This window comes from Alexandromys fortis, unplaced genomic scaffold (genome assembly GCF_014885135.2).
Source record: "Alexandromys fortis isolate MF-2015 unplaced genomic scaffold, M_Fortis_MF-2015_v1.1 scaffold_0, whole genome shotgun sequence".
NCBI lineage: Eukaryota > Metazoa > Chordata > Mammalia > Rodentia > Cricetidae > Alexandromys > Alexandromys fortis.
In genome coordinates this window covers 42,032,390-42,234,889 of record NW_026067949.1, presented here as the reverse complement: position 1 = coordinate 42,234,889, position 202,500 = coordinate 42,032,390, and the positions used below count along the sequence as shown (strand labels likewise).

The window sequence follows — 202,500 nt, the reverse complement described above, 5'->3', positions numbered from 1 at the left end:
TGACTGTTTTCTTCATCAAAATAGAAGCCAATCGTCTGTCACACTACACATTTAACACTGCCCCTGGATGCCCACGATGAGTTTATAATGCAATTGATCTGTGGCCCTCTCCCCAAATAAGGCATGGTTAAACTTTTAAAAAGTTTGTGCTAGGTAAAGCTACCAATCACGAAGACCACGTGCATGATTCCACTTGTAATGTTTAGGAATGGGAGCATGGGGACCTTGGGGGAGGGTTGAAGGGGGGGGAGGGGAGAGGCAGGGAGGGGAGCAGAGATAAATGTAGAGCTCCATAGAAATCAATAAAAAAAATGACAAAAAAAGAATGGTAACAAGAGAGAAAATAATTTTACTTAGGGCATGATGGCTAAGGGATGGACATGAGGTTTCTTCATGGATAATAAAATGTTCTGAAATTATAGTGACGAAAGCATATGAATATATCAAAAGCTCTTGAGTTGGATGTTTAAATGGTGACTTATGCGTGAACTCTATCTCTATTGGACTATTTAAAATCTTAGTTATATATAACAAGCACTCGGGAATATTTTGCTTTTTACAGAGCAGCCAACAGTCAGAAGGTGATACGGTGCAGGATATTTGGTCACACCGTGAACCCCGAGATGGCATTATTTACTGGAAACCCTATTTCTAGTCGTGGTGTGGCTCAGCACACATCTTCAGTTCAACAGCTTTCTGCTTGAATATTACAAACAGGATTAAAGAAAGAGCCCCTTGAGATCAGAAATCACTTTCATTCTGTAGAAATCCTATTTTTGAAGTAATCATTGTAAATCAGAATTGATGAGAAGCTCCTGGGCGATGGTAGCACATGCCTTTAATCCCAGCACTTGGGAGGCAGAGGCAGGTGAATCTCTGTGAGTTCGAGGCCAGCCTGGTCTAAATAGTGAGTTACAGAACAGGCTCCAAAGCTACACACACACACACACACACACACACACACACACACACACACATACACACACACACACCAAAAAAAAATACCTGTCTTAAAAAACAAAAGAGAGAGGGAGGGGGGGAAGAAAAGAAAAGAAAAACTGGTGAGAAATGTTGTCACTTAGGATTCACCTGTGGTTTTTTAACAATGAAAACTTGGGATGCTCCCAGGTAAGATGGCAGACTAGAGCCTATGTGATGGTTGACCAAGAGTCAGGATAGGAAAAAAATAGACTATCGCCAAGAAAGAAACAGCGAAAGAGCTTCAGAACGAGCTTCAGAACCCTGATAATGAAGTGAACAGAGAGAGAGAGAGAGAGAGAGAGAGAGAGAGAGAGAGAGAGAGAGAGAGAGAGAGATAGCAGAAGAGGGCCATCCAGAGATGCAAACCTAAAGCAGGCCTCAGCTGTGCAGCTAGCTCCCTGACTGAGGAAGGAGAGAAAAACTGCTTCCAGAAGGAAAAACAACCACAGGCAGTCCTACCCTTGGGAGAAGCCTCCACCCTCACAGTCTCAAATTCAGCTGCTGATCTTGGTGAGTCTGTGAATCTTGCAGGAGGAGGGAAACCCCATTTTGGCAGACTGTGTGATATGGTTAGAGAGTAATGCCTTAACGCCACCTTGAAGGAGAATTCATTGTTAAAAATTCCGGAGGTCTGAACTAGAAGACACACAGGTTGGGGGCCACAAATTTGCTTTTAGTGTTACAGCTGAGGGAAGGCCCGGAGCTGCAGCTGTGGAGAGGAGTGCTGGACTTTAGCTGAAGCCGCCTATCTGTCATTACTGCCCTTGAGGGCATGAACGTACGTGTTCCAAGAGCATCCCTAACCGAGTGATTAGGATTTGGGGGGCTGCGATAGGATGAAGGCAGGTTCTCTACCTGTATTGGTCTCAGCACTGTGGTTGCTTCTCACATACCCAACAGACTGGGAGACAGGCCAGTTAAAAACATTAGTCACCCCAGAGGGTATGATCTAGAGCAACATGACCCCCTTCACAGGGTTTACCTAAGACTCCTGGAAAACACAATATTTACATTACAATTCATAACGGTTGCAAACTAGCAGTTACAAAGTAGCAATGAAAATGATTTTATGGCTAGTGGGGGGTGAGGGAGTCAGTACATGAGGGACTGTATTAAAGGGTTGCGGCATTTCGAAGGTTGCGAACCACTGATCTAGAGAGTATTGGGACGGTAAAGAGAGGCTGCCCAGTCCAAAGGTAAGCGCATCCACCAGAGGCCCCCTGCTATACAAAGAAAGGAAACTGCTGCTAATGTTTCAGACCTTCCTGGCAAACTCCCATGGATCTCCTAGCAACAGCAAAGACAGACAAGAGTGCACCAGTCCAGCGGACACCTATCCCAAGCACGTAACCGAAGGTTTTCAGGTTTTGCCGACCCCAAAAGAAACTGTTAGAGCGTTTATGTGTCCCGGCGATTCCTTTTTCTTTCCTGCACATTGGCAGCACGTTTACTTCACTGTAATGTATTTATTCTTTTGTTATTTCTTCCTCTCCTTCACAGCCTCCTGATTTTTTTCTATGCATTCTTTTCCCATATGGGGACAATATTTTTTCTTTCTTTTTTAACAGCTGTGTACCCCCCCTCATATTTAGTGACTGTCACTTTGCCTTGTTGGTTCTTTTTCTTTAATGTTGCTACTTGTTAAATTATTATTATCCTTCTTACATTCTGAATTTCTGTACTTTGTATTAGCTTTTTCTAATTTTTATTTTTTCTAATCTTTTGTTTCTTTCTCTTCCCCTCCATAACCATAGTTCTTTATTCTCCTTCTTTCCTTTGTTTAACCCTGTTGCTCCTGTTCCCCTGTACCCCCCGTCTCACTCATTTCATCTTCCTATGCTCACCTTAAATAATTTCTAGCTCCACAGTACATTCCGCAGTAGCTTTGCCCCTTTCCACATTACCGGCACTAGCAATGTACTAATAGACTGTAATTCAAATGCAGTTCTGTATCTTGGATGATGTGTTTATTACTGATACAGCAGCCTTTCTTCTTATGGAGCGGTAGTGTGTATTGAGGCTTCAAGAGTAAGCTGCCTGAAGCTGGGCAGTGGCGGAGCACGCCCTCAATCCCAGCACTTAGGAAGCAGAGACAAGCAGATCTCCGAGTTTGAGGTCACCCTGTTCTACAGAATGAATTCCAGGACAGCCAGGTGGTGCAGGAGAATTGTCTGTATTCTGTCAATCATGTTATAAATAAATGCTGATTGGCCAGGCAGGAAATATAGGTGGGAAAACCAGACAGGAAGTAAAAATGATGTAATGAGAACAGGAGAATCCTGGGAAGGAGGAAGTTGATTCCTCCCATTCCTGCCCAGACCACCAAAGCAGCAGGATGTGATCTGCCCCACTGGAAAAAAAAATAGATCAGAAAAATGGGTTAATCAAGATGTGAGAGTTAGCCAGTGAGAGGCTAGAGCTAATGGGCCAATCAGCTTATAATTTATGGAGACCAATGTGTGATTTTCTTTGGGGCTAAACAGTTGCAGGGGACCTGGTGGGAGGACAGAAAACCCCAACAACAAGCAGGCCTAGCCCCCTCCATGTTACAGCCAGGGGCTACACAGAGAAACCTTATCTTGAAAAATAAAAAAAGGAAGGAAGGAAGGAGGGGGAGTGTGTTGTTGTTGCTTTTGTTGCTATTGTTATTTTTAATCAAAATGTTATAAGAAAAAACCTCAAGCAACAACAACAAAAACACCACACATTACACTGAAAAACATCACCAATACTTAACCAAGCAGAAGAAATAGCAGTTAAGATTCCACCAGAAAACTCTTAGGCCCAATAAATATTTTCATAAAAGTAAAATGAATTAATGAAATGGAGACTGAAAAGAAATACATATAATCAATTAGAGGTAGTGTCTTGAAAAAAAAAAAATAACCAAAATTGAAAAACCCTGAGTCAGCACAACCAAAAGAGAGAAGACCTAATGAAATAAAACTAAACATGAAGAAAGAATGGTGTTTGTGTGTATATGTATTCATAGGTCACAAAACTAGAAAGAGAATTGCAATATGGACAGAGAAGCTCTTCTGTGCGATGGAAAGTAGAATAATGAGATACACACAGTGGGAAGGTGGCAGAAAAGACAGAGGGCACAGAGGAGAGTCAGCTGAGGGGAAGGACAAGGAAGAGGTAGAACAAATGGAAAATAGGTAGGGTGACATTCATCTGGAGAGACCATGCTGAGATCCACTGCTCTGCACTGTAGCCTAAAAATGTAATGAGGTCTAAAAGGATGAAAATATTTTCAAAAGATATTTATCTTTACTTAAAGATAGAAATTGCCAAGTCATACTTAAATGTAAATTCCATACCTATATTTTATTCCTAAGGTTGCTTAAGTCAAATAAACCCTTTATTCTCCAACTTGCTTTCTGATCATGGTGTTTCATCATGGCAAGAGAAACTAAGATACTGTGTAACATGTAGAAATAAGTAATAAAGCAACTGTAAGGAGGAAGTCAGGACAGGAACTCAAAATAGGCCAAGTGGAGAGAAGAGCTGATGCAGAGACCGTAGAGGATTGCTGCTACCGGCTTGCTCAGCCTGCCTGTGGAGCCCAGGACCACCAGCTCAGGAATGACGCCACACGCAATAACCTCTCCCCCATCAATCACTAATTAAGAAAATGTCCGACATCTGGATCTTATGGAGGTATTTTCTCAATTAAGAAGGCCTTGCAGACACACTTTGTGTGTCAAGTTAACATAAGACTAGCCAAAACATGGGGAAAATAGTTAAGCAGTTAAAAGCAGTGGCTGTTCTTTCAGATGGACCCAGGTTCAATTCCTAGCACCAACATGGCAGTTCACAAATGCCTGTAATTCCAGTCCCAGAGGATCCAACACCCACACACAGATATACATGCAAGCAAAATAAATTACACATTAAATGCACATTAAATAAATACAATTTAAAAAGACACTAAATATGTTTTCTTAAAAAGGCTAGATAAAACATATGGGTTATTCATACTTATATTTTATACCAAAAGAGGTCTATTTTTCCCTTTGAGACACAGTCTCTACGTAGTAGGCTAGCTTCAAATTCATCACTCTCCTACACCAAGTTTATGCTGTTTGAATTGTAAGTTGTTGCTTTAAATTTGAAATATAAATTGATATTCAAGTGTTGATTATATATAATATTTCTGATAGCTTATGATACTGTAACAAAAGCCTTTTCTCTCAGGGAATGGTAACAACAAGCATGTTAGTTTTTTGGGGGGCTTATCTGTGCCCCACTTTCTCTTTCCTTTATGGTGCAGAAAGTGGTGTCTTTGGGGAATTCTGCCACTGCTGCAGCATGGTAAAGACACAGGTTTTAGTGCTCCCAACAGCAATCACACACTTCACTTCTGCTGCTTTGGGCCTATGGCAGCACAGAATAAAGCAAGGCGGGAACTCCAAGCAGAGACAGAGGAGAAAGAAGGTGAAGTCAGGGAGATGCCATGTAGCTACCAAAGGAGTAACACTCAGGCACCGGTAAGCCACAGCCCAGTGGTGATACATAGATTAAGAGAAATGGGTTAATTCAAGATATAAGAGCTAGCTTATATCTAGAGTTATTAGCCAAACGGTATTGTAATGAATATAGTTTCTGTGTGATTATTTTGGGTCTGGGCAGCCAGGAAGCGAACAAGCAGCCTCCACCTACAAAACAGGGTAAGCCAAATTTTTTATGCATCTGCACAAAATCAAACATGAACCAAGAGTCATCATTTCCAGTCAGCAAATTCAATTTCATGCTACTAATGGACGAACATGTATATCTGACAAAGGGCTTAAATGGAAAAAAGAAGGAAACTGGCTTATATTTATTTAGAGAAACCCTGAAAATCAGTATTTGACTTCTTTTAGTGATTGGGTTGGGAGAATTGTGGATGAAATGTCAGTAACTTCAGATCCATCTTAAAAGTGTCCTGTGTAGTGCCATGTCACATCACAGGCAGGACAACAAACACAGAAATGTTCTTCTAGATTCTGAAAATTATTGTGTGGTTGAGAAGTCAAACACATGGTTGCAAATAAGTGATGTTCCGATGTTAATCTTTGTATTTGCACTTTCATCTCAGTTGCTAATGTCAAGGAATGTGTCAACTAGAATGAACAGACTCCTGTCCTTCTGTTGCAATCACAGGGAATCTACATTTTAAAGAATGAGAAAGAGAGAGAAGAAAGAGAGAAAGAGAATTCTTTTTTTTTTGTTTTTTTTTTTTTGTTGTTGTTGTTGTTTTTGTTTTTCGAGACAGGGTTTCTCTGTGGCTTTGGAGCCTGCCCTGGAACTAGCTCTTATGGACCAGGCTGGCCTCGAACTCACCGAGATCCGCCTGCCTCTGCCTCCCAAGTGCTGGGATTAAAGGCGTGCGCCACTGTCGCCCGGCAAGAGAATTCTTTAACAAGCAATTGACTATATGGAATTCACAAAAGTTCTGTACTGTTTGTTATTTTAAGTTATTCAGTATGCATCCTTTATTGTATGAGCATTATAATGAACTTCTCTCTATATAAGTCCATGATTTGGGGAAGAGCTAGTTGTTAAGCATTTACTAGCAAGTACTAAGACTAGCCAAAGCATCTGATTTGATGAATATCAAATACTATATTATGTGTATACAGTTAAATGACTGGAAAGTGTACTGATCCGTTTCCAGTTATGCTAAACACAAAGATGAAGACTTCTTGAGAATTTCAAGATACAACACAGGAAATAACCGGCAAATCAGTATGAGCTGCCAAAAAGAAGAATTCAGGAAATGTAGTAATGAAGCAACATTTGGGTCAGAAGAGTGAAGTCTACAATTCGAATGTTTACGTATATCCCTATACATCAGAAAGATTCCACTACAAACTGAGGATTAGAGTGTTTGTCACAGTGCTTTGTGTATGGTAAATGTTCAATATGTATCTCTTGAATTGTATACTGTCTGTTGCTGTGAAGAGACACCATGACCATGGAGACTCTTATAAAGGGAAACATTTAATCGGGGCTGGCTTCCAGTTCAGAAGTTTAGTCTATTATCATCATGGCAGGAAACATGGCAACATTTAGACAGACATGGTGCTGAAGAAGGAGCAGAGCTTTCTGCTTCTGAATTGGCAAGCAGCAGGAAGAGAGAGTGCCACTGGGCCTGACTTGGGCTTCTGAAATCCTAAAGCCCACCCCTAGTGGCATATTTCCTCCAACAATGCCACCCCTACTCCAACATGGCCACATCTCCAAATAGTGCCTCTCCCTATGAGCCTATGGGTATTATCTTTCAAACCACCATATATACTAAAGGGAAATCTGCCAAAAAAAAAAAAAAAAAAAAAGATAAGTAGTCATATGGGCAGAAAGTATCAGGACTGGATAGTGAAATGATATACTCATAATTTGGCAGAAAAGTACCAATAAGTGTGTAGTGATTATTCTAATAGTACATTTGGTATAACATTCTCATAATATACCAGAGTAAGGACAGGGAAGGGTCCCCAGTCATACGCAGCATCCTCAGAAGTACTGGGAACTAGGCTGTAACTTGAATAGTATCTTAAAGAAAAAAAAATCAATTTATCACAGTCTCCTACTTTGAGTTACCATGAAAGTCAAGCCTTGGGCTCTTTCCCAGGGCTACCATGATTACATACTTCGGGAGAGTCCACAGGTTTCACCAACTACCCTGTTTCTGTAATTTTATTTCTTGTATGAGCTTAAATATGAATGAGTGGTTGAAATTAAAATTAGCAATATGTTAATCCAGATACTCTCCAGCAGGTGCTCATCAACAAAGGGGGGGAGGAGAAAATGAGACATATATTTCACACTTTATTTATGTATATTATTCAGCCATAAAAATGAATGAAGTCCCATCAGTCATAACTTATATAAAATATAATAGTAGATCATCATGTTAAACACAGAAAGACAGGCAGCATATACATTTATTCACTTGCTGAAACTAATAAGATAATCTCATAGAAGCATAGAATGAGATAGTGGTCACTACAGGCTAGGGAGGAAAGCACAAAGATAAGGTCAACGGGGCAACCAAAACACAGAGATGGCAAAATAACATGGAGTAAATTTCAAAATAACTTCAACGGCTATGGATACAAGTCATTGTGACGATGCTTGCCACTAAGCCTGAGAACCCGAGTTCAATCTCTAAGACCTTTATGGTAGAAGGAGAAATCTATCTCCCACAGTTGTTTTCTGACTTCCACACATGTGCATGCACGCTCACACACACACACACACACACACACTAATAAACAATTTTTATTTTTCCAATACATAATAATCATCAGTGGTCACAGCTGGATCCACTGAGTGCCCTGATTTGGTTATCCATAGTGTATATGGGTTGAATTGCTATAATGTATTCATAATGATGTGCAGATACTGCTGCAATTTACAAATTAAATTCAAACTGGCTTTGTGTTAAATTTAATTAAATAGCAACTAATTAGAAATGGATTTTCAGATTTTTCAAGGCTGTCTGAATAAAGAGAAGAAAGCAAGAAGAAACGGAAGGGATGGGCCAGAGAAAGGGATCTTGGGAGAAGACAAATCCCATAGCCTTGGCATCTCTGACCTAGAGGCCAAGGGGAACTCTGTGACGTAACTGCAGTGATCAGTCAGGTTTGTAAAGTCTCTGCTGTAATCGCTGCTTTGCCTCTTTTTCTAAAGCTGCAGATGTTTTCTGGAAATTTCATCATGATGCCAAAGTGACTACATAGATTTTTAACTTTCAATTTCCAAATGAGAATAAGGTGCCTACAACTTTATTTCATAGTGTGGTACACAGAAATAAGATACCACAATATCTAGAGTTTGTTATCTTAAAAAATAACTTACATAATTATAGAAATTTTAACTATAAAAATAAAAGCAATTAAAGTGATCCTGCTTGTTGCAACTATAAGAAAAAGTAAAGCATTATATGCAAAAAAAAACATATTGGGAACTCAGAAGCAATCAGTAGGGAAATTAAAAGCTATCACTGTGTTTAAGGGGCATTTGAGGAGCAAAGAAAAAATAAAATCTGTCAAGTCTACAAATTAAAAAAGGGGATCGAAATCCCAGCAAAGGTACCAGGAAGCTTCATCCAGAAAAAGAAGAGATAGCAAGACAATTACAGCAAATCTGAAAACTGATTACTAGAAAGGGTTCATAAATTAATCAAGAAGAGCCGGGCAGTGGTGGTGCACACCTTTAATCCCAGCATTCAGGAGGCAGAGGCAGGAAGATCTGTTGACAGAGGTTTCTGTCCCACCCAGTCCTGCAGCCATTCAATCCCAAAGAAACACACAGAGGTCTATATTAATTATAAACTGGTTGGCCTAGTAGCTCAGGCTTTCTTATTAGCTACCTCTTACATCTGACATTAACCCATAATTTGTGTCTGTGTTAGCCATGTGGCTTGGTACCTTTTATCAGCGAGGCATTCTCATCTTGCTTCCTCTGTGTTTGGGTGATGACTGCAGACTAAGCCTTTCCTCTTCCCAGAAATCTCCTGTTCTGGTTGCACAACCTATACTTCCTGCCTGGCTATCCACCAATCAGCATTTTATTAAACCAGTACAAGTGACAAATCCTTACAGAGTACAAGACCATTATCCCACAGAACAAATCTCTATGAGTTCGCAGCCAGCCTGATCTACAGAAGCTAGTTTCCAGGACAGCTAGGGCTGTTACACAGAAAAAAACAGTTTCGAAAAACAAACAAACAAATAAAATAATCAAGAAGGAAAAAGAAAACAGTATGTCATAAAGATGAGAAATGTTGCTGTGAAATCCAGTTCTAAATGTGTGTGTACAGTGTAATGTGGTATGTGTGTGTGGTGTGTGTATAGTGTGGTGTGGTGTATGTGTATGTGTGTGGTGTTTAGTGTGTGTGTGTGTATGTGCGGTGTTTGTGGAGTGTATGTAGTGTGGTATGTTTGTGTATAAGTGTGTGAGTGTGTGTGGTGTTTAATGTGTATGGTATTTAGTGTGTGTGTGTATGTGTGTAGATGAATATGCACAGATATATGGATGACATGGACAGAGCAAGAATGTATGAGAGAAGGAAGTATTCTGACAGGAGTGGAGGAAGAAAAAGTGGGGTAGTAAAGGGTAGGTATCATGAAAGTAGGAGGTGGGGGGCGGTGACCAGAAGAGAACAAGAGAGGAATCAAGGGGATAGTGGGGGGGGTGAATAATATCAATTTTGAAAATAGCATAATAAAATCTATTTATTTGTATGCTAACTAAAAATTTATTTAAAGCTAGTAATAAAGGGGCACATGTTTAATCCCAGAACTAGGAAAGTAGATGCAGAAAAATTTCTGTGAGTTCAAGGTCAGTCAGGACTACATGGTGAGATTCTGTCTCAAAACAACAACAATAATAAATATGTATATTAAAAATATACTAGCAGTATTAAAACTGAAGAGTGGAGACTAAGTATGACTAAGAAGAAAATTATTTATTGTCATTGATGTGGTTTTTTGGGTTTTGTTTTGTTTTTTCAGAGAAGAGGTTTCCCTGTGTAGCTCTGGCTGTCCTGAAACTCTCTCTGTAGGCCAGGTTGGCCTCTAACTGAAGGATCTGCCTGCCTCTGCCTCCCAATTGCTTGGATTAAAGGGTGTATCATTACTTTTAGCAGAAACTCTTAAAATGATAAAATAATAGTTTAAGTTTTGACCATACTCATTTACCTATTACATTAAAAAAAATTTTAATACATAGCACATATTTGTGGTTCTAAGTTCAAAATCCTTCAAGTGTATACTGGAAAAAGTGTCTGTCCCACCAGGTCCCCCACTGCCCATCATCTCTCCAGCCTTGTCATTTACCTGTGATTATTTCCACAAACATATTTTCAGGCTAATACAAATATGACTTTTCTTATACTTTTTCTCACACATAAGAGAAAATTAACTGGTACATTTAAAGAACGTTCCTAGAAAATAATGGCAAGCATGCTTTGCAAATCCTTTAAGAAGCATAATCCTCTTTTACACATGCTTTGGATACTAGAAAATGAAGGATGATTATCCTAGCTACCAAAGAGGACTGGGCTGCATGGCATTCATCCCATTCTGTATAGTAGACAGTCATTTGCAGGCAGATCTCTGTGAGCTCGAGACCATCCTGGTCTACAGAGTGAGCTCCAGGACATAACAGTTCCAAAGCTACAGAGAAACCCTCTCTAAAAATAAAATAAAATAAAAAACCTTGAATCTCTTGGCCCAACACCAGATGTCACCTGGGCTCTGTTGTTCAACTTCACTCCTGAAACTTTAATTTGGAAATGAATCACAGGAAGGGCTGAGCCCCATTCTGCTGCAGTTAACTGTGAAAGACTCCTTAAGGTCGTGAGCCAGGAGCCCAGAACAGTGTCCTGACTGTGGCAAGCTTCCTGCTGAGCAGATTATAGGTTATAAATTCTGACCCTGCCTATCATTCAGGCTGCTAGGTTTGATTGGCAGGTAATGCGTCGCCTAGGTGGCTTCCTGGTTGTGGTAGAACCTCCAGTGCCATTATCTTCAGATGTTCTCCTGTAGCCCCCACTGTGTCATCTCTGATGGCCCTGTTTTGAAATAAGGATTTGATCAGAGTTCCTGGAACTCAAGTGGAAATGCTCTTTTTTCAGACCTTGAATTCTAAGGAAGCCATTCACCAACTGTCAAGAGGAGTTTAGAATGTAGCTTCTTGAGGGGCACATGGCAGTGGCTTACCAGAAGATATTTAGCATGTATGTCTCTGGCGGCTGATGGAGTTTCTCTCCTACTCCACCTTTCTTCCTCCCAGCATTGAGTTCTGTTTTTTCCACCTACCTAAGTTCTGCCCTATCAAGTATCTGCCCTAGGCCAAGGCAGTTTCTTTATTCATTAACCAATGAAAGCAACATGCAAAAAGAAGGAACTCCTACACCACACACACATACACATGGGGGCACATGCGTACATTGTATGTGTGTGTGTGTGTATACAATACTTGCTGTGGGACAATGGTCTTGAACTCTGTAAAGATTTGTCACTTGTACTGGTTTAATAAAATGCTGATTGGCCAGTGTTGAATAAATGTACGTAGGCTTGGGAGAGAGAAGAAAAAGAGTATAGAGAGTTGAAAAAGAAGTAAATGATTTAATATATATATATATTAAATCATTTACTTCTTTTTGATTTATAATGATTTAATATATATATTTATTTGATTTATTTGATTTGATATATATATATATATCAAAGTCTTTAAAGAGACAGAGTACAGACAGTCATAGCTTAAAGGAGGAAAGATAATAAAATAAATATTAAAACAAGTAAGCCACGTAAAGGTGGAGAATTTACAGAGTCTTGATTATGTATATTATTGTGTTTTATTTGAATTTTTTGACTGCAAAGCGACATTTGATTCTGGGGATTGCTAAGCTAAATAAACATATATATTTTAAAAGTATCTTGAATTCAAAAGATGGGTCTAAGGATATGTTGCTTTGGAAAAGAGCTCCTTCTTTTGTTTCCACAGAGGATGAGAACCTGTGGATTCATTCCAGGCTAATGTGGTTTGATGGACATGAAACAATGAAATGTTGCTGTGAACACCCCCCAAAACAAAATACTTTGACCAATCAACAGCAGGAAGCAGTTTGGAGAAGCTACACCCATATTCCCAAATATTGTTTATAAATGTTCTTTTATATTTAAAGGGGGATATGCTATAAAGATTTTCATTGGTATGGATCTTAGTTTTTTGATACAAAGCTAAGGTCAATTTTGTTTCATGTATATTTCTGCTCTTGATTAAGGTATTATGTTTGTGCAGCTCATTTAAAAATGTAATGTATAATTTAAAAATATAGGAAAAGAAAAACAGAGAAACTACAAAGTCAAACTGGTTGATGAGCATCCAGAATGAGTGGCAGTTGCCATCCATGTTTAAAATTCACAATTACTATCTTTAAAATCTCTAAAGAAATCATCACATAGGCATAAGACAGATACAAGGGCCTTTTAAAAGATTGAGTGATGGCAGATTCATGCAAAGAAGTCAAATACCTTTGGTAAAGGGTCAGATAAACAGGTAGATAACATAATTCTCCACCCGGGCATTTAGAAGTTGGTGTCAGACACAATGCTAAAAACTGTAGACTGTGACTAGAGAGGACTGAGGAGAAGGTTACATTTCAAAAGACTGTTTTGAAAAGCCACTGAAAGAGCAAACTTATATTAGATATGTATGTCACTAGGCGTGTGTAATACAGCAAAGGCTCAAAGGGACTGTGTATGTAGTGTTAAGATGGGGCGTTAAGATTTTCACTGCCTAGATTAGCAGAAGAGGTGCCAAAGAGAAAAAAAGATGTATATAGAACTTAGGGCTCTCAAGATGCACTGGAGATCACACTGGGATGAAGTGGTGAATTCCAGGCAGTATGAATTTTATTTGTAATTCCTAAAGCTTGTCATGATACAAATATTTCTGAAAAGAGCTGTTAAAGTGTTTGCCAAGCTGGATATTAAATAAACAATGAGCGCTTTGTAGCAGAACTTTGGCATGTGGGAAAATCTCCAGGAAGAAACTGCAGGTTTCATAGAAACTCGTCCTCAACCTCGACCGACAGAAGCAAATCGAAGCAGCACCAACCACACCAGGCTTGGTCCCACTTAAAAAATCTCAGCAGTGCTGAAAAAGTTACCTATAAATAAAGCAATGTTAATTTAGCCATTGAAAGATAAGTAAATCACTCTTGGAAAACCAATCAAGAGTAAATGTGTACCTTAATTTTTAAAATGTTGCCATCTAGTGGCTTCTCATTAAAAAAAAACTAATTAGTGACTCATTCAAAAATGCCTTGGGGGCTGGAGAGATGGCTCAGAGGTTAAGAGCATTGCCTGCTCTTCCAGAGGTCCAGAGTTCAATTCCCAGCAACCACATGGTGGCTCACAACCATCTGTACTGAGATCTGGCGCCCTCCTCTGGCGTGCAGGCATACATGGAGGCAGAATGTTGTATACATAATAAATAAATAAATCTTTAAAAAAAATGCCTTAGGAAAACGTTCCCTTGGCAGCTCTCAACTATTTAAATATTACATACACATCTGTTTTGAGAGACAGCATCTAGATTCGGACTACAGGGTGTTGAAGGTTTGCTTCATCCTGTATTGGCTGCTTGGCCAACAGAAAGGTGTTACTGTCTTTAATTCGCATGCTCACTTCTCAAAGTCGATAGGAAGTACTAAGAGCAACCATATGAGGTTGTTTAGAAAAGCCTGGAGCCGATAGTACATATGCAAAGATGACAAGCAGTATATTACTTAACAAGGAAAGCGTTGGAGAATAACTTGGGCTCTCAGTGGCATTCAAGTTTGAGTGAGGCGTCCTTTGACAGGATAGCAAGTTTCCTGACAGTTCCAGTTTGAATGCTGTGTTTTTAGGAATTTGTAGAAAGACTACAGAGGTACATGGGTGCTATTTAGATGATGGTCGGTAATGAATGGTATGTTCTATCTTTGAGAGATTCTTGTATCAAACTGACTGTGATTTACCATGATAATATTTATAAAGTCCAATTCAGACCTGGTTTGGTCTCTTCTTTATTTCCTGCAAGAACTTACCAATCATCCCATGAGAACTTAAATGCGGTGGGTGGGGGACTGCAATGCAATGCAGTCAGCCCTGAAACTGTCTGTCATGAAGATAGGGGCTCTCCCTCTCCATCTGGAGCATCATTGAAGATGTCATGTGGCCATGTCACATTTCACTCTTCAAGCCTGTCCTTGGGGCTTAGTTGAAATTTATTTCACCTACCTGATGAAACAAAGTGAGATGATCTTCAAAAAAATGTTTGACAGGTGTCTCCTACGATCTGTGAGAATACGATGGATAAAATGCTATCTGACGCTATGATGGGGGATTTACAGCGAGGCAAGTAGCTATGGTCACAGGGTTACTCAGTAGACTGGAGTCATTGGGGGGAGGGAGCATGCTACAAGATAGTCAGAAACACCTTTCTTCGTGAAATTTTGGGATGGAGCAATGTTGTAGGCATCATTTAAGACGGCTCCAGGCACTCCTGGAGTAGTGACTGACTCCTGCCATTCATATCTCTACAGCCTCCTCCCTTGTTTGTGACTTGGAACTGAGAACTCACTCTTAATCACTACAAGGCGGCAAAAGTGAAGGGTCACTTGTGAAACTGGGTTACAAAAAATAACCCGGTGGCTTCCAGTCTACACATTCCTGCTTGCTAAATTGCGACAAGAGAAGAATGCAATCACCAAGCTGTGAACTATCCTGTGGGACAAGGGACAGGAGGCTAGTCCAAATCACACAGCCGATGAAAACCTAATGCCCTCAGTGCAACAGCCCATAGAGAATCAAATGCCACCAAGTCCCGCCTGAGACACTCCGAAGCACATCCTCCGCCAAGCAGATCCTTGAAGGCTTCGATCTCAAGGAAGAGAAGCCAAGGAAAGCAAGCCCTGGATTTTTGACTCACAGTGATGCTGAGGTGGCCAGTTTCCTGTCGAAGTGACAGAGAAGAGGAATAGCATTGTGCAGCAGTAGCACAGTTGACGAGATGGTTAAGCTGCCAGCTGTGGGCCCTGTCTGTTGCAAGGAGTTAAGATTTGCTTCCACCATCACAAGAGTTTCTTTTTTAAATAAACCTTCATCATTCACTCTTTGAGACTTACAGATGCATATGTATATTTTAATCATCTTAACTCCTGCTCTCCCTCCAACTCCCCTTTCCTACCTCTCGACTTCATATGCAAGAGGGTTTTTTTTCTTAAGATTTACTTTATTTATGTATTTATGTATATGAGTGCTCTATGTGCATGTGTTCCTGCATGACAGAAGAGGGCATCAGACTCAGTTATAGACGGTTGTGAGCCAGCAAGTGGGTTCTGGAAACTGAACTCAGGACCTCTGGAAGGGCAGCCAGTGCTCTTAACTGCTGAGCCATCTCTCCAGCCCAGGAATTTCTTTTAATGAAAGAAACAACGAAAGTATTATTTTTATTCCTTTATATTGCAGCTTCTTTCATCTCCTGAAGGTAGGCTGATCTATCCGTGCATGTGATATTGTGCACATTTGTATATCTATGCTGTATATATAGGATATATGCCTACAAATGTGTTCCAGATCTTTGAGACAAAAATCATTGCAAAGTAAAAATTCAACTGAAAATAAACAAAAAGGACTGGGGAGATGGCTCTGTCAGTTAAGTGCTTGTCACACAAGCATGAAGCCCAGGACTCATGTGGTACATGCCAGTAGTCCCAGTGCTAAGAAGGCTGAGACAGCAGGTAATCTAGGGCTTGCTGCCAAGCTTGAATGGCCACACCATTGAACTCCAGGCTCATTTTGACCCTGTGTCAAAAAAGAAACGAGGGGTATGACTGAAGAATATATATCTGGCATTTACTTTTGGCTTCCATGTACATACACATACATAATCACCTATGCACACATACACCACCACACACACACATACATGCATACACATACATATACACACATGCATGCATACACACACATACACACAGAACAGATACTTATGACTACCTCTAACTTTGCATTTTCTCATGTATGAGGCTTGCAGAGACTACTCAAAGACATTACACTTCATTTGGATTTAATGTGTTTTGAGGCCTGACTTCACATGATCATGTACCTGCAAAAAGAAATGAACCCTGTTGAACCCTGTTCATTCCTTAATAATCCAAACCCCTCTCTCCTCATTTTCCCCAGAGATAAACTTGTTTGAATTTTATGACCATGATTCCATATTGTTGCTTCAGTCTCTGAGAAATTTTTTGTTGTTGTTGTTGTTGGTTTTTTTTTTTTTTTATTTTTTTCGAGACAGGGTTTCTCCGTGGCTTTTTGGTTCCTGTCCTGGAACTAGCTCTTGTAGACCAGGCTGGCCTCGAACTCACAGAGATCCGCCTGCCTCTGCCTCCCGAGTGCTGGGATTAAAGGCGCGCCACCACCGCCCGGCTTGAGAAATTTTTCTAAATGTGGCAGCCAGTGACTGGTAAACTCACGCCAGCCGGGAGGAGGACAAACAAGGCAACTCGAAGTCTTTGGTGACAAACCGACAAATTTCCCTTGTGAAGACTAGTGCTGCTTCAGAGTGAGTGGCAAGTGACAATGTCTATACGCTCCAGGGAGATGGAGACTTTCACCGAGCTGATTTAGTGTGGGGAAAGACAACAGACTTGGAACCCGTGAGGGGCCAGAACAGGAGTGAGCACCCTTCCATTAATACTTAGAACTCTGAAGAATATTAAATACTTTTCTATTTTTTTGAGATAAAGTCTCACTATATATTCTAGACTGGTTTTGAACTTGCCGTGTAGCCTAAGCAGATCTCAAACTGTGATTCTGCCTCAGCCTCCCAAATGCTTGGATTTCGTAATGTCACTATACCTTACTGATATTAAATACTTAAGGTTAAAATCTCAGTCATCTTTCATTATATCACCCTCAGGATACTGAAGTCTATGGACGTCCAGGTTCCCTAATTGATGTGGTATGGTTCGTGCATGGAGCCTATGGACATCATCCTGTGGACTTCACACCGTCTCCCAGATATTTATAATAGCCACTGCAATAAGAGTATTGCATAATTGGTTTTTGTTCTACAATTTGTTATACAAACCGAACAGTAGTGGCTTTCAAAGATGAACTCCACTGTATGTTAGTTATACACCACAATCCTCTCTAAAAGCCTCCAACTGATGAAGACATACATCGAACTCACCATTGTGTTCATTATGAGTGTCTGCATAAAAAGACAGTTTCTAGCAAAGTTGAGTCTCAGACTCTGGTGATTTTAACAACTAAGTGAAGTGAAGAGAAAAGCACCACACCTGTAGATTAATCTGGTTATTAGAAAGGGAAATCCAAAACTACATAGCTAGCTTTTAATATGTATGTATTGCAAACTAATTTATCAGATTTTTTTTTTGAGTCAGTGTTTCTCTGCATAGACCTCGCTGTCCTGGAATTTGCACTGTAGACAAGACTGACATCAAACTCAGAGATCCACCTGCCTCTGCCTCCCAAGTGCTTGGATTAAATGCGTGAGCCACTACCACTGGCAATTTATCAGATCTTATGTGAGGCAGCATCATAGTTAGAAGATAACTTTAAATGCTTGATTTGTTTCCACTTGTCCAAAAATTGAAAAGCTTCATGTCTGAAAAGCATTCATTGGGGCATGAGGTGTGTAGGTATGTGGCTGTTGCACTTTTTTATTGCTGTTTTGTTTGCTTTGGTTTTTAAGACAGGATCTTATAACACTGGCTGACCTGAAACTCACAATACAAACAGAATGGCCTTGAATTTGAGATAATCCTCCGGTCTCAGCCTCCTGAGCACTGGAATTATAGGTGTGCAACACCAAGCCCAGCTTGCATTTTCATTTTGGATGTGAGTTTTCTTGGTTGCAATGTGTAGATCAGATTGCTGGACCAATTAGAGATAAAACATTTCCAAACACTATTGTTTATTATATTTTAACATCTAATACCTACACCACCAGTTAGCCGCCAGAGGGGAAAGACACAGAGCTGCCTGCTGGAACCTTGCCCATAGGCCATGAGCCTCGTGGTAAAATATAAAATAATGGAAATGGGTTATAAGAACTAGCTAGCAACACACTTAAGTGATTGTCCAAGCAGGGATTTAAATAATACAGTTTCTGTGTGATTATTTAGGGAGTGTGAGTGGCCAGGAAATGAACAAGCAGCCCTCTACAACACACACTCTCTCTCTTCCCTACTGATTTCCATAATGGCTGGACAAGTTGACATTGCCATCAGCAAAAAAATTAAGGATTCTTTGTCACCACATCCTTGCCAGGATTTGCTGTTATTTGTTTTCTAAACGATAGACATTCTGATTGGGATGACACAGAATCTCAAAGCTGTTCTAATTTGCATTTTTTTTTTGCTGGTGGCAAAGGATGTTGACTATTTTGTCAAGTATTTATTATCCATTTGTGTTTCTTCTTTTAAAAACTCCAGTTTATTAGTATAATTATTGATGGAATGATCCAAGAGAGTAATACTTGATTTCTATAGTTATTTTATATATCCTTGATCTTAATCCCATGTTAACAAAGACTGTTCTCCTGCTCTGTAAACTGTCTCTTCACTTGGCTGTTTTTTTTTTTTTTTTTTTTTTTTTTTTGTCTGTGCAGAAGCTTCTTTATTTAATGCAATCCCATGTGTCAGGGCTTGAGATTATTCACGTGCCACCGGATCCCTTTTCAGATGCTCCTTACTTAAGTCTCCATCTTCAAACATTCTACCTTTGCTTTCCTCTAGGTGTGCACACATTGCAGAACTTACATTAGAGTCTTTGATCCACTGAGCTAACTCTGAGCAGAATGAGAGACAGAGTTAGTGTCATTTGTCTGCCCGTGGAGACCTGGCTTTCCCATCACTGTTGTTTGTTCAAGAGGATGTCTTTTCTCCAATGCATGGTGTTTTTCAGTCTCATCAAAAAACAGGTGGCTTTAACTGTGTGGGTTTATTTTGTTTTGTTTGTTATTTTGTTTTTTTGAAGAAGGTCATTGAGATTTTTATGGGAATTTTATTTACTGTGTAGACTGCATTTAGTGACATCACTATTTTCATAATATTAATTCTGCCTATCCATGAACATAGGAAGCTTTCTTATTTTCCAGTATCTTCCTTAACTTCTCCTTTCAGCATCTTAAGAAAAAAAATTTCATGGATACATAGTTATATAAATATTTTTATATAAGTAAATATAAAAAAGATATAAATCATGTGGCTTAGTTACCAATTGTATAGAGAAGTCAACTGTATTATGACTTTTTCCTTTCTTTCTTTCTTTCTTTCTTTTTCTTTTCATCTATTTATTTTATATCCAAGCCCCACAGCCTTCCCCCTTTCTTCCCCGTCTAGTTCCTAACCCCCATCACCCCTTCCAACTCCTAATCTACACCTCTCCCATCTCCATCCAGGGAAAGGCAGGTAGGACTCTTAAGTATTAATAACATTTGGCACATCAAGTTGCAGGCTGCAGTAAGACTGAGTTCCTCCCCATGTATTAAGGCTGGGCAATTTGAACCAATATGAGAAGTAGAGTCCCACAGCCAGTAAAAGAGTCAGAGACAGCTCGTTTTCCCACTGTTAGAAAAGCCCAGGTTTAATAGATACAAACGCTCCGGGATAACTTTCCAACCCCCGAGAGAGAGGTGTGGCAGCGGTCCTGAGCATCTCTGAGGAGGGGGGTCATCGTTTGGCAGTCTTTCTCGGGGGCGAAGTCTGGTCTGAGGCACCTCCCAGGGGAGAGGGCTTAGAGTGAAACTTCCACCCAAACATTCTAGACTCTGGATGTACGGATGTCAGGGGCTTGGGTGAAGCATCCATCGGAACACAGGCTACTTATCCGCAATTGCTAGGAGTCTAAGCTGGGGTTCTCGCCTAGCCTCCTGGGAGATTCCCCCGTGCCAGGCTCCCCTCCCCACCCGGAAATACCCCTCAGCAGTCCCCCTCAGAACTCTCCCACTCTGTGCTCCCGCAACCTGATCCCCCACATTCCCATTCCACCTGCCCTGAGTTCCCTCGCACAATCTCTTCTGTTCCCCCTTCCCAGGGAGATCTGGGTGTCCCCCATCCCATGAACTCGCATTACCTTTTTCTCAGAAAATATAGATGCCATTCCCACTGGTTTCCTCACGCACAGCACAACACTAGCTTTGCTATAAAGTCAAATCCTGGCGGAGAGCCAAAATAACCCAAAGTAGATATGGGCATCTCCCAATGCAAAGCTTCTGCGGGTTTCATAGCTGCCACCATCTGGTACCACACAAGTCTCCGATCTCTCCACGCAGCAAATGTAAACCTACTATATGAGTAGCTGGTTTTATATCTAGCCGCAGGTCTTCTCATCACCTCCCACTACCTGTTTCCCTAAAAAAAAAATAAATAAGGGGGCTGGAGAGATGGCTCAGAGGTTAAGAGCGCTGACTGCTCTTCCAGAGGTCCTGAGTTCAATTCCCAGCAACCACATGGTGGCTCATAACCATCTGTAATGAGATCTGTTGCCCTCTTCTGGCCAACAAGCATACAGACAGAACACTGTATACATAATAAATAAATAAATCTTTTAAAAAAAAGAAAATAAATAAATAAATAAAAATAAGAATAAATAAAAAAAATCTGTGCTTTTCACCTATGCTGCCTTTTATGACAAGTTGCATGCCTCCCAGCCCTCCTTCCTGCAAGTCAATAGACCCCTCCTCTGTCTTCAAATTTTAGGAAAGAGGTCGAAATGGCAGTCAAGTCTTTTGCAGGCATTTCCTGCACACCTTTAGAATCTTGTCTGGGCTTGTCTTCTACTCTAACTTTAACTGGAGCCATTCTCTCCCTTGAAGACACAACCTCCCTGCAGCCTCTTTTAAATGCATGTGTGTCGGCAGGTAAGAAGGAGGTTGTTCTGTGACAACTCATTTTCTTAGAAAAGTTTGAGAGAAGATGATTTTTTTAAACCAACGGGCTAGTTAGAACATCCGTAATTTAAACAGTAGTGTATTTTATTTATAACCCATCTGCAAAGCTTATATACTAAACTTTAACATTTGACTTGAATTCCGCCACTTGTAGTGACCTCCCCTGCTTATACAATGGTCTAAGACAGAATAGTATCTTTCTTGGATCTGGCAAATCAGGTTCTGGCTGATCGCTGCATGTCCTTTGGGCCACTTCCACAAAGACAACTAATATGACCTTCCAAAGCACAAATCATATAGTACACTCTGTAATAGACTTTGTTACCAATCTATCTTTCTTTGAATTAAGACAGAAATTCTTACAGTAACCCTTTATGACTGTCTTTTTAAAATTTATTTTACTGTTTGTGTGTATGTATGTATGTATGTGTGTGTTTGTGTGTGTGTGCATGTATGTGTGTGTGCATTGTGCAAGCATGGAAGCCAGACAAGGATAGTGGATGCCTTGAGTAGTAGAGGGTTGTAAGCCACATGACATAGTTCCTGGGATCTGAACTGTGGTCCTCTGGCAGAGCAATAAGTGCTCTTGACAGATGAGCCATTCTTCCAGACCCTACAATTAGCTTTTGTTTGCTGTTTAGACTCATCTGGCAACAACTTTCCTTAACACCTGAGATGGTAACAACTCTTTCATCTCTTTGAAATTCGCATGATTTAAGCTCAGTAATATCAGAGTCTGTGCTTGAGTTAGTCACTGTTGTATTACGTTCTAGTCCCATACTCAGTACATACATGATAGGTTCTCAATAAATATGTTAAATAAATCAAAGTTTATGTAAAATAAATCTTGAACATGAGGGAGATGATGCAGAGTAGACTCCGTGACTCCACTCACAATAGCCACCTACAGAGCACTCAGTACTGGCTCTTAATCCAGACAGTGACAAGCTTCTTGATTCATAAGACAGAAGCCTTTCACATTGAGGCTTATCATCTATATACCTAGTTGCTTTGTAACAGATCTTTTTAACTGTGGCTCCAGGTCTGCACTGAGAACCCAGTGCCTTTGCACTCACTCCCATTGCTGGAGAGAAAAAGCCAAAATACACAGCAGACGGGGATCTGGACTTTGCCATTGTAGCTAGCATTTCATCTGCAAGGATGATATGAGTAAAACTATAGATATAGCCACCGATGTGAATCTGTCGTGTAAGGTCCACTGATTTTGAGTGAGTCGGTGGCTCCCGACCTGGAGTGGGTGTTGGGTCCTTGTCGAATAATAAAAATGAGGTGCATTGAAGTGAGAGTGACCATTAGTACATTTTTGAGCAAGCCAAGAGTCAGAAATAGAAAAACAAACACAGCAAAGTCTAGTACAAAGGACAAGAGCATAAGCTACAAATCGGGACTGGAGCCAGAGTCAGGATCCAGATGAATTGTGGGGTCAACGGGTGCAAAGGTGGAGCCGAGGAGGTACATGCCTAGGAATCTTGAGAGGATCCTACAGGCAGTGCCTGGGGACATGCCAATTTAGGCTAATTTAGGGCACACACATTCCTCTTTCTGATTTCTTTTCTCTTATGTATTTTCTGAATATGAGAAAACTTGTAAAATTTTATTATTTTTATTTTTGGTTCCCCATGATACACTCCTTGTCTCTTTAGACCACTTCCTCTCCCCCTTTCTTTTTTAATATTTAAAACTATGTTACTAATTCTTTATGGATTTCACGTCATGCATCCCAGTCCTTTCATCTCCCTTTATTTCATTTCCTCTGCCCTCAAAGCAACGTCCCCCTCGGCTTCCTCTTCTCTTCAGCTCCCCTTACATTCATAGGTCTTCAGGCCTAGACTCTGATTAGTAGGAGAAAAGTAGGATGTGTCTTTCTAGGCGTAGCTTCTTTTGCTTAGCATGATGCTCCCTAGTTCTATTCATTTTCCTAGACATGGTTTAATCTTTATTTAGAACTGAATAAATTTTCGTTGTATATATATGCCTCATTTTCTTTATCCATTCATCTGTTGAAAGACATTTAGGCTTATTTCATACCTTAGCTATTGTGACTAGTGCAAAAATAAATGCATGTAGAGCATGAGAGAGCCAAGGGTGTGTGTGTTATATGTATATATACATATATATCTATACACGCGTGATTATACACATATATGTATATAATATATGTACATATGTATGTGTGTATGTACACATATGTGCACATATATACATATATAATTATATAAATATAATGCATATATTATGATGGAAATTTCTCTAACCAATCCCCATAATTTGACCTCCCTCACAGTCATCACATGATTTGTGTGTAGTGATGGAGACCTTCAGGCAGTCTAGCCCCCCTCACTTCTAGAGCACTAAGGGCACTAGATTGATTAATGTCTTGCCCCTTGTCATCACTGCAACCTTGTATTGACTCAACACACGACTGCCAATTGTCTACTGGCCTTTTCTCCAACAGTGACTCCTTGCATCTCTTAATTTCAATCACTTAACTTCTGTACTTTTTCTTCAGTCAATCATCTGTACCTAATTTCTGCTTCCTTTCCCTTGTAGCTGTTGTAGATAATCAGTTAACCTACCCTATTAATTACCTCTGGGGCCAGTGTCCTTCGTTGTCTGATACTCACCCTAACTTGTCCCAAACCTTCCCCTAGTAGGAACTATAGAACACACAACTTGAAATACCCTCAAAAATTATTCAATATATTACAGCATCTCAATATTAGCATTGATTTCAAAGTTTAGGGACAGTCATAAAACCATCATGCTATGCTTTGGATAGTGTTTGTCTGGAAAAAATTCATGCCTTGAGACCCTGACCCTAATATAGCAGCAATATTGGGAGGTATGATTTGAAGAGATAAGACCAAGGAAGAGATGCTTGGGTGAGTTCAAAGTCTTTGACAAAGGTCATGAAACCCCAGCTCCTCTGTGGCTTCCAGTTCTGAGATATGATGTCTTGTTCCCACATAAGTTCCTCCTACGATTCAATCAGCTATGATGTGTTATAGCCGAGAGGGATCTCATCAAAGATTAAACTGCCTGGATGATGGGGTTGTCTGGTCTTCCAAAACTATAAGCAATAAGCCCCTTTCCTTTGAAAACTTTGCCTTCATCAAGCATTCCATCATAATGAAATCCAATTCATATATACAACTTACTGGGGGAAGCTGAGGATAATTTCCCTGAAAAAATGATACTCAGGCAAACGCTGAAGAATACAGATAAGTAACTATGTAAAAGGTAGAGTAGTGGCGGAAGAGGTCCCTGTTGAGTCTGAACAAATGAGAGGTGGCTGGTTTGACTGACATAAAGAAAATGTGGCTTGTGATAAGCGAGAACTCATGAGTTTTGATGACTTTCCTAAGAAATATGGGCTTTGTCCTAAGAACAGTGAGAAGTGTACTATGAGAAACACAGTATGGGCTAGAGAGATGGCTCAGCTGTTAAAGATTAGGCTCACAACTGTAAATATCATAATGTACGAAGGTGTGTCACGTGTGTCCACTTTAAAAACTCAATTTGGACTTTGCTTCTGGTCAAAATGAGTAAAAAGAGAACTAGATTTGTCATTTTTTTGTAAAACAACTAGAAGAAGACAGACAAAAGTACAGAGCAGTGACTTCAGGACAGGGATATCAGATGATCAAGGACAGTGATGCCATCAGAAAACAAAACAAAACAAAACAAAACAAACGAGACAAGCCATACCATAATGCTAACAAAGTATCTAGAAATTTTTCTCTAGAATGTAGAGAAAAGAAATTGGGAATCCTCAAAATAAAACATCCAATATAAAATCCAAAAATGGGAGAGATGGCTCGCTTGTTAAATATATGTATGTGGTCTTCCAGAAGATCTGAGTTCGACTTCTAGGACCCGTGTCAAGCGGCTCACAACTGCCTGTAACTCCTGCTTCAGGAGATCTGATGCCTTTGTCCTCTGAGGGCATCCATGCTCATGCATACATACCCACACACAGATGTAAACCGTAGGCCCATAATAAAGAGTTAATTAATGTGGTGATTTGAAAGAAAATGGCCCTCAGAGGGGGTGGCACTATTAGTAGGTGTGGCTTTGTTGGAGAAGTGTGTCACTATGGGGATAATTTTTGAGGTCTCATTTATGCTCAAAGCACGCCCAATTTTCAGACCACTTCCTGTTGCCCGTTAGTCAAGATGTAAGAACTCTCAGTTGCTTCTCCAGTGCCATGTCTGCCGGCATGCCATCATGTTGGACCACGACGATAATGGGCTAAATCTCTGAAATTGTAAGCCATCCAGTTAAATGGTTTTCGGTTCAAAGAGTTGCCATGGTCATGGTGTCTCTTCACAACAATAGAAACCCTAATTAAGACAATAGATATGGTAAATCTTAAAGAAAACAGAGTAGTAGTAATAAAAAGAAAGTTGTTATATTATGTTAAAATAAAATCATACATATTTCAAAGCAAATGGTAGCATCAAAGATGAAGAACTCACACTAAACTTGAAAGACAACAATGACTTAAGCTTACTATAAAGAATAACATAAACAATTCCTTAGTTGTTAAAGAATTTGAATTTAAAATAAAAATTCCCACGAAGAAATACCTATAAAACACTTAGTAAGAATGACTAGACAGATAAAATAATAGTCAAACGTTTATGATGGGAAATAAAGAAAATGGTCAATGATGCTGGTGGGAAAAGACTTTTGTCTGCTCCCGTTGATGTTGCTCTCAGTGAAAGAACCATGATTCATGATTCATCCCTGGTCTTTTTCTACACGTGCGGAGGCAAGTGAGTAGTATAATTACTAAATCTGTGAAGAATGTGTGATTTAAGCTGTTTTCTAATCACATAATAAGGCTGTCCAGGGATCAAATTCTCTTTTAACCCTTCATGGTGTTTTCGTCAAACATTGCTGGGAACTGTAGATATAAATTTTCTTATTCTGGAAGGCAACCTGCTTGATGTATGTATGTGTATATATACACACATATATGTGATTTGAATGTTTTATTTTTAATTGTGTCTGTGTGTGTGTGTGCTAGAAATGTTTGTTAATTGTAAATATAGGTGGCTATGAGCCACTAACATGGGCACTTCAAATTGCATGCAAGAGGGGCATGTGCTTGCACTTTTTTTTTCTTTTTGGCTTTTTGAGACAGGGTTTCTCTATAGCTTTGGAGCCTGTCCTAGAACTAACTCTTGTAGACCAGGCTGGCCTTGATCTCACAGAGATGCGCCTGTCTCTGCCTCCAGAATGCTGGGATTAAAGGCATGTGTTACCAGTATGTACTCTTAACTATCTCTTCAGTTCTGTTTCCTTATTTCTATTAGTGATGAATGAGCAACATCCGGCAACTTGGCAACTATCACTAATAAGGTAACAGTTTGGCTTATGTTTGCATTCCTTTTTTCCCCCTTCCCTAAACCTTTTGGAAATTCTTACATTGGGACTATCCTTAGAAACTTTACTAATAGATGGCTACTATCCTAAGCATCAGGAAAAGCTGGGGCTCAAAATTACCATTTCAAGCTGTGTGTGGCGGTTCATGTCTGTAAATCCCCGCACATGGGAAGCTGAAGCTGAAGCAGGAGGATCCGTGTAAGCATTGGAGCTCCATGGGAAGGTATCCTGACAGCTGGGAGCCAAGGAATACCACAAAGGCACTGTAAAAGTAGAGACTTACAGCCCTGATCCAAGGAAATGTATCCCCAGTGCAAGTGTAACAACTCTGCCCCAGCAGGGGCCAATTTCCCCAGCGGAATTGTATCAGCTCTGCTCAGGTCCCTCAGAATGTAACAACTCTGCTTCACTAGGGGAAAGTTTCCCAGGCCAAAGTGTATTACAGTGCTGCTCCGCTCCACTCTGCTCCACCAAAAATTGTTACAACTGGGCTCCATTTCCTGCAAAAAAGGTCACACCACACACCAAAACTCACTCAAGAGATTTACTGGAAAGGAAGAATTCAGAAGGGTGGCTGCCTCTGGTGAGAAACAGCAGCAAACTGAACAGGGTACAGACTTTATATAAGATTTCTTGAGGGAGAAGAGGGTGGAGTTTTACAGGGTGGTTTAAGATTGGTGGATTTTTGTGGTCTGATTCTGGGACAAGTTCAGGGATTGGTGGGATTTTGTGCTCAGGGTCCTTGGGGGATCCGTGGGCTCCAAGACTCTGTCTCATAAAACACAAACAACCAACCCCACCATTTTCCTTGATAAAGTTCAGTACAGTTTCTCAAAGGAAGATGACTAAGTATTTCATGGTGGGATACTGTAGTTTGGATGTGGGCTGAGTATCTTGAGTATCATGCTTTAGTGGCATTTGAATGAGTGGGCCCTAATAGGAGGTATATAAATCAGCCAGGGTTCTACCTTTGAAGGGACTAAGAATGTATTCATATGAGCAAGAGTAAACTGTATCAAATCCTGTTACTGGTTGTTTTTTACTCTTTGGCTCTTTGGGGGCCCACCACCCAGCTTCCAAATAAATACACAGAAACCTACTATTACTTATAAATGCCTGGTATTAGGTTGGCTTATTTCTAGCCAGCTTTTCTTCACTTAAATTATCTCAATCTACCTTTTGCCTCTGCGCTTTTTCCTTTATTACATCTGTAATCTTACTTTCACCCTTACTCCATGGCTGGCTGGGGGGCTGGCCCCTTTTCTCACTCGTTATTCTCCCTTGTTCCCAGATTTCTCCTTTCAGTTATTTTCTCTCCCTGCCAGCCCTGCCTATCCTTTCTTGCCAAGCTATTGGCCGTTCATTTATCAGACCCTTCAGGTGTTTTAAACAGGCACAGTAACACAGCTTCACAGAGTTAAACAAATGCAACATAAAAGAACGCAACACATCTTTGTACCATTAAACAAATGTTCCACAACATAAACAAGTGGAATACATCTTAAACTAATGTTCTACAACAAACTCCCTGAAAGTTCTTTTGTTTGAAGAAGTGATGTCTTGCTCTTGTGCTTACTCCAAGATGGTGCTGTTATTCACCAGAGGCCCACCCAGTAAGAATATCCAGTCTTGAACTTTCAGCCTCCAAATTGTAAGCGAAATAAACAACTTTTAAAAAAAATAAAGGTGGCCCGACTCCAGCATTTTATTTTTGTAATGAAATAATGCACTAAGCTAGAGAAGAGTGATTCTTGTTAACTGTGGTAGTTTGGATTAATTGGCCCCTGTAATATCATAGAGAGCGGCACTATTAGAAAGTGTGGCTTTGTTGGAGAGTGTATGGCCTTGTGGGAGGAAGTGTGTCACTCTGGGGGTGGCCTTTTAGGTTTCTTATGCTCAGAATACTGCCCAGTGTCCCAGTCAACTCGCTGCTGTCTGTATGATGTAGGTATCTCAGCTACTATTCCAGCACATTTGTCTGCATGCTGCCAGTAATGGACTGAACCTCGGAAACTGTAAGAGCCACTCCAATTAAATATTTTATTTTGTAAGCGTTGCTGTGGTCATGGTGTCTCTTCACAGCCATAGAAATCCTAAGACATTAACATTCTCTAAAATGAATCTACGCTATCCAGAAAACTCTATGAACCAAGGTTACTACCAATGAAGAATTTATTTAAAGTAGTTTAGGTGAGGATGGCATAACAATTGGGAAGAGAGGCAGACTTAGTGCTCATTTAACTAAGGGCAGTATCTGGACTCTGACTCCATTGCTCTCACCTGTCCCTAAGGTTTTCACTACTGGATCAAAGAAGGCCAGCAGCAAAGGTGGCCCTAGCAAACATTTTGTTGTTGAGTTCCAAACCACGGTGTGGCTCCTATACCTGTGTCTTTGTGGAAGGGAGACAAAAGAATCAAGTAATTGACAGCCTTTCACGTGGACAAAAGGCATTTTCTGAACAGATGGGCTTAAAAAAACAAAAGCCAAGACCAACTGTTCACTAAATCCTATTCTTTGGATGCTCTTTTTACATTTTAAAAATTCCACAGTCCAAGACAAGGGATTTATCCCACAGACAACTGAAATACTGTCTTCTCAAATGGAAGACAGACCAAAGTTTCATTCAGTTACTGCATCTTTCTTAAGCACTGGGGGTTGCATGGTTTGGGTTTTCTTGGTGAACCCTAAGTTTGGCATGAGGGCACATAGAAACCAGCAGGTCAGGTTCACAGTCCTTATGTTAGTGGTCTTGCTTTCTCTCTGAGAAGCAGTTTGTCCACAAAGTATGTTAGAACTAAACAATCACAGGACTTTGGAAGACACGGTGCTTCAGTTAGCACAATCCTGATGAAATTTTAGTTGGCAGCTGCGACAATCATCTGAGTTTTTGGTGAATGTGGTTTAGAAGCCAAAAGCAGAGACAATTTATTAATCTGATGCCTTGTGTGTCCTACATGTATTGCATGTAGCCAGCAGCACACCTGGCTAAGTTAATAAGCTCTGGGTTGGAAATGGACATCATCTCTTGTATCTGGAAGTGAAAGGGTGGAGAGTTGGAAATAGGGGAAAAAAAAATCACTGAAACCCTGGAAGAGCCTGGCCCTGATTATTTCCTGCCTCTCTCGATGAAGATGCACACGGCGCTGATAACACGGGACAGTAAGCTCTAGTGTGGAACTCCCCACTGACATATCAGGGTGAGGAGCCAGCTCTAGCGTGGAACTCCCTACTGACATATCAGGGTGAGGAGCCAGCTCTAGTGTGGAACTCCCTACTGACATATCAGGGTGAGGAGACAGCTCCGCTGCACTACCTCTAAGTTTAGCTTGAAAGTTTTGGAGGCAAAGGCCAGAGCAGAAACAGTTCTTAGTGTGGCGGATGAAGAGCAGACACGGCACTGTAACACACTGCTAACTTGTCACCGACCAACCTGATACCTATGTGACATAGTGTTTTCCTAGCAGTATTCGCCTCCTGATGAAGATTTTCCGCATTGTGCTGTTTAGCTCCTATTACATAAAAATTCTCAAACCTCAATTTTCTTTCCTGTAAGAAGTACAGAAAAGGGTGTCTCTTGCTGGGGTGGCCTTCTGTTACAATAGTGCTTGAGCTACTCAAACTCTCTCTTCAGATTCCAAGCTCAGCAACATATGGTTTCAAGGTTACATGCTCACTGGTATCAAGACAGTGGAACGTAAAAGCTCAGTGGGCTCCTGTAAGCCTGGAAAGGAGCAAATTGTTGCCGTTCATACTTTTTCTAGAACTCAAGTCACTTGGATAAAAGCACATGAGAAAACATGAGATTTGGTTTATTCTGTGTGCCCAAGGAGAAATTAATAATGGTAGTCAGTATTGCCTACAAAGCCAACAAAGGGAGAAAATATAAAAAAAAATTAAGTACAAAAACTATTTAAAAATAGATAAAAGCCATGCGAAGGGATTTGACTGTTCTAATAGTTTGCCTTATCTGACAAGTCCCAACAAGGTCATCATCCCGTTCCTAAACCATAAAGCAAATTTTTTTCCCCAAATAATAAAATCACATTAGAGAGCGTTCGATAGCAGGACAGATATAGAAGACCATCAGGAGTTGATGAGCAAATTTTGATAGCAAAAGACACCAGATCTAATTATTTTTTTTAAATGACCGTGAAAGAATGAAACTGAGTAAAAGTTACGAAAACAAGCTAGTTTGTGAAGGACTGAAATCAGAAAAACATAAAACAAACAAACAAAAACCCCAGACCAACGAGAGAGACTGGAACTAGACTATAGCTGGAGAGTTGATCTCACAGAAGGGCGAGTTTTGCTATTCTCTCAATACCGACAAAAGACCATCATGTTTCTAGCATTTGGAAAATTGAAGGAATTCGCAGTCAGTGGCCTTAGTCTCTTGTGAAATGTGAAGTCACTCATAAAATGAAACGGGGCTGTGATTTAAAGACTGCAAAGGGTACGCAAGTGGAAAGTGAGACAAAGGTGCTGAAGAGACTGTAAAATGTAGAGGATTCCGCTGAAATCTAAGGCTGTAAGATACATAATAGTTTTCTCCTTTTCTTCTCCACCAGAATGCAACAAACACAGGGGAAAGTAACAGGCAAATGGTTAGCATGTTGCATGTATGGCTCCATAGCGCACACTATACAAGCGCAGCCCCTGGAGACAGACTTCGATCTCATAGATTACGCACATAGTGGGCACATGTAGAGTTTTTGCTTGAATGAATTGATTTAGTCATCACCAATTCTTCTGTGGTACTCTGCAGAGTACTGGCAACTGCCCACATTTCATATGGTACGCCAGTGCTAAAAAGAAGAAAATGGGAAAAAAAAAATCAGGCATTCAGCTAAACTTAGCAATCTTAAAATGGCAACTCTGACAGTTGAGGCAGTTTTTCTCGTGCCAGTACACATGTCTTTGATGTTTGCTTCCTGTTCCTTATGCCACTACTCGTACTAGACCAGAAATGGCTAATTCTGAGTTCAATAAACTACATAAACACGACATGGTGGGTGTGCAGACCTATACAATCTCAGCAGCTGGGACGCGGAGTGAGGAAGATCGCCAGTTCAAGGCTAGCCTGGGTTACACTGGAGGTTTTGTTTCAAGAGGAAAGCTACATTTCAAACGGTCTCCAAGTTTTCCAGGCACTTAAAATGAACTCAGAATTCAGACCGAGATGCATAGAATGACACAGCTCCGAAGCTCCCATATCCACCACTTCTGAACTGCATGGTCTTAGACTCCACTAAATTCATATTACAAACATGTCAAAGTCAGATTCAGGAAGTCTATGACCCGAGATTAAACTCTGGCGAGGTATTAAAGTGAGGACATGACCGCTGCAAGGTATGGCTGAGGGGAAGCTGAATTTGTTTAGGGCCCGACAGGAGTCTCTCTCCTTACACGAAGTCATCTCTGATGATCCAAAGCCCTCTGGATCTGGCGGTGGAGAAAATGGCCAGGCAGGAAAGTCTGTCCAGAAGGTCCGGGGCGAGGCCCCACCTCCCGGATCTGGAAGCCAGGCCTCCCACTAGCACAGCTGCCCCGAGCTTCCGCGCTCGCCTTTCACTACACCCGTGCCCACTGCTCTCCATGCCGCTACCTCGGCTTCCCTGAACCCCGCACGCTCGTCTAGGGGGGTGGGGGTGTCCCCCGGCTGCACGCCCGTCCTACCCGCACTTTGGACGGACGGGCAGGCGGCGGTGCGCGCGCGGACCGCCGGGACGCGGGCTGATGGCGTCACTCGCGCTTCCGCCTGCGGCTGCGTTCTAATCAAAAGCCAGGAAGGAAGGAGGGAGGGCTGCAAGGCTGTGTGTGGGGGAAGTAGCGAGAAGACGAGCCATCCCGGCACTCGCTCGTCCGCCCGTGGCCCCCTGCCTGCTGTCCCCGCTTCAGGCCCCGTCTCCCCGGCGGAAGCTACACCAGGCGCCCTTCCCCGGCGGCGGCTCCTCCAAGACGCCCCGCTCGGCTTTCCCGGGCACGGCGTTCGCGCTCCGCCTCGCATCGCCGCCCCCCCCCCCTTTCGCCCTCCCGCTCGCTCCTTCCCTCCCTCCCATCGTCAAGCTCCCCGCCCTTAGTATCGCGAGACGAGGTGAGAGCTGGCGGAGCGGCGGCGGCGGCGGCAGTAGAGGTGACCGAGGCGGTGGCGGCGGCGGCCCGGAACGCTGTGTCGGCCCCGGCGCGGCCGAAGTCGCGGTAGAGCGGAGCCCCCACGCCCCTCCCCCGTCCGCGCCCCCCCCCTCTTCCCGCGGGGATGGAGAAGGCGACGGTTCCGGCGGCGGCTGAGGGAGAAGGGAGCCCCCCGGCGGCGGCGGCAGTGGCGGCCCCCCCCGCGGCGGTGGCGGTGGCGGCGGCAGCAGCAGCAGCAGCAGCAGCGGCGGCGGAGGTCGGCGGCGGTGGCGGCGGCGGCGGGGCTCGCTCGGCCTCGTCTCCTCGTGGGATGGTGCGCGTCTGCGACCTGCTCCTGAAGAAGAAGCCACCGCAGCAGCAGCACCACAAGGCCAAGCGGACCCGGACTTGCCGACCCCCCAGCAGCAGCGAGAGCAGCAGCGACAGCGACAACAGCGGCGGCGGCGGCGGAGGAGGCGGCGGCGGCACCAGCAGCAACAACAGCGAGGAAGAGGAGGACGACGACGACGAGGAAGAGGAGGTTTCTGAGGCAAGGGCCTGGTTTCACCTCGAGGAGGGAGGAAGGGGCCCTGGAGGGCCGAGGGTGGGAGGGGACTGGCGGTGGGACCGAGTCCTCCGGGTGGAGGATCTGTCTTGGGGACCGGGCTGTCGACTGCCCCCTTTCTTTGCTCGGCCTGAGTCGTGAGGTGTGGGAATGTGGGGGAGGGTAGCTGACACGTGGGGGTGGGAGGACCACAGAGTGCAAGGAGTTGGGGAAGAGCTTGTGATCCTAGGATGCTTCTCACGGTCGAGGGTGGGAGGAGGGATTGGTTCGATTCCCGGGTTGCACGTTGGAGCAGGAGGGTGGTCTCTCCGGGGCCAGTAAGGCCACCTCATTCCCGGGGCGGGGGCGGAGCCAAAGCGGGAGGGGTAAGATAATAGGTAGGAGAGTCTCTTGGGGGACGCCAGCGAGGTTGGTAGTTTTCTGTCAGCGTAAGGTGGAGGAGTAGTTCTGGAGGGTTGCTGGTAAGGTTGTAATGGACTCGGCGCTAAGTATTTGTGTCTGGGAGAGACACGTGAGAAGCTGTACTTTTCCACACTGTTTTGCTGCAGGGCTTTTTTTTTTTTAACTGTTGCGGCTGCTGAAGTAATTATACTCGATTTATGAAAGGTTTTGGATGAACCGATCTTATATCCGTATGCATTTACAAATGGCTTAGTACATAAAAAAAATTCTGTCTGATGCACTACGTGCATACGTAATACATCATCAGGTTCTCCCTTAGTAGGAAATAATCAGACAAGTTCCCACCTTTTTTTTTTCTTTTCAGATACACGAGGAAGAAACGACTGCTTTGCACCTAGGCTTGGTTGTAGTGGTTGGGATAGGAAGGCCCTGGGATTTGTCCTAGTGATCTGGTTTCATAACTGTTTGTAGTTGTTCCTGGGCCTACAGACAGGCGGCGTTGTGGGATCTTGTTCCTCAAAGAAGGCCTTTTAACCCAAAAGCTTAGTGAACCATACTGATAGCCAACTAAGACTTCCCAGTTATTAACTCCGAAAGTAACCCTCTTGTCAGTGCTCTTAAATGGAAGCTTTGAACATCTTAATGTGGAGGAAGGAGGAACTTAAGGCAGCAGAGGAAAGCAGCTGTAAAAGTTGATTAAAATTAAGTACTAAGAAAAGGCTAATGTAATTAACCAGAAAGAACTTCAGCCTGCTGCTGGTTTCCTTCCCCAGACATAGAGCCTGGCAAGAGCCTGTCTTGAGGCCATTTTTCCCCCTTTCCCCATCCAGGTTCTATTTAAATAGAAAAACATCTTAGAAAGGGAATGGGATTCACCTGTTAGCAATAAGACCAAACATATTTTTTCCTTAGCTTAGACTTCTAAGAGTAGGGATACCTATGTCCAGGCTTTTCCCCTGTGTCATTTCTGTTTGGCCTATTGTGGGTAGTTTGTTTAATTGGATGTTTTCCGACAGTATGTTGCCCAGGCTTCATTAGAAGTATTGGAGACAAGCAACAACACAAAAGAAAACAAAACTTTACTATTGAAAGAATGACAAAGCTTTGATGGAATCCTTTTCCGTTTTGATGCTTAGAAGTAACCAGTTTTATAAACCTCCGACTTGGGAAGCATTTTCTCATACTTCAGCTCAGCCTTTTTATTTAAAAAACAAGGAGAGCAAGGCAAAAAGGAAACTGGTTGTGTCTGGTAGTTGCAAAAGTAGGAATCAACGTTTTTACAGACGTAGAACAGTACTTTGAAAGTGATTTATTTCCTTGTGTCTCCATTCTGATCTGTTTCAAAATCTGGTGCTGAATTTCAGGTTTAGCAGCTGTGAGCAAAATACCAGTATGAAGATTTTAAGTTTTCTAACTTAACTGGTTTGGAACAAGGTCATATGCTTAATGTAATACTTAAGGGAATTTTCTGCTGCAAATTCTACATACCTACAATGCAGTAGTTTTATCTACTGCAACATGACCTAATCACTCCTTAAGTTTTAAATGTAGGTTGGGGTTTTTTTTTAATCTGAAAATAAGTATTACTTATATTAACTTTGACCAACTAAGATAGTGTTGATTCTTAATGTGTTTTGCAATGCCATCTGCATAAGCAATAGGTTTGTCATTTGTTGAGTGAAGTATGTGTAAGAAAAGTTGAGCCATTAAGAAATGTATACAGCACATGGTGACTAGGCAAGACAGAAAGGAGCAGTTTTTCTCTCTGCACTTGCCTCGTTCTTTGATCAGCGTGAGGAGGCAAGCCTTAGGGCGCTGTACACCATAAGTCAGATGGGTGACTTATGGTGTACGCTTGCTTTCCACTTTCATTGTCCCGGCATGTCATCAGAAGTTTAATTTGCAGGACCTTGGAAATATGTTTTTTTTTTCTTTTCTCCAAATTCATTGTTTTAGCCTACACAGTTTAAAAATGCAGACAACATGGTTCTTGAACTAATTCATCAGTAAGAAAGAAAATCAGATTAGAAGGGACTATGAGAGCTTATACTTTTGCATGTTTAACTTGAAAACATGATGAATGTGAACGATGATTTAACATGACAACAATACATTGGTGGTTTTGAAGAAGTGTTAGCTAGATGTTGTACGCCAGTTGAAAGGAAAAAAAAAATGGAAGAAAAGGAAAATGGATTTAAATAACAGCTTTAAGTACCTGGTTGCGTAGGTCCCCCCCAAAGTGTTTTAGAACAGGATGGCATAGCCTCAGCTGGACCTGGAAAGAACGTACAAGATTGAGAACTTTCTCTATCTCTTCCCTTCTGTTTGACACAAGGCCTTAGCTCTAAGTTGAAAATGTCATTTTTCTAAGCTTTCAATGGCCTCCTGACTAGTAAAGAACAAAATACATTTCTTAACATAAAAACCACGTTGTGCTTCTTTTGAAATTAGAGGACTAAATTAAATACTACAAGAAAAAGATGAAATTGCAAGACTATGCTTCATTTCAGAAATAACATTGTATTCTCTTGAACATACTTTTGGATACGAGTGAAAGACAGCTTTTTCTAAAGCAGAATTGAAAAGGAGGAGATATTAAAGACAGGACTTTTAAGTGGAAGAGCAGTGTTTAAGTTGAAGAGGTGGTATAAAATAGAAGATAGTAGAAGTTGATCAGAATTCCACCTATATGACTTAAGGAATTTAGACAGTGGGGCCAAGTGAATAAGTACTGACAGTGTTGAAAGGATTTGCAAGGCTAATAGACTTTCAGTTGGGGGAAAAGGTAGAGTTGAGAAGGAGGGAGAAGGGAAAAAAATTCAAGTTAAACTCTTGAAACTTTTTTTTTTATTTGAAAATGTTAGGGTCCTCTCTTGTAAATGCATGAAGGTTCAGATTAGTTAAAAGAAACTTGCCTGTACTGTTTCCTAGTTCTGTTTCAACTGATGCAGCATTATTTATTATTTGTAAAATAATCTTTGAAATATTATTGTCTTACCTTCTGTTTAAAGAGGACTTGATTAAGAACAGAAAAAAGGAACAACATATGGAAATGTTCAGTTAATTAGTACCAGTTCTAGGGAGAATCCAGAGTTCTTTTAGGAAACCGTGAGTTCCTTCCTTTCTTGTAACCACAGCCTGTGAATAGCTGATGTTTGGATTTTAACATCTTTCATTTTCTCTCTTTTTCTTTCTTGCTCTCTCTTTCTCTCCTTCCCCCTCCCTCCTGCCCCCTTTCTTTCTTTCTTTTTTTTTTTTTTAAAGATTTATTTATTATGTATACAACTTTCTGCCTCCATTTATACCCACACACCAGAGGAGGGCGCCAGATCTCTTTACAGATGGTTTGGAGCCACCATGTGGTTGCTGGGAATTGAACACAGACCTCTGGAAGAGCAGACAGTGCTCTTAACCACTGAGCCATCTCTCCAGCCCCCACTCTTTCTTTTTAAAAGACAATGGTCTCACTAAGTACTCTGGCTACCTTAGAACTTACCCTGTGAACCAAGCTGGCCTTGAACTCACCAAGATCCACCTTCCTCTGTCTCTCAAGTGCTGGAATTAAAGGCTTATGCCATTATGCCCAGCAACATCTCTCAATTTCTTAATTACTCTTTTGACTTATGAAACTTGCCTGGGTGTTACATAGAAAACAACTTAAACTAATTGTCATTGGCTGTTGAATGTCTGATAGATGCTTTAAACCTCCTGCTTACATTTATATTCTAACAGCATAGTAAAAACTAGTACTTGAGTGCCCACTGTGTGTGAAGACTTAGCTAATGAGTATGAGCATGGACTGTGTGTAGTCAGTTCTTTGATCTATCACGTACTGGTTCTGTGGTCTTGGTCCAGTTATTTAACCTCTCTAGCTCATTTTCCTATATGTAAATGGTGATAATAGACCCTACTTTATAGCATTGTTAATAAAGTGAAAGGAGTTAATAAAGTTTTCATGTTTTCTCGTTTTTGCATTCACCATGACTCTATGAAGTAGGTATCACCATATTTATTTCATTATTCAGAAAACGCGTTCTTACTGTATGCTCAATAGTCAGCATTGAATAAGCTGTGGTAAACAAAAGTATTTTAAGACATGTAAATTAAAAATGTATCAAGGACTAAACAGATAAAATGTAAGTGACATTAAATTTTATATATAATATATGGTTAATTATATATTTTGTTTAAGTAGTGCTAGTTTCAGAAGCATGAAGATGTGGTGGTAGGCCCGTGAGATGGCTCAGAGGGTAAAGATGTTTGCTCTCGAGCCTGACTTGAGTTTGACCCCAGAAGCTCACATGGTGGAAGAGGAGAAAACTGACTCCCTCAAGTAGTTTTGACCTTTTATGATGGTATTAGCACCCCAGTGTTTTTTGAATGTTGGGACTTTCATTTTGCAGGCAGAGATACTAGTTTAAAATAGATTTAAGTGTCAGAGCAGGATTTAACCTGGATTTGTCTGATTTAAAATAGGTTCATTTGTTTATCATTCATTTATTCTAAAAGCAATAGATTTTCTTTAAAATAGGGGTTGTTGACTTAGAGTCTGGATAGAGTAAGTAGCCTGAAATTATGAAGTTTATTTATTTTAGTTTTTTTCTTTAACCCCAGTTTTTCTTTATTTTCTTCCATAGCCCATCATAGCTCTGTACACCTTTTTTGGATCTGACTTTCACAAACTGTCTCTGAGAAGGAAGTGATATCAGAGAAGTGGTGGAGTAGTTTAGAGTGTAGGACTGTCAGGTCTGAAGGCAGAAGCCTGGCTTTGTTCTTTATGTCTTGTACTGTAAGGTAGTGTGTATTGTGTAAATTTTAGTCTTGTTAGATTTTCAGGTAGCCAAATTTCAAGTATGAATATTACATAAATCCTTTTTGTCTACTTTGGAAAATGTTTGGAACTTCATATCTTAAAATAATTTATTTGTAGCTTTTTATATTGGACCCATACAAGGTATTTTAGTTGGATTATAATTCTTAGTTTAATTGCCCCAAGCTTTATTGTTAGCAGAACTGTATGAGAATACACCAGATGTGATTTTCTTTATATGCTTTAATAATATATTAAAAACATCAAAATTTATTTTTATAATTGTCAACATTGAGTAAAGTTTTGTTTTTGTTTGGATTGCTTTTGAGAATTTCTTTCATCTCTTACATATTGTACTTCTTTTTTTCTTAATAATATGTGTGTGCTATTTATATTTGTGGATATTCTTTATATTGTTTCACATAATTTATATTTTCACAATATGGGAAAGTATTTTTGGTTAGTAAATTGTATTATTATTTTATCACTCATAAGACACTCCACACAAGAGACCTTCCTTGACCCCATATGTAAACAATTCTTAGAATTTTTCTTTTGATACTATGTATTTTGCTTTTTAGAGGGAACTAGATACTCCTTTTGGATGTAGGGTTTAATTAATTGTGTTAATTTCTTTCCTACTCTTTACATAGCAGTTGACCAGTCCTACTTCTTAAAAGAGCTCTAGCCTTTCCTTGTTTCTTTTTGTCCTGTTCCTGTGTTAACTAGCTGTCTTTAGTTGATCTTGCTTCTCCCATCCACATCAGTGCACATCCTTTGATTATTTATTGCTATTTTTTTTTTTATTGTTTTGAGTCTGAGCTTTAGGTGATTTTTGTACTATCTATATGCCAGTCACTATAAAGTTTACATCTCCAGTCTAAACTTCTGTTCTTGACAATTGAGCTCGGACTTCTGGCCATCCACTATTTGTACACACCCTTCTTCCCACATCCAGGTAAACCAAGTCAAAATTCCACTCAGCTACTCTATACAGCTCCAAATAGATGTTACTAGTTCAGTACTCTGCAGGCAAAAAGAGAAGTCTCTATTGCCTTAACCCATTGTCCAGTAAGAATAGGAATGGGGTAACTGTGATCAAAGTTCCTTTAGAGAGGAAGAGAAAGGAAGCAAACAGCAGTCATTGGCTAGATTAATAATGAATTCCTTCTGGGGCAGCAGTTGTGAGAGCTGTATGCTGGCAACTGCAAATTTTTTAGTTTGCCTAATTTTTCCCTTTGGGAGGAATGTTTTTTGACTGTTGTCTATGTCCTCGACTGTAGTGAGGAGGCAAGTGGGCAGGCCTGCTTTTTGTCCCGCCCGGTTCCCACATGGCAGCTTAGCCCCGGAAATAACGACACACAAATTGTATTCTTTTAAACACTGCCTGGCCCATTAGCTCTAGCCTCTTACTGGCTAACTCTCACATCTTGATTAACTCATTTCTAATAATCTGTGTAGCACCACGAGGTGGTGGCTTACCGGGAAAGATTCAGCATGTCTGACCTGGTGGCTGGCTCCATGGCATTTGACCAACTATGCTTTCTTTCTCCCAGCATTCTGTTCTGTCTACTCCACCTATCTAAATCCTACCCTATCTATCAAAAAGCCAAGGCAGTTTCTTTATTAACCAATGAGAGTAACACATAGACAGATGAGCCTCCTCCATCACTCGACTTTGTTTTTGGGTGGCTTTTTATTGGCCATATCTGAAATGTAGTAGGCATTGGAGAGTATAACAACCCTAGGGACATCATTGCTATGTAGCCCCGTGTATCATGTAGTTCAAGTTTATGATATATAGGGTAGTGTACTTGTGGGGGTCAAAGTACAACTTTCTTTGTACGGGTCCTGGGGATGAAAGTCACATTGTCATTCTTGGCAGCCAAGCTGAGCTGGGCTCCTGGGCCCTGATCACAACTTTTTATAACTGATATAGTTTGGGGATAAAATTTGTGTCAGAAATTTGAGAGATTTCTATTTTTAAATCAGAGCTATATGACGTACATAGTATAGCAAAAGATCTCCTGTATTGCTCATTTTTTTGAACTGTGCTGATTCCTTGCTAGCTTCTGTGCTGTCTGACCTGCTCCCTTATGCTCTGGGCTACTTGAGCAAATTGGAAAGAATTGTTCTGAGTGATTATCAGTTGGGTATTAATAGAGAAGCAGAATAGGTAGATTTGAATATGAATGATCGATAGCTACCTATCGATAGCATTCAGAGATTTCTTAAAGGGAATAAATTGTCTTACAAGATGGTTAGAACTGGCTAAGCAAGCTGATCTGAGAGGCAGTTAGGAGGCGAAGTTTGCGGTCAAGTTTGGAAACTCATGGCCAAGAGCTGGGGCTGTTCTCTCCAAGAAAGGAATATTTCCGTGAAGGGAGAACAGCTTTTGTTCAGAGTTCCATCTTTGGTAGCAAGAACAAGATTTCTTTTAAGAACTCGTTTGAGTTGGTCATGCTCACTAAGAAAAATTACCCTCATTTCCAGTTAATGGATTAGGAATTTCTATCTCCAAAATCTTGGCATCATAGGTAGGAAAGCCTTTCCTACTGTTTGGCAGCCATTTCTAGCCTGAGAAGTAGCAGACCATTGGGACTCTCGTAGTCTGGGACTGACTTTCCTTCAGACTTCTTTAGTATTGCTTTCATAAGGCTGTGTTTGCTTGCCCACTGTTTGTGGCTAAATTTAGGGTTTTGTTGTTGATGTTTAGCTAGCACCCGCCAATATGTTGGGGTTTTCACCTTTTTTTCAGAGCTGTGTATTTCATAGATATGTATTGTGCTCTTTCTGAATATTATAGGCCTTTGCTTAGCATCTTGACATATGTTTCCAAGTTCGGAGAGATTTTAGAAGTTTAGGATAATGCCTTCTGATTTCTGTATTGAGGAATCAGATGAGAGATTTGTGTGAAAAGACTCAGACATGTGCTTCCCACAGGGTAGAAGTGGGTTTTTTTGTTTTGTGTTTTTGTGTTCTCCTTTTCTCTGCTACTCAGGCACAGTCCTTGAAAGCATGCACAGGTCTGAGTTGTAGGTCTGACTTCTGCATCACCCCTTAATTTGTGCTGCCTAGTCCTGTAGACTCTGGCTACTGTGGCATGAAAGAGTCTGAATTTATAGTCTTGTTTAATTTTTAAACTTAACTCTAAGTGGTCATGTATGGCCATTGGCTACTATATCAAACAGTACAGATATAGAAGATTCCCGTCAGCCCAGAATATTTTGATAGCTCTACCTTGCAGTGTTGACTTGATCTAAAAAGTCTGTTGTAATGTAGCTTACCAACCCAAATGACTATGTCCCAGATGACCAGGATTGAACTGTATATCTCAGGCTATGTCTGTGTTTAATGATAAAGACTTTAAAAGAGTAATTAAGGTTAAATCAGGTCCTACTCTAGTCTGACTGGTTTCTCTGAAAGGAAGTTTATCTACAGATACCAGATATGCACACAGAAAAAAAAAAGCCAAGTGAAGATGAAAGAAGATGATCATCTGTAAGCAAGGCAAGGGGTCTAATGAGAACGCAGATCTGCTGGTCGCTGTTTTTAGATTTCTAACCTTCATAACTGTGAGAAAAAGTGAATGCTGTTTGAGCCACCCAGTCTATGGCTTTTGTACTAGCTTTGGTGAATTAATATCCTGTGAGAAATAGGGAATCAAACGATGGCCATGGATAGCCTCCTTTTAAGGATGGACCAAGGAATTGTAAATATTTCTTCTCGTTTATATCCTATTGGTCTTAATTGGAACTTAATTTCATAATTGAGTATTTATTTCTTGCTATGTGGCCATGTGTCCAGATAAAACTTGTGGGAGAACTGGCTTTTTATTACAAGAAGGGCTGTGTGAACTTGGGAGATAATTAATATTGTAGAAAATTCTAGGATCATGTTATCCTTTTAGCTAGCAATACAAGAGAAAATGTCTCTACTAGTTTCCTGAAATAATTTTGTTGGCCTAGCTTGGGTCTTGGTTTTATCTTTGAAAAAGATGCTTTATTCAGGACCTGCAATGTTTGTCATGTAGGAGGTGACAGAGGGGAGTTTATTCTCACCCGACTCTGATGGAATGGTTTCCATTGCTAAAAAGACAGGGTGAGAAAATTGTGTTTGTTTCTGCCATCCCATTAGGCTGTTATGAGATTTCACAGTACCCTCCTAATTTGTTCTACCTGGCCAGCTTGCTTCCTTCTTTTTCTCTTTTCCATCTTTTCTCCCCCTATATCCCATTCAGTTCTCATGTAACAAGTGGGTTCTCTTTGTGAAATGTAGGCCATTACTTGAATACTGTTCTTGCCATAATATTTTTAGCTCATCCTTTGTCATTCTGAGCTAGAATGTACTGTATTGGGGTCTTTGACTTAGATGTTCTTCTCTTGGCTCTTGACTTTTCTTTTTATTTAAAAAAATTTATTTTATTATTTTATGCACATGGATTTTTGCCTGTATGTGTGTCTATGCACTGCTTGCATGCCTGTGACTTGTGAAAGTCAGAAGAGGGCATCGGATCCCCTGGAACTGGAGCTGCAGGGATTCATGAGCTGCCATGCGGGTGCTGAGAACTGAACCCAGGTCCTCTGGCTGAGCAGCAGTGCTCGTAACCCTGAGCATCTCCAGTCCTTCTTGATTTTTCTTGATTCTACCCTCAGGATTCAAAGTAGATTCTTCAGCTCTAGAGATTTTTGAGGGAGACTTGCCCTTCTGTATCTCCTCTTCTAACTTTTCATTTCGGCCTCTAAATTGATGAGGACGAGAAACAGATGTCCTATATTGGTCCTTCCACTAAGCTTTAGCAGTAAATATGTGAGTGGATTTTGAAACCTGTTTGTCAACACTTTTAAAAGGGATGTGTTTACTTGTTTACTGTGCACAAATATCAAATAGTCTTTTATTCCCGTGTCCACATCAGCATTAATCATTAGTTGAAGCTTGATTTTGTGTGTGTCTGTATGTCTATGCCAGTGACATGGACATACGTTTGTGTAGGTTCAGGATATATTTCTTGATTGCTCTCACCACTGCACTAAAGTAGGATCTCTTCTACTTTGACCCAGGACTTATTAATTTAGCTAGTATAGCTAGCTAGCTTCTTCCAGAGATCGATCGGCTGCCTGTTTCTGCTTCCCATATGTTGGGATTACCAGATGGGCTGCCATGCCCGCTCAACTAACTTTAACATGGGTGATGGGGGCCCAACTCTGTTCCTCCTGCTTGCAGAGCAAGTGTTTTCCCCACTTGAGCCTTTTCCTCATCCTTTAGAAATTACTGAATTTAAGTAAAAAGTCTTTAAGTGTCTGTTTTCATGTGATTGAGTGTAATACTCTAGGCTGCTTTAATGTCTTAGGAGTTAGCTGTCGGTCACTGATCCTGTTTGTCTGGAATTTGGATTCTAACCTGCCTGGTAGGCTTTAGAATTATCTTTTGCAAATTGCCACACATATTTTTATGTCTGTTTTGATAGGATAAATACAGTTTTGTGTGCATGGGTGTTTTGCCTGCAGGTAAGGGTGTGGAATACTTGGTATTATTTACTATGAACACATTTTTTGATTTGATTTCAGAAACATTATAACTTAATGTTTTGTCCATTGTCCATTTCACTTTAGATTTATGTCTGCTGGGAAAAACTACTTTCTTCCTTATATCTTTTATAAAGATTTACATATTACAGATTCCTTTTATATTTGTTTTCTTTAAAAAAACATTTTTTATATGTATGACAGTTTCTTTGTACCCACGGAGGCCAGAAGAGGCCTTGAATTCTCTGGAATTGGAATTATGGATGGTGGTGAGCCACCATGTAGGTTCTGGGAGTTGATATTCAGAGTGCTCGAAATGAGTTTGATTACGATGCCTAGTAATTTTTGAAACTAATTCATACCTCTTATAATAACTAGCTTTTTCTTAAATTTTAAGCAATAAAATCTTACTGGTTTTACAGTGTCAGTTCAGTTCAGTAGTGTCAGGAAATTTTACATTGTTCTGCAACAAATCTCCAGAACTTTGCTGTCTTTCAAAGTTAAAAGTGTACTGTCCATCCATTGAAGAACTCTGCGTTGTCTCTGCTAACCTTTTGTTTCTTAGGTGTTTTCTACTTATGTAGCTCAAATAAGTGGAATCTTACAGTGATTATCTTATTTCAGTTAAAAAATGTCAGTTTGTGTGTGTGTGTGTGTGTGTTTAAGAATGTGACAAGATTTCCTTTTTAAGATTGAATAATATCCCATTGTATTTATGTATTACATTTTGTTTATCAGCTGTGGGCATTTGTGTTGCTTTTATCTCTTGGATGTTTTGTCTTTTTTACATTTAATTTCACATTTATGTAGGCTCATGGAGGGAGACTCAATTTTATATTTCCAAATAGTTAATGAATTGAGTTAGGTATTAGACATGCTAACCCTTTCCATTGTTTGAAGTGTTATCTTTCATGTTTGCACAGTGGAATAAAGCATCAAGTTGTATTTCCTCAGTGTGTTCATCTTTATATGTGCCCCATTTGTGTATGCCAAAGACCCCAAACTATTTAAGGACCATAAAAAACTGAGTATGATGTGCCTATAATCCAAATGCCGAGGATGTGGAGACTGGAGGGAGGGTCCCAAGGTAGCTGAGCTCCAAGGAACATAAGAGAGCTTGCCTCAAAAAATAAGGAGAAGCAATTGAGAGATATGGGTCAAGTTTACCTCTGTCCTGCATATTAATGCACACACAGGCCAATGTGCACATGTACACATGAACATGCCTATACAGGAAAGTTAGTTACTTAGACTAATCAGTGTCACATGTTGTTCTTTGATAAGTAGGTAACATCTGTGAGCAGCTTATGGTTGACAAACTAATTTTATGTTTTTTTCATGTAATCCAGGTGTTTGTTTGCTAGGTTTGTTGGTTCACTCTAAAGAGAATTGAACTCAGGACCTAGTGCATGTTCAGTACTCTTCCACTGGGTTAAATACTCACGTGTTTGTTGTTGTTGTTTTGGTTTGTTTGTTGGGACAGTGTCATGATATTAGCCCAGACTGGCTTCATTGTCACAATTCTCCTGCCTCAGCTTCCAGGGTTGATTACAGGCAAGTACTACCATGTCTGGCTCATGGAGTGATCTTTTGTTGTAATTTTTCTTCTTCCTGTGCAGGCCTGACTTCTTTCCTCCTTCCCTCAATCGATCGATCGATCGATCGATCGATAGATAGATAGATAGATAGATAGAGCGAGCTTTTAAGAAGAGCAGCAGCCACTTTTTTTTTTAACATGGTCATTTAGATCAGTAGTTCTCAACCTTCCAAATGCTGCAGTCTTTTAATGTAGTTTATCATGTTGTTGTAACCCAACCATAAAATTATTTCATTGCTACATCATAACTGTAATTTTGCTCTCATCATGAATATGCTCACACCCGCAGGTTGAGAACTGATCTAGATTTTCTTTCAACCTACTGAACTCAACCTAGTTCACAATAGACAGGCTGAATATTTTAGTTATGTTCAACTCTCATTCTGGTCTCTTTTAGTTTGTTTTGTATTGTAGTCTTTTTATTTTAAAGTATTTCAGTTTTTTTTCTACTCAACTTAGATATCAAGTATAAAGCCAGTGTGCATGTGCAAGCACTCTTAGCACTGAACTATGATATGTTTTGTTCACTTGAGGGAATAAGACAATATCCTTCACAGAATTGGTAGTTTCTACCAATAACTACCATGAAATTGCTGGCACTATTCAGTTTTATGTTGTAACTTTAAAGGGACATTATGTTAAATTTTTACTAAGTTGCATAGTAAATGTTGACTAAAAGTTTTAACAGTAGAGAATAATCAAATCTTATATCTCGTGTGTTTTTAAGTTTATTTTTTGCTTTTTTATGTATATTTTCATACAGATGTATAAATGCATATTTATGGAATCAAAGTTTGGTTTGCATAAATGAGAATGTTTTAAAAAAATTTTCTGAAACTTTCTTTTTAATTACTATCATAGAGTCTCCATGTGAAAAACTGTGTGTATGTGTATGTATATATATATATGAGAACTCCTTTTATTAGATGTGAAGTATTCCCGTGTGTGTGTGTGTGTGTGTGTATGTGTGTGTATGTATGTAAACTCCTTTATTAGATGCGGAGTATTCTTTTGTTTTCCAGTTTGGAAATTTTGTCCTTTTATGTTTTGCCCTTTGGATCATTTCTGTGATTGTATATGTGTTATAGTGTTATGGTACAATCTAATGTTAGTGGTGAAAATGCTACACCAGGCACATGGGTCTTTTATTAAAACAGTGTGTGTGTGTGTGTGTGTGTGTAAGTGTAAAGAGGCCAGGACTTTTTGGTGGGATCTGTTTTTTCTATCTTTATGTGGGTTCCCAGTATCAACCATAGCTCATCAGACTTGCCCCTTTACCTCTGCTGAGCATCTGTTGGCCTGTTGGGTCTATTTTTTTTAATTGTCATTTTATTATTCATGTCAACCCAGAATTTTGAAGCGGTACTATCTCTTTGTTAGATGTTGATCTGCTAGACTGAAAACCAGAATACAAGCCCTGTTCTAGTCCTATATATTAATCTAGCCATCTGTATAAATTCGGGGAGAATTCATCAACTGTTTCATCCACAAGTATCATGTCTCTGCATATTTAGTAATTAAAAGTAACCCAAATTATATTTTATTTAGTGCTTAGTAAGTGCTTGAAACAGTTTTAATTGCTTTAAGTATATTCCATAATAGTAGGTCTTATCACTCCATTCTATAGTTGAAAAAAGTCAAGACGTGCAAGTCACTTTCTTAAGGTTCAAGTAAAAGGTGGAACCAGACTATTTTTTAAAGTCTGTTTCCCCTTAACTTCTTTGCTCTACCACCTCCTTCCTATCCTTTTATGGCCTTTCTACTAATTGCCCCCCAAAATGGATTTTTGAATAAATTGTATAGTCTAGCAAATTATTTTGTTTCCCATTTGAGTCTTCTTTCAGATCTATAAGAATGATTTTTTTTTTAGTCTACTTTAGGTGTAAGAGCTAGCTACTCCTTGCCCTCAAAAGACTTTGAGTGTCTTGTTAATTTTTGTTGTTCTGATTCATCCTGTTAGTTCCCTAGCCTCCATCTTAAGAATATTCCTGTGATTGATCTTGAGGTTGAATTTCTAGATTGTGGAGGTGATCAGTAAATTAGATACTGTCTCTTCACTATTGCTAAACATCATATAAAAATACATACCCTGTGGCTAACCTGGCATTATAAGTTATCAGATGTGGATTGGGAAGAAAGTCCCTGCTGCCTGATAAGTATGGCATGTAAACTGAGGCTTTCAGAGCCTTAAACAAAAGAGCATTATTAAACTTTATTTTAGTAGGGGCTATGTGTCAGATTGTATATGAAATGTTTGTGAACTATTGTTAGACTCTTAGAGAACTTTGTGAAAATGTAATTATTATTAAGATATTTGGTATTTAAAAACTTTTATTACATTTATTTGTGTGTTTGCCATGGCATATAGGTGGAGGTTAGGGACAATTTGGAGGCGCCACTGCCCTCCTTTCAATTTGTGGGTTCTGGGGATTGAACTCAGGTTATCAGGCTTGGTATCTTAGCTACTGAGCCACATTGATTGCCAGCCTTTGACTTAATTAATTTATTTTTTTTTTAATTTAGGAGCAACTCTTATTCCTTTCCAATTTTGTTTAATGTCATTTTACTGAATTTATTGTGTTCTCGATAAAATGTATGTGCATTATTTTAAGTGGAATACCACAGGCTAAGAACTTAAATGGGCTCTATAATAAGGAGTCAACAAAACATTGGTTATTTGGTTTAGACAGGATTATATTCTTGATCACTAATCTTCAGAATTTAAGTGGAGTATATTTTTAACTTCTTTTTAATTCATCATGCTTTAATTTTCTGTGGTTAATAAATTAACAAACTATAGTCTTAAAAGTTCTTTGCTATAGGCTTAGCAAGAAAGGCTAGGGTTTTGGATAAAATAGCCAAATATCAAAGATATGAACCTGATACTTTTATTTAAAATTGCATTTATGTATGTATGTATGTATGTATTTATTTTGTATGCCTAGCTAACTCAAGTTGTTAGGGTTGGTATTAAGTAAGCCATCTTGCTGGCCTTGCTCGTGCTGTTTTCTTTTTCTTTCTTTTTTTAAGAGCAGCAAGATGCTCCTTTCTTTCTTTTTTTTTTTTTCAAAGATTTTATTTGTTTATTACATATACAGTTTTCTGCCTACATGTATGCCTGCAGGAGCTAGTTCCAGGACAGGCTCCAAAGCTACAGAGAAACCCTGTCTCGAAAAAACAAAAAAACAAACAAAACAAAAAAATCATTCTCTTAAAAATATAGGCCAGGTGTTCAGTAGTACTGGGAAGTTACACATTAATGGAGATGTAGAATACTAAAGCGATTTTTCTTCATGTGACAACTCTGTAGTGATCCTCTGTCTAGTGTCACAATTTGACTACTAGAAGAAAAGGGGGATAGTGTCCCATTTTGTAGTTTGTAGCCTAGCCCTAGACACAATTTAATGTAATATACTTCTTAATACATTGAATTATGAGTATTGAAAGGATACTCTTGGTAATTGAAATAATTACTCGCAGGCCAACCATTCAAAGTTTGTTAAAGTAGATTAACTAGAATTAGCATAATGGAAACATATCTTGACACCAAACTAATTGAACATTGAGAGAACCCAGGCCATCCAGGAGTCAGAAAAAGAGAGCTAGTGACAGCAGTAGGAGTCCTTGAGCATCGGGTAGTCTTTACATCCAGTGTATCACACTTCTGGCTATAAGATTTCTTCTTGTGATATAAGTGTCTATTCCCAGGTCACCTCCACTATATCTATGTGTGTGTGTGTGTATCTGATTTCTTTTTGTCAGTTCTTGCTTTGGAGCAGTAGATTGTTATTATGATGCTAACCATAATACAATTAATACTGTCACTAGATTTAGCTTATTTAAAAATAAAACTAAAGCCTGGAGGGATAGTTCAGCCGTTAAAGGCTAGGCTCACAGCCAAATATTTTAAAAAGCTAAATAAGGAATTTTTGTTGTGCTTCTTTTTTTTTTAAATCTTGTGCAGTACTCATAAATATGAAAGGTGGGTGTGACTTAAAAATAATAAATACTTTGTCAGTTTTATATACATAGATCCTGTTGCATAAATACTAGAAAAATAATCAATTCATAGTGTGACCAACTTGTCGTGGGGAGAGGTAACAAATACATGTCGGCAGTCATAGCTATTACTTCAGGTGTGCTGGCAGGCACCAACTGCCTCTTCACTTGGCTTGGATAAGGATGCTTAAATCACATTTTGTATACAGCACACATCTAATTTGAAATATTTTCTTTTTAAATTTAGTGATTCTCTTCTGTGTTCTGAGTTGAATTTTATCTTTTATTAATTGAATTTGAGAAGAATAGAAAGGGACTAGAGTGAGAAAAAAATGGTGAAGATTTTAGACAGATGGTAAACTTGGCCAGAAATCTTGATGGAGTTCATGTAGACTTTGAATTTGTAAAGTAGACTTTTTTTTTTAAAACCATTCTGTATCCAGGGTGTAGTATAGACTCTCCCACCTGGTAAGTCCTCAGTAAATGTATAATGAGTAAGACTGTTAGTGGTGAGCTTTAAAAAGAAAGTCACAAGGTTTAAGGCCAGCCAGGCTACATTTATCCTTTGAAAATAGATAATTTAACTGGATATGGTAATGGATCTTATACTGAAGAGTGTTATAGTGTTGCAAACTGTTACGTGCAGTATAAATGCTATCAGTAGTGGATTGATGAAATATTACAGTACTGTTTTTTATTGGAAATTAGAACAGTTGTCAAAAATTAGACTGTGCATGTGCTAGTTGGAGCATATGTTGTAGAGCACTTCATTTAAACAATGAGGGCGCTCAGCATTCAGTTTCCACACACAGTCCAGTGCACTCCAGCCCTTTCTGTAGGCTTTTAACCCCTGAGAAGCTTCCTGTATATGTTTTGTAAGTTTACGAACAGCTTCATTAGGAAAATGAAGTGACTTTATGCTAACCTGAACGTGAAGTTTCAGAACAACTGAAATGTGGATTCTGTTGATGTTCTGCAAGATTTGAACTCCATTATATGTATCTTTTTCTTAACCCAGAACTAGAAAAAAATAAAACAGCTAACTGTGATTCAGCAAGTGATGATTCTTGTCTTTCCCTGTACAAAACTGATGTTTCTCAGACAGTTCCTTTTGGATCAAACTTTCCTCTTTGTCCCCACCTCCTGCCTACTTACTTACTCTAGATTACTTAGACATAATACAGTGTGTGTGTATGTATATGCTATGTAAGTAGTTGTACAGGTCCCATTTTTGTTTTCACTTTTTGCAGTGGCTAGAATGCATCAGTACAGAACCCATGGAAACAGGGACAACTGCATTGCATGCTTCCATATGTGTAAAAACAGTGTCTTCTACTAAGGTATGGATGGATGGAAAATGTAGGCTGTTACACTCATTGGTTGCTCCTTTTCAGGATGACAAGAGGTTTGCTTTTCTCTGTTTTTAATTTCATCTATTTTTTGTGGTGCTGATGATAAAACTCAGGATATTCCATATGTATGGTCAGTGCTCTATCACTGAGCTGCATCCGCAGTCCTGTGTGTGTATTGTTTCCCATGTATATGTCTTACTTTAGGTAAAGGATGTAGTTAGTAAACAGAGAAAATAAACTTAATGGTAAAGAAAAGAATATTACTGTGATAAACTAGAAATACATTTAAAATCTTCAGTCATTTTATGGCCTAACTAGATTAGGAGAGATTTGAGGTAAAAAAATAGATATTTGCCGATGTTTTATAGTGAGCTTTTAAAGTTCTTGCTGTATTTTAGAAAGTCTTTAAGATCTTTCATTTATGCTTGGCTAGGCTATTGTGCAATTGAGGGTCTTTTTTTTTGTTTTTGTTTGTTTGCTTTTTTTCTTCTAAACTACCTTATACTATAGGGGAAGACCCATAAATAAATACATTTTGAAAAGTGAGTGTTTTCTTAGTATGTTTTCCTGTGGGTGGCATCTTTACATTGTTGTTTGAAAAATGTGAGTTTTGAATTTTCACCAGGTTTGGTTTCCACCACCAAACAAGATTTAGGGACATGTCTATGCAAAATAGTGTTCTAGCTTGATAATGCATTGTTTATAGTTTCTGTCTTAGCTGCTTTTTTCTTGTTTAGGAGAATAGTTCTGGCCCTTGATGCTTAGTAAACTTCTGGCTGTTTGTTCCTTTTTAATGTAAAACTTCACTGGACATCTAGTCTTCCTTCAGTAAATATTTTAATAAATTGTTTGTACTGTAAATTATTTTTCTGTATTAGTTTATATGTGTATCTTAGCATGTTAATTACTTATACTTTAATATCATTGCCTTCAGAAAAAATGATCTCTTCTCATTTAAATCAGGTTTGGACAGCTGACAAAGGATTTTTTTTCTCTATAAAATAAAATTGAGTTGATGGTGATTCACTTTTAAAAACGATGAAATATTAAGACGATACATATATATATGTATCTCTTTTCATAGTATTTTGCTTGCTTTAACATCAAGCCATTGTATTAGCAAGGTGACTTAGAAAGGAAAGTTAATGGGACAATCACTATTTTGATGTATAACAAAATATTACAGAACAGCTAAAATGTGTATTCTATTCATACTGACAGTTTTGTGCAGTTGATTCTCTTCTTCCCTCTTTATGTGGGTTCCAGGGTTAGGCTTGTGCCCCAAGCCCTTTACTCACTGAGCTATTTTGCTAGCCCCAAAGTCAGTACTTGATTTGAGTTTTGGGGACCTGTTTTTTTCTGATGAATTTGAGAAGCCTTTTCTTGACTCATGAGAAGAAAGAGTGAATGCCCTAACTTGTGAGTTCTTAAAGTCATACCCGTCTTTGCTTATTTATCTTGAAGTTCTGAGGGAAAGTTTGTTCTCTCAGCCTAGACGTGAAGTACATTTGAAGCTTAAAGCTGGTTGACCTTGAAGGTGGGAGATAAAATTGAGTTTGCTGGTTCACTTTGTGTCAGGTGTCATCGAGGAGATTATTTGGAGATGCTGCCAAGTCGACATTACCATACCTAAATGCAGGCACTAAGTGTGGGCTAAAGGCAGTAGCATTTATGATATTACTTGGTTGCAATTAACTTCATTGAGTCCCACAGTTCTAGATTGAACGTGGCTTTGGCTTTGTTACGTAACTCTGCTCGGTCAGAGACATTATTTCCTTGTTCATGAAATGTAAATAATATTGCCTGGAGAAAGACTGTAGTAGATGATTCTGACAATAAAATCCAGAGTAAGCTGTCTAGATTCACCAGTTTTAGTCTCTCAGCAAAATTAGTTTAGCTGGGAATAACTGGACAAGCAGCTTCATACTACTCTGATTTCTACAGCTTTAAAGTAGATATTGTATAGCATCCTTTTTAAGATTGAAAATTAAGTGAGTAATTAATGATACACAAAATCATTTCAATGACATATAGTAAACCCACTAAGCTTATTAGTGCTATTTAAGTTGCTGTTACATAGCTGGGTTATTATGAGGGCTAAAGAACATTTTTTTAAAACATAAAACAAAACCATACGTTGCCTGCCACAGTAAAGATATTTCTATTTTTTTTTAAGATTTATTTATTGTGTTCTGTCTGTCTGTATGCTTGCTGGCCAGAAGAGGGCACTAGATGGCTGTGAGCCACCGTGTGGTTGCTGGGACTTGAACTCAGGACCTCTGGAAGAACAGTCAGTGCTCTTAAACCTCTGAGCCATCTCTCCAGCCCCCAGTATATACTTATTCTCACTTCATCTCATGAGCTTGTTAGGAAGAAACCTTATCTTGGCTACTCCTAAAATATGTTATGATACGCAAATGTCTTACGATGTTCGTTTTAATGGAAAAAGTACACTAATTGTAGTTAATTGATGAAGTTAAAGTTATTACCAGGAAATGAATATACTGTGGTATATATAATAGATGTTCATTTGGTACTTAGAAGGGGTTTTACAAACAATTGAGTTTATAGGAAAGCAGTTTACCATATTAACAGTCTGCATTAAGATAATTCTTACACTCTTAGGCCAGCTACAGTAGTTAGGTATATTATATAATCCTTTTGCTTGGTGTTCCAAATTTCTAACTTGACGTATCATGCCTCCTCCTCTGCATCTCTAACACAGCAATTAATCTCACTGTAAGACTTTACTTACTTAAATTGCTGTGTAACCCATTTGGATCTCTTTTGTTCAGTCAGAAAACTAACATGTCAAATAGCTTTAAAAAATACATACACAGATAATGTATTCTTTTAGGAAAAATTGGGATTTTATAATTTGAAAATTTGTAATGATAAAATAAGATTTTACCTATGGAAATTATTTGGCAGAAGTTTGCTTTGAAATAGAGCCTCTGTGTCTTTAAAGAGTGCGCAGTGAGTCACCCCTGCTCTTTTGGTAGATGCCTGGCTGGTGAGCAGCTAAGCTGCTTTAGGCTTGTAATAGAACGTTCCATTTCCTGTTCCCTTGCTGACACAGAGGAGTGTTCCTGCTGGCAATGATCTAATCATAGTGCAGTAAGAAACATGGCAGTTTGATAAAACACGGTGGGGACCGCAGCTGAGATGGAAGCATGTGTGCTAGAAGACATTCTTGAGGTAGGTAGGTCTGTAAGTGGAAGCTGCAGTTTGAACAAAGAAATCTTACCTGCTACAATTATTTTACAGATGAATAGATTAGAGGAGAGAGCAGAGAGGCAGAGCATAAAAGCAAGACACAGACAGACCTTATTTCCTGTGAGAATGTCTTAGTCCGGTTCACATGATTGTTAACTCTAGCATTATTTTGTTTAAACCTTATGTGTTATAAATTGTAGATATATTTGATAGGAAAAAGGGAGATAGGTTTCGGACCTGATTAAAAGCCTTGACCTTTAGATTAACTCATTAGAAGGTGGGGTCTGCAAAGCAGCTTGAAGTAGGTTTAGTATCATCTGCCGGAGAATTCATTTACATATCTAAGCCCAGAACTGTGCTTGCAATTCGTTGTAAAAACTGCTGCTTATTTTAGCGTGAGAATCTAATTGCTTAATTTAGTGGTACACTCTGATCCTGGATTTTTTTCATATGACTTTATTGTAAAATAAATTAGTAATTTAATTTAAAAAAACCCAAAATTTGAGTTCTGATGCTAAAACGCTATTGACAAAAATCTCCCATGATTTAAATCATGAGTATTTTAAATTTCACTTTTTTTCTGATTGTATCAGTTTTAAATGGCACTATTTGAATAGAAAGGATTTCAAGAAAATAGGTGTCAAAGTGAAACTGATTAATTATGGTCTTGGTTGTAGCATGCTACCAAAAATTTGTATTTACTTAAATCTCATTTCTTTCTCTGTGAGGATGCAGGGCTTTTTATTGTGGTGGTTACCGTTTTGTTTCTCTTTTCGTCTTTAAGAAAAGGACTAAAAAGCCTGGCTATTCGGGTATAGAGGCTTTATGGTAGTGTGAGGATAATTGTTACCATTTCACTGTCTTCAAGAGAGAGTTTATTGTGGGGAGAGGGCTTGGGAGCTGCTGCAAAGGGAAGCTAGGCGGGGCCAAAGAGGGGGGAAAAAGCCTATGCGCATTATAAAGTACTGCATGATCAATGAGCATTTTCTGGAGTCTTTCAGCCTGTGCCTGGAGCTGACATTGCAGCAAGTCTCAGGGTTCTGCAGAATGAAAACTGATTCCATCGTATTATCTGCCTCCGTGCAGACACCTGCCCAACATGCCCCCCTTCCTAAACGTTATTGTGTTAAGTTGAATTGTGTGCTTAATTTCCATTCTTTTGTTTTCCCACCCCCCCAGCTTTGACACTTAGCGAGTTTTTTTTTTAAATGCTGTGGAATTATTTACTTGGAAACAGTGATATATACATTCATTAAGAGACTTCTATAATGACAAGCTGTCACATGACTTTGTTGGCAGTACAGTTTAAATAGACCTAATTAGATTCTAAAGCTGTGGTAGTGCTTTTTTATTTGTTCTTTAAAACATTTGCTTGGATTACATACAAGTGTGAATCATGGAGTTTTAAACCTATTTTACAGTTTTCTTAGGACATTTAAATTTAAGATTATAAAAGGTTTTAGATGTCTTCATTTTCTGATGATAAAACCTCTTTGAGCATGGTTTTATATTCTAAGTGCCGATTCTTTATATCTGTCTTAACAGTTGCTTATCCTTATTTTCATTAAAATCACCAGATTTAGATGGTGTATTGTCTGATTTATTCATCATTATCAGGTATTAGTTACTGCAATTTTGTTTGTCCTAATTTTCCACTTATTTTGATTTGCTTTTTTATACCTGTTGCACTAAACTTGATTGAGAGCAGTTTTCTGTTTAAAATAATACAGTTAATGAAGTTGGCAGAATAGATGTGGAAAATTTGCAAGTAGAGTATTACTTTCCAAAAGTGAAAGCAATTGGAATGGTCCAGTGCCAGAGTAAAGGTGCAAAGAATCTATTTTCTGACTTTGAAATGCACATTTTCAAAAGTGCCTCGTATTGTAAGTAGACATATCTTATACAACGAACTTTCCAGAAAACTATTCTTTAGTTTGTTAAGTGCTTACGTATTAGAAATGCTGATGGCAGATAATGAAGGGCATCTGTTCACAGTGTCCATCCTAGGAAAGGGACTTTATGCTGGCTGAGGTGTGCTGTTAAACATCTTCTCCTTTTTGTCTGGTTTGTAATTTGACCCTTTGAATCATACACATTTTAAAGGTTCTCTTATTAATTCTTAGTAAAAAATAATCATTTAAAACAAGGAAATATAGACTTACAGTACTGTGATTTATTTTTTATTTTAATTTTTAAAATTTCCCGTGGTTTACTACTAAACCACATTTTAACAACTTAAGCACTTTAACTAGAATCACAAGTATATGTATTTATACACACATTCATAAAGTATAGTTGAAGCTTTAAGTCTTTAAAATTTCAGATGAAATAAACTTCTCATATTTATATCAAAACTAGGTCAATTATAATTTTTTATTTTTTTAAGATTTATTTATTAATTATGCATACACACACCAGAAGACGTCACCAGATTCCATTATAGATGGTTGTGAACCACCGTGTGGTTGCTGGGAATTGAACTCAGGGCCTCTGGAAGAACAGTCAGTGTTCTTAGCCTCTTAGCCATCTCTCCAGCCCTAATTATTTTTATTATTGCTTTTCAACTGTCCAGTTTATTGAGTGGCAATTTTGTTAACTCATCACTATTTTCCTTACAAACTAAAGTAGCCAAATGCTTCTGTTCCTTCTACTACACTTGTGTAAAAGGAATTAATAATACTCAGAAATTAGAAAATCACACTTGATAGGAATAGGGCCTTCATCCCATGTATAAATATTTCTTTTAATGTAATAATATTGGCTGTTTCATATAGACATGGTTTTAATTTTAGAATGTTAAGGGTTTTCCTGCCAGTCATATGTAGTAGCCAATCTCAGTAGTTGTCAGGGGACCCAGAGAAAGAAAAGCCTTCTCAGTTTTGTGGGAGGCATGGAGCAGCCTGAATTTGAGTGATTAAGAGCACTGTGAGTAGAAAGCTGAGGTATATATAGAGGTTTTGGATACGATAACATGAAATACAGGAAATTATTTATCTTTTAATTTTAATTAAATTTCCAAATCCTTTTTAAAGTGTATTTTTGGTTTTAATTTTTTTCTTTTGAAAACAAATTTGTGAAAATAGGAATGTCGTAGTAATGAACATAATTCTTACGCTCAGTCTTTTATTTCTTTGTCAACTAAAACTAGGAGTATAGATTTATGCTTGATATTGCAGGTCATAATGTCTCTATAAGGTATAAAGGCAAATATCCATGATTGAACATTTGACTGCACTCTTAAGTTGAAATTGCAATAATAAATAATAATATTAAAGGTAAGCAGATTTATAATATAACCCCTTCTTGCTGTGTAATCTTACTTAGACATCCTGTGGTTTTGTTTGTTTTAAAACTAAGATTGAAAAACTCATAGAGCAGTTACTGTGTCTCGTTTGTCAAGAGATGGCAAATGGTAAACCATTCCACTTACGGTTCACATAGAGAAAGCCTGCTTGCTACTCACCATTGTTTTTGATAGTAGTTCTGAATCTCCCACACAAGCAGCCTCTTTTTACAGGTACTGGCTCTTTATCTTTTTATATTATAAAACATACCATCAAATGTAACACAAATTATTTATGTACTATACCAGTAAATTTCGTGGTGTATATTTAAATTTTGTGTGACCATAGTGGCAGTTTCTACTGGGAAGGACTGGACCAAATAACTCTTAGGCAACAAGTATAAATTGTTCTGCTGGAAATAAGTTTAACGAATTATGTAAATTATTTCAGTTGATAACTAAATTCAGTAGAAGGTTTTAGAGTTAAGATGAGACATGTTGCATGAGTAAATATCATCTGTTTACTTCTAGTTTTTTTGTTTTAAGTACAAGCAGTGTAGGTGGATGGATACTTGAAATTCAGTAGTTAGCCCAGCTTATTTTATTTCAGGAGGTTAAATTTTAAGAGTACAGAGGAAGAAATGTTTGCCATTTATACTTTAAACAGTTTAAAATTGAACCTATATGGATTCCAATTTGTTTACTAAGATTTTTCTTCATTGTTTCTGTCTAAACAAGTTGAGGTTTATTTTCAGAAGTACTTTTAGATACATGTTTAATATATTCTTAATTCTTTTTATTAATCTGAGTCTTCTTGGTAGGAGACATGGTTTCCACTTGTAATCATTCTGGGTGGCTTTGAACTTGCGTTCTCCTGGGCTACTACTGTATCTGTGCATCCTCAGTGTACCACCACCATTCTTGTTTAAATTGTCATTTTTAATTTTTATTGTCTGGATTTTTTTTATAATGTTTTTATAGGTTGCCTTTTTATGTTTGTGCGTGCATGTATGTTTTTGAGTGTGGTACTGTCAAAATAGCCTATACTTTTATTTATTCCTTTATTTTAAACCATGTTTTTGCATATATATAATACACACATACATGTTGCACATATTACACACACATGCTCTCTTGGCTATTTTTGTAGTGGAGGTCATTGTTTTAATCTAGTTTGTCTCAGAATGGTGGCAGAACTTGTAGCATACTCTACCAACTTTGGGAGAACAATAAATCTCTAAGGGATAAGTTTATAGTAGAAATCTTTTTAATGTTTTAGAGACACTTCAAGTGAGACCCTACAGTGAGCTTCTAATCGCACATTGATCCATTGTAATCCAGTGGTCAGTACATTGTGTGGAGCATGACTTAGAACAGTCTGCATGGTGCAGTATCTACATGCATGCAACAACTTTGAAATCTTCCTAATTCTGAATTGTCAGGAGATTCATTGAGAACCTCATTCTGATATGAAATAAACTTGATTATTGCTAAGTTGATGAGCATCAGAGTTGTGCTTTATTATTGGTTTCAGTGTGAAAGCCTGTGAGATGATGACTTTAGGTTTTATGAGTGATTGGATTAGTATTGACTATTAATTGGCTTTTGGGTGAAGCTAGCCTTTGAGTAATTGTGTGGGGGTTGTAAGTAGTTTATCTACATGAGTTTTATGATGAACCATATTAGCTATTATTTATTGAATGTTTAGATTATCAAGTACTTCATAAGATGTTTATTCCTTTTATTCCTCTAGTGAATCTAAATGATTCTGTGAGGAAGTAGGGACCTACTTCATAAAAGGAATAATGAAGTAGCCTATATAAACATTGATCATAGTAGTTAGCACATAGTTGACTCTTGTTTTTTTGAGACATGGTTTCACTGTAGCTTTGGAGCCTGTCCTGGAACTAGCTCTTGTAGACCAGGCTGGCCTTGAACTCATGGAGAGCTGCTTGCCTCTGCCTCTCCTAGTGCTGGGCTTAAAGGTATGTGCCATCACCTTGTAGCTGTGGGTATTCTTTTTAATAAATTTGTTTTACATTTACTGTGTATGTGACGTGTTTGTGTTTGCATGTATGTGTTTGGTCCCTCGAATCTGTGAGTGGAGACCAATATAGGACAACTTACACGAGTCTGTTCTCCCCACTGTTTGGGTTCTAGGGATCAAAGTCAGGTTGTTAGGCACCGATGACTGTTGTGCCATCTCACCAGCCCGTAAATAGTAGTTTCTTTGACATGGAATTTGAGAAATTATATTTTGTGAGGTATCTTATACTGGTGTACTTTGAATATGTCTGAAGCACTCATTATTTTATAACATACTAGTCCATGTAGAGGGTACTAGGGGGTTTTGTTGGTGGTGTTTGTTTAAATTCCACAATTAAAAACAGTCAGGTCCCAGCCTATAAAGGGAAATGGCTACCAAACCTTTCGATCTGAATTTGATCCTTGGGACCTGCGTGATGGACAGAAGGAAAGAATCGACTTCCACCAGTTGTCTTCTGATCTCTTCCCATGTATGCTCTGCACATATGTATGTGTGCACATACCTACCGGATATATAAACTAACATATAAATGTAATTTAAAGAATCATATTGTATAGTTATCACTGTTCTCTAAAAATTGTTATGTTACAGTATCTTTTCAGAATATAAATTTGAAAGTCTAAATAGTCTTTCTTGAAATGACATTTTTATTTGATTCATTTTGAGAGCATGTCTAATAACTAAATCTGAATAAAAAAGTTTAAAAAATGTTATTTCATATTTAAAACAATGACTTTTCTGTTCACATCTTCAGGTTTTTCTTTTGATAACTATCACATTCAGCAGACATGCTTTCAAATTTGTAATATAAAATTATTTAAAAGAGTAATATACTCATGATTCTGGGTCCATATTGGGTCTCATGGTCTTGAGTTGATGAGGATGAATGACCAGGTCTCTTTCTCTTCTACTCACGTATCCAGGGGACCTAATTGGTCGTTTCCAGTCTCACATCAAGCAGGCAGTAGGCAGCAAAAAGGAAGACCGTGTACCTTGGATAGGAACAGTTAGAGAGCCGCCATAAACAGGCTGCCCATGCGTGCTGAAGCATTGTCGGGGCATAAATGATGAATATATTCATGGATTAAAAGTTTAAAAATTGCTGGGTCACAGTGGTACCACACCTGCAGTCCTAGCTGAGGTAGGGGTACTATGAACTCCAGGATTGGATAATATACTGGGAGAGGTCTGATCAGCCTGGGCTTCCAAGAGAAACCTGGATTAAATAAATAGATGGGGGGAAAAGAAGTAATTGCTTTTGCAAAAGTAACTGTCTTTGTTTCTTTGCCATCTTGCCTGTGTGCTTATAGTAGAAAATATGCCAACTGCTAGCTGCTATAGATTTGTGGAATAGTTTTCATTTCTAGTATCCATCAAATTTATAGACCATTACTTTTGTATTAGTATATGATCTGCATGATGAAATAGGCAGACAACTACCTTAATATTTCAAAGGTAGTTTCGTGTGTATGTCTGTCCATTTGGAATTACATGCCAGGTTTTGTATAGTTTTTGGAGGCTGCCACAATGCTTTGTGTACACTGTGCAAGAAGGCTGCTGAGTCCATCTTCTAACAGCAATTTTGGCCTCAAAATACATTTAGAACATCCAGATCAGAGGTTGCAAACTGGTGCTTTTGTTGTGTGTTTTGGCCCTTACCATGGACACAGTATTCCCACTTTCTGCATTTTCTTGAGCTTCTCTTGACACTCCTGTGTAGTCTTCATTTTTAACACTTTGCAAATAGTTTGTTCAAATTGTTAAATAGTTAAATAAAAAAATCTTATGTATATAATGTTGTGGATTCTAATTCTTTAGAAAATGTTTACATTTGAATGTTTATTTTATGTGTGTTATGTGTACATATGTGTTGTGTGTTAGCTCAGATGTAGCACTGTGCACATATAGAGGCCAGAGAACAATGTGCAGGGGTTGGTTTCGTTCTTCATTGTGTAGTGACTCAGATCTTCAGGTTTGGAGGCAGGTGTTATCTGCTAAGCCATTCCACTAGCTGAATGATGATTATTTTCTCATTGTTTGTTGTTTCTTTGTGTATAAGAACACAGTAGATACATTTTTTTTAACTCGGTCTTTTTTTTTTATTAATGTTTTTGTATGCTTCTTTTAGGTAATGACTTGTCGGGTTGTTTGTTTAAATTCATTTTATGTAATTACAATAGTTTGTAAAATGCCATCTTGTTTCCTGTTTGGTCCATTTGTCATTTTATACCTTTTACTGTATTGCTTTATGTATTAAATTTTAATTGACGCTGAGTTGTGCACACACCTCTAATCCCCCAGTACTTGGGAAGCAGAGATCTCTTGAGTTTGAGGTCAGCCAGGGCTGTTACACAAACCCTGTCTTGAACCCCACACCCCCCAAAATTAATGGACAAATAAAGTGTATATTTATATTTTAGAGCATAAAGCTTTAAAGTATCAACTTAAAATTAATGTAATGGATACATGCATTGCTTTACACACCGCTTGTGGTTAGAACATTTAACTCTACTCTCAGCACTTTCCAGGTATGCAGCACCTGTATTAGCCGTGACCTGTGTTGAAAACTCAATTGCTCTCTAACTGAAATGTTGCTTTTTCTCAAATTTTCTGTTATCCTCATACAAGAATTTGACTGTAAATTCTACATGTAAGATCATATAGTGATTGTTTTTCTGTGCTTATTTCACTTAATACTTTCCTGTTCTTTTCTTGTTTTCTCATGATATATGTCTGCGTCCCCCCCCCTCTTTTTTTTTTTTTTTTGAATTTTCGAGACAGTGTTTCTCCATAGCTTTTGGTTCCTGTCTTGGAACTAGCTCTTGTAGACCAGGCTGGCCTTAAACTCACAGAGATCTGCCTGCCTCTGCCTCCCGAGTGCTGGGATTAAAGGCGTGCGCCACCACCGTCCACCACCGTCCGGCCTTGTGTTTTTAAACATGAGAGAGAGTATATGCTACATTTTCTTTATCCATTCTTCCACCTATAGATGCTTAGTTTGCAGAGGAGTACATTCTCTTTCAAATACAGAAAATACAGATTTAGTTCTCTCGAGTGGAATTGATAAATCATAGTAATTCTGTTTTTAGTATTTTGATGAATTTCAGTACAATGGGACAATCGTCTGTACCCTGTCAGTTGTATTTTAATAAAATGCTGGTTGGCCTAGTAACTCAGGCTTCTTATTATTTAATTCTTACATCTTACATTAATCCATTGTTCTTGTCTGTGTGTTAGCCACGTGCCTTGGTACCTTTTTTTGTGAGGCAGTCACATCTTGCGTCCTCTGCTTTTGGGTAACAACTGCAGACTGAGTCTTCTTTTCAGAATTCCTCTGTTCTCATTGCCCCACCTCTACTTCCTTCCTGGTTGTCCTGCCTGGCTACTGGCCAATCAGCATTTTATTAAAATACAATTGACAGGGTTTAGACCATTGTCCCACAGCACTTCAGTACTGTTTATAAGCTTTAATTTACATTTCTAGTAGCATCATATCAGTACTCCATATTCTGTACTTGCTCACAAACTGTTGACATTGATCTTAACTTTAGTTTTGTGTTGAAGGGAGTGCTCGGCTAGCTTAGCCCCAAAATAACCACACAGAAACTGTATTAGTTAAATCACTGCTTGGCCTATTAGCTCTAGCTTCTTATTGGCTAAGTCTTACATCTTAACACATTTCTATTAATCTGTGTATCACCACGTCGCAGTGGCTTACTGGGTAAAATTCCCAGCATCTGTCTCCAGCAGATCCATGGAGTCTCTCTGACTCTGCTAGCTTTCTCTTAGAATTCAGTTGTGTCTTCCCCGTCTACCTAAGTTCTGCCCTATCAACAGGTCAAGGCAGTTTCTTTATTCATTAATGCTAATCACAGCACACAGAAGGGACTCCCACATCAGTTTTGATATACCATTTTACTTACATAGTCCTTACTGGACGTAGATTGACAGTGTTTCTGCCTCCCAGGTTCTGAAATCATTATTTTGCCTTAGTTGTTTGAATAATTGTTATAGTGACAGGTATAAGGTATATCTCATGATGGTCTTAAGTTACACTTCTTACAGGTGGGAGGGATATGGGACTTTCCACCTGTGTATCTTGGTGGACATTTGTGTTCTTTAAAAAAAAAAGTCCGTGACAATGTCTAAATGTTTTTTATTCAGGATACTATTTTAATGTTCATATAATGAACTTCATAGTTTAATTATTGCCCTTTATTTGTCCATTGAATTTTAATCTTGACCTTACATTACTATCACTATTCTCCTTGTGTTCAAGTCATGTCCCAGAATGGTTAATTTGAATCTCTTGAGTGTATGATGGTCCAGATAGTAGCAATTAAAAAAGAAGAGAAAGAAGAAAGCCAATTCCAGTGTTGCTCACCTTTGGTTTTGTGAGACTTACCTACAAAGATGATTTAAAGCTATTTTTCCTCAAATCCCAGAAAAAGAATTAAAATGCTTCTTTTTAAATTTTTTAGAAATAGAAATTAAAAGTAGAAAAGGGTGTGCCTTGGAAAATAATTTCAGAAATAATATTCTGTGATCTGTCACAGTAAGCATTTTCAGTATTAAGAGAATTTAGGCAAAGTTTTTCTTATTTTGTTTTGTAATTGGTATACTATTTGTTCCCTAACCAGTGCAGCTAGAGATTAAAAGTCTTTGGTATTTCCTTTTCAAACATCCCTATAAAAACAATTCTCTTGAATTGTTTGCCTAATAATAATAACAAATCACTGCTAACATGAGCAGTTGATACTTACTATTTTCTAGTTTTATTGAAGGAAGTATATTTTTCCAACAATAGAACACTATACGAAGAAGCTGTGCGTCTGTTCTTACAAACTTTAATGGGGTTAAAAAATATATATGGTAGACCAGGAATGTGTTAAAATCTCCAACTAAAGGCTTTGTCAAAGTTGTGTCTTCAGTGAGTTTACGCAGATTCAACAAACTGCCTTCTAGGTTTCCTGTGTTGTTTTTCGCTTGAACAGCAAACAGCAAGAAGTCAGACGAAATCCTGTTTTCATGAAATTTCTTTTTTGTTTGGCAAGATTGACAATATACAGGTAGATAGTGAATACCAACTAATAAATATATTGATAGTATCAGTATAATTTACTGTTCAGTGAATTACTGCTGTAGACCTAATGCTTGAGCGAACTGAACAAAGGGGAGGAGTTGTTCATGGGGACTTAGCAGCAGATTAAATTGATACTTGAATGTTGAGATGATCACGGTGAATTCCAGGAACAAGAAACTGCAATTTTAAAGAGTCTGGGGAAAGTCCCTAAAATTGATATTTTGAAAGGAGGGGGGGGGGATGGGACCAAGTTAGCCAGTTCCTCTGTGTTGTTTTGGGAACAGCTGGCGTCTCTGACCAATAATATGCAGGGAGGTATCTCATGTTTGACTCTAAGATTGTCGTTTGATAAAACTTGTCTTCTGGGGGTAGCATTGTTCACCTATGCAGGATAACTGTTCAAACTCCCTTTTTGTTGCTTTTTTAAAATGCATTTTGTAATTAGCTTACAAACAGTTGTGTTTCTGTAAGACTTTGTACATCTGTGTCCTGTCTCTATACCCAAATCTTAGTGTCTTGATTTCTGTAATGTAAACAGTATTCAAGCTTGTGATTAGGAATATAAACTGTGCTCTGATAACATAATAAGTTGCTTTTCTATTTTCTACCACAGGACTTGGAGTAGCTGAGAGCTGTGCCCACCTAAGATGTCTAATTTTTTTCAGAGTTAGTTTAGTGTAGTTGGCAGGAAATTGTTTAAAGGGTAGAACTTAGTATGTATTTGTTTTTGAATAGCTATAGACAAACAGAACATTGGGTAAATGAAAAATGTTGTAAATCTCTTTGAATTGAATGTATTTATGTTTTCATGTGTTTTACATGTAAGAAATAAATCGTGGTACTTAAAGTTAATTTGCATTTTACGTGTGATGCTGAAATGTGAGTTACTCTGGTAGAAATAGAAATCAGTACGATAATAAGCTGCCCCAACAACAGGAAGTATTTCTTTGTTAATACCCATGTTCATATTAAGCTGAACATATTTGTGTCACCTTAGAGGATTTTTTTTTTTCGAGACAGGGTTTCTCTGTGGCTTTGGAGCCTGTCCTGGAACTAGCTCTGTAGACCAGGCTGGTCTCGAACTCACAGAGATCCGCCTGCCTCTGCCTCCCGAGTGCTGGGATTAAAGGCGTGCGCCACCACCGCCCGGCCTTAGAGGATTCTTTTGATAATGCAAGTGATCATTATTAATCTTTGTATTTGAGCTATCCTGATGTTACATTTGTTTAGAACAATTGAAAAAACTAGGCCTCTTTTTAGGATGAAGGCGAGCTTTAATGTAAACACTCAGGGACTCAGACTTTGTACCTGCTGCTATTTGTTTGTTAGTGTCCATAGTAAGTCAGCTTCACTGGAGAAACTACAGCACCACCACTTGGAGAAGAATTTTTTAAGTATGAATTTTCATGATTTTAATAAGGAAAAATATTTTAAATTAAGAATTACTGTATATAATAAATACTGTAATAATGAGGTGGGCAGGCCTGCTTTTCGTCCCAACTGGCTCCCACACAGTTAGCTTTACACCCGAAATAACAACACGGAAACTGTATTCTTTTAAACACTGCCTGGCCCATTATATCTAGCCTCTTCTTGGCTAACCCTCATAACTTACTTAACCCATTTCTAATAATCTGTGTAGCACCACGAGGTGGTGGCTTACTGGGAAGGATTCTTGCCTCTGCCCATCTTGGGCTGGAGCTTCATCATGTCTGTCCTGGAGGGGAGAGCTATGGCATCTGGCTCACTTCCCTTCGTCCCAGCATTCTGTTCTGTCTACTCTGCCTACCTAATTTTCTGTCCTATCAAAAGGGCCAAGGCAGTTTCTTTATTAACCAATGAAAGTAACAGATAGATAAAGACCTAGTTGCTTCAGCAGGTAAAGACACTCAGCTTGGAGACATGAGTTTGATATCTGGAACTGAAAAAGCTGGAAGATAGGAACCACCACTTACAAATGTAGTTTTCATTTAAACTACATATGTACTATGTATGGCCAGCTTTCATATACGCACACTTTTTCAAAGTAAATAAAAACAAACTTGTTACTGATACTTTGCATGCAAAGTATGGTACACTTCCCAAAGCCAAACATGGTGGCTCATACCTATATTTTATTTTCGGGATGATGGCTCATACCTATAATCTCAGCACTTGGAAGCAGTGAGAGGCAGAAGCTAGTTTGGTATCTACGTAGGGAGCGCGTTCCAGGCCAGCCGAAGCTGCATAGTGAAATCTTATATTATAGCACACTTCAGCCCTTTTCCCCCAGTTACAATTTTCAGGGCTTATGTTACTAATCTGAAAGCCTTTCATTAAATTATGCCCAAAAAAATGGCCAATGAATATCAAAAACCATTTAGTTATAGAAAGCTATTAATAGTTTAGTCATATGAAGTGGTTCTTGAGGAAAGTACTGAACATTGAAGCCCCCATATTCATTATTTAAAATATGCATTTTAGAACCCAAAAGAACTACTTAAATGTCTGTTTTATAAAGATGTTAAGAATTAGTGTCAGGTTTTATGCAACAATCTCATTCAAAATCTTTTGTCACTGCTTTTAATGTTAGTTGCTTCTTTTGATTTATTTATATTTTGCCTCCTGTATGTAAGTGTAGTGTTCACAGAGACCAAAAGAGGGCATTGAATCTCCAGGAACTGGGGTTTCAGACTGCTATGAGGTGGTGTGTGGGTTCTGGGGACTGAACATGTGTTGACTGAGGTTTCTCTCCTGTCTGGTTCCCACAGTTGTTAAGACCCAAAGAATCACACAGAGGTCTACACATTAATTATAAACTGATTGGCCTAGTACCTCAGGCTTTTTATTAAATCTTATAACATATAGCCAATAATTTCTGTCTGTGTTAGCCACATGGCTTGGTACCTTTTTCAGGGAGGCAGTCACATCTTGCTTCCTCTGAGGCTGGGTCTTGACTGCAGATTATTCCCAGAATTCCCCTGTTCTTGTAGCCCTGCCTCTACTTCCTACTTGGCTACTGGGTGATCAGTGTTTTATTAAAATACTATTGACAGGGTTACAAACCATTGTCAAACAGCACTTCCCTCTCCCCTTCCTTTTTTAAACAAGAACTCTGAATCTAATATCCTTTGCTGCTTTTTTTCCTGATCATTATCCATAACAACTTTAACCAACAGTCTAAACAAAGGAACATATCTAGAGTCCATTTTTTGGGGGGGGGGGAATGTGGGTGTATTTTTTCAGGCTGATTGGGGGCACTGATAACCTTATGGGGACCTAAAGAAAATTTAGAATTATAATCAAGTTGTGACTGGAGTATTTTGTGAGGCTTGATCATCTCACACAGCAGTCTTGAACTGTTCTGGATGTTAAACTCAGATACCTGGGCTATATGCTTCTATTAGAGATTTCTCAGGGGGTCTTCCTTGGTCAAACCTGATTTTTCTTAACCCAGAATAAATCCATAGCCTCTCATTTCCTGTGGACACAAAAGCAAAACCTCTTCTCCAAAGTAACATATCTTTTTACTTCAATTTTGAAGTCAAGACATTTACAAAATATTTGTTTTATTAGTCAACAGCATTTCTATTCTAATGTCTTTTAGCACCTGTTGCTCCTTCCTCAGCTGTTGAGCAATTCAAAGACAACATTATAGAGTATCCAGACTCTCTGTATTTTCCATCTTTACATGCTTTTATTTTAAATTCTATTTCTTTTATTTTTACTTTGAATTTTTGGCCTTTTGAGACAATTTCTTTGTGTATCTTTAGCTATCCTGGATTTAGCTATGTTGACCAGGTTGTCCTTGAACCCACAGGGATCTGCCTGCTTCTGCTACCCAAGTACACACCTTGAACTCACAGAGATCTTTTTGCCTGTCTCCCAAATGTTGGGGTTAAAGGTGTGTACAGCCACCATACCCAACTACTCTTTCATTTTTAAGGACTTTTTTTTTCTCACAAGCCTACATTTTAAGCACACTGTAAATCTTTTAGAGGTTGTCTTTGAATCTGTCTTTACTGTATCTCTCTCTTTCTGACCATGTGAGTCTTTAGTTTGCTAAGAGATATGGCTAGGATTATTAGGATTAGCCATGTTTATTGTTACAACTCTATAACATTTCAAGGTCCCTGCCACCACCAAAAAGCTTGCAATCAGCTTTTCATCAACACCATTTAAGTGTTTTGTGGCAGGACCTCTTTTAAAAGCTGCAAAATTTTGCAGCTAAAGCATAGTCAGGAAGCCGCTCTTATATGAGAATGCTTGCCTCTAGCAAGCAAAGACCACTCAAGAAAGTGCTGCTATTAATAAGCCATTCTTAACTCTTATTTTATTTCTAGGATTACTTCCCAAGCTCTCTCAGATTTTATGTGGATGCCGTTGTCCACGTGTTAGGCATCATTTCCTGAGTTTTTCTGTCCAGCCTGGTCTCCACAGTCCTTAAGTCCCAAAGAATCACACAGAAGTCTACATTAATTATAAATTGATTGGCCTAGTGCCTCAGGCTTCTTACTAACTCGTATAACTTATATTAGCCCATAATTTCTGTCAGTGTTAGCCACATGGCTTGGTACCTTTTTTAGCAAGGCAGTTACATCTTGCTTCCTCTGAGCCTGGGTCTTGACTGCAGACTGAGCTTTCCTATTACCAGAATTCCCCTGTTCTTGTCACCCTGCCTCTACTTCCTGCCTGGTTGTCCCACCTATACTTCCTGCCTGGCTACTGGCCAATCAGCATTTTATTAAAGCACGGGCACAAACCATTGTCCCACAGGAAACGTGCTATGGCAGTGCAGCAAGTGCTTGTAATGCCGTGTCTCTCCACCTCTGAATTACCTTGTAGCTCACCTGACAGTTTCCAAGACTTCTAGCTACAGTGAAATAAGTATAATGCTGCATATCCAGCCACAAATCATATTTTTATAACTGTAAGATATTGGGGCTTTCCATTTTCCTCTTTTTCTTACCACTATAGTGAAGTCACTGTATAACTTAAAATTTAATATTTAAAAGGTTTACAGTGATAGTAATAGGTTGATGATCACTATATTTTCAGAAATTATTTTTATTGTTGTTGCCGCTGTTGTTTTTTGAGACAGGGTCTCATTGTGTAGCCTTGGCTGACCTGAAACTCCCAGTGTAGTCCAGGCTGACTTTGAATTTAACAGATCTTCCCGCCTCTGCAGGCTGGAATTAGTGGCAAGTGATACCATACCTATCTTAGAAATAAATTTTTTACTAATTTTGTTCAATTTAGTTCCTTAATTTTTTTCTGCTTTTTTTGACTTTTTCATAAACCACGTGTATTATTTTTGGACAAGGGTATCTTCTCTAAACAAAGCAAACGTGGTTAGTTGTCACTCTTCTGGTGATGAGGAACACTGCTTCCTGTTTCGGTATTTTTGATACTTGGATCTGTGTGCACACAGTTTTCAAAACTAATCTGGATAAAAAAGTGTAGCTTATTTTAAATTTAGGATTTCTTGTTTTAATTGTGTTTAATTTCATGCCATTGTAATATTGAAATGTCTTACTATAAAAGTGGCTATTTGCTTCTTAGTTTTAATACTTTGGAATTGAATAGAACGCTCAAGTACGTATAATGTATATTTTTCAGCGTGGCATTAAGTACTATATTTTACATATTTTTAGATTCGTACAGAACAACTTAAAGGGCAAGGCAAAATGCTAGTTATTATTAATACCTTTGGTTTTGGGGAATAATTACTGAAGTACATTAAATATTTGCTTTCTGGGCATGATGGGGTGTGCATTGTGCACATATGGAGCTCAGAGGACAACTTGAGGGAATTGACTCTCGTTCCACCATGAGGGTCCTGGGGATGGAACTCTAATTGTTGGTCTTGACAGCAAGTACCATCTTCGATGTATCATCTCATGAGTCAGGAAATTAGTGCTTTGAACAGCTTTTGCATTTGTTTTGAGAATTTCTTAGGCTGGTTTTAAATTTCCTTTCCAGTCCAGACGGCCCTAGAAATTGTGAGCCTCCTGAGTGTTGGGTTTGCACGGTGAGAAATCATGTGTGGTTCTTTTATTGAATACTTGTAGTATTCTTGAGATGCAGGACGATGGCAGCTTGGGTTATGTTTGGTTGTTTAGTAGTATATCCAGAAGAAGATAATCTAGCAATTTGTTAATACAGAGCTGGAGCTCAGCTGAGAAATTAGAGAGAGAGACATACTCGAAAGTTGCTTGTGAACTAGGTCATTGTTAAGACATGTGTTTATTGATGAAGTTTTCCTGTTGTGGAGTTTAACAAACACAAAGAAGAACATGGTATAGAGGACATGTTTACATAAGCTGGACAAGGAATGGAAGCTAGTTGAAATTATTTGGAGGGGCTGGCCCACAGGGAAATTTGAGAGGTGGATGGTGTTTTTTGTGAAGTGGCCTTGATCCCAAAGAGGACATATCAGTAATCTAAAAGTTCTGCATTTAGAAACCAGAGAAAGATGGGCAGACAGACAGACAGACAGACAAGTAGGTAGACATAGACAGAGACCAGAAAAAGAGCGCAAATTTTTAAAAAGCCACGAATAAAGGAAATGGTGAAGATAAAAGCAGAATCTATGATTAGTTGGCTCTTAGAAGGAATGATTAAAAATGAAATGAGAGGAGAGAGATTGAAAGGATACATACAGTCTGCTGGTTGTGAAAAAGAGTATGTTATGAGGAAACCTGTCCATATCTATTAAAAAGCTAAGAACAGGGCCAATGAGAAGTCTCAGTAGATTAAAGTGTTTGCTGCCAAGCCTGATGGCTTGAAATTTTGAAGTTTGATTTCCAGGGCCCATATTGTAGAAGGGAAGAACCAACTGGAAGTTTTCCTCTGACCTCCACACATATGTTTTGGCTCATACATGCCTACATGCACAAATAAACAAGTGTGATTATGAAAAGGTATATCTTAGTGATAGAGTATTTTCCTAATGTGTGAGATCCTGAGTTGCAAGGGACTGTTATGGTTTTTGCCCATGAGGTTAATAAATAAATTTGGTGAAATGAGCAAATTCTAGGAGAACCACTAACATCAAATCTCACTCAGGAATCAATACCCTGAAAAATCTATTAGAGAAATTATGGTTTGTTTTGTTATTGATAAAAGAAGAAACGGGCAGTTTTAATTAGTTTGGAATTCTAGAGATCAACCTATTGTTGAGTGCTAAGGTGATTCAGTAAGCAGTTTCCTTAATCAGCAGTGCCAAAATGGTCATATATCTTTGTTTTTAGAGAAAGGAAAGATATTCAAATCTCATACATGCAAAAACTCACCCAGTTAATTGTAATTGTAAAAGCCAGGACATTACACATTCTAGAAAAAGTGTCGGAGAAAATCTTTATGACCTTGGTTTAGTAAGTATATTTTACATAGGACACTGTTCAAATAAAAGAAAATGAGGAATTTGGACTTATAATTAAAAACCTGTTCTGAGGAAATACCTAAAAGAGAAACCACCAGTTAAGAAATACATGATAAACCATATGTCGGATACAGGATTTATTCAGAATACCTACAGGTCAGTAATGAAAAAAAATTGAGAAAAATATAACAGGCACTTTTTTTTTTACAAAATTATTGAATAGAGAGGGAGTAATAATATGAATAGAGAATATAATGCTTAATTTTTTTTAACCACCATGAGAATAGCATTGCTTGATCGGAGTCTTAACAGTACTTGATTTGATGCCAGCACTTCATTTAAAATTAATTAGGAGCCGGGCGGTGGTGGCGCAGGCCTTTAATCCCAGCACTCAGGAGGCAGAGGCAGGCGGATCTCTGTGAGTTCAAAGCCAGCCTGGTCTAGAAGAGCTAGTTCCAGGACAGGAACCAAAAAGCTACAGAGAAACCCTGTCTCGAAAATCAAAAAAAAAAAAAAAAATTAGGAGGCTGGGTGTGGTGGTACATGCTTTTAATCCTAGCCCTTGGGAGGTAGAGGTAGGAGGATCTTTGTGCATGGTGTACTTAGTGAGCTCTGGAGCAACCAGAACTTCGTAGAGAGACTCTTTCTCAAAATAATATTATTAATGAGGAAGCTTTGTGTGGAATTGCACATCTGTAATTCCAGCACTTGGAAGGTGGTTGAAGGATCAGGAGTTCAAGGCCATTAGTACTAAATCCAAGTCCAGCCTGGACTGAGACACTATCCAAAGCACAAAAGCAAGCAAACCAAAGTCACATGCTTGTAATTGAATGATATGTACCAGGAAGTTAAAAGTTAGTGTTACATGTTTCAAGTAATTTAAGTTGTCACACTTAGCTATTGATTGGTATTTTTGTTAAAATAGATAGGAATGGTTAGATAGTTCTTCATTGGGAGCCATCAGGTTGGAGTGGTGGTGAGATGTCTCCGAGTAGCCCAACCAGGCCTGAAACCAACAATTCCTGAGTGCTAGGACTACAGGCATATGTGACTCTCTAGTGCCCAAACTCTAGAGAGGTTGGGTTTTTCTTCCTTACTTGCTGAAACCAAGCAATAGAAAACTACACGGTCACTTTTGTTTGTTTAAATGTTTTATTTATTTGTTTCACGTGCAATAGTGTTATGCCTAAATCTTACACATGCATTGTCCGGGGAGGCCAGAAAAGGGCATTAGATAGATCCCTTGGAATTGGAATTAAACATAAAACCACCTGGGTTCTGGGAACTGCTCTTGGGGGACTCTGGAAGAGCAGTAAGTGCTCTCTTAACAGTTAAGTTTTTAAGGTAAGCTGTACAGAAGAATATGGATAACTAAAAGGCAGAATTTCCTTTATATAATGCTTAACGTTAAGGCTCTAGTCTGATGCAAGGAAATAGGGTTTCTATTATGTTCAAGTGGTAGGAGGACAATAAAATTGGAAGGTGCCATTACCATTTAGTTTATGAAGATAACTATTGCAGGCCAAAGGGATGAAGTGGTAGCTGATACATTGTTGCTTTTGAGGGTTGGAGGGATGAGCCTTGAGTCTGCTGGGTAAGTATCCTACCTCAGAGCTACATCCATAGCACCTCTTATTTCATTTTTAATTTATTTAACCACTATTGTATTGATGTATTTGAAGGTAATTTTTATCCTTTTGTTTCTGTATGATCAATGTTGCAATGAACAACCATGTACACACATATGTATCCAATATTATTGTAGATAAAATTACTACGAAGAAAAAAGTTCCAGTTGTTGAATTTTTATGTTCTATCATGTACCCCAACTTTTAGATATTGTTTGCCATTGAATATAAAATATACCTTATTTGTATTTGTATTAAATTGGTTCCTAGTAAAGTTCCTGGAATTTTATATTTCTGTTGAAAATTATCCATAAAATTTTGTCCATTTTATCTTCAGTAAAAAATTTTAAAATTTCTTTATAATTCTCTTACTAACTTGTTTATTATAATTTGTGGTATTTTTACCTACCCTATCACATTTCTTATTTTGTGGCATTTTTATATTTATTTTTTATGCTGTCAGAACCTTATTGGTCTTCTCATGTGTCTTTCTCAAAGAGTCTTCTTTTTAGCAAGATCAGAGCACTTGTTTCTTATATTTTCTTCTACAATGCAGTTTTATTTATGTTTCTAATAGATTTTAATTCATCTGAATTTTCTTTTAATAATCATTTTAAGGACCTAGTTAATTTTTCAAGCTTCATAATATTTCTCACAGTATAATCACTGAGTGATACGTTCTTTTCTCCCACTAACATAAAAATCACCTTGTTCATATTTTAAGTCCCAAATACATGTGCTCTGGATTCAGTATTATACAGTTTTGATTATTTTAATTTTATATTATATTTGACAGCTGATAGGGCACCCCTCCCCATTGTCTTTTTCCAAAAATTTTTTTGGCAATTTTTGTGTATTTTCTCTTCCAGATGAACTTTAGAGTCAACATGTCAAGTTCCATTAAAAATCCCTTTGGGATTTTGATTGGAAGTGCATTGAATTTACAGATTAATTTGGGGAGAATTGACATCTTTACACTATTGAGTCTTCCCACCCAGGACCATGGTATGCTTCTCCATTTCTTTAGGTGTTCTTTTATGTTCTACAGTACAGTTTTATAGATTTTTTTTAAAAAAATTAATTTTCATAGGTCTTACACACTTTTTTTTGGTTAGGTATTTTCCTGAGTATCTTTAGCTTTGTTGTTACTGTGAATAGCATTAACAAAAGTATTTTCTAATAAACTATTGCTATTGTGTAGGAAGGCTATTATTTTTTTAATTTTACCATTATTTTTTTAATAATTACCATTTATTTAGTTTTTGCTGATTCTATTAAATTCTGGAAGAATAATTATGTCTTCTGTAAATTATTTATTTTTTGGTAGTTATGCTTAACAGTATTTTGTTATGTTTTCTGGTCTAACTATTGGGTAGGTCTTCAGAGCTCCGCTGTTCTTTCTGATTTGAGTGTCTTATTCTTGATTAAAAGTAAATGTTTTTCATTTTTAAGGTTATGTATATTCTAGATTTTTATTATAAAAAAAGCAAGTTACTTTTCTGACTCAACGGGTACTTTTTATGGCTGTGTGTATTTCATTTACTTTTTGAGACGGTCTCATTATGTAGTCTGGGCACCAGTCTCTGGGATTAAAGATGTACTGCCCTGCCCTGCCCAGCAGTAGATATTTAATTTAACCATACAGTTTTGTTGAGATGATCCATTTTCAATTATAATATTTAATGTGATGCATTATATGTTTATAGCTGTTGATCATACTTTATATTAAATATTCCTTCAAGGAACTATTTAGATAGTGCCAGGAACTGTGCAATAAGTTAGCGGTAGTGCAGTCACCACCACAGTGTTGGTTATTTCTGTGGTCTACAGAAGGCTCCTGTCCTCTGGAGAAGAGAGACAGTAAGCAAATAGGTGAGAAGGTGGTGATTCCCGGCTCGGCAGGAAGCGATAGGTTGGATGGTATGGTAGAGAGCAGAGGAGAGCACCTCTTGTTAGTGTGATTTGAGAAAATGTAAGCCAAGCTAGGACCTGAAGAATGCAAATACAGGAAGAAGCAGTCAGCACATGAAGAAAACAAAGTCAACACTGCTGTGGAATTTAAATCTCCCTTTCTCTTTTACCACTGCCAATCTGTTTGTTTTATTTAGAGTTAGGTGTGTTATGTTTACTGTTGTGTGTGTGCTTCTTGTCTAGGCTTGTTTATAGGAGCTTGGCAGTTTTCTCAAGTATTTTCTCCTTTTGTAAATAAAATGCCCTGTTTTTTAAATATGATAATGCTCTGCTCTTTTAGTAGCAACTTTTTCTTGAATACCATCCATTTCTTTGAAGCCTTCCCAATTTCTTCATCCTGTTTTATAGTAATAATATCAATAATACATCTTGATTTGTAATTTAAAAATTTTAAATCTGACATTTAGAGCTCTAATGTTTTCTTTTTTCCTTTTTTAATTTTTTTTATTTTTCCATTCAAAAATTTCCACTTCCTCCCCTCTACCCATTTCCCTTTCACTCCCCACTCATCCTCCTTCCTTCCCCTTCCTGCTTGAGAGAGGACTGGGAACCCTGTTCTGTGGGAAGTCCAAGGCCCTCCACACTACATCCAGGAGCTCAGTTCATTGCTCTGATGTGGGTCTCTGTCTCTATCTCCAGCTGACGCTGGACAAAGATTCTATGATAATCATCAGTGTGATAGTGGGGCAAGGACAGTTCAGGCACCCACCCTCTCCTCTGCTGCCCAAGGACCTAGCTGGGGCATCCCTGTGGACACCTGGGATCCCCTCTCTAATATTTTCTTTAAGGAAAAAAATATGGTCAAATCCTGTAGGAAATAATATCCTTTCTTAGATTTTTATTCCCTCTAATGTTAATTAGTGGACTTTTTCTTTTTTAAAATTTCAAGTAGGATATCATACTATGAATATTTAATACCCCATTTTTTTTTCTGCACCAAGAACATTACCTCCTATACATAAATTACAAAATCATCCCTTTGAAATCTGTAGTAGGAGCTGCGGGCCTCTTCCCACAGCCCGGCTCCTGGCCGCCTGGCTAGCTTAAGCCCCGAAATAACAACATGGAAACTGTATTCTTTTAAACACTGCCTGACCCATTATATCTAGCCTCTTCTAGGCAAATTCTCACGTATTAATTTAGCCCATTTCTAATAATCTGTGTAGCACCACTAGGTGCGCTTACCAGGAAAGATTCAGCATGTCTGACCTGGCGGCTTGCTTCATCGCTTCTGGCTCTGAGAAGGGAGCATGGAGTCTGAGCTCACTTCCTCTTCCTCCTAGCATTCTGTTCTGTTTACTCCACCCACCCATGTTCTAACCTATCAGGGCCAAGCAGTTTCTTTATTGATTAACCAATGAAATCAACAGATTGATGTATGACACTCCCACATCAGAAATCTGTTGTTTCTTTTTCTTTTTTTCCTAATGTATGGTCAGATTTTTTTCTTTAATTTTAAAAACTCTGTTTTTCTACCACTTATTTTGCTTTATTTTAATTTTATTTCTGACTCCTCTTGTCATTGCATATTCATCATTTTCTTAGACAGGTATATGGAAATTTTCTCACTTAGGTTGATTTTTATTTTTAAAGGTGAGCATACTTTTGGTGGGTTTGTTGTATGTTTATGACTGAACCACTCTGGATGTGCCCTCTCTCACCCAGAATTGCAAAATATTCTTTGTATTTATTGTTTTTGGCCTTATTCTATTTTCTTAATGATACTAGTAACCTTAGATTGCGGTTGCTCTATTTTCAGCTCATTTTCTTTAAACATTTTTAATTATTTTAAAGTGTGTATGTGTGTGTGTGCACATGCACATGTCTTTGTATGCATGTGTGCATGGATGCAGGTGCTGGCAGAGGCATTGGATTCCTTAGACCTGCAGTTACAGGCAGTAGTAAACCACCCAGTGTGGAAGTTGGGATCTGAATTCTATTCCTCTGGAAGAGCAATATGTAGTCTTAACTGCTGAACAATTCTCTCCAACTCCTTTGTGACTTTAAGTATTAATTATCTGTCTCTTTCAACAGAAACATATAACTGAGTTTTTACTTCATTATTTCTTTAAAAACTTCCTAATATTGCCCCAGTTGAGTGGGGGTTGGGGTGAGGAAGGTTGTCTTTAAGGTTATGGTAAAAACATTTTATTACTTTTCTCTTTTACTGAGTATAATTTTTTTCTTCTCATTTTGATTCTTGTTTTCTTTTTCCTTCTCATTATTCCATTTCTTATGTCAGCATTAAATTGAGTTAGTCCTTGTTGCAAAATACAGTACTTTTTCTCTAGAATATAAGCTTATGATACTGTTTTGCTTTGATCATGACTTATATTCTTTTAAATCAGAAATTCTAGAAATGTTTGCACGATTGCACTCTTCTAACTTGAAGGAATGTTTGTTTAATAATAAGTCTTGTTTTGTGTTCTGTTTAAAAGGCTGTGTTCTGTCCCTGTTCCATAGTATATTCTTACATAGTAGATTTTAGTAAATGTCTAACATATAACGTAGTTTTGAATGTAAAAATATAGGACTAACGTAGTAATTTTCACTCTTACTTTTGAAATCTAAATTTATTTCAGACATGTTCACTTTTATTTTGCTAACTTCTATCTCAATACCATGAGTCATACTAATCATTAACTTCTAATTTTTTTGAAACTTCTTTTAAAAAAATTGTGTGTGGGGGGGGTATGGGTGTGTGTGTAAGTGTGGGTGCCTATGGAAGCCAAAGGCATTCTAGATTTTCTGGAGTTGTGAACTGCTGATGTGTGGTGTGGGGAGCCACCCTGGGTCCTCTGAAGAGCTGTCTGTGTTTTTAATTTGTCAGCCACATCTGTAGCTAGCTATCTCACTGTTTCTCAGGGCTTTTTTTTTTTTTTTTTTTTTTTTTATGAGATACATTTGGGCTGAGAGTAATGGTGTTAACAAGTTCTCTGAATATCAAGACTCACATTATACACAGGGACCATGAATCCACAACTGCTTTCAGAAATCCAATCCACATAGACATACATACATACATATCCCGAAGTGTTTGAGATGTAAGGGTGAGCTATTTCTATGTCTCAGACAAATTTGTTTTTTCACAGTGACAGACTGCTGTGTGAACCTTCCCTTCCCAGAACTTTGTAGTAGCCCTTAATCTTACATCAGTGATGGGAACTGCTCCAGTCTTGTTTTTTACAGCATATACTTGAGTTCAGTCTCTTCCCTTGTCTGTGTTCACAGTTTGGGAAGGTTGAGAGTTGGGCAGAAGTTCTGGCTCGTTAGTGGTCATGCCTCATAGCAACTTTCCCAGAGTAACCAGGATGATACGTGTTGAAATTGATCTTGAGGCGACAGGTACCCCCAGGCATTCCCCATATTCTCAGGTGCTTGTTGTGTGTACCCTTGGCTTCTGCAGCCGTGGTTTATGAGACCCTGAGTTTCTGGGTCTTCCTCTGGATGGCATGCTGTCTGTGTCTCTGTTCACTCTCATGGGTGTGATGTGTATGGGACGGTAGTGTTCCGTCATGTATGTGGAAGTCAGAAGACAACTTTATGGAGTAGTTTTCTCTTACCTTTATGTGGGTTCTGGGGTTGAATTCAGATTGTCAGGCTTCTGCAGGCTGAGTGATATATTCTTGGCCCATTGAATTTATAGACTTTAGGTGTTTTGTTGCTAATTTTGTCTTTGTAGAATAAGAAAAAAATCTTTTGTTATATTAGCTTAAAAATAATTAACTTGATTAACAATTGTAATATTTTACTGAAGTCTTACTCATAGTTTGGGGCCATGTATAATTATAAACTTTTATTTGCAGTAAGTCTGCTTTATTGTGTTGAGGGAACGGGGAAGTGCAAATAATCCTTTATTTTTCTGGATTTGAGACAGAAGCAGTTAGTATAAAACATGAATTTATTCAGGGGTTTATGGTCTAGCTCAGTGGTCAAACACTATGTTTCAGGGCATTGTGTGTTGTCCTTAGCAATCAGCCATTGTGATGACATTATTATGGATTCACATTCCTTCCTTAAATTTTATATCTACCATTTCACGCAGATTTTCAGCATCTTTTATTTGCAAAGGACGTTTTCTTAATTATATATTCTATCAATATTTGGAAACATGTTGTTTTAAATTATGTTTATTTACCCTGTCGTTTGAATACCACTAAATAGGGAGTGTGAACTTAGGGAATACAGTTCATGATCACAGCTTCAAATAAATGGTGCCTTTATGTTTTATAGATTTTATATAAATAGTTGTTAGAGGTTTTAGTTATATAAATTCATCATTTTTCCATTGAAATTATCAAGCTGATTATAAGAATCAAATACTGATACTAAAAGTAAGATTCATAAAAATACAAAAAACCATCCAGGGGGATTAAGTGTGACTTGAGTTTTCATTGCAGAGATCTTATTGTTGTAGAGGATATACAGAATCATTTGTTGTTCTATAGGACATTTGTAGCTGGGTATGGCAACAATGCAGAGCAGCTAGAGGCAGGATCATCATCATCCTTAGCCAGATAGAGGTCTAGACCAACCTGGGATATACAAGACCCACAAAACCAAACCAAAGGAAGGAAAGTTTTAAGTGGCCCTTTTAGTCACAACGTAAGTTTGGTTTCAGGTCCAGGTGTTTGCCGTGGTAGATAGCAGGATAGTGCACAGAAGAGCAAAAACACCAATGATTGGTCAGTGCAGTGGCAAGAGGAGTGCAGAATATTGGATTCCAGAGAGTCCCATTTAAAAAATGGCTATCCTTATAGTCTGAGCTTCCTGTCTGGCCTAACCGCACAGCATTCTGTATTTCCTATTTTGAAATAAATTCTCAATAGGTCTCATCTCTGAAGTTATATTTATCCAAAAGAATTCTTTGCAGGGCTCTCAGTTGTGTTTCTAAAACACTTTGCCTAAATGAAGTCTTTGAGTAAGTTTTATAAATGGTGAAACTTTCAGAGCTGTCCTAAATCACCTTGTTCTTTAAGCATATGCTTATAGAGAATTGTCTTCTTCCTTTGTATGATCACTGTCTTCCTGTTTAGTGTTCTTTTTTTCATATATATTTGATAACTTCTTTGCTTTTAACATTGTATATTCATGAAAGGAAATGAGCATATTAAATCATTTCTGTGTTTCGGTTGCAAATAGCTAGCTTGCTGATTTGCACACAAGGTATAAAGATGTTTCTTTAGTGGAGTTGGTATATATGAAGGCCAATTAACGTACACCGTCTGCTCATTCTTTGGCTTTAGCTATGAGGTTAATGAGTATATTTGAGTAAAGTGTTAAATTATATTTCTGATGTTCATAGCTGGTCCAGATCATTTTATAACTTCCATTTACCGCTTAACTTTCTGTTGCGTATAGAACAATTTAACAGTATCAGGTCTGGTATAGACATCTCTTTGGATTTTACCATTGTAAGAAAAGTTTGTTTTTTTATTTAACCATCTCTATTATATTTGTTTTACATTGGGGAGGTTGTGATAAAATTATTTTACTTTGTAATATAAGCATTACTGAATGTAGATGATATTTGCTTTAAAAATAAACAAAGCAAAATTGAATTAGGCTTCAGCGGAGCCACATGAAAACAAAAGCTTAACAAATACAAAAAGAGTCCAGTCCAAAAACTGCTTAGTATATGTATATATATGTATGTAGCTTTATTTCAGCATTGCTCAGGATTTTCTAGAGCCGGAGATGTGTCTTATTTGGTGGAGTACTTCTCTTGCATGCATAAACCTCTTGATGTGATCCTTGGTGTTGCATCTAAGTTCAAGATCACCTTTGGCTGCATAGGGAGTTTGAGGCCATACAGAGATACATGAGACTATCTCAGAAAAGCAAAATGTATTTTTTTACATAGCCAAAGTAATGCCTTTATATTTCCAGATACTCAGTACATAGTCCTATTTCTTCTCGTGTCTCAAATGCCCGCTTTCCCTAGCTGGCTTACTTAAGCCAGGTTTCAGATAGAATCTGTATTATGATTTATTGTTGCTCAAGCCTTGTTAACTTAGAAAAGTTCTTTGATCTTTGCTCCATTCTGCTTAATGGGAGAATGGTTTTACTTACTGGTTTTGTAAATTGTTATGCCTTTTGGATTTATATGTTTGCTTCTGTTTAATTCAGAGGTTCTCAACTTTATCACTGATGAATTTTTTTGTTTTGTTTTGTTTTTGTTTGTTTGTTTTTAGAGGGCATGTGCATTGAGAAGGGAGCTTTTCTTTACTCTTCCAGGGAGACATTAGATGGTGTCTGGGTATGTTCTTGGTTTTCAAATGAGAAAGGATTACTCCTGGCATCATGTGAGTAAAGGCTTTCATCCAGAATGCCTCTAGTACCTAGGTTGAGAAAAAAGGTTCATCTTGTTTGCCTTATGACTATTTTTAAAACTGAGTTATTTCTAAATGTTTTATCAGATTATTATTTATTGGGAATGGGGTAGTGTTGAGAAAACCTCCTAGGAAGGCTGGTCAGGTGATTAAAGGCGGTTGCTGTCAATCCTGATGATCTGAGTTTGAACCCAGGAACCTACATGATGAAAAGAGACAACTGTCCCCTACAAGTTGTCCTCCAACCTCTACACATGCCCTGTGACATGTGGGTAGCCAAAGACAAGTGAATAAAACCGTACTTCACAGGAAATGCCTCACAGTTTATGTTGCATTGGGGAACAGAAGTGTTTGATTGTACTACTTTTAGTCATTAGTAGTGAATTTACTTAGGAATCTTGATTTCTAAAGAAAAAAAAGTTAGACTTTGTAGAGTTTCTTATTCCTCTAGCATTGAGTTTTTTGTACACAGCATTGAATGAGTGGGCCTTGGGTACCTGGTCCTCTGCACTGCATATTTAGAAACCTCCCATTTAATTAAGGATCTTTGTATGTTTCTTAACTGTAGACTGGAGAATTTTACTTTTAAGGTTCTTAAATTTCTTTTCCAGTTTTCTCTCTTTAGAATGGTCAAGAATTTAATAAAGGGAAAATCACTCTTCTTACTTTGTCCAATTCCAAGTCATCAGCCTTGGGTATATGTACATATGAGCAAAGCTAAATGGTCTCAGTAGTACATGTTTGCATATCTAAGTGTATATATGGGTGTACATGTAACAGAATAATTAAAGATGAGATCATGAGTTTTGGCAGAGGGACACTGGAGGAGTTGAAGACTGGACAGGGAGATGGGAGTGATGCAGATACAGTGCTCATGTATGACATTTTCAATGCTCATGTATGACATTTTCAAAAAAATTAATAAACAAGAATATGGATTGTTGTAATAGGAGCAGCTGGGCTGCGTCCCTGGCACCCGGCTGCCCGCACGGTTAGCTTTACCTGAAATAATTACACGGAAAGTGTATTCTTTTAAACACTGCTTGGCCCATTAGTTTCAGCCTCTTAACCCATTTCTAATAATCTATGTAGCACCACAAGGTGGCTTACCAGGAAAGATCTTAACCTGTGGCTGTGTCGGGAGTGAGAATCATGGCGACTCCTGACTCAGTTTCTTTCTCCCAGCATTCTGTTCTGTTTACTCCGCCTACCTAATTTTCTGTCCTATTAAAGGGTTGAGGCAGTCTCTTTATTTAACCAATGAAATTAACACAAAACAGAAGACTCTCCCCCATCAATGGATACATAATCATTTTTATAGAATACCCACTTCTAACAACACATCCTTTAAGTGTAACTTAGTTATTATACTCAAATATTCATAAACTTTGATACTTTTTAGGGGTAAACTACTAACAGCATTTAGAACATGAAAAGGAGGTATATATGCATAATCTAGTTTGAAATTGTAAAAGAGGCTATTTTGCATATTTATAAAATTAAATTACATCACTCTATCTCCATTTACTGGGAATAGAACACAAAATCTACTTGAAAAAATATTGAATGTTTCTTTCTGCCGCTAACCCGGGACTTGGTGCATGCTGTATAAGCTGTACACCATAGGCTACACATACAGCCTCCAGATGGGGGAAAGGGTTAATGGTGTAAAAGGAGAATTTTCTTTGCTTTTTCTCTAATTGCATGTAGCCCTTTACATCACCACTACCCTACATTATATCATTTTCTTTTACTTGTATTATTGGCCATTCATACAATCATTAAAAATAATTAAGTTTCTGAGTACTAAGATTGGTTTTTATACAGTAGTAAATAATTTTGAATACAAGTTGTCTATAATGTGTGATTAATCAACAAAAAGAGCATTTTTGTTCCCTTCCCCATAGAAGATTTTATAATTAGCTTTCTTTTCTCCAGATATACCCTAAAACTTTTAGAATCCAAAAGGGAACAATCTTAGGGTCATCTGGTAGTTTTGTGTGTGAGTAAGAGGAGATAGGTACAGGTCCCACAGTGAGCCTATGGAGGCCATAGGACAGCTATGTTGTTCCCAGAGATTGAGCTCAGGGCCTTAAGCTTGGCTTTCTCATGATGAGCCATCTCATCAACCCAGATTTCCAAGTCTTTGAAGTTTTCCTCCTCCAAAAGTTTCTTGATTCCTAAGCATAGATTACATATTTGTTGGTTGTATGTGTAAGTTAAACAAAGTTTATTTTCTAAGAGCATAGAAACTGTATGTGAACACATATACCATACATGCAATAAATTACTGATATAGAGGTGGGGAATGTGTCATGATGAACATCTTGTGGTCAGAGGACAGCTTGTGGGAGTTTCTTCTCTCCTCCCAACATACAGGGTTTTGGTAATGGAACTCCAGTCTGTAGGCTTGGCTGCAAATGCCTTTACTTAGCATTTCATAGGCCTTGCACTGCTATTTTTTTTTCTCAAGTATATTTATTCTAGTAAATTTAGACTAACTAGGCTTAGTAATAATACATTGTAACCTAAACCTCCTCCCGGCAACTTCCTGCTGCTGGTCTTGTCCATCAGACTGGAATTGTATCTTCAGTGCCACATTGTATTTTCCTCTCTCATCCTAAACAGAGTAGCTATTTTGGCCAAAATTATTCTTCTTTCACTACTTTTTTGAGAGATTTGGCACCTGTCATTTTTGCCATTGAATTGGATTTTTTTACTTTCTAAAGGTAGCTTAACATATTTATTTATGTATTCATTTCACTTGTTCATATTTATATATTTTAACTTCTTTCATTTAAGTTGTTATAGGTGTTTCAGCAGATACTATTTTGTCATTCTTTGGGCACACCTTTTCTTCAGAAACAATCATCTTTTTGGACCATGTTTCAGAATGCAAAGATCTTTGAATCATGCCACACCCAAAAGTGCACTTCATAAAGTAGAAGTTATGCTTTACCTGCTAACATCCTTTAACTCTAGCACTTTCTTAGACTGTTGGTCATGCTTTAGCATACTGTTGGTGCTGCCTTTAAGAATGGAATTGTAATCTTAGCCCTCGGTAGGCAGAGGTAGGTGGATCTCTTGTGAATTTGAGGCCAGCCTGTCTACAGAGGGACCTTCAGGACAGCCATGGCTACACAGAGAAACTTTATTTTAAAGACAATCAAGAAAAGAAAAAAAGAAAAAGAAACTGTATAACCTTGGCATCTTAACATTTGTTTGAATTTAAAATCTTTAGAATTTAATTTCAGAGTGTCTGTCTTCATTGTCTTTGAAATATTAGAAGTGTCATTTATGGGCTGTTGAGATAGATGGTTATAGCAGATAAAGATGCTTGCTACCAATCCAGTGACCCGAGTTTGATCCTTGGGATCCATAAGCTGGAAGGAGAAATGAACTGAAACTTTTCTGTCAATCACTCATGCATGGTGTGATAAACTTCTGCATGTGAAAACAAAAATAAAGCATAATTTAATACTGTGTGTTGATTAAAACTGGCAGTGGTAAACTGGGTGTGGTATTGCAAACAGAGGTAGGTGGATCTCTTGAGTTCAAGGACAGCCTAGTCTACACTGTGAGTTCCAAGGTAGCCTGGACTATATATACACAATGAGACCTTATCTCTGAAAGGAATGGGGGGTGGGGTGGGAAAATGACTCAGTGGTTAAGTGAGCCCCATCCCCTTGTTCCTGCAGATGACTTAAGTTCTATTCCCAGCACCCTTATCAGGCTGTTTAAGGCTGCCTGTAATTACAGCATAAAGGGGTCTGATGCCTTAAACCTCCAAGAGTACCAGCACTCGGGCCCATATACCCACTTGCAGAGACAGCCATTTTAAAGTGGTGACTTTTGAAGGTGGAAAAAATGTCACTATCATTGTTAAAATACTTTTCTAATTCACTGCTTTTCTTACTTTGGTGCTTTTAGATACTAGACTTGAGCATGTTGTGCTCTATATTATCTATTTGTGTGTGTGTTCTTAATTTATATTTTATGGCGTGTGTGTTCTTTATTTATGTGTATGAATGTTTTGCCTATGTCTATGGACCACCTTGTATGCCTGATGCCTGCAGAGGCTAGGAGATGTCAGATCCCCCAAGAACTGTGTTTGTAAGCACTGGGAATCAAACTCAGGTTCTCTGAAGAGCACTTATTGTACTTAACCTACTAAGCTATCTCTCTAGCTCCCCATTACTTCAGTTTTTTAATGTAGGTTTTGTATTGCCATGTAGAAAGAAGCACCTTAAGATTTTTGCTGGGTGTGGTCTTGTCTGCCTAGGTTCCCATTACTTCTCAGTATGATATCTTGAGTCCAGACTGAGCAGCATAGCCAAACTCTCAAATCAACAACAAAATGAGGTATAGTGGGTGTATTTCTTTCTCCTTAAATTTGTTTCATTTCACTCTGGTTTAATTATAGTGAGTTTATCTAAACATATATTCTGTAAGCTTTCGGCGTCTAGGATATCATTTCAAGGTATCAGGAGGTCAAAATTATTGTCCTCATAACACTAAGATGTTATTTGTTGTTTCTAATGTGTTGACATTTTCATTGGTAGTATAAAAATAGTAGTGTTAATGTTTTTGTTCTGAAGATTGTAGCACCAAAGTAAACAAGTGTTGTTTATTGCTGTATATTTATAGTTAAAAAAGAAAATACTTCAGATCTCACTTTTCACTAATTTTTTAAAGGTTTATTATCTTTTGAAAGTATAGGTTTGTGTCTATATATGTGGATATGTGTACATGAGTATGGCTTTGTAGGTGTTTGTAAATCCTCCAGCTTAGGCACTGGAAGCTAAACTTGGAGTCTCAGCAAGAACAGTATATGGTTTTAACTGCTGAGTTACCTCTCCAACTCTCTTACCAATTTTTGAGATCTAAGAACATTTAGCTGTTTATTTTCATGACATGCTGCTTTTTGCTACAGAGTACAACTGGCAAAATAAAAAAGTGCTTATTAAACTTGGAGTTTTGAAAACATCTTTAAGAGTGATTAAAGTGAACCGCCCATTTTAATTGACAGGTTTTGTTGTAATGAAAAAGTTAAAATTTAAAGCATAAAGTATGATTTTAAAATTCGAAGTGCAAAGGCTACGGAAAGTCACGTGTTTAAAATGACTACCTAAAGAGTTGGTACAGGGAAGTACTCAGGATTTATGTTCATAAGCTCAGGCCTATCTTATGCACACATTAAAGAATGCACATGATTTCAGTAAATAAAATGATTGCATTTGAATAATGAGTTCTTAATACCTTCAACTTTTAATTTTCTTTAGTTTAAACAATGGGCTTTGGGTGTTTGAATTTATTTAGTGTTGCTATCGTACTTATCATTGGTAGTTATATTAAATGTAATTTCCCCCCTCTGGATCTTAATTTGTTTTTGTCCTCCCTTCTTTCCTTACTTCTTTTTCTGTATTTGTTTTCCAGGTGGAGTCTTTCATTTTGGACCAGGATGATTTGGAGAATCCAATGCTGGAAACAGCTTCCAAGTTGCTCTTATCAGGCACTGCTGATGGTGCAGACCTCAGGACAGTAGATCCAGAGACACAGGCTAGACTGGAAGCTTTACTAGAAGCTGCAGGTATGTCTTGTGCTCTTGATAGTCATGTCTTCTTTGTTATCTGTACACATCTGTTGCTACTATTAAATGTATGCTTCTTTATTTGTTAGAAAAAACACATCAGGTAAGAGTCTCTGAAAAATAGTTTAATTGCAGTGCTGCTGAGTGAATTTATTACTAATGAATGAATGTTTGATATGTTTAATACCTAATACACATGAAACTAGGTTATATATTAATGGACTATTATAGCCCAAGAGGCTTGCAGTAGCCCAGTCCTTTTCTATCCTAGCACCAGTGGTTTAGTACTTAGTTGCAGTTTGCAGCAACATTTTGATAGGAATTAATTGCATTGAAATCGCCAGTGTATAATACAAGCTGTCTTTTCAACTTGAATAAGCATCAGTACATGGATAATCTCATGTCACTTTTATTCTTTTCTCCTCTTTTGACATCCCCATGTCTTTGAATGTAGATATAGACTTCATCATAGCCTTTCTGATTTCTTCCATATGTATTCAAGGATTCCCTTAAAAATGCAGCCAAAAAGTCAGTCAAAGGAAAAAAAATTGTAGAAATTTACTTTTAATGACTAAATATCCTGTCTGTGTTCAGAATTGATCAGTTCTTTCATAATGTCTAGGTTTTGCAACTATTGAGCCATCCTTCTGGCCCTAGAATATCATTCTCAACAAAGATGTGTAAAATGTGCGAGGTTTTTGTTTGTTTGTTTGATTTGTTTTTAAAGTTTTGCTTTGGTTTTCCTCATTTGCTTTTGAAGAGCAAAATCCCCTGAGCTCTCATGTGAAAATGTCTTGCTGTGTTGATGATTAATAGTTTATGCATTGAAGTTTAGTTTAAAAATAATTTTCTGCTGATTTTGAAATTACTGACCTATTGTCTTCTGCCATTGGATGTTTCAGTTGAAGTTTGATACTGCAGCTGTAATTAGTTTCCTTTTCTGCACTACTAGGTCCTAGTCTTTTCCAGAACTTGATGGCATTTGAAAATTATTTTATTCCCTTGGGTTGTCTTTTCATATTATGAAATTGTCTTTTATTTTCATGATCCCTGAGTTCTGTTTATGGCCAGTAGCAATGACATAAAAAGTTTATTCAAAAAGTGTACACATCTCCTTTGCCAACTGATACATTTCAGTGTGACTTTTTGCTGGTTTCCTATTGTATTGTATTAATTTTTATACAGCAACAAGAAACAATACTCAGTACCTAGTAATTTGTGGATCAGACACTAGAACATAGTGTGGCTGAATTCTTTTGCCTTAAGATCTTACAGACTGAAATCAACTTTGTGAAGTTTGTACCTGTCTGCTGTTTGGGAAGGTTTACTTCTAATCTTGTTGCTACTGGGAGAAGAAATCTGTTCCTTGCTGTTGTACCTCTGACGGCTTCATCTTTTTGTGGGCACTCAATTGGGTCTCTTCCTCATTTCACATTCCTTGATGCACAGCTCCTTTCCATCTGTAAGCCAGTAAGGGCACATAGAAACCTTTTTATTTCTTCATTTCCCTATCTTTGTTATCTCCAGGCAAAGAATTCTCACTGCTTTTCATGAAATTCTGATTAGTCAGGACCCAGCAGGATAATCTGTTTGATAGATACCATGTCACTTTATGATGGCAGTAAATTTTATCATGTGTGTAGTCTTAAGAGTTTCATAAAATAGGGTCTGTAGAAATGGAGTCACTTGTTGCTCTAGAAAATTACCAGGGTTTAGTTCCTGCACCTAAGTGGTGACTCACAGCCACTGTTGACTTCTGACCCATTTTCTGACTTCTTGTAATCATGCATTCGCTCAATTCACGTGCCTCGTAGTCAAACACTTAGACACATGAAAATAAATAAATCAACCAAAGAATAATAGAGGATGATTATTTCAGTAGTTTTCCTACCTGTAATTGCACACAGAACTTTTCATTTCTTTGGAATTACCTACATATTGGGATTTCTTGACAGACATGTCCACAAGTTTTAGTCTTCTGAATAACAAGCCTGGCTGCCGACACTCTGTTGCTTGGGAGTAGAAAGGAGGCTAAGGATTGAGTACACAGCATGGGGTGCTCACCTTTTCACCATTCGTTGCTCCTCCTCTCTGCCTCCTCCATCCTTGTTGCCTAATTGAGGTCCTGTCCAGTTTGATTTTGGAGAATATATGGAGACTTGTATCTAATTGATTAGGTCTAGTTAGTGTCCCATTTTCATGACCAAAACCTTACACTTGTTTCTGAATCTCTAATTCTTTAGTTTATGATCACCTTGCTTCTCTTTGATGGCTGTGTTTCTACTTAGTGTATTATTCTACTTACCTTCCCTTAGATTTACAGTAACTTAGATTTAAAGATGTATTTTAGTTTTATTAAGGATGGAATTCCTATTGTGTTCTGCTTAGTTTTATTAAGTTCTAAGAGGAAAGGGAGAAAAAATGATGTACCCTTATCTTTAAAAATCATACCTAGATGTTGTAATGTGTTCTCTATGTTAAGTGTTATGTTCAACTGATTAAATGTGTGAAGTTGGAAAGAATAATCTGGCTACACTCTTCTCTTTCTAGTTTTGGTTATTGCTGCTCGACATAAGACCACCATAATCTACCAGTAGTTAATTTTTTTTTAATTAGTATTTTAGTTGCATCCTGGTTATCCACTAAAATTACCTTTGTGGGCATGCGTGGTGGTACAGTCCCAGCAGTCTCTAGCATTCGAGTGGCTGAGGCCAAACCGCAAAGTAAAGATCCAGGTCTGAAAACCAAAAGAACAGAACTTAGGATCTATGAGAAGTTCAATTTTGAGTAATGATCATTCCCTGCTAGTTTGTTTGGTCTTTCCTGCTTGCTCTTGGAGATTTTGACTAGAATTTGTTATAGAGTTGGTAATAGCTTGAGAAATTAATTGTGGCTAATTCTCATTTGGAAATCCATGAAATTGACTTCAATTGTGCCACAATAGATTTCCAATCACAATTTGACTTTTAACATTAATGATACCAGCATATCTTTGGACTTGAGATAGTAAATGTGTGTGTGTTTGCACATGAGTTCAAGGATAGAGGTCAGAAGAGGAAATCATCCCCGAGAGCTGGAGTTACAGGTGTTTGTGAAGTGCCTGATGTGGGTACAAAATCCTGTCCTGGAAAAGCAGCAAGTGCTCTTAGTCACCGAGCCGTCTTTCCATGCTCACAGCACCTAGGTTTTTAGTAAGCGTCTCGGGTGATGTAGATTGGTAATTTGAAATAAAATAATAATGACTATTAACGGTAAGCTTGCTTTCTTAAGAATACCTGGAAAAGTAACAATTATGTTTATTCAGATGTTGACTATTTTTACTTTTGTATTTCTTTCGTTATCCTAAGTAATTTTAGATGATTCTGAATATATGTGGTAAGTATCTGTAGTAAGTTTTTAAGAGGTAGCTATATGTAGGTTTTTTTTAATGCAGTCTCTATTATTTCTTCCATTTTCTTGAAGTAAAAATAGGCATTTACCAAAAAATAGTGATATTGCTGGCACTTGTGACATCAGTGAGTCAAAAATTCTTTTTCTAGAATTCTTTTTCTGTTTTGCTGTATATTGACTTAATTTTTGGAAGTTTTTCTGCATGTGGTGGAAAAAGTGACTAATTCATGACTCAATGCTTACAGCTTAATAACCTCTGAACATAGGTTCTTTTCTCGAAGATATGACAGTTGTCTCAGAGACTCCTGTCTGTCCCAGCATGGGCTAAAGACCCACATCTGACCCTAATGTGTCAGATCATGTGTCCAGGAACTAAAGCATGGATAAGCCTTTTAGGTTCAAGGAAAGTTGTTTACCAATGATTATAGCCAGATATGTCCATTATAGTAAATGAAGATTGTTTTAACGTGCAGGATTTTAGTAACCCGAGTTTTGCTTTGTTTTTCTTTTGTGTATTTCCACATTGGTGTGAAAATAATATAATAGGAATAGGCAAGTTATCCACGGCTGATGGTAAAGCCTTTGCAGACCCTGAAGTGCTCCGGAGGTTGACATCGTCTGTCAGCTGTGCGTTGGATGAAGCTGCTGCTGCACTTACGCGAATGAGAGCTGAAAGCACAGCAAATGCAGGGCAGTCGGACAAGTGAGTGCTTTTGTGTTGTGATCTGTTTAAAAATGATTTTTCTAAGAAGGAAAGTATTTAATATCCAGCATTTTTTGTGCTTGATGCTATAGCCACAATACCTTTCTCTCATAATAAAAGAACCTTTTAAGTTGTAATTTTCTTAGTGCCAGTTATATAAGCAAACTAGAAGATGAATAGCTTAATCAAACTCAAGGTGAAGTGAACACTACTGTCTTCTGACCAGTACTGACAGCCGTTGAGTACTGGAGTGGTAGCTCTTTGTCCAGACAGCTCGCTGCTCTTCTCCAAGGCACTATAGTGGGTGCTGACACCTCCACACAAGTGACGTACACATTAAAAAACTTAAAACTTAGAAAAAAAACCTTTGTTGCTTCTCTTATGTATTTAGAGAAGTAAATGCTATTGTATCAATTGTATTTTTTTCAGTTCATGTGTATAGTTTAGAAGGCGAGGTTTTTGTTTTCTGAAGTTTTAAAATATAACTCTTGTTTCCAACGAATGTTAGGCCAAGAGACTTTTATTTTTTTGTCTCTCAGTTTCGTGTATGCCTGGTTTTAGTATTAGTAAGGATTCAACATATAAGTAATATTTTAATGCTTTCTAGTGCTGTGTAATGAACATCATATTTCATACATAAAGCCTGCAGTGGGAACAGAGCATCTGAAGAAGTGTCATTACTATGTTAGAATTTTCAGTTCTTACCGACTTCTTTTTTCTACCTCTAATTGAACATAAGCTATGTGGGGAGGTGGGCCAGTGGGTCAGGTTCTTGCTGAGTAAGGGTGAGGATGTGAGCATGAGACAGGACGTGGAGATGAGAATTCTCAGGTCAAGGGCCCTCTCCCGACCCTCAGCTGTAAACAACACTGTCTCAACAAGCAGAAGGGGAAGACTGGCACCTGAGGTGAGTGGATGACGGAATATTTTCCCAGGTGCTCAGTTATTAACATTACACGCTCCCATCTTGTGTCTATGTTCTTTTACTTGGTGGAAAAACTCAGTAGGCTTTCATAATTTGTAGATATCTTACCCATTTTATATTTTATTAATGTCATAAAATTTCTATCAGTTGAACAAAAACTTAGTATATTGTTTTTGTTTAAATTTTTATGCTATATGATTTCACATTTTACCGTGAATTAGACTGTACATCACTGAAAACATTTTAGAATACTGATTAATTTTAATTTAGAATGACATAAAAAATACTTATATCATGCAGATTTTTTTATATCATCCCCTGAGATGATGCTGTTCTTCTTGTCATAGCCGCAGTTTGGCAGAGGCCTGTTCAGAAGGAGATGTGAACGCTGTGCGGAAATTACTCATTGAAGGTCGAAGTGTAAATGAACACACCGAGGAAGGGGAGAGCCTCCTTTGTTTAGCTTGTTCTGCTGGATACTATGAGCTTGCACAGGTCTGTATTAGGAAAATAAGCCTTTAAAAGAGGCCTGCCATTTATTAGCAGAAAAGTAAATTGTTTTTCCTGTTAAGCTAATTACAGCACAGTCTTGTTGCATACAGCTTGCAGTTTTTGATTCTTAGGGCTCTTATGAGTAGGCAGGCATTATAGAAATATTAAACTTTCAGGATACCTTCTTAATATTGTATAAACCTTTTTCTTTGTCAAGGTTTTGTTGGCAATGCATGCAAATGTGGAAGACAGGGGAATCAAAGGAGACATTACACCTTTAATGGCTGCTGCTAATGGAGGACATGTCAAAATCGTGAAGTTGCTGCTAGCTCATAAAGCTGATGTCAATGCCCAGTCTTCAACAGGTCATGCATACTTCTCTTTCAGTTTCATTAGCTAATAGCATCCCTTTTAATAATTGTATCTCATGAAAGTATTTTTAAGTGTAGTTGATTGTTTTTATTTTTGACTTTTTGTTCTTTGCAGGCCTGCCACCCAGCTTCCAAAAAACACATTTATTATATGAATGCCCGGCCTTAGCTTGGCTTGTTTCTAACCAAGTTTTCTTAAATTATATCATCTACTTTTGCCTCTGGCCTTTTATGTTTCCCTGTTTCTGTATACCTTTCTTTACTTCTTATAACGTGGCTGGTTGTGTAGCTCCAGGCTCCCCCCCACCTTTTCTGGCTCCTCTGTCTCCTTTCCCAGATATCTCCTATTTATTCTTTCTGCCTGCCATCCCTGCCTATCCTTTCTCTGCTCAGCTATTGGCCGAGCAGCTCTTCATTAGACCAATCATGTGTTTTAGATAGGCAAAGTAACACAGCTTCACAGAGTTAAACAAATGCAACATAAGAGAATGCAACACATCTTTTCATCATTAAAATAAATGTTCCACAGCATAAACAAATGTTGCACATCTTAAAATAATATTTCACAACACTTATATGCTACGTTTTTGTCTAAGTCTCTTTGAGGTTTAAAATAATATTGAAAGAAATGTGTCCTGTTGGGTTTATTAGACACTCTTAGCTTCTTTTAAAGTATATTAAGCACTCAGTTCGAAAGATTGCTCTGTAGGTGTGGAGAAGTATGGCCTATCCTTCTCAAACCCTGGCTTCCTTTTTACTATTAATGCAAGATGTGGGGAGATGGGCAGCAAGGATTAGACCATGACCCTCTAGTTTGCTAAATTGCTGCTCAGGAAAAAGAATTATGAAAACATGTGCAATGGGCAATTACTTTAGCCTAAACTAATTTCTTTTTCTAAGGTAGGGTCAAAACTGGGTCTAGTGTTGTATGAAATGGTATTTTGTGAGTTTTTTTCAGCTTAAAATCAAATTTAGTTGTGTTTTTAAAATAAGTTTATAATTTTATTTTCATTTACCAAGTTGGGCTTTCTTTTTCTTTTTGATGGGAAGTTATTAATCACTGAGAAGGGATCCTTGTGCCTATCGTCTTTGTTCATACCTGCAATTCTTGCATGGGGGAGGCTGAGTCAGTCTTGCTATATATTGAGGTCAGCTAGAACTACATAATATGCTCCAAAACCAAAACAGTGAATCTTTTAAAAATTATTTGACATTGGTCATTTAGTATGTGGGTTATATATATATATATGATAGGTTTTGGGTATGATCTCTGTTGACATTTATTATAAATAGTGCCTTATGAAACAGTTTTTGTATAAAAATTAACTTTAACTTTTGTCTCATTTGAGAAAGAAAAGGTTTCAGGAAGAAATTGCACAGCTCATTTACAGTTCTCCAAAGTTTTTTTTTTTTTTAATTAAAGTATAAATATTTTACTTACTTCCATGATCCCTGTCTTCCCTCCATTGCCTCTCTTTTCCCTTCCAAACCCCCTGATGTCCCTCCATTTTATGTTGTCCCCCACCTTGTTACTCCCTCTCAAATTGACAGCCTCTTTTACTATTTATTGTTAAATACATGCACATGAATATATAAATATGAATATATAAATATGGCCTACTGAGTTCTTTTAGTGTGGGTTGTGTGTATGTGATTTTAGGGCTGATCACTTGTTAGATAATTAAGGGACTCATCTCTGGGAAATGCTGAATCTTCACATATTAGCAGTCAGTAGTTGCTTTGTCTAGGGCTGGGACTCCAGGAGATTTCTTCTTTTTGATACATCTGTGGTGAAACTTCCCTGTCAAATCTTAATTCTCCTGTCTTGATAAGTGTGTCTTGTTTTTCTGACATGTAATCTGACATGTATTTGCTTTTGTTGTTTGTCAGTACAAGGGATTGACCCCAGAATCTTTAACATGCTAGGCAAACATCTCCCAAATGAGCTAAGTTCCTAGATAGACCTTTTACTTTGTATTTGAAGTTTTATGGAGCTGTCTAGATTCTCCTTAGATTCATTCTGTAGCACAGGCTAGTCTTGAATTTCTCATCCTTTTGCTTTAGCCTTCTAATAGTTGAAATTATAGCCCATACCACTAGGCATATTACAATACTGTTTTTAAGTAGAACGGGAGGACGGGAAGTTTTATTTCAGAAAGAGAATGTACAATTAAATAATGCAATTATATGTGTCTAAGTATTTTTTATGGGTGCAGCTTTTTATTTCAGCTTTGTAAATTTGATATTTTTAAACCTTTTACATTTATTTTCATTCATGTGTGTGCATGCTCATATGTGCCATGGTGCACGTGGGGAAATCAAAGGACGTGTTGCTTCATCTGGGTCCTGGGGATCAGACTCAGGTTGTCTGGCTTGGTGGTATGTCCATTTATGCATCTCACTGGGCTGAGATGCACAAGCATTTGTGTTTGTGTGCATGTGAGTGATGCTCATGTCTTCATTGTTTTCTTACCTAAACAGGCAACACGGCCCTTACTTACGCTTGTGCCGGAGGCTATGTAGATGTTGTAAAGGTGCTCTTGGAATCCGGTGCTAGTATTGAGGACCATAACGAAAATGGTCATACTCCTCTTATGGAAGCTGGAAGTGCTGGACACGTGGAAGTAGCCAGATTGCTGCTAGAAAATGGAGCTGGCATCAATACGCATTCCAATGAATTTAAAGAGAGTGCCCTTACATTAGCTTGTTATAAAGGTATAGTATAAATCTTTTTAAATAACATGATGAAATTGAGATCAATTTTTTATGCTATATAACTTGTTAAATGTTTTATTTTAGATATGGTGGAAAGAAGAACAAGATCAAAGATGGATTATTTTATCCCCAAACAATTCAGGCACATAAACTTAGTGCAGGGCACAATGAAGTTTGAAAACTTGTTTTTAAAATTGATATTTATTGAGCTCTACATTTTTCTCTGCTCCCCTCCCTGCCTCTCTTCTCTCCCCATGAGTCCCCCCCCCCCCCCGGTCCCCATGCTCCCAGTTTACTCAGGAGATCTTGTCTTTTTCTACTTCCCATGTAGATTATATCTATGTAAGTCTCTCTTAGTGTCCTCATTGTTGTCTTAAGTTCTCTGAAATTCTTAGGTTGGCCAGATTTGCCCACCTACATATAATCAATATTAAAGATTTTTAGAAACTTAAAACTGCATAAACTTGTAAGTGAATGCCTACTTAAAGTTTCCGCCCCTGTCTTTTTTTCCTCAGCCTAGTCCTTTCCTTGTCATTGCTTTGTTTTACTGTTTGAGTGGCCAAGATCTTGTATTGGCTTTAGAACTGATTTTCTTTAAAGTATGAGAGAGTAGCTTAGATGTATAAATGCCTAAAATTTAAGTTATTCAATTTTGAGTGTCTAATGTTAGCAGATTTTCACGTAGAGAGCACAGTTGAAATCAGTTATTTTCCTACTCCTGTTTGGTAATTAGGCACATGGGCTGGTCTTCATTAAGGATTAGAGGATTTAAGCTTTGGGAAGTTTTTATTGGATGGCCTTATACACTTTTTACAAACATCTTTGAACCCAAAATTGGTTCCATTGCATTACTTTTCCCAGCTTGCCAAAGATCCTTGTGATGAGACTACACATGACAACGCTGTTCTGTCTCCCTTTGTGGATAGCCTCTTCTGCTTTCTACAAATGTCTCTAAGGTTGGGCGTGTAAGCTTTAATTAGAAGCTAATTAGAAAATTATGTTAGTGGAGTACATCTTGACTATTTAGAGGGACCTGTGAACTCTTGTTTCTTGTGGGGTTTCCTGAAAGTTGGTTTGACAGCACTGTGGGAAGGGTCTAGAAGTCAGGCAGACTGAGCATTGATGTAGTTACTTGGAATGGAAATAACAGAGAAAAGGGAGACGGATAGTCAGCTAGCCAAGGGTAGTGGATGGTGTACTTACTAAGTCCTGTTTTACCTCTTCATCTAGGACTATACTTTATTTTTCCTTTTGGTCTAATTCTAGTTGATTAGAAATTGATTATAATTATTTTATATTGCTATCTTATATGGTATCCAAAGTCCTACTTAAGGTATAATTGCTCTCCTACTTTTTAGTCACTTCTTGAATTGAAACATAAGACTCATTTGAAATTGTGTGTTTCTATTACGTTTTATCTCCAAGTAAAGGATGCATATAAATTAAATGATGTTTTAAGAATATTTTCATGTATGTGTATTTACAATTCCTTCTGATAAGTTTGTGTGTTGATTATTGTCATTTTAAGCATTTAAACTCATAGATTAAATAACCTAAATGATTTTCATCCCAGGGTACTATCTATTGAAAAATAAATGGGGGCTGGGGGAGAGAGATGAGATGGCTGCTTTTGCAAAGAACCTGAGTTCAGTTTGCAAACTCCAGCTCCAGGGTTATCTGATAGCCTTTTGGGTCTCCATGGGCACTCCCTGCCCTCGCATGGAAAGACGCATAATTAAAAATAGCAAAAATCTTAAAAAAAAAAAAAAAAACAGTATAGTGTGCTGAATAAGGTTCATAAAGAATTACACAATAAGTACTTGTTTACCTGCACCTGTTATTTTTAACAAAATCTCAAGTTGTTCTATTTTACCCATAAAGCCTCATTTTTTATTGCAGCCAGATGCTGGGGTAAAAGCCTTCTAGCTCAGAGAGTCAGAGGAAGCACCCAACTGGTTTTTCTCTTACCCTGGTGTCCTAGAAGCCTCTCCCCTTTCTTCAGTGTCAAAACTGATCTTTTCCAACTCAGTGTCCATCCCCCGACTTTTTCTATGTTTTTTTCTTAATAATTCTATGTTCACTTCCTGTCAACTGGTTGCTTGTTCTACCTCTTGACTTATGGTTGACTATTTAATTATCTTGTCTACAATATTGAAGTAGAAAGCTCTTGGATTAAAGGTATGTCCTAGGGCTGAACCATACCACAAGTTGAAGCAGGTTTTTCCAATAAATAATGCAGTTGTGGGGTTCACATTGATCAGATATTCTGCAACATGCACCAAAAATTATATATCACTTTGATTTTAAAAGTAGTTTTTTTTTTTTAAAAAAAAAAGTATAAATAATCCATTATATTTTTGATTTAGGACATCTAGAGATGGTGCGATTTCTTTTGGAAGCAGGCGCTGATCAAGAGCATAAAACAGATGAAATGCACACTGCTCTAATGGAGGCTTGCATGGTAAGATCGTTGAATGCATATACAAAGTCTATTTTCATACTAGGTGGGAGAGAGAGAGCTACTTTATAATAGTGAACCTTTCCTTTGATGTAAAAGCTGTCTTTCTTAATTGTGGGACAGGATCTCAGCTGAACTATTATTTTTCAGCTGCACTTGGTGATCACTTGTAATCCCAACATTTAGGAGGCTGAAATAGGAAGATTGCTTTTAGTTTGAGGCAAGATTATATTGTGATTACTGGCTCAACCATGTTTACATAGCAAGACCTTGTCAAGATATAAGTAGCTGCCAGACAAGATGATGCATGACTTTAATCTCAGCACTAGTGAGGAAGAGATCTCTGTAAGTTTGAGGATGGCCAGGCTATAGAGACTCTGTCTCCAAAAAATCAATCAATCAATCTCTCTCTCTCTCTCTCTCTCTCTCTCTCTCTCTCTCTCTCTCTCTCTCTCACACACACACACACACACACACACACACACACATAGCAGGTAAGAGCTCTTGCTATGCTTGGTCCTGTGTGGATAATTGCATGCACATGGCACACTTAAAACAGAAAAAGAACTCATATGTACACATAACACACAAACATCTTTGAAAGCAAAATATAAAAAAGAATTGTATTTTAGTGTTTGTTTTTGAAAATGAATTATATTAATACCCTTGAACTTTTTGTATTTTAATTTATAATTTATAATCTACTTAAAGGGGGTTATCTGGGAAAAAGCTGAGATATATGAGAAATGGTAGATGATCATCATTATACTTGTATTATACATTCTAATATACATTGTATACTTGAATTATACATTGCTTTCTGTATTGTCAGCCCTGTGTTGTTTTAGTAAAATTTCTCTTCTGAGCATGTGTATATTTCTTTGGAAATTTTTGAGTTCCTTGTCTATAAAATTAGAGGATTAAATGAATAACATTGACAATTTCAGCAATCTCTCTGATAATGGAAATTCATTCACTGTTGCTATCTTGTCCAATGAAAACACCCTGTATATATATCGATAAATTAAGGACGAATATACAATAGATTTAATTCATATGCACTAGAAATGTTATAAATAAATGCAAATTGCTGGGCATGAAGATATAAGCCTGTAATCCCAGTAATCATTCTCAATAAATAAAAGATAGCTAGATTATGATACTCAGTTTCAATAAATAATAAGTAGATGGGTGGATGGATAGTTGGATGGTTGGACAGATAGGCTGATAGATAATAGATATAAATAAAAGATGTATGATTAGAGGCCAGGCACTTAGGTGGTCTAACTAAAAAGCTGCAGCTCTTTATTGGACTTTTGGTTTGGCTTAATGGGGAAGCATTTCAAAACTGCAAAAATATCAGTGCAACCATGAAAATAAGATATTCAGAGAAAGGTGCAATATGTGTGACGAAGTGTATGAAAGGTTAAGAGAAACTGTTCGTTGAAAGAAAAACAGCATGAAGATTCTTCAGTAGTTTCTAGGAATAAGATAAATTCCCTTCTTCTGGGGCTTACATGACCAGTAAAGAAACCATTATCTACTTTTGTTCCTTTCACACATGATTCTTTTTCTCCAGTGTTTCCAAACTTTTCCTGCTAAATCAAGTTTGCCCACTCTTAAGGCCTTTCGCAAATTTTTCTTTCTCTCTACCTGAGCTTTGCCATTTAAATGTCCTCATTGTTCTGCTGATTCTCTGTGCCTTAGGTTTGTCTCGGTTCATTTCCCTCCATTTCTCTTTTGGTGGCTGATAACCTTATTGATTAGAGACACCAATTTTCTCTATTTGCTTTAAATCCTCAAGCTTCTGTAGGTTGAAGAGTATAGGCATCACATAGCATGTGTTTACCAAACTCACCTATAGATAAGTCTTTTGAATAAACGTCAGCAGATGTTATCATATGGTAATTAGGAAGTCTTTTTTAGTTTTTATTTATTTCAAGTTTCATAAGGTGCTGATTTAATTTTTTTTTATTGCTTTGTGAATAGGATGGCCATGTTGAAGTAGCTAGGTTGCTCCTGGACAGTGGTGCTCAAGTGAACATGCCGGCTGATTCATTTGAGTCACCATTGACTTTAGCTGCCTGTGGTGGACATGTAGAACTTGCAGCCTTACTTATTGAAAGAGGGGCTAGCCTGGAAGAGGTCAATGATGAAGGATATACACCTTTGATGGAAGCAGCCCGTGAGGGACATGAAGAAATGGTGGCGTTACTTCTAGGCCAAGGTAAGCACTTGTAGTAAATACTAAACCAGAAATCAGTAGGTCACAAGTCTTAATGTTAAGGCTGAATTTCAGCACATTGCTCCTAAGTATATTTACAATGAGCTGTTGCTCCCAAATTTCTACGTTGTCTACTTTTAAATAGCTAAGTAAAATTTTCTTCAGTGTAGAATTTTGAAAGTCATGTGCTGTGAGAAAGTAAAACAGCAAACAAACAAAATCAAGGTTTATGTCGACATTTGTCTTAAGGGAATATGAGTACCATGATTCTCCAAACCTAATATAGGAGGAAATTCTTTGTAGTACGAACCACTTACTGTGATGGAACATCAGAAGCACTGCTGTGAAATGTTTGATCAAAGTATGCAGCAGGCCAAGTGGGGACTCCACGTTTGTAATCAGTCCTTAGGAGGCTGAGGTCAGCCAGTGCTACATATGGATACTCTGTCTGAGGAAAAACAACAGAACACTCACTTGAAGCTAACAAAGCTAGGTGCCTGTACATCAGAAACTGTGGAGCTTGGCCTATACGGAATCTCTGGAAAAGTGAAATGATGTAAGAGTTTATATATCTTACACTTAGATAATAATCTCTGATGGAGGAGGGTCATCTGTTTATCTGTTGCTTTCATTGGTTAATTAATAAAGAAACTGCTTGGCCTGATAGGTTAGAACATAGGTGGGTGGAGTAGGCAGAACAGAAAGCTGGGAAGAAGGGAAGTGAGGAAGCCGATGTAGAGCCAGCTGCCAGGTCAGACATGCTGAATCTTTCGCAGTAACCCACCACCTCGTGGTGCTACACAGATTATTAGAAATAAGTTAATCAAGATGTGAGACTTAGCCAGTAAGAGGCTAGAGCTAATGGGCCAATCAGTGTTTAAATGAATACAATTTGTGTGTTGTTGTTTTGGGTGTAAAGCTAGGTGTGCAGGAGTGGGGTGGGATGAAAAGCAGGCCTGCTTGCCTTATCACTACAAATCTCCCATTATACTTTGAATGTGATTTTGTTTTTCTTTCAAAAGTATTTTGTTTTTAACCTTGTGAAATCTGGTCTATTTAGCACAAGTGGCACATTTATTTGTGTTTAAGTAGAGGATCTATTGCCTGGAACTTTAAAAGTACAGGATTTGAAGTATACTTTTTTGTTTGTTCTGATGTTTGAGTCAGGCTCTCTCTTTGTGTAGTCCTGTAGCTAGCTTTGTAGACCAGGCTGGCCTTAAACTCACAGAGATCTACCTGTCTCTGCTTCTCAAGTGCTGGGATTAAAGGTGTGCACTACCACAACCTTGCAGACTTTAAAATGTGAATCATTTACATTGCATGACAATTTTGTTTCTAATGGGTGGGCGGGAGGGGGGCTATTACAATGGTGCTTGTTCAGTCAGTTTTGTGGTGGTCATGAGATTGATAGTAATGCTGCTAGGGCAAGCTAATTACGCGAGTTAAAATCAGCTTGTTCTCCGGGTGGTGGTGGTGCACGCCTTTAATCCCAGCACCTGGAATGCAGAGGCAGGTGGATCTCTGTGAATTCAAGGCCAGCCTGATCTACAAGAGCAAGTGCCAGGACAGGTTCCAAAGCTACAGAGAAACCCTGTCTTGGAAAGCCAAAAAAAAAAGCTTCTTCGGCTTTATGTAAAATGGTGCTGAAAATAAAATAAAGCATTAGTAATATACTGTTCAGTGGATATTTCTTCAACATTCCCAAGGACTTGGGCTTAATCTCCATCCAACACCACACAGTTGCCATGGGTTCATTCTCTAGCATTGCTCCTCCCCTAAATTATAATTATTTAAATAAATGAACCTTAACAGTTGTACTTTTAATATTGCCAGGGAAATAATAAAAGCTTATTAAATGTTAGCTAATGCCATTAGTACATTTATCCTCCATTTTGAATCTTTAAAGGAGACAACTAGGTAATTTTATGACTCTCTGTAATTATAACTAATACCTTCTTTTTAAACAAATATTTCAACTATGTAAAGAAGATATTGACTTATAAATATGGGTTTTTCTCCCATTTACTTTTGACTGCCAAGAATGGGGAAGAGATACTTCTATTTACTTTAGACATAGTTCATTAGGAAACAGTTGTGTTTTGTTTGTATCTGAGTAAATTCTTGAGCTTTTTTTTTTAAAGTAGAATCTTTTTTTAGGAGCAAATATCAATGCACAGACAGAAGAAACTCAAGAAACTGCCTTGACCCTGGCGTGCTGTGGAGGCTTTCTGGAAGTGGCAGACTTTCTCATTAAGGCTGGAGCTGATATCGAACTTGGGTGTTCTACCCCTCTAATGGAAGCTGCTCAAGAGGGCCATCTGGAGTTAGTTAAATATTTACTAGCTGCAGGTAAGCATTTTTGCATTTGGGAATATACTACATGATGTAAATAAAGATCACACTACAAATATTTTTTATGTTATGGTATACAGAATTTGTGTTGAGCCGGGCAGTGGTGGCACGTGCCTTTAATCCTATCACTAGGGTGGCAGAGGCAGGCGGATCTTTGTGAGTTCAAGGCCAGCCTGGACTACTGAGCTAGTTCCAGGGCAGCTTCCAAAGCTACAGAGAAACCCTGTCTCCAAAAAAAAAAAAAAAAAAAAATTTGTATTGAAAAGATGTTCATGTGCATGTTCTGAATAATTTACCTGTCAGTATGTGCAGTTTTAAATTCAAATCCTTTTATTCCAAATTTTTCTTTTTAAAAAAATTATTTGTGTGTGAATGCATTTAGACATGCCGCAGTGCATATGTTGAGGGGAAGAGGACAGCTTGTGGGAGTCAGCTCTCTTTCAACCATGTGGTCCTTGGGGCCAAGCTCAGGTGGTCAGTCTTGATGGCAGTTGCTTTTACCTCCTGAGCCGTTTCTTGAAAACTTTCCCATCTTTTAAAGATGTTGTCAATATACTCACTATAATAATGTATATGTATATTTTGTCTGATTTAGGAGCTGTGAGCTATCTTGAAGAAACAGATTTATGTTCATTTTTAAAAATGGTTTTAAAAATAATTATTATCATTTATAACTTTTACAGGAGCCAATGTTCATGCCACAACAGCAACAGGAGATACAGCTTTAACATACGCCTGTGAAAATGGCCATACAGATGTAGCGGACGTCTTACTACAGGCAGGTGCAGATCTGGTAAGCTGTATCACTTAAATCTTTATTGATAACAATAATATGAATTAGGCATTGTAGCACATGCCTATACTCCTAGGAGCCTGAAGCAGGAAGATGCCCAAGAGTCCTAAGGCCTTCCTGGAGTTCATGGTGAGACCATTCCTCTGCAAATGAAGCCAAGAAATTAATTCAAAGGCATATCTTCTCACTTTTTTGGTATTTTTTTTCCTTCACTTTTATTTAAAGTCACAGGTTTTTTTTTTTTTTTTTTTTTTTAAGAGCTAGCTCCAGGATAGGCTCCAAAGCTACAGAGAAACTCTGTCTCAAAAAACAACAACAAAAAAATAGTTTTCTGCTGGAGATAGTACTCAAATTAAGTTATCCTTAGTTGTTTACTTAAGGTAAATGTGGCTTAGAAGCATTTCTTTGTAGGTAGGAAAAATTGCCCACTGTGTTTTGAGCATTATTAATTAAAATGTTAAGTATTGAATAATTGATCCCATAAGTAGTACTGTAAGTACTACTAATTTATATTAGTAAGGCGATTAAAATGGATTGTAAGTACATTCAGTACAGTATATTAAGAGTTATCACAAGGAATATATGGAGAGTGATTAAGGTCAAAAGATGTAACTAGTCATTTGAGATACTTCATTGGCTAGATGGGATTTGGAAAAGGAGGCCTAGGGATATGACAAAAAAAACTATATAAATGAAAAAAAATTATAGGAGTTGTCTGAATGCTTGGAAGGTGTGGAGTAGCTCTGTGAAGGGAAGGTGTAGTCTCGTGGTAGCACTCAGGAGACTGGGAGTTCAAATGGAGCCTCACTACGGAGTGAGTTTTGAGGCTAGCCCGTGTTGCATGAGGCTCCTTCAGTAAATGATGTGGGTTTGAGGAGAGGATGTATAAATATCCTAGCATTCGGAATACTGAAGCAGGAGGGTCACTGTTCTTGGAAGCCTGAGATATGTAGCAGGATGATGCATCTCAAATTTGACATGTTCTTAATAAAAACCCTTAATCGAATATTAGGGGGTGAAACTGAAGAATCAGAGAAGCAAAGCAGCCACTAGGGTTTTTACCTATACAAAATCCTCAGACCAAAAAGGGTTGAGCTCCTGTCTCCTCCAGCCTAATAGTCCTCTCTCCGCCCAGCCATATCAATTCCAGTCTCCACTTCCTTAGTGCTTGGATTACAGATGTGAGCCATCCTGCCTGTCCTCAATTGTTAACTAGTGACTTGCGCTGCCCTTTAATCTTCAGCCAGGCTTTATTTGTTAGAGCACAAGCAAGGTAATCACATTTCTCTCTTTTTAAAAAAAGAAAGTTATTAACTAATACAAAAAAAACTTATGTACAGTAAGTACAATAACTATAAGCATTGTATATAGGCAGTAAATACACAATATATACAGGCAAAAACAAGGTCTGGTCTGTTTGCATTTGACAAATTCAGAAAAACATCCATTATCTGTCCTATTTTGATGAGTTCAAAAGGTTGTACCTTGATCCACCTAACTTGCATTAATTATCAACTCAAAATTATCTTTGTATGTCTTTCAATCTTGTGCACTTACATTTTTTTAGTAATTTCTTTTCAGAATCTGATAACAAGGAAAACTATAAATATCTAATCTTCAACTCCCTCGGAGACCCGAGAACGAATTAATATTGACTGAATAAGCAGGAAGTACAAGCAAACAACTTTCCAAAAATGTGAAAAATGACAGAAACAGCTGACTACCTGGACAGTCACCCAAAGTTCCTCTGCAACGTTGGGGAATCCATCTTCAGCTTAGAGGCCTAGCATATTTGACAGACTTTTCTATGAAGCAGGATATTCTGAAGGGCTGTCCTTCCTTGTTTTGGCTAAGTTTGGCCGTCCTTATTTTTGTGTCCTGCTTGTCCCATTTGGACAACATATTGTCAGTAGTAAAGAAAAGGGCATTTTCTTGCCCAGTGGCTAACTTTTACTACAAGATAAACTCCATATGAAGTTTCTTTGATGCCTATCTTCTCTGGAGTAAATTGGTGCTGCCTTGAGCAGACATGTTTCTCTGTCATTAAAATAAAAAGAACTGTATGTTATTAAAACATCTTAAATGCCATATTCTACAGATTACTGAAGTGTTTAAAAACGGCCTGTCTATCTAAGATATATATGTTTGACCTTAAAAATCTACCTAATGTGACTATATTAGCTTGATTGTAATAGATAACTAATTATTAAGCTGCATTTCCTTATTCTAAATATTTAGTATTAACTTTGAAGGACTGGAAATTTGTATTACCTTGTTAAATGAACTGTATAGGTACAATACTTTGAACAAAATTAGAAATGTATGTACAGTATTTTTTAACAAAAATAATCTTAAATTTGTATCAATATACAAAAATCCACGTCAATGTAAAATATTTAAAACTAATAGTTTATTTTTTGGTTTAAAAGCAGATTCAGTAATTTACCTTTTTATACTATTTCTATAACCTTCCTTTTCCTTTTCTGAGTAGATTCAATAAGCTATCCATATATCCTATCATATCTATATTCCCCCTTTTTTCTTTTCAGAACCAGAACTCTGAATCTAATCTCCTTTGTTCAACTTTTTTCCTGACCATTAGCAATAATAACTTGTAACCGACCACGCTAAATGATGACAAATATCCATAATCTAGTGATCCATCAAGCCCCCTCCCCCAACTTCTTGGGAATGTGGGTGTCATGTTCTTAAAAATTACTTCCTAATGTCTAGGGATTGTGAAAAGAAAAATTTGGGTTAATTCTCAAGTCCTGGGAGAGGTAGCTTTATCGTTTGTTGTCCAGTCTCTAAGTCGTGGCAAAATGAAGGGCTGTGTCACGTCCTGACTAGAATAGTCTGTGAGACGGGATCATCTCAGCTAGCCAACTTGGAATTGTCTTGAGCAGTTTGTAGTTCAAAGTCGGTCTTCAGGTGTTGTTTTTCATTTTAGTGGTGTTGTCATGGCCTTGTTATAGTTGTTGTTGTGGGGCCCTATCATCTTTTTTGAGACTTCAGAGATCACTCTTAGGCATGGTCTTGGTTCAGTGCAGAAAACTTAGACATTTTAAATGTCATATGCAGTATATCTTAAAGATATTTAAGGATCAGTATTTGTTATGTACATCCAGAGTACAAAAATTTAATTCCTAGTTACCTGATACTCAAATCAAGAATCATGTACAGGAAGCTAGATGAAACCTTTTTCTTGAATTCTTAAGTGTTCTATATGATCATTAATATCATGACAAAAAGTTTAAAGAAGATAGATAGATAGATAGATAGATAGATAGATAGATAGATAGATAGATAGATAGATAGATAGATAGATCTTATAAGTTTTGAGATAATATGAATACCTTAATAAAAGATTTAAAGAGTCAAAATAAAACAAAAGTATTATGAGATTAGTGGCAATAAATTACTCCCTACATTTTGGTTTTTCTTGTCCCATAACAAGTGGATCTTTATAGTGCTATATTATTTGTATTTTATTATATAAAGCTTGCCTGAAGATCAGTGCAAAACAGCCACACTAGTCAGGCATACAGGCCAGCCAGTTTTTGCACACACCATTAATCTTAGCACTAGAGACAATATAAGACGGGAGGAGACAAGTCTCCCTCTCAATCTGATGATTGGGTGCAGATTGTCCATTTTCAATCTGTGGTAGAGGTAAGAGCCTGTGGCTGGCTGCTTTACTTTTCTGATCTCAGGTTAGACCTCAATATCTATCTCTGTGTTTTTATAATTCATGGTACAGCCCTCTGGCATAAGACAGATTTTGGAATTTTCCTTTTAAGAAAAAAAGCTTGAGTTTAGAGAAGGAGAGAGCCACTCTCCAATTTCAAAGCCCACTTTAATTTTTTAAATGTACTGCGACAATGAAAAGTCTTTTTGCATTATATGACTGGAGAGAAAAACAGAAACATTTGGGATGATTCATGACATTTTATCCTGTTAGAAATATGATATGCTAATGGGCCAATTTAATCCTTTTCTTGGAGCATTTTTTTCTGGATTTTTTTCTCCTTTATTTCTTATTTGTCCATTGGCCTTCCGATTCCTTAGCTGGATCCCTTCATTCTCCTGAAAAGACACAAAAACCATTCCCCAACTCTGATTTGGGGGAGGTTCCTTTTGGCAAGTTGTATCTGATCAAATGAAAAGAATTTGTTAGTTTTTTAGGTTAGTTTAGATGGAATGGCCACATAGTTTGATGACCTATCATCTCTTTTAATTAAGAGGTTTCTTTTGTTCAAATTGAACCTTTATCAATTTTGATGGTATCCATATCTTTTCTTCTCTTATGGAAACAAGCAAAACCCCTTCCCCAGTGTAACACATGTCCCAGTTTGTAGTCTAATTTCAGCACATTTTTAAAGTATAAAGGCTGATTTAATTCTGTAGATTTTTTTCCCCATTATTCAGTGTTTCTCCTCAGCTGTTGTTCCTTACTTATTAGTATTTAGAAAATTCAAATAAAGCATGTAATCTATTTCTGGGGGTCTTTATTACTCCTTTCTGTTTATTTAGCGTATCTTTTAGAGTTCAGTTTGATGTGAACTATCAAACTATGACTACTTGTACTGTAGGATTGTGTGTATACCTGTAATATACTTAATATTGTAATAAGCAAAAAGCTTTTATTTTATTAGAGACACATATGCTGGAGTATTATCAGTCTTAATTTGTACAGGTATTGCCATGATAGAGACGACATTAAACAAAAAGTGAGATGTGAGAGTTGATGACTGAGTGAGCCAATAAGCCAACTCCCAGTTTTCTTTCTCTTATTTTCTTTTTTCTTTTTCTTTTTTTTTCTTTTTGGTTTTTTAAGACAGGGTTTCTCTGTAGCTTTGGAGCCTGTCTGGAACTAGCTCTTGTAGACCAGGTTGGCCTCAAACTCATAGAGATCCGCCTGCTTCTGCCTCCCAAGTGCTGGGATTAAAGGCTTGCTGGGCTTCTAGCCTCATTGCTGTCTATTGACCTCCCTGTAATGGATTAAGTAAGAATGTTGCGGATCCCAGGTGCCTAAGCAGTGGCAGTGGGCAGTGGGTCCCAACAGCAGCCAGTTCCAGTTAATTCCCAAGTGACTGCCCTGGGCCATAAGGGGCAGCAAGTCCCATAAGGAGGGAAAGACAGATGGGCATGCCAAGAGACCAAGCCGCGGATCTCCGGAGATGGCTGGTCCTGGGCAGGGAGAGAAAGAGACATGTAGAGTGAGGTTGGATATTTATTTAGTGGGTTATGGAAGGGAAGGGAAGAAGGGGTTAGAGCAGAGAGAAACAGACTGACAGAGACAGAGGGGCAAAGGGAATAATGGGGAGAATGGAGCAAGGCAGAATCTGCCTCTTGGGACAGGCGGAAAAGAAGAGACTCAGGCTGGAAGCTGAAGATCAGCTTGCCTTGGGAGGGGAGGGGGAGTGGGCATGCTTGTCTCTTAAAGGGACAGAGCAGACCATTACACTCCCTCCTTTAGGTTTTAAATTATTACAATAAAGTGCATGTATAATTTTTAATTGAAAGTACATTTTCTTAATTTGCACATTATATGATAATAATACTTGGGTTGAGAATTTAGTCTATTGTTTATTTTTATTTTTATGGTAAGAATAATTAAGTATCCCCTCACAAGTATGAGTTATACAACTAGGGTTTTTGCTTTGTTTTTGTCTTTGTGTTTTATAACAGGAGCATGAATCTGAAGGTGGAAGAACTCCTTTAATGAAAGCTGCACGTGCCGGTCATGTTTGCACAGTGCAGTTCTTAATCAGTAAAGGTAAGCTTATGTAGAAGAAATTTTTTCTTTCTTTTTCTCAACTGTCTCGGTGGTACTATGATAAGGCATTTTGACCTTTGAAGGCCATTTCTGGTTGTTCTGTGACATGGAGAAGGAATGCTCCTAACAGTAATAAACGTCTCATAAAACATAATTGTGAACTACAAGAGGCTATTACACCAAGTAGCAGTCTTGTGAAGAAATACTTATTAAAAAAATTTCTTTTTTGTAAAATATTGTATGTTTAATTCCTATTCTGTTTGTTTAATATAACATTGTTTTCAAACATGAGTTTTTGCTTTTTGCCTCTGTAGAACTTGGGGACAACACCTTTTTTACTTTATGTTGTCTTTATTTCTTTAGTTTTTTGAGACAGGGTTTCTCTGTAGCCTTGGAGCCTGTCCTGGAAATTAGCTCTTGTAGACCAGGCTGGCCTTGAGCTCACAGAGATCTGCCTGCCTCTGCCACCTGAGTGCTGGGATTAAAGGCGGGTGCCACCACTGCCCAGCAACAGTGAGATGATTTGTTTTCTTTTTTTTTATTTAATATTTTCCGTGAGATAATTTTTTAACTGAAATAAAAATATTTAGAATTTAATTGTGATACGTGTCAGTGTACATGAGGATTTTCATTCATACTCCGCAATTATTCTTTTTAATCAGTTAGTGACCAAATAAACACATTGTTTTAAATAATTTCTTCAATATTTACCCAAACTCTATTAAAATTGTTTTTCAAGCCTGGCAGTGGTGGCGCACGCCTTTAATCCCAGCACTTGGGAGGCAGAGACAGGCGGATCTCTGTGAGTTTGAGGCCAGCCTGGTCTACAAGAGCTAGTTCCAGGACAGGAACCAAAAAGCTACAGAGAAACTCTGTCTCGGAAAATCCAAAAAAATAAAATTGTTTTTCAAGAATTTGTTTTACTCTTACGGCAGATTAAAAATACTACTTCTGAAGCAAAGACACGAAGAAAAATGATTGATAGTGAAGGGCCATATGTACTTTGGAAATGTCTACTCTGCAATACAAAATATACTAAAGAAGTCACAGACTTAAAACTTCATTTTTCTGAGATGGGGTTTCTCTGTGTAGCTTTAGCTCTCCTGGAACTAGCCCTTGTACACCAAGCTGGCCTTGAACTAACAAAGATCCACCTGCCTCTTCCTCCCTTGTGCTGTAATTAAAGACATAAACCACTAACCCCTGCCTTGGGTTGATTTTTAATGAGTTTGATTCCACTTCCTTTCTCAAATTTTCAGTTGGCACTTTACCCAGCACAGTCAGGAATGTAACTGAGGGCGGAAGTATGATACTCTTTCCTCTGATACTTTCTAATGAGAAATAGGGAAAATAATGTTAGATATTTTTCTGTTCATTGTGGGTGGTTTTTTTTTAATATTTGTCTTAAAACGAAGATTTTATTTTTAGTATGTTTTAAAATTGTCTGTGTAGCCCCATGTGGTGGTGCACGTCTTTAATCCCAGCACTCGGGAGGCAGAAGCATGTGGATCTCTGAGTGTGTGTGTGTGAATTTTTTTTTTTTTTTTTGGCTGTGGATTTGCACACATGGTTACAGCACCCATCAATGCCAGAAGAGGGCATCAGATCTCCTGAAACTAGAGATTCAGGTGATTGTGAGCTCTGTGTGGGTGTTGGAACCAAACTTGAATTTCTCCGATGAATTTCAAGTATTATTAGCCATTGAGTGAGCCATCTTTCTTCCCCCGTGTTTTCCCTTTTCAGTATAGTAATTGCTATTGGTATAATACAACCTTGTATTATCTTTACTGATACAAACTAAAATGTCTATGAGAGAAATGTAGCATATGCCTGTGGCATTTGCGTTTGAATGGTTCTGTATAGGAAAGAGTTGTCCTGAAAATGAAGGCTTTGTGAAACATGAGAGACTGTTGGCAGTCTGAGGAGCTGGGGGATGAGCATGTGAGGGTTCATTTCACCATCTTCTCTTACTCTTTATGATTTTTAATTTTTCCATATTCTTGAGCCAATGAGATGAGTCAGTGGGTATCACTGTGTAAAAGTACTTTCTGCTTAGCCTGATGAACTGAACATAAAGCTTGGAGCCCACATGGTAGAAAGAGAAAATCAACCAACTTCCACAACTTGTCCTTTGACCTCCACATGCATACCATGTCCTAAATGCACCATATGTATATGTGTGTGTGTGTATATATACACATGTATATATGTATGTTTGTGTGCATGAACATTAAATGATTTGTAAAATTTTGCCACAGCTGGGCATAGGAAAATAGATCAGTGGTTATGACCAATTGCCATTCTTTAGGCAGACCGGGTGCAGTTCACAGCACCTGTATCTGGTAGCCCACAGTCTTCTGTAACTCTGGTTCCAGGGTATCCAATGTCCTCTGGCCTCCCAGGGCATCTACAAGCACATGGGGCACATAAACTCACACAGATACACACATAAACATATAAATTAAAATGAATAAATCTTAATTTTTTTTCTTTTTTTTTTTTTAACCACTCTACCAATGTATTTTTTCCATGTTTGTTTTAGGAGCAAATGTGAATCGAACCACAGCTAATAATGACCATACTGTACTGTCCCTGGCTTGTGCAGGGGGTCATTTGGCAGTGGTGGAACTGCTTTTGGCTCATGGGGCAGACCCTACTCACCGTTTAAAAGTAGGTAACTCAAGTGGTTAAGCGGCTTTATGAATTCCGCATCTTGAACTTCGTAAAATTACCATATGTAACTTGTATTTGTAATGGCATTCTGAGTATTAGATCTCTGACTTAAATGGAAGAACACTGTTTGCTGTTAAATATTTAATATGCTTGTACCTGAGACCTGATAGCTTTCTTAATGTGCTTATGTGTTTCCTTTATTTATTCTTTTAGGACGGCTCAACCATGTTGATAGAAGCAGCAAAAGGCGGCCATACCAGTGTTGTTTGCTATCTTTTAGACTATCCGAATAATCTACTTTCGGCCCCTCCACCAGATGTCACTCAGCTAACGCCCCCATCCCACGATTTAAATAGGGTAAGATTCAAGGTTAAAGCATTGTATATTTTTAGCTATAATTTTCATTAAATAAGATTATCTTTGTTAAGATGAAATTTCTATAATTATGCCAAGGCCATTATATATTTAACCTAACATTTATCTAGATTGATGGGTTATAATTTACTTTTTTAAAATTATGCTTAGAATAACTAGAATTCATAGCTACTTTTTTAAAAAAAATCAGAGAAAAGGAGAATAATTTAATGTAAAAATATGTCATTGTCTGAAATGGTCTTATTCGCTTAACAACTCTGCAAGTTATTAGTGTGATAACGAATTGTGTACTAAAGAAACAACTCATCCTTTCTCTTAGGCACCTCGTGTACCAGTTCAAGCACTGCCCATGGTTGTCCCACCTCAGGAGCCCGACAAACCACCTGCCAATGTTGCTACTACTCTTCCCGTTAGGAATAAAGGTCAGTTATACTTCTGAGACTTTTTCTTACATGTCCAGGTGAAATTAAGAGTACAAAAACTAGCCCCACAAAAATTATTTTTCACCAACAATGAATTTACTAAGTTGGTACCATTAACGTTTTGTTTGTTTGTTTGTTGTTTTAAACCAATGAAAAAACAGCTTTCTGGGAGAGAAGATAGGTATTGACTCAGGAGATCCAGGTGCTCCTTTTTGATGGAATTCTGATTATCCACTATTTCTTCCAATGAGTAGTCATTTTTATTCATGTTAAGTTGGATACAGTTGGATGACAATTCTGATCATTTTTATTTAACATACCTAAGTCTTTGTAGTGACATGAGGCATAAAGATTAAGAAGTTCAATTAAATATTCAAATTCAATTTTAAGAACTGGTTTTAACTAGGTCACTTTTTCCACAACTAATAATTTAAAGATATGTAAGATACACTTGTTATTTCTTAGAATTCCAAGGTCCATTTTTTTACTTGTTTATATCATACCATGCCTGTTCTTTAAGTATGTCCCCAACATGACACCTACCAGTTGGAATCAGTTTTTATTTTGAAAAGTTTTACTTGAAGAAGCTGTGACTTTTGCATCTTGGTTTTGGCTACCTGTATTCTTATACCAACAAGTATGCTAAATATTCCCAGCAACTCTTTTCAGTCACAACCACTGGCCTCTCTTGACATCCTTTTCAGTTGGTTGCTAACCCTGTTAGCCAGAGCAGCCTGTCTCCCTGGCTGTCAGAAGGTACGGAGGATGGCGTAGTCCAGCAACTTTTCTATCAGGGACTAAATCCCAGTTCTCTGTGTGACTGTGTGAATTCTCCTTCCTTTGTCAGTCTTGAAAGTGGTAGGTCCCAACAAAGACATACTTTAGTTGGATTTTAGTTTCTTGGTTACATCTCAGTGGTTTGGGCATTCTTTGTGTGTATGTGTGTGTGTTTATCAAAGGCACAGACATTTATTAAGTGTGGAAAATCTTGATGTAGACATCTAAATTTTCTCTACACCTTAATAATTGATTTTTCTGCTCTTATGATTTTTACATTGTTACATATGAAATACCTACACATAGTGGTAGACTTGACTCTAACTGCACCATTTAGGTGTCTCAAACTTTCATCCCTCTGTTATCTTACTTTAGCCTTGTGGTGTTTATAAATTCTGAATTCTACTTCCAGAGATTACTCTATGCACATAAAATACATACATTATATATTTATGATAGAGAAGGTGGACTTGTGTTTAACTCCTTAAAAGTATATTTCACCTTCGTGGATATGATACCTTGGTGCATAACTGTTGGCACTAAACCTCCCAACAGTAACTCTGTAATGAGGATGCCATTCATGTGCACTTCTGAGGGGGTTTCTTTTTCACACAGCTGCTTCTAAACAAAAGTCCAACAGCCATTTGCCAGCAAACAGCCAGGATGTACAGGGTTACATCACCAATCAGTCTCCAGAGAGCATTGTAGAAGAGGCTCAGGGAAAGTTAACAGAACTGGAACAGAGGATAAAAGAAGCCATAGAGAAAAATGCCCAGCTGCAGTCCTTGGAGCTGGCCCATGCTGACCAACTTACCAAGGAGAAGATTGAGGAGCTGAACAAAACGAGGGAGGAGCAAATTCAGAAGAAACAAAAGATTCTGGAGGAACTGCAGAAAGTAGAACGAGAGTTACAACTGAAAACTCAGCAGCAGCTGAAAAAACAATATCTAGAAGTTAAAGCTCAAAGAATTCAACTTCAGCAGCAACAGCAACAGTCTTGTCAACACCTGGGACTACTTACTCCTGTTGGGGTTGGAGAACAGCTTTCCGAGGGAGACTATGCACGGTTACAACAAGTGGATCCTGTTTTGCTTAAAGATGAACCTCAGCAGACTGCTGCTCAGATGGGTTTTGCACCAATCCAGCCTCTGGCGATGCCTCAAGCTTTGCCTCTGGCCGCGGGTCCCTTGCCTCCAGGGTCCATCGCAAATCTTACAGAACTTCAAGGAGTGATAGTTGGACAGCCAGTACTGGGCCAAGCACAGTTGGCAGGGCTGGGGCAAGGAATTCTCACTGAAACACAACAAGGGTTAATGGTAGCCAGCCCTGCTCAGACCCTCAATGACACGCTGGATGACATCATGGCAGGTGGGTTTATATTGTTATGAGCAGGTATCAAATATGATTTGCTTAAGGAGAGTAAGAGTGTGCCAGAATATTTTTTTAACCATTACTCAACTTTTGAGAACTATTTTTGGACTCTTGACACATTATGTTTTTAGAAATATTAGTGTTAACGATCATCTCAGATGGCTATAGGTCAAATTAAAGATTAGTTCATACAATAAAAATGACCAGTCTGTCTGTCTGAGCTTGGAATCCAGGTTTTTCAGCAGTGAGTTGAACCTTGGCTTTTACTTTTGGTTTTTGTTTTCACTTTAAGTTCAGAACACTGGGGTTGAGTTTTGGCATTTTTGCTTCTGTATTCACACCAATAAAAGAAAAATTGATAAAAGTTGAAGAAAAAAAGATATTAGGGTATATTAGGAAGTCTATTTGTGATAAAATGAAATACCTGTGATAAAAAGAAGTACCAAACTTCATGATGGCTATTTAAGAACAAGCAAACAACAAAACAAACATGTTTACAGCATTAATAAAGTACCAAGTAGAGTCTGATTCTACTGTATGTCAGTGATTTTTATCCCCTGTGAATATTAATGTATAGTCTGTTTCTGACTGTATTACGGGAAGGCATGTTCCCCCAACAGTATGGTAAATGACATGTTTTCAATGTGTAGCCAGAGAGAGTGTCTTCTATTCTAGTAAGGGTTGCAACTTGAGAAGAGTTAATGCTGCTTCTTTGGGTCTGATTTTTATGAATTGTGTAATAGTAGGGTGAGATTTCATAGGGTTGTAAGTCTTAAAGAATGATCTGTTACCTAAAATAATTTTCCTTCTTCAGGAAGGAAGATTGATAAGGAAGGGAAAGGGGAGAATAAAGGGAGTAAATAGTTGCTGAATTTTGGTAATTTTCTTTTGGTTTCTTCCCATTTTTTTTATTCACTTGTCTTTACCTGGATGATTTACTCTTTCTAATTTTAAACTATTTGAGAAACATTTATTATGAGGAAGTCATACATTACTATAAGGTTCTTTTTTATAGAAAATATTCTTTCTAGCGTTTAGATTTTTAGGTTGAGATAATTCAGAAACTGAGATAAACAGGTAATGAGGTAGATTTTGCATTTCAAAAATTGGTATAGTTTCCCAGCCCCTCTTTTTTTGTATCTTCTCAGTAATGTGTGATAAGAAAATCTCTGCTAATCCTGCGAGTAACATAACTTACACCAGAATAATTGTTAGTAATGACTAATAATAAGAATTGTAACAATCTTAATACAAGTATAGATTTTTTTAAGACTTAAATCCCAATTAATCATCACTAACCGGTTATGATATAAACTTTAAAGACTTTAACATTGTATGACAATTAGCTCATAGTAGTTATAAATCCGAAATTGATACCATGGCCCCTGGCCAGTAACTTAAATCGTAATTCTGTGTTGTATCAGATTTACAAAGGATTATGGAGTTAAGTATTATTTATTGATGGAATGAAGGTTTGGAGCGTTCTATATCATGACTGTTGGAAAGTTTGTTTTGGTGTGCTCTTAGTATACCTGATGTATTTGAGCATAGTTGTCAACAATTTGCTGATTGTAAAATTTTTGAATTCTGATGAGAATAATCAGATGTTTGTAAATCAGCTTTTTTAAATTGATTCATTTATTTCCAGAATTTCTGTCTTATGTGTTCAAGGTGTTTCTTCATAAATTTTTTTTAGTTTAATGAACGTAAGATTCTAGGGATTATGATAAATTTGCTACTTTCTAAAAACGCTGCTATATCATGCTCTTCTTTGTGGGTAGAGAAACATACTCAACAGAAAAAGAACAGAATTAAAAGAAATCTTACTCTCTTCTTGCAGATGACCCCTGTCTAGTACCTCATTCCTATTCTAATCACATGCTGTACATATGTATGTGCACGTTCAAGCACACAACTTTCTTCTGGATTCTCATTGTTTGAATAACTTCTGATCTTCCTTGTCCTTTCAGTTGACTGAGGGTCATTTCCACTTATTTTTGGACTTCTTGTGTAACACAACCTCATTTGGCCTTCTTTCCCCAAGCACTTTCTTCCTTAGTTCTCATTTGTTAGGTTTCCTGTACGAAGCTCTCCTTCCTTCTGATACTTAGCTGGCCAATTCTTCAACCTTCCTTAATCACCAAATAAAAACTAGGCACTTGTTTAACCTGTCCTAACACAAACCTTTGTTTTGTGTTGATGAAAATTTCCATTTCTGCTGTTAAAACTTTTCAAGCATTTGTTTTCCCTCCCTAAATTGAATTTCAAAATGTTAAGAAAAAGAAAAAAATTTTTAGAACTATAATTTTTTTCTGGACTTAGATTTTTTAAGCTTTCCCTCTTATCTCTTTAGTAAACGGTTGAATGATGAGCAGTCACTTACTCTTGATAAAACAGTTTCAAAGGAAATAAGGTTTCACTCATCAACTTTAGATGAGTCTCATCGAAACACCCCATCTGAACCACTCAGAGCAAGAGAGCTAATCTCAGTAGGTTCTTTAAAATATACTATTCCAGTTGGAATGTGGATTAAAATGTAGACATCTACTAATCTTTTAACCCATTTTAAATTAATAGAATAAAAATCATCAAGGGCCAAAGAAATATAGCTCAGTTGGTATAAAGTTTGTGTTGTAAACGTGAAGCAATGAATTTATCCCTAGCATTCCATGAAACCAGTGGTGCACTCCTGCAGTCCCAACACTTGGTAGGTTGAAGGCAGTAATAGCAAAAATTCAAGGTCTTTTTAAACATGGAATCTATCTTAAGAGCAGTGAATTTTACATGATTTTTTTTTAAATTTGTGTATAGGATAAGAATATTCAAAGAAGTTATTTAATCTTAAAATCTATATATGCTCATGTGAGCCTGTAATCCTTGCAATCTGAGTTAGACTTGGGAGATAAAGATTACAAGATTGAAACCTTGTAATCAATATTATCAAATAGTATTGGAGTCTTTAGATGATTAGTAGCACCTGCTCCTTCCTCGTGATCTGGTTCCTTAATTATTCAGATGTTTTGTTTTGTTTTGTTTTTGTTGTTGTTGTTCTTTGTTTCTTTTGACTTTTAAGTGAACTAAAAATGTACAATTATAGAATGTGTGTGGCTATAATGTACAGTGTATGTTTGTGCCTGACCTTAAGATTTTATGTAAAGTAGATTTTTTAATTGATAGTCATGTTTATAACTGTTATAAGATCAATTTCACTAATATTCTTGGCAAGATAAATTATTTTGCCTGGTTTCAGATTCAGCTGTGAATCTATAATTGTTTTCTGTCTGCTGTAGTTGACTGTACTTGGAAAACACACATCTGCACTCTATTCAGAGATGATTGTCCAAAAGTTACTGTGGGTGACGAGGAAGATATGTTCACACATTAGCTACAGAGCTGAGTTACTGGGAGAACAAAGTCCCATAACATAATCTTGTCTATTGTATGCCTCTGTCTTTAGCAATATTCTCCCACTCCAAGTACAGACCTAACTAGCCATTATTTAAATCATATATGTTGGTGAAATGAGATTACAGCAGATTCCTACATAGAAGAAAACGAATCCATATTGGGAGGATGACTGTGTAAATATATTTATTTCTAGACTAATGTTAATTTTGTTCTAAGTCAGTGTGGTTGCCAGATTGTTTGTGGGACATTTTATTTCTCTCGTAATGTAAGAAAAAATATATTATCTGTGTGAGGATTGATTTTTTTTTTCTTTTTTTTTTTTAATTCTTGAAAAAAAACATCACACCAGGGCCTTCAAAGTTACTATTGCTCTGTTGTGTTTAGTAAATATGTGGTAATTTGACTTGGATCTTCCATTCAACAGTGAAATAACTTTTATTTGCTCTACAGTGCAAGGAGGTGTAAAGTTGGCAAAGTTTACTTTCCCCCCTTTTATTCTTATTCTTGAATATTTTATCATTTCTTTTCTATGTAATATTCTTACGTGAAGTATTTTTGTTTTCAGGTATTATGGATTAAGATTTTATGATTACTTATTAAAAGAGAATTTGTCTTTCAGATGGATTATTGTATAGGAAGTGGATTATTCAATATACATTCTAAGTTGGGGCTGTCCACCAATTAAAAACATTTAGAAAATTAGTTATTAATGTTATAATAGTGTCTTACAACCATTTTGATTAAATTTTTTTTTAATTTTTTTAAAGAAATATTTCTTAACTCTTTCCTAACAATGTTTGGTCCTTATTAAGTGCAGTTATTTTGTTCAACAGCAGTCAGTGGAAGAACATCTGCAATGTCAAACACTCCTACCCACAGTATCGCTGCTTCTATTTCCCAACCTCAGACTCCAACTCCAAGTCCTATCATCTCTCCTTCAGCAATGCTACCTATCTACCCTGCCATTGATATTGATGCACAGGTAAGCTCCACGTTAGCAGAGATGGTCACTGGAACTCCACCACCTTTCCAGGTTAACCTTCAGTGGTCCTAACTTATTAGACTGCATTGTCACAGACCCCGATACAATTAAAGCTCATCATCCATTTTTAAAAACTGCCAAGGCAGATATGGTGGCTCACACTTAATCCTATCGTTTAGAAGTTTAAGGCAGAACTACAGGAGTTCAAAGCCAGCTTGGGCCTTCATAGTTAATGCCAGGCCTGGCTGAGCTTTAAAGATTACTTTTAGTTTAGAAAGTACTAGATGTAAAAGAAGTAGTTTATGTAAGATTAAAGGGAAACCACAGCTCTGATCCCAGCCTTTTGAGTTTTGGGGACCATGAGTTCAAGGTCAGCCTCAGCTATGTAACAGTTTTAAGCTAGTCTAGGCTACATGATACCCTGTCTCAGTAGAACAAATATTAGGGTTGATGTGTATTTTCTTTTTTGTTTGTTTTCGAGACAGAGTTTCTCTGTAGCTTTGATGTGATGCCTGTCCTGGAACTTGCTCTGTAGACCAGATTGGCCTTGAACTCACAGATATCTGCCTGTCTCTGCCTCCTGAACTCAGGGACTAAAGGCGTGCGCCACCACTGCCTGGCTGTGTATTTTCTTAAATAGTTCATGGATTGTTTATGAAAGAAACTGCTGGGACTTGAATTCTAGATCAATCAGGTGGTAAAGTCCTGGACTAACGGACTTTATTTGAACTGTGTGTATACTGTATGTCCTTAGTTGCATTATGTAACGTTTCCCCTTGAGACCTAGGCCGGTCTGGCTGTAATCCTAGGAATCCTTCTGTTTAATCCTCCCTGGATGCTGGAGTTACAGGCATGAATCATCATACCTGACTTTACATCACTCTTAAAGATTGTGATGGAATTACTTATGGTCTGAGGAAATATGTTGTGAGTTTATGCAATTTTAGCTGGTAACAGATTCCATGGAGGGAATAGAAATACTTTATTTCTTTGGATTATCTGAAGGAATATGTATATGCATGGAGAAAGATATTGTTATGGTTTACAAAGCTTGAGATCTATTAAGAAAGGAGTTATATTAAAAATATTTTGATTCCCAACATTGAAGAGCCAGAGACAGGTAGATGTGAATGTGAGGCCAGTGGGGCCTGCATAATGTCTTAATGTCTCAATAAATAAATAAATTTAGTTGATTCTGAGTGGCAAGATTTCTCGGTGGTTAAATGTGCTTGCCACCAAGACTAATTAGCGTCGCTCAGTTTGATTCCTGTAACCCATGAAGTGGAAGAAGAAAACCACCTCCTACCAGTTGTCCCCTTACCTTTTATGTGTACTGTATTGTGTTCTCTCTCTCTCTCTCTCTCTCTCTCTCTCTCTCTCTCTCTCTCTCTCTCTCTCTCTCTCTCTCCATAACTTGAGCATGAAGTCCCAGAGCAAGAATGGGTTGACAAATTTAGTTTGTTTTATCTTGAAAAACGTGGCAAGTTTGATGTTTTAAGTCTCTAATCCTAGTGCTTGCAAGGTAGAAGGCAGGCAGTTCCTTTTCGGCTACATAGTAAGACTAAGGCCATCCTGAACTACAGAAGACCTTGAATCTAAAAGAAGGAAGGAAAGGCTAAGAAGTATGAGGTAGGAGAGATTATTTAAAAGGTAAAGTAAGAGAAAGAAAAAGTGTGCATGTTATAGTTATAATATTTTGTTTAATAGGAAGTATATGCTGTTAAGACTTAAATCAGATTTTTATAAATTTTTATTTCAAGAAGCATATGTATATACCATTAAAACTATATACTTCCAAGTTTGAGAGTTTGCTATTAAAGTGTTTCTTAGTTTATTGTTTTATATTTTGGTTTTTATTTATCTTTAGATAGGGTCTCACTCTTTAGACCAAGCTGCACTTAGTCCTAGAGATCCACCTGCCTCTTTTTCCTAAATGCTGGGATTAAAGGCGTGTACTAACATGCTTAGGCTTATTTTGTTTTAATTTCTTTACGTGTTTGTTTTATGTGTGGGTGTTTGAACTGCGTGGGTTTTTTTTTTTTTTTTTTCCCTTTTTTCCTTTTCTGTGTACCTCAAGCATGCCTGGTCTCTGTGGAGGCTAGAATTCCCTGGAACAGCCAGCCTTTAGCTGCCATGTGGGTGCTGGGAATTGAACAGTGGTGTTCTGCAAGAGCAGCAAGCTCACGTAATCACTGAACCCTCTTTTGTGTCCTAAAGTATTGCCGGGAAATATCATAAAGAAATTACCTAATCTCCTAACCATTCCTGTCATTTCATTTATTTGTCACCTTGCTTGGCTAAGAAGGAGGAAGGCTAGGAGTCAGACACACAGTGGACTTTCTCTATTTTATTTTTTGTTTCATGTGTGCTTGTCAGCTGAGTTCTGCCCTAATTTGCTTGAACTCGTGATCTTTTCCAGCTTTGTCTTCTGGGTAGGTAGAATTACAAGTGTGAGATATTGCATTCAATATGATACCATTCATGCTGCATAGCCTCTTTTAAAACTATGAAAACCATTTATTTCCATTTATTTTTGATCAAATTGTGAAATTCAATAAAACTTGGCATGAGATATATATTATTTCTCATGAGATTTTGAGACTGTTAGACTTGACTAGAAGTATGTTCTAATTTTTAAGGGATCAAGAATGAGCCCTTACACAAAATTAACTCTTGTTTTCAGAATATTTTCATAAAAATGGGTCCAAAGCTATGCACCCCCAAGTACAACTGTGATTTTACTGATTAAGTTATTGATTATGAAATTATTTCACTCATGATATTGTTTACCCAAAAGTCATGTAAGTTAACTGAATATTTGCATAAACTTTTGTTTATATATAAAGATTTGATTATGGTTCCTTAAAAATACAGCTTGGCAGTTCAGAACACCTGTTGCTCTTACAGGGGTCTCTCCCTTTCATAGCAACATAGTGGTTCATAACTATCCAGGTCATCCACCTCCCTCCTCTGGCCTCTAAGGGCACTAGGCATGTATGTGATGCACAAACATATAGGCAAGCAAACACACGTAAAATACATGAATCTAAAAAAATCATTTTTAAAACCCTGTCTATCTGGTTTCTGTATTGAAGCTTTTTTTAACTTTTGTTGCATTTTTGCTTAACACGAGTTATATTTGAGTGCTTATCTAGATACAGAAAAAATTCCTGTATCCTGGGGGGGGGGGGAACAGTCAAAATGATAATTAATGATTGCACTTTTACCTGACTTAAATTTTGAAGTTAATTTAAGGAATTTGCTTCTGTGCCAAGCAGGTATCTCAATAAAAAATTTAAGAATGCTTTTCTCCCACTTTTTTTTTTTTTTTTTTTTTTTTTTTTTTGTAAAACCCCTCTAAAAATATTTGATACTTGTAGAAGGAGCTGCTGGCTGCATTCCTGCCACCCGGCTCCCAGCCGCCTGGTTAGCTTATGCCCTGAAATAACAACACAATTGTATTCATTTAAACACTGCCTGGCTTATTAGTTTCAGCTTCTTATTGGCTAACTCTCACATCTTGACTACCCATATCTAATAATCTGCATGCCACCACGAGGTCATGGTTTAGCAGCATGAGTCTAGCCAGCGTCCATCTTGGGAAGGGGAATCATGGTGTCTGCTACCATTCTGTTCTGTCTACTCTACCCACCTATGTTCTGACCTATCAGGCCAAGCAGTTTCTTTATTAATTAACCAATGAAAGCAACACATAGAAAGAAGACACTCCAATAACAGATAGTAAAGTAAAAATCCCATGAACCCTGATGTCATGAATATTTTTGTGTATAGGATAAAACTGTGATGGAAGACACAAATGGAAAGCTGAAAAATATCTGACTGATGAGCATCTGTAAGAGATTAAACACTCTTCCATGAGATAGAGAATCTTTCATTCTAATGATGCTATTCAGATGTGCAGAAGGTATATTTGAGCCCTAGCACAAACTGGGCAAAAGGTTTCATGGCAGTAGATAAGAAGTTTAACTTGGGTACCCCTGATTTAATTTTTTTTTGATTGTATGAAATTTTATTGACCCACCAGGCGATGGTGACTCACGCCTTTAATCCCAGCACTCGGGAGGCAGAGGCAGGCGGATCTCTGTGAGTTCGAGACCAGCTTGGTCTACAAGAGCTAGTTCCAGGACAGGCTCCAAAACCACAGAGAAACCCTGTCTCGAAAAACGAAATATATATATATATATATATATATATCAGTTGGAGAGATGGTTTCTAGCATCCACATGGCACTCTTAACTCAGGTTCTAACAGACTGCCTCTAACTCAGATTCCAGGAGAATTCATTCCTTTATCTGGCCTCTTCAGCACTCAAGTAAGGGAAGTCTCGTTGGCAGCCTACATTCATAAAGATAACTATCTCATAAAAAATGTGCTAACACATTCAACTACTACTTTATATAAACTACTTTCAGAAACATTATTAAGTTTAAATTTACTGATTACTCTAATTTATTTGATATCCTGAAGTGTTACTCTATTCCTTAAACTCTTATATATAACCTGGCTGTATAAGATGAAATATTTTAAATTATGAAGATTTTCCTTTTGCGGGTATGTATGAGTCCTTCCCGGTTTTAAACGTAACTAATTTAGGAATAAGAGGTGTACTTCCTCCATGAGAGTTTTCAACCTGCATAATAATTACCTCATCAAAGGTTTTCTTTTTTCTACAGCACTCATATATTTTGTGATCCTTTGAACTAAGTCGTGTGTGTGGCCATATCACCTGCACGTTTCTTCTCTCACTTATGAAATTATGTAAATAATTTATTAGGTGTTTGTTTTTGAGACAGTTTCTCACTGTGAAATCTTGCCTGTCCTGGGATTCACTATGCAGACAGGCTGGCCTCAAACTCAGAGATTCCCCCACTCCACCCTCAATCTTAGTGCTGCTGCCATGCCCAATCTTTTTGTTTTGTTTTGTTTTGTTTTGTTTTTTACACACCTCCCTTTTCCCCATTTCTTTCTATGTTTGAGACTTTGCCCTGGGTACTTGATAAAGGAGTGAAATAGTTGCTTGGCCTGTGTCTGATGTTGTCCCCTGAGGATCCTTCTGTGCTCTCCCTTCAGACACTCTTGTCCTTCTTTCTGTTCGCTGTCAGCCATTGTTTATAGTAAACTATTTTTACCCATGGGCTAGAACACAGAACTCTTAACAGTTTGGAATTGTGTTAATGTCTCGGGGGACAGAGCAATCTTTCTGAACTTTAAGTTCTCGTGTTATCTTAAATATTTGTTGCTTACTTAAGGAATTTGTCAACTCTCGTTGCTCAGATTAAAAATATTTTTTTATTTCTTAAAATGTATAGTTTAATAAGCTTTATAAAAATAGCTTGAACTTAAATTCAAATCGACTCTGTGCTGTAATTAACAAGATCCTGTATGTAGAATGACACTCACTTTGTAAACCTGAGATTATGGAATAGAGCACTTTTTTTTTTTTTTTCTTTTGGTTTTTCGAGACAGGGTTTCTCTGTGGCTTTGGAGCCTGTCCTGGCACTAGCTCTTGTAGACCAGGCTGGCCTTGAACTCCCAGAGATCTGCCTGCCTGTGCCTCCAGAGTGCTGGGCTTAAAGGCTTGTGCCACCAATGTCCGGCTAAAAGTGATGCTTTTAATTAATATTAAATTTATGCTTTATAATGAGGGATATTATATATTGATCACCTGAAATTTTTTGTGGTTATCTTTTTTAAATTTTTTATATTTTTTTGTATTTAAGTTAGACTAGTCCCCGAAGGAAGTTTTCAAAGCTTTGTAACCTAAAGCTATTGTTGAGTTGCTTACACTTAAAGGAGAGGACGCAGGCCATGTGTATTTAACAGTTACACTCAGAGCTTTGTGATGCGGTTCGAGCAGTTTGCTGTCTAGAAAGCCTATCTCTGATTACCAGTTAAGTTTGGCCATCAGAAAGTTGTGTTTCTGAGCTTTTGTTGCCTTTTCTCTTAAATCAGACGTGGTTCCTTTTCTTTCTTTTTTAAAAATATAAAACTTGGAATGAAGATCATGTACTGACGTCCAGAGCTGTCACTCACTGCAGTTTCGTGTCCTTCTCCACTGTTGTAGTTGGTGCACCTCCCTTGTGGCCATCCCTGATCTCTGCAGTCAGTGGCTCTTCTGCAGAGCAGCTATTGCGGCTCCCTCTCCAGCACTGACTAGTAGGCTTTTCTCATTTCTTGACTCTTGATCAATTTCACTTTTTGTCTTTTAATTTTTTTGTAATGGAGTTTGGCTTTCACAGTTATTGGGAGGGTATGACTTCTTGTATTATGTAAATATTATTGTATAAGAGCACTATAAATCTTTAAGTCTGTTATTAGTAATAGTCTTTGAATATTTGAAGTTATAGCTGTTGTCATTTCTGCAATGTTCAGTTAGTGTAATGTATTCTGGACAAAATATTACATGTAGGTTGAGAATGAAAATATAGCATAAATTCATAAAGTTTTCAAGAATTTAGTGGACTGGCCATGGTGTGCCAATCTTAAATCTCAGTGCTTGAGAAGAAGAGTTGGGTGAACCTCTTAGTTCAAGGCCCACTTGGTCTATATAGTGAGAGCGTGTCTCAAAAACAAACCAAAGATGGTTTTTCTTTTTTAGTGTGGTAATAGAGATATAAACATATTATCAAGGATAAAAATGGAGTTTGTCAGATGCAGTGGCATATGCCTTGTGCTCTCAGTAGGTTCAGGTGGAATTGAGTTTCCAGTCCAACCCCAGCTATATAGTGCGACTAATAATCACAAAGGAAAAATAGAGACATATTTTTAGGACTTTTTAGTTGTCTCATTAAAAAGTAAAAAGAACAAAATTTGGTGGCACACTCCTTTAATCTCAGTGCTCAGGAAACAGGTGGATCTCTGTGGTCTACATAGGAAGTTCTAAGTAGTCAGGGCTTCAAAATAAGACACTCCCTCCTGACCCCCTCAAAAGAAGAAAACCCACTCCAATTCCTTTTTCAAGGCCGCCTGGTCTACTACATACAGATCTCCAAGTGTCAGGAGTACAGAGATCCAGTTTCATGTTCCAATTAAAAAAAAAAAAAAAAAGGCAAGTCCACCATAAAAAGGAATGAGTTATACAGCTGTTTTTTTCTGGAGTTTTATTTCATCAGTTAAGTCTTGCAAATTGGTGTATGTTGAGTTTATAGTTAAATGATCACATCATTTGCTTTACCTGAGAATGATTTCGGTGTTGAAAAGCCTTCATGACATAGTCTTCTCCCCCAGAGTTTTGTCATCCTGTTATAATACTTTTCAATTTTATATATGAATTATATTGGAAATACCTTTATTTATATTTAAATGTTACTGCATAACTGAAAAAGTACATTCACATGTTCATTTTTCCAGACTACCTAAAGCACTTTCTAATAGGTTGATTAATTAAATTAAAGATTATCATAAAAGCCAGGCATGGTGCTATTCACATGCATTTCCCTCATTCATGAGTAATTAATGTGGGTGATTGGAGACCCTCTTGAGATACATAGTGAGATCCTGTCTCAAAGAAACAAAGGGGTATGAGTCCCTAGCCGTGTTCATTCACACATTTGTCCAGAAGTTAAATTATGTAATATCCTAGCACAGTTACAGTCTTTATTTTTCAATTTATAGTGTATTACACATTTTATTCCTTAAAGAATTTAGGATCTTTATTTTTAAACACATCTAAGTTACTTAGGCCAGTCTTTCTGTAACAACCCTGACTGTCCTGGAACTAGCTTTTTGAGCCGGCTGGTCTAGAACTCAGAGATCCTACTCCCTCTACTTCCTGAGTGCTGGAATTAAGCATGTTTGAAACCACGCTTGGCTCAATTTTTATCTATGAAAAGGCTTGCTTTTCAGCTGGAATTTTTTTTTTTTAATGGGTCCAACACAACTCATTTGGTCTCTGCATAGGATTTCCTCCATGTTCTGGTAGTTTCCTGCTCTAGCTGGTAGGGCCTGTGTTCCTGCTCTTGGTGTTGTACCTGATCTACTTCTGCCCTCTGATAATTTCCTTTTGTACATGGGCTGTTGAGCATCAGCTGAAGACACCAGAGGAATTCTCTTCTGATCTCCAGAGCAATCTGGATAGTCCTTTCCTTTTCACACTCTCTTCTCAGCTAGGCCCTGGACACCTCCCACTCCTACATTCTGTGTTTTTGTCTTTAAGAATCTTCTGTATGCCTGTCTATATGCATTTCAAAGTGTGTGTATGTGTGTGTTACACACATTAGGTCAGGCAGGCTAACATGCTTATAATAGCAATAGAGAGACAGAGGTTGAAGGAACAATGTAAGATCAAGGCCATCCTGGGGTACAGTGAGGTTCTATCCCAAAAATGTAAGCAAATTTATTTGAAATAGAAACAGATGTTACTCTTTAATATGTGACAGCAAAATTGAATTCACACTTTTTTCCCTCAATTTTATACTTGAAATTAGCATATGATAGAAAATAATCCTTTTTCTTCCTTTGGTGTCATTAATAATTGTTTATAAAGTTTGAATATTATTTGTATACCTAAAAAGGTCACTAAAGTTAGGCATATGGAGAAGATTTGTAATTTCAGTATTCCAGTGGTAGTGGCAGTGAGGGACAAACAGTTCAAGGTCATCCTCAGCTGAGGCAGACCCAAGCTGGAAAGTTTCAGAACCATTACCACCAAAAAAGGAAAAAGGAAAAAAACAAACCATGAATTGACTTCTTATTGGTGAGGTTGGCAATAAACCATATACCATCCAAATGATTTGTGTAAGCCTGGCTTGGTGGCATGCATTTATAATTCGAGAAATCAGTAAGAAGCCTGAGGCAGGAAGATGACTCATTTTAGCTAAGCTTGGGCCACATGGTTTGAGGTCTTGATGTAACATAGGGAGGCACATATGTATCTTGTGTTTTTGACAGTAACACTGGATGGTTATTTAAATGAACTAGTTAAACTAATGGCTTTTCTTTTCTCTCTTTATAGACTGAGAGTAATCATGATACTGCACTAACGCTTGCCTGTGCTGGTGGCCATGAGGAACTGGTACAAACACTACTAGAAAGAGGAGCTAGTATTGAGCATCGAGACAAGAAAGGTAGCCCTTATTTATGTTAGTTTTATTTTATAGAAGTTTTGTGGGAACTATGAATTTAGAAACAATTAGTTTTTAGCCACATATTGGTGCTTAATTATATTGGAAAACAGTTGTTACTGTTTCTTTGCTTAGCATGTTGTAAGCAGGTTCTTTTTTTTTGTTTGTTTTTTAGGTTTTACTCCACTCATTTTGGCTGCTACAGCTGGTCATGTTGGCGTTGTAGAAATATTGCTGGATAATGGTGCAGACATTGAAGCCCAATCAGAAAGAACCAAGGACACACCACTGTCCTTGGCTTGTTCTGGGGGCAGACAGGAGGTAGCATTTGATCTTAGTGCAATTTCTTTTCTGTTTAGCAAATATGTATATACTCATGTATTTGTGTACAACATACTCATGTATGTTGTGTAGAAACATTTTGCCTGTTATATTTATCACAGTAACTTAAATTACTACATATGAGCAAGAGTAGGCTAGTATAATATTCCCCATAAAGTCACATAATGTAAACATACAGTCTTGTTCCTCTAAGAGTAGTACCTGCCATAAGAATCCTTTGTATTGCATTTGTCTTTAAGAGAAAGATTAAGCCATTCTAGATGAGATGTACAATTCTTATATATACTAATTCTTCATGTTCTATAACTTCAGACAGACCAAATGACAGGAATTGATCATATAGGGTCAAGAAAATTGAACTGTGAAGTTATCAGTTTTATGTCTAATAGCATTTAATAATTAGCTGGTTAACCTAGTTTTCCCCCCTCCCCCTCAAACATCTCTACAGGGAATATAGGCTAAATAAGTCAATTGTGGTATCTTTATGGATTCAGAATTTACCAGTCTTAGATCTAGAAATCACCCTTTCATCCGTGTTAATTTCCCATTCACCTTTAAAACGGGTTATTGAACAGCACGGATAACTGCAGGTCTCTACATGGAAGGAAGGAAAGGACTTTCTAAAGTAGTTCTTTAGTACTTTGATCCCTACATGTTCACTGTGGTACATGTACCTGTATTTGATCCCATATAACACACAATAATAAAAATCAAATCATCCGTTTCTCGATCCCTAAGTAACTAGGTTTTCAGAACAAACTAGTAAAAGATATTTTTATAGTTTCTATCCAAGAGTGGGAAATGTAAAAAAAAAAAAAAAGGGCACAAATATATATAAAAGGTTAGAGCTTCTTTGTATTATAGATTAAAAACAAAGGCATGATACACACATGGACTGTTTCTTGGTAACTTTTTATTTAGCCTAATCCTATGTTCCTTTCCCCTTTTATGTATATATAACGTTTCATGCTTGTGGTGATAACATAGCACCTGTTCTGTTGTATTGCTCCTTTCTGATTGTTTCATCTGTAATTCACAGTGGAGGTGGAGAAAGTCTTAAAAATTATCAGGATGTGGTAGCCCATGCTTTTAATCTCTGCACTCTGTAAGCAGAGGCAGACAGATCTCTTAGTTGGAGACCAGCTTGCTCTTCATAGAGAGCTGTAGTCCAGTCAGGGAGCCAATGCCCTTAATAAACAAAACAACAACAATAAAATTAAAACCTTTCCTCGTCACTATTCTATTGCTATGAAGAGATGTCCTGACCACAGCAGCTCTTATAAAAGATCATTTCATCGTAGGCTTGCTTACAGTTTCAGAGATTTCATTCATTATGGTCACAGCAGGGATCATAGTGGCATGCAGGCAGACATTGTGTTGGAGAAATAGTTAGAATTGTATATCAGGATCTATGGGTAGCAAGAATAAAGAGAGATTCTGGACTTCTGAAACCTGAAAGGTCACCCTCAGGGATACACTTCCTCCAACAAAGCCACACCTCCTAATCCTTCTCAAATAACATCACTCCCTTATGACAAGTATTCAAATATATGAGCTTATGGGGACCATTTAATTCAAGACACCACACTAGATTTCCTATCCATTTCCCATTATAATATGAGAACAGATGATAGAAATTTTTGAGGCTAAGTACTACTACTTTAAATTTTTCATTATGATTTAGCTTGAAATAGTATTTATTCACACACTGACAAATAGTTTAATTTTAAATCAAATAAAGTCACTTCATTTAAAAGCAGTAAGCCACACTTGTGAGTTTTTTATATCTAAAATCAAACATGTGGGATGGAGATATAATCATCAGTAAATATGATTGACTAGCATGTTCTAAGGGGTTCGTCATCCTTGGCACCACAAGGAACTAACCAAGCCAAGATAACTTAATATTCTACTTTCTGCTATGAAACTTTGCCTAGAAACACATTGCTTCCATTTGGTGTCATTATAACAGGTATTGTGAAATAGTTGGTATGATTAGGAAAGTCAGTTCAATGTAAAATTACAGAATAATGTTTAGAAAAAATGAAATTTGCAAGCATTTATTTATTACATGGCAAATGCTATGAAACTCTCAAGCCGTTTAGAATAGACATGTTAACTGATGCCTACTGGCTTGTGCCTGGACCCTCTGGGCATTGAACTCAGTCGGGGCTCTATAGAAAGACACCGCCATTAAACAAAACAATATATAACAGGCTAACATATGGCCCAACATGTAGAGATATTTGCCACCCAGCCTGACAATCTGATTTTTCGACACATGCTATTTTAATAAATGTAGTAAGAAAAAGAAACACACAAGCATGGTGGCTCATGTAAGAATGAGCAAGATCCCTTTTTGAGGTGATGGTGAGAGCCAACTTCTGAAAGTTGCCCTCTGCCTTCCCACCCGCATTCCATATGCCCTCAGTGTATAGACATTTACAGTAAATAAAAAGTAAAACCACGTAGTCTTGCTAGCTTTAATCGAAGTAATGTTTAGCTTTATCTAAACACGATTTTAACTGGTATATCTCTGAATGGCCAAAAAGCACTTAATGCTTTAATGCTCAATAATTTGGCTCTCAGAGAAAAGCTCTTGAGATCCGGAAGATTAACAGCCAGAACTCCTGTATTGTTGCTAGGGTATAAATGCTCTTGGGATCAGTTTGCCAGCATCTTAAAAAGTAATGCACCCAATATTCTGTTACCAAGTCAAATTTGATGCTGTGCCCACAGGCACAGAATAATATTAAGGTTGTCAAGGTAAAGCATGGGAACATTTTTCAACTCTTCTGTAACAAAAAGCAAATATAGATTGCCAGCTGTCATGGCGCACACCATTAATCTCAGTGCTTGGGAGGGGGAGGCAGTCAAATCTCTGAATTTGCTTCCAGCCTGATGTAAATAGTGAGGCCCTGTCTCAAATTCTAGTGCATTCATGTGTACATATAAGATGAATCTCGTCTCATGGTTTCCTTTATAACTAACTATATGATAAAAGTAACAAAAGTATTCGTTTTTAAATTATGTCCTAAAAACATTTGAGGTCTAAATCTTCTTTGAGTATTCATTAGATTTCTTAAGTTTGTTTGTTTTTTAACTTGAGAGCTTTCTGTTGTCTGTTAACTTCTAAGAACCTTGTTGCCTAAAACTATAAAGAAGAGTTTTCTCATTTCGTTATATACCAGGCAAAAAACCCAGAAATACACTTCTGAAATTGTCGTGGCTTTAGAAAGTATACTTCCCACCTTTTTTATTTTTTATTATTTTTTTTCCCTACTAGGTGGTGGAGCTGTTGTTAGCTCGGGGTGCAAATAAAGAACACAGGAATGTTTCTGATTACACACCTCTAAGCCTGGCTGCTTCTGGTGGCTACGTGAATATCATCAAAATACTGCTAAATGCAGGAGCCGAGATCAATTCTAGGCAAGCTCTATTTTTTTTTTTTTTTTGTCTGTAGACACTTTATTAAGAATATTGTGGTGTAAATTTTTGGAACTGCTATTTTAGTAAAATTTTTATAAAGTTATAAAATTTAAAATATTCAAGAATTCAGAATGTTGCTATAACTGAAAATTACAAACTACTGTTTCTTAGGGAGCTAAAGGAAATATCTTTGTTGGTGTTTATTAAAGAGGTAGATATTTGCTTCATCATCATAGGATGAGACTCCACTCCCTAGCTGGTTATTTGGCATCTGCTCCAAGGAAGTTTTAGTAGTATCTCAAAAGATGCAAGGGCTGAGAAAAGTAGTTAAAATGTTAAATAATCCTACAGAGTTTTAGCCAGACTTGGTAGGTGGGTCCACTGCTGTAATTGACGAGCTTGGGAGGTAGAGGCAAAAGAATCAGGAGTTCAGGGTCATTCTCAGCTAGAAGCTAGCTAACCTGGACTACAAGATACTCTGTTTCAAAAGAACAGGAGAGAAATTTTTATATTCAATTTTTTTTTTATCATTGCCGTTTCTCTGCTATGACACACATTGTTTCCCCGTTATTTTTCACCCCCAGAACTGGTAGCAAATTGGGCATTTCTCCACTGATGTTAGCAGCTATGAACGGGCATACAGCTGCAGTTAAGCTTCTCTTAGACATGGGCTCTGACATAAATGCTCAAATAGAAACCAATCGGAACACTGCCCTTACCTTAGCCTGCTTCCAAGGAAGAACTGAAGTGGTTAGTCTTCTGCTTGATAGAAAAGCAAACGTTGAACACAGAGCTAAGGTAAGAAAGATGCTGAAACTTGCCATTTGTCAGACCTTTGTCATGGAGACAAAATACGTATCTGAGAGAAATGGTTTTAGACATGAAAGAACAGGTGTATTGTAGAAGTTATGATTTTATGACTTTATCACATTAATCTACTATATGGTTGAAGTCATTTATGAAAATACTTGGGCATATGCTTTTTAAATTATTATTGATAGGTTAATTAGCTGAAAACAATGCGATTATTTTGAAAGGACAGGAAACATGTACTGTCATTCACGTCATTGGACTTGGGTCTTACTCAAATTCTTTTCACCATACCTCCGGTTTTAGGTAAATAAATGTTTTAATTAAATACAACTCAACACCTGTCAGTACAAATTTATGAATCTGTAGAAACTATACCATGTTGCCTCCCGAGATTGTTAACATTTTGGCTATTTCTGATCTCTTCCATAGTTTTTTTTTTTATTGTTTTTTTTTTATTTATTTATTTTCCATTAAACCTAGACTGGCCTTACACCACTAATGGAAGCGGCCTCTGGTGGGTATGCAGAGGTGGGCCGAGTTCTTTTGGACAAAGGTGCTGATGTTAATGCCCCTCCAGTGCCCTCCTCAAGAGATACAGCTTTAACCATAGCCGCAGATAAAGGGCATTATAAATTTTGTGAACTTCTTATTGGCAGGTATGTTATGAGCATATCCTTTGTTTGTGAATGTAAGTGCTGATCATTTCCTGGGCACTCTCACTGTGTACAAAATAAAATGTAATTCTGTAACCTACGTTTTAGTCTCTTAAGTTGATAGTAACTATTCAGTATCAGACAGGATGAAGGGCAACTGTTACTTTTAGTTAATTAGTAGCTGCCTGCTAGGTTTTAAGAAAAATGCTTGTCAGTGACTAACTAGCTAGTGGCTCATGCTCTTAGGGGACAGAGGCAGGTAGATATCTGATTTAGAGGCTGGGCTGGTCTACATAGTGAATTCCAGGACAGCCAGGGTTGACTATATCTTAAAATAAAATCTTAGCTGGGCAGTGGTAACATATACCTTTAATCCCAGCAGTCAGAAGGCAGAGGCAGGTGGATCTCTGTGAGTTGGAGGCCAGCCTGGTTTACAAAAGCTAGTTTTAGGATAGGCTCTAAAGCTACAGAGAAACCCGGTCTTGAAAAACCAATAAAATAAAATCTTAAATTTTTTGTAGGCATCCCACATACCTAATGTTTGATTCTGAGTCTAAACTGGACACTAAAGCCCCCCCCCCCCCCCCCCCCCCCCGTGTACTGTAAATACGTGGATACAGAATATCTGAGTTGGAATTCAAAGTTACACTGTCATTTGTAAATAAGGGAAACATATATTGAATATATATATATTTAATTTGATAGTAATGGATAGAAATTCTCTAATACAATTCTAAAAAAATGCATTCATACTTGAGTATTTATTTTCCTCTTTAAATTTTCACAGCAGTTGATTTTTTTTTTCCTATTACTGTCCCTATCATTTCATCTCATGTAAGAAAGTGCTGTCTGTCACTCGTTTCCAGGGGAGCTCATATCGATGTGCGGAACAAGAAGGGAAATACTCCGCTGTGGCTAGCAGCAAATGGTGGACACCTAGATGTGGTTCAGCTACTGGTGCAAGCAGGTGCAGATGTAGATGCAGCAGATAATCGCAAGATAACACCTCTCATGGCCGCATTTAGAAAGGTAGCACACCTCGTCCTCATTCGTATGCATTGCACATGCTGATCTGTGCTAGGGAGAGCTTGGCTTAGTGTTTATTTTAGTAATACTGTGTGCAAACGCAATACTTTACTGGCAAACCAAATAGATCTAGTATTTCTGAAATTCTGTGAATGTAATTCATATTGGACATCAAAACTAAGGAATCCTTTAAGAAGATCGTCTAGGATGGCCAGCCAGATGGCTCAGTGGGTAAAACTACATGATATACAAGCCTGGCAACTTGTGAACCCTGGAACTTACATAATGGTAAAAAGAGAACCAACTCCACAAAGTTATCCTATAACCTCTACAAAATGCATTCCTGGCATAGGCACCCATATTCATACATTACAGACATACGCATACTCAATAAGTAAAATAAAACTTAGGATTTTTAGTGCTGTGAAGAGACACCATGACCATGGCATCTCTTAAAGGAAAATATTTAATTGGGTGGCTTACATTTCTGAGATTTAGTCCTTTATCGTCATGGTTGAATGTTGTGGCATGCAGGCAGATATGGAGCTAGAGAAGAACTTAGCATTCTACATCTTTATCTGCAGGCAACAGGCAGTCAACTTTTGACACTGGGTAGGACTGGAGCATGTATGAGACCTCAGAGCCCATCTCCACAGTGACACACATCCTCCAAGGCCACACCTCTTAATAGTGCCACTCCTTATGGGTTTATGGTGGCCACTTACAAATTACTACAGACACCTAAGCTTCACATTCAAAATCTAGTTACACTTTTAATGTTTAGATGTTTTCTTAAGTTACCATTATAAAATAAACTAGGTTTCATTTTATCATTGATTTTATTTATTTATTGGGGCTTTTGCTTGTTGTTGCTTGGTTTGGGTCTTTTGTCTTGACTTTGGGACAGATCTCACTATGCAGTTTTGACTGGCTTGGAACTTGATGTTAATCTTGCCTCTAGAGCAGTAGGACTAAAGGTGTGCAACAATAAGCATGACCTTATTTTTTAGTTTTAAATATTAGGGAATAATAAATCAAAGAAAACCTCACTATTAATAGTTTATTGAAAAATTAGTGTTAGAACTAGAAATAAGAATTTTAAATGAAGCAAAAGCAGCCTTTTTTCCTCTGCAGTGCTGTTGCACGGAGCTGTGTGTGTCAATTAAATATTTGCTTTAGCACACACTGATAACTTAATTCGGTTTTAGCCTAATTTGATACTTATTTCAAGAACTATATTTGTTTACTTTTGTAGAGACACAATTTCTTGGTCTAGGCTGTCTTGAAAGTCACTATATAAGATGGGGCTTGAACCTTAGACATTCTTCCTCTGTCCTTCTAGTGGAGATACATCTATATAATTTTTTTAAATTGTATTAAAACATTTTAGATTGCATTACTTTTACAAAAAATCCCTCATTAGGGATATAGCTTAACAAGAGAGTGCTTGTCTGGTGTGCGTGAGACAGTGGACTTAATCCTGACAACACAGCAAGCTAGTATTCAGGAAATACCTTGTACATGGTAAATCTTGGGCTGTTTTTAGTATATAAGTTACAAGACATGCTCTTTCTCTCATCCTTTCTGATTCTTGTTCTTATTTTGTTGCTGATGATTTTTGGGCTTTAGCCTGGTTTTTCTCATCTGGAAACAGGGTCTTTCTGTAGTGTTGGCTAGCCTCCAGCTAGCTATGTATACCAGTCTGGCCTCAAACTCATAAAGTTCTGCCTGCCTCTACTTCCTGTGCTGTGCTGGAACTAAAGGTGTGTACCACCACTCCAGTTACTGACTCTTGTTCTTTGTTCCACTTTGCTTCTGGTTATCATGGACTACATGGCCACTTGCTTTTTCCCTTCAGCATTCAAATCTACTCTTTCTCAGTGGTTCATTCTCTAGCATATTGGCTGAGTCATCAAACAAGTTAGCCTTTCCTTGCTGCTCCACTGTGTTAGTGTTCTCTTGACTGGTCTGCTTTCCCATATAGCATATTTAGAGCTCACCTTCCACTGTGAATCCCTAATAGAAGAATCGTGTTGTTGATTGATCTTTGTCTTACATCCTGTCTGCTGACCTCTGTCAGCAACAGAGTGCTCATGTTTGTTCTCACTGCTTTCTTTGTTCTTTGTGTAGTTTAAATCTCTTAAACTGTTCCCATTTTATTGGATGTCATACAGAGGTTGTTCTAAGTTCTATAGTCCTTCTGAAGTCCTATGTTATTGTTTCAATTTTTAGCAAGTACTGGTATTGCAGGAATAGGCTATCAAGTCCAGCAGCTTCCTGTGTTCCTACATTCCTTCTCCCTTCCTCTCTTTCTTTTTAATGAATGTTATTGGAGAGGGTGCTGTATGAGTTGTGGCCTAGAGGTATTTTAAAGACTGTAAGTATTCATTTAAAGACTTTAAAAAAATAAAAACAAATTAATACAAATTGAAAGAAAGAACTCCATTTTTTACATCTGCATTTCATTATTTTGGAGGCTTGAACAGGTTCAAGACTGGCCTCAACATAATGAGTACTTTAATTCCAGTGGAGAAAGAAGCTTGCAGAGATGAGCTAGAAAACTACCTGGTCTGTCTGTAGTAACTTCCAGGACAGTCAGGACTACCAAAAAAAGGGGAGATAAGGAAATACCTCAAACAGATTGGGCACAATGGCTTAGCAGATAAAGGTACTTGTCATGCATGACTGGCAACTTGAATTTGGTGGTATCTATTTTTAGGGTCATGTGAAGGTGGTACGCTACTTGGTCAAAGAAGTCAATCAGTTCCCATCAGATTCTGAATGCATGCGGTATATAGCAACCATCACCGATAAGGTAATGTATTGCTCAAATTCACCTTAAGTATGAGCTAGGATTTCTTTTGGTTAATACAACTTTTGTGCCAATAAACTCAGCATGAGTCATAAAGTATACTATATAACAGTTTTGTTTAATATTTATGAACTTTTAAAAAGATTTACCTAGATTTGTGATGTATTGTTTTTTTATTTTTGTTTTGTTTTGCTTTTTGAGATGGGGTTTCTCTGTGTAACAGCCCTAGGTGTCCTGAAACTCAGAGAGATCCCCGTCTCTGCCTCCCAAGTGCTGGGATTAACTGCGAGCGCCACCACTGCCTGGCCGATGCCACCACGTATTCTTTTCTTGCCCCAGGACATTCTCTTCCAGATCCTAGCCAACATTTTTTTACTTGACTTATGGCAGATGTAGTGAAGAAAAAAAAAGTCTGATTAGAGATCTAATAGCTATCTTCCACTATCATTTTGTGCTTGTGACGTGTGTGTGTGTGTGTGTATGTGTATACCCATATTCCTTTGGAAATGAAAAGGCCAACAAATGTAAATAATGTTGCATGATAATTAATCAGCTTCCTTTTCTAATTCATTGCCTTGCCTTACTTTGGATGTTTGTGGCAGGTTTTTTTGTTGAGAGTTGAGGCTGATTAAAATTTATTTTATTTTGGATTTTCAAGACAGGGTTTCTCTGTATAGGGCATCAAATCCTATACAGTTAACTCAGTTTGTAGACTGTATTAATCTTGAATTCAAAAATCTGCCTACATCTACCACTATCGCACCTGGAGAAAATACTGTATGCTTTTTGGTTTTTCAAGACAGGCTTTGGAGCCTGTCCTGTAGCTCTTATTAGACACAGGCTGGCCTCGAACTCACAGAGATTTACCTGCCTCTGCCTTCCGAGTGCTGGGATTAAAGGCGTGCGCCACCACCGCCGGGCGCTTTTTGGTTTTTCAAGACAGAGTGTATCTGTGGCTATTCTCATACTTAGAGATCTGCCTGCCTCTGCTTCCCGAGTGCTGGAGGTAAGGTGTGTGCCACCACCTAATTTTTTTTATTGATACTGATAATTAAAGGAATATTCCTATGCTCTTTATTTTGAGATTGAAATCACTAAGTTTAAACACCCCCTGTATATGCTTTACATATATCTATCTGTTGACATTGACCTCATTTGTAGGAAAAAATTTATTGTAGTTATGTTGAATGCTTTTTTGATTTATTTATATTATTCATGATTGTTTTGCTTACGTTTTTATGTACACTGTGTATGCAATATGCTTGATTTCTATATTTTAAGTGTGTATTTGAAAATGGGAAGCTCTTACTTTTTTTTTTTTTGGAAATGTACAGTTTGCTATCTATATATCACTTCTTCCCAAATAACCCCCTCCCCCAATCCCTGGCCTAATGTTCATTTTTAAGTATTTTAATGAAGATTATGTTTTTCAGAGTCTGAGTAAATGTGGTGGAAATGTCTCCAACTTGTCATTGCAGGAGATGCTAAAGAAGTGTCATCTTTGTATGGAGTCAATAGTACAAGCCAAAGACAGGCAGGCTGCTGAAGCGAATAAGAATGCCAGCATACTGCTGGAGGAGCTAGACCTGGAAAAGGTAATGGAAGGTTTTTACATGGAGCCCATTCTTTATCCTTTTGCTGTTTCTCTCCTACATGTATTGTCTCTGTGGTATTTGGTTTCCTTCTCTATTAACATGCATGACTTATCATAGTGATCATGCACTTAACCAGATTTGATTTCTAGTACCACAGGGGGAAAGTAAAAAAAAAAAAAAAAATTTGTAATCTTAATAAAATTTTATTACAGGGATCACATTGATCTGAAAGAAGGCATACATTCTATCTAGATTTTATTTCATTTAAAGTTCTCTTAATTCTCAACCACAACCCTAGACTTGATTACAAATAAATTTTTCAGAGATAACACCATATCTACTGCAAGGCACAGGTGGGTAGTATAACACAGTCACTCAGAGCATTTAATATATGTATTGGGTTGGAGTAGTTGGGCATTTGGTGGTTTTTTTGTTTTTTAAGACAGTGTATAGATCCTAGGCCAGCCTTGAATGTGGTATGTATGTAGCCTAGGCTGATTTAAAACTCTAGATTATCCTGATTCAGGCTCAGGTAAGTTTTCCACTTGAGCAGCTTGACGGAAAACTCACCTTACATGCTTCTTTTTCAAACAGTAAAATTCCTGGGAATACCTGGCTTTTTCTTTACTCCCCATTTTGCCTATTTATTCTCACTACCTGTATGACCCAGGTTGTCTCAGAAATAGTCATTGTAACAGGAAAATAATTAGATCTAAATTCTTCTATCAACCTTTTTGTTTTTTAAGATTTGTTTACCTTGTGTGTATATCCACATGTATCAGGTGCCTGCACAAGCCAGAAGGCATCAGAGGCCCTGGAGCTGTAGTTACAAGCATTTTCGAACTACCTGCTGTGGGTGCTTGTCGGGGACCAGTTTTGACAAGTATACCACTTACATGGTAGAGATATGGGGATTAGAAATATAAGAGAATGAAGATGTGAGTGAAATTAACAAACATAAGCTTAGGGATAGCATCAAGAGGGAGTTCCTGTGGATACTGAAATTGACCATGTTTAATTTTTATTTGCTTAAAATAACCCCTACCCCAAAAGATAAGGTAAAAATTGCATTAATATGACAAAAGGAATTGAACAGAGCACTTGAAGATGTGGGCTGCATTCATAGTTAAACATTCTCTTGCTAGAATAAAGACAAGTAATACTTATACACTAGACCAAAACATTCTGGAGTCAAACTGTTCCCTGGGGCAATCCATTGTTACCTCCCTAAGGAAGTAGGAACTTTGTTGGCTCTTATGACTTTTGTTTGGTAGAAACAGATCGACTTCTCTATTCTTGAAATATAAGGTCTGGATATAAGTCACATCGGTTGACAGTAACTTTGAGAGACTAGAACTCTCTGATTTAAATCTAGGTGGGACCTTTGTTTGAGGTAGAAACAGAAACCTTGAAGGAATAGAAGTAAGTTCCAACTCTGACCTTTTCATCAGGGTGAAATGGCAACAACTTTGAGCCTTCGTGCAATCAGGGACAAGAACACACACTGACATGCATTCTGCCTACTAATGTGTAATTAGGCACACTTCCTGCCTGTGTTCCATCTGGGACAAGCAAGCTTGTTTACAGAAGTGAAAACGTGGTTTGTACAAGATCAGGCAATTACAAGAACAACCCTCAGCATTCCAGGAACTTATCTTTCCTTGGGCAAGTGGGACTTACAGGGTAGAGGCATTTGTTTTATGATTCTCTTAAGCACAATAATTTTAAATTTTTAAACATAATGTTCACCATAACAATATTATGTCTTGATAGGCACAGGCCTTTATTCCCTGCACTTGGGAAGCAGAGACAGGCAGTTCAGTGAATTCAAGGCCAATCTGGTCTACAAAGTGAGTTCCAGGACATTCATGGCTGTTACGCAGAGACACTCTGTTTCAACCCTCCTCCTAGCCAAAGAAAAACCAACAATATTTTTCTATATAAGCAGTATTCATAGAAAATGTTAGTCATGATGAAAGTCTCAATTGTCAGCTGAGAGGAGACTTTAACCCCTGTCATTGATGGGCTCACCTTCTTCCTGGTGCCTTTATAATCCTCCTTGTCTTTCTATTTTGCCTCAGTCTCAGTAGGATACTGTGACATTTTTTTCTTCTATATACTAACTACCATTGTTTTCAGAGGCTTTTATTTGAAGTACATATAAAATACACAGATTCAGAATGCTTATGGGCTTGAAACAAGGTTGTGTGTGTGTGTGTGTGTGTGTGTGTGTGCGCGCGCGCGCGTGCTCATGCGTGCGTGCACGCTATGTGTTGCTTTTTTGAGAGGCTGAAGGTATTAGATTGAACCACCAAATAAGGGTTCCTGGAACCCATTTCAGATCTTTGCCAGAGCAGTAAAAGCTTTCAGCCCCTGAACTCTCTCTAACCCTAACTAAAAATTTTAAGTGACTGTAGAAATCATGTGCCTTTATTATTTACTCATTAAAATCAGATAAGCTTTTGTTTAGTTTTTATGATAATGGGGCCTTGTGCATGTTAGGCGAGTACTCCATCACTGAACTATATTCTAGGCTTTTCTTTTGAGACAGCTAGCGGTGTAGCCTATACCAGCACCAGACTCACTGTGTAACTTTAGCAGTCTTTGAGTTCAAGATCTTCTTGCTTCAGCATGATTTTGAGATTGAGTGTACATAATCATATACGGCTTAAAAATATGTCAGGTATGGTGGCACATACCTTAATTCTGACACTCAGGAAGCAGAGGCAGGTGGATTTCTCTGAGCTTGAGGGCTTTATGGTCTACATAGTGAGTTAGAGCCAAGCCAAGTCTACTTAGTGAGACTCTTGACTCCAAAAAAATAAATAACTTATTTACACATAGAACAAAATAGTCATTCTGCAGTTTAATGCATGTACTTGAATTGTGGTGCCCCAATCCCTATTAATTACCTGCTGCCTCTTCTACTTCCTTTCTCCAAAGCTTTCTATTTTTACATTCAAGAAAAAAAACCTTGTTTTAAAAATGGCATAGAGCTCACAGATACTGTCCTACCTGTGTCTACCACTGTGCACACATTACTGTATGTTAAGGTTTCCTATTTGCCTTGTAATAAATCATGTTATAGGCCTACTTTTAGTAGAAGTAGGCTCTAGTGTTGTGTTTCTTTTATTTTACAGTTACGGGAAGAAAGCCGAAGGCTGGCCTTGGCTGCCAAAAGAGAAAAGCGAAAAGAGAAGAGAAGGAAGAAAAAGGAAGAACAAAGAAGAAAATTAGAAGAAATTGAAGCCAAAAATAAGGAGAACTTTGAACTCCAAGCTGCCCAAGAAAAAGAAAAACTTAAAGTTGAAGGTATTTTTTCCAGACAAGTATCCAGTTTGATACTGCAGTTGAAGTCGTATACTCAGCTGCACCTAGCAGATGTAACCCATCACTTAGTAGTCTGAGGTGAAAGGGTCCCAAGATAAAGACATGTGGGCTACACAGTGAGTTTGAGACCAGAACACAATTTGGTGAGGTTGTCTCAAGAATTTTTTGTTTGTTTGTTTCTGTTTTGTTTTTTAAGATAGGATTTCTCTGTGAAACAATCCTGGCTGTCCTGGAACTTGACTTGTAGACCAGGTTGGCTTCGAACACACAGCTCTACCTGCCTCTGCCCCCCGAGTGCTGGGATTAAAGGCCTTTGCCACCACTGCCTGACTCAATAATTTTTTTTTTTAAAAGAATTCCACGAAATTAACAGTTGCCTGCCATGTGCTGGGTCCTGAAAACAATTCTTTGTACTAAAAAAGCAATTATTAGCTTAAGGTAAGCATGGCAGTGTATTGTGGCAATGCCACCATTTGGGAAGTAGAAAGCAGGAGGGTCAGCAGTTCAGGGGTATCCTTGGCTACAAAGTCAGTCAATGGCTAACTTAAGAGGCATAAAATCCTATTTCAGAAAACAAAATACGACCACTCCTGCTCATTGTAATCATGATTATATTTACATTTTAGTTGAATGTAGTGGTACATATTTATAATCCTAGCATTTAGAGACTGAGGTAGGTCAATTACTGAAAAGTCAAGGCTAGCCTTGAATATATAGTTAAAACCCTGTTTTGTTTTTATTTAAATTCCTGTCAATGAACTTAGAAATATTTACTATTTAGATTTTGGTTTTGGATTTGTATTTTGTATTGTTTTGTAGTTTTGAGATACTTTGGCTGTATTTGGCTCGTGCTAGCCTTATACTCTACATTTTTCTATCCCAACCTTTCAGTTAGCTTAGATTGTAGACATTTTCTTCCATTCTTGATTTGTAACACTTTTGGGTACGTGCAGTTAGTCTAGTCTTTCTCCTCTTTTTCTTATAAAATGTCTTCATTTTATATATAGTAACATTGTTATATTTATGTTAGTAATTTTATAAAATTTAATACATGACTCATGTTTATATTTCCCAAGCTGTTTCCAAATATTCTTTATAGTTTTCTGCTGTATCAATCTCATCAGTGAATGACTAACTTAATATTACTGCTTTTACAGAAGAACCTGAAGTCTTGACAGAGCCTCCAAGTGCCACCACCACCACTACCATAGGAATATCTGCTACCTGGACTACTTTGGCAGGTTCCCATGGGAAAAGAAATAACACCATAACTACCACCAGTTCAAAAAGGAAAAACCGGAAAAATAAAATTACTCCAGAAAATGTTCAAATTATATTTGATGATCCACTACCAATTTCATACAGTCAGCCAGAGAAGGTGAATGGAGAGTCCAAGAGCAGCAGTACCAGCGAGAGTGGGGACAGTGACAATATGAGGATTTCCAGCTGCAGTGATGAAAGTAGTAACAGCAACAGCAGCAGGAAGAGTGACAATCATTCTCCAGCTGTGGTCACTACCACTGTGACCAGCAAGAAGCAGCCCTCTGTTCTTGTTTCATTTCCAAAGGAGGAGAGAAAATCCGTTTCTGGCAAGGCATCTATAAAGTTAGTTCCAAGTTCCTTTTAGTGGTGTCATGTTAAATCCTTGTCACTAATTTTCTTTCTTTCTTTTTGAAACAAATTAATTACTAAATATTTTTGTATGCTAAAAAGACTAAGCTGTTGTTTAGATTTTCTGCTGAGAAAATAAATTATTTTTACTATGTAATTTTTTGTGATTGTTGTTAAACTTAGCTTATGAAAAGTTTTGATAAGTGAAGCTGGGTGTGGTGATATATGCCTGTCATTTCAGCCTTTGGGAGGCTGAAGCAAGAAAATCACAGGTTCAAAACCAGGTTGGGCTAAATGTTGACTTGAGAATAGCCAGACCCTGTCTCAAAAATGAAAAAGGTATTGGTGTCTAGTTTCAGTGTTAAGATTCTGCTCTGCTAAGTTTACCCCTGTGTGGTACATTCTTGAAGCTGGCTCTTTGTTATTAAATGTTGACTAGCAGAGACGTTAGGAGCAGATTCCGCATTCTTTTTTTTTTTTTTAATTGGTCTTAAACAATAAACTGTGTAACTTTATCATTTAAGTTTTTCTGCGTCTGTTCATTATTAATGTGCTTTCCCTCCTTTGTTAAAGATTGTCAGAGACTGTCAATGAAGGGACCAGTAATTCTCTGTCAACTTGCACAAAGTCTGGTCCATCTCCTCTTTCTTCTCCAAATGGGAAGTTAACAGTAGCAAGTCCTAAGCGTGGGCAAAAGAGGGAAGAAGGATGGAAGGAAGTTGTGAGGAGGTGAGTGATTCTTGGCTTACAGTTATAGTCCTCCCACCATTCCTGAAGTTGTAGACAAACTCATGTTTCAAAACTAAATCTGGTCAAGAGACAGTCTTGTGTATCACATGCTAAAAATGCCAGTGTTTTAAAGTGTGAAGTAAGGTGGTGGTAGATGCCTTTAATCCCATTGTAATTCTTTGTGTAGCTCTGACTGTCCTAGAACTTACTATGGTTGACCAGGCTTGCTCAAACTTAAGAATTCCACCTGCCTCTGCCTCCCAAATACTGGAAACCTTTCACTAATGTGAAGATTTAAAATTGAAATGTGCCAGACCTGGTGGACCATGCCTGTAATCTTAGCTCTTGGGAAGTGTAAGCAGGAGAACCAGAGTTTAATGTTACCCTCAGTTTGAGGCCAGCCTGGGTTTTTTAAGGTCCTCATTTGTTCATAAAAAACACACAAAATTAAAACTGCTTACTATTCTTCCAAAGTACCTGAATTCAGTTCCCAGCACCCATACAGGACAGCTCACGGTTTCCTGGACCCCTATCTTGAGGGGATTGGACACCCTTTTCTGGCCTCCTCAGGCACCTGCACACACATGCAATACAATCCTATAGATACACCTAAATTAAACCAGCTTTTCCAGGTTGTCCTGTGACCTCCACATGTATTCCTAATGCATGCATTACCCCCCCCCCCCCCCGCGCGGAATAAAATGTAAAAAAATCCTTTGTAATTTTGCAAAGTGAGGCATGATTGTTTTTGCCTGTGATCCAAGTACATGAGAGTTGGTGGCAGGAAGATTGGTTGATTTGGAAGCCAATCTAGGTTATGGAATGAGACAGTCTAAACAGCCCAAACAGGTCTTGATTTCAACGTAGATATGAGGGTGACCTTGAATAAGTACTGATCCTCTTGCCACCAACTCCCGGCACTTGGCAGGCTAACCTAGGTAATTTTTTTTTCTTTTTAATTTCTATTAGGCTTTTCTTTTTTCCACACATGACTTTGTGAATTTTTATGTCTAGATAATCAATTATATGCTTCTAAATAATTCAGGGAAACAGAATTTTCATATTTTTTGAGATAATACATTAGATATAAATAAGTTAAGCAGGAAAAGTGCCTAAAAGAAGCCTTTCTTGAGACTTTAGACTAAATTAGCTCCATTGAAACTCCCTGTTAATTTGCACCACCAGGATTTGCAGTGGCGGCGTGCACATCTACCTAGTATATGTTGCAGGAATATAATAGGATGATAGCCAAGAAAGCAAACCACAAGATGAAAAGTTAGGCTAAGACAGCATTTCCCTGAGTAGATCAGGCTACCTTGTAGTTCAGAGAGATCCACCTACTTCTGCTTCCAGAGTGCTGTCACTAATAGGGCCTTTTGTTTGTTTTTCAGGATTAATAATAAATAAAAAGCTGGGTGTGGTGGTACACCCTTTATTTCCAGCACTTTTTTTTTTAATTGAAAAAATTTCCGCCTCCTCCCCGCTTCCCATTTCCCTTCCCCTCCCCCGCACTCCTTTCCCCCTCCCTCCCATTCTCTTCCTTCCTTCTCCCATCCTAAGAGCAGTCAGGGTTCCTTGCCCTGTGGGAAGTCCAAGGTCCTCCCCCCTCCATCCAGGTCTAGGAAGGTGAGCATCCAAACAGACTAGGCTCCCACAAAGCCAGTTCATGCAGTAGAATCAAAACCCAGTGCCATTATTTATGGCTTCTCATTTTGAGGCAGGCCAAGATTGCCTTTTCAAGCTAGCCCACAGCTACATAATGAAATTCTATATTTACTGAATTTAAAAAAAAAGATGAATATAAGCCTATTTTGCAATAGTCTGTTCTTCATTTATAGTAAAATACCTTAATTTTTAATTTCTTATTTTCATTATAACTACTGATAGTAATTTATCTTTGTAATTTTTAAACAGGTCAAAGAAAGTATCTGTTCCATCAACTGTGATATCTAGAGTGATTGGAAGAGGTGGCTGTAATATCAATGCTATTCGGGAATTTACTGGTGCACACATAGATATTGATAAGCAGAAGGACAAAACTGGAGATCGGATAATAACTATAAGGCAACGCTTTATTTCTACATTTTCTTTCTGTTTTATTGTATTGTAACTCAGTGGAATGGAACCATTTTAGTAGCATTTTGTGTTTGATTTGTGTGTGTGTGTCTGTCCCGTCCTTTTCATGTTGTGAAGAGATACCATGATCTTCGCAACTTCTTGTGAAGGAAAACATCTAATTGGGGTGGTTCAGAGGTTCAGTCCATTATCATTATGGTGAAAAGTACCTGAGAGTCTGACTTCTGCTGTGGGCAATAGGAAGTCAACTGAGACTGGACGGTATCTTGAGCATGGGACACCTCAAAGCCCTTCCCCACACTGACACACTACTTTAACAAGTTCGTATCCACTCCAATAAAGCCATACCTCCTAATAGTGCCACTCCCTGTGAGATTATGGGTGCCAGTTACACTCAGAGTCAGAGAGGGAGAGAGAGTGTGTGTCGGGAGTGCAAGTATATCTGAATGCTTGTGAATGGCAGACATCAACCTTGGGTACTGATTTCTAATGTACTTTACCATGTTTTGTTGGTTTTAATTTCTAAGTTGTGTTTGTATGTCCTCAGAGGTTAAAGACTTCAGATATTCTGGAACTGGAGTAATAGGCTACCGGGCATGTATTTGGGAAACTGAATTTGAGTCCTCTGCAAGAGCAGTATATGCTCTTAACCATAAAACCATCTCTCCAGGACCCCGCCCCCTTCCGTTCTCTGTTTTGGGTGGGGGAACCTCAGAATGGCCTCAAACTTGCTATGTAGGTATACATTGCAGGCTCTTGAGCCCAAATGATCTACATATCTCCACCTTGCCACTATTCAGATCACAAGAATGCAGACACCATGCCCAGCTTTTTATTCTAATGTGTTTTAAGGTCATACAGTTTCTATGCATGCAAGACAAGTACTTTACCAATGGAAAGATCTCCACAGGGCTGGGCGAAGTCGGGGGATGGGACAGGGTCTGGATACCTGGAGTTTTTATGTATGCTCACACTGCAGAGACCAGAGAAGAATTTCTCTTCTCATGGTCTGTCACTGTGTCTTATCCCTTGAGATAGTACCCCTCAGTGAATCTGAAGCTTGGAAGCTTGATGTTTAGGCTATTCTGACTGGATAGAGAGTTGCCAGGATCCTTCCATAAGTAATTTTGAGGTTATTGACATGCTGGCTATACCTAGCGTTTATGTGTCAGATATTCAAACTCATGTTTATTATTATTATTACTTATTTATTTATTTATTTATTTATTTATTTATTAAAGATTTCTGTCTCTTCCCCGCCACCGCCTCCCATATCCCTCCCCCAGTCAAACTCATGTTTTAGTCCTTTGTTCATCAAGCACTCTTACTCATTGAAACACCTCCCCTGACTTTATGTTTTTAACGATAATAACTATGAGAATTGTACCACATATCTTTAATCTCAGCAGAAGCAGGCAGATCTCTTAAGTTTTGAGGCTTGCCTGGTCTTCATAGTGAGTTCCAGGACAGCCAGGGTTATGTCGTGAGCCTTTATCTCAAAGGGATGGGGAGTTGGAAATAGAAATATAATTATTCCTAGTAGTCCATTTTCTAATTAATGCATTCTTGTGACATGTTTTAGGTGTTATTAGGGAATTTTGAAATAATCTTAAAAATTTGTTCTGAACCTGGATTAGTAAATGTCTAACACTTTTTCTAGTTTTTCGAGACAGGGTTTCTCTGTACAGAGAAACTGTTCCTGGCTGTCATGGAACTTGCTCTGTAGACTAGGCTGAACTCACAGAGATCCAAGTGCTTGTATTAAAGCCATAAGCCACCACACCCAACTAATGTCTAGTACAATTTAAGCATGGAGTTATTTTCTTTCAATTGTACATTTGAAATTTTGTTCTTCTGAGATGGTATTCTTAGAATTTGAACTTATTAATATAGTTTAAATCTGACATAAATATTTAACTTGAAAAACTCATCAAATGTGTCTGCTGTAATATTCTTAGAATAAAGATGAGAGCTTAAGACATAGGCTGTAAGAAGCTATGCCTATAGCCATTTTAAGTATGTTTTGAAAAGAAGATACTTTGGCAAGGTCCAGAGTTCAATTCCCGGCAACCACATGGTGGCTCACAACCATCTGTAATGGGGTCTGGTGCCCTCTTCTGGCCTGCAGACATACACACATAGAGTATTGTATATATAACAAATAAATAAATATTTTTTAAGAAGTTAAAAAAAAGATGGCTTGGAGGCTAAGAGCACTGACTGTTCTTCCAAATATTCCAAAGGTCCTGAATTCAATTCCTAGCACCCACATGGTAGCTCACAACCATATGTAATGAGATCTAGTGCCTTCTGACCTGCAGGCATTCATGCATGTAGAACATTGGATACATAATAAATAAATAAATAAATAAATAAATAAATAAATAAATAAATAAATAAATAAATCTTTAAAAGGAGAAGCAGGTACTTTTTTACATTATGTACTTAATCCATTTCCTATTCATCTTTTCTGGCTTTTCCCTCTGCTAAAGTGGCTAGGTTGTCACAACCTGCCATATCAAGAGAAAAGACAAACAGGTGCTTTTTCTGGATCATTTGTTTCTGAGGTTTCCATACATGACCTCATCAAATGTTTTTCTGAAGACCCAGCATGACAGTTTGCTGTCATTGTCATTGTTGACATTATTGGGATTCCTAGCTCATTTTGAGAGATCTTCCCTAAGGGATTATACTATTAATAGGGAAGATATTTGGAAATATGTAGTAAGCTTTTCTCTGCTAATTGTAGAGTTTTCCGTGTTTATTTACATTGGTATTTTGTTCTTTGATTTTGTTATGCTAAAGATTGAACATAAATCCCCACATCCAACTTCTTACTTAAATTGTTTTAGTATTGATTTTATTTTTTATTTATTTAAACTTTTTGGGCAGGGTGTCTATGTAGCCCCGTCTATCCTGGAATTCACTATACCAGACTGTCTTTGGACTTAGAGACTCTGCCTTCTCTAAGTGTTCACATTAAAGGCTTAACTTTCTCTCCCCTCTTTTCTTTAAGACCAGATCTGAGGATGTAGTTTAGACTGGCCTTACATTCAGAGTTCACATCTCTACTGGTACTAAAGGTGTTAACTACCACTCCTAGTTGTTGACCAGCTATAGAACTTTGTAGTAGTGTATGCTACGCAAGCTTTTGTGTATAATTGACTTCCTAACAATAAAATGTCTTTAAGACGGGATTTATTTATTTATTTACTTATTTATTTATTTTTGGTTTTTTGAGATGGGGTTTCCCAGTAGCTATGGAGTCAGTCCTAGAACTCGCTCTGTGGACCAGACTGGCCTCGAACTCACAGAGATCTGCCTGCCTCTGCCTCCAAGCACTGTAAAGGTGTGTGCTACCACCACCCAGCAGGGAAAATATCTTAGTTTAAGGAAACAACAGGAAAATGAATTTTTTCATTTAATAAATATAGGGCGTGGTGCAGTGACTCAGCAGTCATTGCAAGATACCTGGATCCAGTTCCTAGCACCTACGTAGTGCCTTACAACCATCCCAGCGCTTCTATGTGTGAACATAAGTCTTTTTAAAAGAAAGTCAATTAAGATAGTTGTATAGGTTAGTGACGGGGAACTTTGCTAGCTTGGGAAAGCTTGCCAATGGCATACCAAAAAGGAAGATAAAAATTGCTGATGTTCTGAAGCTTAGCATTAATTCAAGATAATTTATTGTTTCCAGTAGACCTAAAAGTTGATAAGACTATGTCCCTTGCACGCTTCGGCTTATCTGGTGTGTGTGTGTGTGTTTGTGTGTGTGTGAGCCTATCTGCGCACAAATGACTTTATATTACTAGAGACTAACCCTTGGCATTTGTTTTTGTCTGCTGATCAACACAGGGGTGGCACTGAATCCACAAGACAAGCAACTCAGTTGATCAATGCTTTGATCAAGGATCCAGACAAGGAAATTGATGAACTTATTCCAAAGAATCGTTTGAAAAGCTCCTCAGCAAATTCCAAAATAGGGTCATCAGCACCTACCACCACTGCTGCTAATAGTTCCTTAATGGGAATTAAAATGACGACTGTAGCTCTGTCATCGACATCTCAAACTGCCACAGCACTCACTGTGCCTGCTATCTCTACTGCATCCACTCACAAAACCATTAAGAACCCAGTGAATAATGTGAGGCCTGGTTTTCCCGTTTCTCTTCCATTAGCATACCCTCCTCCCCAGTTTGCACATGCTTTGCTTGCTGCTCAGACTTTCCAGCAGATCCGTCCACCAAGGTTGCCCATGACCCACTTTGGAGGTACTTTTCCACCAGCTCAGTCCACTTGGGGTCCTTTTCCTGTCAGGCCGTTGAGCCCTGCCAGAGCTACTAACTCGCCTAAGCCTCACATGGTGCCTCGCCATAGCAATCAGAATAGCAGTGGTTCTCAGGTGAATTCAGCAGGTTCTTTAACTTCAAGTCCAACAACTACAGCCAGTTCATCAGCTTCAGCGGTGCCTGGTACATCTTCAAATGGCAGTCCAAGTTCTCCTTCCGTCAGAAGGCAGCTTTTTGTCACAGTTGTGAAGACATCCAATGCCACAACCACAACAGTCACAACTACAGCAAGCAACAACAGCACTGCACCCACAAACGCCACATATCCTATGCCTACTGCCAAAGAACACTACCCAGTATCCTCCCCATCTTCCCCATCACCACCAGCCCAGCCAGGAGGGGTTTCTAGAAATAGCCCTTTGGATTGTGGAGCAGCATCCCCAAATAAAGGGGCATCTTCTTCCGAACAGGAAGCAAGTAGTCCGCCAGTAGTTGAAACCTCAAACAGGCCTCCACACAGCAGCAGTTCTGGGAGCTCATCAGGTCATTCCACTCAGCAGCAGCCTCCGGGACCTGTTTCTCAGGAGCCAAGACCCCCTCTTCAGCAGTCTCAGGTTCCTTCCCCGGATGTGAGAATGACTGTTCCTCCCACAGCAACAAGTTCTGCTCCAGTGGTGGTGCCTTCTACTGCGCCTGTGCCATACCCTATGCCTCAAACACAGATGGGATGTTCCCAGCCTCCTAAAATGGAAACCCCTGCTGTCCGACCACCTTCTCATGGCACAACTGCCCCTCACAAGAATCCAGCTCCAGTGCAGAATTCATCTGTTGCAGTCCTCAATGTCAATCACATTAAAAGACCTCATAGTGTCCCCTCCTCTGTCCAGCTACCTTCGACCTTAAGTACACAAAGTGCTTGTCAGAATTCAGTACATCCAGCAAATAAGCCTGTTGTTCCCAACTTCAGTGCCCCTTTACCATTTGGGCCCTTTAGCACATTGTTTGAAAATAACCCTACGAATGCTCATGCCTTCTGGGGAGGCTCTGTTGTTTCATCTCAGTCAACACCAGAATCCATGCTGTCTGGAAAGTCCTCTTATTTGCCAAATTCGGATCCTTTACATCAGTCTGATACTTCCAAAGCACCAGGTTTTAGGCCACCATTACAGAGACCTGCTCCAAGTCCCTCAGGTGAGTATGTTTATTTTTACATTCTCTACTTATTACCACTTCACATGGACGCTAGGAAAAAATTTGGCTATATTCTGATGTATTTTCTCTATAAGTAGGTTACATGGACAGAGGGGGTGGTCTGTTGCTCTGCTGTTGTTTTTGAAACAGGGTCTAGCTACATAGCCCTGGCTGGACGACTGGACTGGAATTCAAACATCTGCTTCCTGAGTGTGGGATTAAAGGTGTGGGCTTTGGGGCCTGGTTTTTTTGGTTTTTTGTTTGCTTGTTGTTTTTTTTTGTTTGTTTGTTTTTTGTTTTTGTATTTGTGGCACTAGGAGTTTGACTCATTCATTTATGCCTGCTAGACAAGTGTTTTCTTTACAACGAGCTACACCCCAAGCCCAAGACAGTTGCAGTCCTTTATACATTTGTGTAGCATGAGCATTTAGTGTGGTATTTTTATTTTAAAATCTTTTAAAGGCTATAGTAAATTTTATCCTAAATACATTAGTGGGTCTCATCTCCCCCTCCCTCTCACCCCCCCTTGAAACAAAGAAGAAAAAGGATTTAGGTGTTTTTTTTTGTTGTTGTTTTTTTGTTGTTGTTGTTTTGTTTTTTTGAGATTGGAAGCAACTCGGGAAGCCTTTAGTTTGAGACCAGTCTTCATAACCTATCTTGAAAAAGACAACAGAAGGGCATGGTGATACATGCATGTAATCCCTGCACATGGAAAGTCATTTCAGCTACAGTCTGATCTTGACTGCTTTAGCTACAGGAGATCCTGTCTCAAAAGAAAGAGGAAAAAAAAAAAAAAAACATAGGTTTTATGTTAATAAGGAAATGCCAGCTAACACCAAAATACTACCAGTTTTATTAAATTCAAATTCATTTCTGTTTTTTGGACATCTTTCTCATCTTAAAATGATATGCCATCTAATGTGGTAACCATTAGGTGTCCCTTTTATTTCTATTTAACTCAGTGAAAATTCACCAGATGTGAATACCTTTATTCTCAGCCTTAGGAGGCAGAGGCAGACTGATCTCAGTGAGATCCAGGCCAGCCAGGGCTACATATTGTGACCCAGTTTCAAAATAACACTTTATCTTTTTAGTCCAGTTGTAAGCACTGTGGACTAAGTGGCTGCCATGTTGTACAGCAAAATTGTAGAATATTTCTATTTCAAGGGAAGTTCTTTTGGACAGCATAGGGGATCTAAACATTTTCTAATTATGTTACTGCTTTTTAACTTTTCACTTATTTTTAGATTTATAAAACAATTTCGGTTTCTTGTGTAAATACTTTAGTCGATTATGATAATATACCAAAAAGAAGAAATTAGTATTAGGTAGTTGTGACAATAGATTTTATAGTATTCAAATAACTACTTTTCCTGTTTTTAGGATTTGTTGCAGGATGCCAGATTGCATTTAGAACTAATGCACTTTTGAATCAGCATGGTAGTACCTGCTTTTGTATCTCTAGCACTTTGGCTTTACTGTGATCTTTGGCTATGTGTTGAGTTCATTTCTATCCCAGAATACCAAGAGAGTGGCTTTTTTGGTTTTTGGTTTTTCAAGATGGTTTCTCTTGTATAGCCATGGTGTCTGGTAACTTAACTCTGTAATCCAGGCTGTCCCTGAACTCAGAGATCTGCCTGTTTCTGCTTTCCAAGTGCTGGGATTAAAGGCGTGCACTACCATAGCTCAGCAGAGATCCTTTAGAAGAGATCTATTGGAAGAAACTATTATGGGTTAGCCTGAGCATGTCAAGTAATTGAGAAAATCCATGTGAGAGGTGGACACTCTATGGGCTAGAATGGCTTGGAGCTCACCATATAGGACATGCTTGTCTCAGACTTCACAACAACCTTTGAACTTAGTAGGCTAAGAAGTGATGAGATTCTCCTCCTTAGCCTCAGTGCTGTAGTGAACCATCTGAAGCTGGCTTTATTTGTTTAATTGTTGTTGGGTTTTGTGTTTTAAGAACATCTTACTGTATAGACCTCGCTGGCCTAAACTCAGTAAATGTGGACTAGGCTGACCTGGAACTCAGAAGAATTATACCTGTTTCTATATCCCTGTATTCATTCCTTGCATCAATATATGTGCACAAATGTGTGCCAGGAGCCCAGGGAAGTCAGAAGAGGTGTTGGTTCCCGCGGAGCTGGAGTTGTTGTTGATTAATCGTGTGAATCCAATTCTAGGTCCTCTGCAAGAACAGCAAGTGTTTTGCCACCTACAACTCCCCAGCCTTAACACTTCCTTTAAAAATTTTTTTTTTTAGACTGGTGGTGGTGGCACACATCATTAATCCTATCGTGGAATCAGAGGGGAGGGAGGTGGATCTCTTGAGTTAAGGCCAGCCCGGTCTACATAGTAAGTTCCAGGACAGCTAGAAGTACATAGAGACCCTGTCAGAAAAATAAAAACATAGATAAATGAAAATTTTTTTAAAAAATTAAGAATAGAATGCAGAGTAAAATATTACTCCCTCATTCATTATTCATTTGTTCATATCTTTTAATGAGGGAGTGGTTTTGAGAATGGGTCTTGCTGTAGCCTAGATTACCCTTAAACTTGTCATGTGGCCATTCTCAACCTCATGAAGTGTATGACATTGTGAGATTTTGTGGGGGGAGGGGGGGAAGGAGAGAAAGAGACCGGCCTTGAATGGCCTTGAATTTATTAAGAAGCCGAAAATGAATTTTTTTTTAAGTGACTAAAATACTTGTGTGCTCTTCCCAGTGATCTCTTCTCAGGAGAGTTAGTCAGTAATGGTGGTCTTTTACATTACAGGTATTGTCAACATAGACTCACCATATGGTTCTGTGACGCCTTCTTCTACACATTTGGGAAACTTTGCTTCAAGTCTTTCAGGAGGTCAAATGTATGGGCCTGGAGCACCTCTTGGAGGAGCATCTGCAGCTGCTAACTTTAACAGACAGCATTTTTCCCCACTTAGTTTATTGACTCCATGTTCATCAGCATCAAATGGTGAGTGATCTGTTTCCCGAAAGAAAAAGCTATTTTCTTAAACAAAGGTGCTCGAGCTCTTCAAGTAGAGGATATTGAGACAGACTGTCCTAGAGACTAGGCTAGCCTCAAACTCACCATTTAGTCAAGGATGACCTTGAATCTGATCTTTCTGCTTCCAGTTCCCACAGGCTGGAAGTAGAGGCACATGCTACTGCTGCTCATTCCAAGTTTGGGACTTTTAACTTCACCACATTTTATGTTGTAAAAAAAATAAAATAAAATTTCTAAATCTTGGGTCTATGTAATATCAATAAAATTTGTAGATTTAAAAAACTGGAGAGATGGCTTAGTAGCGCTTACTGCTGTTGGAGACTCTGCTTTGATTCCCGGTACCTATATGATAACTGTCTGCAACTCCAATTCCAGAGCATCACCCCTTCTGAACTTCATGGGCACCAGGCATACATGTGGTGCACACATATATATGAAGTCAAAACATTCATATACATAAAAGAAAATCTAAAACTGCTTTCAAAACCTACTTATTTAATGGTGCGTGGTGATAAAACTAGGGTATCTTGTAGAAGAGGTATGTGTTCTACTATTTGAGCACATCCCTACCTCACTCCCATTAACTCTGTTAATTTACATTTACTTTTTAAATACAACTAGTGAGCAGAAAGATTTCTAGCTTTACAACAAGAGTGACTATTGAGCCTAGCACGGTGATGGGACTTAGTTGTAATCTAACTACTTCAAAGACTGAAGTACTAGAGTTTGTGTTATGACCAGCCTCAACTGGTCAACACTAGTGAATTCCAAAGTAGCCTGAACAGAACTGTGAAAATGGTCTCACATACAATACAAACACTTGCTGTGTAAATACCACATATCTTTTTCCACATTTACATCTTCTTTACCTAAGCTGCATAGCAAAACAAACTGACCCTGTACAGTATTAGAGTATTATATTCTTATTATATCAGCATTCATGACGCAGAAACTTCAAATACATTAAGCAGAATAAAAACTGAACATTTGAAGAGCTGTGTTCTCATTTTTGTTTTCTTCATTTTCTTTTAAGAAGTACTGCAGCCTGAGCAGTAGTGGCGCACACCTTTCATCCCAGTATTTGGGAGGCAGAGGCCTCGAGCTCATGCATGAGCATAAGAGCTGGGGAGGGTGAGCACTGCTACATGGGAATGGCTTAGACTTTAGAAACTGCTTCCTACCACCAGTGTCACACCTCTTCCAAGACCAGGCCTCCCAGCCCTTCTCAGACAGCTCTATCAACTAGGTACATATGATCAAACATGAATTTGTGAGGGCCATTCTCATTCATACAACCACATTTCTGTCCCTGGCACCCATGGGGTTGTGGCTATATCATAATACAAAGTGCACTTAGAACAGCTTTAAATGTGTTCTGTCCCTATAGTATTTCAGTCTAAAGACTTTAAAGTCTAAGGGTTCTTCTAGACACAAAGCAATTTCTTAATTATACCCCCCCATAAAAATAAAAAAAAAATAAACAAATTGCATACGTTCAACATTAAATGACAGAGAATATACATTGCCATTCCAGAAGGGAGGAAGGGAACCATAGCAAGGAAATATTGTACCAAACTGAAACCAAAACCCAACAGGGCAAATTCCAAATCCTGTTAGTTTTAGCTGTTGTCAAAGAGCTTAGATGGTTCTGCCCTCCCAGCTTTGCTGACTGCTACACTCTTCTCTTTTTCAAGTTGGTTCTCCTTGTGTCCACACCTGCTGTCTTCAGTGGCTTCCCTTAACCATGGAGAAAGATTCCATGACCCCCTTGCTACTTTAAAGCCAGAACTGCACGCTTATGCTGCCAAAGTCCTCTGTTTGCTTGGGGTAGAAGCCGGCCCCTCCTTGAGTCACATTTGCCCGAGTTGTTTGTTGCCTTCCTGTGTGGTCTGTGCATTCCTGTAATTTCTTATCATTGTCTTGTTAAATTGGAAGCTTAGCTGGTGGGGTCTTGCCCTGAGGGCACCACTTTTTCCATTGCATTCTATGCAGAGCTTCTCCCAATCTCTCTCAGCATAAGCCTTGTGTCCAATATTAAATTTCCTGGTTTCCCCTTTCTCCTCCAACTGTACAGTTTGCATCTCTTTTTTTTTTTTTTTGCCCAGCTTGCTCTTTTTCATTGTAGAACTGAATAAGAATGATTCCTAGCCACCAAGTGACAAAGTCAAGTATTAGGCCCTGTGGAAATCTCTTCTGCAGATGAAATTAGTCCAAAACTTTTTGGTCTCAGGCAGATTCTTGGGACAAGTGCAATTTTTGTCAGAATGTCACATGAATGGTGTCTACTCACATTGCTACTATTGTTCCCCTCTGAAACATTGAACTGAGTCTCCATAGTAAGCATAGCTCTCAGCTCTACTGTCTTGTTCATCCATACTAGGATGGCCCATTAAGTGCCTCCTGGAGTGTTCACTTTCCGAGTCTAAAGTTCCAAAGTCTTCCACAATCTTCCAAAAAAAAAAAAAAAAAAAAAAAAAAAAAAAAAAAAAAAAAAAAAAAAAAAAAAGCATGTTTGGGCATGTTGCAGTCATAGGCATCCCCTGGAACCATCTTTTTTCTGTCTTAGTTATGTTTTTGTTTCCCTGAAGAGACATCATAGTCAAGACAACTTACAGAAGAAAGTTCATAGGGGGCCTTATGATTCCAGAGGGTGAGAGTCCATATGCATCATGCATGGCAGGGAGCATGGCATCAGGGAGGAGGCATGATGCAGGAGAGTAGCTAAGAGTGTAGAACTCTCCTGTAGATGTTAGGCAAAGAGACAGAGACGAATTACTGGGAATTGCTTGAGTTTTGGGGTTTGGTTTTTGTTTTTTAAGACATAGTTTCCCTACAAAGCCCTAGCTGCCCTGAAACACACTATATGTAGATCAGGCTGCCTTGGAACTCACAGACATACCTGCCTCTGCCTCCAGAGTGCTGGGATTAAAGGTGTGTGCTTGGGTCTTTGAAACCTCAAAGGCCATTTCCAGTGACACATCTTCACCAACAAGACCATACCTCCTAATCATTTTTAAGCAGTTGTACCAACTGGGGGCTAAGTATTCTAACATAATAGCATACAGGGAGTCATTCTCATTTAGACCATCTCAACACCAAAAGCAGGTGCTTGCAAAGATTACAGTTTGAGGAAACTTTGGATGTAGCTCATTTGGTAAAGTGCTTGCCTAGCATAAACAAGATCTCGGATTTGCTCTCCAGCACTGCATAAACCAGGCATGGCAGCAGGTTCCTAGAATTTTAGCACCTAGCACTCAGGAGGTAGAAATAGAAGGACCTGAAGTTTAGGGTCAAGGACTGGAGAATTAATTGTATTGCTGGGTAAGAATACTTGGCTGTGTAAAGAGAAGGACCTGATTTCAGATCCCAGCACCCAAGTAGAAAACAAGGCAGGGAGGCCTGTACTCTTGCCTGAAACCCCAGAATTGTGAGGGGTAGTTCCAGGAAAGAAATCCCTTAGAGCATGCTGCCTACCATCCTAGCTCCACCTCCACTGGGGAACCCTGTCTCAAAGGCAGAGTGACAGGGCAGGATACCTAACATCCTTCTGTGACTGTGGCACGCACACCTGCACAGGAACAAGTGCATGTACCACATTCAGACACATTATCCTTAGCTGTATAGGGTGGCCAGTGCCAGCACACACTTAATTTAAACATTGTTCTTTTAATTGCTTTGGTTTTATATTTTAGCAGCAAGTATTAACTTAATTGAATATTAATTAAGCTGATGATTTATTAAATGAACAATTGACCACTTTATAGCATTGAGATTGTTATAGTTTACCATAAAGTATGTGGTTTTTTTTATAAAACATGAGCACATGTGCACGGTATTGAGGGTTGAGCCCAGAATCTCATGGTTGCCAGGCAAGCACTGTGTCATTGAACTAAATTACTATACATTAATTACTATACATGCATGCATGTATAGTGTATGTATATATATATACACACACAGTAGTGTATACACACACAAACACATTAAAACCTGGCTACAAATAGTATGTATATGTGTGTATGCTGTGTATATATATATATATATACACACACACACACAGATTGCTTTTTAAAGACAGTCTTCTTATATAGCTTAGGCTAGCCTTGAACTTGTAGTCATCTTCTATTTTGTTTTATTTGAGACAGGGTCTCACTATATTGTCTTGGCTATCATGGAACTTGCTATGTAGACCAGTCTACCTTTGATTGAACTCACCTGTCTCTGCCTCTAGAGTGCTAGGATTAAAGGTGTTTGTGCTATCACGCCCAGCTGCAGTTTCCTTGACTGATTGAACCTCTGGAGCTCTGTAGTGACAGATGTGCACCATCATGCTCAGCTTAAACACTGTTCTTAAAGCAGAAGAGAAAGTTATTTCAAAGAAGAAAGGGGAGATAAGGGGGAGAGGGGAGGAGGGGTCAGAAAGTAATGGGAGTAAATGAAGTATAATGGTGTATGTATTTAAAAATGATTCAGAGAACTTCATTTCTTTGGATGCAAATTAAAAATTAATTAAAAGTATTATTCTTATATCTCAGCTTTCCTTGGGAAAATGTATATTTTAAAACGTCTTCAGAATTTGAGATTTGGTTTTACAAAATTAAATATTCTACAGAGTACTTGTATTCTATTTCAAAATATCATTTTCCAGAGTCTCCCGCACAGTCGGTATCCTCTGGCGTTCGTGCACCGTCTCCTGCCCCATCATCAGTACCTTTAGGGTCCGAAAAGCCCAGCAATGTCTCTCAGGACAGGAAAGTTCCGGTCCCTATTGGGACTGAACGTTCTGCACGTATCAGGCAAACTGGAACTTCAGCTCCATCTGTTATTGGGAGTAATTTGTCTACATCAGTAGGACATAGTGGCATCTGGTCCTTTGAAGGGATTGGTGGCAATCAAGGTATGATATACTATCATATTACTGGAAGGTAAATTTATTTGTTTAGCTATCTTTTAATAAATTTCACATTATTTTGATTTTTTTGAGATTTTGTTTACGAGCGTGTGTTTTTTTCTGCCTGTATGTCTGTGCAATATTTGTGTACCTGGTGCCTAAGGAAGCCAGATGCAAGGATTGGATCCCCTGAAACTGGAGTTATATCCAGTTGTTAGCTGCCATCTGGGTGCTGGGAATCGAACTCAGTTCCTCTGAAAGTGTGGCCAGTGCTCTTAACCACTGAGCCATCTCTCCTTTTCTCATAGTTCCTTTCAAGGAATTAGCCTGTTTCTTCAGTTAGACTAATCAGCTTCTTTTCTGGTTTCATGTGGTCTTTCCTACTGCACTTATTCATCTCTGAAAATAATACAATGCACATAAAGAATTGTGACTTTGATTCTCTCTTGTTTACTAGACTGACCTTGAGCTTACTGTGTAGTAGCTGAGACTATTCCTTGAACTCCTGATTCTTTGCCTTTACCTTACAATGATTGAATTACAGCTGTCTGCCATCTTGCCCCATGCAAGCCTACTTGTATTTTATTTTGCCATATTAAGATATTGGTATTTCCTTTTTGATCTTTTGGCTTTCTTTCAGCTTTATTTTTTAATTTTTGTAATGTTGTGATCTTTGTTGTTTCTGTTAAGTGAATAAATTTTTATATAAAGGATTTCTCATGTGACTCACTATCCTTCAAGGTTACTAAAGGTCAAGATTTCTCAAGATAGCCCTTTTTCAAATAACTGATAGATCCAATTGCACTATCAGCCTACTTACCAGAATTCTTTTGTGTGTTATGTTATCTTTGCATGAATTCATGAAATTTGTGACTTCAGAGTTCTCATTCTGAAATCTTCGGCATCTAATTTCTTCAAATATTTTACTTTAGGAACTATTTAAGGGTAGATCTATTTCTCATTTGTGTCTCTCTCCCCTCCACCCCCTGCAAGAATGAGCTTTTATCATGTTCATTCCCAAGGTAGCATGTTGAGGAATACTATGGATCTTAGGGTATGTTAGTGCCTAAAATCAAAAGATAGGCATAGCTTGTTAATTGTCTTATAGTTCCTTCCTACGACCTTACGGTGAGAAAAGCAAATCTACACATTTACTATATCAGGCATCTGCTACTACTGTTTGTAGTCTTTTTTTTTTAATGTTTTATGACACTGTTCACTAAGCAATATGGAAATAACTGCTGTAAAAATATAGATTATTTTGAAAGAATTCTGTTTGCAATAAAATGGAAATTAAAAAGTATTTCTTTTAAACTGTACATTGATTTTGAATGTTATCAACTCGTTTGTTTTCTTTCTCCTCAGACAAAGTTGACTGGTGTAACCCTGGCATGGGAAATCCCATGATTCACCGTCCAATGTCTGACCCAGGAGTGTTTTCACAGCATCAAGCAATGGAGCGAGATAGTACAGGAATTGTAACTCCTTCTGGTACATTCCATCAGCATGTTCCTGCAGGATACATGGACTTTCCTAAAGTTGGGGTAATTCAAATAAGCATTTTCATCATTACAAAACATTTTTCTTTTTTGCTTTTTTAAAATGTTATTTTCATTTTTTATTTTTATTTTTTGGTTTTCCAAACCAAAAAAGACAGGGTTTCTCTGTAACAGCACTAGCTGTCCTGGACCTTGCTCTTGTAGACCAGGCTGGCCTCAAACTCACAGAGATCTGCCTGCCTCTGCCTCCTGATTGCTGAGATTAAAGGTGTGCGCCACCACCCAGCAAAATGTTTTTCTTATTTCTAATTATCTCTCATTTCCAAACATAAGCATCTGTGATTTCCTGTTGGGGCTTTTTACAAGTCAAACTGGCTAAAACAGAAATAGTTTTCCTAGTCATTTAGGGGACTTTTGTTTTAGTAGTCTTTTGTTTGTTTTGGTTAGGATATGTATTTTTTTCAAATTTTATTTTTAATTGTGTGTATATGTGGGTATGTATGTACTCACTGGATCATGGGACTAGAATTACACAAACTAATTTTGAGCCATCAAAATTGAGACCTAAGAACTAAATTCAGGTATTCTGCAAGAGCAGCAAACTGAACTTTAGAGCTGTCTTTCTAGCCCATTTAGTACTCTGTATAGCTGGGGGTGACCTTAACTTCTGGTCTTCTGTATCCTCTCTCCTGGGACTACAGACGTGAGTTACCGTTATACCTTTAATGGATTGCTTTTTTAGAACTACTTTGAATATGGTATTCTCCTTTATACTATGTGCTCATTTTGTATTTTGTTCGTAAGACAGGTTCTCTCCATGTAGCTCTGGCTGGAGTGCAACTCACTTTACAGATCAGACTAGCCTCCAACTCAGAGATCCACCTGCTTCTGGCTCCCGGCCGTGGTGTCCAACTTTATTCTGTTAAATGAGCTCTTGTCAGAATAATTTATCCTGCCGGGCGGTGTTGATGCACACCTTTAATCCCAGCCCTCGGGAGGCAGAGACAGGCCAATCTCTGTGAGTTTGAGACCAGCCTGGTCTACTAGTTCCAGGACAGGCTCCAAAGCTACAGAGAAACCCTGTCTCGAAAAACACAAAAACCAAAAACAAAAAAACAACTTATCCGTTCATAAAGTCAGTTAGGGTGTTAAAATCAGTTTTAGGGCTTTTTATTCTCTGGTTTATTTTTGTTTTATTTTTGTTTTGTGAGAGGAAATGTATCCTTGACTGGCCTGAAGCTCACTCTGTAAACTGGGCTGCCTTTGCCATCTGAGTGCCTGGTTTTGTTTTATGTTTTCCTCTTAGTCCTTGCAAAATTGTTTTTCAGAGGTGGGGGAAAGGCAAAGAACAAATAAAATAATGAGTTGAATGTTAATGTCTCTCTTTCTTTACCTCTTTGTTTAAGGGTATGCCTTTTTCTGTGTATGGGAATGCAATGATTCCTCCAGTAGCAACCATCCCTGATGCCACCGGAGGACCCATATTTAATGGCCCTCATGCTGCAGACCCTTCTTGGAATTCACTGATAAAGATGGTTTCAAGTTCCACAGAAAATAATGGTCCTCAGACGGTAAGACTGATTATTTAGTAAGCTTAAATATTTACAAAATACCAATCGAATAGACTTTAGGTAAAAATAATAGAGCACAATGAATATAGCCTGTAGAGGAAAATGAAACGTTTGGGAAATGATACTCAAACTTTTTTAGTTAATTATAGAAAGGTATTTTATAGAATATATTCTGTAGCAGACAGTATGTAGAAAAATTTAAATTACAGAGCTGGACATGGTAGTACACACCTTTAATCCCAGCACTAAGCAGGTGGATCTCTGAGTTACGGGTTAGCCTGGTTTACATAGAGTTCCAGGCCATGTAGGGCTACATAATAAGACCCTGTTTCAAAAACACACAACAAAAAAAGTTGCCAAGTGAACTTCATGTAGAATAACTTTATACTCATAGTAAAATTCATTAATGTGTAAATAGCTATATAGGCTTATGTTTTTAACAGTGTCATACCAAAACTGTATATAACTGAAAACTTAGGAAAATGGCTGTACACTTGGGGTGGGGGAGTCTTGCTCTGTGTGGTCTGACGCTCACTAGGTAGCCCAGACTGATCCTGCTTCAGCTTCCCATGTGCTGGCATAATGGGTATAAGCCACCATACTTGGCTCATGCGTAAGTTACTTGGGTATATATATGTTCAGTATCTCTGAATGATTGTCCTTCCACAGCAATATTTATGTTGTCAAGTAGCTAGATTTAAAATTGCTTGAGTGTTTAAGTGCTTGTTAGAGTTTCAAAGAGAGAAAGGAGAAGCAAGAAAAAGAGGTTTGAGGGATAGTTTGGTGATGGAGCGCATGTTTAGCATTCTCAAGGCCTCAATCAGGTACGGGGGCATTGCTGTTTATTTTCTGTTGTTTCCTAATATATTGCAAATTTTTAAGTGATTTTTTTTTTTTTCTTTTGTGTGTATGGGTGTTTTGCCTGCTTGTGCCCTTGAATCCTGGAGGCTCCTGGACCTAGAATTACAGACACTTGAAAGCTACCATGTAGGCCCTGGTAATCAAACTCAAGTCTTTTGTCAGAGCATCTTTGCTCTTAACTATTTAAACCATCGATCCAGTCCCCTGTGCTCCTCCTCTAGCTTTTTTTTCCCCTCCCACTTTCAGGTGGTTTTTGTTTTTGTTTTAAGACAGGGTTTCTCTGTGTAATAGCCCTAGCTGTCCTGGAACTCACTCTGTGGACTCACTCAGGCTGGCCTTGAACTCACAAAGTTCCTCCTGCCTCTGCCTCCCTAGTGCTGGGATTAAAGGCTTATGCCACCACCAACCCCCCCCCCACCCCCACCACCCACCCCCTCCACTCCCCCACCCCGTTTTGACAGAAGGTCTCAAGTAAGCCAGACTATCCTTGAGACTCACTCTGCAGACGAGGATGGCCTTGAACTTTCAAGTATTTTCTTTCCTTCCACAAACCTTTTGAAGATTGAATAAGATTAGTTCATAGATATTTGATTGTTTTATTTGTTTAATTTGTATTTGGTGAAATACATGCTCTGTATTTATAGGTGTGGACCGGACCCTGGGCACCTCACATGAACAGTGTGCACATGAACCAGCTTGGCTGATGAGGATAAGCCTGTTAGCCTGCAGATTCCTTTCATTCAGAGGAAATCACAAGTGGCCGAGAAACTTTTTTTTATGCTCCCAAATCATTCTACTGATGTGCTTGACTGAAGTGTGTAGGCTTTTTGCAGAAGAACTTACTAACTGACCTATTTTCTGTGAACATTTGTGACTGCCCATTCTCCATCGTCATCCGTTTTTACCTTAGTTAGCATTTTTTCTTATTTTCTTTCTTCCCCTCTTCTCCTTTGGACTTAACTTTCTGTTGAAGCTGTTCCTTGGCTGGTTGGTTTTAGTACTGTAAACTGCTTCTGAGCAAACACGGAAATTTAGCAAAATTATGTAAACTTGATCCTGAAGTTTTAGAATGGCAAATAAATGTACAATTGTTTACATAACAGAAAGGCTAAGCAGAAAGTAAATTTCAATATGTCAGTATAGAGGCTCTACTTTATGTAGACTTAAATTAATGTGAGATATGTACCTTCATATTCAGAAATCTGGATGTTTCCTTCATACATTAAACTATTAATAAGCATAACTTTTCTACTTGTGTAATTTAAGCATAAAGTAAAATGATGGGCATTATCGGTGGATGTTTCCCTGTGTTAGCTCTGAAAACATCCAGCTTGCTCCCTTTTGGGTTTGTTTGTAGCAAGGCGTATAGAAGAAATTTCTGATTTTCCATGTCTTTATTACATTTGTCACACTTTCAAACTAATACACACATCTCTCTTCAGTTTGGGACTTTGTCTTTGCCACTATTACTAGTAAGATTCTCTTGCTCAGTAGTGAAAAACATCCTGTAAAGCTTTTTACCATAGCGGCTGCTACACAGCGGTGCAGCATCAGTGGTTTCTTCTTCCGAGGAAACTTAAGACTTTGGAGAAACTTAAAAGCCACCACAGTTCTCAGTCAGCATATACTGTTTATTTTTGAACAATCTGGCATATTTTATATTGGATAATATTAATTCTTAATATTGGCTTCTTGGTCATAAAGAGACAGCATAAAATTTTCCTTTTTCAAGCATCTTATGTCTTAGGTCGAAAAGCTCCTAGCTTTCTGCACTTATTGGTAGCAATGAAAAGGATGAACAGCTAACTTGGGCCAAGTCAAACATGAGTGTTTGGGTTTGTTATTAAGATGATTTTTATGGTCGATACTCGAATACAAGGATTATAAAGACTACATTTAACCTGTTTATATGTGATTCAGGGCCACACTAAACTACTCAGTGGGAATTATATATTCCATCCACTTGAAACAATAAACAATAATGTATACAAGAAGAATATGTGTCCTACCCTGTCTCCTATGGAAAAATAGCTTAATGTGGTTGAAATATAAAACAGTGCATACATGAGAAATACTGTATATATCAATTTGGTTTTTAATTAGATACAAACTTCACACTGTAAAACACGATCTAAGGCTTAGATATACCACCTAGAGTTGATATTAATATCCCTTGGTTGTCAGAGGACATGAGAGGATCTCTTGCCACTGCTGACCCGAGTAGAGCATGTAAGGTTGGTTTCTTAAACCTACCCAGCCGTTTGTAAATGGTGCACTTTTCTCTTCAGTTAGGAGTTAAGTATAGACATTTGCTTTTGCACCTATGATAAAGACACACAAATTAGCAGAAGAACACCCTACAAATATAGCCATGAGATTAAAAAGTCAGCACTTTACAAAAACAAAACAGAAAAGCCTGTTTGATGTTATTAACATTTTGTATTGAATTTTGCCACAGGTCTGTCTACTCCACTCCCACGATTGTTTTATGTGATAATGAGGGTTATTTTCTACCTGAAATAATCTCGTTGCAGAGCAGACACTACTCAGCATGTACTACGCATGTGAGTGGTTGTATTGTAAGGAAGAAGGGTGATAAACTGACCATTTTCTTGAATTTAAAATGTGGAGCATGAAAATAGATTGGAGCCCTCTATCTCTACACTTAAGGTCAGGCTTGTGAAAGGACAGTGCCATAGTACTAGAAGTTTTGTACTAGGAACATTTTTCAAATACATTTTTATACTTCAGATGTAATATAGAACATTTTTATTTAAACAATAAAAAAAGCAATTTTCGAGACCATGTAGGTCTTTTTTTTTCCTTTTGAAGTATGTGGTTATCTCTGCAGACTACAGTGTGCTTCTCTTTCAGAAGTGAGCTCCCACTTTTCCATTTCCAGTGCTAATATCCCAAATTACTGTGTGATCTGTGTACACCAACTATTCCACTTTAGAAATGGCTTACCTCAAGCCTCTAATCCTATCATTGGGGAGGCAGAGGCAGGTAGATAACCTGTGAGTTGGAGGCCAGCCTGGTCTACATAGTTATAGGACTGCATAGAACACCTCCCCCCCCCCAAAAAAAAGATCTTGTTAACCATTTCAAACAAAATCCTTCGTTCTTGCCTTTCAGCATATAGTATTGAGAAATGATTAAAACATTCCTCTGAAGAAAATTTCTCCTGTGGCCTGTCATTAGTAAATACTTGTTCTCTAGGAAAACAGCAAACGTAGTATATTAAATAACCCTGTCTCATCTGTTCACAAAAATAGTATGTGGTCTTTTGCTCGTTACCTAAATATGTACTTCATAAAGTTTGTATACTGTGTTATTCACTGGGATTCTCCGAATCACAAACCTTTTTAGGTCCTCTGATTTAGTTCACTGATAATTCGTAAAAACACTCATACCCACAGATCTGATATTATAGAACATTTAGAGTATTTCCAAATTTTCTGAGTAACAAAATTCAGGAGTCAGCATGCTTTTCAAATGATTAAGATAATCAGTATTTTACTTTGTGTAAATTGATCTGTCCAGGTGTCTTACACTGTTTAATGCGTGTGTGCTTCTGGATTGACTGGGAAGTACACGTCTTCACAGTTGCAGTCCTTGGCTCACTCGCTGCCCTCAGATGACTGCACCTTACAACTTGTATTATTCTACACTGTGACTACAGAATACCATCCCTTAGGTTTGGGATAAGTATAGTTCTTCCCAGTGAGACCCAGTCTTATACAAGGTTTTAATAGCTGTTTGTCACAGCCTCATGGTACACTGCTGCCTTAAAGGAGTTTAAAAATAAAAGCCAACCTATGATGAGAAATAAGGAGCAGATTCCAGGCCACCCCTGACAGGGAGATATGACACAATGTGTGATATAGAGATACAAAATACTAATTTTTCATTAGGGGATTTTCCTGTTAAAGATTAAGCCAGTGTGGTGGCATCTGCGAGGCAGAGGCAGGTGGATCTCCTAGTTTAAGGGCAGTTTCAGACCAGTCAGAGCTACATAATGAAACCCTATCTCAACCTCCCCTTCCCCACAAAAGTAAAAATATGCCTGTATCTGATTCCAAGGGGTTACTTTTAACCATTTCTCAGAAGAATAATTTATCTCTTAATTTAAAAATTTCCCCAAAGCATTTTAGAAATCATATTTGCATAGGGCAGTGGTGGCACACGCCTGTAATCCCAGCAATTGGGAGGCAGAGTCAGGCAGATCTCTCAATTTGAGACCAGCTTGGTCTACAATGTGAGTTCCAGGACAGGCTCCAAAGAAACCCTGTCTCAAATAACCAAAAGAAAAAAGAAAGAAAAATCTTATTTAGAAAGTGAGCACTCTAAATGGCAGCATAATATATATTAAATTTTGAGTAGTATCTTAATCTTTTATACTAAAAATTCCAAGGTTGAGGATTGGAGTAAGGGTAAAGGGCTTGCCCAATATATGTCAGGTGATTAACCCTAGTACTGAATAAGCTGGAGTGGCACTTGCCTGTCACTGAGCTGAGGTTGGCCTTGAACACTGGGTCTTCCTGCTCTTTCTACTAAAGTCTGGCATCCTGTCTATACCCCCAGTACACTTGACTTCAAAGATGCATCCTATATATCCACCAGTTATTATGAGGTTGTAAGTGCAGCAAAATTGAGTCAAGGCTGCTTCTAAGATCAGTTTTTCATAATTACGCTGATTGGAAGTCACAGCAAGTGTGTTAAATGCTGTATCAGTCTAAAAATTATGGAATGGAAAAACATCCATATATTCAATATATACACACACATAGATGTGAAAATTTTTGGAACAACTTACAGGCTACAGTCCAACAATGGCTACTTGTGATAGGGAAGTGAAAGAACCTAGTAGTTTCTCAGTCCCACAAGCCTGGGTGTCTCAACCCTCTTCAGCATGTGTTGGAATCCCTAAGTAAGATCCAAGGCTAGTGAAGGAATGTGTGTGCTAGCAAGTAGAGGACTGGGGGAGGGGGCAGTGTTACCAGTAGCAGTAGCTCCTCACGTCTATTTTTAGGTCTTTTGAAAAGGATCTCTGGTGAGATCTGACACTAGTGCAGATTGCCTAGAGTACAGAGTCAGCCCGAGCTATACAGTGAGTTCCAGGATAGCCTGGGCTATAGCGGGGAACTGCATCTTAAGAAAAAGCCCGAATCTATCTCTGATTACCTGAGACCAGTCATTACCACTCACATTATAAAGAGAGAACCAGCTTCTTCAAGTTGTCCCTCGGATTCCACAGGAGTTAGGTCCTCCCACATTGCACATGAACGTGTGATAAACATGGGAGTTTTAAAGGCTTTAAAAATAAATATGGTTAGCCGGGCGATGGTGGCGCACGCCTTTAATCCCAGCACTCGGGAGGCAGAGGCAGGCGGATCTCTGTGAGTTCGAGACCAGTCTGGTCTACAGAGCTAGTTCCAGGACAGGCTCCAAAGCCACAGAGAAACCCTGTCTCGAAAAAACAAAAATAAATAAATAAATAAATAAATAAGGTTTGACACATGGCTCAAGGTAAAAGGTCTTACAGCACAAATGTGGTGATCTGGGTAAAAGTGGATGGAGAGGACTGGCTACAAAGTTCTCTGACTTCTACAAGCCATATGCAGAACTAGCACAAATTAAATATTAATAAATGTTAATTCACATTAGAATATTTGGGGCTTTTTAATTGTTTTTGTTGTTGTTTTCCAAGACAGGGTTTCTCAGGCATGGAGCCAATCCTGGAACTCGCTCTGTAGACCAGGCTGGCCTCGAAATCACAGAGATCCGTCCATCTCTGCCTCCCGCGTTTTGGTATTAAAGGTGTGCGCCACCACCACTCGGCATATTTCTGTTATTTTTACTTACATGCATGCAGGTGCTCACAGGTCAGAAGAGGGTGTCAGATCCCTTGAGCTGGAGTTACAGACAGTTGTAATAAAAATATTAAAGATTTTAATAACTGCTTGAATTTTTTTTGGTTTATTGTTCATAAACAAATCATTAAATAGGCTTATTTATAAACAAAGAAAAGTTATTTATGCTTACCCATAAATATGAATTTACTTATTTCCCAGTGTTAAAATTGGTTCTAGGTCCTCACATGGTAAACCTGGGGTTTGGCAGAGTTATATATGTTGTTTTAAGTAACTTCCCTTTATGCCATAGGGCCACTTTGGAAGGGCCAACTCAGTTTTACCTGTTGTCTGCAAGAAAGATGGGGAAATTTCATTTCACACATATGCTACTTGATCTTCACTTTAAATCAATAGACGATAACAACTGATTTCTTAAGTAAGAGATAGGTAAGTTGTTTCAGAAAGGATTATGGTAAGGGAGCATATACATTTAAAATAATTTTATGGATTCATGGTTAGTTTTGAACTCAGGTATCCCAGATTCCAGAAGATAACTTTGGTAGGTGTGCAGTGAAGTAGGGGACAACAGCTACTGTTTGGCACTGGCAAACAGGAGAGGTTTCTAGAAACAGGCTTTGGCCTATTGTATGGCTGGGTGCTTTTCTAAGAAAACTTCACGTCATCCCAATTATGCTGTAGTGAGGGAACTCAAAACTGAAAATCTCACGTAGTTCGTGTATGCTTTGTGCGTTTCATTTTACTCTTTTTTTTTCCCTGCTTTTTATGATGATGATGATGGTGTGGGTTTTTGTTGTTGTTTTTTGGGTTTTTTGTTTTGTTTTTGTTTTTTGAGACAGTGCCATTGGGTAGCTTTGGCTGGCTTAGAGCTCCCTTACCTAGAGAGATCCTCCTCCTTGTGCCTCCAGAGTGACAGGATTAAGGACGTGGGCCACCACCACCTGGCTGACAAATCTATCCGGTAGAATTTTGTCTAGAGGATAAAGGACACAGACTAACTCCGCGCAAACCGGAAACACTCGTTCCTTTCTGAAGTAGGCGTTTCAGCAGTGGGTGGAAACAGAACTTGTACCGGCTACGCACGTCTCCAGCGGAAGCCGGCGGGTCACAAAAAGTACACAAGCGACAATCCTCTTGGGTGGAAACCGAAACTCAACAGCAAGGCGGTTTGCTTGCCCCGCCTACCCCTGCAGTTCCGGTTCCGACTGCCCAGAGCTCCACCCTAGCAAGGAAAGGTGTCCCGTGCGCGCCGCTTGCTGCCCAGTGCCGCGTGGGAAAGGCGGGGCCTTACGTCATCTCCGGTGCGACGGAGACGTCACCGCCGTGGCTAGGAAGCCAGGCGTAACCGCGGGCCGGCGCATGCGCACATCTTCCGTGGGTCCCCGGGCCCGCCTGCTGTTCCCGGTCCGCAGCCCTGTTGCCATGCTGTGCCGCCGGGGTGCCGGGTGTCTCCGGTCACTGCCCACCTTGCGGCTTCGGGTGCGGGTACTGCAGCCCGGCTGGAGTAGCTCGCGGCTCCCGGCCCTCCCGGTGTGTGCGGCCGCGTCGGTGTCGGTGGCCGCTCCGGGCGGATGGTACGAGGCCCTGGCAGCGTCGGCGCCCGTGCGCGCCGCGGAGGAAGTGCTGCTGGGCGGGCAGGCAGCCACGGGGCTCCCCTGGTGGGGCAGCATCGTGCTCACCACCGTGGCCCTGCGCGGCGCCGTCACGTTGCCCCTGGCGGCCTATCAGCACTACATCCTGGCCAAGGTGAGGACTATCGGTCCCCGTGCTGCCTTCCTGCTCGTGTTGACGGTCGAGGCTGGTACTTTGCTAAAATGGTATTGCATATGTTAAATAATGGTTGGTGACTCGAGTGCCTTCTAGTTCTTCCCACCTACCGGGTCTTTATTTGAAATATAAATGTTTCCTAAACTTCACATTGAGACCAGTCTGCAGAAGAAATGACACGGAGGAGCCTGTAACATTAGGGACGTAAACGTTTTAACAGAGCGTCTGCAGCATTATTTCCCCTTAACTATTCTTACTGCTCTTTATTATTAGAAAGGATTCCCTAAATTAAAAGTTTGCAAACTTGGATTGTCACTCTCTACGACCCTGTGTCTAATGGGTTGTGACCTTGAGTCGGTCTTAAGACTTGTTTCTGTGGAATCGGTATAGCATTTTCTTTTCTTGGCTATTCGTGGTGTGAGAGGAAATCAGCAGTTTCTCTGAAGTTTCACCTTCTCAGTTAATTTGAGAAGGTGAAGTTTCGCAGAAGATCGCCAGGAAGGAAGCAGCCACACTAAGGCAGAAAGTGGTCACTGTGGGAATCCTTGGGATTCGAACTGAACAAGTGGGGTGCTGGTTCCTCTACTGCTGGTGTATCTAAGGCTGGATCAGGAAAATCCGGGATGCAGTTTTCATTTAATTCTCAAAATTCTAGCAAGTAGGTGCCTTTTCAGAGGTTATGCACAGCCAGAAATAGAAAGCATCACCAAACATCCCTTAACCAAGAAGTTTGTGCAGAGCATTTTGGTTGCCCAGATAGGTGTACAAACTGGAATTTAAGTTTGACTCAAGATCTTTTTTTTTTTCTTGTATTTTTGAGACAACAGGGTTTCTCTGTAACTTTGGAGGCTGTCCTGGAACTAGCTTTTGTAGACCTGGCTGGCCTCGAACTCAGAGAGGTCCACCTGTCTCTGTCTCTGTCTCTGCCTCCAGAGTGCTGGAATTGAAGGCATGCGCCACCACCGCTCAGCTTGGACTCAAGATATTTTAAGCAGGCTAAATATCTAATAGTATCTTCTGCTTAAATGTTTCTGATTGCAAATGTGATCAGCAAACACTTGTAAGTAGTTGAGGGTACAGAGAATACATGAATGTCGTTGATTGGTGACACTGACCTAATGCGGAATCGGGGAGGAAAAAGGGTTACTTGTCTCTCAGGTTCTAGTCTATCATGCAGGGACAGCAGGACAGGAACTAAAGCAGAAATCTTAGTGGAAAATTGCTCACATGCCTAGGGATGGCAGCCCGCAGTGGACTGGGTCCTTCTGTGTCAAGTAGCAATCAGAAACATTCCGTGGCTAATCTGATAGATGAAAATTCTTAATTGAGTTCCTCTCTCCTGGGTGCACCAAGTTGACAGCTGACGCTGACTATAGCCGTGGTTTTCAGCAAAGATCCTTTATGTGCTCATAAAAACAACTTTTTCTTTAGTTAGGTGGAAAACTTGCAACCAGAGATAAAAAGCATCGCCAAGCGCCTTAACCAAGAAGTTGCAGTTTGTGCGCATCAGTTTGGTTGGTCCAAAAGAGTTGCCAGGTATGCAGTCTTATGCCTGTAAACATGAAATATATAAATGCAGGTTTAGGTATTCTCTTGATTGGTTCATATTAATAAATCACTGTGGAGCATGGTTGTTTTATATACTGAAATGGAAGCCTATAAACGAAGAAACAGACTTTATCCTAACTCCTGAGGAGCGGAATGGTCCTCCCATCTCAGCCTCCCACTACTTGAGTTCCTCATCCTCGTACCCCCTTCCCCCGAATGCTCGGATTGCAGATGTGCTACCACATCTGGGTTCTATTTGGAGGACCCACTGAAAAGAGCCGTGTTCAGATAAAGATGGCCGTGAAGTAAGTACTGACAAGATTTGGTGTGAGTCATAGGAAAGCCTGGAGCTGTGCATGTAAGTAGGTGTAATTTGCTGTGCGGTCCTGTCTCGTCTCATGTTGCCCATCTGTGTCCCCATCTCCCCCCCCACCCCCCACCCCCACTCCCGCACATTTTGGTTCTTGTGAAATGGTGTATAGTTCAGGCAGTCTTCTTGCCTTCCAGATGGTATCACTATAGTAATGCGCCACCATGCCTGGAAAACTATATTATACACACACACACACACACACACACACACATATATTATATCATCTTTATTTGGTGCTAATAAAACAACAACAACAAAACCAGAAAAACTTGACATTAGAAGAGTTGGCTCAGCAGTCAAGAGCACTTGTTTTCGTTTTGTTTTAAATCCTCGATTTCTGTGTAGCCCTGACTGTCCTGGAACTCACTATATAGACCAGGCTGGCCTCAAACTCAGAGATCCACCTGCCTCTGCCTGCTAAGTGCTGGGATTAAAGGCGTGTGCCACCGTGCCTGGCCTAAAGAACACTTGTCCTTCACAGAGGACCCAGGCTCGATTCCCTGCACTCTCACATGGCTCTCCTGTCTGTAGCTCCAGCTCCAGGAGTGCTCAACACTTTCTAACCTCAGGGCACCAGGCCTGAATGTGGTGTGCTTAAACACATGCAAGCAAAGCACTCGCACACATAAAGCAATAAAACAACAAAGAAAACTTGAAATTTAGGGAACTGGTGAGGCAAGGCAAGCCTTTAATCTCAGCACTATGGAGGTAGATTCAAGGCCAGTCTGTTTACATAATGAGTTCCAGGCCTTCCAGGCTACTGTCTGAGACCCTGTCTCAGAAAGAGAAGAAGGAAAAAAGGAGAAAGTATATGTATTAACACATAAAACATAAAGTTGTATTTGTTAAATGTAGATAAACCAAAGCCTGTAGTTTAGATATTTTATTAAGAGGAATCTGAGAGCACAGCCATGGGCCAGCAGAACAGGTGAATAGCTGTTCATCTGGGCTGTAATTGGCTTGGTGAGGTGAGATTTATGATGGATAACTTACTTGTGCTTCACTGATGCCGTGGCTGTCTAGATGTTTCTTGTGCAGTTGGCTAGTTCACATCCTCAGAAGCGCTGATATGAGGGTCCATTTTGTTGTGTGACCTAAGTTTCCAGGACCATAGTGTGCAAGTGTATGTAGAGAAGAAAAGTACGAATAAGAAGAACTGAGGGCCTAGAATGCATGTGTGTACTGTCTCAGTTCATCACACTGCAAATTGATTCAATACAATTATCGAAAGCCTACCTTGTACTAAATGTGTGTGGTATAAGAGATTTAGACATGAGGAAGAAACCAGAGCAAGGTTAGTGATGCATGCATAAGAGGCTTGTGACTCAGAGGCCAGCCTAAGCTAGTGATACCCTTCTTGCCACAAAAAACCAATAATTGTCCCTCAAGACCATGGTCTAGAAAGTAAGACTTACAAACAAAAGTGGCAGTTGGGTTTGGTGGCACAGGCTTGTAATCCTGGTTCCTTGGAGGTGGAGATAGGGGAACCAGAGGCTCAAAGTTATCCTTGGCTGCATATCAAGTCAAGGTCCGCTTGGACCACTGAGGCCTTGTCTCAACTCAATGGAAGTACCAGAGCTGGTTATGGTGGTGAGTGCTATCAATACCCACACTCGGGCAGCAGAGACCAGCCTGGTACACGTAGTGTGTGTCAGGCCAGTCAGGGCTACACAGTGAGCCTTCTCAAAAAGAGAAACTGATAAGGTGAACAGATTAACATAACCTTTGTTGGAAAATTGCAAAATGGAGGCCACTTTGACAGTCTTAAGAATATAAACTGCACAGAGTTAAGTAAAATATGCGCTCAGCTGTGATATTTGCAGTTAAAATTGTGTTATACTTTGTTGGGCTTGAAATCCCACTCTCCATTTTGTTTAATTTTGAGACAGGAGTTCACGAGGTAGCCTCCGTTTGCCTTCCTTACTTAGCTATGTAACTTGAGCCTGGCTACAAGCTTCAATCCTCCAACCTCCATCCATCTCCCAAAAAAATGCTGGGATTGTGGGTATGTGCTACATCAGCTGGTAGTATTTCACCCTTCAGATCTTATTGGCAGGGGTTGGAGAGTTGGCTCAGTGGTTAACATGTATTGATGTGTTGTTTATACACGCACATCACAGAATGTGATAAATAAAATATTTTTTAAAAAAGGTTATTGGCCAGAGATCACTAGAGACTAAAGCTGTAGTCTGACAATGTCTTTAATAAAAGGCAATGTGGAAATTGTTTTTATGTTTGAAATTATTGCTGTATATTTTAGTGTCACATTTATTAGATGAGCTGAAAATGTATTTGGTAGATTCATTCAGTACATTTAACATGGAACATTGAAACGTACACTGCAATTAAATGGTATTGCAGAATTGAAAAAAATAAGTAAAAGGCTTTGTGCCTTCTGTTTAGTTGACCCCTTAACTGCTTATGATAGCTGAAAGCCCTGTTCACCTTGTAGGGTGAAGTTTTTGCTAGTGGTCAGAAGATGTCTTGGCTCCCTTCCCTCACCTTAGGCTCACCTATCTAAAGAACATGCGGAGGCTTGTTTCAGAGCTGTATGTGCGTGACAACTGCCATCCCTTCAAAGCCACCGTGTTGGTCTGGGTGCAGCTTCCAATGTGGGTCTTCATATCCGTTGCCCTCCGGAACTTCAGCACAGGGGCAGCACATTCAGAAGGTAACTGTTTCAGAAATCCTCATCTCTCAAATTCTTGAAAGTTGCATTCCAGTAAAAAAAAAAAAATTCTAGTCTTCATAACTGTGATTTACTGTCTTCCTTACATTACAGAATTTAGAATCTTAAGCATAAACAGTCTGTTGAGAGCAATAACTGGAAAATGAGGCAAAACAAAACAAAAAAATTGCAAATATAAATAGCTTAACTAACCAGTGTAGCTCTTGGGGGAAGAGATGCCCTATGGGAGTTGTTGGGGTCTGTGTTTGTGTGCTGCTCCCTCCGCTGTCCTCAGGAATCCTGTTGTTTTGTGTTTAAACTGTGTTTCAGCTGCCGTTTCTGTTCAGGAGCAGTTAGCGGCTGGCGGGGTGCTGTGGTTCCCTGACCTCACTGCAGTGGACTCCACTTGGATTCTGCCCATCTCCCTTGGTGTTGTCAATTTACTAATAGTGGAGGTCAGTGGTTCACGTTGGGGTTTGCTGACTGTTTATGTCATTGGGATTGCTGCTGCTGCTATTCTGGCGTCACATACACTCTGAATTCTGACATCAGATCAGCTCTTGGTGTGAGCCAGTTCCTTTATGTCTCTGGTGTCAGAGTCCTTTTTGTTAAAGTAAGAGCACTATACCTGGCACGATTGCTTGTGTCCAGTCTTTGCACTCAGGAAGCAGAGGCAGGAGAATCACAAATTTCACAGCCATCCTAGGCTACATAACAAGACTATCTCAAAAACCAGGCAAAAGAAGAATAGTATTTAAAGCTGTGTATGTTGGTACTTCTTTAATCTCAGTGCTCAGAAGGCAGAGGCTGGCAGATCTCCGCAAGCTCAAGTCCAGTCTGGTCTACACAGTGAGTTCCAGGACAGCCAGTGCTATGTAGAGACATGGAAAGAACCAGTCTCTCTATATACATTTAAGAATTTAAGATGCATGGCCAGTGTGGTTTTAATCCACAATTGAATGGTGTTTTTGTGTATCTATTATGTGAATTTATTGGTAGGGAACCGTAAGTATCCCACTGACATTTTCTTAATAAGTGACTTAGTATCATCATTTGAATTTCTTGATTTGCTAATGTAAAGGAACACATACATGAAAAATGGGATTTTTTTTTTAAAGTTGTCTGCTGTTACCCATAGCACTTCACTCAGCAATACACAGAAAGCATGTTTGTCATTTTATAAAGAGCTCAGACTTTGAAGTAAAAGTCTTACAAACCTCATGTCAGTGAGCACTGTCTGGGAATTCCGATCTACATCTTGTTTGTAGCAGACACTATTTTTTAATTCCTTGGAGCTGGGAATATAGCTTAGTTGGTAGAATGCTTGCCTAGCATTGCAGAAAGCCTAGGGATCTCTACCCCAGTGCTGGATGCATGGGCATAGTGGGGCATGGCTGATAGAGTGGTCAAAAGTTTAAGGTCATTTTTAACTACACAGCAAGCTCCATGCTACCCTAGAGTATGTGCACCTGTTTAAACAGAGAAGATGGAGTTGGAGCGATAGCTTGGAGGTTAAGAGCATTTACACAGTCCTAGCTCAGTCCATAGCATCCACAGGGGTGCTCACCACAAGCTTTAACCAGTTCCAATTCTAGATTCCAACTTCTGCATGCCTCTTCTGAACCCACCGGGCACCAGGAACATGTGTGGTACACAGACGTGTACACTTTTTTTAATAAAGATTTTTTTTATTTTTATATATAGTGTTCTGCCTGCACGTATGACTGCAAACCAGAAAAGGATGCTAGATTTTATTACAGATGGTTGTAACCCACCATGTGGTTGCTGGGAATTGAACTCAAACCTTTGGAAGAGCAGGCATTGCTCTTAACTGCTGAGTCATCTCTCCAGTACTCTCCCCTTTAAAAAGGGGGGGGGGGGATCTAAAGCCATTAGTGAGATGTTGAGGAAACATGTCACGTGCGGTGTGAATGTTCTTAAGACCACAGTGCAGCTCCTCAGTTTGTGTCAGTAACTATTTGGCAGAGAGAAAGGAGTGATGGAGGCTGGAATGAATTCCTGGCAGTGCTATAGTCTTGTTCCGGTGTCATCCGATGACTGAGAAAAAGCTGTAATTTAACAGTATTGGGGGGGGGAGCTTCTCTGAACAGTTTACGTGGGTTATCGACTTCTCAGATTAACCCTGTGAGGATTATATTATTTTAATGAAGGGAAAGTGGCACAGAGTTAAAATTTGTGTAAGGTTGTGGATCTCTGGGAGTGCAGGGCTACCAGGGATGGAGACACCTGTCTATAATCTCATCACCCGGAAGTTTGAGGCTGGAGGATCTCTACACAGTGAGAGCCTGTCTCATAAAGTTAACAGCAGCATCAGGGTTGCCTTTTGAGTCATGGACCCCCTGCATCTCACACACACACACAAAGCCTGATTGTTCTGGCCCTAAGTTCATTGGTGTTGAAGTGCTGGATATGGAGGCCATGGCCTTGTGCACACCAGGTCAAGTGCTCTGCCATTGAACCACAGTGACAGCCATTAAAGGTATTGGTAGAGGATGGTCACAAACCAGCTTTTAGCCAGGTGTTGTGGTACCCATCTGCCATCCCAGCTACCCTAATGTACTGAGTATGCTCCAGGCTAGTCAGGGCTACATGCTGAAACCCTATCTTGAAAAAAAAAAATTTTTTTTTTGAGACACTGTCTCATGAAAGCTATCTCACAAATAAATCTAAAAGCCAAAGATGACCTGAAATTGCTGCCCCAGTGCAAATGCTAGGATTTAAAGAGTGTCCCACAAAGCCTGGGCTTCAGTTGCATTTTCAAGTTTGTCTGACTTAATGTGCATTTTAGTAATTATGGTTTGTGTGTTCTACTTCAGATTTTCGCTCTACAAAAACTCGGAATGTCTCGTTTTCAAATGTATGTCACACACTTTGTGCGCGCAGTGTCCGTGCTGATGATCCCGATTGCAGCCACAGTACCTTCTGTAAGTACCTGCACCATTGCATGTGGCTGCAGCTTTGAGCCTGTCTTTTACCAGCTTGACCCTTGCTGTTGAGAATGCTTGTGTGGACTGATTGGCTCGTCTTTCTCATGCATGTGTCCAGCTCTGCTGTCAAACTCCTTGCTCCCCTTCCTGTTTTAATATGACAGAGCACCTTGCTCTGGCTAGCACTTGCCTATTTGACTAGCTGATACATTGAACAACTTCCATATAGACTGGACCAAGGACTACAGCTCTTAAAAAAGAAAGCACGGACAAGTCCACATGGATTCATGAGTACTGCAAGGTTAATTGTGCTGTGGGTTTGGTTCATTTGTCCCTGTTGATACCTAAGGAAACTTTGTAAGAAATAAACAAATAAACAATTCTTGTTACAGTTCCTTCAGCCCTTTTGTATATTTCCCACAGATAACTTCAGAAGTTGTGTTCTACCAAATGAATGTGCTTGTGTCTTACTTATTTGGTCACAGCTAGCAGTTTTAATGGTCTAGGAAGTATGTACAGTGGTTTTTAGACACAGTATATGTAGGTGGATTTTTCTTTTTTTTTTAAACTTTATTTAACTTTATTTCATGCGCATTGGTATAACGATGTCAGATTCTCTGGAACTGGAGTTCCAGACAACTGTGAGCTGCCATGTGGATGCTGGGAATTGAACCCAGGTCCTCTGAAGAGCAGTCAGTGTACAAGACCCGTGTCCCACAGCAAGTCTCACATTTGCAGGTAGCTCAGCTGTTATTTGTAACCGCTGTGCTAATCTGCCTTTGGTGTATTACTTCTGCCCTTGGGGTCGCACCTTAAACAAGTACAGATACTTGTGTACTTACCCATTCTGCACAGTTGCTCTCAGGAGCCCTCAAAGGGAGTGCATTTACTCTCCCATTTTACAGATATGAGGGTGAAGCAAGAGAAATGGCCAGTGCAAAGCCAGATAGTAATGACAGGGTTCAGCCCTGGAGAGCTTCATCCCAGGCAGGGTTCACCAGCCACATGGTTTGCCCTCTGAGACCTGACCGCTTTCTGATGCACATAGAGCTTGAGACACATGTATGTGTAGGAAACATGTATGTATAGAAAGGCCAGCCTGGGTTCTATCACAAAAGAAGGTTAATAAGTTGTCTCTGAAGAAATGAAACGCATCCTTGACGATACGGAGAAAGTGGTTACTGGGGGCTTGTGATGGATAAAGGGGGGAAGCGAGGTCTGGGAAGAGGTCACCACCCAGGCTCCCACCGTCCATCTGTAGACTCAGTTGTCAGCACCTGTGGTGGGAACAAACTCTAATAGTCAAAGAAGGAGGGTGCTTTCCTGACCCTGCCTGGTATCTGGTGTGTGTGTGTGTGTGTGTGTGTGTGTGTGTGTGTGTGTGTGTGTGTGTGTGTGTGTGTGTGTGTGTTCACTGCCTGTGTGAACTGGCCCGTACAGGAGCAGATGCTAACTGTGTGTGCTCTCTCTCTAGTCTCTTGTTCTCTACTGGCTGTGCTCCAGCCTCCTGGGCCTCTCCCAGAATCTGCTGCTGCGCTCCCCTGGATTCCGCCAGCTCTGCCGGATACCACCAACCAAGTCGGATTCAGAGACCCCTTACAAAGACCTCTCTGCTGCCTTTTGTGCCAAGTTCCTTTCAAGAAAATGACAGAAGTTCACTTCCAGTAACTTTGAAATTATCAGAAATGTCGTTGTCGGCTTCGTGTATTGAATGTAGGAGATTGGGTGGCATTTAAATTGCCTTTATTTAACTATCATGAAGCCCTGTGGCAAAGATGCAATTCAGATGTATTTTACCTGTTAGAAATAAACGTTCAGTTGTAAAGTGTAAAGATAAGCCAGGATGCCTGGCCTTGTTCATGAAATCATAGCTTTGCTGAGAACAGCATTAGATCCTGCGTGATCTGTGCCCAACTGTCCACACAATAAAGGTTTGTAAATTAAAGTCTCTCGTGAGAGAATTCCTTTAAATAAAAGATTTTATTTTATATAAATTTGCGGCACGCCGCTTCCGCCAGCGGAAGAGACGGCCACACAGTTTTCTTCTCAGAGCACACTTTATTGGAGCACTTACACTTGAGGTTTTAGAGAGGCAAGAAGACCCCGTCCCCGTGGAAGCAGAAGAATATATACGGTGCCAGACAAAGCCCTGACGTGTCATCAACCCAATGGCTCAGGCCAAAATGGAGTGATCGTGCTAAATTATGATTGGCCAGATCTCCGCGCGCTGGGGGGGAGCTCGCGTGCATGCGCACAAGTTGTCTGCCAAGTTTGACGTGGAACAGCAAACGGTGCCCAAGCTCCGTGCCCACGACATGACAGCGCCATGGCGCATGCTACATAAATTATGTATGTGTGTCTGTGTGGGGGTCTGTACACCTGTGTGCAAGTGTCCACAGAGGTCAGCAGTGCCAGATCCATCTCTCTGGAGTTGAAGGAAGTTGACATGGGCGCTGGGAACCATTCAGGATGTCAGAAGAGCATTGTTTGCTCCCCACTGAGGTGTCTCCCCAGCCCTCCAGAGAGATTACTGTTGGCCACTGAGCCAGTTAGCCGTGTCTCCAGCCCAAGGGAGGCAATTGCTAGCACGTTGGATTGGAGGTTGGTTGGAGGTGTGTTGACATATTTGGAAAGTCTGCAAGGCCGGGCATGAGGCAGAGGCAGGCGGATCTCTGTGAGTTCGAAGTCAGCCTAGTCTACAAGAGCTAGTTCCAGGACAGGCACCAAAGTTACAGAGAAACCCTGTCTCAAAAAAAAACAAAAAAAAAAAAAAAAGAAAAGAAAAAAAAAGTGTGCATGGTTTTGCCACAAAAGGCATGGGACTCAGTGTCCTTTTGGCAAATTCTAGTTAAGTCATCTACAGGGGCACTGGAGAGGGCTCGGTTAAGGCTAAGAGCACTTGCTGCTCTTACAGGACCCACACACCAGGTGTTGCCTGAAGTGTATATGCAACCAGAAAGGCCACTATGTAGTAAGGTAATTTTTCACTTGCTTATTTGGAAGGATCGAATGCTGTCTTGGGATTAATACTAAAAGTTCGTAGCTGATATAAATTGTGACTTCAGCTCTTCTTGTTTCATTCAGAAAGGTGGCAGTTGTGGTTGATGTATCCAGGAATAAATTTGATAGGCATTTGAGAAAATTACAGTTTTTCTTTAGTTAGAATTAGGGACCTGATTCTAAGATCCCAGAGACCTCAGAGGCGGTGGGGTGGTTGCAGATTGGTTCCTTCCCTGGTGTCCCAGTACCACTCTGCAGCTGTCTAAACAGTGGGGGGTTGATGGGTGCAGTCAGCCTGGCTTTGGAGATGGCTGTCTTTAGAAATCTGCCTGCATCTAACGTGTGTTCATGTCCCCAGACCAATATTCATAGTACTTTCAGAATCATTGGTGAAAGAAAATGGAGTCACTTGGTGAATTAGTGGGATTTTTTTTTTTTTTTTTTTTGGTTTTCTGAGACAGGGTTTGTATGGCCCAGGCTGTGCTGGAACTCACTCTGTAAACCAGACGGACCTCAAACTCACAGAAGTCCACCTGCATCTCCCTCCTGAGTGCTGCGACTAAAGGCATATGTCACCACCAACCCTGCAAAATAATGGAATTCAAACTACGTGGTACTCAGCATATTCTGACCATGCTTCCTTCACAGTTGATAGTACTATGCCTTTCTTACTTCTTTACCCCCACTCCTATTTTTAAATTACTTTGTGTGTGTGTGTGTGTGTGTGTGTGTGTGTGTGTGTGTGTGCGCGCACGTGCATGTGTGGAGCAGGTGTTGTTCTTCCCTCCTGCATGTTCCCTGGAATCAATCTCCAGCCATGAGGCTTGGCCGTCAGTGCCTCTACCCACTGAGCCATTTCACTGGCCTTCCTATTTTAAATGGTCACTAAGTGTCCTGTGGACTTGTTCATCCAAAGAGTTGAAGCATAAGGAGAAGGGTTTGTGTACAGATTACAGTGTTGCCAGAAGGCTCTGTTACTACACCAGCACTGTGTTTATCTGTGGACAGAGATGCCAGCAGCTTGCAGGATCCTCACCCTGTGTGGTCCCTAGGAACAGTGGTGCAGTGTTTACCAATCCTGTTTAGTCCATCTCTTGTTGGCTACTCAGATGCGTTTTCATTTGCCGTGTCACAGGTTTTCTTTTGTGATATTCCATCTTGATAAGCCCGTTGTAAATGGGAAGTATTCTAAATCAATCAGACATAGTGGGACATGCCAGTAATCCCCGCACCCAGAGAGCCAAAACATGATTGTAGGCAGAGATTTTCATCCCACCATCCCGCTCCCAAATAACCCCACAAAGACTTATCATTAATTATAAATGCCCAGCCAATACCTTAGGCTTGTTACTAACTAGCTCTTACAACTTAACCCATATTTCTTACCTATGCTCTACCCTGTGGCAGTACCTTTTTTTAGCACGGCTGTTCATCTTGTCTTCCGCAGTGTCTCCCGACCGCCCCGCTGTTCCACCCTTCTTCCCAGGGTCCTCTGAGTTTGGCTTTCTCACCTACCCTCTTTCTGCCTAGCTACTGGCCAGTCAGTTCTTTATTAACAACGAGGGCAACACCGCTTCACAGTGTGCAGAAGGGTTATTCCGCAGCACAGGGTTGCCACAAATCCAAGGCCAACCTGACCTAGATAGTATATAGAAAAACTGTTTTTAAAAAAATGTGGCTCCTCGGAAGACTGTTAAAAGTCCCAAATACAGCTTTTATTTAACACATTTAAAAAAATCAGATGCTGAACCATTATAAACCAGCAACTCTCTGTGTTTGCATGCAATCAAGGAAACAAATATGCGCAGTGTGTAGCAAAGAGCCAAGGGGATTTAGGGCGCTCTTGGCTGGTGCAAGAGTCTCAGCAACAATTTGGCCCTCGCTGTGATGTCGCTAGGAACTGGCGCCATCATTTTTCTAGGATGAGGGAAATCTGCCCTTTTTTGTACTACTTGTAACTTTCCAAAGTGTGAAAACTGAAGGAGTTGTGTAGCTAGGCACTGCCAAAAATGTGCTGGGTCTTCCCTTTCCTGACACAGAACCTGTTAAGCCTCTGGAATTTATGGAGGGTTAGTAATAAAACTTTTTAAAATCTTTATTTATTTATTTACTTACTTACTTTTGGTTTTTCAAGACAAGTTTTCTCTGTGTAACAGCCCTGGCTGTCCTGGAACTATCTATGTAGACCAGACTGGTCTTGAACTCAGAGATTCACCTGCCTCTACCTCTGCCTCTTGAGTGCTGGGATCAAAGGCGAGTGCTAGCACCACCCAGCATTTTTTTAGTTGGTTTTAAGTGTGTGTATACATGAGTGTACACCTCCAGGGGCATTGGATCACTTGGAACTGGAGTTACAAAGTTGCCAGCCACCGCGTGGGTGCTGGCAGCTGGAATTCAGGTGGGCGGTCAGCAAGAACAGGAAGCACTCTTAAGTACAGATCCATCTCTCTTGACCCTAAGAAAGGCTTCTTAAAATCTTAAATGCTTAGGATTTGTAGACTTTAAAAACAACTACAGAGTATAAGTTAATTTTTGTAACGTTTACATGGTTTTATTTTGGGGTATGTGCCAGGTCTCAGAAAGCAGACCACCTTCACGACTCTGTCGACTTATAAAAGGCTGAAGAGTGTGTTGGCATTTTTTGTTATGACTTGGCTAGTGTTGAATTTAGTTTTACCTCTGCTTCCGGAGTGAGGAGGTTATAAAAATGCCCCACCATGCCTGGCTCCCAAACTCCATCATTTGTATGACGGAATTTTCAATTAATAGTCGTCTGCAGTCATTCATTCATTCATTCATTCATTCATTCATTCATTCATAGACAGGGTCTCACTTTGTAGCCCTGACTGGCCTGAACTCACAGAGATTCACCTGCCTCTGCCTCTAAAGTACTGGAATGTGTCACATACCCACCTCTGGATTTTTTTTTTGATTATATTTATTTATTATGTTCCCCTATATGTATGCCTGCAGGCCAGAAGAGAGCACTGGATCTCATTGTATACCAGTTGTGAGCCACCATGTGGTTGCTGGGAATTGAACTCAGGACCTCTGAAAGAGCAGCCAGTGCTCTTAACATCTGAGCCATCTCTCCAGCCCTGGATTTTTAAAAGCAAAACAAAACTGAAGCAAACATTGAATTACAGATCCCTTGCTTCTTCCTTCTGAGCGCTAGGATGCAGTGCTAGATGCCAGGACTCAATGCCACTGCCCCGTATTATACGATGTTCTGCATGCACAGCCTGGGTTCCATCACCAATACAGCAGAACAGAAACCTAGAGCCAAGGACTGCGGTTGTTATTATACGAGTAAGAGCTCCTCATAACGTGTGGAGCAGGCCTATAGTTGGAATTCTTGGGAGGCTCCTGCGGTGGGATCACCACCTGGGCTATTGAACAAGCTTGTGTCTCAAGAAGTATCATGAAAACCTAGAAGACATTTTAGTCATCTTAAATGTGTATCTAGAAGCCCAGAGAGAAAAATCAATGGCAGAAAGAAAAAAAAATCCAACATATGGTTATGTTATTTCTGCCTTTGTAATGTTTATCATGAAAATTTGGTGGGTGGGGGGCTTAGAAACAATAGTATGTTTTTCTTTGGGTTCACATTCTTTAGCTTCTCTAGGATCGCGAATTATAGGCTCAATGTCCTTTATTTATGGCTAGAAACCAAATATGAGTGAGTACATTCCATGTTCCTCTTTTTGGGTCTGGCTTACCTCACTCAGGATAGTGTTTTCTATTTCCATCCATTTTTAAGAACAATGGCAATGGGTTTTTTTGATCCTACTGCACGTACTGGCTTTGTGGGAGCCTAGGCAGTTTGGATGCTCACCTTACTAGACCTGGATTGAGGTGGGTGGTCCTCGGACTTCCCACAGGTCAGGGAACCCTGATTGCTCTTTGGGCTGATGAGGAAGGGGGACTTGATCAGGGGAGGGGGACTTGATGGGGAGAGGGGGAGGGAAATGGGAGGCAGTGGTGGGGAGGAGGCAGAAATGTTTAATAAATAAATAAATTTAATAAAAAATACATAAACGAAAAAAATGAAAGTTGTGAAGAGTTTCCAAAAAAAAAGAAAGAAACAATAGTATGTATGTTCCACGTTTGATATGTAGAAACCTTGATAATATTTCAAAGTTAAAGAATGGATAAAGAACTTTGAATTTATTTCTAAATTCAATGTGTATGTGGGAGGAGGACCGTGTCCAGGAGCGCACTGCCCTCAGAGGCCACCAGGGGGGATGTCGGGTCCCCTGCATTTAGAATAACAAAGATTGTGAGCTGCTCCACATGGTTGCGGTCCACTGCAAGAGGATCATATGCTCTCAAGCACTGTGCCCACCTTTCCAGCGCCCAAGTTAGTTTTCTCAGCGAGAGAAAAGGTAAATATATGTCTTGTATTCATAGTCACATGACATATTCCGCCTCTCTGCATGGATCGTAGATCACTTGAATGCCAAGTAGAAGGGTGTTTGAGAGACTGAGCCCGTGGTGTTTCCTATCAGAGTAGAGCCTTTCTTCCCTCCTTGAACACCTGAAAGCTGTTCCTGGGGCGCAGTGACTTCAGCTGAAGGTCACCAGAGGAATTAGAGAAAATGGAACTCTAATTATTAAATTGATTTTATCGCATTATTTTTGAGCATTTTGTGGTCGGCTTAATGGTTATGTGTGTTGCTTGTCTGGCCTTCACGGGGTCCTTTAGATGACCACCAAGATGATCACGTCAGAGATTGTTCTCTTTCACAGCTGTCCTGATGTTCTAGGCATTAGGCCGAGGAAGTCTAGGTTTCTTGCCCAACCTGTTTCCAGGGATGGCGTCTGAGGCAAAGGATTACTTCCACCAGAGCGCCCTCCTTTGCGGTCTGTAACTCCCAGCTCGCAAAGTCTGCTCTTGACATTTCTTGCTCGTGGCTTCCTGCCATCCCAATTAAGAACTACATAGAAAGGCTCTTTGATCTTGACTGATAGCCCAAAAAACTATAAAATCTGGATATACATTTTCTTTTAGGCAGAGAATAGCCATGTAAACTCATGTGTTAGCAATCACCTACAGACCAGGCTGGCCTCAAACTGACAGAGATCCACCTGTCTCTGCCTCCCGAGGGCTCCGATTAAATGCATGCGCCTCCACCACCTGGCTCACCTATGTTAAACTAAAGAATCTGTTTCCTCTGCCTTCCTCGCCCACTGCTCAGAACACTAACTTTGTGCTCTGCTGAGACTTGAACATGGGGCAGCGTTGACATACTGTCCTAAGAGGACAGCAACAGCCTGCATTCCTATGCAGTCTCTGCCTTCTTGACAGTCCAGCTGAGGGGAGGTCTTCAAGCTCACTCTGCCATTGATGACTTAGTCCTGTGCTGTTGGTCTAGTCTCAGATAAAGCAGGACTTCTGGGCATTTGGGAACAAAAACATTGGTGGAAAACCTGAAATAAAATTGAAGGTGAATATTCTTAGAAGGAAACCAAATCTATTGTTTTATTGAAGGAAAAAACAAAGAGGTTTGTGCCATTGCTGTGCAAAAAAAATATCTTTTAAAACAAATTACTATGGGAAAATGCCTATTTTTGGTATTTTCCCATTTAGAGATGATATAGGCATGCTTTTGTTCTGTGTCCCTGAGAAGGCAGTTATGAGTGGTTTTGCCTTCGACAGAAACTGGGAAGCATATCACCTTTAATTTGGCTTTCGTTTTTTTCTACTATACATACTATATAATTTTAAAAAAATTTACATAAAGTATACCTATGTTCATATTCCTGCATGTTCTGACTTTTATTAAGGGCTGGAGAGATGGCTCAGAGGTCATGAGCATTGCCTGCTCTTCCAAAGGTTCTGAGTTCAATTCCCAGCAACCGCATGGTGGCTCACAACCATCTGTAATGAGGTCTGGTGCCCTCTTCTGACCTTCATGCATACACACAGACAGAATATTGTATACATAATAAACAAATAAATATTAAAAAAAACTTTAACACATTTATTCTTATAACCTCAGGCTTCCTTGAGTGTCTGTGAATAATGGATGCTTCTGAGGATGAGAATATTAAAAATGGCATCTGTGAATATGGGGGAATTGGTAGCTCATTTCACAATGTTTAAAATCACCAACGGGCTGGTGAGATGACTCATCACGTAAAGTTTTGTCACCAAGTCTGAGCCCCAGAACCTGGCCGGCAGGAGAAAGCTCCTAGGGTCATGGCACAGGCAGGCTCTCCTCCCGTGTATACACTGCACTCGCACTGAAACTAAGTACATGCAACAAAATAGCAAAATGGAATACATCAGAAAGCACAAGAGAAACCCTCTTCTGTCCATGGCTTCAGAAACGTCATTCTTGTTCGGGGAGCTTTCTTTCCACGCCTCCCTCGTGGCAACCACTTTGTACTCTGGCAAATTCCTTCAGGGTCTCTGTTTACAGACACCCAACCTAGGCAGCCGTGCTGGTTCAGACGCAATCACTGTGTATTAACTACTGCCCAGTAAGGTTCTGCCACATCAGCTGGGGATATTTAAAAAAAAAAAAAACAAATGAATATTTTATCAGATAATAGAATTTTGTATATTCTTAATCCCCAAACTGCTTGCTCCTGAAGCTATGGTTATTGGAGCTATTTTGTTGCCATGGCTCTTGGCAGTGTCTCACTGTGCAGCCTTGGCTAGCCTTGAACTCCTAGCGATCCTCCTGCCTTTGCCTCTCCGTGCTGGGATTAAAGGTGTATACCACCACAGCCAGTTTAACTTATTTTTAACAACTGCAGGTTTTAAAGATTACATATGATAATTTAAATAATGAATTGAAGATTGATCTAAAAATAGTATCACCGAGACTAGGACCTCATGATATTGGTAAAAACAGAACAAGATTGGGTCTTGGGCCTTTTATTTTTTCAGCCATGGTGAATCCCACTGGTGAGAGATTCTTGCAGTACACAGAAGATCAATGGGCAGATGATTCTAGGAATTCAAAGCCTTCACGCTTTTACACAAATAGCCCAACACTGCCCTCTAGTGGTTGATAGAAACATGCCATCAAATATTCAGTTTTCAGTTAACAAAGAAGAGGGTTTTTTTGTTGTTGTTGTTTTTTTTGTTTTGTTTTGTTTTGTTTTGTTTTTCCCTTATCCATACAGGTGTTTTTAGATCCCTTGTTAGATAGTTAAATAAGGCACAAGAAGCTGGGAATGAAGTATCTCTAACCAATATGATTTACACCAAGCTGAGCTGCCTTCCAAATTCAGCTGCTCGCAGCCCAGAAGTCTAAGGCCATAGTCCCGAGTCTTGGAGGAAGCTCACAGTGACTTTGTGTTTTTGACGCACTCTTGACTTTCCCATGGCCATTATCTTGAGTCAACACAGGGCTTTGAACCTTGGGACTCCTTTTACTCTATCTAGTTAATGCTCTAAGAACAAAATTTGTGAGCAATTAAAACATCATCCAGATATTTTGTTCCTGTTGTTGATATAAAACTTGGAACGTGAAGGAAGAACTTTCTGGAAACGCACTCTTTGTCCCTACCTGGCAGCAACTGTAGCCAGCAGCGTCTGACGTCAGGTAGGTGTGCAGTGTTCAAAGGGCATGGCCTCGTTTTCATCAAGGCTTGCTGGAGCTGCTGAACTTCTGCTCCTGTCACTGCTCACAGCCCGACGGTCAAACTGTGACCTTTGTGTTTACATGGTTCTTATGCACGAAGCAGAACACGTCAACACGTGAGATGGAGAGACAGGTTAGCTCGGTGGCTGACAGGCTGTTTGTACATCTCCTTTTCTTTTCTTTTACTATGTCACCTTTAAAGTCTTAGCAGGGCTGGAGAGATGGCTCAGTGGTCAAGAGCACTTGCTGTTCTTAGAGAGGACTCATGTGTGGTTCCCAGTGCCCTTATGGTGGCTCCTAACCATCCACATGTATGGGTGCATATGCATAAAGGTAGACAAAATGTTCATACACATACAATAAAATAGAAAGAGGGAAAGGAGAGAAAGAAGGGAAGCGTGTGTGTGTGTGAGAGAGAGAGATTCAGCAGTGAGTGATCTCACTTGACTAGCCAGTTTTCTAGTCTGCATTGAGGAAACAGAGGGATTTTGAACTGCCCTTCATCAGTTCACTGAAATGAAACTGGGGATTATGATTCAAAGCCACCAGGGGCACCAGTGACTAGGAACTGTTATTGTCACTGTGAATATTATTTTCAGGTGTGTGACTTTTGTTTACGCTGCATTTGCTTAACTCTAGAAAGCTGTTACTGTGCCTGTCTAAAACCCCCGATGGTCCTAATAAAGAGATGAACAGCCGGCCGGGTGGTGGCGGCGCATGCCTTTAATCTCAGCACTCGGAGGCAGACAGATCTTTGTGAGTTTGAGGACAGCCTGGTCTACAAGAGCTAGTTCCAGGACAGGCTATAAAACTACAGAGAAACCTTGTCTTAGAAAGAAAGAAAGAAAGAAAGAAAGAAAGAAAGAAAGAAAGAAAGAAAGGAAAAGAAAAGAAAGAAAGAGAAAGCTGAATGGCCAATAGCAAGGCAGGAGCAAGGATAGGCGGAGCCAGCAAGCCACAGAGAAAGAAGAAAGGCGTAAAGAAATAAAGAAAGATAAAAGCCAGGTTCACATAAGATAAGAAAAGCTGGCAAGAAACAAGCCAAGCTAAGGCCGGGCATTCATAACTAAGAATAAGCCTCCGTGTGTGGTTTATTTGAGACCTGGATGGTCCTCAAAAAGAAACATCACAACAATGAATGGTTTTGGCAGCTTTGTCGGATGCAGAGGTAGGATATAGAGAAGAGCTCAGTTTTCCGCTTGCCCGCATCTTTGGGAGACGCAATGTTAAGAGCAAATGTGAGCGTGGGGACTCACTTCATTATTCCTCGTCTCTTTTGTTTCCTTTTCCTCGGGTGTAGATTCCATAAAGCTGATGTTAATAAGAAGCTGAAACTACCGAGGGAATATTGGGATTTTAACAACTCACAACTGGGCTAGAGAGAAACTTCAGTGGTCAGGAGCATTTGCTGTTCCTTCGGAGGGCCAGAGTTTGGCTCCCAGCATGCATGTTTGGTGATTCACCAATGCCTGTAACTCCAACTTCAAGGGCACCTTTTCCTGGCCATCTAGTGGTGGCACTCACACACACACTAAAAATAAATCTTTAACAACAGCAAAATCCTCATTTCTAAGTCAAGTGTGGAGGGACACGTTTGAAATCTCGGTGCTGGGGAATTAGTCCTAGAGACGTGTAGCTCTCAACCCTCATCAGAGAAGCTCATCTTTGCAGCAGGAGACCTTTACAGCAAGCCACAGTTGGTGAGAATTTGGGAACATCTGTGCCCATACCCAACTGACACATCTGTCACATCTCGGAAGAGTGAGGAGAAAGATCTTAAGCACCAGAGGACCAAGCTTCATTCTACAGTCCGTTGCTTGGACTTGCCTTATTCTGAAGTGGGGGGAGCATTTGCTATGGAAATGGATGGTGTCAACGCGAACGCCTGGTGGAGATGTCCTGAAAACTGTGATGCCCTGCTTGTACTGTTCATGAATTGGGACCTGGAGAGGTGCATATGCGGCCACAGAGACTGATACCTCAGGCGCATGGATGCACTTTATTCAGCTGGAGCGGTGGTTTACAGCCTCTGGCCAGACTCGAGTCACTGTGCTTGGACCATTCAGAGTCAAGCGATGTTTGAAGGATATGTTTCGGGGTGTGAGTAGCCAGAAACCTTACCTCCATATGCTAGGCCTTAGGACGTTGCAGCATGTCCAGGCCCCTGACCAGTGCTGACTTGGAGGACTATTTCAGGATGCAGTCGTGACTGGAGTCTGTGGCAACCTAACAGGATGAGGGGGAACACCTCAGACTGATCTCGCCTGGGAAAGCAGGATGTGAAATTTTTCACCAGCGTTTGAGAACAGCATGGAGGATACAAAAGGGACTTGAACTGAGGTACTAGCCTGTCACTCTCGTGCATGTGAATGAGGGACATTTCCTAAGCACACAGCAGTGCTGGCAAACAGCCAATAAGTTCCCTACTGTGGGAAAAAAAAAAAAGAACCAGAGGACTGGGGCATCTGCTGAGGGGTAGTGCTGTGTGTATGATTTCATGTGCTGCCGCCATGAAATCGCAACAAAATTACTGCCTAAGCAAGATGCGAACAGTGATACTCGTCAACTCTGGGAGGAGACTTCTCACTAGACTCCACACCTAGATGGAGAGCTGTAGACCATGACCGCTGAGAGTAGAGTCCATCTTCTCCACCAACGAGCTCCCTGGTAGGTTGTCTAATTTAAGTGGCCAGCCCTAAACAGATGTACATACAAGCAACACTAGAGCTTCTATATGTTTGTGCATGTATATATTTAACAATAATAGTTAAAGAATAAGAGGTCATGCATTTTCTTCTTTCTTTCTTTCTTTCTTTCTTTCTTTCTTTCTTTCTTTCTTTTTGTTTTTTTGAGACAGGGTTTCTCTGTGGCTTTGGAGCCTATCCTGGAATTAGCTCTTGTAGACCAGGCTGGCCTCGAACTCACAGAGATCGGCCTGCCTCTGCCTCCCGAGTGCTGGGATTAAAGGTGTGTGCCACCACTGCCCAGTGAGGTCATGCATTTTCAAGGGAATTCATGGGACCTGGGAGGATCTGGAGAGAGAAGAGGAAGGGGAAAATGATGCAAACACAGTATGGATTTTCAAAAAAGCAAATAATTAAAAAGTACATTAAAAAAAGAATTCACCACCAGCCTAGACTGCCTTTGAGACATTCTCTCAAAAAACAACAAACCCAGTTCAAACTAAACCAAACAGCAGTGTTTGGTTTTGTGGAATCACTAGCAGTGTTTGTTTGTGGAATGGGCGCATACAGAACAGAAGTAGTCTCTTTGACACCTGTTACATACACACTGCCAACCTTCTGCTTTCCCTTTGAATTCCATATCTAGAATACAGAGAAACAATGGTTTTATTAGTTTTTTCCTGTTTAGTGGCACAGTGAAACGAAGGTACACATTCTTAGTTTAGACTCGAAAGGCAAGGACCGTTAAATATTTAAATCAGTATCAGATGGACACAGCAGTGCATGCTGGGTGTCCCAGCATCTGAACTGGAGGAAGGAAGATGAAGAGCTCAAGTTCGTTCTTAGTTACATTGTGAATTTGGGTTCTATGAGAATCTACCCCCCCCCCAAAAAAAAACAACCCAACAAAGAAACAGCAAACAAACAAGTGTGTATTGAGCTGGGTGTGATGGTTCATGCCTGTAATCACAGGACGCAGAATGGGGAAGCAGGAAGATTATGAATTTGGGTCCAACCTAGGCTAGTCAAATCTTGTGCCAAAAGAAGCAAGAAGGGACCACAGTGTTTATTAGTTCTACAAAGTAACAAAGTTAGACAGATAAAGTTACACAAAGTAACAAAGTTAGAAGCTAAAGTTCAACAAAGTAACAAAGTTAGAAGCTAAAGTTCTACAAAGTAACAAAGTTAGACAGATAAAGTTCTACAAAGTAACAAAGTTAGACAGATAAAGTTACACAAAGTAACAAAGTTAGAAGCTAAAGTTCTACAAAGTAACGCATATCATTGTGACTGTCACATGTGCATGATGTAGTCTGATCACATTCACACTCTTGTCCCCTCCCCTGCCTCCGGAATTCAGTCCATTTCCCCCAGTCATTTCCTTTCCCTCACACCTCACTCTGCCTACTGAACGTGACAGAAAATGTGCTCTTTGTCCTTCTGACTGGTTCATTTCCCGTCACATGGCCATCCCCAGTTCCTTCAGCATGTCCACACACGATACGAGTTTGTTCTTTGTGATTGTGCACATAGACACCACATTTCCTCTATCTGTTCATCCAGTGATGGATACTCGGGCTGTTTCCGAAACTGGACTATTGTGAGCATAGCAGGGAGGAACATGCGTATTCAGGCTTCCCCATCACAAGATGATGTTGGTTCTTTGGAGTCCAAACCTGGATGGGGTATAGTTAGATCATGTGGAGGTTCCCCGGAACTAGTTTCCATAATGTTTGTGCCTATCTCCGTCCTAAGAACTCTGCTGTGGCTGGTACCCCTGCCCTGCTCTCATCAGCTTTGCCTCGTTGTGATGCTGCCCATTCTGGCTGGGGTAAGGTGGAATCTTGTAGTTTTGATTTGCATGCACCCAATGCAGCACTGCCCCCATAGTTACTTTCACTTGGACTTTTCCCTGTTCTATTGGATTGTTTGCTCTATGGATATTTAATTTCTTTGTATATTCTGAGTCCTAACCCCCTGACTGATGAGCAAACAGTCCTTCCCGTTTTGCCTGTTCCCTCTGCATCGTCACTCTGCTAATTTCCGTCATTGTGCAGAGCGTTTTAATTTGGTGAAAATCCATCTGTCAGTTCTTCCTGGCACTTTTAGTTTTACTTTACTTTACTTTGGCAAAGATTCATGTATTTTTATGTGCGTGAATATTTTGCATGTATGTGTGCCTCGGGAGGTCAGACAAGGACATCGAATCCCCTAGAACTGGAGTCACCGACAGCTGTGAGCTGCCATGTGAATGCTGGGGGCCAGCTTGCGAGCTCACATGGAGCCCCAAGTGAGGCCCGGTCCACACACTTCCAGATTCCAACTTGCTATGACTATCGACTTTTTTTCAGCTGTTTTATCTGTAAATAAAAGAATTCTAATATTAGATTAACTTGGCAACTCGATTTAGCATCTTAATTCTAAGTACAGCTCTTCATTGCCCATTTTACACGGTGCGCCGGTGACCTCCTTTAGGTTGCTTCTTGGCAAATGGATGAGAATTCCCGAGTATCAGGTCTTTACCAAAATGACCAGCAGAAGGCAGTCAACACCGTCAGATCGCAGTAGCCGGCAGCCTCCAGAATTACAGCCTCTCAGGGCTTTTGCGATTAATTAAGGCTTTTCTCAGTCCGTTCTGCTTCAGAAAGGAAACAAAAAAGATTTGGGGTTTTTAATGTGTCTGTATTAACACTTAAATACGATTATAAGATGAGTGTGGTGGTGCCTGCCTTTAATACCAGCACTCAGTAGGCAAAACAGGTGGATCTCCGCCAGTTCAGGGCACCCTGATCTACAAGGACACCTAGGGCTACATAGAGAAATGTTGTCAAAACAAAACAAAACCTAAATAAAGCAAATAAACAAAAAACAAAACGAAAAACTCCAAAACACCAGATTATATGGTTCTATAGCATATGGAGGCTGTCGATGCTATACATAGAGCCTTGAGCTTGTTGGTAGCTTGGCTATGGCTTTTAAGACAATTTTTTTAGAGTCTTCCATGGAGATTACTTAGGGCTTCCATTGCTGTGATTAAAACACCAAAAGCAACTTGGGGAGAAAGGCTTATGCTTCCACACCTTAATCCATCACTGAGGGAAGTCAGGGCAGGGACTCAAGGCAGGAACCTGGAAGCAGGAACTGAAGCAAAGCCATGGAGGTGTGCTGCTTACTGACTTGCTTCTCATAGCTAGCCCAGCTTACTAGCTGAGATCCTCAGCCCAGGGGTGGCACTGCCCACAATGAGTTGGGTCCTCCCACATCAATCATCAATCAAGAAAATGTCCCAGAGGTTTGCCAGAGGCCAGCCTGATGGAGGCACCCCCTCCTTCTCAGCTATCTCTAACTGGCGTCAATTTGACAATAACCAGCCAGGACAGAGATGATGCTGTTAGACGGGTGGGCGCTGGATCCGCCCTGGTCCCTGTCTCCAGTTCTCTTATTTTATTCAGTCCCGGTCCAGCTTTCATAGCCAAACTGAAATTCCTTTCCCCATAATAAGGTAATTTCTTCCTTCTTGGTTGTCAGGGAACGTTCTATACTCTCACATTCTTGGGTGCAATTCCTAAGTCTCAGCGTAGTTCTGTGCTAAGTAATACTGTCACTTACATAACGCCTGCTGTTTCCTCTGGCCTACAAAAAGAGCTAGCTTTTTCTTTTTTTTTTTCCTACCCTTTTCTTTTCTATTTTTGATATACAAAATGAACCCAAGAGATTGTGTAATGTAGAAATGCCTTCTGCGTGCATGCCCAGATGAGTATATGTGTGCACGTGGATGTCTGTGTAATGTGTTGGCTGAAAATGATTTTATCAGATGATCTACTACTGTGCAGTTATAAAAGCATTCTCTGTAACAGCCTGTGTTTACAGACTACAAACCTGCCTATTAAACATTCACATAGTGACAGGGCTGTAAGCTGCCAGAGGACAGACAGTCAAGATTTTGCCTGGGTCCTCCTCACAGTCACCTACATACACACCTAATTTCTTCTGTTGTCTACAATGACTTTCTTTTTTTTTTTTAAAGTGTTTATTATGTATATAGTGTTGTGGGCACCAGGTCTCATTATAGATGGATGTGAACCATCATGTGGTTGCTGGGAATTGAACTCAGGACCTCTGGAAGAGCAGACAGTGCTCTTCACCTTGGAGTCATCACTCCAGTGCCCCCACTTAACAACTTTTAACTTCCACCACCAGTGTATGAGAGGCTATCTCATTCTGTTTATTAGCAAGGACTTCATATACAATATTTTAATAATTTAATTTTGTTTTATGTATATTGGTGTGACGGTGTCAGACCCCCTGGAACTGGAGTTGCAGATGGTTGCTAGTTTCCATGTGGGTGCTGAGAATTGAACCTGGGTCCTCTGGAAGAGCAGCCAGTGCTTTTAACCACTGAGCCATCTCTCCAGCCTCCTAATTTTTCTTTATTCTTGAAAATTTCACACACGTATACAATGAAACATAATGTCACTTACCCCCATCCCCCCATCCAGCTCCCCCGTAGTACCCTCAACACGTCCCCTTCCCAGCTTCATGTTTTTTTTTTTTTTTTAAATAACCCTCTACATCCTGTTAGAGGGGCCCGGCCCATGTGTGCAGGGTGTGGAGTGACCACCGGAGCATAGGAATTCTAGTGGTCACATCCAATGAAATTTAATAAATTCATTTATGAAATAGTTTCTTTGCTTGCTTCAAGGTTTTGTATCCTCTTACACCCTTTTTTGAATAATAATCTATTTCCTCCCTTATCTTATTTCACTGAAATCTTAATATATTAAGGTTTTTTTAAAAAATGAATTCGGATGACTTTCGGTGCTCTTGTTTAGTGTTTATCAATATGTCTGCCTTTTCCTTTACATGAATGGAATTTTCAGAAATGAAAAATAAAATTAATGGGCTTTAGATTTGAATAGAGAAGTCTCAAAATATTGGAGTCTGTAATGTTTCCTCTTTCTGTAATTAAACATTATATATATATGTAGGCTTAATTACTCATTTCAATGAAATATCAATCTTTATTAAAGTCTTCCTAATTATTGCATCAATAATAATGCACAATAGCTATATTTAGAATTATATATTTAGATTAAATTCAGAATAGTTTTTGCCAGTTTGGATTTTTAAAATTGTACCATTTTATCAATAGTGTGGAGTTCTTCTCTGTGCTGAATGTTCATGGTTGTAGGTACTGGGGGAAGGGCTATAGTTGTATGTATGAAAAATGTTCATTGTCACAATGAGGTTTCTGGGAGAGGACACGCACTACAATGCCGTTTAGTAGTAGGTGTGACATAAAAAAAGAGCATGGGATAGTGGGTACAGCATTACTGATGTCCACAATCTTTCCTCTGAGAGGCAGCTAGAGAGGGAAGGCTGTTTCGTTTTCTGCATTTTTATAGCTACACCAGCTCAAGAGTGATATTAGACATCTTTGTGTGTTTATTGCTTATCGAACCAACCATAAATACTTACACTTAATACATTGTCATTGTTTTAGAATATTTCCTTATTTACACATTAAACATTTCTTTGGGTATTTCGTCACTTTTTTCTCCCTCCATTCCTCCCTCCATCCCTCCCTCCCTCCCTCTGTCCCTCTCTTCTCTCTCTCTCTCTCTCTCTCTCTCTCTCTCTCTCTCTCTCTTTCTCTCTCTTTTACGATACAGGGTCTCATGATAACGCAGGGTGACCTCAGACTCACTATATAGCCAAGGCTGGCCTTAAACTCCTGCCTCTGCTTCTCAAATTCTGGGATTACTGGCATGTACTCACATTTAGTTACTTATATAAAGTTATTCAGTGTCTGAGTGTTAGAGACTGAACCGAGGGCCTGGGCTTGCCACAGAATTCTCTACCCCTGGCCTGCTGCCCAGTCTCTGAATCTGATACCAAGCTTTTTCCCTTGTTTTCTTAGCACACATTGAAATGATCCTATGGCTTTTATTCCTTAACTTTAGTTCTTTTTGTACTAAAGAAATGTTGGATACTTCAAATTGAGGTTAGTTAATGTGGTAGATATCTATTCCAAGCTTCTGCTATTTCACTTTCATCATTTTATGCCTTCATATCTACATAAATAAGATTAATTTTGAACTAAAAATATTTTGTATTTATTTCATGGGTGTTTTGCCTGCATGTATTTTATGTATCCCTGGTCCAGAAGAGGGCGCTGAATCCCACCAAGCTGGAGTTATGGATGTTAGGAGCTACCGTGCGAACCCTAGTCCTCTGCAAGGACAGCAAGTGCTCCAGACTGCCAAATTCTCCAGATCTGATTTTGGTGTAATTTTTGTGTTTCTGATGGTGTTTAAAGAGGGACATATTTAGCGATGCTTGAGAAGGTACTATACTTTTGATAGCATGGGCATTTATATATATCCAGCTGCCAGGCCAGTGTTAGTCTTTCTTGATATGTGGAGGCGGGAGTGAGAAGGCGCACAGCATGTGGGGGTGTCTGGATAGAGACAGGAATGAAATTCTGTGTTTGATGTAGGACCACTTCACCTCTCACGCCGAGTCTTTCCTGCAGCTCACTGAAGCCCCTAATAAACACAGCTCTGTGAATCATGGGGCCTATGCTAGGTGTGTGGGCATGATTTATGAACTATTTGGAGAAGGTTCGTGGCCTTTATTCTTGCAGAGGGAGATTGTGGAAGAAGTAAACACTGTGACTGAGGGATGATGGAGTGGTCCTGTGTACAGCTTGGGAAGGAAAATTCAGGATAGGAGGTCACAGAGAAAGGGCATATCCAGGGAAGAATGAGGAAGTGGGGGAGGTGGTCATGGCTGTATACTGTGGGCAGGGCTGGACATCCATAAGCTCTTGGCCTTCACTCTGAAGAAATAGATGAGCTGTTTGTTTTGCTCACAGGAGACGTTGTCTACCTTAACTTTTAAGTTCTTATGTAGTTACATATTTTATACATCTTACAACCACTTCTAAGCATGAGTATCAATTTCTATCTGGTATTTGTTACCTGTAAAACCAACACTCAGAGAGTGGTATAGCTTAATTATACAAGTGAGCAATTACTTGTGGATTCTGAACAGCCGGGGGATTCTGAGTTCTGCCTGACTGTCTTTGCTTAGGATGCTGATGGTCTCAACAGCAACCTAGATACACAATCCCGGAGTGCGGCGGTCGTGAAGAACCTTAGAGGGAGGTGTTGTTTGCGTATTAGGACATTTCTCTTGGTTGTCAACGTGACTGGATCTGGAACCAACTCAAAGGCAAACTCCTCAACATCTCTGGGAGGAATTTTCTCGATCAGGATGTTCGAAATAGGAGGTTTTCTGGATGTGGGTGGCAATTTCTGGTAGCCACCCAGCTTCTTATGTAGACCGGAGACTAGCAGCTTTCACGGAATCTCTCAGGCCTTTGGTAAGAGAGTATGCCTGCTGAGTTAGCCAGCCTTATGGACTAGAAACTACCAGATTCCCAGCCTCTCCAGTGTGAAGCAGACATTGTTGAGCCACACTGTATTGTGTAAGCCAGACTAAGAAGTCCCCTTTAACAGATATTCATATCGCCGGTCTGTTCCTCTAGAGTACCCTGACTAACATACACATCTTGTAACTTTCTTTATTTGATTTCTTCTGAACATTTCTCTTTTAATAAGTGTGTTTCACTAGATGAAGCTATTTCCCTTGTACATGGTTTCCCTAAACATGAAAATAGGAACAAGCTTGTATATCATACTTTACACACACAATCTTCTGTGAGCTTCCTTCTGATATTTCTTTCTCGCCATGGTAGAATGCATTTCTTCAAACCATAAGCCAAGATAAACCCCTCCTCTCCGAAGTTTGTTGTCCCTTTGGTCATTGTGATGAAAACAGCAAGTAATACAGTATATTCTGGGCCTGAAGAGGTTGGTGCTCACTCCCCCCTTTACCTCAGAGTGGAACAGGGGCTGAACTCTGTAGAGGGCTAGGTGCATCTGAGAGAGACCGGTTTGCATGAAAAGAGCTGAATGGTCAAAGTATTGGGCTAGTTGGTAGTTTCTTCTGGCTATGGAAACACCTTTATTTAAGAAGGTGGCAAGCTCAGGTTGGCAGCCACAGGTCATTATAAACCCGAGCAAAGGGAAAGCAACCTTCCAAGTGACTTATCATGTATCCCTTATACAGAGGCACATGAGTAGTACTGGCGTTCTCCATGTAGTTCAAGTTCCTTATCTGTCCTGAGCCCCACCAAGGCAACAAGAGGACTCACCCTTCATAGCTTATCCTCTGTGCATGGATCATTCCAGGTTCGTCTTAGGACTGGATTTCACTTTTGTCAGCCTCAGGTACTACTCATCAGTTCTTTTATTTATTTATTTGTTTGTTTATTTATTTATTATACAATATTCTGTCTGTGTGTATACCTGCAGGCCAGAAGAGGGCACCAGACCCCATTACAGATGGTTGTGAGCCACCATGTGGTTGCTGGGAATTGAACTCAGGACCTCTGAGCCATCTCTCCAGCCCATCAGTTCTTTCTTACATTAAAAAGCATTAAACTGGGGGCTGGAGAGACATGACATACTTTGCTGACATGGCCACACCTCTGAAACCTTCCCAAATAGTATCGCCACCTGGAACCATGTGATCAAATGCCCAAGACTTTGGAGGGCATTTCTCATTCAAACCACCATCATAAATACATTATGTAAATGTATGAAAATGTCATAATTAAACCCATAATTATTTATAATTAACATATACTAATAAAACATTAAAAAACAGCAAACACAAATGCATATTTTAGAAACCTTACAGACGCATAACAAGACCCATTCTTTTCTTGGAGAAAGACTTGGCTTGCCAGCCTTATGATAGAGCTGGCTTTCTGTAGGAGGCTTGGACCAGCTGCCTCTGGCAACACCTTGCTTTGGCTCTTGGATGATTACCCCAGACAAGAATGTGCTATAGTTTATTTGGGCATCACCTGATTTTTTTCAATGAGCCAAGGAATGCAACAGCCTCAACAGACTGCAGAGAAAAGCAGGTTGTTAGTGACTGGTAACCCCTAAACCCCTATAGCTGCCAAATTCACTCCATGTCTGGACCAGAGGTGAGTCCATCTCAGGCTAATTTTAGAAAAGCAAAAGATACAAAAGCTCGAGGTGTGAGTCCCACGGGATGCTGTGCTTCTCTTCTCTTCTCTTCTCTTCTCTTCTCTTCTCTTCTCTTCTCTTCTCTTCTCTTCTCTTCTCTTCTCTTCTCTCCTCTCCTCTCCTCTCCTCTCCTCTCCTCTCCTCTCCTCTCCTCTCCTCTCCTCTCCTCTCCTC

The 202,500-nt window shown here is 39.0% G+C and overlaps 2 protein-coding genes and 1 long non-coding RNA gene across 12 annotated transcripts in view; all 3 read left to right on the top strand.

Annotated features, from left to right (window-relative positions):
• Positions 1–15,593, top strand: part of LOC126506578 (uncharacterized) — a 20,615-nt gene extending 5,022 nt beyond the window's left edge. Inside the window, exons 2-3 of one of the 2 annotated variants that reach the window (XR_007593259.1) lie at positions 8,456–8,613; positions 15,074–15,593. This is a non-coding gene — a long non-coding RNA (uncharacterized lncRNA). Of the gene's footprint in view, positions 1–8,455; positions 8,614–14,812; positions 14,872–15,073 lie in introns of those variants that run through there. The other variant, XR_007593260.1, reaches the window with a different exon arrangement.
• Positions 15,594–32,986: 17,393 nt separating this feature from the next.
• On the top strand, positions 32,987–167,562 carry Ankrd17 (ankyrin repeat domain 17). Of its 6 annotated transcripts, XM_050150166.1 has the most exons (35): positions 32,987–33,527; positions 87,587–87,740; positions 91,677–91,833; positions 93,106–93,253; positions 93,468–93,615; positions 96,103–96,336; positions 98,703–98,797; positions 100,784–101,021; positions 103,176–103,367; positions 104,054–104,163; positions 109,855–109,942; positions 112,485–112,612; positions 112,829–112,972; positions 113,310–113,412; positions 114,805–115,557; positions 119,802–119,950; positions 128,925–129,036; positions 129,209–129,354; positions 132,662–132,804; positions 133,389–133,602; positions 134,098–134,273; positions 135,137–135,299; positions 138,016–138,111; positions 139,587–139,703; positions 142,844–143,015; positions 144,191–144,638; positions 145,218–145,373; positions 147,288–147,437; positions 151,305–152,929; positions 155,708–155,905; positions 160,587–160,835; positions 162,195–162,373; positions 163,735–163,899; positions 164,847–164,896; positions 165,405–167,562. In XM_050150166.1, the coding sequence occupies exons 1-34, from the start codon at positions 33,123–33,125 to the stop codon at positions 164,874–164,876; spliced, it is 7,785 nt and encodes a 2,594-aa protein (XP_050006123.1). In that variant the 5' UTR covers positions 32,987–33,122; the 3' UTR covers positions 164,877–164,896; positions 165,405–167,562. The 6 variants fall into 6 exon arrangements, with proteins under 6 accessions (XP_050006123.1, XP_050006122.1, XP_050006121.1 ...); XM_050150165.1 differs by lacking the exon at positions 164,847–164,896 and having other exon boundaries at positions 119,805–119,950; XM_050150164.1 differs by lacking the exon at positions 164,847–164,896.
• A 4,384-nt stretch (positions 167,563–171,946) lies between these two features.
• On the top strand, positions 171,947–181,882 carry Cox18 (cytochrome c oxidase assembly factor COX18). Of its 4 annotated transcripts, none has more exons than XM_050150170.1 (6): positions 171,947–172,379; positions 173,836–173,936; positions 176,829–176,992; positions 177,320–177,444; positions 179,827–179,934; positions 181,412–181,882. In XM_050150170.1, the coding sequence occupies exons 1-6, from the start codon at positions 171,993–171,995 to the stop codon at positions 181,583–181,585; spliced, it is 1,059 nt and encodes a 352-aa protein (XP_050006127.1). In that variant the 5' UTR covers positions 171,947–171,992; the 3' UTR covers positions 181,586–181,882. The 4 variants fall into 4 exon arrangements, with proteins under 4 accessions (XP_050006127.1, XP_050006128.1, XP_050006129.1 ...); XM_050150171.1 differs by having other exon boundaries at positions 172,365–172,379; positions 173,832–173,936; XM_050150172.1 differs by lacking the exon at positions 171,947–172,379 and adding an exon at positions 172,436–172,450 and having other exon boundaries at positions 173,832–173,936.
• The last annotated feature ends 20,618 nt before the right edge of the window (positions 181,883–202,500 follow it).

What these genes read in the sequence shown, in the direction of transcription:
- Ankrd17 (XM_050150164.1), top strand. Translation starts at nt 33,123, where the DNA reads ATGGAGAAGGCGACGGTTCCGGCGGCGGCTGAGGGAGAAGGGAGCCCC. An exon ending in AGCTTTACTAGAAGCTGCAG is followed by an intron (nt 87,741 to 91,676) that starts GTATGTCTTGTG and finishes ATAATATAATAG; the next exon opens with GAATAGGCAAGTTATCCACG. An exon ending in AGGGATTGGTGGCAATCAAG is followed by an intron (nt 160,836 to 162,194) that starts GTATGATATACT and finishes CTTTCTCCTCAG; the next exon opens with ACAAAGTTGACTGGTGTAAC.
- Cox18 (XM_050150170.1), top strand. Translation starts at nt 171,993, where the DNA reads ATGCGCACATCTTCCGTGGGTCCCCGGGCCCGCCTGCTGTTCCCGGTC. An exon ending in AGGGGCAGCACATTCAGAAG is followed by an intron (nt 176,993 to 177,319) that starts GTAACTGTTTCA and finishes ACTGTGTTTCAG; the next exon opens with CTGCCGTTTCTGTTCAGGAG. An exon ending in TTGCAGCCACAGTACCTTCT is followed by an intron (nt 179,935 to 181,411) that starts GTAAGTACCTGC and finishes CTCTCTCTCTAG; the next exon opens with TCTCTTGTTCTCTACTGGCT.